The sequence below is a fragment of the Pongo abelii genome, chromosome 7, assembly GCF_028885655.2.
Source record: "Pongo abelii isolate AG06213 chromosome 7, NHGRI_mPonAbe1-v2.0_pri, whole genome shotgun sequence".
Lineage (NCBI taxonomy): Eukaryota > Metazoa > Chordata > Mammalia > Primates > Hominidae > Pongo > Pongo abelii.
The window spans coordinates 30,876,737-31,159,891 of NC_071992.2; the positions used below are offsets into that span (position 1 = coordinate 30,876,737).

The 283,155-nt window shown below is 42.3% G+C and overlaps 2 protein-coding genes and 1 long non-coding RNA gene across 17 annotated transcripts in view; 2 read left to right on the forward strand and 1 right to left on the reverse strand.

The window, feature by feature from the left end:
* The window catches only part of HMBOX1 (homeobox containing 1), a 162,803-nt gene extending 142,228 nt beyond the window's left edge, over positions 1–20,575 (forward strand). For 2 of the 12 annotated variants that reach the window (XM_009243663.4, XM_054561391.2), the window contains exons 7-11: positions 13,020–13,102; positions 15,220–15,315; positions 16,816–16,910; positions 17,152–17,223; positions 18,876–20,575. In XM_009243663.4, coding sequence (XP_009241938.1) covers positions 13,020–13,102; positions 15,220–15,315; positions 16,816–16,910; positions 17,152–17,223; positions 18,876–19,013 — 484 coding nt within the window. In that variant the 3' untranslated portion in view covers positions 19,014–20,575. Of the gene's footprint in view, positions 1–13,019; positions 13,103–15,219; positions 15,316–16,815; positions 16,911–17,151; positions 17,257–18,875 lie in introns of all 12 variants that reach the window. The other 10 variants (XM_009243665.4, XM_063726601.1, XM_009243666.4 and 7 more) reach the window with 7 other exon arrangements.
* Positions 20,576–35,123: 14,548 nt separating this feature from the next.
* On the reverse strand, positions 35,124–234,316 carry KIF13B (kinesin family member 13B). 4 transcript variants are annotated; one of them, XM_054560929.2, is made up of 40 exons: positions 234,173–234,316; positions 216,555–216,648; positions 167,735–167,747; positions 162,534–162,594; positions 160,048–160,140; positions 157,819–157,999; positions 153,406–153,493; positions 151,616–151,750; positions 148,992–149,104; positions 147,598–147,709; positions 138,886–139,098; positions 137,175–137,285; positions 132,251–132,385; positions 127,246–127,376; positions 121,801–121,887; positions 120,066–120,256; positions 118,881–119,091; positions 117,867–118,029; positions 113,640–113,786; positions 111,975–112,124; positions 111,570–111,698; positions 106,034–106,204; positions 104,319–104,476; positions 102,564–102,696; positions 99,206–99,352; positions 98,564–98,593; positions 96,107–96,206; positions 95,446–95,572; positions 94,670–94,725; positions 92,561–92,685; positions 90,523–90,699; positions 87,161–87,253; positions 83,607–83,759; positions 83,123–83,200; positions 81,824–81,877; positions 72,928–73,036; positions 66,515–66,648; positions 42,969–43,031; positions 39,406–40,129; positions 35,124–38,555 (listed from the first exon to the last, which is right to left on the reverse strand). In XM_054560929.2, the coding sequence occupies exons 1-40, from the start codon at positions 234,225–234,227 to the stop codon at positions 38,293–38,295; spliced, it is 5,508 nt and encodes a 1,835-aa protein (XP_054416904.2). In that variant the 5' UTR covers positions 234,228–234,316; the 3' UTR covers positions 35,124–38,292.
* Positions 94,534–112,188, forward strand: LOC129060935 (uncharacterized). Its single transcript, XR_008527842.1, has 3 exons — positions 94,534–94,638; positions 110,037–110,155; positions 111,948–112,188. It is a non-coding gene; the product is annotated as an uncharacterized LOC129060935 (long non-coding RNA).
* Positions 234,317–283,155: the final 48,839 nt, after the last annotated feature.

Below are 283,155 nucleotides of genomic sequence, written 5' to 3' on the forward strand. Positions count from 1 at the left end.
AAGCCTAAATAAGATTCTCCTTTCTACATGATCAAGGAAACATCTTGAAATTCCAGTCATTTTCAATTAGAAAAAAAAAAAAAAAAATCTTTTGATCAATTTTTTTTTCCTGCTGATTTGTGTTACACAGGTACATTGTTAACAAAAATTATAAAATTCAGTTTTTCTTTAACTGACTTCTATTAGAAAGGTGCATTGCTAGGATGAAAATTTGGGCAATGTCTTTGCCAGAATGAATTATTTCACCATCTGCTAAGTAAAGTTAACTTGGTATTTCAGTGGTGCAGTTTTTATGCTCCTTTGGGCTAGGGTTTGGTTATAGTTGGCTGGTCTATAGGCTGGCATAGTGCTGTGTGTAAAGTCTGATATTACAGAGTGTCACTTGAACTTGATTGAATATTTAAGAAGATCCTATAACTTTAACAAAATTAGAAAATGTTACCACCCTCTTTCCCCCACCGTACATGTTAGACTCAAGGTGGGAGATATGGTAGTGCAGTATTTTCTAATTTTGTTAAAATCGTAAGGCATTCAAATCAATTTGATGATTGATAATAATAATCAAAAGATTTAAAGTGATCCAATCAAAATGACTCAAAAAACAGGAAAATTACTTTTGAATGCCTCAGTGTTGTTTTCCTTAGAACATTATATCATTCTCATCCATTAAAAAAACATTTTGTGGGAGCAGAGTTGAGTCCTTTAAAATGTGATGTTTGTCCTGGCCTATAATGAATGAGGATGTAAAACGTGCACTCTGCCCTCCCTTAGGCTGCTTTGCCACCACCGCAACCCCTGGCAAGCTGGTCTTCCCTCCTCTCTCTTCTGATGTCATTGCTTTTCTAAGAGAACATGCTGGAAGAATACACTATAAATTTTGGAATTAATTATGCCAGAAGTTGTATTTTAAAAGGAGTTTATCCTCTTTTATACTCCTTATGGAATGACTGGGGTGGAACATAATGAACTACACCTCCCATATCTCTCTACAAATAGAAGGCAGTTCTTAACATTTATATAGACAGCAGGAGCCTGGACATGACCTCATTTCAATCCATTAGACTATTTGAGGAAAAAACAACAAAACTTTCCCACTTATTGACAGGTAAAGTTATCCCAATCCATTTCTCATAGCCAGTAAGAAGATGAACTGTGCTTAAATGCATTTTAAAATTGGCAAATTATACTTCCTGGTTCCTTTTTGGTCAAACAGAAATAGCCAGAAGAGAAATTATCATGATGTTTTTGAGGCAGATTAAAATTTTTCCCTATCCTCATAGAGATGCTTTGCTAGCAGTTTCATTTTGCACAAATGGTATACCCCTTATTTCTCTAGTCCCCAAGCCAATTAAACAGGGCAAAAGACCCCATGTTCCTCATACAATGTTCTGTGGCCACAGTTTACAAATAAATGAAGCACAGTTAGGTAAATACTGGTGTTGTATATAATGAGTGACCAATTAAGTATATGATTCATCCCAGAGCAGAATTCTAGGCATCATATTATAAACATTAATACCAAGGGAGATCAACTTATAGACGAATTGGAAAATCTTCACAGAAAACTAGTGAGCCTTCAAAAACTCAAGCAAATATTTATTGAGCTTCTACTTTGTACCAATCATTGTAATAGATACTGGGCAATACAGTAATTAACAAGACAAATGTGGTTCTGGCCTTAATGGCATCAAGAAATCATTATTGTTATACTAAACATTCACAACATGTACAGAGGCTTATATATGTGTTTGGTGTTTGAAGATCTCAGTTGGTAGGATCTGAACTTGTTCGTAAATATCCAAGTTTGGTTGAGGCAACTTGAATGGACTGTTAGTTTAGTGGTAGGAGGCATCTAAAAGTGGTCTTAGAGTATACTCTGAAAACCTAGGAGTCCTGATTATAGTAGTGTCTTATCCAAATATTGTATTTAATTGGTTCCTACTTTGACATGTCATCCATTAAATTAAAAGGCCAGATTAAGCTATGTTTCTGTCCTTGACACTATTATGTAATTATCATCATCTTACTAGGTTTGTCATCAAAATATTTTTGCTCTGCAGTGTGACTGTGAAGAAATTTATTTAGCTTGTATACAATTGGTAAGATAACTTTCCAGCTCTGTCAGTATTAATATAAGTAGCACATTTTTTGGTCAGATGTTATCAGAATTAATTTGGCTTTTCAAAAGGCAATTGAGGGCCAGGCACGGTGGCTCACACCTGTAATCCCAGCACTTTGAGAGGCCAAGGTGGGTGGATGACCGGAGGTCAGGAGTTCGAGACCAGCCTGGCCAACATGGTGAAACTCTGTCTCTACTAAAAATACAGAAAAATAGCCAGCCATGGTGGTGCACGCCTGTAATCCCAGCTACTTGGGAGGTTGAGGCAGGAGAATCACTTGATCCCGGGAGGCGGAAGTTGCCGTGAGCTGAGATTGCGCCATTGTACTCCAGCCTGGGCAACAGAGTGAGACTCTGTCTCAAAATAAAATAAATAAATAAACAAACAAATAAACACAGGCAATTGAGGACTCATTTATCTAATCCTGGTAGTTTGACTGAATGCCACCTAAAACAGCAGCAAACCTAAGAAAAAAGAAGTAAAAGTCTAGGTTTAAGAACAAGTAATAAGTACCCATGTGTACAAAGTATTGTGTTTCTCCCTCTGCCTTCAGAGACATATCAGGATAATCCCAGCCCAATGCACCTCTGATTCTTAAAAGAATCTATGCTATTCTCCATGCTTGGTTTGTTGCTTATTGAGAAAAAGAATTTGGATTGATCCCTGGGAGGACCAGTTCTCATTTTAGATACAGACAATAGCCGTTTAGCAAGAGGTAGTCATTTTGCAGAAGCATAGTATTGATCATAAGAAAAACCATGCAAAAAAACAATGGATTGATCCTCATCAATCCTGTTCTGTTGATCTCCATGTTATAATAATTATTGGTCAGTCGTGTCAGGTTTGTAAGTGACCAGTTTATAATTCAGCACTTTTAAAAAAAAGAATAGGCTCCCTGCCTTGGGACACCTTGTACACCAGGAATAAGAAACTTAATTCTAGGTCACCTTACAAACTTCTTTGGTAAACCTACCTCCTACCAAGTGAAGGCTGACAAAACAGAGAAAGCAAGATGCAGCTGCCATCTAGCTAAAGTGGAGCAAATGCAGGAAGGAGTATACCACTGCCATTGCCCTAGGAATTTGTGAACTGGTTAAGTGCAGTTTACTCAAATAGGAGATGGGACTTAGGTACCACGGTTTCCACTGGTATGACCTTAGTTGTCACTCATATTTGGTCGTTTCATTAGGAAACTAGGAAATCCACAGACTAGCAAAACCAAACACTGCCCTCTTGTGCATGTTCTTTTTCTTCATTATTTAAATAAAATGGAGGGCTAAGCAAATACTTGCTAAATTCAGCGGTAGTCAAAAGACATGTTTCAGGAGAAATACTATTTCTCAGTTGTTTTTCTTTAAGTTGGTTCGAATTCGTCACTTTTACTGTTTTTGTGACACCTCTAGAAAATTATCTCCATTCTTTTCATGGTCTTCATAGACATGATTAAAAGATAATATACATTAGAAGGAAAACCAATTGTTAACATAGTAATAAGACTCACACCAAACCTCTAATATGGTAGCACTTCATTTAAGGCTGCATGTTTTAGGACAAGTGATAGCCTGTATTGTTTCAAAGGCTCAGTAATAGTATAAAGTGTACTAAAAACTCACCTTCTAAATCTAGTGTTATGCTTGACACCTGTTTATCAATTGGCAAGTGGGGTCTAGTGGCAATTAGCATGCTGCAAGTAAATGAAACATTTAAACATAGAGTCTGCAGTGAAGGGCCGGGGGAAAGGAAAACTATGTTAGGGCACATTTCATACATGGTGTCCATAATTTTTATTCTCATGTATGGATTTTTTTCTTTTTTAAACAAGTAAAGAAAAGCATCCTACCATCCTGATAATGATTTGGAAGCTTTGTTTTCTGCTAGTGTCTGAAGAGGCATTAACTCTTCTAAGATAGGTTAACTGTGCAGTAGACAGACTTTTAATGGGTGTTGATGTTCTGTTTCAAGTGAGAAGTCCCAGGGTTTATTTAATTCTCCTCTGCTCAGGAAAAAAGGAAGGTCAGTGTTATGGTTGTGTCTCCAGAGCAATTAGATTTCCTTTCCCAAAGAGGAAAAGGCAAGGCTAGATGAGATGTAATTGTGGTCCTTGGGCTATCATGAGTTTCCTTCTGATACCATCACATCTTTGCTTCCAGAAACTCTTGTGAAATTAACAGGAACTTGGTCTAGGTGATTCATTGATACAGAGATTTTCATTACATATGTTAAATGCAGTCGGAAACAATACTTTGTCTTAGCTGAGTAATGGCTGTTCCTGAGCCAGTGAACTAATAAGTCAGGAAACCTGAGTTATAAGTCATGTGACCTTGAGCAAGTCAGTTCTTTCTGGCTCCTTATTTGCAAAGTTCATGTCCTCCCCTGCAAAATAAAGAAGCTTTCAGCTTAAAGGTCTTTGATTCTTTGTCAGATCTACTCTGTGTTACATCTAAATCCATGTGTAATGAGCTGTGTTATGCGATTCCATAGGCATTTGTAAATTAGGCTTCAAGAATTTACTTTCTCATGTGAATCACTTCCTAGGCCAGTACTAATTTTTCCATTTAGTACTCTCTTCTCTTTTCATGGGCTATTCTATTTTAAAACCTTAAGATGTTGCAAAGTCATGAAAACTTACAGCTTCTTCTGTAACAGAACTCATTTATATTTTAGCTTATGCTCACACCTTCTAAAAGGTTGATATGGACAGAGCCATTATTTATTTTATTAAGTCTGTGGAGTTAAAAATAAGCTCATCTGTAAAAAATACATTAGTATAGAACATCTTTTGTTTGTTATACCTCAGTGTGTTTGCAAAACAAACTTTTAAAATGCAAATTGGTTTGTTGCTAAAAGTTAGCATTAAGATAGGCTAAAGTTTATTATTTAAGAATAATTTTAATCTAATTCCATTTTGCTGATACTTTAAGACAGCAAACTTTATTTTCAAATAACGCTTTTCCAAATTATAAAATTAGCACATGCTTAATATATAAAATTGAGGGATACACAAGAAAATATAAAGAAAATTAAAATACCTCTTAATATTACCATCCAAAGATAGTAATTGTTAACATTTGGCATATTTCATTTTAGTCGTTTTTCTGTGTATTATGTGTACATCTACATATCTTTTTAAACAAAAGATGGTTATGCCAGATATGTAGTTTTATACTTTCTCACTTATATGATCTTTGAAACATGATTTTCATTGACTAAATCCATTTTAAGAATATCCTCTTATTTAGTACCCAGTCCCTGGTGGTTGGATATGTAAATTGTTTTGTTTATTTCCAGAGATCACTTACCACATAGATACTCTCAAATAGGAGATGGGACTTAGGTTCTAAAGTATGTTTAAAGCTGTTTTTTTTCCTTCTTCTGAAAGAGTAATCTTTCTTCTAAAAGCAGGCCTTTCCTGCCCACTGCCCAGTAAGTTTACTTGGTGATGAAGAAATACACACTGAATTGTAGTTAGTGGGAAATGTCTGGCAATCCTAAAACCTTATTTTGGATAACTGAAATGATGAGGTTTAAATATCTCTTTAGCAGAGATAGTTCACATGAAGGCACAGAAGAACATGTTCATTTACGTGGCATTATCCCTTGCTTGGAGAGTCAGTCTCTGTCTTTTCTATATGCTCACGCAGACACAAAAGGAGGAATTATTTGGCTGCAATTTTTATAGACTTCAGTGTTATTGAAATGAAAGTGGTTCAAGGACATTTCCATTTGTTACTAGCTTATGGTTTCTCATCTCATGTAAATTATTTTGCCACTTTTCATTTTAATTCTTTGCTGTCATTGTCTGGCAAAAGATCATTTGGTTTCTCCCTGTGAAGACATTCACTGATCACTCAGCCGACAGTGTCCTTGGTAAAAGTGTAGTGCCCTCCGGATTTATTTTATCACTTTTTTATTGCTACCTGTGGACTTTTGTTTATGCTTCTTTTCTGTTTTGTCTTAGAAAATGTTTAGGGCTATATACATTTCATATGGACTAGAAGTATGTTTTGAGCTCCAGAGTTTCATTTCAGAAACAGGTCCCCTTTAGAGTCCAACAGCCAAGTTCTCCTACAGTTTATCCACTTGGTAACAGAAATTTCTAGTCCTTCAAAATAATCTAAAATGCTGGAAGGTGAATAACAGTGTGTACTGTTCCTAGGGCTGTCTTGAATGCATTTTATCACCATTCCAAAGCATCTCTTGAATCTCACCTTTCCTTTCTATGTCCAGGCCTCAGCCTATTTGAGGCCTTCTCCACAGCCATCATCACAACTGCCTAACTGGCTTCTGCCTCTAGTATCAGCAGAGATATTGCCCTACATAAATAAGTTTGATCTTAGAATACCTCTGCTTTAAATTACAGCTCCCAGTTGCCTAGAAAGTTAACTCCATACCCTTTAAAATCTGGACCCAACCTTTCACAACCCCCTGATACACTGTGTATTCTAGCCACACTAAACTCCTTCCCATTTTCAGAACATTGTAAGCTCTTTCGTGACTCTTTCACAGCCTTTGGACATGGTGTCGTTTCCTCTGCCTGACAGCATTTCCCTGTACCCGCCCTCTCTGCCCTGAAAACCCTTGCTCTTTCTTCAAGACCCTGCCCAAGTATACACTCCTCTCTGCTACCGCAGTACTGTATTCATAAAACTAATACAATTCCTTTTACAGTACTTCATAATATCTTCTTTACATACCTGTATCTCCTGGTGACTACTTGGGGAAGCTTTGTCTGGTTCACCTTTGCCACCATGTAGCCAATTGCCCGGTATAAACTAGGACTCAACATTTTTAGGTGATTAAAATGAATGATTAATTCAGTATATTCAAAATCAAAGTTATTAGATCTATTTCCCAACTTCGTTGGCAGCTCATTTTGGTTATATATAGCTCAGAAATAAACAGAAATATCAAAAATAAACACAAATAAAAATATCTTAGGCTAAAACCACCAAATGTACTTAGAGAAGATAATTGTACAAAGTGGTGAAATCCTCACTTTCTCCTGAGATAGTCTGGGTTTTACCAAAAGTCTTAACTGAAACCACTGTTTTCTGTTTTCACCTTTGTTTCCTTTTCTCATTCATTTATTCCCTAATGTATTCATTTATTCAGCCATCTGTTGATTAGATACTTACTGTCTATTATATGCCAAGCATATTTTTTGGGCTTAAATACCTCCTTTTGTCAGTAGTTAGAAACTACAGCCATCTTCCTCTTGATGCTTCCTTTTTTCTGAGCAACTACTATATCCTCCTTGTCAGAGCACATGTGAAAAAGACTCAGAGGATTTTAGTTGACATTAAATTCAGATATGTATATAATGTAGTGTGGTCCTAGGGTGGCCACATAATTTATTGTCCAAAGCGGGACACTCTGGGGGATTAAGATGGGATTTGTTAATAATCCCAGATAACAGCACTATCTCAGGCAAACCAGGGTGTATGACCACCTTTATGTAAGCCCTATAGTGTAATCAGATCACATCACTAGTTGCCTTCTGTTTTTCAAGTATGTCTTAAGTTTTTATGCCTTCATATTTTCGTCTTTACTGTTAATGTTGCCTTTGCCTTTCCAATGCCTGCAGCCTGTGCACCCCTCAGAAGCCTGCCCAATTCAGTGAGCTTTCCCAGATCAGCCCAGTCCATAGAGATATCACTCTTTTCTGAATTTAACATGTTGTTTTATACTTAATTAGAAGATAGATGCATTTTATTTTGTCACAGTTATGTTTTGACTCCTTTTATTATTTAGCTTTTTTATATCTTCTTCTCAAACCATAATCAGGTCCCATATTTTGAAATTACTCATACCCCTCAAGTACAATGCCTTATGCATAGTCACGTAATACATAGTTGTTTGCTATTTTATTTCCTGGTCTACCTTTATCTTCAAAAAACTCTTCTACTTATATCAATATTGTGTGTCTTTTCTCACAAAAAAGTTTTAAGAGTTTTGCAGTAAAAAATCTTATTACTCTTTAAACTTAAATATTTACCATGAGGTACTATAAATGTCATTTTATCAGTTTAGATTATACTGTATATCTTGAATTAATATTTTTTAAACATTGAAACATTACAGAAATAGAGAAAGAAGAAAGTTGTGCTAACAGTCCTTTGTATATACCTCCAGCTGCAGTAGCACATTTCAATGAAAATTCATATTTTTTAATAGGCCTACATTTCTTAATTACAAAAATAACAGGTCTTTAATAGAGAAGAAAGGATTAATTAGTTACCAGGCTTAGAGATTTAAAACCATATTGAATCAGTTCTTATTTTCTTTAGCCTTCGATTTGGAGAAAGTTACTGATTTCCTTTTTTACTCTGGTCTTCTTTATTTTATATGGTTAGATCCTAAAAATACAGATTAATCTTTAATTAAATTTAATTAATTTTAAACCTTTTTAACTCAGTACAAAAAATTATATATACCATGAATAATTGCGAATTCTAATTTAGCTTCCAGAGATAGCATGGCTTTATCTATTTGTCACAAGAACAGAAATCACAATCCTAATATTTTCTAGCTGGTCGAAATACACTTTCCAAACATAAATAGTTACAGAGTTGTATTGATCATTAAACTATTTCTTAAATATTGTACTGTCTCCCCCAAGTTCTCTTCTTAAAAAGTAATTTATAAAAATAGCATGTGTTTATTTCAGAAATTCAACAGAGAAGCATATAAGGCAGAATGTCAATTTTTTTTAAATTTTTTCTTATTTCTCCAAGAAAAAGTGAAAATCGTTCTTAATTGCCACCAATATTTTCCTGTTTTTGCCCCCATCCCCAACACTCTCGCTTCTTTGAGATAGTCATTGCTAACCCCTTAGTACGTATCCTTCAAGATCCGTTTTGCAGTACCTCTTTGCCCTCTCTTGTTAGCAGTTCATTTACTGTGAGATCCATTTCTTTTGGAGGCCCCCACACTGGGTTGGTGGTGCCTTTGTCTATCATTGTTGACTCGTCAACACTATCATTAGTGGGCAGCGCGTGTGAGGATGAGTCAGACTTGTACCCTGGCATCAGGTGGTTTTCAGTGTAGTAGAAGACAGATGTATACAGTGATAACTATAATACAAGATGAAAGCTATGTAAGAGAGGAACAGATGAAGTGCGGTGGGATTCATAGGGCAAAGAAAATACCTTTGATTGGCCAAGAGGTGATATTTGAGCTGTACCCTGAAAGATGGATAAGATTTGCACTGCGGGGTCGGGAAGGCAAAAAGCTGATGTACTTGCAAGAGAAAGGCACAGAGATGCAAGGAGTTTACAGAGTTATTCCATTTTCCTGGGTGGTAGCATGCATATATGGGAGTAGCAGATAAAGATGTAGAGGTTGTTTGGGGGGGACTTTGAACACCTCTATAATAAACCTTTGAGAATTTCTGAACAGGATAGTGACTAGAGATGTGCTTTAGGAATACTAATCAGGCATTGGAGGGGGTATAGTGTCATTACAGGCTTTGCAGTCACTTGGAAAAAAAGTTGTCACAATGAGGTGCACTGGCCAAAGAGCTATTGCTTAAAAGGAACCCGTAGGTCTTAGCAACTACTGTATCCCATCAAATCTAAGAAGGCCTTGATTGTAAGACACACCTTATTTGACGTACCAGTAAGGGAGACAAAACACCACCAGTTATAAAATGCATCCTGACTTCAGAGATCACAATAATGAAGAAATATGTATTATAAAAACAGTGAAGTAAGATCACTGTATGGGCACAGGGAAAAGATGAGATATGCAGGAAAGAAAGGAGAGGGTTGAGAAAATGAAAGGAAGGGGAATGAGGTCAAAGACAAAAGTGGAGAAGTTGACCTTGAAGAGGAGGAGAGTGCATGCATCTTCCTCTGCCGTAAGACAAATGAATGAGTAATGCTCAGAACAGTGTACAAGTTGAGAAGCCAAGCAATTAACTCGTATTAAATAATATCCATCTTCATAAGAGAGAAAAGCAAGGTCATCTGCAAAAAGTGACAGTGGTCAGTTTGAGGGTTTGGGGTAAGAGAGTGTAAAGTTTTCAGGTAAGTGAGGCAGGAAAGATGGGATATGAAAGGCAATTGGTTAGAAAAGACCAATAGAATTCCCAACAGAAATGAGGGTCCCAGTTAAGGTTGAAAAATGTGGATTTATTAAAAAAACCAATTGGCCCTATTTTATGACTTTGTCCAGGAACACTTGGTCCCCTGAGAGAAGGATGGAAGAAAATAAATGGAAGTTGCTTTCTGCAGGGTAGGAGATTGGCTGGACAGGTATGGTGGAAGGACAGAAAAGCTAAACAATCTAGTTTCTCCTAAGGGAAGTTGCTGATTTCACATGCCATGGAGTTCAGGCTAAGAAAAGAGAGGTGAAGCCCAAAGAGGAGAGATAAACAGATTGTTTTTGTTTTTGTAACTGGTGGGTGAGGGGATTAAGCAGTTAGAAATAATAAAGAAAGTGAAGAACAAATTATTTTGAAGAGGAGGCATAGGTAAATACAAAGTTGACTGGGGAATTTCAGAATTTAAGATCATGGAGGTAGAGTTCCAAGGGTTAAGCCTTGAAGATAAAGTGTTGTCTTTCTGGTGAACAGATGGGAGTATATCTTTGTGTATCTTGGAAACCTCTAAGGCACCCCGTTTATTTCAGTGTGAAGTCTTCTTAAGGAACAGACAAGGGTCTTCACAAGCTGGCCCCATCCCACCTTTCCAGGCCAGTATCTCATCATTGCTTTGTGCAAGCCCCATGTTCTAGCCACATTTAACTCTTCTCTATGCCCAGAGTCCTCAAAAGCTTTTATCTACCATTTTGCCTTTGCACATGCTGTTCCCTTTTATATAAAATGCTCTTCCTTCTCTTCTCTGCCTTGCAACCTCCTGCGCATTCTGTAGACCTAACTCAGATGGCACTCCTCAGTGACGCCTTTCCAGGCTCCTGCCAACAACACCGAACACACCTTCATCCGTGCTCCCTCAGTGCTCTGTCCATACATCCTATGGCATTTCACCACAGGATATTGACTTACATTGTCTCTCTCTAGTAGACTGTGAACACTTCAGAGTCAGAAACTATATCATCTTTCTTTACCCACAGTGACAAGCACATATTAGGTTCTTAGTATCTGCTTTTCATTTTTGTTAAATTTTGTGTAAATGAACTCATCCAGTACATCTCAGAAGTTATGACCTGTGCATTTAGGTCACCTGGAAATCTTGTTAAAATTCAGATTCTGATTTAGTAAGTCTGAGGTGGGGTCTGAGATTCTGCCATTCTAACTGGCTCCTAGGTGACAGCCATGCTGTTAGTTCTCAGAGTTAATCCAAAGCATCTCAGCCTAAGTAAATAGGCATAGGGCAGAGACAAAAGCATTAGAAATGTGAAAGTGAAGCGATTATGAGGGTAGTGACTTGGAAAAATCCTCCGTATGAACACTGGAGTCCCAGAAATGATAGGAGAAAATCATGCAGGAAGAGATGCTCAAATAAAGCAGAAGACCATGGTGGAGGGTGGTAGTTGACAAGACTGGGAGGATATAGCTATATGACTTACGTTTTACAGAAGAAAAAGGTGGTTAGGTGGGGGCAGCTGCTGTGAGTCAGGACTGCATCAGATGAGGTTAAGTAAATAAATAACTGGCAGTGAAGCCATGCCCTCCAAGGAGGAGTAGGCAATGAGAGGAGGGAGTAGTGTTAGGAGCTGGGTTTGCAGGTGATCCTCAGGAAGGGCTGGGGCCTCCAGAGCTGTTCACAGTAGGATGGCATTTCCACCAACGCAGACAGGAGTGCTGAAGGCATAAGAAAGGCTGGATTACAGGGAAAGGAAAACCCCTGAAGACATGGTAGGTGCTAGAATTTGACAGGGGCCCATTTCCTGATTGGAAGTTTCCAAGTTCAAACCATGAAAGTTCTCCTTTTCTTTTTTTAAACTCATGGGTGACTGAAAAAGTAGCACTAATAAGCATTCTATTCCCACATGCAGTCTGATGGGTCTGAGAATTCTAAGGATGGGTTCAGTAAATTAATCTTTTTTTAAAGTACTATTGTACTTTAAAAAGTGCAAAAGTAATACATACTTTTTTAACAAATGAAAAAGAAAATGTTTAAACTCCTCCCACTAAGCCCCCTCCCCACAAATCAGTAACTGGTATTTAAGCTTACTGTGTAGTCTTCCAGCTTTCATCTATGCAAACTTATATACACATAGGAATTTTTAAATTCTGTAATGGTATTTTCATATTATTATTGGTATAATACCAGTATTGAAAATAATGGTGTTTTCAATATTATTCTGCGGATAGTTTTCCTCACTTAGAAATATGTCATAAACATCCCTCCGGGTCAGTGGACAGAACTCTAACTTATTTTTTCCTACTAGTTTTAAACAGCTACGTGTAAGTATAGATATCCCATAATTTGTTCTGCCATTCTACTAATGGATACTTGGGTAATTTCCAATTTTTGCTACTACAAACAGTTGGACAATAAAAAAAAGTCCTATTGTTACCAGTGCCTAAATAATATAACTCTGTGACTTGAATCAGTCACACATATCAAAAATAACTTTTCTATCAATGACATCTTTTAATGAAGCACAGCAGTATGTAGACCTGTTTTGTCCCATATAATAGCCACTAGTCACATGGAGGTATTCAAATTTAAATTAGATAAAATTAAATAAAATTCAAATTCCATCTCTGACATTAGCCTCCTTTCAAGTGCTCAGTAGCCATTTGTGAGTTGTGGCTACCATACTGGACAGCATAGAAGATTCTGCTCTCACAGAACATTGCATTCGACAGCCTGGACCTAGACACTTGAGTGTGGCATCTTACAGAATATATTTTTCAATGAGTTAGTGTTTTAATGAGAGTATGTTTGAAAAATAAAAACTCTGTGTCTGTATCGGTTGCCTCTGCAGTTACTTCAATGAGAATCAATACCCAGATGAAGCAAAGAGGGAAGAAATTGCAAACGCTTGCAATGCAGTTATACAGAAGCCAGGTAAGGTCGCAGGCACAGCCTTGCTCTGCGGTGCAGCACAGCGCTTGGTTACAGGTTGGCATCTAGGACACTTAATCTTATACATGCCTTGGCATGGTGCTCCCGGCTCAGTCTGTGCCATCCTTCCGCAGGTGGCCAGTGCCCTGTCCTGCTCACACAGTACTTCTGAGGGATGTTTTTATGGTACTCAAAATCAAATGCTCACATAGGAGAGTCTTCAAGGAGTGACCCTACATGAGATATGAGACCTTGAAATTACTATTTTTTTAATGTGTAGATTTCCTTTTCTAAGAATTTAGCTAAAAGATATTATGAAATAATGTTAAAGTTTTAAATATTTAAGCAAGCTTTGTCAATATAAGATTAAGATAGAATTTTTATTATTTTTATTTTTATTATTATTATACTTTACGTTTTATGGTACATGTGCGCAATGTGCAGGTAAGTTACATATGTATACATGTGCCATGCTGGTGCGCTGCACCCACTAACTCGTCATCTAGCATTAGGTATATCTCCCAATGCTATCCCTCCCCCCTCCCCCCACCCCACAACAGTCCCCGAAGTGTGATGTTCCCCTTCTTTTTTAAAACAATTGTTATAAATTGTAAAATGCTGTATTTCTCTTTGGGGAAAGAATTCTTTTTGTAGTTAGTTTCTATCTCCTTTCCACATTGAGATGACTTCTACTTAGCTAAGAAAAATTTAGGGCAGTACCATTTTGAAGTCCTGTTGTTCCAAAGTCAACAAACCCACTTAAATATTTCAAATGTATTTTCTTCCTTGTGCTAAAATATTATTTCACATTTTACAGATTTTGTTAAACATAAACCATTTTCAGTTAATAGATCCAATTGATTTCCATGTGGCCAGTTATTTTGATTGGCCTAAAGGCTACATACAAAAGTATCAATGTTTTATAGAAATTAAGCAGACCTTCATTCTCCCTCACCCAGAAGCCAGACTTCTAGCAATGTAGACCCTACAAACTGCTCCAGTGACACACAAGTGAAAGGAATCTGTACCCTGTTTCAAACATGCCAAAAGTCCCAGCCCTAAAGCTGTGCAGAAACTTGAACTCTCCCTGGAACATTTTGCCCCCGTATCATCAAGGCCCTAACAAACCTGCTTTCTGGTTTCTTCACCCACTGTGGATTAATAGCCGAAAAACGAAAGGAAAGGTGAGGAGGGAATGTTACAGGGGGGTCTGTATTGGCAAGCATGGTACTATCCATAAAAAAATCACACTGGACTTCAAAGATGGTAAATCTAAAATGCAACTTGAATTGTGCTATGTAGTCCAACCCAGTTACAATAATGGATAGTCATAGCGGCCTTCAGCCTTCAAGAAAACATGTATAATATCCTCTGTCCTAAGACAGCAGGTAATTAGTTAACATAAGGCCTTAAAGATGTAAGTAAATTTCTGTTGTCTGGATAGTTGATAAAGAATAACTTATCTGGGGTTGTTGTGGTGGCTCACGCCTGTAATCCCAGTATTTTGGGAGGCCAAGGTGGGCAGATCGCTTGAGCCCAGGAGTTGGAGGCTACCCTGGGCAACATGGCGAGACCCGATCTCTACAAAAACCACAAAAGTTAGCCTGGTATGGTGGCCTGGGCCTGTAGTCCCAGCTGCCCGGGGGGCTGAGGTGGGAGGAGCACTTGAGCCCAGGAGGTCAAGGCTGCAGTGAGCTATAATTGCACCACCGCATTCCAGCCTGGGTAAGAGAATGAGACCCTTTCTCAAAAAAATAAAAAAAGAATAACTTATTCTGATAGAATAATGGTAATTAAATGAAGCCCCCATCGTACTGTCACATGAACGTGGATCTGACACCCTAGCCAAATGACTTTGTGGAATTCTCTAATATTATGTATGGCTTTCCGAATTGAAGCATGTTGTGTTACTAGTTGTTGTTTTTGTATTCATTTACATATTTATTCAGTAATTGGGGTGTTTACATGGTACCAGGTAATACTTTAAAAATCCCTCTGCATCTATAGTTTTGGCAATAAATGTAATCAAAAACAACAAAATAAAAATATTAGGCCTTAAAACTAGTTTATTCTTGGATCCCAGATACAGATTATCTGAATTTTATTGCATGTATTCACAGGCAAAAAACTGTCAGATCTGGAAAGAGTTACCTCCCTGAAAGTATATAATTGGTTTGCTAACAGAAGGAAGGAGATCAAGAGGAGAGCCAATATTGGTAATGTATCAGTGAGGCTGCTTTTCTTTTGTGCAGCAGTTGTGAACGTCATGTTTATGTTAAGATTAACTGCAGTTTAGAAACTGCAAGTCTAAAGGATCCTAACTTCTTTTTTTTTTTTTTTTTTTTTTTATGAGACGGAGTTTCACTCTTGTTGCCCAGGCTGGAGGGCAGTGGTGCGATCTTGGCTGACCACAACCTCTGCCTCCTGGGTTCAAGTGGTTCTCCTGCCTCAACCTCCTGAGTAGCTGGGATTATAGGCATGCGCCACCACACCTGGCTAATTTTGTATTTTTAGTAGAGATGGGGTTTCTCTATGTTGGTCAGGCTGGTCTCGAACTCCCGACCTCAGGTGATCGTCCGCCTCGGCCTCCCAAAGTGCTGGGATTACAGGCATGAGCCACTGTGCCGGATCTTAACTTCTAGGCCTAACAAAAATTGCCTAATGTCTTTCATTGTGTTTTTAATAAACCACAGTTAGTATTATTTACACTATTTGTAGTGTTATGGTAATGACATTATTATTTATAAAACTCATTGTTCTTAAAGTTCTAGAATATAGAATTAGACATGGCCCCTGAGCAATTGATTACTCCTGTGGTACATTTGAAAGATACTTGTAAGATCTTGAGAAAGGGAATGTAATACCCAGAATTTCTTTATTATTACTGGACTATGACTTAGATATTAGGAAACAATTGATTAATGGTTTGGAATGAAAGAGACTTAATAGACAAGGAACGCAGCAAAAGGCAGAGATAAAGAGCATTTAAGAAATATGAATTCTTGATGTAATCATTTATGTATATATACACATATCAAAACATCACCTTGTACACCATAAATATATACAATTTTTATTAATTATATTTCAATAAAGCTGAACAGAGAAAACAAAAATGCCAAAAGTGCCTTAGAGGGAACTATGAATACAACTGAAAAAGGAAGAAATAAAGGATTTGTTCCCATTCAAAACTGTAACAGTAATAAACAAGAATAAGAAATTTAAGTTGGTGAGTCAGGTGGGATGTTGGTTTTTAGCTTCTAAAATTGCATTTCATTTCTTCCATCCAAGTACTAACCAGGCCTGACCCTGCTTAGCTTCCAAGATCAGACGAGATCGGGCGCATTGAGCGTGGTATGGGCATAGAATGCATTTCATTTCCTTTCCTCTGTAAATACACTTTTTATTCATCAGTACAGTTCTCATATGCTTTATAGAACCCCAAGATAGGAGGACTGTTTAGTTAGTTAGCAAGTATTTATGAAGCGCCTAACATGCACAGCAGCAGAGACCCCAGAATGGCAAATGTGTCCCTCCCCTGACCTACATGCAGTTGAATTTCATCCGTCTTACAAGTCTTAAAAGAAACAAATATAGAGAAATATAGGTTCTTGTTTAATTACATTCTAATTTCCTTAGCACAAAAATTCATTCAGTGTTTCAGCCATTGTGATAAGGTAACAGATAATTTAGGGATCTATTTGCTTTTTTCGAAGAAGCAGCAATCCTGGAGAGTCATGGGATAGATGTGCAGAGTCCAGGAGGCCACTCAAACAGTGATGATGTCGACGGGAATGACTACTCTGAGCAGGTGAGCCCCTGCGCAGCTGGGCGAGATTCTTGGTGCCTGAGCAGGGGGGATAGTGGGACAGCTTAGTTCCATGGGTGTGGCTGATGGGGTGGGGGAGGGGAGACAGTCACTGTCCCTCCACTCTGCTCCTGTGTCTAGTTAGATTTCATGTAATTTGAAAGGAATGTGGTAAGATTCGGTTGTCCTGTTGAATTTGTGAGAGATCGTTATTCACCCACATGGATTTATTGTCATACAACAGGATACTTGGCAAGTACGCAATGGGGAGGAGGAGGAGGGAAGAAGTTCAGAGGGAGGCAGAGAAGCAGAGAAGGTAGAAGAAGAGAGGAGGATCTGATCCAAACAAGCAAGTTACACCATTCACGACACACACTCAGTGTTTGAGAAATACTAGGGGCAGCTGGACCCCATGCCTAAACATGTACCGACGCAGGGCACGATGGAAGGCCCCACTCACTCTGGCCCCACTGCAGTGGGAACCCTCCTGCCCAAAGGAGTGGTTCTTCCAGAGTCTCTGGCACACTGACACATGCATCCTCTCATAAGTGCAATACCTGCATGACTCTTCACCTCACCCCGATTTATTCTGCATTGCTTTTGGGGAAAATGTATTTAATTGTAGCCACTGCATGGAGTAATTCAGTAACTAAGACCGTGGGAGTCCCTCCTTGACCCCCACATAGATGTTGACAGATTTCATTAAAATTTTGATAGGATTTAAATTTCCATTTGGAATATGCAGAGAACGCATGGTACCTTCCCCTAGACCACAGCAAGAAAACTTCTGCTCATTTTTCTGGGGTCTGTGCTTTTTTCTTGCCCCCCAGCCAGCTCATATAGTCCAATGTGTTCTTTAATAGCCTCTGTTTACTACACACCTAGAATGCATGCAAGTGTGTGCTGATCCCTTTGTAAATTCTAAAAACTAATCTGTGAACATCAGAAGGAAACAATGTTGTCCACACTTCCAAACAACTACCATTTTTTTCCATTTAGGACTCTAGTTCATAGCCCCAAGAGAATATTCTGTAAGTCTTTCTGTTCGGAAACATTCCTCTTATTTTTCAATCTACCCACATAGATGGATCATTTCCATCTTTTTTTACAGATGCCCTAAGGGCAGCACATTCCATGTTTTGTTTTTTTCCTTAAGGGACTTACCCTTTCCAAAGCTCTTTGATACAGAGTTCCCCTGAAGATGACAGGTGAGAAACGTACCCCTTATTTGTAACACCATCTTCAGTGCCTGACGTACATCCTGCAATGCCAGCTTCCTTCACAGCTTTATTGTTTAACACATTGAGCTGCGCAGGGAGGACAGCTTCACACTTGTTCTAGGTAAGACGACTGCCGCTCCCCTTGCACAGCTGCCTCCAGCAGGAGAGCTCAACACCTTCCTCCCCTTTCTCCCGTAGCCATTTTTGGCAGTGACATGTGTCCTGTTGTAATGGAGAATTCTTTTTTTCTTTTTTTTACAAAAATGTATTTTTTATCTGTAAGATGTAATTGTAAGTTCTGTCTAGTTTTCTCAGAGAGGGACCATGAATTCTAATAATCTATTTGTAAGAGCAGCAATCTGGAATTTAATAGCTCACTAGTATGGCCTTCAGTGATTAGTGCTATATTTGTTACAAACAGAAAGATCCAAATTGTTGGTTTTATATCAATCACTGCAGGTTTGATCATCATCACCAGCAATCTTATTAATAGAATGAACAGAATTCTCAGTGACGAAAACCATTTTTTGTGCTTTTTACTTGTTGAATCATAAAATTATCAACTGAAAATCTTTGGACCTATATCCATTCAGTGTCTACTTAAATACAATTTACCTCTATTTTATCATGAGCCCCTCCCCCAGTTTCCTCCCACGGATGTTCTGCCTCCCCTTGGCCCAGCATGTCTCTCTGTGACTAAAGAATTCTTCCAGTCCACTAATAACATTTCTTATTTCTGCACATCTAGGATGACAGTACGAGCCATAGTGACCACCAAGACCCCATCTCATTAGCTGTGGAAATGGCAGCAGTCAACCACACTATCTTGGCATTGGCCCGACAAGGAGCCAACGAAATCAAGACAGAGGCCCTGGATGATGACTGATAGGGAGGTTAAACATGACAAGTTAACTTAGTTTAGACGTAGCACCTTAGCAGACTTTCCTCGGTCCTTAACATGTGTTCTTACAGTATAACTTGCAGTTTCTTGTATGTCAGGTAGCCGTTAGGGTCTTGTTCTGTGAAGATGGCATGGTGCCCTCAGCCTTTGCATATACTCTCTCAGTATTAATTCCCAGTAAATAATAACCAACCAACCAACCAACCAAACTTCCCTCTCCCAGCCCCCGAGGCTAGAAAATCTTGCTGCTCCGTCTTAGCATTCCAAGAAAGTGCTTCCAGGTATTTAGATAGCCCTCAGTTCTCAAATATTAGACTACATGTAAAATCTTGGGTACCTTTAGATTCTTGTAACACTAGTCTGTACCCCCTTTTCCTTCCCCAAGACTGATAGGATGCAAGCTGAGGTCGTGGCACAGGAATGACAGACACCATTTGGGGAGTATCCACAGAGTCAAAGGAACACTAGAATCCCCACCTTAGCGTGAGGATAATTGATTTCCAGCTGCAATAAGCCGTGCCTCATTATAGCCACACTGTGGCTAGATTATACTTCTTTGGGTGCTGTGCTAAGAATGTCAATGGAAAAAGCCGATCTCAGATTTTGTTTGAAGTTAACATGCCTGACACAGACATCCTTTCCTCTCACAAGCTGTGTGACTTAGTAGATAAAATACTGCCTTCTGCCTTTGGGACCATGATTAAAAACAAAGACAAAAACCAAAAGTCATAAAAAAACAAAAAACCCAGCTTGAGAGCATTGGAAAAAAAATATGAGCTGAATGTCTAATGGATGCTAAGTCCAGTTTTCAGAACCACTGTACATTCCACGGCACAGTTAGCAGTGCCTGCCTGGAAAAGTTTTGGAGGTCATCGTGGAAGTTGCTTTGCCTCCTGTCAGTGTCCCCTTTCCCTGCTACCAAAAAAGTCTTTCAAGGATGGAGCTAAGGTCAAAAATGAGTGAAAAAACTTGCAGTGTTTGTATCCATTAAATGGAAGCCCCCTCAATCTGAGAGGTCACTAGAGGACTTCATAGTGGGGTTGTGCTGCCTATCACAGATGCAGACACTTGTCCAGATAGGAGCAAAGAAAAGCAGGGGACGTTTCCTACTCACATTGTGGCTGTATGAGAACACGATGGGACTGCTTTGCTGTTCTTTACTCTGTCCTTGGAGAGGTGTGAAAAGCTGTATTGCTACAGGCAATTTATTTAATAATTGGAAGCCATATTGATAATGGATGTGGTAATATTTGTAAAGTTTAATCTACTTTAAGCGGCAGTAACTAATGGAATTTTTTTCCTTGATCACATATGTAGCACTTTTGTTACTTTTTAAAGATATTTATATTTGATAAATCTTTTTTTCATTTTGAGAACTCAAAATACCAAACAGTGAACTTGCGTTCTAAAGTCACCCTGTGATCACCTTGTCATCTAGTAGCAAAATGATGAACTATTCATGCATCAAAGAAAATTACATCTGCTGGCCTTGTATGAAAATGATCTCTTGGCATCCCGATTAAATGACACACTGTCACTGTGGGTAAGAGGAAAGAGCCTTCAATGTAGCAGCACAGGGTGCGCCTGAAAGAGGTATAACTGCTGTGGATTTTCTGCCTCGCTCCATCTCTCCTATGTATAATGAAGCCTTGTTTAAAGGGGCATGTGGGGCTGGATGTTAAGCAGGGCTTTTTTGTCCATTACCTGAAAACAATTTCTAAGATAAAAGGAAGGTGCCATTTCCTTACCTCTTCACCCATCCTCCTCCACCAAATGTATTCAACTTAAAACTATGAGAGAGAGAGAGACTGAATGACCTTCCTCACTTTTCCCTTTCTCATTCAGGAGATACTGAATATCCGCCAGTTTCTAGTTGGTTTCCTTCCACTTAAGGCACACGCTGACTGCATCATTTCCTTATCTGTTAATCCTGCTTATGTGAGTGTGAGGAAAGTCTCTGAGAGGGCATGAAAGTGCCACCTTATATATGTCTGTGACTTTAAAAAGCTATATGCAGGGCCTGGTCCCACTTTTGTCCATGGATTTCAGGGGGAAAAATATATATGTACTTTTTTCAGCTTCCAAGCATTGAAGTAAAGTGGAGCCGTCTCTTCTGTTTTACTGTATTACTTGAACCAACAAATTCAAGAGTAGCATTTGTTATTCTCAGGAATGAGCCTCCCACCACCCCCCACCGACTCATATTCTTTCTTGATTTATCTTTTTATTTCAATTAGGAGATTGTGTTGTCTTCCTTTCCTTTTATTTTGCTTAGAGGAAATGTAACATATTCCCATTTTTGTGGAATTTTGACTGCTTATTCTCAATTGAATCAGAAAGTACAAGGAGACAGAGAAAAAATCCGCTCTGACAAGCCACATCCATGATTGATTGTAAGGAGATTATTATAATTGATAGCTTCTTTATCATGGGATTGCTAGTATCATTTGTACTTGCTGGTCTTTTTAAAGCAACAGACTCAAACTGTTAAGACAGCTGCAGTTTCTAAAGAAATATAAAGATTGCCGTAGATGCACTCAGAGGTTTCATTGTTTTAACACCTTTAAGGAAGAAAAAAAGCTTCAGAGAATACAGGCAAGTTCGCATCCATGAAGGACAGTACCAGACCCTATATGGCAATGTGGTAAAACTGAAAGAATATTTCTGCCACTGCAGGAGAATGTCCTGGAGAGCTCAGTGGGAACAGGAGGAAGGCATCTTCCACCCACAGTTGTTCTTGTCATTGGAGAAGACTGCTGGCTGCTCTGAAGACCCACTGCCTTACATGTCACTTTTGCTTTTTCACCAAGAGTGAGAATTTACTTCCTTTGGGCCTAGATTTAAACCTGTTAGTTTTCTGTTTGTCACCAAGTTCAATTCTGCCATCTTGTCCAGGCCACCTTGGTTCTTGTAATGGTGTGTGTCGCTGCTACTGTTATATTTCTAGTGTCTTTAGGTAGTATATTTCTCTCTTAAGCTTTTTCAGGTCTTAGAGGTGGAATTAAAATAGAAACCCTAAAATTCCTTATTACTGAAGGAAAAGCAGCCAGGCTCTAAAAACTCACACTGTATGCTTCTTGGTTGTTCCACCACTCCTGTTGTACTTCACGCTCTCTTTCAGGCCCTAGGGGACTCCCGCAGGGGCTGTTCCTTCCTGTCGAGGAGGACTTTCAAAGGTCCTTTGAAGTGGGGTGTGGGGGAACTTGCCAACAGGTATTCATATAATTTGTTATTTCTTTAAAGACACCTTAATTGAATTACTATGGTCAGATGGGTAAACTTTCCAAACTTTAAAAACACTGACACAGGGACCTTTTAAAATGGGTCATCTTGATGAGATCTCTGCCCATCTGTTGATAACCCTAACAGTGGATGAAGTCTGGGGAGGGCAATACCCTGCATTCTTATCTGAGCCCTTCAGTGCTATTCAGTCCCAAATGTTTTGATTTGTTTCAACAAAGTCTGTAATGTTGGAGTGCCCTTACAGCAATTTTCTTCACAATCAAAATCACAATCCTTTAAGTGGTTAATAAATGTAGTTGCCTTCCACTCACTTATGACTCTGGACAGTCCCCACCCCTGTCACTCACAAGGGCAGTCTTCCCACCCCACCCTCATATTCACATTCCCATGGCCCATCACAGGAAGAAGGAACCTGGGGCAGAGAGGAGGAAAATCATTAAGGCAGAAGTGTGCACATCCAGTTCTCTAGTTCTTGGTAGATTTATGGTGGCAGCCAGTTCAGTGATCACCACCACCTATGTTAGGTCCATGTATCCAGATATATTTTACCTCAAAGGAGATGACTGAAGAATTCACCAATATAGTTATTTCCTTTCTGCCTGTTTAATGTTTGTCTTTAAGAAATGTTGGCTTTAGAAACTTCTCCCTTGGATATCAATCATCAGGCACCAAGTATAAACAGACTCATTGAATCAAGAGTCTCCAGCCTCATCCTGTGAATAGCTCCTCTTCTGTTTCCCTCTGACTAGGCCTTCAGCTGACTTCTTTGCTGGAATTTTCTAATCTTGTGACAGCAGGGAAAAGTAGCTGGATGTGGTCCATCTCATAACACAAACACTCCTCCCTGTCTTGACCAGCTACGTATTCCACTGACCAGCCCCATCATCTCTGCCCTCAACAGTGGAAATGATCCCTTTCCCACAGATGTTCTCCCTCCCTCCTTCCCTTCCCCTTCCTACAAATGTGAACTCTTAAGTCTTTACTCTCTGGTTTTCAGAAGGGTTTGGTTACAAGCAGTCTTCCCATTTAATTTGTGGCTCTGCCTTTTAAAATTGTTTTTCATCTTTTGTTGTTCAGAGAACAACCAGAGTATTTTCTCCCCAGTGTGTCCCAACAGATTCTTAGGCAATAATTTTTCTTGTTGATGATCCTGTGCTCAGTAGCACACTACATTGAAGAACCCTGGCCGTCACCATTGTGTGTTGGTTTCTGTGTTAATCTCTGTGATCTGAATCATGTCAGAGTGATGATAGAGTTTGTCATTTTGTTGTGATTATTAGTAATATTTTACTACTGTATTCCTTGGGGCTGCATTGAGACCAGCCAAATCCATTTATAGCTTTACTGAGCCAGATTGATTTGTCAGGATTTCCCAAGTGAAAGTTGGGCACATTGCCCAGCTCCTGCTGGTGGTATCTTTGGGGAGTGTGGGATGGGGTGGGGGGATGTCCTGGGGCAGGGGTGGGAATGACACATATAAGGCATTCCATTTTTTTTTTTTTTTTTTTTGCTTGTGCTCATTAAATAGCAAGGGTGTTCACTCGGGATTTGGGGATCAGTTGTCAGCCATGTTGAATTTGGCAAACTGAGCTGTGTGCCCTGAAAGCCCTCTTTTTATTTCTTCATTTCCATATTGTCTGACTTACTTCACCTAGGAATACCTGAGTTATCCAGTCCAGTGTTGCCTGATGAGAGTGGAAGGTTTTCCTGGAGAGGCAGCTGTCCATGGCCAGGTCATCTGTCAGGATGTTATGGTGGTGTGCGGTCAGAGCAGAGGGCCTTTCTTTTCCTGTACTGTGCTCTACTTCCTTATGCATGCTTGGTTTCAAAGATGACCGCCACTTTAAAAGAAAGATTTCCTCACAGCTCTCCAGAGAACTATCATACTAAGGTGATAGGAAAGGCTTCTCGGATACAAGCCAACAAGTCAGTTTTCTGATTACAGAAACTCCTCTCACAGGTTGTGTTTGGAAAGGCTGTTCTCCATTCCACTTATAAACTGAAAGTGATAAGCTACTGTCTTGTGATCTTGCAGGGTCAGTGGTTGACTCACTCATCTCTGAAAGGTAACTTTGTTCATATCTATGTATTTCCAAATCTGGAAGCTTGTAAATTGAAAGTTTCAGTATTAGCTTTATTATTCTTTCTTGGTGAGGAATAGAAATGGCAACAAAAAGAAAGCCAACAATCTGAAAACTCCAGTCTCCTCTAACACTGGCTTTGTTTTAAATCAAGACGGGAAGAGATACATGAGGGGAGGGAGGGAAGATGTGCCGGCTGCCCTTTCTTATCTCAGTGATGTAGATGCCTCGGGATTATAGGCATGTGGATCACTGAACCTCTTTTTTCTCGTTCTTCCTATGACATTTGTGGCGGAACTTTCTAGTTGATTCTGTTCACATGAAGTGTGACAAGCATTTTTACACCATGAGACAGTTTACTGCCCACATGCCACACCCATTGTCTGTCTCATCAGCCAGCCCCATAACCACACCCAGAGGGGTGCACCTGCAGGGGAGCCATGCCTTTCTCCTCTCCGGACTCCTGACACTCCTTTCACGTGGCAGGTTTGCAGGTTGGTCGGCCCCGGTCTGGACAGCTGCGTCCGTGCCTGCTCGGCTGCCCTCCAGTTGGTCAGTGTGGCTGGCGTGGGCATGCACCCCCTGGCTCACACTTGAGAAGTCTTGGGATGCCGGCTCCCTCGACTCCATTTTCATTTTCTTTTAAGTAAGAGTGGCTCTGTGTAGCCATAATTAACTCTCAAATTCACATTGGTGTGCTGTGATCAAATGGAGGTTGGACTGAATCTTTTCAAATTGTAACCATGGTAATTGAGGGGGGTGGCATAGAATGAATATATAAAAATATAATGGCAATTGTTCTGAATGACTGAGTGTCCTCCTGACATGTAATTAGCTGTTTTAGCAGGATGTAGATTGGCATGGTCATAATTAAAAGAATTTCTGTCTTTTATGTGATTGGAAATGGCAGCGCTCCCATCCCCTGTTCCCTCTTAGCACTAATGCTCCCAAGAACATTTGGAACAGCAGCTCCGTAAACTAAAATAATGACATGGTGCTCGTGTTCTCCCCTAAGTGAAACAGCAGAATTTGGAGTTGTTTCAGCTTCAAAATGGAAGCCTTTGATTATTGTTCCCCATTTGACTTCTAAGTTCTTTGAAATTTCACTCAAAATCCAGTTCCAACTTGCTCCACCTCTGGCAGAAACCACAGTCAGGACCCCAGAAGGAGCCCCTCTGACCGGCCCCCAGTGCATTCCAGCCCATGGTCTGACCAGCTCCGGGCCCTTGCTTGCCTAACTTGAGGACGTTGCTGCTTGTTGGGCTCTCTGGGATCTTCAGATTTCCCTTGGTTGCTTGATATTTCCATTGCTGTCACTATCAGAAAGCATTTCCCAAACAGAAGTTCACAGAAAATTGAATCGAGGTTTCCTCATTGAATCCTAAGACTCAAAGCAGACAACATGACAGGACACACATAACTAACACAGGCTTTAAACAGGTGGAGGCGTGAATGGAGTACTATTCACGACATTCTAAAGCTACTGGAGCACAGGACACATGTGTCTGTGCGCTCCTCTCACACCCCTTACTCGGCAGCTGCCCCGCTCCCGCCATTGCCGTTGCCCTGAGTCTTCCCCACTGTTCTGCTGTGCCAGTGTGAGCATCTCCCCGGCACTCAAGTCCATGTTCTCTCCCTCCCACTCTTCCTCCTGTCTCTTCCAAGCTCCCTGTCGCACGGGGCATCATGTGGGCTTGATGCCGTACACAGTCCCTGACCATGGCCCCCTACTCTTCTCCGGAAGTGTCACACTAGACAGGAGCTGCTGAGTCACCAACTCACCTTTCCCTAGAATGTGGGTTTGTTTTTTCTCCCCCATCACTTGCAGAGGTCTTTATTCAATTATATGATCAAGAATGAGTCTACAAGAATACCAGCACCAGACATAGTGCCAAATGGCCTTTTGTAAGCTGTTTTGTGCCCTTGAGGCTCACACTTGTGCTGGGTGAGCCCGGGACCGTAAGCCTTTCCTTTTCTAGGTCTGGACACTCCAGGGTTGGTTAGGCTAGCCACTGGGGAGAATACAGCTCTGGCCTTTTTTCATATTTTGCTGCTTCTCTTTGTACAGATCTTTCCCCCTCCACATACCAAAAGGAATCCTAACCTAGTTGAAATGCTAGTTGCAATTCAGTTTCATGAGAATGCTGAAGTAGGCTGCTGATTTAAAATTTTCCTCTTCCCTGAAAATACACACACCTAGAGAATTTAGGGAAAGGCTCTTAGGGCTTGGGAATCTTATCTTTTCATTCCCCACAAAATACCTACAAAGAGATGTCTAGTATTCCCTCAGTATTCCTCCTTGTATAGGCTCTGAAAGCAACCTCATTCCCACCCAGCCCTTGCACACCAGCATTCAAGATCCATGCATGCAGGTGTTGAAACTGTTTTCTTTGGGATCCTATCTTTATGACAACTGGAATGATTACAGATTTATGACCCCAAAGAGTAGAGCATTCCTTTTCCTATTTTCCCAGCTGCTAAAATATGACTATCTCCATTAGAATTTAGAATCCGTCTTAAGCTTAGAGATGGTAAGAGCTGACTGGATGAGTCTAATTCTGTGATTTGTGAGACATGCATTAAAACCGTCAGCAGAACATTCTGATGATCCACGTACACTCAAAGAAAACACAATTAACACCACAGTTAAAACCTTCTAATGGAGCCCCTGTCTTAGGGATCAAGGTATTAGAGGTGCTGCTTCAGGGATGGTGCTACTTCAAAAGAACTGAAGTTGGAAAGACACCTCCCTTCCCAAATGCTTCTGCAGGCCACTCTGGTGATTCAGAAAACCCCAACCATATACTTCTTTACCAGCAGCCCCCACCCTTTTCCGTAACTCAGCTTACCAAAATCAGTGAAAATTGAGGCAGTGCTTACCCATGAAATATGTGGTTTTTGAACAAAAACCCCAGAAGTTATTCTTGTAGGAAACTAAAGATGCCACCATTGTAAATCATAATACTACAGAGACAAATGCACAGGTCTCCCGAGCACCCCAAAGTCAATACAGCCCATGTTTTCTGAGCACGTACTGTGTGCTGGGCACCGTGCTGGACATGTGTGCTGCCTCATGACCCAACACCAAGCAAGTCAGCTCGTCCTTGGCAAGGCAAGTCTCCCCTCATTTCTTTCATTTCAGTAGGACGTTCATCTTCAAAGAACAGACCGCATAGGATGGTCTGCCCTCTCTGAACACTAACCTGGTTTGTTTTCTCATGCAGCAGTGCCAGCTAGCCCCCGAGGCGCGCCGTGGCATCACCCCCGCCTCTGTGAGCTGAACTCCCTCTGTGAGGGTCTGGATGCGACGGCCCCTCCAGAGTCTTCCTCCTTGGTCAGTGATGAGGACAGGAGTGCAGGGAGGCGCCGCAGTAGTTGACAGGGTGGGAAGCCTGTGTGGCCGAGGGGAACTTGAACTCCGGCACCCCTTGCCTGCAGTTAGCCAAGGCAGAGACCAGGAAACCCTCTTGTGCTTCCCATCTTCTCTCTCAGCTCTTGTAGCGCTTCCCTGGCCATTCCTTCGGGACTCGTGCTGTGTTCAGGGGCATCTTGCTCAGCTGGCCCCTCCTCCTCTCTAGAAATCGAGGGTCTGGGGGTCTGGAATGAGATCAGTGTCTGCTCTGCCTCAGGCCTCCCTGGCTCCTCATGGGCCCTGACTGCGAAGAAATAACAGTTGCTGGAGACATATCTTGATTTGGGGTCAGCGTAAGAACTTTCTAGAACCCAGAATCCAACCAAGGCGTGAGCTCCTTTGAGGTAGAGGTCTGGTTCCTGTCCTGCCACATTTCATGTGGAACTGTGGTGACTGTTGTCAGGGACACTGAACAAGGGACATGGGTGCCAAGCTGACCTGAGGACTCAGTTAACTAAAGTTCCACATTTCTTCCCTCCTCCCCTTGTCTACCTCTTTTCCATCACACATAAGTGGTCCTCTGGGGGTTGGCTCTCTCATGGTCTTTCTCTTCTGATCTGCTCTGCCCCGTCATGGGCATCTTGGAACCACCTCAGAAGCAAGGCCACAGCTGTGGACTGGTCCTCGTGAGAGTCTCCCTGGATCCTCTGTACCTGTAATAGGTACACAGTTACATTATTATCCAACTTCCAATCCCCAAAAAGCCTCCTTAATTTGAAATAGAAAAGGTATATGTGCCTTGCATTTTGTTATCGGTCCAGATTTTGCATCTGGTGGTGGCTGGGGTGCCATTGGGATTTTGGAATGGGAGCAGTTTGATTCTTCCCTCAGAAGGAACTCATGGCTCTCACAAACCAGTGTCTGTGGCAGTGACAAGTCACAGAATTTGTGTTTCAAGGCTTATTCCTTCTTCCCTTTAGGACTTTTTCAACTTCCTGTCACTTCAGGCTGAGTCTCAATTTCAATCATGTTTTGTGTCTTCCTTTGAGCACAGAAACCTCTCCTTTTCTTCCATTACTGGAACTAAGATCCCAGCGTAAACTCATGAGAGTCATTTTTCCACCTCATCATTCGTTGGAGCTATTAAGCCCGAACACAGAATGACATTAGTGTTATACTAATGTAAGCAGCAACCACTCTGGTGATGTTCCATTGAACTCTTTTGTTCTTAAACCAGATTCACGGCAGGCAGGCACAGAGTTAGAAGAGTGGGCTGCATGAAGACGCACGCTCAGCGGTGGCTGCTTTCAAGCAGCATTGTTTTTTGCCTTGAAAACCATATTTCATTATGTTAGAATCGGTGATCCCCTTAATACTGCATCTCTGAAAATGGGCACCATGAAACCAAAACCAAAGTTCTGGAGGTGGGGGAGTGGAGCTTTTCTTTCGAAGCACTGGGAGCTTGGGCAGGGCATCCCCTGACTGCCCCTTAGTTTTGCCGGAGCACTCGGAAGGGCCTCCTCTTTTCCTAGTAGTTGCCTCATGTTGAGCCTAGAAAGCAAGTGTGTGCAGCCTGTGCCTCCCCGACCCATGGCGGGCGTCTAGATCAGGCCCTAGGAGCTTCCCCACCCCTGCCTCTTCTAGCCACTTCCCCGGGGGGCTGTAGAGCACGGTCACGGGAAGGCCTCTGCTGGGTCGACTCCCCGGCCCCTGAGCCATCACAGCACTGGCGTCTTCAGACACACCTTGGCTGCGAGGCAGGACACTCCCCCTGCCGAGAGACGCCATGTGCATCATCATTGCCTCCCCTGGAAGAGCCCACAGCCTTCTATGACCTCCCCCCGGGCTCGCCCTGCCGTCCACGGCCATGGTCACGTTGGGTATGCAGTACCTTTCAAGGATAAATTTTTGTTTATGTTTTTTAAGTGCCTAAGCAAGATACAGACCTCTGGAACCTGCCAGAGAGTCGGCCTATGCCCTGTCCCCATCCCTCCCCACCCTGCACTGGCCCTTGAGGGTGGGCACAGGGCGGCTGCCCCTCTCCAGTGTCCCTGGCGTTCTGCAGGCAGAACAAGGCAGGGACAAGCTAGCAGGAGAGATCGCTTCACAGCCACATCAGGCTGGCTTCGTCACTGTTTTCCAGCGTTTCTTTCTTTAGAGCTGTTTCTGTTATGTGGTTTTGGTCTTGGTTCATAGAGAATTTAAGAGTCTGCTTAGGGAAATCTCAGTAGCCACTAAGAAGACAGGAGAGCAAGACAGCCTCAGAGCAGCATTCCGGCTCTGGCTTTGGTAGGAGTTGGAAATGTGTCCACATCCAAGAGGGCGAAGCGTCGAATCATCCTAGCTCATGAGCCCGCTGACTCACCTGCCAGCGTGAGCCACCGGAGCCCCAGCTGCCTTTCCAAGCCCTCTCTGCCTAGATTAGAGGGATCAGGGTGTCTGCTCACGAGGGCTTGGGAAAGCCAGCAGTCGGGCGTTGAGATCCAAAGGGTGTCTTTGGAAATGAGTGTGAGAGTATTTGTTTCTTTTTTAAAAAATAATTTAAGTCTGACCTAAATACGGGGCCTTTATTCTGTGATGGGTGTACGACAGATTATTTTGTGACTGCACTCTGTTCAAATCACATCACTAAGCAGCGCTGAGATGATTTGTTGGTGCATTAAAAGGTTTTGCAACATGGAACAATCCATACCCAGGCACTTTATTTTCATTAATAATCCAGCATTTTTGTTCAGACAATGTAATAACCCAAACACTGGGTATTCATATTTGACACATGGGCAAATTTGCCAGTGGAATGGAATTGTGACCTGATAGAGAAGGGAAGGCAGGCTGACGAAGGTGATCGAATGGGAGAACAGTGCTGTGGTGATCATGAGAAAGAGGTTTTTCTGTAGCATGTAAACCAAACCGGACCCTTGGCCGTTCGTCGTCCCTCAGTTCTCCAGATGCTATTTTTTGCAGGTTCTACCAAGTGCTTGTTGATTACCCTAGCTGTAATTATCTAGGGAAGAGATGAATGTAAGTGAGAGTGCAGAGCACTGGGGAGGGTGACAGTGAAATGCAATTAGAGGCAGCAAGAGAGTCCTAGTCTGTTCTCACATAACCGGACTTGAACGCTCCAGCGCGAGCAGAGTGCTGGGGGTGGATTCCACTGCCGAACCAAGGCAGCTTTGCTTTACTCTTCAGCATGGGGGTGGTAACTAGCTGCACAGCAAGTTATGAAATGGAAAGCAAGCTTAACAGCTGTAATCTCGTCGGATACCCTGGAGCAGATGCCTGGGGATTGCCTGAAGTGTTTAGCATCCACCAAATAGTTGAGTTTCTAAGATGGGCCATGCGGGATCCCTGCTACACGGGCGTAGGGGCAGCGCGCTCCTCCCTGCCTCGGCTGCTGTGTGTCTTAGTCTTTGTGTTTCCCCTTGGCGTCTCCTCTGGTCCCTGTCCATCTTGTGCACCATGTGTCCCTGAGGGCGAGTCACACCTGTGTCTTGAGTCTGCTGTAAGGTGTTCAGTCTACCTCAAGGGGTCATCATGGTAAGCTCTATCCCACGGCATCCTCCGTCCATCACCACACACACTGGAATGTATCCCCCCCGCCCTGCCCCTTCGATAACCTCCTGACCCTGTCTTTCCTGTAATCACCACAAACTCCTAGTGCAAATTGGATGCTGCTTTAAATGTGAAAACAATTGTTCAAAAGCTATAAAACCTGAATGAAAGCTGAAGCTGAATTTATAAGCCTTGTTGCATATGAGCCAAAAGTGCAAAAAGCTCTATATGAACTAACCTGCCACTCGTATAAATATAAATATATATAAATATATTAAAATCAGACTGTTCTACAAAATTGTGTATTTGTATTTTTGTGTACGTACAATTTTCTGCTAAGCAGAAGGAGGATGTAGTATAGGATGCTGTGAGAAGAGATTTGGTTTAATCCTATTTCTTTGTTACTTATTTTTGTTAACATCAGATGCCTGTCTTTGTCTTATATGTGTATGACACTGTTTGGAAAGCTGCAGTATCTCTCTTCCTGAGGTCCAGAGGCCATTAAAGAATAAACATGGGGCTTAGAGGTGTCTTGGCCACCAAACACAGGTAAGCCAACAGAGTTCGGCTCCCATACGCGATGTGGTGGGACCTGGGGCCTGGAGCCGCTTGTACTCCTGGGGTGGGACTGAGGGAGGGAAAGGGCTCCCCCACTTCAGGCTGGTCACCGTATGTTGACTTCCCTCTGGGAAGCAAAATTCCACTCGTAAAAATCAGCTTCCAAGACAAAAGATGATCCGATGTCACTTCTGGGTCACCAGGAAGGGACACAGGATCTCTCTGAACTTTGGAACAGACCCTCATATTTTGGGGCCAGAAGTTTGCCCAGAAAGCAGCAGGTGGCTCTGCCTGGCTGTAGAGCCCAGCTCATTGGCCGTCCCTGGGCTTCCTCTCCCTCTTCCGAGTAGTTGCTGCCTTTCTTCAGATCAGGTTACCACAATGCCTCCCCGCTGCTGACGCTTCATCCCCCACACCTCCAGCCCCAGTTACCTGGAGCTTCTCAGAACCCACTTTGCCGGTGCTAAAACACAAGAGGGGGTGAAAGTGGCTGCCAGTAATGGCCAGAAACCAACCACCAGAGGCCAGGCTGAAAGACAAGCTCCGGGTGTCCAGGGGCTGACGGGCCAACCATGTGGCAGGTCCCAGGCCCCACCCACTGCTGCCATCCGCCTCTGAGCTCCACGGTGGTCCCACTAATGGGAACCTCCTCTAGGGAGAGTGATACTGCACCTTCACCCGTAGGACTCATATTTATAACAATGTGTAATGGCTGTAGCAAAAAGCCCTTGTTTCTAGATGTAAATGGTCAAAGAAACAAGCGCTCTATTGTATTGAATAAAATAGTTCAAATGAGTCCTGTATCATTGTATCTCCTATTCTGGATTAGTGCCTTTTGGACAGTAGACTGTTCTGTAATTAAAATGTAGTATACTGCTTTTTTGTACAGTTTTGTTTTAATAAAACTTTTTTTTAATTTGTGTTTATTTTAGTATTGTACCTATTAGAGAATAAAATGTATAACTGAATACAGACTGGCTGGGATTTCTTTGGATCAAAGTGATCATTTGGGAAGTGACCGACCCAAACAAAGAGATGGAAGTGTTCCATTTTGAACAGTGGTCCCTTTGTGCGTTTAAAATGACTGGGGAAGGCTCGCGCGGACTGCTGCACGCCACCTGGGTAAGAGGGCAACACCGAGCCAGGAAAGCCCCTCTACACGTTCCACTCCGACCCTCCAGCCTGTGTTTGGCACGTGTCCAGATGACACCAGGAGAGGCTGTGCCTTCTGGGAGTCCCCAGATTGCACCCTCAGTATGGCACATGCCCACCTGGCCTGCCTTCTCCCCACCATCTTCAAGCTACACGATCACAAAGATCTCGCCGCCCCTAAAACCATCAGGATCCTAGCAGCTCTCCCCGCACTGGGAGTGCAGCCTCTGACTTACGCCGAGTGGCTGAAGCCCATGCAGCTTTTCTCTTCCATTCCAGGCCACGCCCTGAGCCTCATTTTCTTAAAAGAGCTCTGTCTCTTGGGGCTGCACCTTCAGCAGTAAATAAAAAACACAGTAAATAAAGCCAAGCTTTCATTATTGGTTTTCTCTAAAGGCTTCCATTGGTTGGCATCAAATTCTTAAGCTGGACTCAAGGACAAGGTGCCCTGGCTTCCCTCTCCCTTCTCAGAGGAAACCTAAGACACAAAGGGTATGTCTTCTTCACATGCATCACGAGAAAAGATTATGCAAAATTTTCAGCTGCTGCAAACCCTGTTGAAGTTGCCAAGTAGAGGCGGGGAGGGGTTCGCGGTTGGGGTGTGAGGGTAGGGGCCAGCCCTGAGGACATCCCCACCCATGTTCCCCTTTCTTGGCCCTAGATTGCTATTTCTGCTTCAGCAGAAACGCTGATGAACCAACCTTCCCACAGCCCACCCAACCCTTCTCCATGAGTACCACATAGCCCAGACATCTCCTGACTGCCCTGTGTCCTCAGAGCACTCTAGGGCCAACTCCCTCAACCCCCCAGGCCCTCCTGGGTGCATCAGTGCCACCCTACCATGGCACCCATCAGGACAGCTTGCTTCTGTGCGCTCCATGAGGATAGGCACAGGGTAAGTATGTGAATGTTAGTTAAGTGACTGACAGTGAGTGGAACGAATGAACTGGGCGTGACATCCATTAGAGCCCATTTCAGGGTCTGGGCAACTCTGAAAAGACCACACAGCCTTAGGCAAACAAACGAGCTCTCACTGAGTTGCAAGATAGTAGCAGCTTGAAAAATAAGATCCGCTCTAGGTGCTGTATCAATTCTACGCTCAGATTCCTGCCTCATTCGGAGCAGGGCATCTCCTGCTGCCAAATTCCTGTCATTATTCGGCAGCGCTTGTCCCCGAGCATTCTTCTGCACTGAGGAATGTAAACCAGCCCTGCCCGGCTATGCTGGCTGATGGACAGCTCTGGTCAGCCCTCGGAGTGGCTGAGCCCTCCACTTGCAAGTGTGTTTCATATCCAAGGGCCGACTGATTCGCTGGCACAGCAAGAAAAGCTTTACACGGGGCCACAAGCGCCTCTGCGTCCTTGTAGGAACGTGCACTGGCTGCCAGCATCCCTCACTGGTACTGGACTGGGGCCTTGTGGCTGAGTGGGAATCTACGGGCGAATGGAAGGAAGCCAAGTCATCTTCCCTGGCTCGAAGGCTGGACCCAGCATCCTCAGTACCGTTCTAGGCCCACGCTGGGCACAGCTGGGCGGGGTGGCTGCAGAATGTAGGCTTCATCAGCGAGCAGGGCCAGGCAACACCAATGTCAGCCCCACAACCATGATCCCCCCCTTCCCAAAACACCTTGTTACAGAACCCCCCCGCCAGAGGCTGCCCACCTCTGCAGCAGGGGAAAGAAGTCCTCTCACCCCAGTTTAAGGGGAGAGGGGAGGTCCAGTGTGGGGACTAACATGAAGGTCATGGCGGACAGTGGAGTCATGCCTGAGAGCCAAGGATAGTCCCTACCAGGTCACCTGTCTCCCAGTAGCACCACTTACCTGGGGTGGAAGGGCCCCAGAAAGTTTCCATGGTTCCTGGCTTCTGTAAGGGGCTGAAGTCCAAACAAGGAAAGATGACTCGGAACCGGGGGGGCCTCCCTGGGCTCTTAAGTCCAAATCATGAAGAGTTCAGCCTCTGGAGTCCATGGGCTGGGGAGGCGAGCACGGCCTGCTGCTGTTCCCCGATCCTCCTCCTCCCAGTCTCAGTCTGCAAAAGCCCCCCCACCACCTTTGCTGAGAACAAGGCCACACCATGACAGGATGGCCTGCCAGGAGCCCCAAAACCCTATGTGGGGGTCAGGGGAAGGAGAAGCAACAAGACTGGCCTCAGACATGATGCAGGTGAGAAATCATCTGGTTTTATTGAGAAGCTGTTGGTCATTTGATGGAAAGACATATATGGTACAAAATTACAGGTGGTTTAGTTCATTACATGATACAAATCATTAGAGTCTTTACAAGTCATTAGAGTCTTTGGATTTTTTAAACTCCCATTTACTGTGTACCAAATCAATATAATCACGGAATCAAAGTCACTTCTTTATATGTGAACTCTTCGCATTTACACGAATCCACACATAGAGAAGCTGTTCCAAGACCCCCCTCCCCCCCAACACCATTAGTGTCTGCAGCCCACCAGGAAGGCACCACGGACTTTGCGGAAAGATGCTTTGGGGTTCAATGGGTCAGTATCTTGGGCAGGAAGCACAGGGTGACTCCCGTCTTGTGTGTGTGCGCATAGCCACCAACAAACACTCAGGACTTCCTGTTTCACATACAGGGAACTTTTAAGGCAAGAGGAGAAAATGCTAGGAAGTAACAGGGGATCTGAACTCCTCCACCTCTCAGGCTCCAGCAGTCACATTCCCAGCTCCGTTCTCTTGTTGAACCTTGGTGGGCCCAGAAATGCCTTCCCCCTCACCTCTGCCCTCCCGCTCCCTCTGGTCAGGCCTGGGTACTCAGGAACCCAGTCACACACCTGCCCCCTGTCCCCTCTGCTGCCGGACGCAGTGCCTGGGGCAGAAGTAAGCCTTCTCACCCTGGAGCCTCAGTCCTTCATAAGGGCCCAAGGGAAGTGGCGGGGTGGGGCCAGGGATGTTCTGGGCACACAATGGGGAGGCAGGGCCCCCAGAAGCATCCCCCACCCGCGTCTCTGACAGCGCCGCGTGTGCAGTTACTGCCCTTCCCGGCCTTGGGTGCCATCTGCAGGCCGACCCACACTAAGGTGCCACTCCTGGGGCCTTCCAGGAGCGCATCGGGAGTCCTAAGGCGGGTGGGCGGACAGGCGCTCTTGGAGGTGAGTCTGCTGCTCAGGGAGGCAAGAAAAGAAGATAGAAGATGGAGGCCAGCCCGCCCTGGCCTGCCACTCTCGAGACCGCACCTCCTGCCTGCCAAGTGCTGGCCCGGGGTCGGCGGGGCTCACTGCCTTGGTGACCATGTCACTGCACGTCCCTCTTTCCCAGCCACAAGCTGACATTAGTCCGCACCGAGAAGCAAGAGTGAACAGGGCCTGGGCCCAAATCCACCTGCTCAAGTCAGGAACTCTGGCTCGTTCTACTCCACTGTAAGTCAAACCGATGGTAAAAAGCACGACACACATGTCCCCCAGGACTTTCCCGAGACGGTGCTACAGGAGGCCGCTGCTGGGTGGATGGCTCAGCCACCACAAAGTGCCAGGTCCCACCCACACTGCCCGTCCGCCACCATTCCCAGAGCGTCCCCACTACACGGCCCAGGCGTTCCCCCTCAGGCAAAGAGCAGTGCTGGCCTGTCACCCAGGCCACAGTGACACCAGCGGACCCAAAAACAAACTTCTCAGTGAAACAGGTTTTAAAAAGAAAGCCGCTGTGCTGGGAAGCGGGTTGAGTTAAAGGGCAAGGCAGAGGGGACAGCTCTTCATCCAGGGACAGGTGCCACAGGGTTCCCTCAAAACCGGCTAAGGACAGGGAGAGCCCTGGAGGAGCACCTCCCCCAAGGGGCCAGGCCCTCTGCCAGCCCGGCCTCAGCCTTCGTGTCCCTCGCCAACTGGGGAGAGAAAGACAACCCGTCCTCACAGCCAGGGCTGGGACAGGCCCCCCATGGAGACTACTCCGTTGGCGGCTTTAAGTCCCCAGAGAACCAGAGCCTTCCGCAGCGCTTTCTAGGTGTTGACTAAACGTGAGAACTAGAAACCAGCTCCAAGAGTGGCTGTGTGAATCTTGACCCAGGACTCCTGTCCCTAGATTGGTGGCCTTCCACACATAGATGCTAACCCCTATCCCACAAACCTGGCACCAAAGGCTCCGGGAGCAGAAGTGCCCCAGCAAGGAGGTGGAGGCCACCCCGGAAGCTTCCGGCTGTCCCGCCTGCACCATGCACGGTGGGCCTGGGGGCGTGGCTGCTGAGAGGGTCTGGAGACAAACCAGCACACTCCCTGCACCAGCCCGGCCGCCAGGCCCCAGCCCCACACTCTCAGAGTCTGGGAGTTGCCAAGAAGTTAAAATGACCCAAAGACCTTCCTAGAAACCAAAAGTGCACCAAATAAAATAGCAATGCCTCTTCCTTTGTCACCGACTACAGAAGCACATCATTCTCCCAGGTTTTTGCTCTCATCCAAGTTAAGAGTAAGGCCACTGTGGATCCGCAATAGAGGGATGTGAGGAGGGGGCTTTATCCTCTGCCGTCCCCACGACCCTCCACCTGGGCAGGAGGCCAGCAGCTCTGCAATGGCCAGAGAGGCTGCAACGTGCAAGGCAGGCCCTGGGCCCCCACACACAGGCAGACGACGATTGCAGCTCGCAAATGATTTCGGATTTTGAAAAAATAAATATAAATAAATACATTCCAAGCCTTCTGTGAAGGGAATAAACGGCAAACATAAGAGACTTTCCAGGTGTAAAGATGCCAAGACACCCACAGAGAAACTGCTAAGAAACCCTGGCAGAGGAGAGATGGGGGGGCTCAGGCCCTCGGCCCCCGTCTGGGGCACCAGGACCATCTGCCAGAGCCCAGGGCCCCCCAGAGGCACTTGTGGAACCTGGGACCAGGGTGGGAGGCTGGGGGGCTTGCGGAGTGAGCCAGGACATCCTGGGTGGGTGGGGGGGCTTGCCCTCCAGTAGGGAGGAAAGGCACTGGTTACAATTATGGTTTAGGTTAAGACATTAGTGGGGCCACCAGAATGGAAATGATAGAAAGAGCAACATAAGGCCCCAGGCACAGGCACACAGTGAGATGACCAGGCGCTGCACCACCCAGGGCCTCAGTCCTAGCATCCCCCAGCCCCTGCGGGCACCCAGAACCTTCCATCCACCTGAGGCGGCACAGTTGAGGCCCCCACTTTACCCGGGTACAGAAGAAACAAAGCTTCCAGAGGCCCAGGGAGGTCACCAGCCCTGTGTCGTGCAAAAAGCATTCATTGCCCTGCCCCTGGGGATGGGGCCACTGGGCTCCTGGCTCCCCAGGGCTGTCACTGGCAGGGCTCAAAAGGGGCCGGGCACCCCCAGAAGAGTTCGCCCTAAGGCAGTGGCTCAGCTGGCCCAGGATTTCCGGTTCTCAGGGTTCTTGTGGCTCCTGTCGGCTTTGGCCAGGGCAGCTGTCAGCGAGGCCAGGTTGGTGGCAGAGCCCGAGAGGGTGGCACTCCGGCGGGCCTCGGGGGCACCCAGCCGGAGTCCTGTGCTGCGCCGCCGCACGGGGCCCGTGGCCCTGCGGACCCGGCTGGGCCTGACCAGCAGCCCGTAGCCAGGGTTACACCTGAAGTACTGCTTCCCGCCGATGGAACCGTCATTCTTACCTGCGGGGGAAGGAGAGGGTGACATGGAGGGCAGCCCAGCTGCAGACGCCCCCCTGCACCTCTCTTACCTCTGCAGAGGCCATGTGCCCACACTGCCAACCCCTGGCACAGGCCCTACACAGCCAGCACTCAGACACTGGCCATTGTCTGGCAGGGACTGGCTAAATGAATGTGGCCAGGGCCTGGGGTGACCGCCTCCCAGGACAGTGAGCAGTGGTGACCAAGGATGCACAGCCCCAGTCCTGCAGCCTCAGGTAGGAGGTGACAGGCCCTGGGGAGTGCCTTGTGGAAGCGCAGGTGCAGGCCAGCCACTAAGGCACAAATGGCCTGCCCCGTGGGGGAACAGACCCTTCTCCATCTGGACCCAGGCCTGGGCTGGGTGGCGGGAGAATGGTTCTTTTGCTGAATCTATGAAATGGAAACTGGCAAAACTGCCAAATGAGGGCGAGTCAGAGGCCAGCGAGATGTGTCCGGATGGGGTGAGGAAGAGCCTCCTGGAACGGCGAAGGGGAGATGCTCTAAGGTGAAGGATGAGAAAGCAGAGCCCAGGGCGTGCAGAGGGCGGGGGAGACCAGAACAAAAGCAGGAACAGCCATGGCGATGGCGGGGATGGGTACAGGATCTTTGTAGCCAAAATCATCAGGAATCTTCCATGAGGTCTCCAGGGACTAACCCTGCCCCCAGCCTCACCCCTGCAGGCCCAGCCGCTCCTGCAGCTTCAGCCAAGCCGCTGCCTCCCGGCCCCTCCTCTCCTGCCCGGACCCTGTCCCTGTCCCCTCCCAGGCCGGCCACGCTCCTGCTTCCCCAGACTGCCGGGACCACCCTGGAGCCCGGAGTGCCCGGTACCCACCTGAGGGCAGGTCAAGCTCCACGCCGACCCACGTGCCCTCCTGGAAGTCGGCGGGCCCCACGTATCTCACCACGCCCGTTTTGTGGGCGCCCACGGTGACGAACTCGCCCTCTCGGAGCCACTCCGGGACCTCGTCAGCTTCCTCAGAATCAGAGGCCAGGGCCTGTCCTCCGGCGCCCGCGGCCGGCGCATCCCCCTCGGCCCCCGGGGAGCAGCCGGGGTCCCCGGCCAGCATGCGCGAGAAGGAGCGCAGCTCCGAGGCCCGCACCCTCCGGACGCGGAAGGGGGAGCCGGGTGCCGGGGCCTCGAGGTCGGGGCGCTCCCGGCCGGGACTCACGAGCTGCTGGGGGCCAGGGGGCTCCTCGGCGGGGACGGCCGTGGGCGGCGGGGGGTGGCTGATGGGCGCCTCGGGCTCAGCCTCAGGGGCGGTGGGCATGGACCCGGGCGGGGCCGCAGCGTCCAGGCCGGGGCCCAGGGCGTCTGACAGGGTCGCGGTGGAGACGCTGTGGGAGAAGTACCCGCTAGAGGCTTCACTCAGGGGGCTGGGGGGCCCGTCCTGTGCCTCCGGAGCCGGGGTGACCGCTGTGACAGCTATGACAGGCGGCGGGGAAGGCACTTTGGCGGGTTTGTCGCAGATCTTCAAGGCCGGGGCCCCCATCGTCTGCACCAGCACGTCAGGGCCCATCTCCGGCTGAGCCTGCAGCAGGACAGGGGGAAGCAGGGGCTGAGAACAGAAAACAGAAAAAGAACCAAACAGGCAGCTTTGACTTGGAAAAGAGCATGAGGCCAGGGGCAGTGGCTCAGCCTGTAACCCCAGTGCTTATGGAGGGCAAGGCGGAAGATCGCTTGAGCCCAGGAGTTCAAGAACAGCCTGGGCAACATAGTGAGACTCCATCTCCATAAAATAAAGAAAGAAAGAACATGGCTGGGACCCGGCCAGGCCCTGGTTCCCACACTGGTTCTGCCACTTAGGACTGCATGGCCCTGGCTTCCAAAGTGACAAAGGTTGAGGGGCCGACGGTGCACCCCACAGGCCCTGTGCTGTGTGCCCAGGCTCAAGAGCACTGACCATGGCCACAGCCCCTGCCCCATCTACTTTTTACCTTTCATACAGAATAGAATCCAGGGCCTGCCATGCAGGGCCAGCACGCTGCAAAGACCAAGGCCGCTCGCCACAGAGTGCAGCACACAGTAGGTGCACACTAAAATCCTGCTAGGGCTAGTTAGATTTCCTCCCATGGAGACAAAGCCCCTGCCCACCCCCAACCTCACCAAGAGACTGAGTCACTAAAGAGACCAGAAGAGCACTTTTCTGTCCGGCAAAACCTAAACAATGATCTCATCGGAGGACCGGAACACACTCGGCACAGCCTGGACAGCTCAGGCACCAACAAGGAGCCACGGGCCTGCAGCCTGGCTGGGCACCCCGAGCAAGGCAGCAGAGGGATGAGGAGGGGGACGAGGAGGGGGACGAAGGCTCCCTGTGGGCCGTGGCCCTTTCTCTCCAAGGCTGCTGCTCTGGCTGCTATGGAAAGCAGGTGCCATGTCAGAGGTTGGGGGGGGGGCCTCGGACTCTGGAGAGAGGCCAGAAAGCAGCCCCCGGGGAGAAGCCACCAAGTGAGGCCAGCGGCTCTCCTCATGTCGGTCACTCTGTCTGAGTCACCCAGGCAGAGGACACACACACACGCAACGCCCACATCTCATGAGGGATAGCAGCCACCGCTTGCCCAAATCCTATTGTTTCTGGGGTATTCTCTCATCTATAACTGAGGCCATGTGAAGAGACTGCCAGATCATCTTTCTATTCCTATTCACAGTGACCGGAGAAAAGGAGAAGGCAGGAACAGGGAATGAGATTGGTGGGGTGGAGAGCACTGCTATCCAGAAGAAATATGTTTTCCGATATTTACGGAAAAATTATTTATATTACAGGAATGGTCATTTTCCATTTGAAATACGGGATTTATTTGAATGGGGAAGTGGCTGAGATCTATAAGTCTCTTACAGTTACTTGGCTTACCTCAGCAGCTTGATAAATCATGCGTTTTCCCAGGAACTGTCCTTTATATTCCCGTTTCCAGGGGCCCTCTTTTCCCCACCAGCCACACTTTCAGGGTATGAAACTAACGGCACCTCTTGAGATTAACAGCCCATTTTTGTGATGAATCTCTAGGCTGCAAAATTTACTCAATCCAACAGATCAATAACTGTCACCAGCATAAATACTCTAAAAGATTAGTCAATCCTTCAATCATTTTTCCTTTGCACATTGTCCATGTTTTATTTATTCTCTTCTATTTTAGTTTTAATATCACTGACCCAGCAGGGAAGAATACGCAAAACTATGAGAGCCAGGAATCTGAATGGTAACCAGGGTCCTGAAATGGCTTCTGTTCCCCCTGCCCCCACCCCGGGTGAGGCCAGCCACTGGCACTCCCCCAGGCCAGGCCGTTCCAGGATGAGGCCAGCTGCATGCCTCAGATTTGCAAGTATCATCATCCCGTTGGCTTCCATGTAAGTCACTGGCTTGGGCTGGGCTGGAAGGATCATCGCATTATTCTACAGCAGGCCTCCAGAGGGGAAAGCCCTTATCCAAGGCTGCACTAAGCGAAAAGGCAGGAATTGGGGGCAGAGTTGCAGTGTCAACAAAGCAGGGAGCAGGATGGTGGCACCCCAGGCCCCGTCCCCACTCGACTAGAGTTGATTTGTGAGTTGAAACCCAGATGCCATCTCTGGATTATACCCTTGCCACTGAAGGAGACATTTCTGGAGACTTCTGCGAAAGCCCAAGCTTGGAAAACCACCATGATGAGCTACAGAAGCTGCTGCCTTCACTGGCAAGGGGCCTGCTCTGACCATCCTGCTGACTGGGGACACTCAAACCTGCCTCAGCGAAGAGACCAGCACCACTCCCAGGGGAGGGGGCACCCCGATCCCAGCCACAGCAAATTCGTGAATGCCCAGTGTGCACTGGGGTAAAAGGTCATTCAGATAGAAGCGAATTCATGGAGATCTGAATATTCTTTCTAATTATTGTGCCTCTGTTGCTGTTGTTTTAATAAAGAAAATTTTCCTAAGAAGATACAGCATTTCCTAAGAGAATGAAAGCGCAGTGGGAGAAAATAGATTTGCTATTCATAAGATTAGAAGTGCTGTTGATCTGTGGGAGATCATAAGAGACTATTTTCTCCACAGCTTAGCATTCGTCTTTTCACGCTGATATCATGAATCAGAATGAAATTTAAAACTGAGAATTAAGCAAACATTTAGAAGAAGGAGATTGTTCTGTTTATAGAAATCTCCTCTGCCTAGCTGTGGGCTATTAAGGCAGCAGACTACATTAGCAGTCAAGCACCTAAAAGTTTAGCAATCATATGATTAACAAGTTGAAAATAGAAAAGTATAACAAGGAAAATAGGGAGAAGGCAGTGACCTATATTATAACTAATTACCAAAACAGGAATGCTAACATCAAAAACTGTGGGTGTGGACTCAACAGTTTCAGCATCAGGGCCACCCGCTCGCTGTAAGTGGGGTGGCCACCCGTGGCCCAACAGACTCACCTCCTCCATCCTGGTCACCCTGACGTCCGGGCTGGCTGACTGCACCATGATGCGGGGCACGGGCTGAGGAGGCAAGTATGCAGGTCAGGGGTCGAGAGGACAGAACAGGGGTAGCAGAAAGGCTTCTGCTGCATAGGCTGGAGGGCCAAGACCTGCCCGAGGGCAATCGGCCCATCAGGTGTGCAAATGTGAGGGGCTCTACACCCTCCAAGGAACAAGGGACCCAGCAAGGGGCTCCTCCCCCAGCCAGGGAAACAGGCCGCATGCCAAGATCACCAACACACGTGGTGCACTTACACACACGACGCTCCCTCCCTCCAATTACATATGCACATGTGAACCGAGGACTGGGCCTGCACAGACAAGCATTATGAGACAGGAAAGATATAGAAAGACCTCCGGCAGGAGGTGAAAGCCATGCCAGGCTCTGATGGCTGGGGAGAGGAAGGAGTGTAGTCACAGGAGGGGAGCAGGAAGGAGGCCAGGCTGGCTGGAGCACAAATCCAGAGCCCAAGATGGCAGGCACAGGTCTGCAGAAGGCCCTGGGCATCGGAAACTAACCCTACTCAGGAGAGGAAGGGGGTCCCCACTGAGTCCTGAGCAAAGCAAGAAGACAGCTGAAGGCCAGAGAGACTGACCGGGCGGGGACACAACATGACCGGAAGAATATTTAAAGTCCAAAGAGGCAGATCAGTAATGCAACTCCAGTGACAGAGCAGGCGGAGGAGATAAGAACCACAGGAAAGGGCCTGGTTACTTGTGGACACGTGGGCCAGGGAACATTAAAGAGAGAAGGAAAGAATCATCAGAGTCAGGAAAAGGGAAGGCGGGGGAGAGAAGGAACCAGAGCATCCTTCTGTTGCTGCGGAGTGGCTGTGGGACACAGAAGCAGCCGAGCAGATGTGCTCATCCCGGAAGAAGCTGGGAACACGCCACTTCTGCTCCTCACCCTCTCCCTACCCAACTGCAGGAACCAGGCCTGGCCTCCCATGCTGGGCTCTCACGAGGGCTCCATTCTGCCAGGACAGCTGCAGGTAGGGCTTCTTCCTTGTTGGGTCCACAGGGCACAGCTGGTGGCTGCTCGGTTACTGAACTTCAACTGCCCAGAGATGTGGACTCCACCTCTCCCATCGCCCTTCTCCCAGCCCTCGGGAGTCCTGGTGCTTTGGCTCTTGTGCGTCTGGGCACCTGAGGTCTCGATGGAGTCAGGTCTTCTAGACAGAGCCTGCAGGCGTGCAGCCGGACTGCCCAGGCCTTCCTTCCTACTGGGGAGCCTGGACTCCAGCCGTAGGAAGAAGAGTCCCAAAGAAGCCAGCCCGCTCAGCAGGGTGCTCACCATATTTACAAGCATGGAATAGCCTTGCTTCACCTAAGGGCACCACTATGACCACTCGTGCCTTGGGGCTGCTTTTGGAAGAAAAGTATAAGAGGGAATTGATTCCACAGAAGGTAAGGGGGCACTGGCAGGATTTGAGAAAAGACACAGTAGAGAGAACTCGAGAGGAAACGCAGCAATCAGGCTTAAAGACCTGGAAGGACTGGAGCCAGATGTGGTGGTGCACACCTGCAGTCCCAGCTCCTCAGGAGGCTGAGGCAGGAGGATCACTTAAGCCCAGGAGTTTGAGGCTGCAGTGAGCTATGATCACACCACCACACTCCAGCCTGGGCAACAAAGCAAGACCCCGTGTCATAGAAGAAAAAAAGAAACTAAGGTGGAAGGACCAAGGAAATGAACAAAAGGAATGTGTACTTTACCCTGCAAACACTGGGGAGTTCCTGGGGTGGTCTGAGGCCAGGGACAGCTAGGACCAGGGTGCATTAAACACTATGTGAGCAGCCAATGGGACAGAATGAGGGAGGGTCCCCTGGTGGCAGTTAGGCCACTGCACATGACAAGGCCTGAAGAACAAGACCTTCGGCCTCCACCTCAATTCCTTGACCAGAACAGTCTCCCCTCTGCGCCCCTCCCAGCACTCAGCTCCTTCTGTCCCCGCTGCTGCTCTCCATGGCCCTGCCTACTGCTACCTCCCAGAGAAGAAAGTGAGGCTCAAGCGCGCGTCCCACACTGCCAGGCAGTCCTCGCATGCCAGGGCTCGTATCTTCATTTTTCTGCCTATAGTATTTAACGTCCCCACAAATGGGAAGGTGTTCAAGGGTATATCTCATGACAAAAGGAGAAAAAACATTTCTCAAACTCCAAAATACCTGCATTCTTCAGCTACATCTTACCTAAAGTGGACAAGATTAGGGAACAACTGTTTCCACTAAGGTGAATTTTATTCCCCTTAAAGCCTAAAAATGCTAATACCCCAAGGATGGGATGTTAAGCGCCTAACATGAAACCTTTTCTAAAATCACATGATTCCTGCCGTCTGAAATAGAACATGCAAACAAGTTACACTTTCCTTCAGGACCCAGTGTGATTAGAAAAACCCAGTAGATAGATGCTTATTAAATATTTGCTGAAATGGACTCAGGGACTGGACTGACTGCCACTTTGGTTCTCACCCTCCACATAAAAAAGTTCAGCTCAACAGAGACTGCATCAGGTCCTACCATGTGGGGGGCATGGCACCAGGTGCCTCGGGCAACATCAACATCAGAGGCATGGGCTTTGCTCTCAACAGATGGGCAACCTGATTGGTGGGGAACACATGAGCAAATCACTAAAATCAAGGAATGTGACAGTGGAGTGGAAGCTTCAAAAGCAGAGAGGAGGCCAGGCGCAGTGGTTCACACCTATAATCCCGGCAGTTTGGAAGACCGAGGCAGGAGGATCACCTGAGGTCAGGAGTTTGGGACCAGCCTGTCCAACATGGTGAAACCGTGTCTCTACTAAAAATCCAAAAAAAAAAAAAAAAAAAAAAAAAATTAGCAGGGCATAGTGGCAGATGCCTGTAATCCCAGCTACTTGGGAGGCTGAGGCAGGAGAATTGCTTGAACCTGGGAGGTGGAGGTTGCAGTGAGCCAAAATAGTACCATTGCATCACTCCAGCCTGGCCAACAATAGTGAAACTCCATTTCAGAAAAAAAAAAAAAAAAAAAAAAGAGAGGATTCAGAGGAGGAAGGGGTCATAAATAGAACGGGTGTTAACACCACATGAAGGGGGCTTTTGGCACAGGCCTTGGGTATGAGTTCAGCAACCTTTTTAAGGATGCCAAATATACCCATCAAGAATACTGAAATCGTAACCGTGCCATCGTCCTTCACATGTAATAGCTGAAGTTTTCAAGTGTGTCTGTTTGCACCTTTATGCTCTTCTACATCTCCCCTAAGCAGGCAGTCACCTCCTATTTCAGGGGCTCAAAACATTTCAGATCATAAGTTCATTAATCCTTATGACACATCTGGTAACTATTAATAAAAATGACTGTGAAGTATTTTGCAGCTATAAATATTAAGGAGAAGTCCCATGAGGCAAGTGAATATGAGTATAATTATCTACATTTCACACTACAGAAACCGAGGCTCAGAAAGCATTTACCTAATGGTTAAATGTATTCACGTTGCCCTGTAAGTGAGTGACAGAGATGGAAAAGGACTAAGTTCTCAAGTGCTGGCTGAACCTGCAATCACGCTGTCTACTGAGCGTTGCTGAAACTGAACAGATGAGTAGCTTACAGGCAACAGAATGGCTTAGAAATATTTCAGGGAAAAGGTGCCAGTCACTGCTCTCATCATACTGTACTGTGTTTTAACTCTGACTTTCACATTCCACATGAACACACGGGAGATGAGGTCAGAATTTCAAAACTTGGAATAAAAGCTGTTTTGGAGACCCCTTTGCCAAGAAGAATAAAATTAACCCCTTGACATGACATACAAAATCTCCAAGGGGTCACACCTTGCCTTGCTTGCTCTACTAGGCCACTCAGAATTCCCTCAATGGATGGCTCTTCCATTCAGAATTCCCTCAATGGACGGCTTTTCCAGAACCTTCCTCACGCCACTCCACCCCCGTGGAATCGTGTTCCACCTAGTGAATACCGATTCATTTCTAAGTCTCTGCTCATGCATGATCGAATTCTCCTGCAACTGCAGGGAGCAGCGCCCACCGGCTTCGCTGTGTCATCCGCAGACACTCACACATGATGGTATCTACATCACCCTGCACTGTCTCTTCATCTGCTTTTGTGGCTCTAAAGGGGCTTCTCTAACTTCAGGCTCTTGGAAGGAGACAGACTACGGCTCATTCATCCTTGTATTTCCTTACATAAAACAGTAGCTCAGTGTTTGCTGAATGAACAAATGCATAAACTACTTAGCAAGTGACATAAAGAAGACTAAATTGTACAGTTACACAGAAATGTGGGAAAGAACAGACTCTGAAATGTGGGCATCAGGGGAGGTAAAGGGGAAAAGAGGTCCCAGTTGAAGCAAAAAAAAAAATCACTTCAGAACTTCCCCAACATTGAATTTTCTGATGCATATTTTTTCTTGTTTGAAAATAAACCTTTCATGGCTAACAATCACCCCTTACCCTGAATTTCAGAAATTCTTAAATGTCATTTTTTAATGGTGCTTAAACTAATACAATCCTCTAAGTCTTGTTTTAAACACTAACCAATGATTTAAATCCAAGTATAGAAAATTACTTTTTAATGGAATATACAAGATATGTAAGATTTATTTTTATTACAAATAGCTAGTAGCCAATCTTTCATTTTCCTGCTTCTGAAGTGTGAAAAACCTGAGAAACAAAAGGAAGCAGAGCTAAAGCATATAAGGAAACACCTGCTAACCTCCAAAAATGTCCTGATAAAAGTAACATACAATGGATACAAATCAGACACTGTGTGCAGTGGCTCTTGCACCTGCAATCCCACCACTTTGGGAGGCTGAGGCAGGAGGATCACTTGAGCCTAGGAGTTCGAGACCAGCCTGGAAAACATGGAGAAACTCCATCTCTACAAAGATTAAATTAGCTGGGCGTGGTGGTGCACACCTATAGTCTGAACTACTTGGGAGCTGAGAATTGCTTGAGCCCAGAAGGTCGAGGCTGCAGTAAGCCATGATCACGCCACTGCAATCCACCCTGGGTGACAGAGTGAGACCCAGTCTCAAAAACAACAACAACAACAACAAAAACCAACCCAAACATTAAGCCTCAGCAATAATCTAATCAATAGAAACACTTTTCTAAGGTTGTCCTGACCAGGGGCCTGGAAGAGAGGAAAATGAAGAGTTTCCGGGAGGCGAGCAGGGAGAATGTGTCCAGCCCTGGCCTGGAGCCTGTGAACCAGCCTCCGGCATGTGAGGCCTTCAGTGACCACCCTGTGCGCCTGGAGGCTCCAGACTTTGACAGGCTGATCTGGATAGAATACGTGAGCCATAACGGCACCAGCACTTTTGTCCATCTGGCAGGTATAGTTATTTTAAATGCATGGCTAGGCATTCTAACTTTTGTGTAAAAACCTGATCACCTCTAGGTTTCCACACCTATCTGCAAGGGGGTGATCCCATCCTCATGAATTCTCTAAGCGGTGTCACCGGGGAAGCGGACTGGTGGCTGCCGTCCCCCACCCGAGCCACTGTGCCCCTGCCTGCCACATGCCCCTCCAAGCAGTGCCTCGAAGGACTCAACACCAGAAGGCGATCGTGGGTTTCTCACCCACGTGACAATCCCTGCTGAGGGTTCTACCCGCACTCGAATAGCGTCTTCTAACCCCATTCTCTTCAAATCCACTTTCCAAACTGCAGCCAGAGGGAGCTTTCCGAAAAACAAAAGTGACCTTGTCGCTCTCCACCTTGCAGCTGCCAGGGTTTCCCACTGCAGCAGACAGGGAAATGCTGGCAGGTCCTGCATGGTGTATTTCTGCGGCTCGATCCATCCCTCCTACAAACGCTCTACTGATTGATTCATTCCACAAATACAATGACTTGGTAACTCTTAATCACTGTCAGTGAAATCTCTTACAGTCACGTTTGAGCATTTAACCGTGCTTTCTCAACGGAAAGCTCAGTTCTGCTACTCCCGAGGCTCTGTAACCTGAGACAGGTGTGCACCCTCCCAATTTCCCCAACAGGGCAGCAGCCCTGACATGGCAGCAGCCCTGACATGGCAGCCACCAGCCACTGGTGGTGACCCAGCGCTGAGAATGAGGCTAATGTGACTCAGAAAGTCCATTTTTTATTTTAATTAATAAAGCATAACCTTAAACACTGAAATGCTTTTAAGTATGTTTAGAACAGCCTCGGCATGTGGGTCTGCTTTTTCAACCATAAATTTTATGAATTCTAAATGCAGATCAAGTATTTCCGACGGAACTTTAGTGTCTGAATTGCAATGTGCTAGAAATGTAAAATATACACCTGATTTCAAGGACTTTGTACAGAAAGAAGGATGGGAATATCTCAACCTTTTTTTATACTACAGTTGATATGACAGTATTTTCAATACACTAGGTTAAACAAATGTTATTAAAATTAATCTGACCTGTATTCTTTTTACTTCCTTAAACGTGGCTCCCAGGAAATTGTAAGTTAAATACATGCTTCGCATTATATATCTATTGCATGGTGCTTGTCTAACTCAGTCATGTTGTTGAGATGGCGCATTAAAATTCCTGGTGTGGTGCCAGGTACACTGGAAGCTCTCGGCCCATTTGTAAAGTACTTCACTGGAATTTTGTGTCTGGTCTTCCTAGATATTTCTTTTTTTTTTTTTTTTTTTTTGTTTTTATTATTATTATTATTATACTTTAGGCTCTATGGTACATGTGCGCAACGTGCAGGTAAGTTACATATGTATACATGTGCCATGCTGGTGCACTGCACCCACCAACTCGTCATCTAGCATTAGGTATATCTCCCAATGCTATCCCTCCCCACTCCTCCCACCCCACAACAGTCCCCAGAGTGTGATGTTCCCCTTCCTGTGTCCATGTGTTCTCATTGTTCAATTCCCACCTATGAGTGAGAATATGCGGTGTTTGGTTTTTTGTTCTTGCGATAGTTTACTGAGAATGATGATTTCCAATTTCATCCATGTCCCTACAAAGGACGTGAACTCATCATTTTTTATGGCTGCATAGTATTCCATGGTGTATATGTGCCACATTTTCTTAATCCAGTCTATCACTGTTGGACATTTGGGTTGGTTCCAAGTCTTTGCTATTGTGAATAATGCCGCAATAAACATACATGTGCATGTGTCTTTATAGCAGCATGATTTATAGTCCTTTGGGTATATACCCAGTAATGGGATGGCTGGGTCTAATGGAATTTCTAGTTCTAGATCCCTGAGGAATCGCCACACTGCCTTCCACAAGGGTTGAACTAGTTTACAGTCCCACCAACAGTGTAAAAGTGTTCCTATTTCTCCACATCCTCTCCAGCACCTGTTGTTTCCTGACTTTTTAATGATTGCCATTCTAACTGGTGTGAGATGGTATCTCATTGTGGTTTTGATTTGCATTTCTCTGATGGCCAGTGACGGTGAGCATTTTTTCATGTGTTTTTTGACTGCATAAATGTCTTCTTTTGAGAAGTGTCTGTTCATGTCCTTTGCCCACTTTTTGATGGGGTTGTTTTTTTCTTGTAAATTTGTTGGAGTTCATTGTAGATTCTGGATATTAGCCCTTTGTCAGATGAGTAGGTTGCGAAAATTTTCTCCCATTTTGTAGGTTGCCTGTTCACTCTGATGGTAGTTTCCTTTGCTGTGCAGAAGCTCTTGAGTTTAATTAGATCCCATTTGTCAATTTTGGCTTTTGTTGCCATTGCTTTTGGTGTTTTAGACATGAAGTCCTTGCCCATGCCTATGTCCTGAATGGTATTGCCTAGGTTTTCTTCTAGGGTTTTTATGGTTTTAGGTCTAACATTTAAGTCTTTAATCCATCTTGAATTGATTTTTGTATAAGGTGTAAGGAAGGGATCCAGTTTCAGCTTTCTACATATGGCTAGCCAGTTTTCCCAGCACCATTTATTAAATAGGGAATCCTTTCCCCATTTCTTGTTTTTGTCAGGTTTGTCAAAGATCAGATACTTGTAGATATGTGGCATTATTTCTGACGGCTCTGTTCTGTTCCATTGATCTATATCTCTGTTTTGGTACCAGTACCATGCTGTTTTGGTTACTGTAGCCTTGTAGTATAGTCTAAAGTCAGCTAGCGTGATGCCTCCAGCTTTGTTCTTTTGGCTTAGGATTGACTTGGCGATGCGGGCTCTTTTTTGGTTCCATATGAACTTTAAAGTAGTTTTTTCCAATTCTGTGAAGAAAGTCATTGGTAACTTGATGGGGATGGCATTGAATCTGTAAATTACCTTGGGAAGGATGGCCATTTTCATGATATTGATTCTTCCTACCCATGAGCATGGAATGTTCTTCCATTTGTTTGTATCCTCTTTTATTTCCTTGAGCAGTGGTTTGTAGTTCTCCTTGAAGAGGTCCTTCACATCCCTTGTAAGTTGGATTCCTAGGTATTTTATTCTCTTTGAAGCAATTGTGAATGGGAGTTCACTCATGATTTGGCTCTCTGTTTGTCTGTTATTGATGTATAAGAATGCTTGTGATTTTTGTACATTGATTTTGTATCCTGAGACTTTGCTGAAGTTGCTTATTAGCTTAAGGAGATTTTGGGCTGAGACAATGGGGTTTTCTAGATATACTATCATGTCATCTGCAAACAGGGACAATTTGACTTCCTCTTTTCCTAATTGAATACCCTTGATTTCCTTCTCTTGCCTAATTTCCCTGGCCAGAACTTCCAACACTATGTTGAATAGAAGTGGTGAGAGAGGGCATCCCTGTCTTGTGCCAGTTTTCAAAGGGAATGCTTCCAGTTTTTGCCCATTCAGTATGATATTGGCTGTGGGTTTGTCATAAATAGCTCTTATTATTTTGAGATACGACCCATCAATACCTAATTTATTGAGAGTTTTTAGCATGAAGGGTTGTTGAATTTTGTCAAAGGCCTTTTCTGCATCTATTGAGATAATCATGTGGTTTTTGACTTTGGTTCTGTTTATATGCTGGATTACATTTATTGATTTGCGTATATTGAACCAGCCTTGCATCCCAGGGATGAAGCCCACTTGATCATGGTGGATAAGCTTTTTGATGTGCTGCTGGATTCTGTTTGCCAGTATTTTATTGAGGATTTTTGCATCAATGTTCATCAAGGATATTGGTCTAAAATTCTCTTTTTTTGTTGTGTCTCTGCCAGGCTTTGGTATCAGGATGATGCTGGCCTCATAAAATGAGTTAGGGAGGATTCCCTCTTTTTCTATTGATTGGAATAATTTCAGAAGGAATGGTACCAGCTCCTCCTTGTACCTCTGGTAGAATTCGGCTGTGAACCCATCTGGTCCTGGACTTTTTTTGGTTGGTAAGCTATTGATTATTGCCACAATTTCAGCTCCTGTTATTGGTCTATTCAGAGATTCAACTTCTTCCTGGTTTAGTCTTGGGAGGGTGTATGTGTTGAGGAATTTATCCATTTCTTCTAGATTTTCTAGTTTATTTGCGTAGAGGTGTTTGTAATATTCTCTGATGGTAGTTTGTATTTCTGTGGGATCGGTGGTGATATCCCCTTTATCATTTTTTATTGCATCTATTTGATTCTTCTCTTTTTATTAATCTTGCTAGCGGTCTATCAATTTTGTTGATCCTTTCAAAAAACCAGCTCCTGGATTCATTTATTTTTTGAAGGGTTTTTTGCGTCTCTATTTCCCTCAGTTCTGCTCTGATTTTAGTTATTTCTTGCCTTCTGCTAGCTTTTGAATGTGTTTGCTCTTGCTTTTCTAGTTCTTTTAATTGTGATGTTAGGGTGTCAATTTTGGATCTTTCCTGCTTTCTCTTGTGGCCATTTAGTGCTATAAATTTCCCTCTACACACTGCTTTGAATGCATCCCAGAGATTGTGGTATGTTGTGTCTTGGTTCTCGTTGGTTTCAAAGAACATCTTTATTTCTGCCTTCATTTCGTTATGTACCCAGTAGTCATTCAGGAGCAGGTTGTTCAGTTTCCATGTAGTTGAGCGGTTTTGAGTGGGATTCTTAATCCTGAGTTCTAGCTTGATTGCACTGTGATCTGAGAGATAGTTTGTTATAATTTCTGTTCTTTTACATTTATTAAGGAGAGCTTTACTTCCAAGTATATGGTCAATTTTGGAATAGGTGTGGTGTGGTGCTGAAAAAAATGTATATTCTGTTGATTTGGGGTGGAGAGTTCTGTAGATGTCTATTAGGTCTGCTTGGTGCAGAGCTGAGTTCAATTCCTGGGTATCCTTGTTGATTTTCTGTTTCGTTGATCCGTCTAATGTTGACAGTGGGGTGTTAAAGTCTCCCATTATTAATGTGTGGGAGTCTAAGTCTCTTTGTAGGTCACTCAGGACTTGCTTTATGAATCTGGGTGCTCCTGTATTGGGTGCATATATATTTAGGATAGTTAGCTCTTCTTGTTGAATTAATCCCTTTACCATTATGTAATGGCCTTCTTTGTCTCTTTTGATCTTTGTTGGTTTAAGTCTGTTTTATCAGAGACTAGGATTGCAACCCCTGCCTTTTTTTGTTTTCCATTTGCTTGGTAGATCTTCCTCCATCCTTTTATTTTGAGCCTATGTGTGTCTCTGCACGTGAGATGGGTTTCCTGAATACAGCACACTGATGGGTCTTGAGTCTTTATCCAATTTGCCAGTCTGTGTCTTTTAATTGGAGCATTTAGTCCATTTACATTTAAAGTTAATATTGTTATGTGTGAATCTGATCCTGTCATTATGATGTTAGCTGGTTATTTTGCTCGTTAGTTGATGCAGTCTCTTCCTAGTCTCGATGGTCTTTACATTTCGGTATGATTTTGCAGTGGCTGGTACCGGCTGTGCCTTTCCATGTTTAGCGCTTCCTTCAGGAGCTCTTTTAGGGCAGGCCTGGTGGTGACAAAATCTCTCAGCATTTGCTTGTCTGTAAAGTATTTTATTTCTCCTTCACTTATGAAGCTTAGTTTGGCAGGATATGAAATTCTGGGTTGAAAATTCTTTTCTTTAAGAATGTTGAATATTGGCCCCCACTCTCTTCTGGCTTGTAGGGTTTCTGCCGAGAGATCCGCTGTTAGTCTGATGGGCTTCCCTTTGATGGTAACCCGACCTTTCTCTCTGGCTGCCCTTAACATTTTTTCCTTCATTTCAACTTTGGTGAATCTGACAATTATGTGTCTTGGAGTTGCTCTTCTCGAGGAGTATCTTTGTGGCGTTCTCTGTATTTCCTTAATCTGAATGTTGGCCTGCCTTGCTAGATTGGGGAAGTTCTCCTGGATAATATCCTGCAGAGTGTTTTCCAACTTGGTTCCATTCTCCCTGTCACTTTCAGGTACACCAATCAGACGTAGATTTGGTCTTTTCACATAGTCCCACATTTCTTGGAGGCTTTGCTCGTTTCTTTTTATTCTTTTTTCTCTAAACTTCCCTTCTCGCTTCATTTCATTCATTTCATCTTCCAGGGCTGATACCCTTTCTTCCATTTGATCCCATCGGCTCCTGAGGCTTCTGCATTCTTCACGTAGTTCTCGAGCCTTGGTTTTCAGCTCCATCAGCTCCTTTAAGCACTTCTCTGTATTGGTTATTCTAGTTATACATTCTTCTAAATTTTTTTCAAAGTTTTCAACTTCTTTGCCTTTGGTTTGAATATCCTCCCGTAGCTCGGAGTAATTTGATCGTCTGAAGCCTTCTTCTCTCAGCTCGTCAAAGTCATTCTCCGTCCAGCTTTGTTCTGTTGCTGGTGAGGAACTGTGTTCCTTTGGAGGAGAGGTACTCTGCTTTTTAGAGTTTCCAGTTTTTCTGCTCTGTTTTTTCCCCATCTTTGTGGTTTTATCTACTTTTGGTCTTTGATGATGGTGATGTACGGATGGGTTTTTGGTGTGGATGTCCTTTCTGTTAGTTTTCCTTCTAACAGACAGGACCCTCAGCTGCAGGTCTGTTGGAGTACCTGGCTGGCCGTGTGAGGTGTCAGTCTGCCCCTGCTGGGGGGTGACTCCCAGTTAGGCTGCTCGGGGGTCAGGGGTCAGGGACCCACTTGAGGAGACAGTCAGCCCATTCTCAAATCTCCAGTTGCGTGCTGGGAGAACCACTGCTCTCCTCAAAGCTGTCAGACAGGGACATTTAAGTCTGCAGAGGTTACTGCTGTCTTTTTGTTTGTCTGTGCCCTGCCCCCAGAGGTGGAGCCTACAGAGGCAGGCAGGCCTCCTTGAGCTGTGGTGGGCTCCACCCAGTTCAAGCTTCCAGGCTGCTTTGTTTACCTAAGCGAGCCTGGGCAATGGTGGGCGCCCCTCCCCCAGCCTCGCTGCCGACTTGCTGTTTGATCTCAGACTGCTGTGCTAGCGATCAGCGAGACTCCGTGGGCGTAGGACCCTCTGAGCCAGGTGCGGGCTATACTCTCCTGGGGCACCGTTTCCTAAGCCCGTCGGAAAAGCACAGTATTCGGGTGGGAGTGGCCCGATTTTCCAGGTGCCGTCTGTTACCCCTGGAAAGGGAACTCCCTGACCCCTTGCGCTTCCCGAGTGAGGCAATGCCTCGCCCCTGCTTCGGCTGGCGCACGGTGTGCTCACCCACTGACCTGCGCCCACTGTCTGGCACTCCCTAGTGAGATGAACACGGTACCTCAGATGGAAATGCAGAAATCACCCGTCTTCTGCGTCGCTGGCGCTGGGAGCTGTAGACCGGAGCTGTTCCTATTCGGCCATCTTGGCTCCTCCCTTCCTAGATATTTCTAAGTTGGCTTACTAAAAGTACATTTTTTAACAGTCAATAATTTCATCTGATCTAGAAATCACAAGTTTCGAATTAACTGAATCAGTCCCAAAGTCACTCCAGGATGAATTCCATTTTCTTTCAAACAAAGAACCTAAGATTTCATTAATTTACTCCTTCGCAAATATGTACCAGGTACCTACTACATTCTAAAGACTGTGGTAGGCACTGGGGGTGCAGTGTGAGCAAAACTAGTCCCTGTGCTCCTCAAAACTAGGCACTCAAGGTCTAACATTTATATTCCTATTTAATTTCAGTTACACAAAACAATTAAAAGGCCTATTTTTCCTATCAACAAGTAAATTATTTTATCACTGGCTATAAGTGAATGACACCATTCATGTGGTCTATAAGACATTAGATATGTGTTATAATCTAACTTATTCTAAGTATTATATAAATAAAATCTTAAATACTAATATTTCTAGAGTTACCAGAAAAGATATCGCTTCTGATTTTTAGTATCTAGCCAGTTTACTTTAAAAACTTCTACATAACAGCCTGGGCAACATACCAAGCCCTCATTTTTACAAAAAAAATTTTTTTAATTAGCCAGGCATGGTAGCACATTCCTGTGGTCCCAGCTACTTAAGAGGCTGAGACACGAGGATCACTTGCGCCCAGGAGTTCAAGGCTGCAGTGAGCTATGATCACATCACTGCACTCCAGCCTGGGCAACAGAGCAAGACCTTGTCAGAAAAATAAATTAAAAAAATAAAACTTCTACATAATACTTAAAACTGATTTAAACAATTCATATAAGAAAATTATACACATATATTTTAAAAGATATAATGCTCACTTCATCCAAAATGAGTTATTAGTTTTTCAAGTGTCCATGAAGGATTAAGGATGCTTAAAGAATGTTTGCTAATCTGAAAACTTTAAAAATAGGGTCTTGTTGGGGAGAGTGGTTCACACACATAATCCCAGCACTTTGGGAGGCTGAGGCAGGATGACTGCTTGAGCACAGCAATTCAAGACCAGCCTGTGTGACATAGGGAGACCCCATCTCTACAAAATCAAAATTTAAAAATTAGCCAGCCATGGTGGTGTGCACCTGTAGTCTCAGCTATTTGGGAGGCTGAGATGGGAGGATCACTTGAGCCCAGGAGGTCAAAGCTGCAATGAGCCATGATCACACCACTGCACTCCAGCCTGGGCAACAGAGCAAGACCCTGTCTAAAAAAAAAAAAAGTCTTCATCCAGCTTGTCACCAGCTTAATATGCAGTATGAAATAAGAAATGGCTTTTACATTCTTAATGATTGAAACAAATCAAAAGAACATTTCATAACATAAAAATTATGTAAAATTCAAATTTCAGGTTATCAAGTTTTACTGGAACACAACCAGACTCATTTGTTTAATACTGTCTACGGCTAGTTTTGACAGAGACCACATGGCATGCAAATCCTAAAATATTTACAATCTGTCCCTTTATAAAATAAAGTATGGCAACACTCGGTCTACAGAATAAAATGAAGCCCATTCCTAAAAAATGGCTGGCAGATGCACCTCTTCAATCGACTTCTTTACTGCCTCAGAAATCCTCTTACTTGCTGAAGGGAATTTTAGTTACATTTCATTATTTTTCAGATCAGCTACTAAACCTGATTGTGAAGACAACTCTGACATCTCTAAGTATGTCCACTATATTACCTACAAATGCATGGGGCAAGGCTAGACAGCAAAATGCTGTGATTCTGGAAAACTAAAAGAGTGATAAGAGTCTTACGACAATGACAGGAGTGCCTAAAAACTCCTCCCTAAACTGAACAGAAATTAGTTGCTCTGAATTTTTTTAAAAAAACTCTTTGTTAACTCCAGAACAAGTGAAATACAGCATACTATATCTATAGCTGCTTAAGATGGGTGGTATTAAACTAGAGAGAAAATGCTCATATATGTTATTTTTTAAATAACCTGAAAGTTTAAGAAAAATGAAGGCTGAGAACAAGGCCTAGATGTGTTGTTTGTTTGCTTTTTAAGATGGAGTTGCGCTCTGTCACCCAGGCTGGAGTGCGGTGGTGCGCTCTCGGCTCACCGCAACCTCCGCCTCCCGGGTTCAAGCGATTCTCCTGCCTCACCCTCCCTAGTGGCTGGGATTACAGGTGCCCGCCACCACGCCCAGCTAATTTTTGTATTTCTTTCAGTAGAGATGGGGTTTCACTGCGATGACCAGGCTGGTCTCAAACTCCTGACGTCGTGATCCGCCCGCCTCCGCCTCCCAAAGTGCTGGGATTACAAGCCTGAGCCACCGCGCCCGACCGTGTTTTCTTCTTTTAGTTAGGATGTTGAACCTTTACTTGAGACACACGGATACGTGTTTATATAATTCATTTAATCAAAGAAGTATGGCTAGCTCAAAACATCATCCTTGTGTACAAGGCAAGAATTAGTATTTGTGCTTGTTTCTCCCTGTTTTATATAAGGAAGAATCACAGTAATGGAAGATGGATAATTATACAGACATCTTTTCAAACAGCATCAGAGATGGGCAGAGGGGTGCTCTTTCTACACAAGCCTTTATCTACCTACCGTAGGTGAGGCTATGTTGAAATAGGAGAAAAATATCCCTGCTGTTGATAACGCAGCCCTAACCAAAAGGGACAGACACATAAATCAAGACAGGCCGGCATTGTGACTGTGCTTTTGATAGTGGAAATTAAATCTGACCATTAACTCTTTAATTCTCCAGATTCATCAAAGATGCCATTTACAGTTCCTAACTTTGAAGTACATAAATAGCTTCATCTGAACACAAACTTCTAGATACATGAAAAAAAGCTATTATGCCAAATTAATTCAATCTAACTAATTAGAGAGCAGGAAGTTCCTTCAATTATTTTATGTGCTGTCTGAGAAACACACTTGAATATGAGTACAGATTTCATTAATTGCAGTTCATTATTTTCCAGATTAGTTACTAAACTTGCATCAGAAGGTCAAAGACAGCAATTTTGTCAGCTGCCACCTCTTTCAGTGCCGTATTTTTGCATTTCTGGAACTCAGACAGAAATTGATTACAAACAAAAACAAATCTCCATAAAAATGAGAAACATAAGTCCTTATGAATATGTTCAAACCAAAAGATCTTGTAAATTATACAAATATCTTTGTTTTTAAACTTTCTGAATAAACTGTTGACTTTTGTCTTACAAAAAAAGATCCAGGAACCTTTTCATTTCCATTTGATAAACAATATTAAGAAAAAGTAACAGGAAAATAATAACATCTTCACCTGAGAACCCGCTGATTCCAAAGAACAGGTTAATAAGCATCCAGGTTTTCATTAAAGCTTCTCTGCGGTTATGGGTCTGTGTATCTTTGCATGAGGGAGGGAACTGAACATTCTTGTCTGAAAATGTCAAGGACACTCTAATTAAAAGTATTTTTTGATAATAATCATTCCTTCACTACACAACTTGTACCTCTTTTCCACTTAACATAACAAAATATAAGGAATGACCGGTAAAAACAGGACCCATTCTATTCCTCAGTCCTTACCTGGATTATTTTATATTCCCATAAACTTTCTGTTTTTATTTTATTTTTCAGACAGGTGTGTGTCACCACATCACATAATTTTTTTTTAATTTTTAGTAGAGACAGGGGTCTTGTTATGTTGCCCAGGCTGGTCTCGAACTCCTGAGCTCAAGTGATCTGCCTGCCTTGGCCTCCCAAAGTGCTGAAATAAAGGTGTGAGCCACAGCACCCAGTCTAACTTCCTGTTTTTAAGTAACAGAAATTCCTTTTTTTTTTTAAAGAGAGCCAGGCTGGGATGGGAGGATCCCTTGAGCCCAAGAGGTTGAGGCCACAGTGAGCTGTGATAGCACCATTGCACTCCAGCCTGGGCGACAGAACAAGAGCCCGTCTCAAAAAAAAAAAAAAAAAAAAAAAGAGTACCTTGCTATCTATAAACCATTTTCCCACTGTCAGCTGTCACCATTCTCTCTGTTAATTTCATTTCTGTGGCCCTAGGACCCTCCACTGCTTTAGCAAAACCATCCCTAACAACCCTTCCCCTCCTTGCTGCTGGTATCCCTTGAATGCTTATACAGTCAGCTCTCTTAGTCATTGTTTGGTGAAGCTATAAATAACTCCTTTAATCCTTCCTCATCAATCATTTTTGATGTTATTCTCTGAAACAATTCCAACTGGTCACTGCATTTCTAGTAGTAATAAATCCAGAACCAAGTACAGTAATCTAAGTGTCATCTAATAATATCAAAGAGAGCCCAGGTTGGGGGCTGGGGTTTTGTTTAGATAGGATAGTGCGAGTTTCTGCATTATTACAACTGTTCAGAGAAGTTTTAAGTCTCCAAGCTAAACTGGAATAAAAACATATGTGGGTGACTAAGCCGGAGGATTACTTGAGGCCAGGAGTTTGAGACCTGTCTCAATTAAAAAATTTTTTTTTTTAATTAGCCAGACATCATCTCACACACCTTTAGTCCCAGCTACTTGGAAGGCTGAGGTTAGAGGATCACCTGAGCCAAGGAGTTCACGGCAGCAGTAAGTGATCACTGCACCACTGCACTCCAGCCTGAGTGACAAGCAAGACCTGGTCTCAAATAATAAAATAAAATAAAAAAGCAGTTTCAGTCTCTTTCATGACAGGTGGGAAATCGGAGACAAATGGTTTCAGGAAGTGTGTTATTAAACATGACCTGCTTGGTTTCCATGTCGATCCCCAAACCATTCGGGGTGTTTTGTTTTTGTGCTGTTTCACACTATAACCCTTAAGCGATGTTAACTATCTAAGTCTTTATGCCATATTAGTATCACTATTTCCCTCTTCCTATATTGTACTATTGATCCAGATTCCTTTTAGGCATATGAATGGACCTGTATTTTTCTGGACTTTATGTTGATGTTATCTAAACATTTAAATATCTGATACTGCTTATTTTACAATCATGCAATGGTCAAAGACTATTGAAATTGGTGCACTAACAGGCACTAGCAAATAAAAATAAAGCACAAGACTCAAAACAGAGAGGAAGGTTCCGGGTACTTGTGTATTTCTTTAAGGTGCTGCTAGGTCCAGCACTGGATGCCTCACGCAGAGCCGTAGCCGCGCCAGTGTATGCGCAGGGCAGTCCAGCTGCCGTCATCAGCATCCACTCTGCTTCAGGCTTACTCGATTGGTGACACAGAGGAAGGCCCTGGCTGCAGGGCGACTTTATTTCCATAATGTATATAACACAGTCTCCCACCAACTCTTTGGTAGAAAGAGGGAGAAGTGTGGAGTGGAGAAGGTAGTTACCGGCTACCTGGAACTGAAATGTGTTGGTCTGTCACTCCGTGGCTTGACAAGTGATGTCTACTTCCAGGTACAGAGCCCTGCCTTAGGCCTTATTACGTTCAATATTTCAATAGTCTCAAATGCAGAGAGATTACAGCTTTAGAAGTGTGTGGACAGCCAGAATGTTTGCATTTTTTTAAAAATTACTCAGAAAGATCTTGATATCCTGGGAATGTTAAAACAACATCAAAGATAAAAAATTCTAGGAATGAATCTGAAGTTCCTCATTATTTTCACACATCAATTAGACCACATAATAAAAGAGAAGTAGTACAGTGACAAGAGTATCAACAGACAAAAAACCTGGTGATGTTACCTGACCAACAGCACAATGAGCTAACACCTTTCAAAAACAAGCCCAACCAAGCGCAGTTCCATGCTGCGTCGGGTGGAGGCCATCATTTAGATGAGGAAGGAAACACTTTCACCATTTGCAAGCCCAGGGGGAACTCTTCTCATTTCTGGACTCCTCACTTTAGGGAGGACCCTGGCGAGACAACTGTAGAATGACGAAGCATTTCCCAGATGAGATGTGGGAGACTCATCTAGAGCTGTTAAGATGGGGGAGGTCTGTGAGAACAAAGATCCAAGAGAGCTATTATCACACCACTGCACTCCAGCCTGGGCAACAGAGCGAGACCTTGTCACAAAAAATAAATTAAAAAAAGAAAAATAAAACTTCTACATAATAATAAACTTATTTAAATATTTATAAAAGAAGATTATACATATATATTTTGGCTGGGCGCAGTGGTTCACGCCTGTAATCCCAGCACTTTAGGAGGCCAAGGCAGGTGGATCACGACATCAAGAGATAGAGACCATCCTGGCTAACATGGTGAAACCCCGTCTCGACTAAAAATACAAAAATTAGCGGGGTGTGGTGGCAGGGGCCTGTAATCCCTGCTACTCGGGAAGCTGAGGCAGGAGAATCGCTTGAACCTGGGAAGCAGAGGTTGCAGTGAGCTGAGATCACAACATTGTACTCCAGCCTGGGCGACAGAGGGAGACTCCATCTTAAAAAAAAAATTATATATTTTAAAGGCTGTAATACTCACCTCATCCAAAATGATGGTTATTAGTTTTTCAAGTGCCCATGAAGGATTAAAGATGCTTACTTAAAGAAAATCTGCTAATCTAAACACCTTAAAAATAGGATCTTTGCTGGGCAGGGTGGCTCACATATACAATCCTGGTTTACATATACAATCCTCCCCACTCCCTTTACTTCCTGGTAAGAACAAACTCTGAGGCAAAGACTGGTTGATTATCTTGTTCCTGTAGGACCCCCAGGAGGGGGAGTCGAGATTATTTTAAAAGTCCAAACTTCACATTGTAGGTATCAAATCTGATTTTCAAGTGCATGGAACTCCATTATAACAAAGATTACTATTTTTAAAAAATGAGGAACACTAAAGGAGTCTAGCCAATACAGCATTTTTCTTCTTCCTGTTATTTGCAATTCCACAGGCACTAAAATGCCCTTTTTCAAAGATGAAACATACTTCAGAGTACAACAAGTGAAAGCATAAAGCATATTCAAAGCATATTTAAAGTATGCTTCACTTGTTGTAACCTGAAGTGTGACCCAAGTAAGAAAAAGTTTTCTTGACATTATCATCTACAATTCTAATTTATTTCTCACAGAGCTTTAGCAGCGATGGTCAGTGAAAATGAGATAACCAAGAGCATCTCTGATCAACTAAATCCAAAATGAAAAGGTAAGATTTCTCTCTCCTTTGGAAATGTTCTTTAGCACTTCCACCAACCTAGGAAAAGAAGGTTCTTAAATATGTCTTCATCCCTCTAATCCCCACTCAGCCATGCTTCTTTCACCTCTAAGCTGTAAACACAGTCCTGTCTACCACTGAGTAGCACTTGGGACCCACAATCTAATATTACAGTCTGGGCATGGTGGCTCACGCCTATAATCCCAGTCACTTCGGATACCAGGCAGGAGGACTTGAGCCCAGGAGTTCGAGACCAACCTGGGCAACACAGTGAGACTGTCTCTAAAAATAAAAATTTTTAAAAAGTTAGCTGGGTGTGGTGGAGCGCACTTGTAGTCCTAGCTCGTTGGGAGACTGAGGCTGGAGGATTCCTTGAGCCCAGGAGTTCAACGCTGCAGTGAGCTATCATCACGCCACTGCACTCCAGACTGGGCGACAGACCAACACCCTGTCTCTAAAATAATATTATTATAATCTGTTCACATGTCAAATAATACACATTTTGCATTTTCTATGTACCAGGCACCATTCTGGCACAACAAACCTTGCCCTCAAAGAATATTGTGGAGAGGGATAACTGATAAACATATAAACCTAACAATAACTCCCGATAAAAAGGTTAGAAATGGGCCAGGTGTGGTGGCTCATGCCTATAATCCCAGCACTTTGGGAGGCTGAGGCGGGTAAATCATTTGAGGTCAGGGGTTCGAGACCAGCCTGGCCAACATGGTGAAACCCCCATCTCTACTAAAAATACAAAAATCAGCCAAGCGTGGTGGCAGGCGCCTGTAATCCCAGCTACTCAGGAGGAGGAGGCAGAAGAATCCCTTGAACCTGGGAAGTGGAAGTTGTAGTGAGCCAAGATTGCACTATTGCACTCCAGCCTGAGCAACAGAGCAAGACTCTGTTTCAAAAAAAAAGAAAAAAAGAAATGGTAATGTAGTGCCTGCGTGTATGATGGAAGCTGTTCTGGTGTGGCTGTTCAAGAAAGCCCACTCTAGACTCAGACGTCCTTCCTCAGAGTGGCCTTTCCTGAATGTTGTATGAGAGGCCTTTGGGAAGAGCAGCCTGGGTGGGTGGCAGGGCCAGCGCCAGAGCTCTCCAGACTGAAGGCGCTTCACAGGCTTGTAGGCTAAAAAGGCGGCTTATCTGGCTTAGTACTGGTGAGCGAATAAAGAAGAATGAAGATTCAAGGCCGGGGGACAGGCCCTGCAGGGCACTGTGAGCCACAGTGAGAAATTCACATTTCACTCCTTTCAGTGGGAGACACTGGAAGGTGTCACACCACTGACGACTGTAAGGCTGTGAAAGATCATTCTGGCTACTCTGTTTTAACAGCTAAAGCCACGGAACTCAATGAGATTTATGCATGGAAGGAAACAGGTTTAAAAACAAAAAAGAACACCCCGGTTGGAGCTCTGGGCACTGGATGTAAAGACTTGATGGAATCTACAGTCCCAGGAGTGGATCGAGGACCGAGGGAAGGGAAGTCAGGCGAAGGAAGTTGCACTGAAGCCTGGAGATGTAAGTGTTTCCAGCATTATGTTGACGCAAACTCTGCAGGATGAGGACAAGGCGGCATGGGCAAGGGGGAGCTCCCTGGCCACCCTGAGAAAAGGGAAATGCCTTCCAAGGAGCAGAGTTCTCACACACCAACTGGAATGTTCTGGCTTTACTACCAGGTATCTTCATCAAGACCAGTTTTAGATTTATATACTTTATATATTTTTATTTTTATTTATTTTGAGACAGAGTCTCACTCTGTCACCCAGGCTGGAGTGCAGTGGCATGATCTTGGCTCACTGGAACCGCTGCCTCCCACGTTCAAGCGATTCTCATGCCTCATAGCCTCATTCTAATTCTCATAGCCTCCTGTGTAGCTATGACTACAGGAGCACACCTGGCTAATTTTTGTAGTAAAGACAGGGTTTTGCCATGTTGGCCAGGCTGGTCTCAAATTCCTGACCTCAGGTGAGCCACCTGCCTTGGCCTCCCTAAGGGCTGGGGTTATAGGTGTGAGCCACCGCACTCAGCCATATATTTTATATTTTTATGAAATACAAAATATCTGTATGAGGCCAGTTTTCCCAAACCTTTGCTCGTATGTGCTCAAACAATAATGAACAGACTGGAGTAAATGAATAAAAATTGCTTAAGAAATCTTCTATATATTTCAAGGTAACCTCTAACCTGGGCATTATAAATTATAGTTATTCTCCAATCACTACATTTGTTTCTAACACACTGTTGTTCCTCTCGCTTCCAGAGAGAGCTAATCATTCATTGCCAAAACAGTAAGAGCATAAGTAAGTTCTACAGGTAGCAGGTGATGTGACTTGCTACATGGTAAACTGAAAAGAGCTTTAAAGGAAAATAGTAAGGACGGCAGGCTGACTCCTGGCTTCCAACGTGATTCCAATTTCCTTCAACCTACATGACTCTGCCTTCACCAAACAGCAACTGAAAACACTGGATAGCAGACTTCACTGAATAAAAATAAGAATCACCACAGGCACTTATAAATGCAGATTACAAGGTCTCTCCAAGTTAGCTACGGGTTCCCAGGGCAGGCCAAGAAACTATTTTTTAAAACAGCTCCTAAATCTGACAGACAGTTCATGAATCACACTTTGTGAAACAATGATGCGGAAGTTTAGAACTGAATAATGTACACAATAATGACCCACTGGTTCAGTTCTGGTGGATCTCTGGGGAAAAAAAGCACCGGGAAAAATAATCACTGCCTACCTCAGTCCCCGCAGGACTTAGCTCCTGCAGTCATAGATTCATTTCAGTAACTCTCAAGCCCCGCCATGTGTCTAAATACAATTTAAACAGCTGCAAAATCTTGGTTTTAATTTTTTCAACTACTGTATGTGTATGCTTATTTATATGCTTATATAAAGCTAGATTTTTAAAAATTACATATCCGCATGGCAGCCTGATAAAACTAATTCCTTATCCCCTGAAAATGCATTCATACACTTAGAAAATTCTTTAGTTAAGTCTCAGACGACTCACCTGGATTACTGCAACTTGAATGTTTAGAAGAACGTGGAGAAACTGATGTCAAAAGACCTATTTGGACAACAGAACTTGCTCTGTATGTGTTTTTGAATGAGTATAAATAAATCCTCATTTATCATTTTCTGCTGAGTTAACACCTCTATAAGGCTGGAAATTGCATTTCCAATGGCGTTCCCATTCACTATTGCATAAGAGCAGCTTCCTGATTGTTTGGAAAACCTTTTCGCATTTGCTCTAACACTTACCCTAGAGCTGGGTAAAGAGATTTAAGAAAAAAGGAAATAAGACAGGTGATCACTTTTCAGTGAAAGAACAGGTTATCCACAGTAGAGAAAACAGAGGTTGAGAGGGAAGGGCACTCATGACATAAAATTGTGTGAAAAAACAAATGAAATCAAGAAATAAAAATAGAATTACATTTTCTACTTGGCAATACACAAACAACGCTAAGTGCACTTCATAAATTTTACTACTGTTGCTCTAAGTGATATTACCATAAATCACATTAGCAGTGCCCTTGGCACTTTTTAAAAGCAGAAAGGAAGGAGTGTGCCGTAAGTTTAAACAGCTGTTATCTCTGAAGAGAGTGGAGGAGAAATGACCGACAGCTGTTCCTGGGTTTAAAACCCCCCGTTTAGCCCTCATCCGCAAGGCCGCACCTCCACCTCCAGCTTTGGCGCAACATAGAGCGCCGGTTTATTAGAAAAACGTTCACAGCTGCGTTCTCGGTGCTTTTTACCTGGTGTGCAAGGGGAGACGGCCGCTTGCCCCTCTTCTCATCGCGGACGGGAAAGAGAGACTTCAGGAGCTTTGGCATCTGCGGCACGAAGGATTTGACGGGATTCAAGTAGGATGCTGCGAGGTTACTGAATCCTGCCCATATTACAGGGGAAAAAGATAAAACAAATACAATTACATAGACATCTTCTTTCCTGTACATTTGACAGACATCACTTGTCAGCAAATCTAACAAAAACCAAAGGTATCCTTAAAAAAATATTAGAGAAACACAGTATTATTGTAGTTTATGTAATTTCCCTCAAACATAGTAATGTCCCTTTTTCAATTAAATAGCAGTAACTGGGGTGCTGCCAAAATGCTCTAGTATGCAGTATTCCTATCAGCATCAGAACAGTAATTCACCTCTATCCTGTCACTAATTGGCACAAGCATTCACTTCTGCCCTAGAATAAAATGGGATTGATTTTTAAGTCACACTGCCAGTGACACAGATGTATAGCTCTTTGTCTAGACTTTAAGCTCTTTGAAGTCAGGGACTATGTCTTATTCAATCTAATTTTTCATAACTACTGAAGGAAGATGATGAAACTGACCTTTTGGGAAAAGGGTAAAGGGTAGTGTTTGAGTTGTTTGTTACAAGTCAGGGAGAGACGCCCTGAACAACTTGCGTTGTTACCTGCTGTTAATTTCCAAAGGGGTCAGAGGTACAGACAGGTATACTTATGATATACTAAGATTTCTTCCCCCTATTAATTTATAGTAAAATCTAATCCCAAGTCATAAGTGATAAAAAGCCGTATACACACAACATTTAGAAATGAACAAGCAAGTCACCTTAAGGAATACATTTGCCTCAACAGATGCACACAACTCCCCCCAGATCTCTGCTCCACACTAACCCTGAAAGGATTCCAAACTTACTGGCAATTCAGTTAGTAAATGGATGGATACAGCTGTAAGGTTTCTACATTTTACATAAAGCAGTAGAATATTAAGTGTAAGTATATGACAAAAAGTTAAGGATGTACATTGTAATCATGAGGGCGACCACTGAAAAATAAAAAAGCAATGAGATGGCTATACTGAGCCGAGAGATACATCATACCTCAGTTTAGAAAAGTCCAATTATTTACAGCAAGGCAAAAACAAGGATGAGAAAAATAAGCGAGGAGACAGAAAATAAAATAGGTTTAAGATGAATAAAGATCCAAAAAGATACAATTATTTCAAAGATGAGGAAAAAAATTACAATCTAGAGTTCTGTATCAAATTAAACTAACATTCTAGAGTAAGGATAATCCCTCATTAAGTAAAAATCTAGCCAGTAATGAATCAAAGGCCACACATATCACTAAATGAGACCATCAGACATTATGTGTCTCCAACCGCCCCCACCACACATCCACACCCACCCACCCTACCACACGCATCCTTCTCAAATCAGCTGAATCAAATCAAGGATCTAGCTCTAACTACCAGTTCACAGGCAATACAGGGGACAGAATTGCGTTTCAACAGTCTCACGGGAACACAACAGGAAAAGTAAGAATGAACAGACTCTGCTGTGCAAGAACCTGGCCTACTGTATCAGTCTACTGTACAAGAACCTGGTTTCTTCAACAAACACAATGCATGGTCCTGAAGTATTTCTCACCAATAAAAAATAAATGACTAATGCAAGCAACAATCTGGGAGAATTTAACACTTATGGTAAGCAAAAGAGACAGACACAAAAAGGGCATACATCATATGGCTCCATTTATGAAACTGCAGAAGTAAGCTAGAGAAGTAGTCATCAGAACACTGGCTGACCACAGGGAGTGGGAATTAACTGGAGTCATGTCAATGTCCTACATTTTGACTGGGGTATGAATCACATGGATATATACAAATACATTTGGTAAAACTTATTAAATATGACTCACAGTCAACAAAGGAATCAATAAAAATAGACCATGAGATGTCTAGATACTGGATTTAACAGACAATGACTTTAAGGCAGCTTTCTTAACCAAGTCCAAAGATGCAAAGGAGAATACAGTCTTGACAAGTGCACAGACCGTGAACATCAGCGGAGAAATTAAAACTAGAAAAGCAGCAGCAAATGGAAATTCTAGAACTGAAAAAAAAAAAAAAAAACAATGACTGAAATGAAAAAATTCCCTGGATGTGCTTAACAGAGCGCCCTGGAAATCACAGAAAAAAATTACCTAACTAGAAAAAATAAAATTAAAAGATTAAAAAAAAAAAAAAAAGAACAGAGCCTCTGTGACCTGTAGGACAATATTAAACAATGTAACCTATGAGTAATTAGATTCTCAGAGCAGAAAGAGAGAAAAGGATAGGAGGAAAAGTTTTAATGAATAATGTCTAAACATTTCTCACGATTGCTGAAAAACATCAACTTACGGATCCAATAACTTGATAAGCAAGTTAAATACTAAGAAAATGATAACTAAGCAAATCATAGTACAATTGCCACAAAGATAAAGAGAAACTTCTGAAAGCAGGCGAACTAAACAAAGATACCACACTGAGTGGGAGGTGACAAATGATGGCTGAATTCTCAGCAGAAAAGGGGCTGGAGATGAGGAAACATCTTTGAAGCGCTAAAAGAAAAAACCTCCAACTCAGAGTTCTCTATCCAGTGAAAATATTCTTACAACAACAACAAAACAAAACAGAGAAATAAAGATACTTTCAAAAAAGGAGAGCATTTTTCTCCAGGAGGACTGTACTCTTAAGAAATACTAGGCTGGGCGCGGTGGCTCACGCCTGTAATCCCAGAACTTTGGGAGGCCGAGGCGGGTGGATCACCTGAGGCCTGGAGTTCGAGACCAGCCTGACCAACATGGAGAAACCCCATCTCTACTAAAAATACAAAAATTAGCCAGGCGTGGTGGCACATGCCTGTAATCCCAGCTACTTGGGAGGCTGAGGCAGGAGAATCACTTAAACCCGGGAGGCAGAGGTTGTGGTGAGCCAAGATCGGGCCACTGCACTCCACCCTGGCCAACAAGAGCAAAACTGCATCTCAAAAAAAAAAAAAAAAAAAAACTACAGAATATTCTTCAGGCTAAAAAGAAATAAAATCGATTAAAATAAGACCTTCAGGAAAGACTGGATACTGCCAGAAATAATCTGGGAAAAAAAAAAAAAAACCCAACAACAAAAAAACAAAACATAAAAGATTACCCATTTTTTCTGTATTCTCTCAAAAGACAAGTAGTTTTTTTTTGTTTTTGTTTGTTTTTAAGACAGAGTCTTACTCTGTCACCCAGACTGGAGTGCAATGGCATGATCTTGGCTCACTGCAACCTCCACCTCCCAGGTTCAAGTGATTCTCCTGCCTCAGCCTCCAGAGTAGCTGGGACTACAGGTACCTGCCACCACACCTGGCTAATTTTTGTGTTTTTAGTAGAGACAGGGGTTTCACCATGTTGGCCAGGCTGGTCTTGAACTCCTGACCTCAGGTGATCCCCCTGCCTTGGCCTCCCAAAGTGCTGGGATTACAGGCGTAAGCCACTGCACCCAGCCCAAGCTTTTTTTTTTTTTTTTTTTTTTTCCCTCTTCTTTTTTTTTTGAGAAAGGATCTCACTCTGTCGCCTAGGCCTGAGTACAGTGATGCAATTGTGGCTCACTGCAGCCTCAACCTCCCCGGTTCAGGTAACTCTCCCACTTCAGCCTCCTGAGTAGGACTACAAGTGTGTACCACCACGCTCGGCTGATTTTTGTATTTTTTTGTGGAGACGGGGTTTTGCCATGTTGCCCAGGCTGGTCTCAACTAACCCACACCTCGGCCTCCCAAAGTGCTAGGGCTACAGGTGGGAGCTACCACACCCGGCCTACAAGTGGCTATTTTAAAGCAAAAAGAATAATGTTATAAGGTGAGGTTTGAATACCTATATATGTAAAAGATGAAACAACAGTACAAAATGAGGGGCCTAGAGGAATAGGTCAATGACTTACACTGTTGCATAGTTCTTGTATTTGTCAGGTGAGGGGTGACATCATATGAACTCTAAGCAGATGTGATAAGTTAAGGATGCCAAGTAGGGTTTCTGAGCAAAGACTTTAGCAAACAAATACAGGTGTCCAAAAAAGCAAAAAGAGGAAATAAAATGAGATACTAATTTTTTTTTTATTAACCCAAAAGAAGGTAAATAAGGAGTTACAGTGAAACAAAAAACAGAATGGCCAAGTAGAAAATGAATAAAAACATGGCGGACCACAATGGGAGGCACTGGAAGGGTTCGTGAAGCATGCCGATTAAAGGACAGGAACTATGAGATGAGATTCAGGGGGAAATAACTGGACCCAACCAAATGTTGTCTACAAGGCAATCACTTTTAATTTAAAGACAAATACAGGCTAAAATTTTAAAAGCTGAGAAAAAGATACATCGTACAAACAGTAAATAAATTTGATGCAGTTATATATAAATGATAGGTAAGAGAGATTTCAAGGTAAGAGTATTCCCAGAGATAAAAGGGACATTTCATGATAGAAAGGCCACTCTATCAGGAAGATATAACAATCTTAAATGTGTGTGTACCTAATTATCAGAGCTTCTAAATGAATGAAGTAAAAACTGGTATAAAGGGAAATACAGATAATTTTCACAATCATATTTGGATATCTAATGCCCTCTCAAGAACTGATAGAATAGGCCTCCACCAAATCAGCAAAGATCCAGAGGATTTGAACAAGGCAATAAACCACAGTGACCTAATTAGATATACAGAGAACATCATGTCCCCAAACACAATAGTGCACATAGAATATTAACCAAGATAGAACACAATCTGGAATACAGATTACCCCCAAAAATAAAAAAGAATTAATGCTAGTTGATAAGTCATGGATCAAAGAAGCAATCAGAGGGAAATTTTAAAATACTCTGAATAGAATGAAAATGAAAGCACAACAAACCAAAATATGTGAAATGCAGAAAAATTTAAAAAAGCAATTGCAATAGAAAAATTAAAGCCAAAAACTGGTTCTGAGATTAATATATATGATAAACCTGTCAGAAAAGTATTCAAAACAGACAATAAAAATTATCAGTATCAGAATAAAAAGAAGGAACATCACAAGAGATCCTATAAGTATTTAAAAAATAAGGTAAAGTGGCCAGGCGCGATGGCTCATGCCTGTAATCCCAGCACTTTGGGAGGCCAAGGCGGGCAGATCACAAGGTCAGGAGATCGAGACCATCCTGGCTAACATGGTGAAACTCCGTCTCTACTAAAAATACAAAAAATTAGCTTGGCATGGTGGCACGTGCCTGCAGTCCCAGCTACTCAGGAGGCTGAAGCAGGAGAATCACTTGAACCCGGGAGGCAAAGGTTGCAGTGAGCCAAGATCGCACCACTGCACTCCAGTCTGGGCGACAGAGAGAGACTCCATCTCAAAAAAAAAAAAAAAAATAAATAAATAAAAATAATTTTAAAAAGTGATGTTTATGAAAATAAACTTAATAATCTAGATAAACTATGAAACTCCTTGAAAAAAATATAACCTATGATAGGTGACTCAAAAGGAGACACAAAGATCTAAATATTCCCATACTAAAGAAACTTGCTGGGCACGGTGGCTCACGCCTGTAATCCCAGCACTTTGGGAGGCTGAGGCAGACAGATCACCTAAGATCAGGAGTTTGAGACCAGCCTAGCCAACGTGGTGAAACCCCATCTCTACTAAAAATACAAAAATTAGCCAGGCGTGGTGGTGGGCGCCTGTAATCCCAGCTACTCGGGGGGCTGAGGCAGGAGAATCGCTTGAACCTGGGAGGGGCAGGTTGCGGTGAGCCAAGATTGCACTACTGGACTCCAGCCTGGGTGACAGAGCAAGACTCTGTCTCAAAAAAAAAAAAAAAAAGAAACTCAAGTCATAATTTAAAATCTCCCCACAAAGAGGATTCCAGGCCCAGATCATGTAACTAGGGAATTTCATGAAACATTTAAGGAAGAGGTGATACCAATCTTACATAAACTCTCCCAGAAAAAAAAAAATGAGGAGAAACATCTCCCAAGTCATTTTATGAAGCCAATGCAATCATAACAAAACCTAACATAACAAAATCATAACAAAGACATGAAGATGAGAAGATAAAACATTACAGATATTTACTATAGAGCACATACACAAAAGTCCTTAACAAAGAGGTGCAAAGAGATTCCAGCAATGTACAGGCTAACACATCATGATCAGGCGGTATATATCAGAGCAATGCAAGATCAATCCAACATTCCAGAGCCAATGGAACTCAACCTGTTAAGAGGAGAAATGAAACAACTCGATGGACATTATCCAGCAGAACAGTGGCTGCCTGGCAGGAAATCCTAATTTAAACTTTCTGAAAGATGCTCAGATTTCTGACACTAATTGACAAGTGAAAAGATAACTTACCTGGATCTGGAGAATGGTTATTTGGGGGAGAAACAGAGAGGGCGGGGGCAGGAGCTATTCCTCTGGAAACTGTGGTTTGGGATACATCCTGCTGACTTTCCCACCGGCCCTAGTAAAGACAAAATTGGCAATTTTGTTTCAAGTTATTCAGTTAACCAAATAAAAAAAAATTACAGATACTCAAGAAAAAAACTGTTATAGATTACTAAAGCTCCTTTGAATATAAGCTTGATTACATAAGTACTTTTTTTTTTCTATTTTAAGAGACAGAGTTTCTCTCTGTCACCCAGGCTGGAGTGCAGGGGTGCGCCATCATAGCGCATGTAACCTCCAACTCTTAGACTCAAGCAATTCTCCCGCCTCAGCCTCCACAGCAGTGGGGACTACAGGTACATGCCACCACATGAGGTTAATCTTTTTATTACTTTTGTAGAGACGGGATGTCACTATGTTGCCCATACTCAAACTCCCAGCCTCAAGCAATCCTCCTGCCTTGGTCTCCCAAAGTGCTGGCATTACAGGTGTGAGCCACCATGCCCGACCAGCACTTTTCTTCTACTTGTCATCCTGCTTATTTTATTAATTTCCCCAACAATAATAATCATACCCCCCCACACACACACATTTGGACAGCCCCTCCATACTGCAGTTTACAGTCTCCCATTAAGCTCTGTCCTAACATGTTTTCTACTCTGCATCCTGTTGCCTCCCACAGAATACAGACATATTCCTTCTGCAATTCTCCCTTCGGTTCTGCTTTGAGACCACTTCTGCTCTTTTGCCTCAAGATACCCTTTTTCACTCAGTTCTCCACAGAAACCCACGAACAATTCTATAGTCAGAGGGTGTCTCTTCTCTCTACTCCCAGACTGTGTTTCCACTGACTCACATATAGTGCATAACAGTAAATATTACCAAATCTCTCATTTTAAATAGATATTAAAGATAAATTACAGTCAAACCCAAGTCAAATAATTACAAATTCTCAATGATGGAAGTCTCTGAATTATCAAATTTTACTGTATTCTCAACTTATTTGTAAATTCCCATTAAAGACATTTCATCAGTTGATAGATTAAAAGACCATTCCAAAATTCATGGTGAGCCATAAAAATAGTGATACCATCAAAGCACTTTTAACTTCAGCCCTATCTAGGGAAGAAATAAACCCCAAATGTTGCTTGTACTAAAACTGTTAAGAGATAAGACGTAAATCTTTTAAATGCTTTAAGTTCCCTTTGATCCCCTGATAATCACTGACTTCTTTACCACTGGAGTTTAATAATCGTGTGTAATATGAGTTTGAGCTAGTGCTGCACAGATGAATAATCCTAACGATTAACTCAAGGTTTTTTTTTTTGGAGACTGAGTTTCATTGGCGCGATCTCGGCTCACCGCAACCTCCACCTCCTGGGTTCAAGCGATTCTCCTGCCTCAGCCTCCCGAGTAGTTCGGATTACAGGCATGTGCCACCATGCCCGGCTAATTTTGTATTTTTAGTAGAGACGGGGGGGGTGTTTCTCCATGTTGGTCAGACTGGTCTCGAACTCCTGACCTCAGGCGATCCGCCCGCCTTGGCCTTCCAAAGTGCTGAGATTACAGGCGTGAGGACTGCGCCTGGCAAGTTTTCTTTACTAATTGCCTGATCAGTGGGATGGGGACAGTGAGTTCTCCACTGCTCTTGAAGATGGATTGTGGAGGAAGGGCCCTCTTAGGTTTCAGAAATGTATTGGAAACCCATCTGCTTTTAGCAGCAACCTAAGTACTAATCATAAAAATCAATAAGCCCTAAGTGATCTGGGTCCTGTGCATCTCAGAGAATGCCACTTTTCCCTAGGAACTCTCTCAGCACTTGGTATCCTTTTTAAAAGTGGTGTGATGGTCAGGATTGATGAGGAAGCAAGGAGAACAAGGGAGACAGCAACACATGATCATGGGGAATGTAAGCTCTGAAATACTTCAGCGGAGAAGCGCTGGCATCCCCATGAATCACATGCTGATTTACATACTTGAATGTTTTGTTAATTTTTGCATTCACATTTCATGATCTGTCTGGGAAGCTGTGGCCTTGTATACCCCCGAGATATCACCATCAGGTGACTGAACACTAAGATCAGCCCTCCATGGAGTTTCTCAGAGGAAGAAAAGCCACCTGCTTTGTGTACGGTGGCGAGCTCACACATGGCTGTTCTGAAGACAACTTACTTAATTTGAGTATTTAGTTTCATATTTTAGATTTTCTTTGTTTGGCAGCTGATATGGCTGCGGTCTGTCCCTAAGGAAAACTAAGCCGCTGATCTGGAGTTGGCACCTGGGCTGCTTGACGTAGAATTGGGCCAATGACAAATCATGGAGGTGCCACCTCTTCCCCAAGGCACATCCAGGCCCTGATGGCTTCAGGGGCAGTTCTTCCCAGCAGGCACTACCCAATCAAAACAGAGCAGTAACTCCATCTCATTTACTCAAATATTGAAAGTGAGAACAATGAAAGATGCACAATGCGTAGATCCTGCCGACCCTGCAGAGCATGACAGAGACACAGCTCGCTCTGCCCTCTACCTGAACAGTCATCTTAACCTTGAGGAACCTCACATGCTCCCCACCAACCCCACCTATTCTGGTTCCACTGTCCTGAGACAGGCACCTCAAATCGCGCTGGGATGGAACAGGCTCTGCTTCAGAGGGAGCAACCAATGCAGATGCTAAACTGGGTACCACGTGCTTCCCTCCTCCAGTTGAAGCCTACGGACCTCTGCGGAATCGCTCCCCTGGAATTACTCACTCGATTTTTCTCCTGCACTACACCTCCATCCTCTTGACAGAGGTGAAACCTGTGGTTCAGAGTCCGGCCACACACACTGTTCCCCAGGGACAACGCAATGACTATCTTCCCAATACATTGTATATGCTTACCTGTCCTAGAGTTATCCTCCCTTTACTAAAATGTTGGGGTAGATTAAAAAAAAAAAGAAAGAAAGAAAAATGAAGCAACCCAGTTCAAATGTACTTCACAGGGAGATGAACTTAGGACCATGGACTAAAAATGACTTCGCAGGATGCTGGAACTTCTGGCTCTCTCAATAGCTCAGGTCTAAAAGTAAAAGAGTATGACATCCCTGTTTTACTTCTCCTCCAGTGACCTACACCCCTCCACCTGAAATCGAAAAAGATAAATCTCTGATCTGTCTCCAACATCCTGCATGTCTACCACACTTCAGAATCAGCCATGATACAGTTACACAAGAGGGAAGCTGGCTTTGTTTTGGATCCTTACCCAGCTTTATTGCCATTAGGGCACATTTGTCCTCGCAGGCGGACTCAAAGAGATAAAATCCTAGTCGATACTGAAGTCACTGGTAGCCAGCACCATGCTCAGGGGCAAAGCGGACAAGGTAAGAACACCAGAGGCTCCGGGGAGGGTCTGACTTGGTCCCCAGGGACCCCTGCAGTTTTTTTTTTCCCACTCCTGCTCCTCTGTCAGACACAAATTCTTTAGGTTTTCTGGGAATGAGTCTGGTTTTGATCAGGAAAGTGACAAAAAGGTAAATAATGAGAAGTGCCAGTGACATTTCGGGTCCAAAGGCAGCTTTCACTGCAGCTGGAAGAGGAGTGACTCATGCTTGGCAGCTCCTCCCAGGGCTGCGTGAAACCATCACAGCTTTCAGGAAGGCGATGGAGCCAACACAAAATTCAATTCTGCTAACTGGGTATTTGTTCACGCTATTGATTAATCTTAATTTCCTCAAAAACACCAATCAAAAGGTGACAAACATACAACCTTACTGACTTCTTAAAAATAAAATTTCTCCTAAAATAACTTTGGAAATAAAAATGATTTTGTCGGCCGGGCGCGATGGCTCATGCCTGTAATCCCAGCACTTTGGGAGGCCAAGGCAGGCAGATCACGAGGTCAGGAGATCAAGACCATCCTGGCTAACACGGTGAAACCCCGTCTCTACTAAAAATACAAAAAATTAGCCGGGCACGGTGGCGGGTGCCTGTAGTCCCAGCTACTTGGGAGCCTGAGGCAGGAGAATGGTGTGAACCCAGGAGGTGGAGCTTGCAGTGAGCCAAGATAGCGCCACTGCAGTCCAGCCTGGGCGAAAGAGCGAGACTCCGTCTCAAAAATAAAAAAAAAATAAAAAAAAAATAAAACAACAAATGATTTTGTCTTGACAGTGTTTATCGCACTGCAAAAGACCTCAATGCACAGCTGACTCTGCGGTGGAAAGACCAACGACACGCCAAAATTCATCCTGCACCTCAACTTCAGCCAGTCTTGGCAAACAGTCATAAAAAGCCTGCTAAGGTTTCATTATACCTACAGAAAATATCTGTACAATAATGATGACACACCCAATAGCAATAAATAGAAACACTACTTCAACCAGGGATCATATTTTATATTTTTAATTGAAAGACTTATCCCAAGAGTGATTTATTTTAGGCCCTATGGTGAATTTCGCATTTGGAATAGTTAACCAAACTATTTTTTTAAGATTAATTAGTTCATCAATTCAATCTTGGTGGAGTTCAGCAAAAACAATTCCACTTTTCATATGTAGGGGCATCGACAAATAGAGGAATGGAAAGCAGGCTGGCCTCATTCCAAGTATTATTAGGCCAAACTATGAGTTTTGTCTTTAGAACCAAACCACTTTCCTCTCGCCTCCCACGTCCTCACTAAGTTACTCAGGGGCCCCAAGGAACCAAGAACCAAAAGTAGGAAGGTCCAGAAGCGTTAACACAACTGTGTGACATCACAGTTACCTGCCTAATACGATTTGTCCTGCTAACCCCCAGCCCTGCACGGAAGGCACCTTGCACAGGCACACAATGAGCCCTGCAGCATTGCACCTGAAATGGTCTCCTCCATCCTCACCCCATGCTGTCTCTGAAGCTTGTGGATGGAGTCCTTCCTAAAACACTCCTCCCCCGAACTTCTGAGACTCCCTTGGCCCTGTCTTCATTCCTCCCTGGCACTGCCACCTCAGTGCCGTGGCCCTAAGTGTCACCACTGCCTCGGCGCTCCCCAGCCAACCCAGCCCCACACTGTCCCCACTATCCCCTCGGGGTCCCAAACCTGGCTTCAACTCGGACATGTGAGACCCTCCGAAAATGGAACTGAATCATTTCCTCCCCAAGCCCGCCCTATAGTTCATCTCTCGGACCTATACACTGCTGTCCAAAACCCGATGTCACCCAAGTCCCCTCACTCCAGCTCCTCACATACTTGGCCTCTGCAGGATTCTAGAGTCCCCCTCTCCAACCCATCTGTGTCTCTCCTCATCTCTCTGGCTATTTCTCCCCTAACCGGTCCCTCCACTCTCCAACTCAAAACCATTTTTCCCCACGTTTGCATTGATAACTGCATACATTTGTACCATATAGTTTCCTAATGCAAAATTACGCACCACAGCTAGGGACAGGGTGAGGCTCAGCTGGACCATTAAAACAAACTTTTTAATTAACATGTGGCCATGTTACTGCTCTGTTTTCAAGTCCTTCCATGATGTCCAACTCCCCTGCCATTCCTTGGGACATGACGTCAAGACGCCAGAAATAAGGCCCCGCCTCTCTGGGTTCTGCCCACAGACTCCCTCTACTTTTTTTTTTTTTTTTTTTTTTTTGAGACAGAGTCTCGCTGTCGCCCAGGCTGGAGTGCAGTGGCGCGATCTCAGCTCACTGCAGGCTCCACCCCCCGCGGTTCACGCCATTCTCCTGCCTCAGCCTCCCGAGTAGCTGGGACTACAGGAGCCTGCCACCTCGCCCACCTAATTTTTTGTATTTTTAGTAGAGACGGGGTTTCACTGTGTCAGCCAGGATGGTTTTTTTTCCTTTCCTTTTTTTTTTTTTTTGGAAGACAGGGTCTCTCTCTGTCATCCAGGCTGGAGTACAATGGTGCAATCATAGTTCACTGTGGCCCCAAACTCCCAGGCTCAAGTGATCCTCCCCTGCCTCAGCCTCGAGTAGCTGGGATTACAGGCGTGAGCCATCATACCTGGCTAATTTTTTAAAATTTTTTTGCAGAGAAAGGGACTCCCTATGTTACCCAGGCTGGTCTCAAACTGCTGGGCTCAAGCCATCCTCCCACCCGGGCCTCCCAAATTACTGAGATTACAAGCATGAGCCACCACGCCTGGCCCGTACACTCTGAGCTTGACTCCCACCGCATGTACTGTCAAGAACACAGCAAGCTGGTTCATGCCCAAGCCTTCGTTCACACAGATCCTTCTGCTCACAGTGTTCCTTCAGCTCCTTTCCTGCCTGTGTGGACCTCAGTGTCATCCTTCAGGGGGAGGCTTAAGAATGGCCTCCACCCTGCAGCCTCCTGTGAGTCCTGTGTGAAGCCAGTGGGGGGTCCATGCCTTCTGCCGTGCCCTGGCTCGGTTCTAATAGCATCTCTGCTCCTCTGTTCTATTTTTCTGGTGTACGTGAGGGACAGTACTTTTCTTTGAAGTAGATTCTATCATTTTCTGTTATTGTAACCATTTAAAATAAGGAAACTGGGCAGAGTTTTTTTTTTTTCTTTTGAGATGGAGTCTCACTCTGTCGCCCAGGCTGGAGTGCAGTGGTACCATCTTGGCTCACTGCAACTTCTGCCTCCAGGTTCAAGCAATTCTCCTGCCTCAGCCTTCCGAGTAGCTGGAATTACAGGCACCTGGCACCACACCCAGCTAATTTTTGTATTTTTAATAGAGATGGGGTTTCACTATGTTGGGCAGCCTGGTCTTGAACTCCTGACCTCAGGTGATCCATCTGCCTTGACCTCCCAAAGTGCTAGGATTATAGGCCTGGCCAGAGTTTTCTCAACAGAAGAAAAACAGAAGAATTTTGGCTACTTCTTTCAAGGAACTTATAAGTGGAGATTTAGGTTAGATGCATTTTCCACAAAAGCACAGGAAGTCATGTTTTTCTTATATTTTCCTTAAGATATTTTACTTACATTAAAAAGTCACGTACAATCAATTTTCAAAAACTCTGCTCTCTTCAGGTAATCACAACTGATGCTAAGCTACAGCTAATCAAACCTATCACTGGCAGAGTACAAACAAGCATTAAACTTCAGCACACTTACAGAAACCCGTGTTCATGCAGGGCTTCAGTGAACGGATAAGCTGGACAGCAATTTGTATGTCTATAAACATATACATGTATCATAGTGTAGGCAAACTAGTAATAATCTAGATCTTAAAAAAGAGTCTACAGCCAGGAGCAGTGGCTTATGTCTGTAATCCCAGCAGTTTGGGAGGCCAAGGCGGACAGATCACTTGAGTTCAGGAGTTCGAGACCAGGCTGGCCAACATGGTGAAACCCTGTCTCTACTAAAAATACAAAAGTTAGCAGGGCATGGTGGCGAGTGCCTGCACTCCCAGCTACTGGGGAGGCTGAGGCAGGAGAATCACTTGAACCTGGGAGGCAGAAGTTGCAGTGAGCTGAGATGCTGCCACTGCACTCCAGCCTGGGCAACAAGAGCGAAACTCTGTCTCAAAAAAAAAAAAAAAAAAAGTCTAATTAATGCATTGACTTCATCTTCATTGTTCTTAAGTTTTTATAAGGAAAATGTCAAACATACACAAAAGCACAGTGTAGAATAATTAACAATAGGAATAGCACAATGAACCCCACCCAGCTCTCCTAAGACCACAGCCACTACTGACCCCCTCAAGGGCTGCAAATCAACATGGGGCATGCTGCACACAGATGGCAGCACCAACATCTAACCAGACCCCTCAAAAGTGACAGGCACAAACTATGATGTGTGGTGCCCAAGTAAGACAGTTTCAAGGAGTGCTAACCTTTTTTAAAAATAAGAATGAGTTCTCCATGCTTAAAACTCTGCTAAACAGGGAAGGCTCTATTACACGTAAATAAATTCCAGCGAATAAAATTTCCGTTCCCTTGTTTTTCTTTCTTCTCACAAATAATGTTAACTTTTAGATAAAATTTTCTTATTCCTCATACATTTTCAATCATTTTACATCAGTACTTCTCTACAAAAATCTGATTTGGGCCGGGTGCAGTGGCTCACGCCTGTAATCCCAGCACCTTGGGAGGCTGAGGCAGGTGGATTACCTGCGGTCAGGAGTTTGAGACCAGCCTGGCCAACACGGTGAAACCCCGTCTCTACTAAAAACATAAAAATTAGCTGGGTGTGGTGGCACACGACTGTAATCCCAGCTATTCGGGAGGCTGTGGCAGGAGAATCGCTTGAACCTGGGAGGCGGAGGTTGTAGTGTGCCAAGATCGCGTCATTGCACTCCAGCCTGGGTGACAAGAGCGAAACTCCATCTCAAAAAAAAAAAAAAAAAATCTAATTTGAAGTTTCTTTTTTTTGAGACGGAGTCTCGCTGTCGCCCAGGCTGGAGTGCAGTGGTGCGATTTCGGCTCACTGCAGGCTCCGCCCCCCGGGGTTCACGCCATTCTCCTGCCTCAGCCTCCCCAGTAGCTGAGACTACAGGTGCCTGCCACCTCGCCCGACTAATTTTTTGTATTTTTAGTAGAGACGGGGTTTCACCGTGTTAGCCAGGATGGTCTCCATCTCCTGACCTCGTGATCCGCCCGCCTCGGCCTCCCAAAGTGCTGAGATTACAGACGTGAGCCACCGTACCCAACCTGAAGTTTCTTTTCTGACAGAAATAGGAAGAAAATTTAGACAGAAGTACAAGCTTTAGCAGAAAAACTGTTTTTCAACCCCAGTAGTCAGAGTCTAATAAACCTTATTTTAACTGGCAGATTAAAAGAAATGAACTCTAAAACACTTTCCAGTAAGTTTCACATAATACAGATGAGTAGAGGAAATTCTGGCTTGCAAAAATAACCTGAGATTTGAGAAGATGAAAGCTGAATGGGAAATGGGACTTAAAACACTGATAGAAATAGTTAAAACACCTACCTTGTTGCTGCCTAGACTGTATGATGGAATGAGATCTTGTCGGCTTCCAGACAACTGAAGAAGAAAGAAAGGCGGGTTAGTTCTTTATGCGTCAGAGCATAAACGTGGTCTAGGCAATGCCAGTCTTTGCCAACCCAGTCAACTGAACGTCAAAGTTGGGTGGCAGCAGAGAGGTTGTCATGACGAAGGCTGCAGACTAGTGGTCTTTGGGACATTACAAACATTGAATTGGTTATGAACAATTTTCAGATGAGAGATTTCTATAAGATCTGGATATTCAGTTCACACTGAGGTCACAACCGGCTGGACCTGAACAAGAGATTTCGCGTTGGGTGAGCCCTTCTGTGTGAAAGATACCAGGTTACTTGTTATCTAACCATGGCCTGAGCTTATGATTCCTTTCTCTGAGTATTTGTAGCAACTGTAAATAAACTCACAAACTATTTAAACTATCAGATCCCAAACACTGAATCTCTGCATATGTCAGTGTATTTTAATATATCATTTTCTGAAGAAATGAGACGTTATCTGCCTTGAGTTAAAGTGATCTTCCTAAATGTCTGAGATGGTTGGTGGCGTCCAGCGTGAAACTCCTCCTATCGCTCTCTCTTCTCTCTCAGACACTAAGGCCGAGGTCAGCTGCCCTTTCTCACAACGCTTGTGCTATAACTTCTCTTGGTGTGAAGTTAGAAGGAAAGTATCACTTTTCATATCCACATCTTCATCAAAAATGAGGAAAAGAGTAATAAATCAAGGGGCCAAGAGCCTATTTCTTTGTGAAGGATTATTCCCATGTTCAATATGCACATAAATTATATCTATGTTTTTAAAAACAACAATAAACTGAAGCCATTGTTATGAAACAACCCCATGTATCTGACGCATGGACACCACCCTGGCTGTCTTGTGAACAACTGGTTTGTGAACCTGGTCCAGACTCCTCCTCAACTTAAAAATAATTTAAGCCCAGAAAATGGCATTGGCTTGCCATAGGCACTTGGCTAGTTTGGGTGTAGTTCAACAAACATTCACTGAACACCTCAGTCTATGCTAGGCAGTGGTGATCGAAAGATAAGAAACACCTGAAAGGTACTTAACTGCTACTTCCCCTATAATATTAGTAGGAACAGGGGCAGAGGTGCACAGACCCAATGGGGTGGAGACCAGGGGCCCTGACATCAGTCCTGGCAAGGGAAGAGTTTCGGAGATGGGGTTTGACGGGTGGAGAAGAGTTACCCAAGAAAAGAGGAGAGGAGAGAAGTCCCAGGCACAGCACAGAGCTTGGTTCCACACACTCACTCTGTTCACATTTGGAGAACTGATACTCCTCCTGCTCAACTTTCCTTTTCCTGTTAACTGTTCCTTCACCGCAACTTCCTATGAATCAGAAAACATACAGAGGAAAAACACATGTAAGAGACACACTGCAAAAGCAACACCATGTACAGCAGACTTGCATCCCCCATCTATAAAGGCATTCCTAGCTATTTAAACAATGCTGTTACGTGATTATTACGTACTGCATGCTTTTATCAAAACAGCACATGAGCTCCATAAATACATATATCTACTATGTACCCATAAACAGATTTTTAAAATTAAATAAAGGCTGTTACTTTGTAAGACAGAATGACCCAATTACAATCACTCTGGATTATTCAAAGTTCATTAGAGCGAACTCTTCAAATGTTAGGTGCAACAACACTGTGAATTACAGAGTCAAACACAGACTTAGCCTGCATCAGGGCCTCTGCTGCCCGCTCTATCCACGCGGTTGGCTAACCTGGCGCAGACGATCTAACGTCAGGAGGTTTTCTACAGCCAGCACGCTCCTGAGGTACTTTTCAATATAAGCCTCCGAGTCAGCAGAAGCTGGGTTTTCAACATTGGCTGCCATTCTTGCTAATGCTTCCCGTTCCTCCACTCCCTGGGCATCCTGAGGAGTGGAAAGTTATACATTATAAAAGCTTCTTGATGTACACACACACACACGTACACGTGCACGCGCACACACACACACAGAACGTATTCCAAAATTCCATTTTAAAGTCAGCTTTGGAACGCCAAAGCATTTTTCCAAGGAAATAATGAAAAGGTGATTAGGTGACTAGGTCCACTTGAAAGGCTGGTTAACTTAAACACAGCACAGCTGAAACACAGCGCATTCTCAACAAAACTGTTCTCTACTACATTCCCACTGCAAAAAACCCATGACTGGTTAGAAAGGATTTTGTCAACTAGCCAGAAATGTAACCACCATAAAAACAATTCAGGAACATTACCCCCCGCCCTGGAACTCCTGAGGGACACAGAAAGGGAAGAGGGGCTGGGGTGACTGCTACACAGGGTGGGAATCAAACTGCCTCCCAGGGAGGAGGCCCAGTAGGGAAAAGAAAGTGGACATAGGGTTTCAGCGCCTGCCACCAAGCAGCCCAGGGTAGCTGACATAGTCAGAACATGGCAGCTTCTAGAATTGGTTCAATCTTCTGCTCAAGTGGCAGAGGCCAAAGGCCTGGAGCCGACCAAGGAGAGATTATCTAGGTAAGTTCTCCTACACTGAGCTTTCTGGTATAGCCGATCCCCAATCCTGGGACGTGAGCTGGCTGTGCATACAAATGGGAGGTGCACAGTCAGAAAGAGGCTTTATTAATGTATTTAGTTATTTCAAGCAAAGTGGGCTCTTAACAAATTACTGTTCTCAGGAAAAATCAGATACTTTATTCACTTGTAAATTTCTTATAATAATGCCAAAACTACAAAATGTATATCCATATGCCACTGCATCTTAAATGCCATCAACTGTAAGACAAAATATTTTAAACAAGATTGAGAGGAAAACAAACTCTGTTAATTTTAAGATACCATCAATTATAAGTCACATTCTACTTCAAAGATACTTTTAAAAATTTAAATGAGTCTTAGAACAGATAAAATGTGGGAGGATTAAGACGGCTTAAGTTCACAAAAACTTTTATCTTGTACAGTAATTCATCTGAGCCTCGTAATAACCATGAAAAGAAGGAATCATCCTCATTTCCTAGATGACAAGAGGAAGACCACACAATTAGCAAGAGTCAAAACTAGAACTTAGGTCTCCCGTCTCCTGGTAGGGTATTCTTTTCACCCCAACACAGAATACTTTCAGTGTCTGAAAAGAACAGACGTTATCCTAATTTTATAAGGAGAAAGAAATTGTCTCTGGCCTGGGCCACTTCTTTTGGCCATGATGCCCTAATGGCTTCTGTGATACAGAACCCAAGGAACTTTTGGGGCTTTTTCATGATGAAACTTGCCTATTAAGGGATCTTTTTATTTTATTTTTAGGTCTAGTCTTTACACAATCAGCTTTATGTTTCATTTTGCCTTAATCATCAGGATTTGATAATGTGGGAACAATGTTTGCCAGCTTGGATGTTTAGCTAACTAACAGCACAATCACATGAGGTTATGTTTATCTTCAAGCTGATCCCCCCCATATTTCTTTCCTTTTAAAACCCTATCGCCTGGAGAATAAAAGCACTTTTTTAAAAAGGCATAAGAAACTAAGTGGTAGAGAAGGAAAAGGGAGGGAAAAGGGAGGGGAAATGGAGAGAGAAAAGAAATGAAAACAGTTTCCTATAGCCATCACTGTTTCTCAACTGCATTCAAGTGATTTAGAGAGACAAGATCTGAAACAACTGGAAAATATAGAAAATGTTTAGATACACAGAGTAAACAGTAAGTCTCTAGCTAGACATAGATGTATACTTGTTTTAAATCTTACAAACAAGAGTGAATGAAGCACACAGAGCAATCTATTACAGACCCAAGACCGTGCAATGACTGACTCTGCAAACAGGCTTAATTTTTAAATGTTCTGCAAACTCCAAATTAAATAATTAGATGGTTAATATTTACTATGCAAGTCTAACACTTTAAAGATCCAGGAAACAACTAGTTACTATCCAACATGACTTGAGAGGCAAAAGCATTTTGCAACACAAGGTATCTAAAAGAAAGCCTAAGTACCATGTAATATTTTTCTTTTCCAAAAGCTGATCTCCGGCCGGGCATGGTGGCTCACGCCTGTAATCCCAGCACGGGCGGATCACGAGGTCAGGAGACTGAGAGCATCCTGGCCAACATGGTGAAATCCCATCTCTACTTAAAATACAAAAATTAGCTGGGCATGGTGGCACGTGCCTGGAATCCCACCTACTCGGGAGGCTGAGGCAGGCGTATCACTTGAACCCGGGAATCGGAGGTTGCAGTGAGCCGAGATCACACCACTGCACTCCAACCTGGTGACAGAGCAAGACTCAGTCTCAAAAAAAAAAAAAAAAAAAAAACCTGATCTCTGTATTAAAATATACACTGTTCACCTATTGTTCAAATACTCAACAGTGTCAATGGGCAAATCCTAAGCCCTGAAATGACGGGAACTGGTGCTGGTGTTGATGGCATGGTAGGAGCAGCGTCTTCTGATGTCTCACACCCCTACTTCTCCAACCCCGAGGAAGTGAAATCCCCACCCCCTTGCCCACACCCCCTCTTTGAGGGTGAGAGTGGGAGAAGGAATTTTCTCTTTTCACAGTCCTTCCCTTATGACCCTCGCTTCTCCTGGCCCTGCAAGGGATGCCCCATTTCCCAGCTGTGCTGGCACCTGGGTGAATGAATACATGTCTAATTCAGGAATCACCTATCAGGAAGTACGGATAAGCCACATCTTCCATCAAGCTTGTACCAGGGATAAGTTTAAGCTCTGCTTCTCTGAATCCTCTGAATATCTCAATTAGTTCAGAAAGAGAAATAATAATAGTACTAATAAAATAATAATCATAGTAACAACAATAGTAGCAATAACATTTTCTCTAGCACATGCACAACAATTGGTACACATTGTCTCATTTGATCCTTAAAAACACTTTGTGCAAAGATATTACTAACCCCATTTGACAAGAAAAAAAAAATATGGGCTCAGAGTAATTTACGCAAGTTCACTCTGCTAATAAGTCACAGAAACAAGATTTCTGTTTGACTTCAGGATCGAACTGCAATCTCTATGCTATGTTGCCTCCCTTCCTGGGTACAACATGTTTCTCTTCTGTCATCTTCTGTGTAAGAAGGTGTTGATTTGCTTTTCAAAAGAAAGTTCTTCAACAAAATACTAAAACTAGAACTTTTAAAGCCACAAGTACATTTTACTATGAATTGATATTAGAAAATTCCTTTAAAAATCTATAGCTTCCCTAAACATACACTTTCACTTCATATGTATGTCATGGGTAGGTCACTTTTCAGGGAGTTGGCTCTTTTTCAGTGTTTATTTTTAGTAAATTCAAATTGTATATCCTTCACCTCTGGAATATTGGAGACAATTTCAAAAGTCACTCCACAGCCAGGAATAGAACTTCGATGAGACATCTTTTTTAGGAGACTCTGTGCAAAACCCTAGAGAAAAACAAAATAGAAGATATGGTTTCCCACCTGAAAAACTGAGTTTACACTAACAAAAGACAGCATGGAAAATACTGGTTCATTCTAACCAAAAGAAAACAGAGCAGGTTTCCAACATAAGCAAGTGAAATCACCAAGTACAGTCTCCTCAACGTTGTCCTATGGTACGAAACCAACTTATTAGATGCCCACCGTGTATGACAGGTCCTACACCCAACACAGGAAAAGTATACACCACCAAGTCTGTAAACTGGCAGTAGGCATCTGGATGAACGGTGCTTAAATGCTACAGAAATATAAGCTTGTTGACTTCCACACAATAAAATGACCTTTTAACTAAGATGGAAGCAACGACTGGTGAGGTTTACGCTTTTTTTCTCCCCAGCACGATGGACATCTCGTACCATGAATATTGACAAGTCCAGGCATTAAATTCTTGACCAAAGCAAGATCGTTATGAGGAATGATTTAAGAGTGCACGGTCATTGTTTATGCTGACTGCGCTCTTTGCACAGTTAGGAATTGAACTGTTGAATTAATGCATAGATGACTCATTTCAAGATGCTGTTAAGACTGAACACCCTGCAGAGGTTGAAGAGAGCAGGGATGAGAGCAGAATACCATCAGGGAACAAAGGTAAAGGGGAGAGAACATGAAATGGGCACCAAGCTTTCTCCCCATGCAAAAGGAATGGCAGAAACATGTGAAGCCCCCAAGAAAAGAGCAAAGCCAAGCTATTTGGTCTTAGACATACATCATTTCACAAACCTAGCTAATGATAATTTATTTCATATTCAATGATCTTTAGCATCTCAGAATGCAGAGAGACCATTTATGTCATTACTTCTCTCCCTTAACTTTAGCCTTGCAGTGCTGAGCCAAGGCTAATTACACAAGTCAAGGCATAGAGAGCGCTGTCCTTAGGGGTGGTGAAGGGATATGCAGATGCTACTATTATCCTACCTTTTGGTTTTCCATTTGTATGGAATTAGTGAAGCTGACGTGTGTGTATTAGGGTCATGTGGAAGGTCCTATTCTTGTTATAAAGAAGAGAGCCCTCCACATGACCATTCTTAGGAATGAAATATCTGAAACTGAGAGAATGGCATGCCTTAAAAATACTTCCACAGCATTTCAACCAGGAAAAAAAAATATGGCAACCTATTGTCCCTACAATAGAAACAAAAACCAAGTGATATGCAGCGACCATACAATGTACCTTTTCTGTCAAGGACCCTGTAGGGCCGGTGGTTGTGCCAGGTCAGTCCCAGGGCCTGGCAACCAGGATGTCTAATTCCGAAATGGCAAATCGCGCTTCAAAATGCTCCTCATGAGCAGTGTGTCTTTTTCAAACCCTCACAGACTTATGAGAAAAGGAAGACAGAGAGAGTGAATGGGAGCATACCATATACATCTATAGCTAACCCCGTGACCTGGATTTTATTGATGTTGGATTGCCAAGCTAAAGAGCTGCAATTTTAACGGCATTACCGCCAGTCTTCATTTCAAAGATTGATATCAGTGTGACATTTAGAACTAAAGATTAATTTTTAGGGGTGGAGATTACATCTAGGAGTCTGTCAACCATGACTGTGCTCTTTTAAATGAAAAGATTTTCATCTGTATTGGTTTTAGTCAGTGTATTGAGAATCCCTCAAAAAAGGGAGATAAGACAGTTAAAAGGATCCCCAGACCCAATCTCCCAAATCCTTATATTTGCAAAACCAGTAACGGAAAAAAAATATATATATATATTTTTTTTTTTTTTTGAGACAGAGCTTCACTCTTGTTGCCCAGGCTGGAGTGCAATGGTGCAATCTTGGCTCACAGCAACCTCCGCCTCCCAGGTTTAAGCAATTCTCTTGCCTCAGCCTCCTGAGTAGCTGAGATTGCAGGCACCCACCACCACACCCAGCTAATTTTGTAGTTTTAGTAGAGACAGGGTTTCTGAATGTTGGTCAGGCTGGTCTCAAACCCCCGACCTCAAGTAAGCCGCCTGCCTCGGCCTCCCAAAGTGTTGGGATTACAGGCATGAGCCACCACACCCGGCCTTAAATTCTTACCTAGAAGTTTTGTACTAAACCCCTTCATATGGCACATGGACCTTCATAATCCTGCTGCAACTATGCGAGAGCCACGCTCCCTGGCACAGGCAGGACCCCCAGCACATGGAGCTCCTCGCGGTCCCCGATCCTGCCCTGTCCTGCCCTGCCCTCCCCACTCTCTCTGCATGTGTATTTCCTCCTACTCATGGAACTGCATCTCCTCCTGCTATGCCTGGCCAATGCCCCTCCTCTCTAAGTCCCAGTTCAAATGCTGCCCTCCTCTCTGAAGCGCCCCCACCACCCCGACTCCCTGGGGCTGAATTCTTCCTTCTCTTACCTGCATTCTCACCACGAGTGATGAGGACCTGCACCACGTGCTCAGCTCAGGCCGAGAGCAGTTGCCTGTTACGTATCTACCTACGCAAATCCACTTGGCTCTTTAAGGACACAGACTTCTTTTTTGTTTGTTTTTTGAGATGCATCGCCCAGACTGGACTCAAACTCCTAGACTCAAGTAATCCTGCTGCCTCAGCCTCCTGAGTTGCTGGGAAAGCAGGCATGCGCCACTGCACTGGGCTCATTTCTTATTCACCTTTTTATCCCAAAGCCAAATATACAAATCAAAGACTGCAAGAGGTAAAAGGTCTGGAATGCACCCTGGCAGCATGGCGAGACCCCGTCTCCATAAGGAATACAAAAAATTAGCCGGATGTGGTGGCACGCGCCTGTGGTCCCAGCTACTGGGGAGGATGAGGTGGAAGGATCACCTGAGCCCAGGAGATGACGGCTGCAGTGAGCTATGATCACATCACTGTACTCCAGCCTGAGCAACAGAGCAAGACTCTATCTTAAAAAAAAAAAAAAAAGGCTGGAAAGAGCAGAGTAAGAGGGGAAACTCCTCATCTGACAGGGCCCAGATGAAAAGGCAACAACCAAACACTGACCTTGCCCTTGACAGGGCTGTGTGGTACTCAAAAGAATAACCATGATTTGTGAATCTGCCCTAAGAAAGACTCAGTGTAAGAATACTGTCCAGGAGCAAGTGACACATCTGGGGCTTGAAGCAAGCATGGGTACAGGACAGCAGCAGTCACCTGGAAAAGAAAAGCTCAGTGCTTCCGGGAGCCTGTTTGGACAGAAGGTTAAGAGCAAGCACTGCACGGCCCTACCCTCAGGTCGCAACTGTGGTTAGAGTTGTTTCTTCCACTGAAGACTAACCTGCCGGCCGTGAACACTGACACAGATTCTCTTGCGTAACACCAGTTGCATGTCAGCAGGGTGGCTGAGCTGGACCGTCACACGCACGATCAGGAACAATCGCTCATCCGCAGGCGTGCCCCTGCTGAGCTGAGGGCAGCCATGTACCGCAGAGTCCCAGGAGGCTTCTGCTTTCACCTGCAGAGAAAACAGAGAGGAAACAGGTTTCTCTCTTCTCCAGAAACATGAAAACTCTTTCAAGGAAACCACCTTGGCTCAGGCTGAAAGGGCACATGCCAGTCACCAGCAAAGTTCTACTATGACAGCTGCCCTGAAAAGACAATGGAGTGTGACAGTGTGGCCACAATCACCTTAGCCTGAAAAGTATAGAGCATGATGATCTTGACTGGCTTACTTTTAAAATTTGTATTAAAAAATGCTCAAATGTCAAGAAAGGTTGCAAAAATTCAGTCAAGTGATTTGTACCCCTTTCATCGCGATGCACCAACTGCTACCATTTGGCCACTTTTGCTTCTCTTTCTCACAACTCACACACACACATTATTACTTTCACTAAACCACTTTCAAGTAAGTCACATATCATATCTAGGAAATTTAACAGCAATACACTATTATTTAATATAGAATCCATATTCAAATTTTTCAATTTTCCCATCCCGGAACCACACACTGCCTTTAGTTGTCACGTTTCTCTAGTCTACTCTAATCTGCAATAGCTCCTCGGCCCTTCCTTGTCACGCTTGACTCTGCTGAACTGGAAGGGTGCTGGCCCACTATTCTATAGAACGCATAGCCGCTGTGTGTGTCGGACTGACTCCTCACTGTTAAGACTCAAGTTTCGCTTCTTAGGGACACTATTAAGTAATGATGTGTCCCCAAATATCACATATCAGCTTTCCTTCCTGAATATATTTCATAATTTTTCAAACATACTCAAAATTAGAAAATAAACTCCCGTGAGATACCCATCACTCAGATTCAACCATGAAAATCAAGATGTCACCACACTGCTTTCACCTATTCTTTTCCTTTTTAATAAATCCTGGCCGGGCGCGGTGGCTCATGTCTGTCATCCCAGCACTTTGGGAAGCCGAGGCAAGTAGATCACTTGAGGTCAGGAGTTCCAGACCAGCGTGACCAACACGGTGAAACCCCATCTCTACTAAAAATACAAAAATTAGCCAGGCGTGATGGCGTGCACCTGTACTCACAGCTACTTGGGAGGTTGAGGCAAGAGGATCACTTGAACCCAGGAGGCAGAGATTGCAGTGAGCTGAGATCGCACCATTGCACTCCAGCCTGGGCAACAGAGCAAGACTCCATCTCAATAAAAAATAAATAAATAAATAAATAAAAAAGTCCTTACAAAATGATTTCAAAGCAAATCCCAGCCAGGCGCAGTGGCTCACACCTGTAATCCCAGCACTTTGGGAGGCCAAGGCAGACGATCACTTCAGGTCAGGAGTTGAAGACCAGCTTGGCCAACATGGTGAAACTCCACCTCTACTTAAAAAAAAAAAAAATTAGCCAGGCATGGTGGCGCACACTTATAGTCCCAGCTGCTCGGGAGGCTGAGGCAGGAGAATCACTTGAACCCAGGAGGCAGAGGCTGCAGTGAGCCAAGATCCTGCCACTGTACTCCAGCCTGGGTGACAGAGCAAGACTCCATCTAAAAACAAAAACAAAACAAAAAAATCCCAAAGCAAATCCCAAACCTGGTGCCATTTTACCTCCACACACTTCCGCAGCCCCATCTCTCACTGGTTGAGGAACAGAGAGAGCCTCAAGCTCCCGACCGCTGCTGATCTGAACTGCTCACACAAGCTCAGTACAAGTTACCAGGAAAGGAAGGAAAAGGTGAATGGATGTAATACGATGTTCAAGCTCTATTCTTCTGGAATTCATGATGAAAGGTTTTCCTTTATGTATTTTGAGAAATGTAAAGCACTGGCATGATTGCCTTATTGTTTCAAAAAGCACGAGGAGAGGTGAAGGAAACCACTTTTCATCTGATCGTCCCAAGTTACGCTTTCCTTACCTCCCCATCATGCTGCTTCACAATCTGCAATTCAAAGAACTCCTCTTCTTCTTCCCCAGTCAAGGTCGCATCCCATCCACCAGCTTCTGGGTCATCAAGATTATCCTGAGAGCTGAAATCATCAGCTAAAAGCAAAGAAGTTCCATTAAATACTGAGATCATTTTCAAGGATAACCCCTACCAGCTAAATTTCAATGTGATTATTAAAGTTCTTCTGCTTCAAATTTCATTTGCTTTTTGCTCTGAAATCTTACATGACACTGAAGATGACCACTTAAAAGTTCACAGATCTTAGAGATAAGAAAAGTGCCTCAAAAAATGATCTCATCCAATCTGCTACATTTATGCCTTATTTTATAAGGAAGGCAAATGAAACCAAGATACCTGAGAGGTTACCCAAGGTCATCTCATCAGTGTCAGTGACTGGGTTATAACACAAATTCCCTACCATTTAGTGCACTGAAGGAGTCAGCAACGAGCAAGGGTGATTCCAGGCACCTGACAGCAACATTCAGCAGAAGGTTCCACTGGCTGCATGGGCTGGAAATGGAAGGACTGCACCATGGCTCCCTGGTTCCTCAGGCTCGAGCCTGGCCCTCCCCACTCCCCTTCACCTGGAGCTCGTGGGCAGACACCCAAAGTTCCTTTTCCAGGAAGAGGGCATGGGGGGACTGAGAACATGTACCAGGCTGACCAATGTCCTGATGATCCCCTCAAATACCCAGACTAACACGTCTTCCTTGAGCTTATTGTCTTTCACTTTCTTATGCACATCCCTGCCTGCACCCAAATACGAGCACCTCACCTACACAGGAAGCCTAACAGAAGAACAGGACAGAATCACCCTCAGGCGCCAAGTTCAGAACACCACAGCAGGATAAGGACTTGTGGCAAACATTAAAAAACAAACACCTTCCACCCATCAGGTGAACAGACAGTGGCTGTATTATTCGGTATTATTCTCTAACTCTATGCATTAAAAAATCTTCTATTTAAATAAGCTAAGTGGCAGGAGATCCTAAATGCCTCAGAGATTGCATTTCACTGTCAGCTAGGTGGAAGAAAACCACGGAGGACATCCACACTCATCTATTAAGGAGAGTTAATGTTAATACATAGTTCTGCAGATGTGTTAGGAATTTAACTGCTGACTTTTAACTTATTTTTAGATCCTTAATCTACCCTTCCATTTTCTATTTTCCCTCCTACAGGCAGAACTCCTACCGGCAGAATAAATGTAAAACGTATCCAGGCCCAAAATATTTTATATGGTGGTGAGTGGGAAACAGAAAAATGACAGTTCTTTTTTTTTTTTTTAACAGGTAATACAGGGATGAATGGCACAAGAACTCATAGAAAAAGTGAGATATTTATTAGATAATGCTAAGAAAACACCACAGGAAGGAAACATGCTTCATAAGTATCGCTAGTTATTCGTCCTTTCCAGAGAGAAGTCCTTCCCCAAGAATTAAAGAAGAAGCCGGGTGCAGTGGCTCACGCCTGTAATCCCAGTACTTTGGGAGGCCGAAGGAGGCGGATCACGAGGTCAGGAGATCGAGACCATCCTGGCTAACATGGTGAAACCCCGTCTCTACTAAAAATACAAAAAATTAGCCAGGCGTGGTGGCACAAGCCTGTAGTCCCAGCTACTCGGGAAGCTGAGGCAGGAGAACCGCTTGAACCAGGGAGGTGGAGGTTGCAGTGAGCCGAGATCACACCACGGCACTCCAGCCTAGGTGACAGAGCAAGACTCTGTCTCAAAAAAAATAAAATAAAATAAAATAAAAAAATTAAATTAGAAAATATTTTCAGTGCCAAAAAACACTGCTACCATCCTAACACCGGGAGAGAAGAGCATCCACATGGCACCGTGAGCTGCAGGGATGAGAGGTGAGGAGTATGGTGAAGCACGCCTATTACTGTCATAAACATGAGACTATGACACACAAATCAGTCCGTCTGCAACCAGGAGACATGGACACACGTCAAACTGGCTCTTCTAGCCTTAGGGGGACAGAATTGCCTCACGATGCACTTGGTTGGAATCTACATGTTATGCAGGCACTAAATTTTCAGAGGTAAGCCTTCAGAAAACACTTCCTAACTTACCATTTAAGTCCAGGAATATAACAGGAATGTGTGTCTCCATCCCAGGTACTGGGGTCCTAAAACATGAAGAACAAATGGCATCTGAATCAGGTTACTCTCTCAGTGGCATGCACGTAGGAACACAGCCTTAATGGCATTCAGGGCTGTTACAGGGCAAAGCGGTAATAACCCTGGCCCTGATTTTACTCTAATCTAGAAACAGAGAGGCCACAAAGCCTCCACTGTAGCTGCTGCTTCATACCCTGACATTTGAACTTAGCCTTATAAGACTCTACCTGTTTATAGTGAAGTTCTCTTGTTTAAACCTACTTTCTTATAAAATGATATACTTAAGGGCTCCCTCTGGCTAAATTTACTATTTTTAATTTCTATAAAGTAGCACAGAACATTTGCTGACAGTACAGTTTAAGCCAGCACCAAAACCAAAATCGCGTGAAGATGCAATTTTCTTATGACCAAACAGTCTTCTAAGGGAATGACCCAAGTAATTAACATATTAACTATTTTTTTAATGCTAAGTGCAGTGGTATTAAATATTGATTTAAGTTCTCAGAAATTTTAATGACTTTGGCCAATAACAACATTATTTAATAAAACAGTTTAGGCCATAGTTATTCAACTCATGAAAATAATTTAACAGTTCCTTTAATTTAAACAACATTTCCCCCCATGCTATTATGACTCTTCCATTAACCGTAGCACACGCAAAATTCAAGCCAAAAGCAAGTGGCTTGGTGAGCGTTCAGACCTCACAAGATGCACCACAGGGTTCATACCATTCTGCTGGGGCCCCTGGAATACCACTGCCAGCAGAGGGGACCATCACCGCGTTCCTCTCCTCAGTTAGGGTCAGCCGCATCTCCAGAAGCTGTGCTTCGCGGTCAGCATCATCCTCTGTTTTATCTAGAACATCGAGAATGAGGATTCAATGCCGAAACTTCACTTGCCATTTATCTTTCTGTCCTGAGTAAAGACTGGATTTGCCTATATTTCAATTATAGCTCACAAGTGCTCCCCAGTGATAAAAAAAAAAAACTAACCCACAGCTAGAGAGGTCAGGTGGGCTCCTGCAGAGAGGTCATCTTCAGTACCTGGGAGGCCTACAGAGGGACCGCACAGGAGTGACTGGTCCAGAGTCAGAGGACTCGAGCCCTTTGGATAAGAAAAGTTACCACCTTCCTTTACGTTATCTTTGAGGGACCATGTATGCTTTGTGCACCGTATTTTCTCTTTCTTTGTGGGGGGTGGGAGGAAGACCACCAAGATATGACAGCTGGGTAAAGGATATGACATAAACAAAGAGTAACACTCATCTGCTCCTGCCATCCCCATTACTGATGTGTTCATCTGGTTCTTAACTGACGTGGCTACAAAGGGAGAATAATTAATTATGCATTGATTTTCAGGGGAGAAAAATATTCTATTTGTTTTTCCTACCACGTTTGCTGACAAGCTTTTGCAATTGTTGATCCAAGTACTCCTGACGTTTTGTTAATGCATTTAGCCATTTTCTACGAAGTCTCTCTAAATCTCGATCCTGGAAGCAAGCAAGGAAAATCATATTCAATGTAATGTCAAGATAATTTATCTGAAACTGACGCTCTATCTTACCTTGCTCTACTATGCCTTGGAAAGGTAAGGTAGTATACAATAATTTCTTTATTGCTACCACCAGTTGACTGCGCCCATCAATCAAAACAGCTATTTTCAGAATTTAAAGCATTATTTTCTAGAACAGAAAGGGCATTCTCAGGTATCCAGAACCAGTTTTATTTCTAATGGCTTGGGAGTAGAGCTTTAAGCACCTGAAACGAAAATCTTCTAAAAGGTCTCTTTGCTAGATAAAACCTATAAACAGGACTCAATAATCTTCCAGTATGGCTGGGCGTGGTGGCTCACACTTGTAATCCCAGCACTTTGGGAGGCTGGGGCAGGTGGATCACTTGAGGACAGGAGTTTGAGGCCAGCCTGGCTAACACAGCGAAACCCTGTCTCTACTCAAAATATAAAAAATTGGCCAGGCGCAGTGGCTCACACCTGTAATGCCAGCACTTTGGGAGGCCAAGGCAGGCAGATCACCTGAGGTCAGGAGTTCGAGACCAGCCTCCCCAACATGGTGAAACCCCATCTCTACTAAAAATGCAAAAATTAGACAGGCATGGTGGTGGGTACCTGTAATCCAAGCTACTTTGGAGCTGAGGCAGGAGAATCGCTTGAACCCGGGAGGCAGAGGTTGCAGTGAGCCGAGACCGTGCCATTGCACTCCAGCCTGGGCAACAAGAACAAAACTCCATCCCCCTCCCCCCAAAAAATTAGCTGGACATGGTGATGTTCACCTTTAATGCCAACTACTTGGGAGGCTGAGGCAAGAGAATTACTTAAACCTGAGAGACAGAAGTTGCAATGAGCCAAGATCACTTCACTGCACTATGGTCTGGGTGGTAGAGCAAGACTCCGTCTCCAAAAAAACAAAACAAACGAACAAAAAACCACTTTCAATTTATGTACCTTAGAATAATCAGAAGAATCTTTCAACTTTTGTAACTTCTGCTTTCTATACGTCAACATAGGCTCTTAAAGACAACATGTAAATGCTTCTCTCACTTGTTTTTGTGCATTTTGTGGGGTGACAGGTAGGCGAAAGAGGGGATAGGGGTTGTCATCAACAGAATAACAACCTACCAGTCAACACCTACATGAATATCAATCTTACCTCATTTCCTTTTCTAATAAGGTTACAAGACTGGGTAGGTCAGTGGAATGCTGCAGATATAGTGTGTCTGGACTTTACTAGGGCACTTAACCAAATAGCCTATGACATTGTTGTGGACAAGATGGAGAAACGTGCGATGCATCTACTTCAGTGAAATCACAGAGGACTCAAATATCACATCCGAAGAACAGTGATTAATGTCAGCTTGAAAAAAGTCTCTATTGTTGTGCCATAGGACTCTGTATTTAACCCTATCTGATACAGTGTTTTTATCAGTGACTTATAGGAAAGCAGACATTTCTATCAAATTAGAATGATGCAAAACCAGGAAAGTGACTACACAGATGACATAATCAGGCTCCAAAGAGCCCTGACAGTCCTGAACGATGACTAACAGATGAAACTGCACAGACAGAAACAAAGTCTTGCAGGAGGTTAGGAAAAGAAAAGAAAGGAAAAAAAAAAAGATTCCAAATGCTGTATGATTCCAGGAAGTAGGGAAGAAAGATCTGGCTTAAAAAATGCAAAATTCGGCCAGGCGCGGTGGCTCACGCCTGTAATCCCAACACTTTGGGAGGCCTAGGCGGGTGGATCACAAGGTCAGGAGTTCGGGACCAGCCAGGCCAACATGGTGAAACCCCGTCTCTAGTAAAGATACAAAAAATCAGCTGGGCGTGGTGGCGTGCACCTGTAATCCCAGCTACTTTGGGAGGCTGGGGCAGGAGGGAAGTTGCAGTGAGCCAAGAATGCACTATTGCACTCCAGCCTGGGCAACAGGGTGAGACTTTGCCACAAAAAAAAAACAAAAACAAACAAAAAAATGCAAAACACCTAGTGTTGATTGAAGCTCAGAATGAGACAACTATAATAGGGGCAACGAGTGGTGACTCATGCAGGAGAGAAAATGTCCAGGGAAGAGGATCCAGAGAAACAGATCTTCAGGGAGCCTGGCTGGAGAGCTCCAGGTTTGGAAAAGGATCTCAGTCATGAATGATTTCCCACTCCTAACAAACTTTACGGCCTATGAAACAACACTCAATGTTCCCTACTCTGTTTTACTTTAAAACAACAAAAAAATCAGTATGAATTGTTTAATCCTTAAATAACAGTATAGCCAGATCCAGAAATGTGTAATTATATACTTTAATCATGCTTATTTGGATTAACAGGTGCTAAATTACCTGGTAGCTGTCCATGTCTTCCTCTTCCTCCTAAAAGAAAAAAATACATTACATAGAACTGAATTATTAATTTATCCAAGAATCAGGCTATGCTACACAATCTGACTCTTTACCCATAATTTATATTTTCCAATTGAATTAATATACTATTTCATCTCCCACCTACCCACACCCTCACTCTGGGTTTTACAGTTGTCAGGAAGTTGAAGCAGCTCATAGAAGAGTGAAGCACACTCATTTGACCTTTTCGGGATCCAGTGCAATGCTCTCCCTGCTGGGTTTATAGTCCCACTCGCCAGGGGAAATCAAACACCTGCTGACAAATAGTCTTTACAAGCCAGTAGGGGGTTTCTCCAGAGGGGTGGGGTGATGTTGAGGAGTTAATCACTAGCAGGCACTGTGGAATCTGTGGAGGCTGAGACGTTTTAACCCTCAGCTTGCCACCTACACCAGGGCAAAACCAGTAACAGAGTCCAATGCAGTGATTCCATGAGAATGCAAGACACAAAAAAAGACAGCAAAGGTAAACAAAGAGATTCACGGAAAGAATTGTTCACAGAAAGTAGTTTTCATACAGGTTCCAAAAGGCACTCTGGTCTGCTTTTGTCTTTCAAGAAGAACATAACAGGTATAGAAACTTACATGGAACGTTTCATGTGTTCTGGGGGCTCTGAGCGGTCTAACTTTGACACATCCAATGCCAACAGACAGTATACATTCTTCCATCAGTGGTAAAGTCCCAGATTCCTGCACTGACTTCACTTCAACTTGAACTCTCCGGGACTGCCCCTGGGTCACAGACAATTTAGAGTCTTAAAATCAGTTTCTTGATTTCCAAAAATTTGGTTTAGAGAGACCCCTACAGGCTGATGTTGAGAAAAATGTTTAATTCAGACACTGTCACCATACGTTATTGTTAAGCATTAAAATACAAATTTAAAAACTAATCGGGAAAAATAATTTCCCTTTTAAGTGAGCTAAAAAACAGAATAAATATATGTTTACATATTCTTTCAATAAGAAGTAACATTAAAAAATTCTAACAAAGGAAATGCAAACAGTTGGCCAATAAAAAAGTTCAACTTACTGATAATTAAATACAAATTAAATTAAAGCATGATACACCTGTATTTTCATTCCCTAAATTGGCAATTATATTTTAAAAGAGGAATTTCCAATGCCCTACATTTATGAAACAATTTCATACACTGTAAGTGGGAATTCCAATCGGTGCAAGTTTTCTGAAGGCAATTTGACTTAAAAATATAAGTTCCTTTAACCCAGCAATTCAACTTTCTAGACAGCTAAGTAAATAATCATACATATACACAAAAAATCTTAAGGACTTTTAAGAACAAAAAATTAGACACAAATTGAATGTATAATATTTTATACATTCAATAACTTTATTATTTGTTTTATACAACATAATAACTTTAAACTGTGAAACATACAATGAAACACTATACAGTTGTTAAAGTATTACTGTAGAAAAACATATGACGTTATAGTACCAGTAAATATAAATATAAAATCAGGAAATATAAAAAAAGTATCAGTAAATATATCAGTAAATATATTATGTAATTTGTATATATAATATATAAAATATAATTTACTGATATAGCAGTATATATCATTAATATAAATATAAGTATATTATATAATTATAAAAAATAATCAGCAAATATGATTGTTTAGACTGTTTATTATGTGAGACTTGGTATATATTTACAATGAAGTAATATTTTAAAAGAGAATTCACAGTATTCCCAAATTACTGACTTCAAACTTGGTTTATAAATTTTAGAAATGTAAAATAGCATTTGAAAAATGGAATTTAAATGTTCAACTGCAAGTCAATTACTCTTGCCCTCTTCCATCAGATTTTAGTTCCCAAGAGCTCTGCATGATCAGGAAAATCAGCTCAGGCAACCACTGATCCTATCAAGCTCCATTTGAGTGGTTGGGATACAGATGTTTTCTGATTTAATATCACCAAGGACTAAGCCTCAGATATTTTCTGGGAAAAGTCCTAAAGAAAATATTTTAATAGCCTAAACAGTTTTGTCATTTCAATTAGCTACCTTTTATTTGCTTAGCTTGCTTAAGCACTTTCCAAAGTGATCTATTGTGAATCTGTGCCTAAATGTGAAGGGTGAAGTGTGCACTTTAAGGGAAGATTCCTAAGGAGAGGGAAGAAAAGGAGAGAAAGGATCTGGCAATGGTTTACTGTTCCACAGAAAAATGTTTAAAAGTACACTTAAACTATTAGACAGAACTTCTTGTCACTGCTGATATTTGACCATTTATTTCTACAAAAACAGCACATTTCACATGGTTAAAGCTAATCAGTTGTCCTCTGCCACCTTCCTGTTCAAGAACAATACAACCCAATTTTCAAACATATTACACTCAAATGAGCCTAGCATTCAAGGCCCTCCGAAACCAGCTGCCACAAGCTTCTGCAACCTCTTGTCTTCCTGTTTTCCAGCTCTTTCTCCACATGACTTTCTATCCAAATGGACCTAATTTATGGCCTCTGTGTCTTTATTCTTGCCATTAAGTTGGTGCAAAAGTAATTGCCGTTTTTGCCATCATATAAGAAAAATCCTTTCAGAACTTGCATGATTTTTTCAGCATCAAGGTAAAGAGGCATATCCTTCAAAAAGCCCTTTCCTGATAAACCAACATTTCTTTGAACACTTTTAGTGAAGTGTGTCAGAAGTATGACAAATACTTAAATATCCAATTTACACCAAATCACAGAAAATTATCCAGTCTTGCCATCCAGTAGATGAATTTCTAAGGCTTCGAAGAAGATATATATATTTTTTTAACAGATGCCCAGAAAAAGATGTTCTTCACACCCTTAAGAATTCTATTTTATGTGTATAACACATGCTTTAATTTAAACTAATCTCCTTTCACTTTGCTGAAATTTATTTGCTGGGGTCAGAGAACAAGTGTTTATCATCATCCTCCTCTTAAAACATTCGGAAACTTAAACATGTAAGCAAATGTTCTCTTTCCTTTAATTTTCTCTATTTTGCTTTGAATGCTTTCTACGCTCATTTTCTAGAGCGATTCTAGTATTTTACTACTGTTTTCAAGTATGGAAACTCATAGAATATGGCAGTCTCCTAAACAATGCATTAAAGTATAGCAAAAAAAAAAAAATCCAAATCCTGTATACAAATTAAATTAAAAATTTCCCTCTCACTGTTAGTTGACAGCACAGACTCTGCGGATGCATGTGGGGTTAAGTGGCCACTGCCACTTCTCTGCTCTGTGGATTCTGGCACGCGTATCTACCCAGCTGCGTGTACTTAACACCTGGCATGTCAGGCCCTGTGCTTTAAACATGCATGTCTCTCAATCCTCATACTAATCCTATGAAGGTGGTGTTACCATCATGTCTACATAACAGGCGAAGGAGAGAGGTTATTGAACTTGCTCAGGGATAGACAGCTAGGACACTAGAGAGCCAGAATTGAGCCCAGGCATTTTACAGTCTGAATGCTTATTATTTCTGGCATGTCACATAGCTTCTCCTTGTCTTCCTAAATGTTCTAAAGCTGTTTGATATGTTTGGTTTATGTCCCACAAATAAATTCTAAGTTTTCCTTTAAAATTTATCTTTTTCTTACCTAACACTAACAGAACTGGTTTTTAAAATATTACAAATAGCAATATTTGGCTGAGAGCAGTGGCTCACACCCATAATTCCAACACTTTGGAAGGCCAAGGTGGGAGGATTGCTTGAGCCTAGGAGTTCAAGACCAGCCTGGGCAACAAAGCAAGATCCCTGTGTCTCTACTTTATTAAAAGAAAAAAAATTTAATAGCAATACTTGTGACACGAGATAGGAGAATTTTGATGTAAAAAATGGACTTGGCCAGTCGAGATTTCATTATTGCCAACATTTCTGCTAAAAAGAAGCCAATATTAAGCTTTCTGGCACCAAAGAATCTAATATAAACATTCACAATCTTGTTACCTGCTGGAGCTGGAAAATTCCTCCTGTTGGGACATCCTTTGCAGAAATCACTTCTACAGGGCAGTATTCACCATTCTCATTCTGTTCCAAGATTTGAACCCAGAATTCCAATTTCCTGGTCACTTCACTCCATCTACGAAATAGGCGAAGTTCTTGGAAAATCATACATTTCTATTTCATTACAGGCAGCTTAGGGTCCTACACACATAAGAATTAACAATGAAAATGACCTCCAAACAGAGTAATTCAGAATGATCTGTAGTTCAGTAAGTACCATGCATGTACATACCGGCAAGAATAATGGAAAGCAAAGTTAAACTCACAGTATCAGAACTAGAAATGGCTCCTTTGTTCAAAAAGATGTAATGACAAATCTATTTCAAAGTCGTTACTCAAAAATTGGAAATTCTAATCAGATGTACTGAAGCAGCAAGTACACAGCCATAAAAAATACAACAAAATCATATCCCTTGCAGCAACTTGGATACAGCTCGAGGCTATTATCCTAAGCAAATTAATGCAGAAATAGAAAAGCAAAAACCCCATGTTCTTGCTTATAAGTGGGAGCTAAACACTGGGTATTCACAGACAAAAAGATGGCAACAACAGACATTGGAGACTCCCAGGAGTTGGGGAGCAGGGAAGTGAGCAAGGGTTGAAAAACTACCTACTGGGTACTATGCTCACTACCTCAGTGACAGGATCAATCATACCCCAAAGGTCAGCATCACACAATATAACCAAGTAAACAACCTGCACATGTACCCCCGAATCTAAAATAATTTGAAACTATTTAAAAAAAAAAGAAAAAAAAAAGCAAATACAGGGGTCGTCTTTTTGTAGACAAAGGTAGTGCCATATGCTTCAGTGATGTGCCAAGTATTTTTCTCAGGTCAGTAAGAGAATCAAGAAAAAAATCTCAAATGTCACTTTCTAATTTAGTATTTGCTAAACTATCTAAATGCAAAAAAGAAAATCTGTTTTCATCTATAATTAGATGAAAAGCACAAACATATTCAATTTCAGTCAATCCCTTTTAATGCTTCCTTTTAAGTCCACAAAGAAGCCTACCTCTTTCCAACACTGATGCCACTCAGAGCTATGAGCTAAAGACAACACTAGAGTGAATCTTGATCCATCCTCTCTACAGCTGATTAATTAAAAGTAATTCATAACGTTAAGTCACTATTCTCCAAAATTCATTTCACTGTTTCTTCTTAACCAGCTGCAAATTGAACTTTCTTCCATCATTCTCTGCAGTCCACTTCCCTAAGGAAGTTTAATTGTGTGATTAATACCCTGGAGACACTGCCACCCCTTCAGGGAACACTGGTCATCCTCAGAAAATAGTAACCTCTATAAATGGCAGTACTAATCTCTAGCAATTTTTAAAAATTATAAATGGAATCTAGCCAGGCACGGTGGCTCACGCCTGTAATCTCGGCACTTTGGGAGGGTGAGGTGGGTGGATCACTTGAGGTCAGGAGTTCAAGACCAGCCTGGCCAATATGGTGAAACCCCGTCTTTACCAAAAATACAAAAATTAGCCAGGCGTGGTGTGCATGCCTATAATCCCAGCTACTCGGGAGGCTGGGGCAAGAGAATTGCTTACTCCCAGGAGGCAGAGGCTGCAGTGAGCCAAGATCGTGCCACTGCACTCCAGCCTGGGTGACAGAGTGAATGAGACTGTCTCAAAAAAAAAAAAAAAAAAATTACATATATATAAATGGAATCAGATGAACATCTAATATTCACCTGTCCCGAAGACTACGTGTCTTTGCTTGGATGATTCCCAAATCCCACAGGGCGGGGTTTTTCCGGGGATCGTTTATTTTATGTCCATATACTTCAATTGCCAATGCTCCTTCGGAAAGATGCTCGATAAAGTCTTCAGTGATGTTAACAGAAAACTCCTAAAACACAATAGCTAATTACAGAAGAGCAAACTCTTTCTGGTAATCTTATGATTGTTTATACCAGGCATCACATACTTAATTATACCAGGGGAAAAAAATAGAAAACGGAATGTTTTAGTTATACAGAAATATCATCTAAAACCCATAATGAATGCTCAGATGGCAAAAGGTTCTTGACTTTAAACATAACTATAAATCTGAATTTTTTTTTAACTTTTCAGATCGAAAGTCTAGTATGTAAGACCACCATTGCATTCTATTTTGTTAGCAATATTTTGGGAGCTATTTTTAAAAGCATAATTGTATAAAGTGTTACAACACTGATCTATAATGTGTTGATATAAAAGTTATATGCAATAAGGTAGTGTGTTGCAAAAACATTTTTTCCCACTTTTTAGAAAGTTAACTATCTCTATTAGGAGAATAAGGAAATAAAATCATTAGGACCAAAAAAAGACCTAATTTGTGAAAATTCTGCCAGCCTGTCCATCTTTATAAGATAGCATATTGCAATTAGGATTTAGCTCTAAAACAGTTTATTAAAGAAATCACAGAATCTCCTATCTCTGTTGTTGTCTCCCTCTCTCTATCTTTAATGTAGTGAAGTATTTTGGTTTTAAACGGATTAGAAAGAGGCCTCTCTCTTGAAAGAGATGAAATGGATCAAGTGTGGTGCAGGAGCAAGAAAGACTTGGGGACCCAGTAGTCCACATTTTGCTGGTCACCAGCCATGGACAAACCAGTGAAGAACTACTTTGGGCAAAATGACCTCTCTAATTTGTTTGTGTTTTCAGCTGGGAAAAAACAAACAAAAAACGCACTGTTGGCTGGGTGTGGTGGCTCATGCCTGTAATCCCAGCACTTTGGGAGGCTGAGGTGGGCCAATCATTTGAGGTCAGGAGTTTGAAACCAGCTTGGCCAACATGGTGAAACCTTGTCTCTACTAAAAATACAAAAAAGTTAGCCGGGCATGGTGGCAAGCACCTGTAATCCCAGCTACTTGGGAGGCTGAGGCAGGAGAATCGCTTGAACCCAGGAGGCAGGGGTTGCAGTGAGCCAAGATCGTGCCACTGCACTCCAGCCTGGGTGACAGAGACTCTGTCTCAAAACAAAACAAAACAAACACAAAAAAATGCACTATCAACAAAGATAACTACGGTGAGGATCCAAATGAAGGAATAACAAAGAGCTTCACAGAGCATTCGATGCTCAATAAAGTTAGTTCTTCTCTGTTACCTATGTTCACTTTCTCTAAAACACAAGTTTCTTAACTGTTTTAGATAATTTCTTCAGTGACCTAATACAGGACATAGATTTTCTTTGGAGAAGAATATACATATATACATACATATGTGTTTTGTTTCTCATGCAAAAGTTACCTTTGGGTTGTGGAGGAGTATAGATGCATTGACACTTTTTACTCAATCCCCACACTCTACAGAAACTGCTCCAAGACATATAATGGCACATTTAGTCAAAGAAACAAGGTTCATTTTCTGTTTTGTTTTTACATGAGTAATCTAAATGCTGACCTACTCTGGAAAACAAACTCACATTGCAATGATCAAAGACAACCATGCAGTGCGGCTCCTTGCTGACGGAAGAGGAGGAGGTGTCCACTTCAGGAGCGACAATCACCGGCTCCTGCTGATCCCAGAAGCTGTATTTGCAGAACACAAAGTGGGACAGATGCTGTGGCAACCCAGTAGCTTGGAGGATTTTAACCTGAAGGAAGAAGAAGGCTCTGTGTTTTGAAATCTGAGGGTTCCAACAAGCACTCAGAGTTGCAGGCTCTGTCACTAACTTAGGTGCTTATGATGTTTATGTTGGCCAAATCCCATTCACCCTGATACTGGACTTCTGCATCTGGGAAATAGTGGTAGCAATTACTATATTTAGTGAGAGGCTGGACACAGGGTTACAAGGACCTTGACTACAGAGGTGGACGTTGTAAAGTCTAAGAACATTTAAATGTTAGTTTCTCAGAATATAAGAATCATCATCTTCGTTAATTCAGATGAAGAAAGATCTCAAACATCAGCACTCTTCAATGATATGAACTTGGCTAACCATGGAAATGCCATAGAACAGAACAAGATTGTCAGGCACAGTGAATGAAGAACAAAATCGGTATATGTGCCAAGAAACAACAAATATCAAGGAAAGAGCAAAACATGGATTTGATATTTTAAAGTTTAAAGAGGAACAAGGTTCTCAACTGAAAATGTTACACAATACTATACAACATTGTTTGGGAGAACTTAAAAGCACCAGAAATGTATAATTTAAAGATGTGGGGGGAGAAGGAAGGGAAGTGAAGATGGTGAATGTTGACCATTTTCTGCAGCATTTACGGAAAGCCTTCTCTATGCAGATTTGGGGGGAAGGCGTATCAAAGGAAGCGTGCTCCGGACCAGGAGGGCAGGGTGCGGTCGTAACAAAGTGCAACTGGAGATACATGTCTAATCAGACCCAAAGGCCCCAGAAGAAATGCCCATAACAGTTTCTAAGCAGCCAAATATTCTTAATATTTCTTTTGGTGGGCAGCATTAGACTGATTTTTGAGACAGGGTCTTGCTGTGTTGCCCAGGCTGGAGTGAGTGGCACAATCATGGCTAACTGCAGCCTCAATTTTAAGGGTTCAGGTGATCCTCCAGCCTCAGCCTCCCAAGGAGCTAGGACTACAGGTGTGTGTCACCATGCCCAGCTAATTTTTTTGATTTTTAGTAGAGGTACTAATTTTAGTAGAGGTACTAATTTTAGTACAAAAATTAGCCCGATGTGGTGGCACATGCCTGTAGTCCCAGCTACTCCCGGAGGCTCAGACACGAGAATCGCTTCAACCCAGGAGATGGAGGTTGCAGTGAGCAGGGATCACACCACTGCCCTCTAGTCTGGGTGACAGAGACTCTGTCTCAAAAAACAAACAAGGAAACAAACAAGCAAAAACACATTTCAAGAAGTATTGATGACACACAAAATTACACAAACCAGATAATTTTATTTTCTTCCATACTAGACATATAATGGTGAGCAACAAACAGGAACCCATTATAATTCATCTTTTCTGTGATATCAACAGGAGTTTGAAACACCTAGATAGCTACTTCCTGACAGGCTATGAAAGACAGATTGGCTGAGATATTTTATTCCTCCAAACCAAACTGAGCAAACAATACTCCACAATTAATTTTTCCACAAAGTTTTTAAAAACCATCATTTTCTCATTAAGTGTTTTTAAATATTTATATTATTTAAGACGTGGCAATATGGCATTTGGGAAGATTACAAGATATTGGAGTTACATAAAATAAATAGAATAAATATCTCGGCCGGGCGTGGTGGCTCACTCCTGTAATCCCAGCACTTTGGGAGGCCGAGGTGGGCAGATCACCTGAGGTCGGGAGTTCAAGACCAGCCCGACCAACATGGAGAAACCCCGTCTCTACTAAACACACAAAAAATTAGCCAGACGTGGTAGCACGTGCCTGTAATCCCAGCTACTCAGGAGACTGAGACAGGAGAATCACTTGAATCCGGGAGGAGGCGGAGGTTGCAGTGAGTTGAGATCATGCCATTGCACTCTAGCCCGGGCAACAAGAGCAAAACTCCGTCTCAAAAATAAATAAATTAATTAACTAATTAATTAAAATAAATAAATCTCACCCACTTATCAGCTTGTGTGCTGGCTCCAATTACTTAAATTCTTAGTTTTCTTAGGCTTCGTTTTCTCCTAGGTGAAATAGGAATATCAGTAGCTACCTTACTCTACAGGGGTGAGACTTACCACACCAATGAAATGAAATGAAAGAGACCTGTAACAAGTATTTTTTTTTTTTTTTTTTTTTTTGAGATGGAGTCTCACTCTGTTGCCCAAGCTGGAGTGCAGTGGTACGATCTTGGCTCACTGCAAGCTCCACCTCCCAAGTTCACGCCATTCTCCTGCCTCAGCCTCCCGAGTAGCTGGGACTAAAGGCGCCCACCACCACGCCCGGCTAATTTTTTTGTATTTTTAGTAGAGACAGGGTTTCACCATGTTAGCCAGGGTGGTCTCGATCTCCTGACCTTGTGATCCGCCCGCCTCAGCCTCCCAAAGTGCTGGGATTACAGACATGAGCCACCGCACCTGGCCCTGTGACAGGTATTGAGTAGATACATGTTCAATACATACTTCTTAGTGACTAAATTCCATCTGAAAACCTTTTTTTACCATTCAAAATTAATCACAATTTTAATGTTAAAATAGACAAGAAACAAGATTTAATATGCTGAACTCTCGTCTACAGGCAACCTCTCAGGAATGCAACTGCCAGGAATGAAGACTGTCAGCCATAAGAAATGAACACAGGCTGTTTGGGTTTTGTGGGGTTTTCAAAAAAGTTTTTGCACACAAAAACTAAAATCACCACAAGGTGTCAGAATATCACAGACTTCAACTTGCAGCTGTTCAAGACAGAGGAGCCCAGGAATGTCTGCAGGCACTGATGCTGCGCCCAGGTTTTAAATATACAAACTTTACTTCATATCAGTGAAAATATGAAGATGTTAATATGTATATATAGCCTTGTTACAAAAAAACAAATCCAGACTTCTTTGGGGGCTAATTATACTCATCACCGATGATATCTTAACTCTCTCCAGGCTGGTTTCTTTTGTTTTTCTACCAGTGTTCTATTTATTGTCATATAGCTTATTTGTCCTTGTCCTTTTTACATAAAAGGCCATTACATGCCAGTATATGGTCTCTAAAAACCACTTCCCACTGAAAGGAAGCAGGTTCCTTGGAGAAATGGCTGATTCCAGGTCTGGGACAGGAAATACACAAGATGAGATTGGAATATTCATCACACCGGAAAACAAAAAAGCTACCCCAGTCCAGGAAGGTTAGAGTTATGACAACAGGACTCAAGGGCCAACTGAAGTGGCTCCCACTGGCCAAAGATGGGAACATTTGTGTTTAAATACAAGTAGTGAATGCAACAGATAGACACACACCAAATACGGTTAAGTCCAAGAGTTCATAATCATGCTGTTAAGACTAAGGACAAAAAAACTAACTTGTCACATTTTGGAAAACCAATTCATTATTTTAAAAATTAGTCCAGATATGGTGGCTCACACCTGTAATCCTAGCACTTCGAGAGGTTGAGGCAGGTGGATCACTTGAGGCCAGGAGTTCAAGACCAGCCTGGCCAAGATAGCGAAACCCTGTCTCTACTAAAAATACAAAAATTAGCTGGGCATGGTGGCACAGCTACCTAGAAGGCTGAGGCGGGACAATCGCTTGAACCCAGGAGGTGGAGGTTGCAGTGAGCTGACATCACACCACTGTACTCCAGCCTGGGTGACAGAGCGAGACTCTGTCTCAAAAATAAAATAAATAAATAAAAATTGTAAATAAAGGGAGAGATGGAGCATTTATCCTTCCTTTTCTATACAAACTATCTCTGTAGAGCAAAACAGTTGGTAATAGGAAGATTTTCTCTGGAGAAAAATGAAATGACAATAGAATTATAGCACCATTCTTTTGTAACTCCTAACAAAATGATGCATCTAGGTTAAGAATCATCAGTGGCTGATCATCCCTCAAAGACAAACAACTAGACAAGATGTGGCTCCTGATAGAAGAACGCAGGCCACCACTTACGAAACACCTTGGCTGCCTCCCTCCCCCAGGTAACACCTGTATACCTAACTACCAATTTTCAGCAAATGCATCTTAACACGCTAAGTAACACCAATCAGCAGAACCCAGATTATGGGAAACTGCAGGTCAACAACCCAGTTTCTACAATAAATGAATTGCAGGTGTGGTAAGAGAGGCAAAGAGAAAGCGAGCGAGTCAGAGAGCAGGAGCATACCGGGGCCTAAAGACTGAAACAGACCAAGAGACACACCAACCGAGATAATTAAGGAAACTGACGATTTTATGATATTAAGAAATTATTAATTTTTGACAGATTACTAATTTTGACAATTATGGTTATATTGGTTTAAGGACTCATCTTTTGGAGACACACACTGAACTATTTACAGATAAGATATGATGCTGGGGTGCACCTGGGGTGCTAAGGGAGGGGGGCAGCACAGAAGTAGCTGAGTGTATGAATGAAACAAGGTTGACCACAGGTGGTAATTGTGGAGCAAAGGTGAATGGAGATTGGTAACGCATTTCTCACTACTTTTATGTATGTTTGAGATCTTCCATTAAAAAACATGGTATTTTAACCTCATTTTAGGAAGCCCATATAACTCAGAATGTACTACTTTTCACTAATAAGGATAAATTTCCCAAGTGAGAAGTGCCCTTGTATGTTATTTTACTTTAATAGCAGAAGGTGATATTTGCGAGTTGCATTTACTAGTCCATCACCTTTAAAATGGGCCATTGTGGGGTCAGCAACCCTATGTCTCCATCTCTGATCATCACATGACTCAAAGGAGCTGCTCTGAAATCAAGTACAATACAATAAAAATGAACCCTTCTGTGAATTAAGATTCCTCCCCCTCCCTAGTGAAGTAACGGAAACACCAGAAGCCCTCTCAATATACGCGAAGTCTTACAGAAAGCAGCCCGACTCCAACAGCTCCAACTTCCCGCTACCTTGTGGCTGACACGTAACTTACTTCCTTCAACATCAGCTTCAATTCTAGACATGTTTACTGGGAAAGAGGACTGGTTCTAGGATGAGCTATGAATTAAGAGTCAGCTTTAGGCTTTCTTCGCTTCACCTCACCTCCTTCTCACTTGTACATTGCACCTACGCCCCTCGCTGACTTCCTGTCCCCCAGCACCTTCTTTTTATAAGAACTGGTTCCTGCAGGGATTCTCAGCCACCAGCAGGTCTGGCTCACTAGCGGGTGTTTGGAAATGGAGGAGGCGATTTTGCATTATCATGAGTGGGGGAGGCTCTGCTCTACTTCCAAAATTAGAAAAGGAACATAATACTTACCATCTAAAGACCTGCAGTTCTCAAAATCAGCTATTAGGTTGGTGCAAAAGTAATTGTGATTTTTGCCATTAAAAGTAATGGCAAAAACTGCAATGACTTTTGTATCAACGTAATACTAGGATGAAGCTGGGACTTACCATGCACACCAGTTTGTTCTCCTGGGTCTCCTTCTCAAAGGAGACCTCCGCCACCTCATCGCCTCCTGCGATCCTTTCCCCAACATCACCACTGATTCGCATCACCTCCACATGCAGCCGACCTGCCACCTGCAGCAATGAGGGAAGGCAGAAACATTTCTCCAGATTTGGTTCGTGCTCCCTTGAGATGACCTCTCTTCTCTTTTACAGTCAAGTTGTCAGGTTAATGGTGTATGGGAATTTAGAGGCCTAGTCTCTGACAGTTACTCTGCCCTCAGAGTCCTTGGAAACACAAGGTATTAATAAGATACGTTACTGACAAAAAATAGCAACAATATCCCATCACCACCCTCTTGTTCCTTAAACTATTCTCTACAGGAAACAAGGCATGAAGAGAAAACCAACCTCTCCTTTCTGGTTGATGATGGGAACAGCATATTGTAACTTCACATCATAGAAAAGGGACTCGAGGAAGACATTGGCCACCCCAATGAGACTGTGATTTTCCTGCTCATCATAGAATGGATCAGCACGTTTGAAGTACGATCGTATTACCTGTAAAGAGATTGAGAACATACAACTTCAGAAAAATCATTTACAATAAATGCATTCAACCTACTGCTTTTTGATGCACTCTAGGTCATTAAACTTAACTTTCATCATCCTGACTCTTGTATTTCTTAGAGTAAAACATTCTAAAGTTTTCGCTAAAGCAAAGCACTGTATTACTCCCACACACACTCTTCCTCATTCCCATTCACAATGGAGGTCAGCATTCTCCACCCATGACAGAGCAATCCCAGTAACAGGTCATTACTTTTATCAGCTATTCTCCTTTACATGGAAATCTTGCCACAAAATAAACAACATATGTTGACCAGAAAAAGAAGTAGAGTGTGCTAAACGACACCTTTCTTTTGGGGAAGACAGTAATTCTTATCTGCTCTGCTTGTTCCTAGCAAGTCATCAGATACAACTGCTGCTAATAAAAGGTGAGCCCTCACACCTATAATCCCAGCACTTTGGGAGGCCAAGGCAGGTGGATCACCTGAGGTCAAGAGTTTGAGATCAGCCTGCCCAACATGGTGAAATCCCATCTCTACTAAAAATACAAAAATTAGCCAGGTGCGGTGGTGGGCGCCTGTAATCCCAGCTACTCGGGAGGGTGAGGCAGGAAAATCACTTGAACCCAGGAGGCAGAGGATGCAGTGAGCCAAGATCGTGCCACTGCACTCCAGCCTGGGTGACAGAGAGACTCTGTCTGAAAAAAAAAAAAAGAAAGGTGAGGCCTTATGGGAGTGGCTCTTTCGTATTTATTATTGTTGTTTTATTTCTAAGTTGAAATAGGAGAGGGTACCAAAGAGACAAACATGTTTTAAGCAAAAACGTCATCTAACTATAAGAAACATTTTTATTGATGACAATCTGGAAAAATCATTTTTACAAAACAAAAGGCAAAGGAAGTAAACAACTCTATGCGGAAACAGGTCTAACAGTAATGAAAATATGTTCAGACATACGTAATATGCATTTCTATTTTAAATACATATGAGTACACAGCTGATCTAAGTAAGAAAACCTGCAAGTTGAGGACAGTACCAATGTATAGATTTATGGCATCTATGTTATGATCAAAACTTCTTCAAAAATGCTCCTCGTAGTGTAAATATTAAGATACCACTGATGTTCAACTTACAAAACATACATTGTAGGTTTATTATCTGCAAGGTTAAACGGGTTGAGCAATGGGAGGAGAGACAAATAATGAGGCCTGGCCTCTGTCCTAAAGAGGTTCCCAGAAAGCCCAGGAGACAGACACCCGCACACCAACAGAAGTCAGAATGGAAAGTGGAGAATTCTGCTAGAAATCTAAAAGACAGAAATGAGAAAAAAGAAGATACCAGAAAGAGAGATTATTAAAATTGTTAATTTGCTAAACAATTTAGGGGATTAAAATAAACCTTACTCCAGAAACAGGATTACAATTTTGGAAAAAGAACAATTTTCCCCTGAAATGGATAGGCTCATTCCAGCTTGGCTCCTTTCATAATTACCAATTAAATAACTTACTGGGTTATCTTCTTCACACTCTTTCCACTCCTGATAAAGGTCTCTCATATCCAACAGCCTGTTGTCCAGTTTTTCCAAAGACCAAATCTGCTTTCCTTTTCCTTTTCTTCTCACCTGGATTGCAGGCTCACTCAGAAGAGAGCCTCGCTGCAAAAAGAGTAAGAATGACTGTGAGAAACACACAGGCAGCGGGGAAGTCAAAGCTGAAAATTCCACCCCCATCAGTCAAATGTCATTACATCAAAACTCAAATGGCAATCATCCTTTAATCTGTTGATTACAAAGCTTCCCAAAAGTCTTACTAGCTATAACATAATACCTTCATACCCAAGTGCAACCAAAATCTATTTATAAACTTCACTTTAAGTATAAACTTACATTAAAAATTTTTTGTGGGGAGTTGCTGGGCATGGTGGTTCATACCTGTAATCCCAGCACTTTGGGAGGCCAAGGCAGGTGGATAACTTGAGGTCAGGAGTTCAAGACCAGCCTGGCCAACATGGTGAAACCCCTCTCTACTAAAAATACAAAAATTAGCCGGGTGTGGTGGCACGTGCCTGTAATGCCAGCTACTTGGGAGGCTGAAGCACAAGAATTGCTTGAACCCAGGAGGCAGAGGTTGCAGTGAGCTGAAGTCTTGCCACTGCACTCCAGCCTAGGTGACAGTATGAGACTCTCAAAAATAAATAAATATATGTGTGTGTGCGTGTGTGTGTGTAAAGAGACAGCATCTCACTCTGTCACCCAGGCTAGAGTGCAGTGGCACGTCATAGCTCACTGCAGCCTCAAACTCCTGGGCTCCAGTGATACTCCTGCCTCAGCCTCCCAAGTAGTTAGGACCACGGGTGCACGCCAATACACCCAGCCAATTTTGTTTGTTTTGCACAGAGACAGGGTCTTGCTATATGGCCAAGGCTGGTCTGGAACTCCTGGCCTCAAGTGATCTTCCTGCCTCGGCCTCCCAAAGCACAGGGATTATAGGCATGAGCCACCACATTTAAATTTTGACCGTAGTTGGAAATGATTTTAAGTTTAAAACCCAAAAGACCACATTTAACAGCAAGTTGAAATAAAACTGTTTTATTCAGGTCACCATATGACCACAACATATCAATGGGGAGAGAGGGAAAGTTTGCTGCGGTGTATGGGGAAGAAACGTCCCTTTACCTCTCAGAGGGTGAATTCTGTTTTATTGTAATGGATGGCATCTTCATGGGGTATAAAACATGAAACACTTGAAAGAGTAAACTGAAAAGTCCCCGATTCACCCATGTGGAAGCAATTAATGATACGTTTCCAAATATGCATTGTTTGGGTTTCTTATTAAGATCATACAGAACTAGACAGAGGCGGTGCTCACACCACATTACTGTGCCAAATGCCACTGAGTTGTTCACTTTAAAATAGTAATGTGTGGCCAGGTGCGGTGGCTCACGCCTGTAATCCCAGCACTTTGGGAGGCCAAGGCGGGCAGATCACAAGGTCAAGAGTTTGAGACCAGCCTGGCTAATATGGTGAAACCCCGTCTCCATAAAAATACAAAAATTAGCCAGGCATGGTGGTGGGCGCCTGTAGTCCCAGATATTCGGGAGGCTGAGGCAGGAGAATCGCTTGAACCCAAGAGGAGGAGGTTGCAGTGAGCCAAGATCGTGCCATCGCACTCCAGCCTGGGTGACAAAGCAAGACTCCATCTCAAAAATAATAATATTAATAAAATAAAATAGTAATGTTCTGTTATGCAAATATCACACCCCCCCAAAAAAAATGCTCTGAAATTTTTCCAGCTTATAAGAGCAATGTGGATTTTTTTCACAGTAGAAGAACTTGAGCAATGTGTTTTTAATGTAGAAAAAAATTTTAGAACTTTTAAAAACCACAAAGTTTAAAAAAAAAAAAAGCCCCTATACATTTCCCTGAGGGAGACATATCTACTGGTTATCTAATCAATTTAGGTTTACTGGCTCAATTTTTCAAATGTTCTACTTAAAACTGAAGGGAACTTTGAAATACACTCATGTTTCATTAACATCTTGCCTACAATCATTTTCTAAGAAAAAAAATTTAAATAATAAAACAAACATTTGAGAATTCTTACGGTCAAAATGTGTGTTTTTTTTTAATTGAGACAGAGTCTCTTTCTGTCACCCAGGCTGGGGTGCAGTGGCCCAATCTCGGCTCACTGCAACCTCCGCCTGGGTTCAAGGGATTCTCCTGCCTCAGCCTCCCAAGCAGCTGGGATTACAGGCGGCTGCCACCATGCCTGGCTGATTTTTGTATTTTTAGTAGAGATGGGGTTTCGCCATATTGGCCAGGCTGGTCTTGAACTCCTGACCTCAGGTGATCCACCCACCTTGTCCTCCCAAAGTGCTGGGATTACAGGCATGAGCCACCACACCCAGCCATCTTACAGTCTAAATTAAAGGCCCTCCTACCTTATATTCAGCCAGCCAGTGAATAAATACAAAAATCCCATTTGTAACCTGTGTGGGTAGTGGCTTTCCTGGGGGACAATGCTGGACCTGGGACTAAATAGCAACAGGCAATACGGTGCAGCTACCATAACTTAGCCCTCTTGCAAAATTGGAAATAAGAAAAAAATTCACCAGAGAAGAGGGTTCACAGAATGGACAGGACATTAAACAAGTTTTCAAATATCAAAAAATAGTCTGTTGCATGAAAGACTACAGACTCAGCCTAGCTAAGGAGAGATGCCAGGTGCAGGTGACATGAGTTCTTCTGGGTGTTGACATGGCTGCACGAATGCAGAGCCACTCCTTTCAACAAAGCGCCCAAAAGAGGTTACGGAGAAAAGGGCTGCAGTCGTGCTTAATGGGGAAAAATCTTTGAGGTTTCTGCTTTTTTCAACTCGTACACTATAAAATCAAAGAGGATCTTGTACTTCTCAGCCTTCAAGAAGAAACTAGCCCTGAACTTTCTCCTCGTGACTGGCCTTCCTCTTCGGTTTTTGGTGAGTCCTACTATACCCAGACTTTGCCCTACAAATACTAGTGTTCTAATTAAGTAAAATTTTTCAAAATACACACAGAGTATACAAAGACAATGATCTGTAATGATCATATCATATTTACAATACCTTTCTCAAAATACTAAGAATCATATTTGCCAAATATCTAACCCTGTACAAAACGCTGACCTCAACGCTATGATGTCATAGGGAAAGAAAGATGTAATCCTTGCTATCAAATTAGAATATCTGCCTGTAATCCCAGCACTTCGGGAGGCCAAGGCAGGTGGATCATTTGAGGTCAGCGGTTTGAGACCAGCCTGGCCAACACAGCAAAACCCCATCTCTACTAAAAATACAAAAATTAGTCCCGCATGGTGGCACACACCTGTAATCCCAGATACTCAGGAGGCTGAGGCAGGAAAATCACTTGACCCCAGGAGGCAGAGCTTGCAGTCACCCAGGATCACACCACTGCATTCCAGCCTGGCTGACAGAGCAAGACTCCCTCTCAAAGAAAAAAAAAAAAAAAAAGAGAAGAATATCCAAGATGGATCGATTAAAGCTTTGCTGTGTTGACTACTGTAGGATAAACAGAACACATGGACCCACAAAAAATTCATCTGAATAGAAAATTCTACCTAATCCATCAAAAATTATGTATGAATGTGATCAAGAGCTAGAAAAGAACCTCAAAAAAAAAAAAAAAAAGAAGGAGGAAAAAAAACAACTGAATGGCAAAGAAGATTCTGATGGGACTTCCCCCCTACATTTTATTAAATTTATTATGCCAAAAAAAAGTATGATCCTGAATATATACATGACACCATGACACAACTAATGAACAGTTTTACAGAGCAAGCTATTCCAACTAGAAAATAACATAAGCAAAATGAACATCTAACTTGTGGGGAAGGGGTTGTAGAGTGGTAGCATAAGGAAGGAAAAAAAGACACTTGGGGAAGATTAATCAGAAAAGACTTCTAAGAAATAATTTAAACAGATTTGAAGGAAGAAAGTTGAGTGAAATGAAATGTCAGGGCCAGGTGAGATGGAGAATACATTCCCCTAACAGATAAAATATACATACACTCAAAGGCAGAGAATGGAAAGGAAGTCAATTCTTCCCAAAAGCAAGGAGGACAAAGGATCTGGACTTGGGGCAGGCATAGACAGGGATCTGAAGCTTAAATAACACCAGGAAACATCAGGCGATCTTATCCAATGAGATCTTTGTTTTTTTCAAGGAATGGCAACTTCACCTTCCTGTTGGCATCCAGGCTGGAGGCTGGAATCTGTAGGGTAACTTTGTATTCTGTTCTTTTATCCAGCTCCTCAGCAATGTAATTAGCTTCTCTCACCAATAGATTGGCCTTAACAATTTGTTCCCTCAGCCTCATCAGGCTGTTATTCAACGTTGCTTCTCTAAAAAAAATAAAGAAGCGGTAGAGGTAGGGAAGAGATTAACACAAAGCAGCTAGTCAGAAAATCATACAGTGGTAGCACATCATTGCCAAAGTGTGAATTGAGCTTTTCCACGGTCGTCTGCACGCAGGGACTGTGTTGCTGACACTGACCCATGCACACGCTTGAACCTGAACTACACGATAAGCACTGGCACGCAGCCACACAGCAAGCCGGCTGTAGATAAGGGCAGTGCCTGTGTATGCAGATCACCAGGGGATCTTCATTAACTCAAGATTCTGTCTCAACAGGTCTGAGGTGGAGGCCTGAAATCCTACATTTCTATCAATCTCCAGGTGAAAGGGAAGCTGCCTGCATGCAGACCAAACTTTAAATAGTATGAAGTTAGTGAAGTACAGTCTGCAACCATGGGATAAGGCATTTCAATGCAATGCTAATTAGCCCATACAGAGATCAAATTTGCAATCTGCACCTCATCAGCACCATGCTTTACCTACCTGAGCTAATCAGTCCAGATAACCAACTTTCTGTTTTTCTAAAAATCATCTACCCAAGCTTCAGAACCTAAAGCATAAGACAATGATCAAGTGTACTTCTATATCCAAATATAAAAGCCATACCAACTGAAAATGGAGCAGCACCTAACATCAACAGTTTTAAATAATGCAATATAAATGGGCAATTCCCCTTTAAAAAAAAAAATGCAAAGTGGTTCTTGGCTGTAACACTTATCTTTGAACATAATTCTTTTGTAAGCACCATCTCAATGTTCCCATTTGACACTTTCCCTAGGTGCGTTAGGGGTGGCGAGCCTGAGCTATACATGTAACAGGCCCCTCTGTGCCACCTACCTCTCCTCAGCCCACTGTCTTAAGCGTTGCTGAGCGCTGGGCGAGTGGAAAGAAAACCTGTCCATGCTCCGGCAGTTCTGCTTCTCAGGAGACAGCCTTCTCCGGAGCTGCTCCAATTCGTGCTCATACATAAGCCTCTGGCGCTCCAGTGCGGATCGTTTTTCTTCTTCATGCTGTTGTTCTAGGCTGTTTAATATGGACTGCATCGGATCTAAACACATTTTTAAAAAAGATACATGATCAAGAGTTACAACATAATAAACTTCAAATGTTGTTCTATATGGTAATGTTGTCTGTCATCGTAACTATACCACCTAATACCTTAAAGACAATTTGGCATAAACTTAGCTTTCCTGACTTTCAATCACTCATGTTATTATCTATTCTCAGACATATCCTCAACCATCTTCCCTGCAGAAAAAGCAGGTCTATTATATGTTCTACATATAACCTAAGACATGGTGAATTCTCCAGAAATACAATCATAAGCCAATGACAGGGAAGTTTCTAAAGCAGAGAGATTTGACCGGGCGCAGCGGCTCACACCTGTAATCCCAGCATTTTGGGAGGCCAAGGCGGGCGGATCACCTGAGGTCAGGAGTTTGAGACCAGCCTGGCCAACATGGCGAAACCTTGTCTCTATTGAAAATACAAAAGTGAGCCAGGCATGGTGGCATGCATGCCTGTCATCCCAGCTACTCAGGAGGCTGAGGCAGGAGAATCGAATCACTTGAACCTGGGAGGCAGAGGTTGCAGGGAGCCGAGATCGTGCCACTGCACTCTAGCCTGGGCGACAGAGCAAGACTCTCTCTGAAAAATTAAAATAAACAAGAGAGATTCTATCCATGAGAACAAAATGATCTGACTGCATATTGAGGCAGAACATTTTGATAAATATAAATTAAAGCCAAAGACACAAAATACAGAGAACAGCAACATAAAGATTTTCCTTTTTGTTAACATTTAAAAGGCCCCAATCATAAACATTTTTAAAACTCTACCATCTTTTTTTTTTTTTTTTTAAAGAGAGAAGGTCTTGCTATGTTGCCCAGGCTTAAGAGTGGTGGTTATTCACAGGCACAATCTCAGCTCACTGCAGCCTGGAACTCCTGGGCTCAAGCGATCTTCCCACCTCAGTCTCTACCAACTGGAACTGATTCTCAAGTGCACGCCCGACTTGCTCACCATTGCTGCCCAGGGCCTTCATGGTGACCTCCATCTGTGCGTATTCGTAATTAAAGTTAATTTCACTGGACACCTCGCTGGAGGAGTCTCCGTCTACATCCAGCTGCTCAGAACTGTTCTCGTTCTTCATGGAGGGATCCTGGTCCTCATCCTCTCGTTCTGCTTTCTTTTTCTTTTTAGGCAAATTGAGTCTTGGTGGGAAAAAGAGTATTATTTTCTGAAGTTAAGATAGGCACTTATTCATGTCATTCATTAAGTACTGGCATCTGTTAGAAGCCAAGTGGATACCATGTAAGTACAAGGCAATTACTGTACTCAGGAAGTTGATAATCGAGTCGTAGAAATAAGACACTCATGTGCCAGCAAAAACTTACAACAGAAAGTATGACACTAGGCCACACGCCTATGACAAGCTCAGAGTTAAAGGAAAGCTGAGGACGCTTTCAGAGCAAGGTGATAAAGGAAGGTGCGACAGGAGGAAATCATTTGAACTAAGTCTTCATGGATAAGGAGAAAGCAGGATAGAGGGAACAGCGTGGGAAAAGATGTGAAAATGAAAATGTTCATATTCCCTGGAGAAATGAGTAAAACAACGGTATATTCAAAATTTGTATAGCACACTAGAGCTAAAGCTGGAAAGATCAGCTTAATCCAAACGATGAGGGTTTTGAACACAAAGCAAAGCAGTTTACACGTCATTTAATTTAGGAAGGAAAAAATGCTCCATGCTCTTTGTGCCCATCTACCCTTTTCTCAGTAACCAAAATATCACTGGCCCATGGCAAAGGATCTCTGTTAGTTACAGAAAAGTCAGTATGACATCTGGAGCACACTGACCAGTGACAATAACAAGAGACCAGGATGTTAACTTTTTACAATATTCAGCCTGCCTGCCTTGTCAACGCTACATCAATTTTGTTTGGGAAACCTCATGTACAGCCCCAGGTGAGACACACTCTTTCTCAGCCCCCTTTGCAGCTAAGAGGCAAATTCTAGCAAAGGAGACAGAAGGAGAAGATTGCTGGCGACTCTGGGAAGACTTTTCTGTTTTTATGGATGAACAGGACAGTCAGGGCTAGCGCAGCTACGGTTCTCCTTTTTCTTCCTGTACCTGAATGCTGCTTTGACGGCAGTGCAGCATGGCCAACTTCAGGCCATAGAGAGATGCCAAGACAGTGACCAGACTTTGGCCATGACTTGTTTTGAGAGGCTTAGCCAACACTAACAACCATGTTCCTTTAGATTTCTGGTTCTGTCAGGGAAATAAATGATCTGTCTAACCCATTACAGTAAAATTTGCCATGACTTAGAGCTGAAAAGAATTCCTAAAAGAAATACCAACCTTATTCTATAGATAAGGAAACTAAAACCACGACTACGTTTCCATAAAAAAAAAATAAAAAGATAAACACGTCAGAAAAACATTAATAAATTCTTACACCACATGGCAAAAGAATCATCTTCCAGTGGGAAATAAAAGGGAAAAACTATGTAGGTAAACTCAGTATTTTTCCAGAGTATATTGTTTATATGTCCCTAGGGTTTAGACCATACACAGTGAATGAACACACACACACACACACACACACACACACATAATATACATGCAGCAAATATATACACACACACACAGTAACATAATTGTTGTAGAGATAGGTTTACTTTTTAATATGTATTTTCTATTTCAGAGCACAATCTTCAACAATCTCCTTAAGGGACATGAACAACATCATACCTGAAGAAATGGTTGTTTCCCCATAATATCCTGTCCCCATGGTGTAGCTGTATTGGACTGGAGACAGATGACCCATTTACAAATGTTCTGTAAGGAGAAGAGATCAAACGTGAATGATGAGTACAGTATCATGTCTTCTGCTTTAATTTCCCAATAACATAGAGATATAGTTACTAGGGAAAACAATAATTTCCCCAAATACAACCTGTTCTTGGTGAATTTTAATATCTGCATTTACTCCTTTGCTGATTCACCTAAAATGTTTATGGTACAAAGCACAGGCACATCTCATTTTACTGTGCTTTGCTTCATTGTGCTTTGCAGATATCACATTTTTCACAAACTGAAGGTTTGTAGCTATCCTATGTTAAGCAAGGCTACGGGAGATACTTTCCAAACAGCACGTGCTCACTTCACATCTGTCATGGAGGTCTGTGATCAGGGACCTTTGACCTCACCTCTCTAATTGTTTTTGGAACATCGTGAACTGCACCCATGTAAAATGGTAAATTTAATAAATGTAGTATGGGTTTTTACTCTCTCTCTCTCCTCGGGTCTGTTTAATTTCCCGAGACACAACCATATTGACATTAGGCTTATTAATAACTACAATAACCTCTAACTGTTTAAGTGAAAGAGTCACACATCTCTCAAAAGGTGGAAATAATTAAGCTCAGTGAGGAATCACATCGAAAACCAAGACAGGATGAAAAGCCAGGCCTCCTGTACCAACAGTTGGCCAAGCTGTGAGTGCACATGAAAAGCTCTTGAAGGAAATTAAAAGTGCTTCTCCAGTGACTACATGAATTTAGATAAGGCCGAACAGTCTTCCTGCTGATATGGAGAAAGTTCAGTGGTCTGGATAGAAGATCAACCCAGCCACAATATTCCCTCAACCAAACCCTAATCCAGAGCGAGGTCCTAACTCTCTTTAATTCTATGAACTGAGAGAAGTGAGGAAGCAACAGAAGAAAAGTTGGAAGCTAGCAGAGGTCGGTTCATGAGGTTTAAGGAAAGCCACCTCTGTAACATAAAAGTGCAAGGTGAAGCAGCAGCAAGTGCTGATGGAGAAGCTGCAGCAAGATCACTGATGAGATTTTCGATGTAGATGAAACAGACTTCTATTGGAAGAAGATGTCATCTAAAACTTTCTTAGCTAGAGAAGAGAAGTCAATGCCTGCCTTCAAAGCTTCAATGGCAGGCTGATTCTCTTAGGGGCTAATGTAGCTGGTGACTTTAAGTTGACGCCAATGCTTATTGACCATTCTGAAAATCCTAGGGCCCTTAAGAATTATGCTAAATCAGCTCTGTAAATGGAACAAAGCCTGGATGATAGTACGTCTGTTTACATCACAGTTTGCTGAATATTTTAAGCCCACTGTTGAGACCTAATGCTCAGAAGATTCCTTTCAAAATATTACTGCTCATTGATAATGCACCTGATCGCCCAAGAGCTCTGATGGAGATGTACAAGGATATGAATGTTGTTTTCATGCCTGATAACACAACATCCACTCTGCAGCCCATGGATCAAGAATTTTCACTTTCAAGTCTTATTATTTAAAAAATACATTTTATAAGGCTATAGCTGCTATAGACAGTGATTCCTCAAATGGATCTTGGCAAAGTAAGTTAAAAACCTTCTGGAAAGGATTCGCCATTCTAAGATGCCATTAAGAACATTTGTTATTCAGAGGAGGAAGTAAAAATATCAACATTAACAGGAATTTGGAAGGAGTCCAACACTCATGGATGCCTTCGGGGGTTCAAGACTTTAGGGGAGGAAGTAAATGCAGGTGTGGTGGAAATAGCAAGACAGCTAGAATAAGAAGTGGAGCCTGAAGACGTGGCTGAACTGCTGTGACCTCAAGATAAAACATTAGTGGGTAAGTTGATTCTTATGAATAAGCAAAGAAAGTGGTTTCTTGAGATGGAATCTACTCCTGGTGAAGATGCTGCGAACATTGCTGAAATGACAACAGAGGGTTTAGAATATTCCAGAAACTTAGTTGATAAAGCAATGTCAGGGTTGAAGAAGACTGATTCCAATTTTGAAAAGAAGTTCTACCGTGGGTAAAATGCTACCAAACAGCAACGCATGCTACAGAGAAATCGCTCTTGAAAGACAAAGTCAATCAATGTGGCAAACTTCACTGCTGTATTTTAAGAAATTGCCACAGCCATCCCAACCTTCAGCAGAACTACCACCTTGATCAGTGAGCAGCCACCAACATGGAGGCAAGACCTTCCTGCAGCAAAAAGGCTACCCCCTGCTGAAGGCTCCAGCAGTGATTTTTTAGCAACAAAGTTTTTAATTAAAAAAAATTTTTTTGAGACACAGTCTCACTCTCTGTTGCCCAGGCTGGGGTGTAGTGGTGCAATCTCGGTTCACTGAAACCTCTGCCTCCCAGGTTCAGGCGATTCTCCTGCCTCAACCTCTCGAGTAGCTGGGATTACTGGCTAGTAGAGACAGGGTCTTGCCATGTTGGCCAGGCTAGTCATGAACTCCTGACCTCAAGTGATCTGCCCACCTCAGCCTCTCAAAGTGCTGGGATTAGAGATGTGAGCCACCGCACCTAGCCGCAAAGTATTTTTAAATTAAGGAAAGTATATTAAGATACAATGCTATTGCACAATTAGTAGACTATAGTATAAACCTAACTTATATATGCACTGGGAAATCAAAAATTTGTATGACTTGCTTTACTATGATATTTGCTTCATTGTGGAAGTCTGAACCTGCAAAGTCTCCAACGTATGCCTGTATAATAGATTATTATCCCCCATTTTTCAAAGTTCCAAGTGCTATGCAGTTACTTAAGATGCTTATGGTATGAAGTATTAGAGATCAATTCATAACCTCCATTTTTAAAAGTTCTAAATTTGTTCCATAGTATATTAAGGAGTAAACAGGGAACCATTACAGCCAATAATGAAAAGATGGTAGCAATATACAACAAAAACAAATATGTTCAATCTACGTGAATGAAAATAACCAAACAACCAGACTCTAGAAACATCTCCTGATATCAGTAATGAGAAATGAGACCTATATTAAAGTCTTCTGTAACTTCCCATAGCAAGGAAAATGATCACATCCTATCAATATAAGGAAAATTTACCAGTTCCACTGTGCTGCTTATCGTGAAGATGGCATTCAACAGAAGTGGTGGGTAGAATACCACTAAGAGAAGAATTTGGAAGGGCGGGAAATAATTAGAGTATGCATAGCATGGTAACACTGATAATCCTGGGACACCAGTGTCGTCATGCCCTTCTCCTGCTGAAGGACTTGTTTATTAAGATACAGGATATCAAGTACAATTTTTTTAACTTTACATTAAAGGCTCTTCCTCCCACAAGGAAGGCCTCTTAACTCCTGCCAAAAAAAAAAAAAAAAAAGAAAAGGCTTATTTTCTGTACACTACACATGATCAACTCTTCCTCCAAATCCGGCTCCTATCAGTCCTACAACCTGGAGAAAGGTTCCCATTCCTCTCATCCTCCTACTCTTACTTTGTCATTCAAGCCCAGCTGGGTTTCTACTTCCTCTGTAAGAGATGCCAATCACCCCAACCTAGAGTATCTTAGTTTCTTTAAACTCTGTAAAGCTATGGAGCATTTACCTGGCGATACAGTATTCGTGATTTATGTGTATGCATACATGCAAAATTTTATTTCCTATCTAGATTTCATTCATGATGCAGGTTTTTACACACTAAGAGTAACTGGATCTTGGCCAGGCACAGTAGTTTATGCCTGTAATCCAGTAATTTGTGAGGTCAAGGAGGGAGGATCATTTGAGCCCAGAAGTTCAAGGCCAATCTGGGCAACATATCAAGACCCTGTAACTACAAAACTAAGTTTTTAAAAGATTAGGTGGGTGTGGTGACACACGCCTGTAGTCCCAGCTACTCAGGAGGACGAGGTGGGAGGATCATTTGAGCTGAGAACTTGGAGGCTGCAGTGAGCTATGACTGCATCACTGCACTCCAGCCTGGGTGACAGAATAAGGCCCTGTCAAGAAGAGGGAAAGAAAGGAGGGAAGGGATCGGGAGAAGGGAAGGGGAGAGGAGGAAGTGGGGCAGAGAAGAGGGTAGAGGGGAAGAGGGGAAGAGGGGAGGGGAGGCAGGGAGCCGGTGTGAGAAAGAAACTGTTCTAAGATTTTGGCTCTGGGTGGATGACTTCAGAGAGAATTTAACGACGTAGGGGCTCCACATATGCCGGGTACTGTCAGAAAGTGGGAGTAATCCTATGAATGGGTATTTCACAAAATCGTATCCATGGGTTCAGGCTAGAACAGAATAACGCTGTAATTGGTGAAGAAGTAGGAGTCACTCACATTGGTTCAGAGAAGGGTATTCTTTGGGTGGCACGGTGACCATGTTTTTGTCTGTGCTTAAACGAAACGATGACGACGTGGCCTGCTCTGTCTTATTGTATCCTGGTCTTAGAGAACCCTTGCCTGAGGCTGGGGTTCTGTGTGATTATTTATGGCCTCATTAGAGAACAGCACAACACAGCTGTGAGGGCCACACCAGCTTCTGCTCCTGTTTTCTCATTTGATCCTTCCCCACAGCTTGATAGTGTCTCAATACTTGAAGAGTTTATGGATAAAATCAGTGATATTAATGATTTTTTGACATCATAAAATGAAACAAATCAGCATTTGAAAGGTCAACATAATTCCGTTAACCACTGTCTGTAACAGTTATAGACTGTTATACTTCCAACTCCGTAACAGTGGATAACAGCTCTATAGCTGAAGGAAACAGTGACAAACGTGTCATTCATAAAATGTGCAGCCCCTTCATTCCTCGATGGTGTAGTAAGTTCCTGTGTACTAGTCTCATATTATGCGCCAGGAATGGAGAATCAAAAAAAGAAAGGCCCTTGTCCTCAAGCAGCTCACGGTCTAATGGGGTAATAAGGGTTCACAGCCCACAGGCAGACACTAAGAAGCACTTCCACAACAGGGGGATGGTCCCATACCTCCTAAGGGCACTGCATTCAGACCAAACAGGGACCTCCCCGCAGGAGATCATGGCAGCACTTAACCCTGCAGACCCAACAGGAGTTAGCAGGTCAAAGGACTGGCAGGTGCAGAGGAGAAGGAGATAAACTGGGGGGCTATAAAGGATTTTCTATCACAAACAGAGGAAAGCCTTCTAGGGCTGTGGCGAGTGAACCAGGAGGCAGCTCATGGTGCTGGCAGGGGCTCTGATCAAGACTTGATGAGGGCCTAAATATGTAAGGCCATGGCAGTGGGTATAGAGAGGAAGGAATGGGTGTGAGAGGCATTAAAGCTAAATGTAAGGGGCCCACCCAACCAACTGGATTACTTAATGTGGTCAACTTAAAAGCAACAAAGGCCACTGTCGCCACTAGAGTACTTTCTTCCTCTGAAAAACTCTTGTGATATAAACACCAATTCAAGTATGTTACCTGGTGTTCTTCTGAGGAGTCAGCATAACCTGGCCTTCTGACGTGATGTCTATAATGCAGTGTTCAGGAAGAATTCCCATGCCGCACAGTTGGATATCTTGGGAATTTGCTGACCCTATCAATGTATGTTCCTAAGAAAAAATCAAATTCACTGATTAATACTGTATTCTTACATGTACACAATTGAAATCGTTTACACTGAGCCCTCTTATATTGTCCTATTACCTTTGCTAAAATTTTTTTTATTTTTATTTTATTTTTGAGACAGAGTCTCACTCTATCCCCCCAGGCTGGAGGGCAGCAGTGCAATCTTGGCTCACTGCAACCTCCGCCTCCCAGGTTCAATCGATTCTCCTGCCTCAGCCTCCCGAGTAGCTGGGATTACAGGCATGCACCACCATGCCCAGCTCATTTTTTTGTATTTTTAGCACAGACAGGGTTTCACCATGTTGGCCAGGCTGGTCTCAAACTTCTGACCTCAAGTGATCCACCTGCCTCGGCCTCACAGGCGTGAGTCACCATGCCTGGCCTAAAAGATGTTTTAAAAGCAAATGAAGCCAGGTATGGTTGAAACAAAAACAGGAAGGGAGCGAGATTTGGCCTGTGAAAAGTAGATGGCTGACCCTGACCTAAACTAACTCATCTACTCCTATGGCTTTAAACGCCATCTACAAATAAACTACATCTCTATCCCCACCCTGGAGCTACATACTTTAGTTCCATTTTTTTCCCCACCTCCACAACCACTATTGCAGTCTTAGTCACTTATTTTTTATTCATTTATTTTTTTTGAGACAGGGTCTTGTTCTGTCACCCAGGCTGGAGTGCAGAGACACTATCCATGCTCACTAAACCTTACCCTCTTGGGCTCAAGCAATCTTCCTGTCTCGGCCTCTGAGTAGCTGAGATCACAGGCAGGCACCACCACCTTGACCAACTAATTTTTTTAAATTTTTTGTAGAGACAGGGTCTCACTATGTTGCTCAGGTTGATCTCAAACGCCTGAGCTCAAGCAATCCTTCCACCTCAGCCTCCCGAAGTACTGGGATTACATATGTGAGCCACTGTGCCCAGCCTCAGCCACTATTATTTTCTGCCTACTCAGCCTACTTGACACAACTTGGATGTCTGAAGATACATCAAAGGGAACAAGGGCCAAAGCTAAACTCTTGCTCCCATCTCCCCTAACCCAACAGAAGTCTATTTCTTTCTCCAATAATAATGGATGGCACTACCACCACCAGTCAGTCAACTGAAAAGCTTAGATACAATTCTTGAGTACTCTTTCTTTCTCTTACAAGCCCATACCCACCCCATGTCAATCAGGGAAAACCTTGCAGATTTTTCCTCCAAGGTCTATCAAGAATAAGCTTGTTTTCCCCATCTCCACTACCATATCCTAGATTCAGCCTCCAGGATCTCTTGCCTGTGGATACAGGAGCTTCCTACTGTGTCTCCATTGCATGCCACTCCGTTCCACTCCTGCCACAACAGCTGGTCACACCATCCCCTATTTAAAACCTTCTAAGAGTGGGCATGGTAGCTTACACCTGTAATCCCAGCAATTTGGGAAGCCAAGGCAGGAGAATCGCTTGAACCCAGGAGATCAAGACCAGCCCGGGCAACACAGTGAGACCTTGTCTCTACTAAAAAAAAAAAAAAAAAAAAAAAAAAAATTGTGGCCAGGTGTGGTGGCTCATACCTGTGATCCCAGCACTTTGGGAGGCTGGGGTGGGTGGATCACTCGAAGTCAGGAGTTCAAGACCAGCCTGGCCAACATGGTGAAACCCCGTCTCTACTAATACAAAAAAAATTAGCCAGGTGTGGTGGCACATGCCTGTAATCATAGCTACTCAGGAGGCTGAGGCAGGAGAGTGGCTTGAACCTGGGAGGTGGAGGTTGCAGTGAGCTGAGATCGTGCCACTGCATTCCAGCCTGGGCGAAAGAGCAAGACTCTGTCTCAAAAAATAAATAAATAAATAAATATAAAAATGAGGCAGGAAGATCACTTGAGCCCAGGAGATTGAGGCTGCAATAAGCCATAATCGTACCACTGCACTCTCACCTGGGTGACAGAACGAGACCCTACCTCAAAAAAAAAAAAAAAAAAAGTAAGAATAACACCTTCTAGTGGCTTCTCTTTGAACTTCCAATAAAGCCCAAATTCTTACCCAGGCTTACAAAGCATTCTACAACCTGTCCCTGCCTGTCTCTGACCCCCACGCTCACCATCTTCCCCTCACAGAGCATGTGCCAGCTACATCGACCTCCCATCTGTTCTTTGAGCACACTGAGCCTATTTCCATCCTACTGCCTTTTACTAGCTGTTTCCTCTGTCTGAAATGTTGTTCCCCTGATCCTGACATGGGTCATTTCTTATCATTTCTATCTCAGCTTTTAAAGTCACATCCTCAGAGAGGTGTTTCCTGAGCTCACAATTGGAAAAAGCCACTGTCACCCTGCCCTATTTTAACTCCTTCCATGACACTGACTGACTGTGGGTTTATTGTCCATCTTGTATTCCAAGCACTTAACAAAGACCTGGCATATGTAGGCATTAACAAAATATAAAAATAAATGCACAATCATTTCCCTTTGTGTGCCCAGGTAATCAAAATAAGATAAAGTTAAGCAGGGATAGCATCTCAGTCTCTTTATTGATAGATGGGTATAATGATTCTGAAGTATGCCACTATAAAGAATTCCAGGATAAATAAAGGGGTTGTTATATTCTATATTCTAGAAGACTAAGAGAACTATACAGCTGGAACTAGAAAGAACTTTGGAGATGTTTTAATCCAACGCCTTCACTTACACATGGAGTGGCTGAAGTCATCCAGAGACGTGAAGTCATCTGCCCAGCATCTAAATTGACTTTTGAATTGACTTTTGAATTGAAGGCAAAGTAATAAAAAATGCTCAGCCTCCAAATTCCGCCATAAAACTGTTCTTTGACTGAGATCATCCTTTTGAATGTGCTTTGTCTTGAAGATATGCTTGCTGTGGGGTTAGCTTGGGCAATCAAGAAATCAACACTGCCTCAGACTCGGCCAAACAGGGCTGGCCACACAGCCTGAAACAGAACCCAAACACCTCCACACAAGATGACCAGAAACATTTGATGACTCTCCAAACATCTTTAAACAGCTTCTTTGTTTAAGTTTTTAGTCAAGGAGCAGATATGAATCAGAGTTTTTTCTTGATGTGTGTGTTTGTGTGTACCAATTTGAACTACAGTACAATGGAAAGAAAAAGAATGTCTGGTTCTGAGAAAAGGACAAAATATTTAGGTCCTATTCTAACATCGCATCTCTTCCCACGTAGTCAGCTCGTTAGCTTTACTTCCCTGGTCACATTCATATGAATATCCCCAGCTGACATCCTAACTCAGAATGCTACCAGCACTGTTCAGAAGCAAAGTAAGTAATGTGATAATACTTTTTTGTTTTGAAAACAGAATCTTGCTCTGTTGCCCAGGCTGGGGTGCAGTGGCATGATCTCAGCTCACTGCAACCTCCACCTCTTAGATTCAAGCAATTGGCCTGCCTCAACCTCTCAAGTAGCTGGGACTATAGGCATGTACCACCACCCCTGGCTAATTTTTATATTTTTAGTAGAGACGGAGTTTCATCATGTTGGCCAGGCTGGTCTTGAACTCCTGACCTCAAGTGATCTGCCCACCTCAGCCTCCCAAAGTGCTGGGATTACAGGTGTGAGCCACCACATCCAGCCAATAATATATCATTTTTTAATAGGCAAGGATAATATGTGTATAAGAAACCATACAGGTATCAAACAAAAAAGTGGAATGTGGGATCTTTTCTGTTTGTATAGTGCTTCTGTTTATGAAGTGCTTCTGTATCTCCAACCCTCACAGGAACCTGGCAAAGTAGCCAGAGACACTTCCCTCCATTTACAAAGGAATTAGACTAGAGGGGGCAAAGGGCTTGGCCATAGACTAGAGACAGGTCACTCCCTCCTACTCCAGCTTTGCTGCCACTGAACCACAACACCTGAGACATGCACACATGAAGGTATGCATCAAAGACACAGCCTAACTCACAGCATGACAACACATCATATAAGATACTTATTAACAACGGGGCTTCTCAAAATGACAGAGTCACTGCCCCAGGATCTCTCCAGGCTTTTCTGAAATGAAACCACACAATTCTCTTAGAGCTGTTTCCCACATAGTCAGCTTGTTAGCTTTACTTTCCTGGTCACGTTCATTAAACCCACACATGTGAGGGGAAAGAAACTGTGTGCCAACAGTTACCAACTCTGTGTTAGAGTCGTGTAGTCCATCATATATGATAAGTAATTTGTGCTCTGGGCTTGACACAGCCCATTCTGGGCACTCCTCGAATCTGTGTGGTGTCTCAGGGTTCAGGCTTATTCTGAAGTTGTCTCTTACCTTACTAATATATCCCATGATTTATAGATTTCAGTGGATACCAATATTTGTCTTCTTTTCTGTTCTGTGCTCTGACTCACTCAGTCTCCAAGTAACCCATACTCTTTTTTTTTTTCAGTAGATTGATAACCCAAATTTTTAATTTTTCCTAAGAGTTACTGGAAACATAAATTTCATACCAACTGGTCCTAAGAACTTTATTTATACTTTTTTTCTTGTGAGCTAACACACTGCTCACAAAAGAATGTGCTTCACATAAACCATAAAAGCTTTCGTATACTTACTAAATGAATCATTTAGTTTTCAAAGTCATCCATTTTTAAAGTTATCTACTTAATTCCCTGATACAAATCACATTAAATAATGGTAGGTAAGCTATTTAACTTGTTGGAAATAATATCAGAGTATCATTTTTTTCTATTGTCAGGCTGAATGGCATCAAAGACTAAAAAAGAAAACTGAGCCCAGAAACCCAAGATGGTTCTGTAACTTTTTCTGAGTAAGCATGCTTCCCCAAATTTACTAAAGTACTGTGAAATATTGTCCTATTTTGTAACAAGAATCTAGTAGCAAAGCACATTACTTCACCTTTAAATAGTACACCAGAAGCTCATTCAGAGCTGGGTCAGCATTCAGATTCACAAGGAAGCATTTATCATCCCCAACTTTGATTCCGGAAGACTGAAGAGATATTCCAAGACTCTCAAGCTGTTTCTGTCGTTCCTGTAAATGTTATCAGAGAAGTATTAATTTCACAGCTATTGAGGCAGTGAGATATCCAAGCGTTTACATTACAATGTTACAATTATTCAATAGTGTTGTAATTCAAATACATTCTCTTAGGCTATGGCATTATAGATTTATTGCATTTTTCTCTTTCCAAACTATATAATTTTTTTGTTAATTCTAATTTTATTTTGAAAAATAAAGTCTATTACATACAGTAACTAATTGTACTAGTGAATTCTCAGTTTTCATTCTTGAAAATATCTGATGTCTTGAATTCATCTCATTTAACTCTGTATATATAAGCAAAGGTGTGTGCACTTTCCTCAACCGGGATCCTTCTTAAATGCAAAGGAGGATCAATACACTCTCCTGCTTGACATCTTCAGCGACCTCTCAATCAGGATAAAGGCCAAACTCCCTAAGTAAAGATCACAAGGCCCTTCAATCTGGCCTGCTTCCCCTCTGGCTTCATGTCTTCTCACTCCTGTCAAACCCAGCACTGCATGAAACAAGTTCCAGGTCCTTGAAAGTCCTAAGAATGTTCTCTGGGCTGGGTGTGGTGGCTCATGCCTGTAATCCCAGCACTGTGGGAGGCCAAGGCAGGCAGATCACTTGAGGTCAGGAGTTCAAGACCAGCCTGGTGAAACCCCATCTCTACTAAAAATATAAAAATTAGACAGGTGTGGCAGCAGGCGCCTGTAATCCCAGCTATTCAGGAAGGTGAGACAGGAGAATCACTTGAACCCGGGAGGTGGAGGTTGTAGTGAGCCGAGATCATGCCATTGCACTCTAGCCTGGGCGACAGAGAGAGACTCCATCTCAAAACCCAAAACAAAAACAAAAACAAAAAAACATTCTCTGTGTTCTCGTTAGCTGAAAAGATTTTATACCTCTTTCTTCTATCTGGAGCAGACGTGTTCTACTTTGTAACTGTTTACCAGGCCATTTCTCTCACATGGGACTGTGTGCTGTGCGGGCACGGATCCTATCTTATATACTGTTGTGTTCCCAACACTTAGCACAGCAAAGGACACATGGCGAGCACTCAAAACATCAGTGTGGTGAATTTATCCAAAAACAAACAAACTTGCATATGCACTCAAGTGTTATTTTCATAGCACGGGCCTTTCCTTGTTTGTGCCTGCCTCTGAACCCATAGACTATATGAACATCTGTACATCATAAGGGTATGGGTGTGGATCTCACAACCAGATGCTCTGTAGTTAGGGTAGAGTCGGGGCTGGAGAGGGTATCTTCGACTATGGGTAAATAGCAAGTAGCAATGAGTCAATCACCCAAGACCTCTGATTCTGGGGAAAGGCAAGACAAACTAAGTCATTTAACTAGAGCCACACAGTTAAGTTTGCAGCATAATTAAAATAAAGCTTCACAATTTTGCTATTTCTAGGCATGCCATCGTAATTTATACAATCACTGCAACTCAGCCAATATATCCTGCCTAGAAGTATACTACCACAAAATTGAAATGTGTATTTTGGTCCTGGGTCTTCAAATCAAGTCTTTAAATCCAGTTCTAACAAAAAGAACTACAGGCTTCTTTCAGAAGTTTTGAGTCATTTAACACTAATCATCAGAGTTTTCTGCACTCAATTCCAAGAAGTGATTCTCCTTGAAAAAGACTCATGTCCGTAAGATGAAGTAACTAACTATATCTTTCTCTTAAGTTATCCTAGTTATTACTGTTTTACGCTACTTCGCTGTGCATATTTCTGTCATTTGAGATTCTATAATGGTAAAAACGCTACAAAATTTTTGTCTAAGCCAAAAGAGGCATAATGGTGGAAAACTGTCAATTCATTATTGCATTTGCCACCAAAAACTAAAGTTTTAAATCATCTAAAAAAATTACAAATGTCTGTAACATCTAGGAATCAGCTCATAACAAAGTACTATATGATAAAATACAGTTTACTGATATCATCAAATATTGCTTCTGATATCAGGGGTTGGTTAGCTTTTCCTATAAAATGTCAGATAGTAAATATTTAGTCTTTGTGGGCCATGGGGTCTCTGTCTTATTCATTCCTGCTGCCGAAGCCATACATAATACATAAACAAATGAGCACAGCTGTACGACAAAAAAATTTACAAAAGCAAGTGGCAGACCAGGTTTAAATCACATGCATTGTCTGTCAACCCCTGACCTATCTCAAGGTTTTGATTTCACTTAAGTGTGTATCTTTTAATGGGAACATAAAAGATAAAAATAAGGGACAATGTGGTATAGCAGATATGGCACTGGAATTAGAAAATACTCATCTTGAGTTCTTTTTATGCAAAAATATTACTGAGCATACAACACTAAAAATACAGTCTTTTTTCTTAAGAACTTACAAACTCAATAGGGACTAAACCTATACATAACAATTAAACAATGGTGAAGTATTGGATGATGTAAGGGTCAAAGGGTGCAGAGGCTGCAGGGAATTCTGTGGCAGGGCCATCCGAGGGCTAGCACCCCACAGGAAGATGTTACAGAGCCCGGAGGACCCATGGAGAACCCAGCTAACTTGCAATTGCCCCCAGAATGATGTGAGAAGTCCTTCGAAAAAGAAATTCATTGAATTCAGTTTGCCCGGAAATTGCCAAATTTATCTGACCATGGACCATGTCAACTGACATGTCTCAAGTCATCTTCCAGAAGACTTATTCACACTTTGTGGCTCTACTGTCAGAAATAGATTTTGGAAGATATCAGTTTGGATTAGGAAGAGGTAAGTGATCAAGAGACCAGGTTTCTTCAATGAGAAAAGAAAAACATTCAGCAGCACTAAAGCCTGGGAGCTCTGGAAGGTAAGGCATTGAAGGAGCTGTTGAATAAAATCAGGCAGTGCCCTCAAAAGGGACCCCTGAGAGAGGAAAAGAAAAGGTGCCAACACTAAGCTCCCCGAGATGCAGGCTCACTTAGACTTGCCCTGTTTTCTATCCGCACAACAACTCATGACAACAAATATTTACTGCTGGAGCAGCTCAGAATGGCTCACACAAAGGAGCTTCCAAACAGGACAATTATTAGAATGACTTATAATTTATAAAAAAACACAGGGAGATATGTAATGAGAAATAGTTTATACACTGATCTCTTCTCTATAATTTGAGGGATATGCTTTAAGACAAGCCAATGCAGGGACACAAAAACAACACTGGCCATATGTTGATCTTTAATGAAACCAGGTGATGGGTACCTGTAGATTTAGTATACTCTTCTCTAATTTTTATCTACTTTGAAAATGTCTGCAATAAAAATGTTTTTAAAATCTATTTTAATCCCAGTCTGTGCTAATATAACATCTTCTTTATGCTAAGTAACAACGGTAACATCCTACAACATCTGATACACAGATTGATTCTGGATAGCACATTTCAAGATGGAATCTACTGAGTGAAAACAGATTGAGCAAGTTCTATATATTCTCTAATACAAGGAACAGTTAAAAACAACAGGGAATTTTAACTTAGAAAAGAGGAAGTGGAAGAGGCAGAGAGATGACTTTAAATGGATGAACAACTTGGGTAGTAACAGTCCCTATCTTGTAAGACTACTGAGAGGATTACATCAAGTTCTGTAGTTAAAAGTGCTTAGCATAGGGCTCAATACATAAGTGTATCCAATAAACGCTGGCTGTTACTGCCATCACCAGTTACTGTGTTTGGGTGGGACACTTACGCTCTTAGCTACAAAAGAACAAACTAGGGCCAGTGAGTAGAAGTAAGAGAATAAAAGACTGATTCAATCGCTACTATTAGAGTTGTCTGATTATGAAAAGTCTGTTAGATGGGGTCCTGAGCTCCACATTACCATATGTATTTCTAAAACAGTTGGAAAATCATGAAACAGGAAAGCCACAGTGTAAATCTATTATTGGGTAGACAGACTTTTTCTCCCAATGCTAAACTTAACTAGATCTTCCTAGACTAATTCTAATGTTCCTACCCTAAAGTGTTTTTTTTTTTTTTTTTTTTAGATGGAGTCTTGCTCTGTCACCCAGGCTGGAGTGCAGTGGCACGATCTCAGTTCACTCCAACTTCCACCTCCCGGGTTCAAGCGATTCTTGTGCCTCAGCCTCCCAAGTAGCTGAGACTACAGGTGTGTGCCACCACGGCTAGCTAATTTTTGTGTTTTTGGTAGAAACAGGGTTTTGACATGTTAGCCAGGCTGGGCTCAAACTCCTGACCTCAGGTGATCCATCTGTCTCAGCCTTCCAAAATGCTGGGATTACATGTGTGAGCGATCACACCCAGCCACCACCCTAAGATTTCATAACTATCACTGTTACCAGAAAATGGTGAGAGACAGTCACTTCAGATTTAGGAATTTCATCTTACTTTTCACTGGGTTTTCACACGGAACCAAGAAGTTCACGGCCTAATATCTATTAGCAGTATTTTTTTTTTCTTGGCCACATGCACTAGATTGAGTAATTTTGTAATTTCAGGAAGTTCCTTAGGTCTCCAAAGCACTTAATAGAATGGGGTGTTAAGAGCCAGGGGCTACAAAGGAGTTATTTCATTAAATTTTTTTTAAAGATTACTGATATTAAAAAATTACTTCTTACATAAACAATCAAGTGCAATTATATCCTGTTTTATCCTTCAAATTAATTTCGCAAAGTATAGATTCTCTCAGATCTAGGATTCCTAATGATAGTGTGAGATTTGCCATCAGCCAAGCTGAAGATCAAAAAGGAACCAGAAACACCGTGTGTCCCACTGTGCAAATTGCCATGAGGTTTCATGCGCTTCATCATCAGGAAACACGAACCTGTGCAATCTCCTCCGTTTTCCTTAATTTCTCCTCCCAGGTCACAGTCATTTCCTGGATTAGCTTCTCAGATTCTTCCAGCCGGTCCTTTAGCTCTGGAGATTTCATTGCCTACAAGCAAAATGTTTACTTCATGAAATGTCTAGAAGATGACCTGGAAAAAGAAGTGGCCAACTCTAAAAGGACAAAAGTAACAATCTGCCTCCTCACGGCTGAATGTCATGCTGAGGTCTGACATCTACTTCGATTGTAGATCAAAGTACCTCGATTGTTCTGGGGACCACAAACTCATTGAGTTATCCAAAATATGCCCAAAAAGAAGGCTTTTTCCTTTTCTGCCACTCTATTGTGAAGATATAATTACATTTAAGGATGCAAAAATGTAAAGCTTCTAAGGGTTTATCTTTAAAATCCTAATAGGTTATACATCTAGACTCAGACACATGATTCATTCTAGCCCTTATTGATGACTTCAGGAATTTATCCACATATATACAGACTAAATGTGTACATGTTGCAGACTGGATGGCATTATTAACACCAAGGAGACAACAGTCTTCATGTACTATAAAATTATTCCTATAAAAACAGGATAAAATTCAACAGGTAAAAATATGATCAAGATAATCATCTTGACCATGTCTCTTACTGATTTATTCCCAGAAAACAGGTATGAGAAAGAAAGCAAACTCCAGGAAGAGCCCCACAGTGCTGAGTAACCGTGGGAAGAGAAATGCTAATGAAAGTAGGAATCCTGGCCGAGCGCGGTGGCTCACGCCTGTAATCCCAGCACTTTGGGAGGCCGAGGTGGACGTATCACCTGAGGTCAGGAGTTCAAGACCAGCCTGACCAACATGGAGAAACCCTGTCTCTATTAAAACTACAAAATTAGCTGGGCGTGGTGGCGTGCGCCTGTAATCCCAGCTACTCAGGAGGCTGAGGCAGGGGAATCACTTGAACCCAGGAGGCAGAGGTTGCAATGAGCCAAGATCACACCATTGCACTCCAGCGTGGGCAACAAGAGTGAAACTCCATCTCAAAAAAAAAAAAAAAAAAAGTAGGAATCCTGAATCTGATATTTCATTCCACTTTCCCAAGAGGATGAGCACTTGGGATTGCAGGTCAGAGTTGGTAGGTTTCAAATTTATTAATGCAACATTATCCATTACAGAATACACAGAAGACAGCTATAATAGAGTACTACTAAATACATGGGTACTTCTGCTATAAAATATTTTCTACAAACGTAATTAATCCACAACATGGAAAAGCTAGATTATGAATGTGTAGAAGACTTAAGGTTTTCATTCTGACTTCTACCAGGTAACAAACGAGATTCAACAAAAATCTTGCTCTCCATCATTTTCTGCACAAAAATTAAAATTATATACACACGGTCTCCAGCATCTCTCTTCCTCTCCTATTCTATTATACCTCTCTCTTTTGTCTGCCGCCTGAATAGAAATGCAAACATTTTCTCAATTCTATTTGCTCCTGTTCAATCTTTTTAACATCTGTAAAACCTCTTTGGAGTTCCAATATGACAACCTTCCTTTATTTATTACTTATCCCAAAGTTCTCTTGCTTTAAGAAATTGACAAATTTTAAGTAGAGTACTCATCCCTCACAGCCCAGGGGAAGAAAATTCAAGCTCTAGGCTGACTCCTCTTCCTGGACTCACAGGGCACACACACGCGGTGGTGCCTCCTACCTCTGCTTTGGTCAGCTGCTCCCGGAGTTTCTCAACTTCTTCCCGGAGATCCCGGATAATTCGGGCATTAGGGTCCTCATTCACCACAGCGTGGTTAACAATGTGCTTGGCTCGATCTGCATACCGTAGAGTTGAGAGGGTTTCATCATAGTTATCAGCTGCAGGACTCACAGTAGCCACCATGGCGGTCTTGCTGTTACCCCCAAGGCTGTCCTACAGGAGAAAACAGAAAGTTGAGTAGGATATTAAAGTTGGAAGACGACATCACATGAGAAACCTGAAATCAGAAATGGTGAAAAAATTTCCCCAGGTCAAACACGTTCAACAACAGAGCCAGGGCTAAAATGCAGGTGTACAGACTCGAGTCCTGTGCTGTTTCTTCTCTGCCAAGCCATTGTACTAAAAATAAGGAGTTTTAGCCTTTGATAAAGGACAGGGAAATGTCATGAAACCTACCTTTATTTCAGTTTAACAAAAATTAATTCTAAGCCATCTGCCCTATTTTATAGGCAAGATGATACCACAAGAACACAGACTACTCGGAATAAAAAAGGACTCCTTAAATGCCTCCAACATCCTCCTTAGAGGAACAAGCATGACACTTACTTGGCAACCTCCTCCACAACTCCCTGTACTGGGAGTCTCTGTGAAGCCTAATAATGGCTCAGAAAGTTGCTGTTACAAGCTATCAAGCACCTTGTAAAGTTTTTAAAACATAAGGTACAATTATAGTCTTACAAAAAAGTATGTTAAAGCAACTTCATTTTCTTCGCTCTGATAGCACTTCAAAAGCTACTAAGATTGCAAGTTCTACAGAAGCACTTCCACCGTTCAGACAATGGTCCTGAGAAGAGATACCGTCTTTATGATACTCAAACTGCTGAGTACAGTGAAACGGCTTTAGGACCGACTGGCTTCCAACAGAATGAAAAACAACCCTCGCTGGAGAACATTAAAAATAGAGATTTAACTCAAGCACAAAACTAGACTTGGGGCATCAAGCCCACTGCGCTCTGCTGCACCACAGACAAGGCTGCCTATGCAGGCGACCTCCTGGCGCCCACACCCTAGTACTCTCCCCTTCCCTTGAGGGTGGCCAGGACTTATTCATCGATCTCCAAGGAACGAAAGTGATGGCATGTCACTTCTAAGGGTAGATTCAAAGAAGATGGTGGCTTCTGTCTTGGGTGTTTTCTTTCACTCTGGGGGAAACAGGCTGCCGTGAAGTGAGGCAGCCCTATGAAGAGAGGCCCACAGGCACAAGTTTGGAAGCAGATCTTCTGGACCCTGCTGACAACCATGTAAGTGAGCAGACACCTCCCTACACTGGTCATGCATTGAGATGATGATGACAGCAGCCTCCCAACCCCAACACTTTAATTACATCCATGTGAAACAACCCGGCTGGCGCCATGTCGTTAAGCCACATGCACCCAGAGTCCTGACCTATGGAAACCCTGAGACAATAAATGACTTGTTTGCAGCTGTTCCATTCTGGGAGTAATCTGTTACAATCAATAGATAACTACTCATATATTAGGATACCAACCCAGGCTGAGACAAATCATCAAAGCAAACAAACAAAAAGATTGAATACACTATTTTCAGGAACCGAATGTCACTGAATGACAGACTCTCAAGATTAGAGGGAACACTCCAACGGGCCAGTAACGGGGAATTCACTAGAGCATAAGAAAGCTAACTCTACTTTGGGGCAGCATTAACCTATGGAAAACTGCTTTTGAAGATACAAGGCTTTTCCAATCTTATTACAACGAAAATGCGTTGGAACAATCTGTGATTTCCCCAGTCTTTGTGCACACACTTTATTTTACTTAGGTCTCCACCTTTTGTGAGTTCGATTTATCACAGAGCCTGGTTTTATCGGTGAGAAAACAGGTTTGTTCGGACACTGGAGGTTAAATCCTTCACTCTGCCTAAAAATCTAGAACTGGTAAGTTGAACAATATCCTAGCCCAGTTAGACTCTGCCTTCAAGTCCAACATGATTTCCACTCCCCCACAGCTGCCCACAATACACATTTGGTAACACAGAGAAAGTTCAGGCCTGAAGATTAAATAAGGTGACCTGACATCTTTCCAAATTATCTTGCCCTAGTTTCAGAAACAAAACGATTCCTAAGGTGTTACAAAAAGGTCAATATGATCACAGACAATATGTCCCTTATTCATATACCAGTGAAAGTTTGGTTTTCCACAGAAAACATAATTATATTGTTGAAGAAAATATAATTTAATGCATGACATGGGAAGAACTATAACTAATTTGGACTTTAGGAGGTAAAAGCCATGACTGTTTGCTTTGCTCTTCACTTCTAGACATTAATCTCACATAGCTGGTGCTCCAGATTGGGCAACTTTCAGAAAAAATTCATGAAGAGTCCCATGCACATGAATGAAATTCAAATGTGATATAACGAGAGCACAGGAATTCAATCTCATTGCCGTTTGGTTCACTGGCAGCATCGTGCTGTCCTCTGAGAACCACTGCACACTGTCAGCCCACGTGAACAGCAAATGCTCTCAGCTGAAAGGGGATTTGTAACGATAACTACCAAAGGAGAAAAGCATGTATATTGTGCTCCAATTTATGCTGAGAAAAGGAAACCTGGCAAACAACAAATGCTTGATATTTTAAAAGCCCTTGTTCATGGAGCAACAATACCCTTATGTTAAAAATGACCTCATGCCATCAGCAAAAAGGAAATCACAACAAAAGAACTGGCACTCATTCAAGGAGAAAGTAGAAAGTGCCTTGTTTACTCTTTAACTGTTTAATTAGGCAAATCAGATGAGGTTTGTTTCAAAGGCAGCAACTGCAAATTAAATAGTCATAGGAAAGAATTTACTTTTGGAAGTCAGAATTTTTAAAAGCTGAAAGAACTCTGTGAAGACATATAATCCAATTATTTCATTTTACAGATGAGAAAGTGAGATCCAGGAAAACGACAGACTTTTCAAAGGTCACAGAGCTGATTCAGAACAGAGCTGAAATTACTCATTTTCTCGACTCTTCCTGGAGTTCACCACTAGGGAGGATGCTGGTAAGCAATACTATATAACAGGAACTAAGACGATAGGGATAAATACAATATGGTCTAAAACAAACAGCAGAGAGCCAAATATTGAAAGGTTAAGGAAGACTCTCACAGAAAGTGACACTTGAGACCCAAAGATAGAGAAGCATTACCCAGGTAAAGGAAGAGGGGAGAGGAGGGAGGAGAGACTGAAGAGATGGGAGGGGAAAGCATGTTCCAAGTGGAACAAGAGTAAAGTCCTAGAGGTAAGACAACACTCATCACTTAGCTGGAATTTGTAACATGAAGAAGCACAAGATGAACAATAAAAAGTAAAGGGGGTCAGTGACCTCATAAAGGACCTTGTAAGTCACACTCCTTTAAAGAATTTGGACCCTATGGCTGGGCGCAGCGGCTCACGCCTGTAATCCCAGCACTTTGGGAGGCCAAGGCAGGAGGATTACTTGAGTCCAGAAGTTCAACACCAGCCTGGCCAACATAGTGAGAACCTGTTTATACAAAAAAGAAAAAAAAGGAACTTGGACTTTATCCTAAGGGCCTATAGACCGTTACTGAAAAGACTGAGGGTTAAAAGTATTAATGTAGAAAGATGTTGCAACCTAACCATGGAGAAAGGACTAGACTAAGAAAGCTCGAGGGAAATGACTGTCATCCAGGCAACAGATGAAAAGTTGCCTTCATTAGGGAGGTGGCAGTAGGAACAAAAAGAGGGAGATGAATTAGAAAGATACTCATTATCTGCGCACTCATTACCAGAAGTTACTTCATGTTAAGAGGCCCACATTTAGATGGTTATTCAGAGGACCAAAAATCATCTTAATATGAAATAGTTCTCCAGTGACCACTCAGCGAATGCGTAACCCTCATTTAATGGTTGTTCCCTCCTCCCTGGGAGAAGAGCACTCACATCCATCCTGGACCAAATCACCAAGAAAAGCCACAGCTTCTCTCATTCTCAGATGTTACACACATTAAGAGCACAACACAATTACAATGCAAATATGAGGCAGAATAAAAAAGACCCTGTGAAACTGAAAATGTTCTAGAAGACGGGCAATTGTACAAGTTCAATGGAAATTATGTTGAAGAATACAGGAAGTATGCCCATGTCAATCTAGGATCTGGGTGAGTCAGACTAAGAATTTAAGAGGGAAAAAGCAACAGGGACCTAAAACCCACTTTAAAGGAAAAGGATCTGCATTTCAACCAATTTGGAGAGAGCTCTGGGAAAACTGCTTAAGCTCTGGAACATGTTTTGCAAAAAAAAAAAAAAAAAAAAAAAAAGCCCCTATTTACGATCTTCTGTGAAGGCCAAATGACGTTAAAAAAAAAAATCATATAATTTTTTTTTCTTTTTGAGATGGAGTCTCACTCTGTGGCCCAGGCTGGAGTGCAGTGGCATGGTCTTGGCTCACTGCAACCTCTACCTCCTGGGTACAAGCAATTCTCCTGCCTCAGCCTCCCAGGTAGCTGGGATTACAGGTGCACACCACTACTCCCAGCTCATTTCTGTATTTTTAGTAGAGATAGGGTTTCACCATGTTGGCCAGGCTGGTCTCAAACTCCTGGCCTCAGGTGATCTGTCTACCTCGGCCCCACAAAGTGCTAGGATTACAAGCCTCAGTGAGCCCCATGCCCAGCCAGATCACATATATTTCTTTTTTTTTTTTTTTTTGAGATGGGAGTCCCACTCTGTCGCCCAGGCTGGAGTGCAGTGGCGTGATCTCGGCTCACTGCAAGCTCCTCCTCCCAGGTTCACGCCATTCTCCTGCCTCAGCCTCCCAAGTAGCTGGGATTACAGGCAACCGCCACCATGCCCGGCTAATTTTTTTGTATTTTTTAGTAGAGACAAGGTTTCACCATGCTAGCCAGGATGGTCTCCATCTCCTGACCTCGTGATCTGCCTGCCTCAGCCTCCTAGAGTGCAGGGATTACAGGTGTGAGCCACCACGCCCGGCCAATCACATACATTTTTAAGGAAAAAAATAATGACAAATATTCAGCAAACACATGACTTATTTTTAATACATGAAAGTTGCAATTATAACCTAAATTAACTAAACAGCAGATTAAGTGATCTTTTAAAAAATGTTTATGGTTTCATTCTTCAAGTTCAAGTACTATGAACAGTTTTTTTCATTATTTTCTATCAAGGACTGGTAATATGAAGTGAGTATCCTTCTAATGAAAATTAACCTTTGATAAGAAGAGCACAGCCTTGGCAAAAACAGCTGCACAGTCAAGTCAGCGCTGATTCCAATCCCAATCCTGCCATTCATTAGTTCTGCACCCTTCATGTCATCTGACCACTGGGAACACCACCCTTTCCCTTCTGAGAAAGAAAAGGAGACCATACCCATGAAGCCCTTGGCATGGCACCAGATACTCCTGCAACAGGTGCTCCTGGCCTCCAGGCCAATGAAGCCACTCAGTGATTACCCTTGCCATTTTCACTACGTCAATTAAGTTAACAAAAGATATTTCTTGTTTTTTGGTGCTTTTTTTTTTTTTTTTTTGAGAGGGAGTCTCGCTCTGTCACCAGGCTGGAGTGCAATGGCACGATATCGGCTCACTGCAACCTCCGACTCCCAGGTTCAAGTGATTCTCCTGCCTCAGCCTCCCAAGTAGCTGGGATTACAGGCATGCACCACCACACCCAGCTAATTTTTGTATTTTAGTAGAGATGGGGTTTCACCATGTTGGCCAAGCTGGTCTTGAACTCCTGACCTCAGCTGATCCTCCCACCTCGGCCTCCCAAAGTGCTGGGATTACAGGCAGGAGCCACCACGCCCGGCCAACAAAAGATATTTGCTGTTTTAAATGGACTCAAGTAGCAACACTGAAACAAGGAAAATATATGATCAGCAAATGTTTCTGTGGAAAGTTTGAGGAAGAAATATCTTATCAAGATTTCTTCTAGAGGCCAGGCATGGTGACTCACAACTGTAATCCTGGCACTTTGGGAGGCCGAGGCAGGAGGATGCTTAAGGCCAGGAGTTCAAGACCAGCCTGGGCAACATAGCGAGACATCATCTCTACTAAAAATTAAACAAAAAAAAAAATTGCCAGGCATGGTGGTCCATGCCTATAGTCCCAACTACTCAAGGAGGCTGATATGGGAGGATCACTTGAGTCCAGGAGTTCCAGACTGTAGTGAGTTATGACTGCACAACTGCACTCTAGCCTGGACAACAGAGAGACCCTGTCTCCAAAACAAAAACAGACTTCTATTAAAAAAAAACAAATTCCTGGACAGTCGCAGTGGCTCATGCCTGTAATTCCAGCACTTTGGGAGGCTGAGGCGGGTGGATCACTTGAGGTCAGGAGTTCAAGACCAGCCTGGTCAATGTGGCAAAATCCCGTCTCTACTAAAAACACAAAAATTAGCTAGGTGTGGTGATGCGCGCCTGTAATCCCAGCTACTCAGGAGGCTGAGGCAGAAGAATCACTTGAACCAGGAGGTAGAAGTTGCAGTGAGCAGAGACTGCGCCACTACACTCCAGCCTGGGCAACAGGGCGAGGCTCCGTCTCAAAAAAAAAAAAAAAAAAAAATTCCTTTGGTAATGAAACAATTAAAAAAAATTTTTTTAATACGTATGTTTAAGGTGTAGAGCATGTTTGATATATGTAAACATAGTAATATAATTGATTACTACAGTCAAACAAATGAACACATCCATCACCTTACATGGTTATCTTTTGTGATAAGAGCACCTAAAATATACTTTTAGCAAATTTTTTTATACAATACAATGTTATTAACTATAGTCCTTAGACTGCCATTAGATCTCTAGACTTAATATCCTATATAACTGCAAGTTTATTCACTAATTTTTTAAAGATACCTATTTACTCTATCATTTTAATGGCTTTTATGAAAAAGAATGATTATATTCATCCTCCAAAGTCTTGAATTTTGCAGTTTGCTTGTTTTTCTAATTACAGAAAAAAAACTACAAAACATTTTTGTTAGTCTTACAGAAGCAGAAGTTCTTATGCTGTTTGAGACAAGAAGGAAAAGTAAATTTTTTTTTTTTTTTAGGGTAAAAGCACTGAGGTATTTAGTTATGTAGGCTGACATCAGTAATTCAAATAACAAAATCTGAATAATAATGTTCTATTTTAAAAGACAAGGTTAGAATTGTCTTTATGGCGGGCCAAGGTGTTTTAATTTTGTTCCTAATAATTATCTCTTACTCTCTGATGTTTGTGAGGTTGTTTGATGAACCTTTACAAGTGGTTTTAATTATCACGATTTGTTTACACTTTTGTTTAAATTTCTAACAGTCCTGCATTTTGGCCAAAGGAAGTAATGGACCTGATATTCTACTGTGGAAAATTTACTGAATTTTAGCATTACATTTAAGAAAGAACACACTGACATTTACGTATAGAATGTTTTATTTTAACAAAAGATATTCAAATAGTGTGCGGAGTTTTGAATTAAAAAGTTGAATACTAGTTAACTCTTGAGAGGAGGAAGAAACCAGAAGAAACCCCTACTTCATTTCACAAAGGCCTTTTTCTAAACATGCTATGGACTAAACCAGTAACTATGTCCTCTACTAAGCTACTGGGGCGGCCCGTGTTGAACCCATCTTAGTATTTTCAACCCCTAATGCAACGCATGCCAGGTGTTCAACAAACTCTAGATCAATAAGAAAATAAAACATCACAAAATTAAACAGGGCACATAAAACTATTTCTCCATTTTAAAAATAGAAAAAAAAAGAATATTAAAGGATTTAGTGAGGTGACACCTCTATAAATGGGTTAAATTGTCACTGCAACTTATATCTTCTAATTCCCCGTCCGATATCCAACTCATCGCACCACCTTATGAAGACTAAAGGGGCTCTGGAAGGCTGGAGGAAGCTGGAAATAAGTCTCTCTTTTCTCACCAGACTCCTACTACATATTATCGCCATCTCTGTCACGGATCTATCACAAACTCATGTTCTAATATTGTGTGTGCACATCTTATCTCCCTTATGAGCCAGAGAGGGCAAGAAGTGCCCTCTGTTTTCCTGTTTTCAAATGGAGACTACGTTCTCCTCCTACCACTGCACAGTGGCTTTCTTCTTTCTCAGTTCCATTGCTCTTGTTCATACTGAATCAATCAATTAATGAAGGACTGTGTGCCCTACTCTGCAGCCTCTAACAACACCTTTAAGAAGCCAAAAGCAAATTAAAGGCATCATGAGTAAAGCTAAACAGAAACCAAGGTCTGACTGTCCTGAAGTTAAACAGAAAACAAGCTCCAAAATGTTAGCCCAACAAAAGGAGTCTGTGGAAGGCCAGGGTGGCCCAGCTGAGTGTGAGGCCAGCAGAGGCTCCTCCTCCATGACTCACGCAGTGGTCAGATTAGCAGGAGGCCCTTCCTCTACTCCCCCACATCTCCAGAAGCAATCGTGTGATTCCGTGTGCATCCAGCAACCCCCCTGCATCCAGGTTCTAGTAAGCTGGGATGTGAATTGCTAGGAAAAAACCTATGTTTATTCCATCAAAAATGTCACTACCATAAGAGCCTAATAATTATACATTTGCACACTGATAGAGGAAATGATACCTGGAAGGGATTAACAGTCTACTCTTTTTTCTTCCTTCTTGCCAACCACCAAAAGTATGCCAGGAAGGAAAAAAAACAAACTTACTTTGAGCAGCCAAGTGAGAACTGAGTCACGATATGGAACAAATTTATTCTTGTTTTTGCCAGCACTCTGATCTGCAAGAGCTGAGATAACCAGACCGAGGGTTGTGAGGGACCTGCATGGTGCAACAAACCGAAATAATTACAAAAATGAAATATATCAAATGTCACATTTTAGCACAAAGATTAAACACTAAGATGCCCTTGTACCTGCATGTGAGCAGCATCCTGTCAGCATTTTGCCACTCAGTTCAAAAGCACACAACTCGAAATAGCTATTTTCCCCCAATACTACTATAAGCAATAAAAATGCTTAGCCCAATATTTTGTAGTACATAAAAATGTGAGCTATAAATCTTCAGGTCAATGTAACACCAAAACCATGTATCTTTAAGAAAGGAAGCCAGAAACACAATAATTAAACCATAGTACAAAGCAAAAATTGTATATATGAGATTCAATAATAGGATAGCATCTGGGTGACAGTGTTTTATCATCTCCATTTGGTTTCTTTATGACTCCTATGTGTCCTTCTGGGAGCCAAGGACAGAAAGCTTCCTACCCATAATGAGCTAAAAATTTGGCTTGAGGGAGAAAATGTGAAATCCATATGAAGGAACTGGTAAACAAAATATTACTTCATATTATTCATAGTACAGAATCACCCCTCCCATGAAAAGAATTACCTGACCCAAAACAGCAATAGGGCCACTGCTGAGAAACCCTGACCTGACTGAGGCTGTGCTCTTCGGCCCCATCAGGCATCTCAACAAAACCTAAAATAAGCTCACATGAAGGAACTGGTAAACAAAATATTACTTCGTAAAGTCTTAGCTTCTTGGACTTGGACAAGCAAGACAGTGTTTAGTAAAGGAAAAGCTCAACGTGGTTAGTACATGTTTGTCCAAAGAGCGACACACAGGTCAAAATCAACAGTTCCACTCTGAGAGACCAATTAGCTTTGATCTTCTCTATAGCTTAGACCAGTGGTCCTCAACTGGAGGGTGACTGTGTCCCCAACAGGGAACAGCCATGGTTGTTGAAAGTGAGTTTGGGTTGACACACCTGGGGGTGGGGGAAGAGGCGGCAGCTACTACTGCCATCTAGTGGGGAGAAGCCAGGGATGCGACTAGACACTACAAAACACAGGATCACCACTCCCATGAAGAATTACCCGATCCAAAACAGCAATAGGGCCACTGCTAAGAAACCCTGACCTGACTGAGGCTGTGCTCTTCGGCCCCATCAGCCATCTCAACAAAACCTAAAATGAGCCCAGGCCCGCTGAAAATACCAGAAAAAAATTCCAAATCACCTTATTATTTTAATAACCACAGATGTTCCCCTATTGGCTATTAAATAAATAAAGCAATAAAAATAAGCTTCGAGAGCACTTACTTGTTAATGTTGCTCCCTTCCTTCAGCCTGTCCCCTGCAGCGCCTGTCTTCGTTGCTCGTTCACTGCCGGCTAAATCCACCAGGCTCAGTTTGCCCACTTTCTCTCCAGATGTCTACAAAGGAAATCAATCAACACTAATCAACAGGAGCACAGGGCCAGGTGCTGTGGCTCATGCCAGTAATCCCAGCACTTTGGGAGGACAAGGAAGGAGGAGCACCTGAGCCCAGGATTTCAAGAACAGCCTGGGAAACACAGCAAAATCCTGTCTCCACAAAAAATTTAAAAAAAAATTAAAAATAGCTGGCCATGGTGGCGTGTGCCTATAGTCCCAGCTACTTAGGAAACTGAGGTGTGAGATCACTTGAGCCCAGAAGTTCCAGGCTACAGTGAGCTATGATTGCACCTCTGCATTCCAATCTGAGCGACAGAGTGAGACCCTGTCTCTTAAAAAACAATACAAAAAGCAGTTCTGTCACAACTAAATGGATTATGATCTAAACCCTTTATTAAAAGTATTTACTGTTACTTCAAAATTATTTTGTGCTGCTATAACACACTGTAAGAAAACTGTACAATCTAATGGTGGAGACACAGAAAATTTATAAAACTCTACTAATCCCGCCAGGATGAAAGCTAATTATCTCAGAAAAACAGTGCCTCCAAAAGGGGCTATTTTGAAGGGTGCCCAACGAAATTTCCAGAGCAGTATACAAAAGTACTTCTAAGACTTAAATTTTACTATTTTTGGAAACTGTGTTTAAAATTTCATGGATATTTATCAATAATCCTGAGACAAAACACTTGCAATTCTGACATAAAAAAAAATAATCTGACCTTTATACAATAGAAGAATCCCTCAAAATCTCAAAACATTTTGTAACATTTACATCTTATTCATATATAATTCCATTTCATGTCAGGTGTTAGATTTACATCTTTTTCTAGTTAAGATATTATATACATACAGATACATATCTTTATCAAAAGTGTTTTCTTATCAAGCACAGACATGTAACATACTTCGTACTTCAATAGCAATATAAGAAATGTAGGAAACCAACACCAAAATCTATAGACTGAATCATTTTTAAAGCTTTCCTTTAAAATAGACATTTATTTCCATAAATAAACATGCTGTTAACAAAAGGATATTCAGTGTCCCAAATCAAAAGTACTTTTAGTTTAAAAAAAAAAAGTCTTCAGTATCTTTTTTGTTTTATGCTGAAAAGGAAATAAGAAACAAACAACTTTTTGTTGTTACACTAATCTTGCTGTGATGGTAAAAGGAGAAAAATATGCTTTCGGCAGATGAAAATCCTGCCAAAATACAGCACTTTGCCAGGGTGATTATTTTACCTTCTGGTATTTGAAATGGACATACTGAGGGGCAGGCATCATAATAAAATATGTAAAATTCACATAAAAAGAGGGAAAATGCAAGTATACTAGGCAACAGAGAAGTTTGCAATGCAGCAGAAGCACGTATATCTCTGACCGGGTTTACTCTTCACTAGATTCAAAACCAAATACTCAAAGTTATTCTACAAAAGCAAATGATTTTATAGTACAATTTCCCCAGTGTCATTTATTCCTTCTAATAGTGTTTCACAGAAGGGAACACTGCAAAAGAACCTCTGCTAGATGAGCTAGAATTTTTTTTTTTGAGACAGGGTCTTGCTCTGTTGCCCAGGGCAGTGGGGCAATCATAGTTCACTGCAGTCTCAAGCTCCTGGGCTCAACCGATCCTCCCAACTCAGCCTCCCTAGTCGCTAGGTCTATGGGCATGAACCACCCATACCTTGCTAATTTTCAAATATTCTGTAGAAATGGAGTCTCATTATGTTACCAGGCTGTTCTCCAACTCCTGGGCTCAAGCAATCCTCCCGCCTTGGCCTCCCGAAGTGCTGCGATTACAGGTGTGAGGCACAGTGCCTGGGCAAGCAAGAGCATTACCATTGGCTCATGCAGTTAGCCATCACAGTTTAAAACTCAAAAACTGCTGGGGCAGACAGTGGGCCATCGGTGCACTTAACTTCTGCTCCACCTTCCTTTAGTGGCAGTGGGCGGGAAGCTTAAACCCACATTTCTCAGACTCCCTGGCTGCCCAGGCTCAGGATACACCTGCTAGAGGCTGGAAGGCAGAAGTAGAGCAGAGGCTGCCTGCTGCCCCTTTCTGGCTCTTTCTGCTGGCAGCAGGACTGGGGAAATGCAAGCACATTCTCCAGATTCCAGGGTGCTACGAGGCAGCAGCATGGCCAGAAGCAACTTCTCTACTCCTGCTTCCTGGATCACAGCTATGTATGCCTGGAACTCAGAGTTCTAGAGGTGTCCTCACAGGTGGCACCACCCCGGTAGCCAGATGTGTGCTGTTCAGAAAGTTATTCCTCAAGAGGCAGTCTAGAACCTGGTCCTCCTCAGATGTCCCAACAACCCTGGAATCACCTGCTTCCCTACACGACATCCCTTTCTATTGACCTAGAGGGGCTTCTGTTTCTTTTCCAGAGTCCTCATTGATACACAAGTCTAGCCAGGACTTTAATTCATCCAACACCTGAAGAGGAAAAAAATAAAACCACAATCCACTTTAGAAATATAAAAACAGGTAATGCATCTGAACACCTACCCCAGACTTCACATCGTAGAGAGTATGTGTGAGGGTGATTTTGAAAACTGCGTGGGATCGGCTACTCTCCTCGTTCATGTTGGTTGCAGCAACTGTGCGAGATTTGTTACCCTCAGACATCAACGACTCAATATCCTAAGTGGAAACAAGTCATAGACCCACGTTTCATTACTTGTGTAATACACACTAAAATCCTGCTACACTACAAAATGCATTAGTCAACAACATTTGGAGTTAACATTTTGTTTCTCAATAAATATTGAGTACAGTAGCCAATACTGTCTCTGAAAACTCAAAGTACATCATTTGCTACAGGTACAGAGGTGGCAGCTTTGACTCAAAGTTCAGAAGCTACACCTTTGGTCACACGAGATGAACAAGTATGCCACACCAACCCTCATCTAATATAGAAATTTGAAAAAACTTAGTTTCTTTAATACAGAAGCAATAAAAATTTATTGTTAAAACAAATTAGATTATACAAATAAGCAACATAAATAATTTAAATAACTTGTGTCATTTGTCCCTTCATACAGGCATATCACCAACTACCACTATCTTAGTGGACCTGGTTTTAAAAATTAGAACCTCAAGAGACTAATTTTCCGCACTGATTTACCACTTGGTTGCTACTACTACTAAAAAAGAGAAACAACAGAATACAATAGGAAGGTCAAGGGATTTTCTTTTTTTTTAATGTTATAAGCTCTAAAACAGTTAACCAATCTGGATTTTAACTGCATTAATAACAATGCAGAGCTATGACACCCATCTACCTTACAAGGATCTTAATGAGGAGTGAGAAAAATGGTATGTGTGAAAGTTGACTACATGCTTCCCATTACCCAGTCTTCACTTCTTTCCAGTAAGGCAGCCCAATCTTCAACTTGGCACATACGGCCGAGCTAAGAGACTACATTTCCCAGATGCCCTTGCAGCTCACTCTGGCCACATGACATTTTAGTGAATAAGATTTAAAATTAAAATAGGCCATCTGGGAATTCTCCTTAAGGGAGTAGGCATGCTATCATGTGTTGGTTCTAAGAGCCATCTTGAACTATGGGAATAAGGACATTACCACACCTCTCTATGTTGACCACTGGAAGGAATCTAGGTCCCTAATAACACATTTGGGGCCACCATACCAGCCCTGCAGAGTCTACCTCCATACTTCTTTTCCATGAAAAGCCTTGTTTCAATCACCATTCATTCATTCATACTTTCAAATGTATACTGAAAATACCCACCATAGGCCAGGTACTTTTCAGACACTGAGAATATATAATGGACAAAACAGATAATAATCTATGTTTCAAATAACTCTGTTACTTTTTTTTAATGTTATGTGCAACTGAACACAATCCTGACACACATCATCAAAAACTGAAAATCACAATTTTCTATTAGAAGAATAATGTTTACAAAAAAATTCAACATGATACATAAAAAGCCTCAAAGTAAAAACATTAACTGCAGAAGGAAGTATAAGTGGGCCCCAGAATGGGAAAACAACAACAAAAGATAAAATTCACAATTTTCTAGATTGATTCCAAACCCACTTTAGATTCACTAAGTCTGATAACTTTTCATTTAAAAGCCTCATCCTATTTAGTCTATATTTATTCGCTTGTCTCTGATCAACTATCTCATTTTTAGGATTTTTGTAAAGTGATTTATTAAGTGATGCTATTATATAAGCAATTTTTAAAAATAACAAATTAAGCCAAGAAAAAAAAGAGCCCCACCCTGCTACACTAAATTTAAGTAGTTCACATACAGGATGTTGTTACCTTGTAGCTTGTGACAGCCAGTTTAGAAAGTCCGTCGACGTAAGGTCCCAACACACTATGCTCTCTGACTTTCAACGTCTGACGGCTTCTGATCATGAAAAACAAAGAAATGATTTTTTAACAATAGCCTATTTTTAAAAAGGACTCAGCTCTGCTCCATAAAAATGTACAATGAATTCAAGAAAGACCCCAAATAAGTAAAACCAACTGACTTGATCCCAGAAGAATTTAAACCAAACTTTAAAACCTTCACTGCGAAGAAAACTTCATAATGTGATTAAATATCACATCACTCAAAAGGGTACATTGTGGATGTCTATTTACTTACTACAAAGAATGCAGAGTCAAATAAATATGAACAATCTATTTGTCTTACAGAGAACGTGGTACAAAGAGCAGAAACTCAGTAAATGTTAACTGTGCAAGAAAGGAAAACTACAGACCAGTCTCAGTCATGAAGAAAGACAAACGGAAGACAGTAAACTGAATCTAATGATTTCAAAATACAAAACTGGGCTTATCTCAGGGCTTCTAGGCTATTGACCATTGGAAAAAAGATCCATGCACTTTAATCACATTGACAGCCTAAGGGGGCGGAGGAGGGAAGTATGACCATTTCGATAAACGCATGAAAAAAGTCAATAAAATTAAAATTAAATATTCATTAAGTTTTCTTTTTTTAAAAAAAACCCCCTTAGCAAACAAGGAACTAATAAACCCAATAAAGGGCATCTGAGAAAAATGTAGAGCACAGATAGCATACTTAATAATATAAACCAAAAATATTAAGAATAATAATATAAACCAAAAATATTAAGAATAAACCAAAAACTAAGGGTACAAAGTTTCCGTTAGGAGGAGTAAGTTCTTGAGATCTACTGCACAGCATGGTGACTATAGTCAGTAACATAATGTATATTTCAAAACTGCTGAGAGTAAACAGACTTTAAATGTCTGCACCACAAGAAAAATGGTAAGTGTGTGAGGTGATGGATATGTTAATTAGCTTGATATAATCATTCCATAATATATACATGGTCAAAACACACTGTACTCCATAAACATATACAATTCTCATTTGTCAATTAAAAAATTAAAAATCAAATTATAAAAAAGAGTGTCAATGATGAGGTTACTGGTGATTTTCATTTTACATTTCTGTTTATCCTTATTTTAAATCACGAATGTGTGTCCACTTTTGAACTACACAAAATCTTTTTTAAAATAAGCAATAAATTATAATACTTAAAGTTTTTTTTGTTTGTTTTTTTTTTCAAATGGAGTCTTGCTCTATCGCACAGGCTGGAGTGCAGTGCCAGTATCTCAGCTCACTGTAACCTCCACTTCCCAGGTTCAAGCAGTTCTCCTGCCTCATCCTCCCGAATAGCTGGGATTACAGGTGCACATCACCACACCCAGCTCATTTTTGTATTTTTAGTAGACACAGGGTTTTGCCATGTTGGCCAGGCTGGTCTCGAACCCCTGACCCCAAGTGATCCACCCACCTTGGCCTCCCAAATGCTGGGATTAGAGGTATGAGCCACCGTGCCCAACCAATGCGTCAAGTTTTTTGGTGGTTCTTTGATGCCTATGAAGAGAGGTGCACACTCCTCAGCTTGATACCCATGCTCCTTTATAATCTGCTCTTGACCACCTCTTAGTCAGCTTCTCCTTATCCTCACCTTAGGCAGGAATTAATTTACTTTTATCCACTTGTATTATAATAAACTTTGGGCTCCAGAACAGCAAGAATAATGTCTAATTATTTTGGGAGTCTGCAGTTCCTAGCACAAGTCCTGGCACATAAGAATCACTAAGTGAATGAACAGACTTCACTAACAAAGTGAAGATGAGAGAGATTAAGGTGACAGTGAGGACTCCAAATGTGTTAGCTTCCGTCATTTGGAGAGCGAGTGCTAGTAACTAAGAAGGCAGGAGAGGAAGGGAAGAAATGTTGAACACATACAGTGAATGACTAGCACAGAAGCTGAACCACATTCAATCACTAACACCCATAATAAAGAGAGCAAGAAGAGGATAGTTCTAGAATAACCCTTCATATAAACAGTAAAATCAGGGGATAAGGAAATGACTCTTAAATCTAAAATCTATAGTACCCTAGGATCAACCATTAAAAATGTCACTTATTACCATGTAATTGGATAAAGTAGATATAGAATATTTGATTTACTTCTCACCCAGGATATATTCTATTATTCACTTTTTTCCTTTCATATTTCCTTTTTCTTAATGTATCCTCTATTATCTCCTGAGTAAAACAACATAATTACATTACTATATACTAGATGCTGAATTAATATAATTAGTACATGACTAAAAAATGAAGTTTTCTCAAACGGTCTTTGACTGAGATGAGATCACCTTTAGAGATTTTAATCCATTTACTTTGAATCTTCAGAAACTAAAAAAAAAAAAAAATTTCCAAGAAATTTTCACTGGGGAGATAACAGCAGCAGCTACCACTTATTGAGCACTTACTGTATGCCTGCAAATGTTCTAAGACCTCAGGTGTATCATCCCAGTCTATCTTCATAACAGCCCTCTGAGATATTGTATCCTATCATTTCCCTCTTCAAGTTCCCTCTAGGCTGACAAGTTAGGCCTGGAAAGCTTAAGAAACTTGCTCAATAGGTAACAAGTAGAGGACCTAGATCCTGAGCTATGCAAATCCGAAGCTCTTCAGAATTCACTGTTAATTACTATAAGTAATTACCGTAAGTAAGCTGTTAATTACTAACCTATACCCAAGACAAACATAGGAGAAATTACTAAAGACTGTACATGTGCAGATAAGTTGAAAAGATGCCATACAAGCACCCTGGATTAAGCAGAAGAATGAACAGGTATGAAGTCAGTCAGCCAAGAATTTCTGGAAAGAGTAGGTCTGGGCTGGATCTCAGAAAAGTGATGATCTTTGCAGAGGTCAAAGTCCAAGAAAAAGTCTCCAAGGCAGAACAAAGAAAAAAATATACAGAGGTATAATATTAAGTAGGATGTGGGTACCTGGGCCATAAGGTACTCTCTTGGCCTCTTTGTTTTGGAACATTTTTTATTTTTAATTTCTTTTGAGACAGGATGAAGCTCTCATCCTGTCACCCAGGCTGGGGTGCAGTGGCACAATCTTGGCTCACTGAAGCCTCAAACTCCTGGGCTCAAGCGATCCTCCCATCTTGGCCTCCTTTTGTTCCATGTTGACTTCTGTGCATCCTACTCTCCGACCACACTGAACTGCTGGATCATTCTCCAAAGGTGATTAACTTACACCTTCAAGGTGTGGCAGAGGTTGTTCCTTACACCTGAGTAGTTCTCACCCAACTTCCCAGTGGACCAACTTCCCACTCAGCACAAATGTCATCAAGCAAGTACACTCTGGAATCTTCCCTTCTCCTAGGGCCAAGATAAGTCATTGTCCCTTTGCTCTCTAATTTGTAGGAGCCTCCTTCACAAATTAAAAGCAGATAGCGTTGTATTTTAATTATTTGTTTACAAAACTCTCATTCTGTCCACATTGGGAGTTCTTGCATAGTGCCTGGCATATAATGATCACTCAATAAATGTTTGTTAAGTAAAGTTCGTACAGCAGCACTGATCATCAATTCAATCTCCCTGTGAGAATCCTAAAGATTATCATCTTGGTCAAGGAAAACTGACAACAGAGATGAGCTGAGGGTTCTGTTTGCTCTTGACTGAGAGTCACTATGATTCACTGCCTCTAAGATCCTCTTTTCCTTGATCATCTTCCTCATCCAGCAAAACTAAATGTCCTCCTGCTGTCCTCCAAACTTGCTGTAGGCCTCAGCTTATTTGGCTCTTTGACCTTCCTAATGCTGTTTTTACATCAACAAGCCACAGGCTGTGGTCATTATCTCCATCTTTTTCCACTGTTGCACTTCCTTAAAATCTGAACTCGAAGAACTCTCGGTGGAATGAACAGATTTCTAGATACCGTGCACTTTCCTCACTCAGTTACAGCTGTAGAGTCAAACCAGCATTTGTGAAGGCCTCCTAAGACTTCCGATCCAATTCTCTTTACAAGTCTGTGCCATGATATCATGAGCACTTGTTTTTGTTCCTAAGAATCTTTAAAAATTCACTGTCCTAAAGACCAGGTTTCATCTCTCTGATTATGCCTCTCCCTCACCTCACAGCCCACCAAAGAGCTGAATTCCACCTGAAATTTCTTGGGTTTTTTTAAAACAAAACAAAACAAAACAAAAAAAAACTCTTAAGCCCAGGAGTTCAAGGCTGCATTAAGCTATGATTGTGCCACTGCACTGAAGCCTATGTGACACAGACCCTCTTAAAAAATTAAAAAGTAAGATTTGCACTTAAGCCAATTTAAGTCTGTTTCAGTTCACAATGCTGAAACACTAAAGTCTCAAAGTCCTTTACCCTTTGGGATCAAGGAGGTCTCGAACTTTTTCATTATAAATTTCCATGTAGGACACTTCTACTTTAAAACTCTGTTCTTCATTCTCCTCTTTCTGAGTTCGTTCAAAGAGTCCACTGCAAAGTCTTGGGATTAATCCAGGTTGGTCAGCTGTGCCCATCATGGTATAAGATTTTCCAGATCCTAAAAAAATGGAAATCAGAGTTACTATTGTCTCTTTGAGACCTTAAATACATAACCCTCTTTCCGTTGCTCATAATAAATTATAAACACTTAGCAAAACGCCAAAATGCAGTGAGAAATACACCCAAATATAATGAGAATAATAAGTACAGAAGCTTTCTTATTGCACATGCGAAAGTGAAAAGCAAATGTCCTTTAGAAAGAAAAATAGGCTGGGTGCGGTGGCTCACGCCTGTAATCCCAGCACTTTGGGAGGCTGAGGCGGGCAGATTGCCTGAGCTCAGGAGTTCGAGATCAGCCTGAGCAACAAGGTGAAACCCCGTCTCTACTAAAATACAAAAAAAAAAAAAAAATTAGCCGGGCGTGACGGCATGTGCTTGTAGTCCCAGCTACTCGGGAGGCTGAGGCAGGAGAATTGCTTGAACCCGGGAGGCAGAGGTTGCAGTGAGCTGAGATTGTGCCACTGCACTCTAGCCTGGGCTACAGAGCAACACTCCATCTCCGGAAAAAAAAAAAAAAAATAGAAAAATAAACTTATTTAATCATCTTCATACTTTAAGAAAATACCTAAAACAAGTGAGAAATAGTGAGGTCTAAAAGTTTTCCGAAATAAGCTGAAAGAGCCATATAATGAATACTATTGTGCCTGCTCCCAACCAGTGATCACAGCACAAAAAATATACGCTCTCCCTATGGACCCCAGAGCAAATTAACTCACTACCCTTTCACTATAGTGTGGAAACTAAAGAATAATCTTTTTTCTTACATAAAATTATTTTCTCGGCTGAATGCGGTGGCTCACGCCTGTAATCTCAGCACTTTGGGAGGCCAAGGTGGGTGGATCACCTGAGGTCAGGAGTTTGAGACCAGCCTGGCCAACATGGTGAAACCCCGTCTCTCCTAAAAATACCAAAAAAATTAACCAGGCACGGTGGCAGGCACCTGTAGTCCCAGCTACTCCGGAGGCTGAGGCAGAAAAATCGCTTGAACCTGGGAGGCAGAAGCTGCAATGAGCAGAGATTGTGCCACTGCACTCCAGCCCGGAGAACAGAGCGAGACTCCGTCTCAAAATATTTTCTCCATTGTAAAAGAAATATATATTAAATAAAATTTAGAAAACACAGGATAATAGAAAGAAAAAACTTAAATTACCATAGTCCTACTGCCCGAAAACCAGTAACTATTGACACTTCAGTATAATTCCTTCTGTTTTTAGTAGCAGTGTTTTTGCAAATATGCTTTTAACCTACAAGTTGCTGCTTTTGTCATGCAACATTTTATTGTTATCATAATACCTAAAGCTAATGTGCCACATTTCCTAAGTACCAGGACTTCTATAAAAAGTTTGCACATGGGAACTCGTTATGACAACCCTACAAGAAGGTCTATGATCATCAGCCTTTCCAGATAAGGACACTGAAGGGCAGAGAGGTTAAGTAACTGCCCAGGTCTCTCTGCTGGCCAGCTGCAGGAGCAGGACTGGAGCTGTCACCGCCTGGCCCCAGCTTTCTGCCCTTTCAACACGACACATGAGGCTTCTTGAAAACATCCAACACATTCTTCTGTGAGAACACTTCTAGTTGGACAAGCTGTATACTTTACTCTTATAAAAGTAACTAGTTCACTTCAAATAGATTTTCTTTTTTGACCACAGAGACTCAAAAGCCAAAAAGCTTCTTACTTATTACTGGTGAGATATTAACAAGTACGTTCTTTTTGGTATTTTCTCTGTTACGATTCTGAAAGCCTTAAAAAAGCATGATCTATAGGCATGGCTAGTAATATGTTCAACAGTCATAGCTCTGTATTTTTTCGAAAAACAACCCTGCCAGTGCCTTGTGAGAAAAATCGGTAAAGATAAAAGATCCCAATCCTAATTTTATTACACTCATTTTAAAATAATGTTATTGACTACTTTCAACATCTACAGTACTTTCTGAAAGCAAAAACAAGGAATAAATCAGCAATGTTACTCAGTAAAATAAACATGGTTCTATTTTCTCTTTCATTGATGGTTGTTTATGTGATTTCATGTTATTTAACATTACCAGTCTGTCCATAGGCAAAGATGCATGCATTGTAGCCATCAAAAGCATTCTGCAGGATATTCTCCCCAAGGCACTTGAAAACAATATCTTGACCTGAGAGAGAGAGAATAAGAGAAAAGGTATTTTAAGCCAAAACTGCATATGAACAATTCACAAAACAAAAACAAAAATCTCAAAAATGTATAATCTGCTTATTTATCTCCAAACAAGATTTTTAAATTTCACGAATGCTCCCAAAGGCTTATGCCTTCCAGGTTATTTCTAGTTAGCACATGAGGGAAAATCAGCTCCCTGTACTACATACTTGAATAAATAAACACTACTAAGAATTCCCTGCAATGCAGCGCCAATGAGCTGCTCACTTTATAATCAGTGATTATAAATATCTGAAATTTATACTTGGGACCCAGGTGTACCTGGACTTAACTACTTACCACTCAGGCAATGTTTTTATTCGGTGGGTACCAGAGTTTAGAATAATCATATATACCAACCCCCTTCCTTTCCCTCAGTGACAATTTCTAATTACAGGATCTACAATACATACCAGTTAGGACAGGGAGTCAGAGCCTGGAAATTTCCCTCAGCTTTCAATCATGGACATAAAGAACAGAGTCAAGTTCTCCCCGACAGGCCAAATGAGATATGTCACTAGTCAGTAATCGAATGTGAATCTGACAAGTCACCTTACCTCACTTAGTCTCAATACCACATGGAAGAACTGGATGCTTTTATGTTATGGCAAGGGTATTCCATTATGTCTCACTTCCTTTTTTTTTTTTTTTTAATACCAGTTAACTTATACTTCTGATATTGGGCCACCTAGACCAAATGAATCTTAACTTCAAAACAGCCATAATATTCATCTTTCTCATAACAGAAGCCAAAACAATATGATGCTTAATATTTAAAAGAGATTGTTTAAAAACAGGTGACAAAAGCAGTAAGGAATAAAGCCAATCAAAGGCTGTCACTGTAGTCCTAAACTTGTGGTGAGATGGGGCTTGAGACAGTCATCATTTAGAAGAATAATGGAGTAACAGACTTCCAGAGCCAAAAGAAAATTTAGAGAGAATATGGTATATTCCTCTCCATCAAAAAGAGAAAACTGAAGCTCTGACAGGTGAGGTGATTTACTGAAAGGCGCAGAGGCGGTAAGGAGCACGGCTGGGCCTGCAGCCTAGGGTTCCTTTTCTCCTTGGCCGGTGCTCCCCTTCTTTCACTATGCCATTTTGTCTCTCCAGCCCAGTCTCAGGCCTCCAGGGCAATCTAAGGGGCGACCTTGTGCTTCCGGCCTCATGTAAGAGCTGGGGTGTGTGAGCGTGCAATAGCCACTGTGTGTGCTAGTCATGTAATTTCATCAACGTATACCAAGAATGGCACACAGTGAATCTCCCATTTTCCAATCAACATTAAAAACTCTAATAGCAAACACGGGAGGGTGTTGTCTGTACTTTCTACAGTTATGCAAAATAATCCTATGGTACTCATATATACCCTATGGTAATTATATAGATGTAGGTCACCATCCACAGTTCCCCCGGCTCATTAACCCTTGCTGCAGTCTTTTATATCGTTGGGGCACTTTAGGCCTCAGGAAACTATCTGATCTCCTGCCCTCCTTTTACCTGCCCGAGGCAAGACTCTCATCTGATTGTGGGTCAAGAGCTTCTCATTCCATGAGGTCTTGCCTCATATCCTAAAGGAAAGAATGCTACACAGAATGGCCAAGAAAAGTCTGAACAGACAGGACGCGCTGTGTTCAGATCATGTGCTTTTTGTCCAATCACATTTCTAATCGGTTGACAATCATGTCTATATAAGGAAGCCTCCATAAAAACCTACAAGGACAGGGTTCAGAGAGCTTCTGGATTGCTAAACACACAGGGCCCAACAGGCAGGTAAGAACTCATCCACACGCCGGGGGGGCGCCACGCCACCTCCATGAGGACAGAAGCTCCTGTGCTTGGGACCCTTCCAGACTTCACCCTCTGTATCTCTTCATCTGGCTGTTTACCTGTGTCCTTTAAAGAAAATCCCTCGTAATAAACCCCTAAACACGAGTGTTTCCCTGAGTTCTGTGAGCCGCTCTAGGAAATTAATCAAACCCAAAGAGGAGGTTGTGCGAACCCTAATTGGAAGCCAGTAGGTCAGAAGTTCTAGAGGCCTGGACCTGCGCTGGTGGGAAGGAGGGAGTGGTCTTGTGGGACTGAGCCCTCAGTCTGTGGAGCTGACGCTGTCCCCAGGTAGAGAGCATTGGAACTGAGTTAGAGGACGCCCAGCCAGTGTCTGCTGCTTGGGGTGCAGGGAAAACCCCCCCAACATTTGGTCACATTAAGTCATCTTCTGTGTTGATGACTGTTATTGTGTGTGACAGCAGAGGAAACACACAGTTTGGGGGGTTTGCCAAGCAATCGTGTAAAGGAAAAAATACTGAACACCTCTTCTATACCATCAGTAGTTGACAGGATGCTGGATTCTATTACCTGCATACTTTTCTTTGACAGATTCATCCATAGACCAGAAACAATGATCATATGCAAACACCTGTTGAAAATGAACATAAGTGTGTATTAAGAAAACCTTAACATTACTTATAAACCATAACTGACAGAACTGTTCATAATAGTGAAATAAAACAACTTACTGTCATACAATGGGAATTAATTATGTATGTAGAGGCTTACAGTGAGAACTAAATACCCTATAGGTGATATGACTCTATATTTTACATGGAAAACTATTCACAACGGTAAGTGACAAAAGAGGTTACAAAACATGTAATAAAATGGCTATTGCACACACACATGCACCTACAGTCACACACAGAGTTACATCTATAAAGTTTATTTTTTTGCAGCGAAATTAGTGATCTTTGTTTTATGTTTTTATATTTTTTCAATATTTTTATTTTTGTAGTCAAAGAAAAAGATATTTTTTAAATAACATTTAAAGATGCTCACTACAGCATGTCCAAAATAGCTTAAAATAGCAGAATGTTTAAATAAATTATGACACGCCCATGCGCAAGTATAGATTTGAGGGTACAGAAGACTTAATGATTTAAAAAAAGTTTATGTTAATGAAAAAGTTATAAAAGTCTCGAGTATGATTCCATATTTGTACCAAAAAACTATATGCATAAAAAGCAGGAACAATCTGTATTAAAATGCTACTTGGTGGGATCTTACAGATGATCTGTTTTGATCTTTCACCTTATCACCACTTTCTAGAATATCATAGTTATTTTGCACTGTTTGAAAAGCTTCTTTTCACTAATTATTTCTTTTTCTTTAAACCAACTAAGCAAAGGCAAATTTTTCACTGACTGCATCTTTCACTTTTTCGATTTCTGTCAGTTTCAAATCTACTTACTTGTGTTTTGTGATTTTGTGATTTTGTGAAAATCTCCGTGAAGATTTTAAGTGCAATTGTTTTAAAATGTATCTCGGTTCACATTTTGTCACGTTCTCCCACCTTGGGAGTCTGTTGCTATGCTTCCTGATGATGGTTTGCATGTTAGTTTGCAGGTACATCTTAGCAGGGAGTGTTTATTTTATGGTTTACATGATTGCTTATTTTTTCCTCTCCTGATGGCCACCTTTCCATGACTAGTTTATGTTGTCATTTCCATTACTGAAGCCCAGATTTTGGTCTTCTCAAGGCCCAATGTCTCTATCCCTTCCTATTAACACAGACATTAGCTCAATGTTGGTGGCCAAAAACTGATTGTAAGCCTTCACTCACAGAGAAGGCTCGCCCAAATCAGTTTTCACATGGTGAGCTTGGCTCCAGTCCCCAACCATACACCAGTGCCCCCAATAGTCGGCAAGAGTTGAACTTCCAATCACCTCCAGGCACCTGGTCTGATTCCAAAGCCCGGGAAATATGTCACTTCAGCCCTCGCTTACTGCTGGTCCTTGAAGTTATATATGTTGTTGTTTTGTTTTTCTAGTTTTGTGTAGAGATGGGGTCTCACTATGTTGCCCAGGCTGGTTTCAGACTCCTGGCCTCAAGCAATCCTCCAGCCTCAGCCTCCCAAGTACTGAGATTACAGCTGTGAGCCACCATGCCCAGCTAAATATGTTGTTTTCGAGTTTGATGACATGATTTTCACATTCTAAAATATTTTATCTATCTCTGCTATAATTTTGGTGTTGGCAGGAGAATGTTTCTGGGTAAACTCACAAGATTATCTGGACCAGAAGTCTAAAGGTTAATTTTTTTAAGAAAGAAAATTAGGTTAAGATGGTAAATTAGGAATGCATACTGATATCTATCACCCAGCTAAAATTAACTCAAAATGACAGGGGATGGGGGAAGTGGGGAAATTGCCAAAAAGGGAGAGAAGGGGGAAAGAAGAACAAGGTTTTGACACCAAGAGTGCTTGCTTGTGCCTGGATCAGAATTGAGAAACTCCTGAAAAAATAGTTCCGATGAAACTGATGGGGGTAAGTAAGGGTGGGGGTCTGCAGGGAGAGCACAGGCTGCAAAGCCAGTGAGCAGTTCTGGGAGGTACCAGGAGGGCAACTAAAGGGACAGGGAGATAACCCTGGCAGCAACTGAGAGGACGACTGGCTCACGGCACACCTGCGTCTCTGTGTGAAACACCAGGCAGGGGAGACACCTGTTCCCTGGATGAGGCCATGAGAAGGAAGCAAGGCCAGGAAGTGAAAGCAGACCCCCAGCGTCTGACAGCCCCTGAGAGCCCTTGGGCCCAGAAGACGTCATCCAGCTGCAGTGTTGTGTTACACACTGCTCACCCTAAATGGTTTTCCAAAGCTAAAATGTGTATCTATCAGCAGTGGTGGCTCACTAAGCCATTTTCAAACAGAGAGGAGCAAAAGGAAGAAGATGGAAGATGGCCCCAAAGGACTGGGCATCAAACTGGGAGGAGCTGCCTTGCAAACTCCAGGTGTCACCCATAGTGAGAATCATTACAGCAGAGTAGGATTAAATAAAACGTGGAGCTCAAACGAAGTTTCTCCGGTTCTAGCTTTCCACGCTTATCTCCATAATTTTATTTAATTCTGTTCTTAATAAGGCTAAGTAGAAACCATCCTGATTCTTGTAAGCTTAGTTCTCACTTCAAAAGCCCCATCACCACATGTGTATACAGTCATCCCTCAGTATCCTGAGTGGGACTGCTTCCAGGACCTCCCATGAATACTGAAATCCACAGATGTGCAAGTCCTTATATAAAACAGTGTAGTATTTGCATATAACCCACACATATCCTCCCATATACTTCATCTCTTGATTACTTAAAACACCTAAGACAATGTAGATGCTATGTAAACAGCTGTTATACTGTACTGCTTTTTTACACTTTTACTTTTTTTTTTTTGAGATGGAGTCTCGCTCTGTCGCCCAGGCTGGAGTGCAGTGGCGCAAGATCTCAGCTCACTGCAAGCTCCACCTCCCAGGTTCACACCATTCTCCTGCCTCAGCCTCCCAAGTAGCTGGGACTACAGGCGCCCACCACCATGCCCAGCTTTTTTTTTTTTTTTTTTTTTTGTAGAGACGGGGTTTCACTGTGTTAGCCAGGATGGTCTCGATCTCCTGGCCTCATGATCTGCTAGCCTTGGCCTCCCAAAGTGCTGGGATTACAGGCGTGAGCCACCACGCCTGGCCCTAAATTTTTACTTTTATTGTTGTATTATTTTTCATAGTTTTTTAAAAACTATTTTCAATCTGTGGTTGGTTGAACCACATATGTGAAACCCGCAGATACAGAAGGCTGACTGTATATTTATCAGAGATAGGTTCTAAATGGCACTCTCCTCTCCATTATTATTGGTTTTTACTTGTCTTTCTTTTAGGGATTTCTTTAACAGTGACATTTCTTATTCCTAATTTGAGTCGAGAGGCTATCACCAAAGTAACCATAATGGAGCTAAGCCTGTGTGCTCGACACTGTTCAAAGGAACGTGAGGAACAAAGAAGGTAAGTGTCTTGCGTCTAGCAGGTTGGGGTGCTGGGATTCCAGCCCACAGTCTGGCTCTAAGGTCCCTCCTCTGCACCACTAGGTTAGCCTAGCTCTATTCCCCAATATGAAAGTGCCACAGCCTGGCACAAAGTTGGGAACAAATAAACACTTACTTTTTATTTACCACAGCACTAAATGGTCCTCTTTAAGGCTTAGCAATTTCATAAATTATTACAGGTAACTTCTAGGCAAAGATTTCATAAACTGGACAAGCCTTTTCTTTCCAAGTAAACACTGTAACAAATTCGAATAACATAGAAGCATAAAGGAAAAATCAAGGTCTCCCTGTTCAACAAGTACACCTCTCCCCAGAGCTGAGGTGTTTAACCTCCCATGTATTTTAGTCAATACAACATTTTCTCTAAACATGCAACTGAATTAAATAAAATATGAACAATTTTTAAACCACCAGGCAATGGTTCCTTCATATCTTCACTGCAACCTCCAGCCTCTGCACCAATAAACATAAAAAAATAGCCGGGCACGGTCGCTCATGCCTGTAATCCCAGCACTTTGGGAGGCCGAGGCTGGTGAATCATTTGAGGTCAGGAGTTGAAGACCAGCCTGGCCAACATGGTGAAACCCCATCTCTACCAAAAATACAAAACCCAGCCAGGTGTGGTGGTGGGTGCCTGTAATTCCAGCTACTTAGGAGGCTGAGGCAGGAGAATCACTTGAACCCAGGAGGCAAAGGTGGCAGTGAGCAAAGATCACGCCACTGCACTCCAGCCTGAGCGACAGAGCGAGACTCCATCTCAAAAAATATACATAAAAATAAGAAAACGAAAATAATCCAGCACATTTTCAGTAGAAAAGATGAGAGAAAGTTTACATATATAAAGAAACCAGTGCCCTATTTGGCTTTTTCACAATAATGTTTTATACTGACAGGGTGACTTTCTGTTTGTCATTCAGTCCCTGTGGTTAGGGAAAAAAAAATTAATAAATAAATGATCTTAAAAAGTCAGAGTCCCAAACAGCCATGTCTATAATACACATTTTAGCAATAATAATAGCAAACTGAATTACAATTCAACCATGGACTCTAAAGGAAAAACAAAACCCCAAGAATGGAGATAGAAATCTAAATTTCCTGGAAGTTCCAAGTAACTTCATGGTCAGTTAAGAAACAGTCTTTATGCCCACTTCAAGCAGGGCTCCACATTCCCTGAGAAACAGAGGCGAAAGCATGTTCCCTTGAGGCGGCTGTGGCTGCGCAGGCTTCCGTTGGCGGGGAATGCACCCCCAGCTGTCTCGGGAGTGGGGAGGATGAGTCGGTTTTGACCGCAGTTTGGAACTACCAGTCTTGAGCCAATCTATGGAGGCGGCTTGAGGCTGCGCAGGTTTCTATTGGCCGGGAATGCATCCTTAGCTGTCTTGGGAGCGGAGAGGATGAGTCGGCTTTGACCACAGTTTGGAACTACCAGTCTTGAGCCAATCTATGGCACAAAAGGAATCTGTGTTGTAGCTGCTAGGAGACCGGCCAGAAGTGGGCAAAGTGCAAATACAGCTTTTCCATAAACCTCCGGCCCTTCCCATGCCAATAAATGGCTTCAGATTTGTGAGTAGGCTGACAGCTTGCATTACTTGTATAAAATGACAGAAAATATTTTCCTTTTTGAGAAGAAAACTTCTAAGAGTTCAACAATATGCACATAAGATCTTTACAAGCATCACATAAGAAACCAAATCTCTTACCTTCGGCTGAACCCTGAGCTCCCAAAACAGATGTCATCATTGATATGAAAGAAAAGTAAAAAAAGAAAAAAAAGTTAGTTTAGAAGACTTTTTTCGAAGGGTAAAATAATAAACATTATGTAAATTCACAGTAAAAATATAAAATGCTACCTTTGAAGCCACATAGTAATTTAAAGGATAAATGAATGTCTATTAGCTACTAAGACAGGCTGCTAATCATAGACAACTTGTGTCTCTCTGGTAGCAGGAGGACTGAGCACAGATAAAAATTGCAACAGTCCTAATATTTCTGCCTTATAGATTTTGCTTTTATCTTTGTGTATGTCTTATAAATATATATTTTTTAATCGTTTATTTTATCATCTGGTTTCAGTTCCAAGTAGTTTTCTCTGCTTTGAAAAAGCAACAGATTACTCTCTTATCTGTACAGGCTCCTCTACAAAACAATGAATTCTATTCTGGCTAAGGAAAAAAGGCTAAATTAAAGAAACCACTAATTTCTTGCCAGTGAATTAACCCAGCTGAGTATCCCTCATCCAAAATGCTTGAAGTGTTTTGGGTTTCGTATTTTTTCTGGATGTGGGAATACTTGCATTATGCTTAACAGTTGCGCATCCCAAATCCGAAAATCCAAATTCCAAAATGCTCCAAAGAGCATTTTGAGTGTTACGTGGGTACTCAAAAAGTTCCAAATTCTGGAGCATTTTGGATTTTCTATGTGGGATGCTCAACCTGTACTTACTGAATTACTCACTACTTATTCCTCTCTGCACACACAAGCACTTCTAACCTCCCGCCTTCCTCCCACTGAAACTGCCACTTACTGACATCTCATCAGGGGACAAGAAAATAACTCAATATATACAGTCAATGTAATCCTGAGATAGTTTCAAACTTAGAGAAAAGTGGTGAAAAGTACAAAGAATGCCCATAGACCTTTCCTGCCAATTCATTAATTGTTAACACTGCCATGACTGCTTTTCTCCTTCTCCTTCCCTTTCCCCCAAGGATTTATATGAATAAATACACACATACACATATATATATTTTTTTCCTGAACCATTTGAGGGTAAGTTGCAGACATGCCTCTTTAACAATCCGGGTGTCCAAAACAGAGAAAACAGTCATGAGTTCATGGTTTCTGTTTCTGGTTGGGCCAGTAAAGCCCCTTCCACATCCCTCTTTTCCACTTATCACTAGAGATAGAAACTAAAGACCATGGCTTCAGGCTGCTAAAAGCCTACAACAAAACAGAACAACAACACAACAAACTAAGGCAGGTTGGACAAGCTTTTCTAAACTTCCTAAAAACGATGATGTTCACTTACATAATAACAGGGCAATACTGAAATCAGACAATTTAAGAATAAAGGAAAGTACTTTTGCAACTGGAATAAAATAGGAACAATAATAATTGGCCCTTCTCAGAGGATCAAAACTCAACTTTCAGGGCCTGAAACCTGAAAGGAAACTGTACATGAAAATGTTTGCTTCCAATTGTCTTCGACCATCTCTTTGTTGCTTTGTCTCTTAAGATTTTCTTCTAAAAGAAATACTTATTTGCATCAAATGATTTCAGACAAGAACATTAAAACACCACAGAAAGTCTAGCAAATGAGTGATACCTGTTTAAGAGATTTTGGAGTAATATCCAACATGGCTAATGCATAAAAGAAAATAATTTCTCTGGAATAAGAGATGTAGAAGAATTTCCTGACAAAAAGACTTCTGAAACACTTATACACTGCTGGCAGAAATATAAATTAGTACAACCTCTATGGAAAATAGTATGCAGTTTTTCTTTCGGTTTTTTTTTTTTTTTTTTTTTTTGAGACAGAATTTTCACTCGTGGCCCAGGCTGGAGTACAGTGGCACAATCTTGGCTCACCGCAACCTCCGCCTCCTGGGTTCAAGCGATTCTCCAGCCTCAACCTCCCGAGTAGCTGGGGTTACAGGGGTGCACCACCATGCTCGGCTATTTTTTGTATTTTTAGTAGAGATGGGGTTTTACCATGTTGGCCAGGCTGGTCTCCAACTCTTGACCTCAAGTGATCGGCCCGCCTCGGCCTCCCAAAGTGCTGGGCGTGAGCCACGGCACCCAGGCAGAGATTTCTTAAGGAACTAAAAGTAGATCAACCATTTGATCCAGCAATCCCACTATGGGTATGCACCCAAAGGAAAATAAGTCATCATGTGAAAAAGACACATGCATATGTATGTTTATTGTAACACAATTCCCAATTTGCAGCACCTTAGATGGAGCTGGAGGCCACTATTCTAAATGAAGTAACTCAGGAATGAAAAACTAAATATTGCATGTTCTTACCAATAAGTGGGAGTTAAGCTATGAGCATGCAGAGGCATACAGAGTGATATAATGGACTTTGGAGACTCAGAAGAGTGGGGGAGCAGGAGGGGTGAAGGATAAAAAGATTACATATTGGGTACAATGTACACTACTTAGGTGATGGGTACAGTAAAATCTCAGAAGTCCCCATTGTATAACTCATCCATGTAACCAAAAACCACTTGTACCCAAAAGCTATTAAAATAAAAAAATAAAATTCTTTAAAAAATAGAAAAAAGTTTTTGAAAATTAAAAAAAAAAGACTACTGAAATACTGGAGAGGTTACTGACATGCTATCATCTTTTTATTGTCTTTATAAGCAAAGCAGTTTCTCATCAATTGCAGGTGGCTTTGTTATAAACCTAGAGGGAGGTAAGAAGAGAATTCAACATGGATGAAAGGCCCCACTTTAGGCCAGGTGCACTGCATGCTACATGACTCCATTCTCACGATAACTTTGCAAGATACTATTAGGATTCCAGTTTTACAGATGCAAAAAGTAAGGCTCAGAAAAGTCAACCCGTCTAGCATATACTGCAGGTTGAACATCCCTGATCTGAAAATCCAAAATCTTTCTGCAATGGTCCAAAATCTGAAACATTTTGAGCGCCAACATGATGCTCAAAAGGTCATGTTCAAAGGAAATGCTCATTGCCCTTACGCAAATATTCCAAAATCCAAAAAAAAAAAAAAAATTCCAAATCCAAAACACTTCCCAAGCATTTTAGATAAGGGATACTCAACCTGTAATAAGCAGGATGGATCTGGGATTCAAAACTAGGTCTTCTGACTCCCAAGGTCCACGTTCTTGCCCACACTGATCAAAACACTCTCGACTTAACAATCTATGAATCACACATTAACCACTGCTCCTGCTAACATTTCCCAATGTATTAATTTCTCCCATTCTAATGATTACCTAATAAAAGGTTAGGACTTGGTGCTTATGCTAGAGTACATTTACTCTATTTTATAGTACATTTACTATTTATTTTATTTATAGAAACTCCAAAGTGTCTTTTCTGAGGGGAAAAATATATATTTAGTATGATATTTCAAGTTTAAATAAAATGTTTTTATACCAAAAATATCAACTCTTCCTGAGACAAACAACAAGTATGAAATTCAATAACATATGACACATAGCAGAAGAATCCATAGGACTAACCTGAATTCACATCATCATAATAAAAACAGAAACAAACCAGTAAATTAATTACAGAGCTAAGTTTGCAGCTAGGGACTCTGGTGGCTATGACAGTAAAGCTCAAATAACCTGCAAAGGCATGGGACACCCAAAGATGTAATTACAACCCTGTACAAAAATAAATAAGTAAATTAATTAAACAAAACCTTGTCAAAGTGTAGCTGCAATTCAATACAGCCATGTCTCACTCATCCCAAGATCCCTTAATTAGAAACCTCAACTATCCAGATCACTGTGGAGATTCAGGAAGCAAAAGCAGCTGCTGACCAATCCAGAGAAATGTCTCAAAGTACACGCAGTAAAGCTGTAATTTCTCAGCTGAGTTGAATTATTTTTGTTGTTGTTGTTGCTTAACTTTATTTTGAAATACTTTCAGGCTTACAAAAAGCTCCAAAAATAGTACAAAAAAATCCTGTACACCCTTCTCCAAGCTTCCTCAAATGTTAACCACCAAATATTTCTTATATCACCCACAGCTACAATGACCAAAACCAAGAAATTAACCATCAACACAGTTTATTAAATAACCTATAGACAACCTCCTCCAAATTTTGCCAACTACCCCCATTAATGTCCTTTTTTTGGTCTAAGACCTTGTGTTACATATACTTGTCATGTCTTCTCCAACCTAGGGCAGTTTGTCTGTCATGACCTTGACACTTGAAGAGGACTGGCCATTTATTTTGTAGAATGTCCCTCAATCTGGGTTTGCCTAATGCTTCCTCCTGACTAAATCCAGATTGTGCATTTTGGCAAGCCTACCACAGGAGTAACATTGCACCCTCCTTGGTGCGTTCTACCAAGAGGCATATGAGGTGCATGTGCCATTACTGATCATGTTAATTCTGATCACTTGGTCAAGGCTGAATCTGTGAGGTTTCCCACAGTAAAATTACTATTTTTCCCTTTGTAACTAGTAAGAATCATGTGGGGAATAAACTTTGAGACTATGTAAACACTCTGTTTCTCATCATCATACTTTCACCTGCAAATTTTAGCATCCAATTATAATTCTTGCCTGAAACAATTACTATTTCCCAAATAGTGACTGTTTAGTTACTGGAGACCTCCCCAGCCCAGGTGGATCACCATGGATGAATGTGCTTTTTTGGAAGCAGGCAGCTTGGGAAACAACAAACAATATAGCTGCATATCTGGGATAAAGACAGTTATCAATGAATAAACTAACCTCTTCCTCCTTTTTACTGATCTGGCTTGTGGGCTCGTGCTCACTTCTCATTTGAATAACAAATCACATCATGCAAAGAAATGAAATTATACCTGTAATCTCTAGAATGCCAAAATACGAAGAAGAAATTTTATAAACTCATCACCTCTGAAAATGTTGTAATACTTCTGTCCATGACACAAAAAAAATTGATATTGGGTCCAAAAGTAAACCACACAGTATCACATACGTGTAAAACACAAAACAATGTCAGTAGAATGGAAAGTTATAGATCAATTACTGTTGTCAACTACCAAAATCAAATACTGAATCCAAATCCCATCACCTCTTTTAATTCTAAAGGTCTGAGTTGCTGAAATCTTCACAACTGAAATATTTGGAATCTCTGTTTCAACAAGACCCTACCCCAACCCGCTGTATAACGGATGTATACATCACAAAGAGCTTATTCTAAAACAGCCATACTACGTCATGATATTGTTGGTTTTTTGAACTTGGCTGGCACTACCAGCAACCAAACAACAATCTGTGTGATAAGTATGATTTTTTTCCTTGTCACTCCTCCCCCAATGTACTTTCCATACACGGAATGAAGCCGAGCTGACTTGAAATTTAATAAGTGACTACACTCACAACAGAAGCTTCTCAATGTTTGCTTACTCCAGTCAACTCTCTGTAAGAAGTACAAATATCACAAAAAGCCCTGTTCGTTGTGTCCTCAATATCTAGAATTTCCATCCACTTTTGAAGGATAAATTCTAATAGCAACATTGATAAAGTAGAGTATGACTGGAGAATAATAGCATTCAGGAGGCGGGGGGATTTGAAAACTCTACCAGTGAAAGAAGTGGAAATGCCTGTAGCTGGAGCGGGTAAGATGAGAGGAAGATAGGCTGCCCACCCTCGAAGCTGAGGGGACTCATACCTGGCAGGGAAGCTAACTTGTTTTAGGTCACTTCCAGGGCTGCATTCAGTAAGATCTACTGGGGAAAGCTGCCAGAAGTGGGATATCTCTTTATTTTATTGTTGTTTTGAGACGGAGTCTTGCTCTGTTGCCCAGGCTGGAGTGCAGTGGCAAGATCTTGGCTCACTGTAACCTCTGCCTCCTGGGTTCAAAAGACTCTTCTGCCTCAGCCTCCCAAGCAGCTGGGACTACAGGCACCCACCATCACGCCCGGCTAATTTTTGTACTTTTACTACAGGCAGGGTTTCACCATGTTGGCCAGGCTGTCTCGAACTCCAGACCTCAGGTGATCTGCCTACCTCGGCCTCCCAAAGTGCTGGGATTACAGGAAGTGGGTTATTTCTTTAGTATAAGAATAATTAACACTGTTTCAAGAGACAGCCAGTTCCCCTAGCAGTGGAATGTCTAATTGGAGAGCAGAAAGCATCTGCTGGGAACTGGCACAAGGAATGTGAAGCTGCCTTGGATTCACTGTTCAACTCTTTTCACTGACAATAAGAAAAGGAGCAGTGAGCCTTCAACATCCCTATCAGTGCCACCTGTGGACCACTGGAGGCTCAGGTGTCATCTCCCCCAACACAGCCACGTCACTCCCCTGTCCTCCATATACCTAATTTAGGTAACACCATTCCCCCTAGCAATTCTGCTTGCTCAAGGCCCACCCACAAGAGAAAGGCTCAGATCACATTGTATCTCCCTCAAGCATCCGTCCATATGAACCCTATACAAAAGTGATGTCCTTCCCCAATTCCTACATAAAGCCGAAACTGTTTCTACTGCTTATGTAGGACCACTCGGTTTGCCTCATGATAGAATAAACTTTTACATGTCATCTCGGCTAGACCATAAGCTTCTGAAGGACAAAGTGTTCTTCCTTTACGGGAATGTCCAACACAAGGCTTTTTGCTTATTCTGCAAATATTTCACAAGCTGTTCAGGTGATCTGGCCCCTTTCTCTATCTCCAACTACATCTTTTACTGGTCTTCCTTTCACCCATGTGGGACTGACCCAGATACCGATTTTTCAGTCTCAGGGCTTTCATACATGACTATTTCTGTCTTGGACTCTACAGGCTAACTCCTATACATTTATTAAACGTCATTTATTCATTTATTAAACTCATGATTAAATTTCTCAGTTTAATCATGAGTTCCCTAGATACTATCTTTCTTAAACATCCTATGTTACTCTTGAAGAAGTATTATGGTGAAAATAAAACCACTTCCAACACCATCCTCTGTCTCTAAAATCATGTCCAAAACAATAAAGAAAACAATGTTTCCATGTTCAATGAAACTTGGAGATATTTACAACTGAAACACACGACATTAAGACAGAAAATGCGCCAGGCGTGGTGGCTCACGCCTGTAATCCCAGCACTTTGGGAGGCTGAGGCAGGCAGATCACAAGGTCAGGAGTTCGAGACCAGCCTGGCCAATATGGTGAAACCCGGTCTCTACTAAAAATACAAAATAAATTAGCCAGGCATGGTGGTGCACGCCTGTAATCCCAGCTACTCAGGAGGCTAAGGCAGGAAAATTGCTTGAACCCGGGAGGCAGAGGTTGTGGTGAGCCGAGATCATGCCACTGCACTCCAGCCTGGGTGACAGAGGGAGATTCCATCTCAAAAAAAAAAAGACAGAAAATGCATCCACAGAATACAAGAAAAGACTGAAACTGGTGCCAATTACCCCAGAAGGTAGGAAGAGACCCAGAAAAGGAAGGCTGTTTGAAAAGAGCAGTTAGACATCTTCTGCGTCCAATCCCACTCAGGACAGTCGGTAGATACTGGTAATTTGCAGTCCTTGGAGAAAACTTCTTTAAATGAAGAAAAAAGTTTGACAACCCCGTTCTATTCGAATCTTCCACCCACACAAACAACAACTGGTTGAGAACAGAGGGATATCCAAGCAATATGGCCACTGAACCACAACTAGTATATTCCACAATCACAGGAGTTTAGAAATATGAAGACTCTGATATATAAATCCCAAAATTTCAAACTGTCATATACTGGGATAGCATAATTCAAAGAATACACTCAGTATTAACTCAATCACTTGCAAATCACTTGTCTTTTCTCATCTGTGAAACACACCGGCAGAATGAGTTTCATTTCATCGTCCACTTTCACTGTAAGAAAGTTTAAATCTAGCCAGGTACAGTGGTGTGGGCCTGTAGTCCAGCTATTCAGGAGGCTGAGGTGGGAGGATTGCTTGAGTCCAGGAGTTCAGGACCAACATTGCAAGACCCCCATCTCTATAAAAATTTTAAAGAAAAACAAAAAGAAAGTTTAAATCTGGCCAAAGAATACTGACTCATTTGTGGAGGGTTTTTAGTGAAGTATATTTCATATCCCACATTCACAGGGTAATACATACTCATTTTAATCATGGCAAATTCAAATAACTTCAAGGTATTCTACATACAGATATTAGAATACATTACTGAGCTGAGGCCCTGGGCCAGACATCTGGCCTTCGGCCACAGACCAAAAAAAAAAAAAAAAAAAGACAGATTAAGATATTCTTAGACTACAAGCAAAAAAATCTTATAATTTTTATTTCTCTCATATTTGTGGTTTTCAATTTAATCCCTATTTTCCATCATGTTTCTTGATCAGATTAATATGACTGAATTTCTGCTTGATTAGATTGATCTGGGGAAAATGTTCACTGAATATGAAATTAACTAATTTCCCCCAGCCCTTCACCTTTTCTACACCTATATCTCCAAACCAGAGGCCACACACTCAAGGTCTACAGGCCTGACTAGGCACAGTGGCTCACACCTGTAATCTCAGTATGTTGGGAGGCAAAGGCAGGAGGATCGCTTCAGCCCAGGAGATGGAGGCTGTAATGAGCTATGATCACACCACTGCACTTAGCCTGGGTGACAGAGCAAGACCCTGTCACCAAAAAATTTTTTTTAAAAAAGGTCAAGCATTTTGTTCAGGCATCACTGTATTGATCAAAAGTAGAAAATTAGGACATCACATTACAAAATCTGTATTTTCAAATTCTCTTGAAAATTCAGAAGACTTGGAAATGCTAAGCTTAAGTTCCCACATAGCAGCAACAGGTAGATCTGAACAACTATGACCTCCTACTAGGCCCCTGCAGTTTCAAATTCCTCCTATTAAGAGAAAAAAGAAAAGGGTTTTCTTTTCTGCAGACTTGAAGAAAAACACTGACTCACAAATCATAGGAAAATAAGGAAAACACTTCCAAATCCAAGTCCTAAGAATCTAACAGAGCCATCACAATCGTGTCAGGACTACATTACAGATTCCACACACCCCATTAAATAATACAATCTGCTTTAAAATTCCAAAACCTAATCCCAGCTAGGCTAAACAAGGAATCCCAAATTCAAATGTCCCTCGCAGCAGTAATGTCATTAGAATTAATAGCTATGAAATCAAATTAAACCTAAAGCCTTTGTCTTCACTATAACCAGTGGTAGGTCTAGAGTTTAGATCTAAGTTGGAAAGCTTGGTACTTCAAATTAAAAACAGGCCAGGCGTGGTGGCTCACACCTGTAATCCCAACGCTTTGGGAGGCTGAGGTGGGAGGATCACTTGAGCCCAGGAGTTCAAGACCAGCCCGTATAACATAGCAAAACTCCATTTCTACAAAAAAAAAAAAAAAATACAAAACTCAGTGGGGAATAGTGGCACGCACTTGTGGTCCTCAATAATTGGGAGGCTGAACTGGGAGGATCACTTGAACTGATGAGCTTGCACTTGCAGTGAGCTATGATTGTGCCACTGAACTCTAGTCGGGATAACAGAGCAAGACCCCACCTTTTAAAAAAAAAATGAAATTAACTAATTCACCCCCCACAAAAAAAGAGGCTGGGGATAGGGGCATGGTGGCTCATGTCTGTAATCCCAGCACTTTGGGAGGCCGAGGCAGGAGGATCGCTTGAGCCCAGGAGTTCCAGACCAGCCTGGCCAACATAGTGAGACCTCGTCTCTAGGAAAAAATTGAAAAGAAAAGAAAAGGGATACATGAAGTGCCTGGCACACATATGCTGATGCATGCTTGATAAATGTTAGATGCCATCAATATTGTGATTCTGTCTCATGATGCAATGTCTTGGGGTTAAGTCAGCCAGCAGGTTGAGAGAAACTGAAATTCACTATAATTACTCCCCATACTGATTGCTTAGCAAAGATTTCCTTAACTTCCTTGAGTGAAAATTCAATTTCCAAAAGTTTCAGGACTACCTATTTCACTACTTACAAAGGAATAAATGGCTTAACTGAAGATGGCTTTGTTTATCCCCATCCTAAGATATGGTTTTCACCTTGAAATGTCTCACAACCCCAACCTCCCTTTTTCCTTCTGATAGTCATTCATTCAGCAAATATTTACAGTCTGCTGTGCCAAGCACTAATCTAAGCCCTGGAGAGACAGCCTGGAAAAATGGGACAAAAATCTTGCCCTGCAAGAGCTTAAATTATTAAAAATAGAATGAATGAGTGAATGAATGAATGAGTAAATATGTCATATAATAGGTGCTAAGGAAATAATAAAGCAGGGAAGGTGGATGGGGTATGCGGAAGTGGAGGTGGGGTGGAAATTTTAAACATGGTGGTCAAGAGAAGCCTTGCTGAACTGACGTTTGACAGTGACCAAGTGGAAGCAAGGGAGTGGGCCACGTGGCTGGTAGGGCACAATGCCGCCCTGCTTCATGCCCTCCTGGTTTACCACGCACCTTCCTAGCTGTGCTCTCACCCAAGCACGCATCTAAACCACACACTGATCTGGTGGTCATAATTTGGCTTCAAACCCCTCAATGGCTCCCAACTCCCTCCCAGATGAAATTCTAACTCCTTAAGCAAGCAAGCAAGGCTCTCCACAGCACCACCGCTCCCCAGTTCTCCAGCCTCAATCTCCTACCCCCATGCTTATGCCTCCATTGAATTACTAAAAGCTCAGCAAATCCTTCAGGCTCAGTCACTTCTGTCCTTTCGATTATCAGGGTGCCTTTCCCACTGTTTGGCCTGGTGATAGCCTACTTCTCCTTCAAAACAAAAGTGACCTTCTCTGTCCCCTACCAGGGACTTCCAATTCCCTTGGGTCTTCTTTTCTAAGGAAGTATCAAAGCTATATTGCCCTCTCTGTGACTGCGAGCTCCCTGAGGACACAGAAGGCATTTCTTTCCTGGTGCCTGACATCATCTGGTGGGCACTCAATGCTTGCTGGACTGTGACATGAAATGATGAGCTTGTCTAAACTGTTCAGTCCCGATTTATGTGGTCCCCATGCCTGCTATAGTTCTCCCAATGTCCTGATACTCATCCAAAAAAAAAAGTTTCAACAGACTCATTAATACACCTTTTTATCCAAAGATTGGAATTCCATTTATCAACGACTCAGAATATACTTGAATCAAAAGCAAAAAAAAAAATGCTTTCAAAGATGGAGAAAAACAGAAGCCATGCTTTTCTCTATAGAAGAGGCCAGGTATACACTTAATTTAAGGTCACAGACCAGAAGGGGTTGGCTCATCTGCTTCCAATAATCTTAGAGTTTTGGGAGAGTTTGAAATGACGGCTTACTATTATAGAAGCCAACAGTTACCGCTCAAAAAATGAAGAGAGAAACGTGAACGAGGAAAGCACGGCAGACAGTCTGGGGCAGGCACCATGTGAGGAGAGCCCTGAAGTGTTCATTTCGATATTTCCTGAGAGCCTGCAGAACAGGCACAAGTCCTTGCCCTCAAGGAGCTGACAATCCAGTAAGTCAGGTATCTCAACATTAGAAAATCATGTATTTGCAGTTCATCATGAAAAGGATGCTAAGCCATGATATTCCATTAATTTATTCCGATGGCAGGGAAATAAGAACTTAGAAAGCTTTAAATAAAAATTAGTTGAAATGACCAAAAAAGTATCTTTTTTGGTGCTTAATGAGGTTACTCATCAGTATCACATATTGACTCACCTACCATATCACCTACTTGGTATAGGATAAAAGTAGTGCTATTTAAACATATTTGCATATAAATTTATTGGCAATTACTTCTAAGGTGTAAGAAAGAGGTAGCAGTCTATATACTTCATATGGATTAATGCTGCACCATAGTCACAAAAAAGATAAAATTGTTAAATCTGTATAAATAAAATGAGCTCTGTGGCCCATGGTTGGGACTCAGTGGGTCTGTGAATCCATGCTACTGTTTTTTGTTTTTTTCTAGGCAGAGGAGTTATAGCTTTCAGATTCTTAAAATAGTCCAGAGTCTATAACCCAAAAAAGTTTAAGAAACAGTGCGCTAGAGACAATTTATGAAGAGCTATGGGGCTCCAAGTTCTAGGTCAGCGTTGGCTTGGGAAGAAACTGAATATTCAAATAGACAACGGGCAGACCGCATACGACCAGAGCTCTAATTCACAACCTTGGTCATTGGCCCATGAGGGTGGGACCTTGGTCAGTGACTCTTAGCTTCCTTATTTTTTGCCCCTGCTTGCAATTCAGAATCAGCGAGAGAAAGTCAAGTATGCTCCCCACAACAAGCACCTAAGACATCCACTTCTATTAGCCTGCTTCCAGCTCCCCCAGGCCACAGCCTCCTCTCAGAAAACCCTCGAAGGCTTCCTTTTCTCCACTATAAAGTTTCGCGTGCCCCTGCCTGCCTCTGTGCATCTGCCAAACCCAAGTGATGGTGGCCGACTCCCTTGCTGGAGTGCACTCTGGTTAACAGTCTGTTTGTTCGCATTTGCGTGGTCTTAGTTTATTTCCATAGGCTGATCATCTAACACCTTAGATAAGAAGTAGAGCCACTGAGGATCAAATGTAAATGCAAGACACCAACAGAATAGTAACATTAACTTGTAAGTTTACGTTCCTACAATAAGGTAACTTTAAAAGACACTGAAAAAAGGAACTGCCAGAGAAGGAGGAAAACCAGGCGAGAGGCACCACTTGGAGGTGAGAGTTTGGATAGAGAAGGCGCCATGGGCAGTCATACCCAGGCTACAGAAAGAACAGGCTCATGGAGGGCGAGAAGGCTCCCTACATCTGTCTCTCCATTCTGATGTGGACTCAGCCATATCTCATTTATTCTCTGCAGCTCACACAGCCATCCAAACTACCTAAGCCTCAGAAATCCAAAGAACAAGCTCCTCCCACCATCCTACAGTGGCCTGAGTCCAATGTCACAAAGGCCAGTGAAAGGGGAGGTTAGCACAGCAGGCCTGGGTCTCTAGCTCCCAAAGACAAATTCTAAGAGCTGCTTTAATTACTCCTTGAGTTCATCTCCTGTAATTCTGTGTGATGATTCCTGACTCCCCTCTCCAGGCAGGGTGTGACTAAGCATATCTGTGTGACAGTCCCTTAAGGTGCTTCTGTTGCCTCACAGCTAACCAATGAGAAGTTTTGGACATACAACTAAAAGGTGAGCATCAAGTACACTCTGAACTAGCATCTAGGGCACAAAAAGATAGAGGGTGATCACTTAAAGGATCATTGGCTGAATGTGGTGGCTCATGTCTGTAATCCCAACACTTTGGGAGGCTGAGTTGGGAGGATCACTTGAGCCCAGGAGTTCAAGACCAGTCTGGGCAACACAGTGAGACCCCACCTCTCCACACACACACACAAAAAATAGCTGGGTGTGGTGATGCACACGTCTGTATTCTCAGCTACTCAGGAGACTGAGGCAGGAGGATCACTTGAGCCCAGCTGGTCAAGGCTGCAGTAAGCCATGATGCATCACTGCACTCCAGCTTAGGCAACAGAGCCAGACCCTGTCTCAGAGAGGAGAAAAAAAAAAGGATCCTTGATCCACCACATGAGAGCAGGAAAGTGGTAGGAAAAGTAGTCAGACTACCATGGATCAAGGAAGAAATGGGAAATATAATTAAAGAATTAAAGACAGAGGGTAACGGATGGAAGGGGATAGAATCTAAAAATATCTAAAATGAGTTGTAAAAGTTCACAGGATTGACATTCAGTATACCTTTGTGTAAACTGCCCAGAACATTTGAATTCCAGATACCATTCCAGAGCACACAGACACACAGACAGTCCTACAGATCTACTCACCAGAGAGAGGGCTATAGACTTCACTATTTCTAGAAATGACTTGAAGATGGAAGAACTGATTGTCCAGGCACACCAGCAGAAACGTGTTCAGATCCTTTCTCAGATGAGATCACAATCAAACACACCCTATGCCTCCTTCCAGCCTTATTGCCCCCAAATAATGAGCCCAAGAAAGCATCTTCTTCCCAAGAGTTTACAGGGCTCCATTTCTCGTTTAGTTTGATAGAAACAAAAAGTGTACGGCAGATGACATTTGTTTCAATATGAGAACCAACAAGGAAATATTCGGTTGTAAGATATTAAGATGGGATCCTGAGACTTTTTATTTCCATGGTGATTCAAAATAAAATAACATGAATGACCTTTTCCCTAGTTATTTTCCTTTAACTTTTAGCCAAATTTATTTAACCCCTCCTGTGAATGAGAAATACCAGAGAAGAATGTTTCAGAGAGTTTTCATCAATATGAGCCACAAGTAGAGCACAAAGAGCACAAATGGGTTAGAGGATAACAGGATTAATTTGTTTTCCCTTCAGCAACTGACATGTTAAACACTGCTGCAGGAAAAGAGGTACTTGGTAAAATGAGACCACCTGGCCAGGGCCTGCAGTTGTATGGTTTGTGTCCTTCACGGAGGCACCTGACCCAGAGGGAGTGGGGGCTAAAGAGCAGCCCCTGCCACAATGGCCAGGCAGAAAAGGGTCACAGCCTAGGAGGGGCGCAAAGAAAAAGGCACCACGTGCTTTCCATAAGACTGAGACAGCTCAGAAGTGGTGCCTTCTTCTAATTGGTCTGGCCAGAGGGGTCACCTTCCTCTCGTCTGCACGAAAGCACCATTTGCTGGTAAGGACCTTGGAGAGGGCATTGGCTTCCATGTATTGTTTGCCATGGGCATCAGACAAGGCATTTACCATAGATGTGAAGCCCCAGCCACGACAGAACAACTGGTTCTAGCTCTCCTGCCATAAACAGCAAGAAAACTGGGCAAAAGACCTGAAACAAACGTGTTCAGACGATGGACAACAGGCAGAGTAAAATGAGGATCCCTGAGAGGAGAACAAGGGAAGTGAGCCCTTCGACTGCCCAGGTTTTCTGCCTATAGATACTTTCCAGACCACGGGCCAGGAAGGGGGAACCCAGGCCAGAGCTTGGTGGCCAGAACTGAGTTGCCGGGGATGAGAGACCTGAGAAGCTGAGGCAGCTAGAGTCTGCTGGCCAGGGAGAAGGAAGCAATGCAGAGGGAGAACTCCAGGAATCTGCTCAGGGGCCCTTCAGTCTTTGGCTGAGTAAACTTCACATGCAGGAGGTGAGACTCCAAGTAGCCAGAAAAATCCCCAGGAAACAACTAGTACTGAGGAAGCATGTGTAAGCTGGACAATTCCCAGAGCTTGCACGGGGCTTGGAGGCATGAGTTACAACCAGCCACAGAGGAAAGATCTCCTTAAACAGCAGGCGGCACTTGGTATAGAGCCCAGAATTGCTAATTGCTACGATTGCTAATTTCTAATTGCTTTGTTCTGTGATACACTTAGCATTATTTACATATATATTTTTTTCTTAGTATATTTCCTCTAGGCCCAGGCAACCACTGACCTACTGTCTTTTTTCTGGACATTTCATATAAATGATACTATAAAATATGTAGCTTTTCTACCTGGTGTCTATCACTTAGCATGTTTTTGAGATTCATTCATGCACACCCAGCATGTTATCAGTGCTTTATTCCTTTTTTATTGTGCATAGTATTTTGTTTATCCATTTACCAGTTGATAGGCATTTGGGCTGTTTCTAGCATGAAGCTATTATAAATACTGCTGCTTGGAACATTCAAGAATAAGTCTTTGTGTACACATTTATTTTTATTTATCTTGAATAGATACCTAAGACTAAAGCTGTTGGGTCACATGGTAAGTATGTTTATACCCAAAAGTATATTTAACTTTTTAGGAAACGGTAAAACTGTTTTCCAAAGTGTATATACCACTTTACATTCCCGTCAGCAAGATGTGAGAGTCACAGTTGCTCCCCATCTTCACCAACACCCAGTGCAGCATCGTCTGTCGTTTTGATTACAGACATTCAAGTGGGAGCATAGGGGCCTCTCACTGCAGTTTTAAACTTGTATTTCTCTAACAACCAATGATGCTGAGAATCTTCTAAAGATGTGTTTAGACTTCACTTTAGAGAAGAGAAAAATTTTCTCAATGGAGTTTCTCTCTACATTAGACTATCATAAAGATTAATTCCTATCCAAGTCCAAACTACTTCCTTAGCCCATTCACACTGATTTTTCTGTTCCATATCTATTCAGTCCTTTGACCTCTTTAACCACATTCAAGTTCCTTCATGGTCTCTGTGTAGACATTCATTATTATTTCCCTTGGGTACCTAAAAGTAGAACAGCTGGGTCATGTGGTAAGTAAATATTTGTAAACTTCACATTTAATACTTGTTTTGTGGTCCAGATGCCCAAATTAAAGTGTTAATTTATTTTGGGAAATTGTATATGATTACTAATGTTCATACTAGATAACACACGTACCTGAGGCACCATGCTAACGTAATCGTTGTTCCTTTAAGTCTCAAGTTTCTAACTATTTAAGCATGTATAATCAGATGGCACATGGATGTAACAGTCCCAAGCAGCTAACAGTCTAGTTGATGAGACAAGAGGTAATTAGATAATCCAAGATACTAAACTGTCTTCATGACGTGACACTGTAAGAAGCAGTACTCTGCACTAAGAGTAAGCAGCCGTCATTCAGTTTATGGTCTGCCTCGAACATGGGCTTTAGGATCCTAGGTAGTCACTTAATCTCATTCAACCTCTCTGCTACTTCAGTAGTAAGGTGGGGTCACCACCTACACAACATACTTCACACTGCTGTGCATTGTGGGGTGTCATGGAAAGAACATGGCTTAGAAGCTAGGCAGACTTGAATTCAAATCTAGGTTCAATAAATGCTTGTGCTCTTACTGGATCCAAAAGCTATTCTAAGTGCATTTCACATATTATTTTCTCTAATTCTCACAATAACCCTATAGCATCGATCCTATTATCATCCACATTTTATAAATGAGGGAAGTGAGGCTTAAAGATTAAATAACTTGCCCAAGGTCCACAATTAAATACAGCCATGCATTGCTTAAGGAACATGTTCTGGGAAATGCATTATGAGACAATTTTAACCTGTGCAAGCACCATAGAGTGTATTTATACAAACACAGATGGTGCGGCCTACTATGCACCCAGGCTATATGGTATAGGCTATTGCTCCTGGACTACAAACCTGTATGGCATTTTCCTGGAGGCAAATGTAACACAATAGTAGGCATTTGTGTATCCAAACATAGAAAAGGAGCCAGGCACAGTGGCTCACGCCTGTAATCCTAGTACTTTGGGAGGCTGAGGCGGGTGGATCATCTGAGGTCAGGAGTTCGAAACGAGCCTGGCCAACATGGTGAAACCGTGTCTTTACTAAAAATACAAAAAAACAAACAAACAAACAAAAAAAACAAAAAAACATAGCCAGGTGTGGTGGCAGGCTCCTGTAATCCCAGGTACTCAGGAGACTGAGGCAGGAAAATAGCTTGAACACGGCAGGCAGAGGTTGCATTGAGCCGAGATTGCACCACTGCACTCCAGCCTGGGAGACAGAGCAAGACTCCATCTCAAAAAAATAAATAAAATTAAAAAAAATAGAAAAGGTACAGTAAAAATACGATACAAAAGATTTTAAAAATGGTACAGCTGTCTAGGGCACTTACCATCAATGCAGTTTGCAGGACTGGCCATTGCATCGGGTGAGTCAGTGGGTGAGTGGTGAGTGAACGTGAAGGCCTAGGTCATGACCATACACTACTGTAGACTTCATTAACACTGTGCACTTAGGCTACGCTAAATTTATTTTCAAAAATGTTTCCTTCTTCAGTAAACTAACCAACCTTAGCTTAATGTAAAGTTTTTACTTTATAAACTTTTAACTTTTTTAACTTTCTGATTCTTGTAATCACAGGTTAAAACACAAACACTATACAGCTACACAAAAATATCTTCTTTCTTTATATCCTTATTCTAGAAGTTTTATATTTTTAGAACTTTTTTAAAAAATTAGACTTAAAAACCTAAAACACACACATTAGCCTAGGCCCACACAGGGTCAGGATCATCAGTATCACTGTCTTCCACCTCCACGTCTTGTCCCACTGGAAGGTCTTCAGGGGCAGTAACAGGCATGGAGCTGTCATCTCCTGTGATAACAGTGCCTTCTTTTGTAGTAACTCCTGAAAGACCTGCCTGAGGCTGTTTTACAATTAACCTTTTTAAAAATAGGTAGTAGGCATATACACTAAAGTAATGATAAAAAGTCTACTGTAGTAAATACAGAAACCGGTAACATAGTCATTTATGATGATTATCAAGCATTATATACCATGCACAATTGTATGTGCTAGACTTTTATATAACTGGTGGTGAAGTAGGTTTGCTTTCACCAGCCTCACCATAAATACATCAGTAATGCACAGCACTACAACTTTACCAATGGCTGTGATGCCACTAAGCGACAGGAATTTTTCAGCTCCTTCATAATTTGGCGGGACCACCTTCATATGAGCAGGCCATTGTTGACTAAAATGTCATTATGGGGCGCATGACTGTGATAGAGTGGTGATCCAAACCAAGGCAGAAGGAATATTTACCTCTAAATAATACTCTGCTGGAGCGACAAAATCAAAACTGTTCAGGGCTTGTGACATCATCAGGACTGCATTTTCTCTCCAGGACCTGTTGCTCCAGTGGCTCCACGCTCCCTGCATGAGTTGCATTATGTTTGTTTCGCTGCTCTTTCCCGTTCTCTTGAAGCCCCGTCTTCTGAGTAGGCTAACATGCTGGAGGAAACGTGTTCTAGCCTCCAAGTAGAGTCAGTGGTATGTGGGGCAGGGGAGGGAAGATAGAGGGCAGAAAAGACTTTTCCAACCTACCTAACAAACAAGCAAAATATGGCAAATTTGGGGCAACACCTGGAGCAGGGAGGGAGGCATAGGAACTGTCTTAGAGAAGAAAAAAAATTCTTTCATTATTTCATGTCCCAGGATCGATCGAACCAACTCTATAGAACAGTATGCCGACCAGGTGTGGTGGCTCACACCTATAATGCCAGCACTTTAGGAGGCTGAGGAGGGAGGATCGCTTGAGCTCAAGAATTCAAGGACCAGCTTGAGCAACATAGGGAGACCCTGTCTTTACCAAATTTTTTTTTTTAATTAGCCAGGCACAATGGCATGCATCTGTTGTCCCAGCTACTCAGGAGGCTGAGGCAGGAGGATTGCACAAACCTAGCAGGTCGAGGCTGCAGTCAGCCATGATGGCACCACTGCACTCCAGCATGGACGACAAGGTGAGACCCTTTTTAATAAGTGTATGCCTTCCAAGTTTATGGTATTTGTCAACTAAGCTAAAGATGTTTTGAAGAAAGCAACGGGAATCTTTGAATGCTTGAAGGACACAGAAAAAAAGTTTTAAAGTATTAAAAGCTTTGAAAGCAAATTAATAATCTTGGTGGAAAAAAGTAAATGAGGATATGAATTGTAATTTTAAAACTAAATTGCACACACATACAGGTAACTAGTATTGCCTATAGGAGGTATATCTGAAAATTTGTTTTGTGTATTCATCTTCATACATAGGTGTATGTGCAGATAAACAGACAACACACCCAACACTGATCACCTCTTTCCCAGCGGAGGTAAGGGAGACTTGCCTGAAAAAACTGTTCACCTCCTTGTTTAAAGTTGTTAAATTATTTTTTAAGTCTCTATTTTTAATTGCTTTAATAATAATAGAGGCTACCTTTTTTAAACTGCTAAATGTCAAATACCTGGTCCACTTTAACACACCAACCCTACAAGGTAGGTCTTATCCTCTCCACTTTGTAGAGTAATAAAGAAAGCACATCACAAACAGGTTAAATAATTTGTTCAGTAACAAAGCTAGATTCAAACCTAGGTCTCTCATTCTAAAGCCATGTACTAAGGCCAGGTGCAGTGGCTGATGCCTGTAATGCTAGCACTTTGGGAGGCCAAGGCAGGCAGATCACTTAAGGTCAGGAGTTCAAAACCAGCCTGGCCAACATGGTGAAACCCCACCTCTACTAAAAATACAAAAAACTTAGCTGGGCATGGTGGCGGGCGCCTGTAGTCCCAGCTGCTTGGGAGGCTGAGGCAGGAGAATCACTTGAACCTGTGAGTAAAAGGTTGCAGTGAGCCGAGATCCTGCCACTGTACCCCAAGTTGGGTGACAAAGTGAGACTCTGTCTCAAAAAAGATTTTTTTAATTAAAAAAAAATACAACTATGTTCTTTCTACTTTAACATTTTGCCCTCCCACCCATGGCAAATGATACAGGAGAAGAAATTAAAGACAACTTTGTAGCAGAAAACTAAATGAAAAGATGCTTGTTTCAAATTATCTTATTTGGACTCTTGTTTTTCCTTTGCCTTCAAATAAAGTGGGCAGCCTGAGACTGGGCTATGACCTAGGGAAACCTATGTGACTAAGTGTAAGCTGTGGCGCAGGGCTGAAGCTATGTGAGCTTCAAGTTTCCCATGCAAATCTTGCCTAGAGGAAACCTGCCCTTTCTCCATATCTGGGCCTGTGTCCATCGACGTATATTCAGTCCAAAAAAAGAAAAAAAACTTTTTCTTAAGTGCACTGTAAGTGTTAGGGAAAGAATACTTATTCCTCGTTCCTCATGTTTCCACGTGGAAGAACTGAAAGTAGTACTTCTGATGTCCCTAAGCTGTCTCACTCTACCTCTTAGTAGAGGATACATGAACTGTCAAATTAGTGGTACTCAAGAGAAGGAAATGAGTACACACAGGCTCTGCTCCCCCACCCTGTAGAGGAGGCCTGCAACTGTCCGGCCTGCCTGTGCCTGCTAAGTGTGTCACTCAGGGGTGAGGGGTCAGCAAGCCTACTTGGCCAACAGACAGAAAGCCATTTTCTCTTACAGCTTTATCAGTAACTAAGGTGAAATGAGACAAAGGAAAACACAGTGGCGAAGACTGGGCTCAGGAACTGAATTGCCTGGTTGTGAATCCCAGCCCCACCACTTACTATGTGACCTTGGGCAACTAATCTAACTTCTCCAGGCTTCAGTTTCCTGCTCTACAAAACGTAGCCAACAAGAGAGCCTATTTCATGGGATTGCTATGAAGATAAGAACAGTGCCTGGTACACAATAAGCATTCAGTGTTAGTGTCTTTCTTATTTATTTCTTCTATCTCACTGATCCTTGCGACAATCTCAGTTCAAAACTAGGAGGGGGAAGAAAGGGAAGCTAAACAGAGAGAAAGAATTTCTTTCAAAAGTAAGAGAGAACGTCTTTTGGCTACAGCAGCAAGATGATGCAAATGTCTTATGTTACTTTTTGGTGAACTAGTTCGGTGAAAACTCCAGAATAACAGCAGGTCCAGAAGACAAAGCGCTAAGGCGCCTAGTTCAAAACCTCCCCCGCCATACTCCACCAACTAGAAATTAATTTGCAATGTCATGGTTTTTTCCAGTGGGGGGCTATCAGGACACCCCCCCACAAGATGGTTCATTATAATTTTCCATATTAATCAGCTCTGTCACTCACTAATATTCAATGTGAGAGTTTGGTGCTTTTCCTAAAACCACCTCTGCTCTCTACTAGCATGGGTATCAACTGATTCCCCTTTGAACGTCTTAAACCTGTTTCCTACATGTGAAATACTCTACGTGTCTAGGGACAACTGTGCTTATTGGATGAGATAAGAGAATTACAGTAATTAAGGATAAAAATACAAGGTTCCTGAACACCTTTAACATCTATTACATGTCATCAGCCACTTACAGGTGATCCTGCTGCCTCCACACCAGCTATTGCAATGGAAATCCTCAGCAACTAAATTTAGCCCAGTGCCTGCCAAATTGTAGGCATTCAGCGAATGTTTATTGAAATCAGAGCCTAGGAATTAGGTTAACCATGACTACAACCTGTCTAAAAAAACAGCTTTCCTCATAAGCCGCTCCTCAAATGTCCAGACGCCACTTTTCTTATGTCTGTTCTCTGTCAACATCTTGTCCTTGCTGTACTGTTAGACATGAGACCTTAAACTATGCATTTCCTTAAGAAAACATGAGCTAAAAATTAAAAAGAGACAGAAGATGTTAGTTTAAAAGTATTCCTCACCAAATCCCAGGCAACAGCTCTATAACAGCAGGTCTAGAGAACAACCAGAAGACAGAAGATTCTAAGATACAGAGCTTTGGAGGAAATTAATAGAATGGCACAGCTAAGAATTTGCAAACAAAAATTTAAGAATATGCTAAAGACGGAACCAGAAAACACAAATAAAACTGCAGAAAAAAACAAAAAGCTATAAGAGAGCCATGGATTATACAAAACAAACAAAAACGTGGTACACTCTGATGCAACTGATGGGATTTAGGGAAAGATAATTTATTTAAACTTTATGCTATGAGCCATTACAGTGCCCTGCACTCAAGAGACAGCACCACAGCAAGGGAGAGCCTGACAGGCGCTGGGCAAATCGCTCCTTGCTGAGAAAAAATAACAAAGAGTGGGCAAAGGGAAGGTAAACCATCCTCGTACGCAACCTCTGTGCAAACAGAGGCTTCAGTCAACTCCTCAGAGCTTCCTAAGAAGTGCTCAGGAGTTGGAAGGTCATGTTTGCAAAGAGAAGAAAATCTGCAGACATGGCAAAGGCAGAAAAAGAAATGACAAGCTCCGTCCCTACTACATGGAACACAAAAAAGAAGTTCCGGATCCCAATGCATCAAAGAGAAGGAGCCTCCTTTGGCCTTTTTCTTGCTCTGTCCTGAGCACTGACCAAAAATCAAAGGAGAACATCCCAGCCAATCCACTGTCAATGTTGAAAAGAACTGGGCAAGATGTGGAATAATAACGCTGCTGCTGATGCCAGGCAGACCCAAGACCAGAGGGCTGCTAAGCCGAAGGAAAACACAAAAAGTCTATTACTGCATATGAACTCAAGAAAAGCCTGATGGGGTGAAAAAGGCAGTCATCAAGGCTGTAAAAAAGCAAGAAAAAGAAGGAAGAGGAGGAAGATGAGAAAGATGAAGACGAAGAGGAGGAGTAGAAAAGAAAATGAAGATGATGGGTCAGGCACGGTGCCTCATGCCTGTAATCCCAGTACATTGGGAGGCTGAGACAGCTGAATCGCTTGAGCCCAGGAGTTCAAGACTAGCCTTGCCAACATGGTGAAAGCCCATCTCTACAAAAAATACAAAAAAATTTAGCCAAGCATGGTGCCTATAGTCCCAGCAACTCGGGAGGCTGGGGGGAGAAAATCACCTGAGTCAGGGAGGCAGAGGCTTCGGTGAGCCAAGACTGTGTCACTGCACTCCAGCCTGGGTGACACCCTGTTTCCAAAATAAATAAATAAATAAATAAGGCAAGGCTCAGTGATTCACGCCTGTAATCCCAACACTGTGGGAGGCCGAGGCAGGCAGATCGCTTGAACCCAGGAATTCAAGACCAGCCTGGGGAACATGGTGAAACCCCATCTCTACTAAAAATACAAAACGTTAGCCGGGTGTGGTGGTGCATGCCTATGATCCCAGCTACCTGGGAGGCTGAGGTGGAAGGATCGCATGAGCACAGGAAGTAGAGCTTGCAGTGAGCTGAGATCATGCCACTGCACTCCAGCCTGGGCAACAGAGTGATGACCCTCTCTCAAAAAATAAAAAATGAAATGAAAATGATGATGATGAATAAGTTGGTTCTAATACATTTTTGTCTATAAAACATTTAACCCCCCTGTACACAACTCACTCCTTTAAAGAAAAAAACTGAAATGTAAGGCTATGTGAGACTTGTTTTTAAACTGTGCAGTATCTTCTTTTGTATAGTTAATGCACTACCCAATATGTCTTCAGAGAGCCCTGTCCTGATGGTATTCCCAGTGGTCACTAGCCTTGCCTGATACTCTACGGGGCTGTAAACTGGCATGGAAATTTAAAGCAGGTAGTTGCCAGTGCTCAGGACAGCTAGTTACATATGGGGATGATTGTTGCTTTTTCATCTTCAGTTGTCTCTGATGCAGCTTATATAAAATAACTGTTGTTCTGTTAACTGAACACTACTCAGTAATTGGCAAGGAGGGGAAGATGACAGCTGGTTTGTTGACATTCTCAATGTTTCTAAGTAAATAAAATTTCTTTATTTTAAAAAAAAAGTCTATATTAGAACAGTCTCCATAAAACAGCCCATGGGTTTTGATAATAAGCCCACAGAGAAGGACGAGGAAGCCTAAGACACCCTTTGGTCTAGCACTGACAGAAAAAGATACATACAAACATACACACCAATGTCAACTTATGAATAAAGAAAGGTGGCTTGTAAAAGAGTGCACGAAGGAGAAACACGGGGTCTCATAATATTGGTAAGAAAAGAGTAGAGAGATAATGCTTAAGGCTGATTTAACAAGAAATATGGGTATCAATACGTTATGTAAAAACATCCCAGAAAATCTCAGTACTTTGGGAGGCCAAGACAAGTGGATCGCTTGAACCCAGGAGTTCAAGACCAGCCTGGGCAACACAGCAAAACCCCATCTCTATAAATAAATATATTTTTATATGTTAAAATTTAAATATGTATATACATTAACTGGGTGCGGTGGCATGCACCTGTAGTGTCGCCTACTCAAGAGGCTGCTGTGGGAGGATCACCTGAGCCCAGGGAAGCTGAGGCTGCAGTGAGCTGTGTTCATTTTTTTTTTTTTTTTTTTGAGATGGAGTCTCGCTCTGTCACCCAGGCTGGAGTGCAGTGGTATGATCTTAGCTCACTGCAACCTCCACCCCCCAGGTTCAAGCAATTCTCCTGCCTCAGCCTCCCAAGTAGCTGGGATTACAGGCATGTGCCACCAATCCTGGCTAATTTTTGTGTTTTTAGTGGAGGCGGGGTTTCCCCATGTTGGGCAGGCTGGTCTCAAACTCCTGACCTCAAGTGATCTGCCCGCCTCGGCCTCCCAAAATGCTGGGATTACAGTCGTGAGCCACCGTGCCCGACCTGCAGTGAGCTGTGATCATGCCACTGCACTCCAGCTTGGGCAACAGAGTGAGACCCTGTATTTAAAAAAAAAAAAAGAAAGAAAAAGAAGCACAGAAAAGTACTAAAACTAATATAAAAATGAAATAGGAGAAGAGGTAAAAAGGATTGCACATATGAACTTAATCTTCTTCAAGGAGTCAATGAATATATATCCAATATGATTTTAATATGAATCTTAATTATCCAAGGTACACATGTATCACCTAGAGTAACTGAAGTATTATTGCTCATGTGCCCCAAAAGAATTTTGTGAAGGCTTGTAACTGCTCATACATTTTTAAGTCAATGTACAAGATTTTTCAAAATTAAGTTTGAATAGCTGCAAAGGATAATGCCCAAAATATTGTTTTTTAAACAAAATTCCTTTCAACATATCTACTGGTATCAAAATACCATAAAATTTGGTATTTGGGTATTTCATAATATTTTTAGTTTTTATATTCACTATCGATACTTTATAAAATGAAAAACCTCTTCTTGAATAGTAGTTTTGTATCTTTACTTTTTTCCATGAATTCATACTTCTATTCCACATTCCCCAAAGAATTTTGTTCTAATATAAATTCTTATTAATTAACCACTCTATCACTGTATTCTATAAAAATACCTATATATGTCAGGCACAGTGGCTCCCGACTACAATCCCAGCACTTTGGGAGGCTGAGGTAGGAAGGTCGCTTGAGCCCAGGAGTTCACGACCAGCCTGGGCAACAAAGTGAGACCCCATCTCTACAAAAAAAAGAAAAAAAAAATTAGCTGGGCATGGTGGTGTGTGCCTGTAGCTCCAGCTACTCAAGAGGCCAAAGCAAGAGACTGCTTGAGCCCAGGAGGTCAAGGTTGCAGTGAGCTGTGTTCATGGCATGGCACAGCACTGCACTCCAGCCTGGGTGACAGCAAGACCCCGACTCAAAAAAACAAAACAAAACAAACAGTACTTTAACATCAAACATTATTTTGTTTTATTTTGGAAATGGGTCTCAATCTGTCGCCCAGGCTAAAGTGTAGTAGTGCAATCATAGCCCATTTTAACATTAAACTCCTGAGCTCAAATCCCACACCTGACTTTTTTTTTTTTTTTTTTTTTTTTTGTAGAGACAGGATGTCACTACATTGCCCAGGCTGGTCAAATATTATTTTTAATGATCTTTCAGCTAAAGAATGAATTAGATTTCCTGAAAGCAAATAATGGAAAACTATATGGCTTGCAAAAAGAGTTGTGATTCAGATCATAAAAGTCACTCTTTCTCAATTTCTTGGGTACATGCCAAATACTTCGCCATAACTTTTCAAGTTAATTACACCTGCTACTGTTTCACTTAGTGGCACTTTGCTTAACCTGTTATACACAGAAGGGGTTGAGAAGACAAAACACTGTTAACTTCATTATACCTTTGACAAAGTAATATTATGTGACATGATATGTTTTCCTCAAAATATTAGAGCTGCAGATTTAGCTGATTCAATTTACGGGACAATTTGTTATGTGATCTAACAATTTGACATATAATCTAGAAAGCAGCTTTATGATCAAAAATTGATTTTATATATATATATATATATATATATTTAATCAAATCTATATGGCTGGGAGCTATGGCTCACGCCTATAATGCCAGCACTTTGGGAGGCTGAGGCACAAGGATCACTTGAGCTCAGAAGTTTGAGACCAGCCTGGACAACATGGCAAAACCTCCTCTCTACAAAAAATACAAAAAAAAAAAAAAACTTAGCCAGGCATAGTGGCGCTCAAGTCCCAGCTGCTTTGGGGGCTGAGGCGGGAGGATTGCTTGAGCTTAGGAGGTCAAGGCTACAGTGAGCCCTGATCACACCACCGCACTCCAGCCTGAGTGAGAGAGACCCTGTCTCAAAAAAAAAAAAAATCATCTAAATCAAACATTTTCTGTACAAGACAACTTGGCCTCATTTTAAAATTGAAACAAAAGTTTTAAAAGCCACTTCACAGAGAACTAGATTATAAAATACATTCTATAAGATTACTAAAAGTAACCAAGGGCAAATTTGAATTATGTATATCCAACAATTTAAATGGATAAAAGATAGATCAATATGCTATTTCTTAGTAATTAGTCTGCAATAAAATTTAACACGTAACTAAAATTAGCAGCTATTAATAAAACAAGCCAGATGGTAAAGATAGGGTATTCCTCTGGTTAATCTATGTTATTAAGTAATCCAACTCTGGTATATTGTATTTTTGAAAATAAATAAGAATGAGAAGGAATTCTATCAATTTTGAGACAGGCTGGAGTCCAGTGGCGTGATCTCGGCTCACTGCAACCTCCACCTCCCGGGTTCAAGTGATTCTCCTGCCTCAGCCTTCCGAGTAGCTGGGACTACAGGCACCTGCCACCACGCCCGGCTAGTTTTTTCTATTTTTAGTAGAGACGGGGTTTCACTGTGTTAGCCAGGATGGTCTTGATCTCCTGACCTTGTGATCCGCCCGCCTCAGCCTCCCAAAGTGCTGGGATTATAGGTGTGAGCCACCACGCTCGGCCTACCAATTTCTTTTTTTTTTTTTTTTTTTTTTTTTTTTTTTTTTGAGACAGAGTCTCACTCTGTTGCCCAGGCTGGAGTGCAGTGGTGCCATCTCGGCTCACTGCAAGCTCCACCACCTGGGTTCACGCCATTCTCCCACCTCAGCCTCCCGAGTAGCTGGGACTATAGGCACCCGCCACCACGCCCGGCTAATTTGTGTGTGTGTGTGTATTTTTTTAACAGAAATGGGGTTTCACCATGTTAGCCAGGATGGTCTCGATCTCCTGACCTCGTGATCCACCTGCCTCGGCCTCCCCAAGTGCTGGAAATTACAGGCGCGAGCCACCGCGCCCAGCCTCAGTTTTCTTAAACATCAATACTGGGCTTTTTTCCTAAGTATTTAATAAAAGAAGAGAGTATACAGACGTGTAAACCACTGGCCGGGCACAGTGGCTTATTTATTATTAACTAACAAGGTCTAGCATTGGGAATAATTGCTTCAACTTCAAAGTTGTGTTGAATGTAAACATCTAAAGATATTTGTAACAATGAGAATGTGATATGAAAACAGCTGTGATTTGTATTGGTGACAAAGTCACAGGTACTGCTAATACTATAATTCATTACCTATGTTAATAATTGAAGGAATCACTAAATTTCATTTGTAAGTTACTGAGAAATAAAAGTGTAACCTTTTCCCCATCCATGTTCATAGACCCCACCCCCATTCATTCTATCCACGTTAAGAATCCCTATTCTAGAGCATGCATCCTTGATTAGAGGTGTTCATATGCTACCTCATCTATCCCGGAGTGTGTACTCGTAATTAGGATATCAAATGTTAATTAGTTATTCCTATGTGTGGATTAAAACTAATGCCTGCATCTATATCACTTTTTTGGGTATAATTTAATAGGGATGATGAGACTTCTGTACAGATGAATACAAACAGTGAGGACTTATGAGGAGTTCCAAAGGGGTGAGCTATGAAGTGCAATGCAGTTATGCTGAAGTATTTTAAAGACACTGTAAGAGGATCTGGCAAACATGAGTACAGTAATATGTGTTACAGCTGCTAGGAAAAAAGTGGAGAGAAAGAATGTAAGTTGTCATTACTGTTATTCCTTATTTAAGGTTGAAAAAGACATCACGGAAAGATATGTCACAAGGTCTTTGTTGTCTGTGGTTTGGAGTTGAAGCTGCTTCAGATAGAGAATAGCATGACAGTGTGGGAAGACAGAAAGGCAGGGCCACATGTGGAGGACGGGAAGGCACAGACTCTTTTCCGCATGTGAAGGACAGACTAGTCCAGCCACAGTTATGAGCATTTTATGCATATTAACGCGTTTAGTCCTCACAACAACCCTATTATTTGCATTTTACAGATGGAGAAACAGGCATAGAGAGATTAAGTAACATCCTGAGTCAAAACTAGGTCTGTCTGGCTCCTCTGGACTCAAAACTACTCAATGCAAGATTGCGCTGATGCTTAGGTGGGAGCGTGACTGGAGATAGGAGATCAGGTCAAAGGCTGTTGAAATGATGCTGGCAAAGATACAGTGGAGGTGTGCCCTGCCTGCCAAGCATCAGGAACAGGTGAAAAAAACTTCCCAGCCTGGAAATCTAAACATTTGTTTTTAGACTAGACAGTATCCACAAAATAGGGAATAAAAGTTCAGTGTTTCTAAGCAGAGATTTTTAAGTCCTCCCAGCAGTTTTAAACCTTCCTGTGCCTGGCTGGATCGATACCTGTGTTACCAGCGTCTCTCTCCAACTAAAGAATGTTCGTCTGGGCAGGATTTCATTGTAATCACCAGCTAATGTTTACACTAAGCACCACCTTAGTCCCCTGACTAGATAGGAACACCAGTAATACAGTTTCCAAATGTTCATTATATGGTGACTAAGCTCACAGTTGTCAGATGCTTGCACCAGATAGCAGCAAAGGAAACATTGACAATCTGGCCCATTTGCTAGTAGTTTGCAAGAACACAAGAGTGAAGTGAGAGGGAACGTTTAAGGTCAAGGGCATGACTGCCTGGCATATAAGTAACTAGGGTCTGTAGTTCTTCACATTATAGATGGAATTTCAGATGACTGGAGTTAAATGGGGGTTTTATAAAAACATACCTAACCTACCTTCTGCATTGAATGCATGCAGGAGCTAGAGACAGACTGATTCATCTTTGATGTAAAATACAACACCTTAGTAAGTCCCAACTTCCTAGTTCCAGGAAAAGAGAGAAGGTCCTGGCAGCACAGTGAATTCTCTAATAAACAGATTCAAGAGACCATAAAAGTAATTTGAACTTACATGACTGCCTGGCATGAAAGTAACTAGGGTCTGTAGCTCTTCACATTATAGATGGAATTTTAAATGATTGGAGCTAAATGGGAGTTTTATAAAAACATACCTAACTCACCACCTGCATTGACAGTCAGCTGGTTCCTGGTCCAAAAGCTTTTCACTGGGCGGGTTCAGATTCAGCTTCTGGCCTTGTATTTGTAGCATAGGAGCCCTTCACTTGAAGGTCATTGTTTAGGAGCCTGTGGGTAGGTGGCCTGGAAAGCCCATGGGTGTCTGCTCTCCGGACACTCATCCATCCAACCTTTGGAGCAATTCCATCACTTTCCCAGGCCCAGGAGAGGTGTCTCTTTATCTAAGCTCTCCGAGATTGCCGGTCAGAATCATTTGTTTTTAACTTACCAGAAAGCAGTGAAGATCTTAAGAACAGTCAAGACTAAATGTTAAAATTTACACCCGTGTGGTCTCTGACATGTGTTCTTCTCTTCATCCCATGTTTCACTTCCATATTTTAAATTTTCACTTTCATATTGACAGACTGATGGTCTGATTTAAGCTATGATTTCTTAGCAAATAGCTTCTGTTTAAGTTTAGTTGTTAATTGTAGCTACTAAAGTGTAGATTTCCAGGTTGGAAAATGGAAGCAATTATTTTCATCTGTTCTTAATTTATGGGCGCTATTTATATTCTGCTCAAGGTCATCACCAAGGTCTGACTGCAAAAATTGCAACCTCAGGCATAAATGGGTTAATACTCATCCCTAAGACAGGCCATTAATTGGAAGGCAAAGTACTTTGAAACAGCTAAAGTAGGATAACCGATTACTCTTTTAGGATGCATCAGCTATACGCACAGATACATTTTTATACCATTTCTTTCAGGCTTTTGATGTACCTTATTCAATAAGGACTCAATAAGGTAGTTAACCTATTTTTATTAAATCACAACATAAAATATTTATTTCAATTACAGTCAATCCTCATCTCGTTATGAAATATTTAATATTTTCTGCCACTTATTAATAAAAAGCATTTTATACTAACTGCTACAGTAGTTTACACTTTACTTTTTATTTTTTGAGATGGAGTTTTGCACTTGTTGCCCAGACTGGAGTGCAATGTCATGATCTCAGCTCACTGCAACTTCTGCCTCCTGGGTTCAAGTGATTCTCCTGCCTCAGCCTCCCAAGTACCTGGGATTACAGGTACCCACCACCACACTCGGCTAATTTTTGTATTTTTAGTAGAGATGGGGTTTCACCACGTTGGACAGGCTGGTCTTGAACTCCTGACCTAGGTATATTTCAATACGTATCTGATTTCCTTGATAATCCTATGTATTTTATGTTTTTGAAAGATTATTCTGAGAAGGAGTCCACATGATTTATCAGACTGCCAAAGGGTTCACGACCAACAAAAGGTTGCGAATTTCTGCTCCAGGCTGGGGGCAGCGGCTCACGCCTGTAATCCCAGGGCTTTGGGAGGGAAAGGTGGCAGGATCACTTGAGGTCAGGAACTCAAGACCAGCCTGGACAACATAGAACGACCCAAAAATCTACAAAAAACTTGAAAAATTAGCTGGGCATGGTGGTGCATGCCTGTAGCCCCAGCTACTCAGGAGGCTGAAGTGGGAGGATCACTTGAACCCAGGAGTTCAAGTTCATGGTGAGCCATGATCGTGCCACTGCATTCTAGCCTGAGCAACGGAGCAAGACTTTAAATAAAAAAATTTTTTAAGTCTGCTCTAGAAGCAGTGTTTAGCGCCTTCAGCTACCTTTCTTTCCTGATCAACACTGGAAATTTTTTTTATAATTTGGTTTTTTTTTTTCCTTTCAAAGTATATCATTGGGCATGAACTGGTGGGCTTGTTAATTAGCAAAAGAAATGTCAGAAATAATTTTTCACTGGTAAAATGCATAGTGTTCAAAGTTCGACTAAAATAATGACTAAAAATATGGGCCGGGCTCGGTGGCTCACGCCTGTAATCCCAGCACTTTGGGAGTCTGAGGCGGGTGGATCACAAGGTCAGGAGGTCGAGACCATCCTGGCTAACACGGTGAAACCCTGTCTCTCCTAAAAAAAAATAGAAAAATTAGCCGGGCATGGTGGCGGGTGCCTGTAATCCCAGCTACTCAGGAGGCTGAGGCAAGAGAATGGCGTGAACCCGCGATGCGGAGCTTGCAGTGAGCCGAGATCGCGCCACTGCACTCCAGGCTGGGCAACAGAGCCAGACGCCGTCTTAAAAAATAAAATAAAATAAAAATTTATATATATATATGATACAGGTTCCTCCATTCTTATGACAGCAAAGTATAAGACTAACAAACCTAGCATCCTGTTCCCTGTCATTAGCTAGGGCTCTATCCAGACTTGAACTCAGATTCTATTGCATAATTTTGATCAAAAGAGTACCTGAATCCTGCTACATCTGTCTCAAGGGAAACTTCTGGGGAAGGTGCTTGTCTGAGAGCTGTGGCTTCACTGAGCTTACAGGAACAGGTGGCATGACCAATGCTGTGGCTGCTTGCTAATAAAGATGCAGCAGAACCCAGTCAAAGTTTCATTGTAACACATCTCCTGGTGGTGTGATTGGGCAGGAGAAGGCCTCAGGCTCTCACCTAACTCTAAACGTAGAAGGTTGTTAATATCTTGTTACAAATGACCAAAACGGCTTAGATCAGTTCATAACACTCCCACGAGACTAATAAGGACCATGAAGGCTGGAACCAAATTCTCTTTTATCAGTGTTTTCTTAGGGTCAACATCCTGATAAACACACAGGGCACTCTACGGTTGTTGAATGAATTAATGAATATGATACACACTTAGCTGTATGTGAGTTTTTCCTAACTCCAGAATGTCAGCTTTTTTTTAAAAAAAAAAAAAAAGCATGTCATATTTATCTTTCCCTTATCACGACACCCTGCTGGAGTGATGTGTATCAGATGTCAATCAATAACTGATGAATGTCTTTAGTTCTGATCTAATCTGAATTAACCAGTTACATTTTTCCAAATGTTTAGAGAAGAAACTCTTCTGTAAAATCTTAGAAGGCAATGAGAAGCTGCGAGCTCATCTAGTTTTGGAGAGACGAGCTTAGGCAGATCTGAGTTCAGATCCCCGCTCTGCCACCTTCTGATCATGTGACCCTGGGAAGCCTTTTAACACCTTTGAGTCTCATTTCCCTTCTGAAAATGTTGAGATAACAATGGTGCCTATATCGTTTGTTGTAAGATGTCATAAGAACTTATACTCTTGCAAAGGATCTAACACAATATAAACAATAATAATGCCTATAAATAAATGCTGGTTGTCATCAATGAGAAGATCCACAAACTAAAGTCTCTATTAACTTCTTGTATTTCCAAGAATGCTGTGCTGGCTGTGTCTGCATTACTGACACCTTCTAAGCATTCAAAGACCTTGACCACAGAGTTCCTTTTCTTATGATAATGATAGTTCAAGAAACCAACTCTGAGCAATATTATGCAAATTGATGCTCTTCAGAGGAAACCCACAATCCCTTAAATAAACATCTTACAGTTGCTATCTGGAGCATCAAGAAACTACACTGAGATCTACAGCTTAAACAGCTATGATTATTGTCAATTAAAAGCAAAAGGGCATCATTTGTTATTAGAAACCTGGTATTATAATTGACTACATGTCTAACCCAGTTAGTATTTATTGAGTACCTACCATATATGCCAGTGTTATTTGAAAAGAATATTACTTAAAATATGATGTTTTGATAAATAAAATTTGTTTAAGAGAGTTGACAAGAATAAATAAATCAAGGCAAAATAGCAGCTACCACCTACTAAGTAGGTACCATGTACCAGGCATTTTACATAAATAACTTACTCATGCCCACGGTGATCTTGTATGATCCATATCACAGTGTTATCACCTCCACTTCACAGAAAAGGAAACGCAGTCTCAGGGAGGTGATACAAACTTCCAAATTTACACAGCTGGTAAACAGTAGGCCCAGCACTCACACCCAAGTCTGAGTCATGCTTCTCTTCAACCAACTCTTGCCTTTCCCAACCCCAGATGCAGTGGTAATCATTAAACTCCCTCGCAGCACCTCTGTTCTGCAGCTTTGCTACTGCTTATGGGGTTGATCAATTTAAAAATTAACCCAATCTATAAATTGGCCTATCCTCGTCCTAATCTTTAAGTTCAGGTCCTTACTATCCATACCAAGTTCTGGGGGGCAAAGGGACCAGACAGGCCCAAAAAGGCCAGGTCAACGGACAGCCAGCTCAACACACAGCAAGAGAATCCCTGAGGACACAGACAAGGGCATGCGAGAGGACGTCTTAGCGTGGATTCCTCAGAAAGCAAAGACCAAGGCTTCTGTGGGAGTGCATCCCAGGCAAGGAGGGAAGGGAGTGAGCATGAGGAAGTGTCAGATTATGAGCACGTGAAGCTGGTGTGAGCCCAGACTGAGCTGGCAACAGCCAGGGTTGAAAAGTGATCAAAGGCTCCAAGGAGAGGTGAGGCCAAGAAGACCTGAATCAGCACCTGCAAGGGGTCTGATATGGGGCAGAATGATGAAAGCAGAATCTGAAACCCTAAGTAAAGCTTCTGGAAATGGCAAGGCATAAAGTCTTGGTCCAATGCCAGAGTGTGACCTAATATTTTGTTTTTGTTTTTGTGACAGGGTCTCACACTGTCACTCAGGCTGCAGTAGTGCAATCACACCATCACGGCTCACTGCAGCCTCAACCTCCCCAGACTCAGGTGATCCTCTCGTCTCAGCCTCCCAAGTAGCTGGGACTACAGGCATGCACCACCATGCCCAGGTGATTTTTTTATTTTTGTAGAGACAGGGTTTCACCATGTTGCCAAGGCTGTTCTTGAACTCCTGGGCTCAACTGATTTGCCTGCCTCGGTGTCCCAAAGTGCTGGGACTGCAGGCATGAACCACCACGCCCGGACGTGTGACTTACTCTTAAACAGTCTCTGTCCCCCATCCTACTTTTAAGCATCCTTCATGATGTAAATAGATGAAGGCTATCATACGGGTTCAGCCTGATAAATCTTACATTCAGAGAAGAGATTTTCCCACAGTAGGATTTTCCTATTCTACTTATATAACTATATTAAAATGACTAACACGAAATCATACCAAATGTGTATGAAATGTCTGGCTCCTCCCACTGTGTCATATTATACCCAATCCCCCAAAGAAGAGGGCAGGTTGCAAGTGTGGCCATGACTGGCCTAGTGACTAAGGAGGGGTAATCAATGAACAGGCCAAGCGTTTTGCTTACACACAGGTTTCTGTTGCGGTAACACTGGATGAGAATGAAATTGAGCAAGGAAGCTTCCATGCTCCTTACACGTGACTAAAACACCAAGTCAGCCAATCTTCTCTGGAAAGGAATATGTAATCTAACAAAATAATAAAGAGCAATGATAAGAACAGCAGTTACCATGCACCGATTCTTATGATAGTTTGCATTTTCACAGGTAAAATTTATTTTTTAAAACACAATAATTTTGTAGCTGTTTATATCCTCTAAAGGAAAAAGGTTTGTTTTAATGGAAATGTATATATATATGTGTATACGTAAACAAAACAAAGAACTCCAATCAAAACTTCTTATGCATTACAAATTCCACTTCCAAATTTTTTTTAAAGAATTATAAAGAATGTGTAAGATTCCAGCTACATATTCCAGTCTGTCCCTGGATCTTGAAAAAATAATTTAAAAGAAATTAGAAATATCTGGGTGCAGCTGGTCATACCTATAATCTCAACACTTTGGGAGGCTGAGGAAGGCTAATCACGTGAGCCCAGGAGTTTGAGACTAGCCTGGGCAACATGGTGAAGCCCCATCTCTACCAAAAAAAAAAATACAAAAATTAGCAGGGTATGGTGGTGCACACCTGTAGTCCCAGCTACTTGGGTGGCTGAGGTGGGAGGGTCCCTTGAACCTGGAAAGGTTGAGGCTGCAGTAAGCTATGATTGCACTACTGCATTCCACTCCAACCTGGGCAACAGAGTGAGACTCTGACTAAAAATAAATAAATTAATTAATTAAAAATAAATAAAATTTTGAAAATAAAATATATATAGGCTTGGCACTTTGGGAAACCAAGATGGGAGGATCACTTGAGGCCAGGAGTTCAAGACCAGCCTGGGCAACCACAGCAAGACCCTGTCTCTAAAATAATAAAAAATAAAAAATAAATAAATATATATATATATATATATACTTATAAAGAAAGATTCCAGCTACATAAAAACTCAGAGATCCCGAAATTTGAATTTATACTTCCAAGTAAAAACAAAAATAAAGTTAGTCTTGCCATCCTTTTCTCCCTCACAGTGACCACATTCTGCGGACATCAGAAATTTTACAGTTTTATTTTTTTTACTTAGGAATATTTTTAAATTTTTTATTACATTACTGTAAACCTTCTGACAAATTCACAATTAAATAATTCCAACTTGTTCACAGTAAGCACAACAGTGATTTGTCAAAGACTTCTTGCTTTTTCCAGGATCCATCATAGATACTTGTTTGTGCCTCTTCTGTCCTCTTAATATCCTGGTAGACACAGGGACTCCATAGCACCCATACAACTGCCCACTCTCTCACCCCTCCAGCACCTGAAACTCATTTGAAAGCTTTCAGCTGGGGGTGATGGCTCACGCCTGTAATCCCAGCACTTTCAGAGGCCAAGGGGGTGGATCACTTGAGGTCAGGAGCTCAAGACCAGCCTGGCCAACCTGACAAAACCCTATCTCTACTAAAAATACAAAAATTAGCCAGGCATGGTGGCACGTGCCTTTGATCCCTGCTACTCGGGAGGTTAAGCCAGGAGAATTGCTTGAACCCGGGAGGTGGAGGTTGCAGTGAGCAGAGATCATGCCACTGCACTCTAGCCCGGCTGACAGAGTGAGACTCCATCTGAAAAAAGCTTTCTAAAAAATCCCATATGACACTAAAATTCCATCTTGGTTCTTCAAATCCTGTTCCCATTGTTTATCCACAAACCCTCTCTATCAATAGCAAGAGAACAATCAGAGAGGTTTAGAACCAGGGAATCCTTGCCACCCTAACCCCAAAAAGAGAGGGAATACTTACATTTCTTGGCATTCTAAGCTGGAACGCTGAACTTATAGAACTACTTGCTCAAAATGTTTTAGTTAATAATGCTAGGCACTTCAGAAATACCACAGGTAAATAAGCATCTGTAGCAACCCAGGGATGATTTACACATTTATGTGACATTGCTTATATGGGGGAAAATGTTATAATGTTCTAAAATTGTGGTGAGTACCTCAAACAATTTAATTAATCTGTGCTAGCACGTTATCTAGATCAGAGATTCTCAAATTTTTTGGTATCAAAACCCCTTTACACTCTTAAATATTAGTGAGGGAAATAACAGCTTTTGTTTATATGGGTTATAGCTGATAGATATTTTTTGAATTAGAAACTGAGAAATTTTAAAAATATTTTACAGCCAGGCACAGTGGCTCACACCTACAGTCCTAGAACTCTGGGAGGCCAAGGTAGGAGGACTGCTTGAGCCCAGGAGTTCAAGACTATAATGAGCTATGATCACACCACTGTACTCCAGTGTAGGTGACAGAGTGAGACTTTGTCTCTAAAGTACATGTGTGTGTGTGTATTTTAATTCATTTAAAAACAAGAGTCATTATGTTAATATAAACATTTTTAAAGAGAAATAGTTAATAAGAGTAGCACTTTACATTTTTGCAAACTAATGTATTAATTTGAACACTACATCAAGAATATTTAATAATTTATAAACAAAGTCATGTCAACAATTAGGGAATTCACATGGCTACACTTCTTAATAAGCTAAAGAAAAAACTGAGAACATGACAGATTCAGAGTGCAGAGACTGATGGTCTCGAAAAGTAATGTGAGATCCAGCAATTCCACTCCTGGGTCTATACCCAAAAGAACTGAAAGTAGGGTCTTGAAGAGGTACTTGCACACCCATGTTCACAGCAGCATTACTCACAAGAGGAAAAAGGTGGAAGCAAGCCAAGTGGCCATTGGCTGATGAAGGGATGGGCAAAATGTGGTTTATCCATACAATGAAGTATTATTCAACCTTAAAAAGGAAGGAAATTCTAACATGTGCTATAACATGGATGAACCTTGAGGACATGCTAAGTGAAATAAGCCAGACACAAAAAATAAATACTGTATGATTCCATTTACATGAGGTCCCTAGAGTAGTCAAAATCATATAGACAGTAAAATGGTGGTTGCCCGGGCCTAGGGCTGGGAGGAATGGGGAACTCGTATGTAATGAGCACAGAGTTCCAGTTTTTAAGAAGAGTTCTGAAGATGAATAGTGCTATGGTTACACAACATTATGAATGTATTTAACACCACTGAACTGTATACACATAAAAATGGTTAAATAATTAATTTTCTTGTGAGTATTTTACCACACACACACAAAAAAAAAAAAAAAAAAACAAAAACAAAAAAACCTAGAGGAAAGAAAAAGTAATGTGAGCTTCAAAACCCAGGACCAAGCTCAGGAAAGGACATCTTTTGTGACTGAAGCCAGTAAGAATCTACACCAAGGTTGAAAAGGAAAAGGCCTACAGGGGCCTGGCTAATCATATAAATGACGGAATGGAACAGTTGGGGGCCGGAAGAGGGCAGAAAACCCAGTGTTGCCAGATTCAGATTATTTAAGAAACACAATGAATCTGAATCTTTATACAAAACCTGATTTTTAAATGTTCCAACTTCAGGCCAAACAAAACATATCTCTGGGTAAAATATGGACTATGGTGCCTGAGTATGCAATCTCTAATCTACACATTATAAACAGAATTGTTTAATCTTCAGGAAATTCTTCCCAATGGAAATTTATTCTACAGTATAATCCTAATATTAGATCACAAAGAAACATCAAACTTAAAATATAACCTAGCTCTATAATGGCTTAAAAAATAAAAATAAAATACAACCAATGAAACAGCATTGACACAAAAGATTGTTGTCAAAGTGACAAAAGCAAAACAAAGGCTGTGATGTTTTGGGAGTCGAGAAAGGTTACAGTAATGCAAATGTCGCCCTTCTGCACCGTCCAAGCAAGATTATCTATCTATCTAGTGGACAAGGACAGCCATTGCTAGAATACTGAACTCTATCATAGAGTGGGGTGGAAGAAGATAGCTCATCAGGCTCTGTTATCTTGAGAAGTACCCTTCAGAAATTCCAACTCGAGACTTGCAAATCACCCTTCAAATTACTATTTGAGGGTAATATCAGAGCAGGAGGCCTTTGAGAACGAGCACTAACAGAACCACTGCAATCAATCAAGAGGCATCTAGTGCAGACCACCAAAAGACCAGCAAGAAGCCGCAGCGGCCCCCACTTTCTAGCAGCCACAGCCTGAAGGGAAGGGAGTTTTCAAAATACATAGATAAAAGCAAAGCAGTACAAATATTAGAAAACAATGTGGGACAAACATATAAAAGATGCCACCTACATAGTGGCATTTCTCAGTGAGTAGAAATCATAAATGCTCTAGATTCGAAAGAGATTACAGGAAGCAGGAGCAGGCTTGAAGATCGGTCTGGTGATGGTGAGTTCCAGAAACTGGTTAGAAGGCTACGTTGTCATCTAAACACAAGGCAATGAGGTCCTTCCCTAGGGTAATGTCAGAAGAATGAAAAGGAATGCTGGAATGAAAATATTTACAAGGAAAATAAACAAGGTTTGTCGTTTGACTAAATAAGGATAATCTAGTTCCTGTAATAAATTCACTTATTAATTCATCCACAGGACAGAACAAATGATCCGGCTTCTTCAACAACTGAGGAGCCAATAAATTAAAAACCACATCACCCAACCTCAAAGTGCAGACCACATCTCAATCCTATCCAAAACAAACTTTGGGGAAAAAAAGACTTTATGAGACAATTGGGCATTTAAACACTGAAAATTTGATGCCACCACCTCACTATATTTTTTTCCTCCTCCTCACACCTATTTTAAATTGTTTAGATATGATAATGGTGTTGCGGTTATGTTTACAAATAATAAAAGATACATTAAAACATCTGTGGGTGAAATCCAATCTCCTTCAAAATATGGGGAAGAAGACAGGGATGAAGATGTAGCTAGGACAGTATCAGCCACAAATTAATGGTTTTCAGGGGTGAGTGACAAGAGCATGGAGGTTCATTATACTATTATACTATTCTGCCTAAATTGGCATATCTTTTAAATTCTCCATAACAAAAGTTTTTAAAAATTAAATTGCAAATAAAACTTTTACATATTCGATGATCTTTATATAAATTCTATTTCAATTTTCCTAAAAGTGGAACAAAAGGATTACTGACTTGTATATACAGGTCAAAACATAAAGACAGTCACTACTCTTAATAATTATGACCCATCCTATATAAGTTTTTACTTAATTAGAAGTATATATAAATTACGTTTGATAGAAGTTAAGCAAAGGTGAAATTTACCATCTATAAAATACCTGTGCTTTTTAAAAGAACTCTGTGGAAGAAGTTTGAGGACTCCAGAGTTCTAAACTGTTTTCTTTGTAAAAGAAAACTTTCTCACAAGAAAATACAATTCTCAAAATTAAACAAATCGAATCATTTCAAATTTCAGTGTGCAAAATCTAACAAGGTATACAACAGAATAATTTAACTTCTTTTTCTGCTTTCCAGTTTTTTGTTTTGCTTTTTTTACTAGTATGCTTATAGATACATCATGTAAAAAAATTAATAACACCATAAATTTAATGGAACTAAGGATTGGTAAAGATTAACCTCTTAGCTTGATACTTGGCACACTGTTAATTTTCAAATATTGAATGCATCAGAAAAAATTATAAACATGTTATGATACAACAACTTTTGTGGTTGAATGGGTTTCTCACGTCACATTTCCTCAAGGAATACTGCTCCCTCCATCTTTAAAACAGAAATCTAGATTCTTATACAGTATCTGATTTATATTAGTAACAACTCCTACCCTAGAGATTGAGACAAAGAGCCCTAAAAAAGTACTGTCAAAAAAACTAAGCAAAATCAACCAAAAAAAAAAAAATGCAATAGTAGGACCTGGTAGTTGCCTAAACTGTGTTCATAATTAGATATTTTATTTAATATATTATATGCAATCTGACCACTTTATGCTGAATCCAGAATTCTAGGGAAACTCAAGACACGTAATTCCTATTATCCATAACTAACTTAATCTAGAGCTGGCAACTAACCATAAACACAAACCCTGAGTCCACATATCAAATGTTAGTATCCAAGTAGTATTTCAAGCACAGAGCTAAAGAAAGACTCTTTTCTTGTATTTTTTAAAAAGTTTATTCCTTCTTATTGCTGCACCAAAAGTAGCAAAAGCATGAGCAAAATAATATTTATATTCAATGATAATGCTAAAATATCAAATTCTATAGTAGCAGTCTATTGGCTACCAGTTTATTTTGGCAACCAGCTAGACTCTGCTGGTAAAACTTTGCAAAACTTGTATTTGCTGCAATTTGACTATCTGCTTCCATTAATTATGCAATGATATGCATTCAACCACACATATTTTCTTATCTTTTTAGCTTTTAAGAGTCTCCCTGATTCATTTTCACAAGTATATTCAAAAGTAGTAAATGATCACAGTATTCTTTTTAAAGGGAGAGGTTGAGGAATCATATACAACTTCTGAGTACACAGAACCACGCTCTCCCCACTGTACTCTAACATAATTAGCGGGACAGGCTCCCTGAGGAAGAGCCCCATTATGAAATTAAAACATACCACGTACTGTTCTCCAGAGGAGCAGACTCTATTTGAGGAGAAATATTAGCCCCACTCAAGTCATTTCACAGCAGAGAGAACAAACAGGTCTATTGTGGGTACCATAATTACATTTTGCATGACTTCCTTCAATTAAAATCGCTATTTAAATTAGCATCCATATAGCAGTAGAGAAATCTAAAAAGTCATTATCTAATATGACCTAATGATGCCTTCCACTGACAAGGAATTAGTCTGAAAATGACTTCATGTATGCCATAAGGCCCTCCCCTCAGTAGCATTATGCAATATAATTTGCAAGAGAAGTGTATGGACATGGGTCAAACTCACTTAATTCTGCACACACTTTAAGGGCTCCAATCTGTACATCCACCAAGGTCAGAGTACACTGAAGCTCCAAAGAAGGGTTGGGTGTGCTTTGTTCATGTTAGGTACTCATTAATTACCTAATGATACTGACTAAATTCATGTCTAGTAAAACTATCAGAAGGAACAAAAAGATTTTTAATGACCTTACTAGATGGTGTGATCAACATCTCAGTCTTCCCATTAGACTGGCAGCTGTAACCTTTACACTATCTATTGTTCATTAGGTTAAACATGACACATGGGGGATGGAGAGGGCATCATATTTTACTGTAAAACAAGAACAGTCTCTGCCTATTTGTGCCATCTGTGGCTACTTTCATCCATGTTAGAGGATCTTCCCCACCTGTTCTAAAGAATAAGTCAACTCACAGAACACCAAAAAAATCAGTGTTCAGGTTAATGAAGATCTTGACACCTAAACCTCCAAATGCTTTCAACCTCCAAACGTTGTGGTCTCAAAACCTTACACTTGGGGGTGGAGAGGACAAAAAAAAAGAATGAAAATTAGCCAGGCATGGTGGTACCTGCCTGTAGTCCCAGCTACTCAGGAGGCTGAGATGGGAGGATCACTTGAGCCTGGGAGGTGGAGGCTGCAGTGAGCAGTGATCACACCACTATGCGCCAGCCTGGGCAACAGAATGAGACCCTGTCTCAAAACAAACAAACAAACAAAACAAAACAGAAAAGAAAGAAAGACAGGATAAACTCTAGGCTGATGTCTTTAGCACTGTGTTAATGCGCATACCCGCCCCACCCCCCAAACCACACACACGTAATAGAAGACAGAGGGCTAAGGAAGCAAATGGACTCACACTTGACCAAGGAACTGAAAAGTGCAACTTACACAGAGGTGTTCTTTCCTGTCAGGTTTTGGTTCTGATATTTAAAGCAGCACCTCTGAGGAGGTATAGCTCCCTGTTTCAGTCTCTAAAAGAGCTGGAAGTATATACTACAACAATTTTCACAGCACACTTTCTTGAAATTCATTGCAAATAAGACAAGAGGGGAAAGCCTATGTCCTGATTTTGTTTAAAAGGACAAAAGAGAAACAGAAAACCTAATATTGCATGTTCTCACTTGAAAGTGGGAGTTAAACACTGGGTACACATGGACACAAAGATGGGAACAACAGACACTGGGGACTCCAAAAGGGGGAAGGGAAGGAGGAGGAGGCAAGAGCTGAAGAACTCCCAGTGGGTACTATGTTCACTGTCTGGATGGCAGGATCAACAAAAGCCCAAACTTCAACATTACGCAATATACCCTTGTTTTTTTTGTTTGTTTGCTTGTTTTGTTTTGAGACTGAGTCTTACTCTATCGCCTGAGTTGGAGTGCAGTGGCACGATCTTGGCTCACTGCAACCTCCGCCCTCCAGGTTCAAGCAATTCTCGTGCCTCAGCCTCTTGAGTAGCTGGCATTACAGGTGCTCGCCACCATGCCTGGCTAATTTTTGTATTTTTAGTAGAGATGGGGGGTTTCACCATGTGGGCCAGGCTGGTTTCGAACTCCTGACCTCAAGTGATCTGCCCGCCTTGGCCTCCCAAACTGCTGGGATTACAGGCATGAGCCACCGTGCCCGGCCACAATACACCCTTGTAACAAACCTGTATGTGTACCCCTGGAATCTAAAAGAAAAAAAAAAGAAACACAAAAGAGAAAAAAAAAAAAAGAAAGAACAGGAAATTTGATAAAATACCAAGTTTGAGCCTTCTCCCCCAAGCTAAGTGGGTGATATTATTTTTAGCTCCTTTTAACATTTTTTTTTTGGTCTTTAAAAATCATGCATTATATTTTATAAGAATAGTGAAACTTTTTCGAGTCACCCATCTGGCCTTTCACTAGAAAAAGGCATTCATGTACACATAATACTGGGCAAACAACTTACAAATATGCTTAAAAAAAAGCAGCAGTCATTGTGCGCTTCATCACCACGCACCCGCAGCAGGGGGAAAAAAAAAAGCCTCTTTCACATAAGAATGTCCTCCATAAAGTGAAAATGTAAAGAAATAAAAGGGAAAGAAGATCAAATTCAAGAAAGTGGTTAACTGTGGTGGAGAGGGAAAGGGTTCCTATATGAACAGAAGGCAGTTCACATAGGTTTAAACTGCATTGGAAAGGATTTGTTAAACTGATAAGTACATAAAAGTGTTTCATTCTTTAGAACTTTTTGTATATTATATTTTTTAATTTTGCTCAAATTTTTCAAAACCTTGTTTTAAAATAAGTAGGTACTGCTCAATAGAGAAGTATACCAGAATCTAGTTTACCAGAACCCGGGGTTCTAAATCAGTAGCCAAGGGCTGAATCTGGCCAGGAGTGTTTGGCTTGGACAGCACTATGTTTGGTTTTGCTTTTTCATTGTAATCTGAATGCCTTGAGGCAGGATATGCACTCTTTAATTAGCCAGAGTTACCTCCATTTTCTTTACAGTAAATGAGAGTTTTCAAAAACTGGAACTCTCACACATTGCTGGTGGGAATGTAAAATGGTGCAGCAGCTTTGGAAACCAGTTTGGCAATTCCTCAAAATGTTCAGAATACAGTTACCATATGACCCAGAAGTGTTCCATAACTAGAAATGAATCTAAGAGAAATGAAACGCACGTCCACACAAAGACCTGTACACAAGCTGCATTATCCATGAAGCCAAAAGAGTAGAAACAATCCAAATGCCCATCAACTGATGAATGGATAAACAAAATGTGATAAAACTATTATTTCATCATAAAAAGGAATGAAGTATTGATAAATGCTACGAAGTGGATAAACCTCAAGAACCTAATGCTAAGAAGCCAATCACAGAAGACCACATCATGTATGATTTCATTTATAGGAAATGTCCAGAACAGGCAAATCTCACATCTACAGAGACACAAACTGGATTAATTAACATGGTGATAAAAATGACGTACAAGCAGATAGTGGTGCAGGTTGCACAACTCAGTAAGTGTAATAAAAACCACTGAATGGTTCACTTTAAAGGGGCGGATTGTATTGTCTTACTATTATATCTCAATAAATCTTTTAAAAAATAAACCAGGGACATCTATTTGGTTCTTAGAAGCTTATAAACTGGATTAAACCCCTCAAATCGGGGTCTGAGGACTCTTGGGGGGTTCCCCACAGCTTTTCAGAGAGTCTGGAGGTTGGGATTATTTTCATAACAATACTAACGCATCTGCCTTCCTCACTGTGTTGACATTTGTGCTGGTGGCACGAACATGATGGAGGGGAAACTGCTGGTGCCCTGGGCACGAAGACACCACAGTGAAGCAGCAGTCACTGTGCTTTTCATCACCACGCACCCGCAGCAGGGGAGGAAAAAAAAAAAAAAAAAAAAAGCCTTTTCCACATAAGAATGTCCTCCATAAAGCAGAAAGAATGATTATTCATTTTATTCAGTCTCGGCCCTTGTGTACACAGCTATTTAATATTATTGCAGTGAAATGCGAAGATTGAGACAGAATATATTTTTTAAAAAAAGATATGAGACAAAAAAGAAAAAAAGTATGTTCGAGTTGTGGATTAAACTAGTCACTACCTTAAACTTTCCACTTGAAACTGACAGTTCCTATGGGAAAATGCACTCCCCATTTTCCAAACTCACCTATGCCTCAACTTTTATAACACAAATGATTCATACAGTGGAGGCTCCCACTCTGCATGGGAAAATGCACCTTAATCCCTTTTAAGGCAACGTTTTAAGTATACCAATTAACTTTTTAGCCAGAGTTAGCAAGAAAGGCCTGTTTGGTGGGTAGAGGAGAGAAAGAAGCAAAAATAGAAGATAAAACTTAGCTTAAGAAACTATTTGTATCGTGCCACCACACTCCAGCCTGGGCAACAGAGGGAGACCCTGTCTCAAAAACAAACAACAACAACAACAAAAAACCCCAAACAAACAAAAAAGAAACTACTTTCCCTACCATGGTGACAGGCATTAATGTTTTATTACAATCTCACCATGGCTTCCAAACAACAACAACAAAAATTTATTATAGGATAAAAGTTTAATAAGTTTCAAGATATAATTCAAATAAAATAAGGCCTAAAGATTTAGTCAGTTAAAGGGAAGCAATTTAGAAATATACTGCTGACGAAGATTTGGAAAATCCCAAGAACCGATCTAGAAAATTAATTGAGGGGAAGAAGATAATTCCAAAAAGATATTAATTGTTCTAGTAGTATAAGAAGTACAGCTCTGCATGAGCAAATAAGTGATAAAATGTATCCATGTGTATCCAGGATTATACACAGAAGAACTAGACTGATCTGGTGAATTCAAGTATTTCAGTCAGGAGAGTGCTCCGAGCAGTGGTGTGGAATAGGAAGAGTTCGTCATTTATCTTTTCCATATTTGACAAAAACGTCCTTTCTTTCTTATCCTATGTTCACAGCAATGTTTTGACCTCGTTTTCCAATTAGCTGATACCAAGAAGGAGAGGAGTGGATTGCTGAGATTAACATTTTATTCACTGTAAACATAAAATCAGAGGTCCTGCCTGTCTCCTTAAGAGATGGCATGTTAGTCCCCAAGACTCCACTCAACATTAAGCAAACTGAGTAAAATAAAGTTTCTGCCTTGCAAAGCTGAAATTTCTCTAGAACTAGGTGATTTCTTGGTAGACATCTATACTCAAGTATTGAATTGAATATATTTTGGCTTAAAAATGTAGTAACCGGTCGGGTGTGGTGGCTCACGCCTGTAATCTCAGCATTTTGGGAGGCTAAGGCAGGCGGATCACCTGAGGTCAGGAGTTCGAGACCAGCCTGGCCAACATGGTGAAACCCCTTCTCTACTAAAAATACAAAAATTAGCTGGGCGTGATGGTGGATGCCTGTAATCTCAGCTACTCGGGAGGCTGAGTCAGGAGAATTGGTTGAACCTGGTGAGGCGGAGGTTGCAGTGAGCTAAGATCGCGACCATTTCACTTCAGCCTGAGCAACACAGCAAGACCCAGTCTCAAAAAAAAAAAAAATGTAATAACTGGCCCAGTGTGGTGGCTCACACCTGTAATCCCAGCAGTTTGGGAGGCTGACGCAGGTGGATCACTTGAGGTCAGGAGTTCGAGACCAGGCTGGCCAACATGGCAAAACTCTGTCTCTACTAAAATACAAACATTAGCCGGGCATGGTAGTGCACGCCTGTAATCCCAGCTACTTGGGAGGCTGAGGCATGAGAATTGCTTGAGCCCAGGAAGCGGAGGCTGCAGTGAGCCGAGATGGCACCCCTGCACCTCAGCCGGGGTGACAGAGTGAGACTCTGCCTCAAAAAAAAAAAAAGAAAAGAAAAAAAAGAAAAACTACTTCTCCTGATGTAGTCTCTTACCATACTAGCAACGTTCTGTTTCTTATCTGGGCGCCACTTATATTATAAGGAATGTGTTCACTATGAAAATTCATCAAGCTATACATTTTGCTGTATGTGTCTCTACATTAATAACAATAAACCTGCCCATGTAGAGAACACTTTGCAAGATCTTTTAAAAATCACTAATTTATTTGATCTTTGTGGGAAAAAACCTTTGTGAGACACGTAAGACAGGTTCAAAAAAATTAAAAATAACTATGATAACATAATGAAGGATTCGATTTCAGATTTTCTCCAAATCCAGGGCTTTTTTTTTTTTTTTTTTTTTGAGACGGAGTCTCGCTCTGTCGCCCAGGCTGGAGTGCAGTGGCGTGATCTCGGCTCACTGCAACCTCTGCCTCCCAGGTTCACGCCATTCTCCTGCCTCAGCCTCCCGAGTAGCTGGGACTACAGGCGCCCGCCACCACGCCCGGCTAATTTTTTGTATTTTTAGTAGAGACGGGGTTTCACCATGTTAGCCAGGATGGTCTTGATCTCCTGACCTCGTGATCCGCCCACCTTGGCCTCCCAAAGTTCTGGGATTACAGGCGTCAGCCACTGCGCCCGGCCCAGTGCTCTTTTCAACTCAATTAAACTCAAGTCAAAAGAATATCTGCTGAGTGCCAAATACAGCACTGGTTCTAGAAGGATTTATGAATCCTACTTTGCACAAAGCCTCATGCCAAATGTCTTTCACCTGTCCTCTCCACTTTCAGGGCCAGTACAAAAACATCTCTGATACAGCTGATCTCCAGAAAAGGTCAGCCTATCCCCACTCTGACCCATTCTTTACATTGCCAATCAACAACTTTTCCTAATCCACCTTGATCCTCAATCATAATACTCAAAAACTGTCAAAAACAAAATCTTACTGACAAAAATACAGGCCAAACTTCCTCATCTGCTTTCCAGGTCTTCTGTAATCTGATCCCAGCTTATTTACTGTCCTCCATTTACTAAGAAAACCCAAAATAATCTTTTCCTGCCCCAAATTTATGTTCTTCCCTTTCCTTTTCTTCATACTACCAACCACATCTAGAAATGATGCTCAAATATTCATCCTCAGCCCCCGAGTCTCTTTCCCCCAAAGACATTAAAATCCACTGTACAGCTGGAAGTTACAATCCAAAACAATCTATAATCATTAAATTAGGTAGGACAGATTATAATTGACAGGTATTTAGAGGAAAGAAATCACTGAGGGCTGCAGGCATACCTTCATGAATTTAGCACTTGAAATGGGCTCTGACAGCATTTGAACTGGCAGAAGTGAAAGCCATTCATGCTAAGGAACCGATTTACATCCTAGCTAATCCTCCAGCCAGCTGCACCTCCTTCAAAAAGCCTTCTTCAATTGCTTCTCAACGTAACACTCACTCTCTTCTGTGTGCTTCTAATACAATTACTATCTCTAATACTCATTCAGGCATACTGTCATCCCATATTATAGACTTCATCTCTTCAACTTGAGTACAGCCTCATGGAAGATGGCAATATGTCTCTACAGGGTAGGCATTCGATGTCTATTCAATGCAACTTAATTCAGCAGCCACAGTTGCTTCCAGTTACTTAAACATCCATTGAGCATAGCACTGTTTCTTAACTCACCGGGCATCTCCTTTGGAAAGATTCGTATTTACAGGATTAAGAATAACCTTGTTTGCATCCACATCCACCACACATTTGGTATGCAAGTCAGTCTCTGTGGACAAAAAACAAGAAAAACAGTCATTTAAAAAAGTAATTTATTTCAGAAAAGGCAAAATTCAGAAAAGACAAAAATTCAGTACTCTTTCATAATGCAAACACTCAATGAAGTAGGAATAAAAAAAACTTCCTCCACTTGATAAGGAGCACCAACAAAAACCCACAGCTAACATCACACTTAATGGTAAAGGACTGGGCAGCTTCCCACCCTACATCAGGAATGAGACAAGGATGTCTGCTATCCAATTTCTACTCACCACTGTACTAGAAATTCTAGTCAGGGCAGTTAGGCAAGAAAAATAAACAACAGGCATCCAGATTGGAAAGCAAGAAGTAAATCCTAAGACAGAAAATCCTAAGAAATCCGCTAAAAATCTGAGAATAAACAAGTTACGCAGAATACAAGAATATATAAAAATCAGTTGTGTTTCTATAGACCAACAATGAAAAATCTGAAAGTGAAATTAAGAAAACAATTTCATTTATAATAGCATCAAAAATATCAAAATACTTAGGAATAAATGTAAAAGAAATGCAAGATTTGTACACTGAAAATTCCGAAACACTGTTGAAAGAAATTAAAGACGTGTGAGGGATATCCCAATTACTCTGATTTGATCATTACACATTGTATACATGTATCAAAATAACACATGGCCGGGTGCGGTGGCTCACGTCTGTAATCCCAGCACTTTGGGAGCCCGAGGCGGGTGGATCACTTGAGGTCAGGAGTTCAAGACCAGCCTGGCCAACATGAAACCCTGTCTCTACTAAAAATACAAAAATCAGCCAGGCATGGTGGTGGGCACCTGTAATGCCAACTACTAGGGAGGCTGAGGCAGGAGAATCGCTTGAACCTAGGAGGCAGACGTTGCAGTGAGCTGAGATCGTGCCACTGCACTCCAGCCTGGGAGACAAGAGCAAAACTCTGCCTCGGGGGAAAAGAAAAAAAGAAAGAAAAACATCACTTATGCCCCAAAAATATGTACAACTGTGATATATCAGTTTAAAAAAAAAAACTTTTTAAAGAAATTAAAGACTCAAATGGGAAGACACTGCATGTTCATGAATTGAAAGACAATACTGTTAAGATGACAATATTCCCCAATTGATCTACAAGATTCAAGGCAATCCTATTAAAATCTCAACTAGCTTTTTTACAAAAACCAACAAGGTCTGACAATCCATACAGAAATGCAAAAAATTCAGAATAGACAAAACAATCTTGAAAAAGAAAAAGAGGGCACTCACCCTCCAATTTCAAAACTTACTACAAAGCCACAGTAATCAAGACAGTGCAGTACTTACATAAGGAAAGACATATATAAATCAATGGAATAGAACTGAGTCCCCAGAAATATATACTGTCACATTTATGGTCAATTGATTTTGACAACGGTGCCAAGACAACCCAATGGAGAAAGAATAGTCTTTTCAACAAATGGTGAGACACTGGATATACACAGGCAAAAGAATGAAGTTGGATCCCTAACTCACATCACATTCAAAACTCCAAACAGATCAAAGGGCTAAATGTAAAAACTAAAACTATCAAGTTCTTAGAAGAATACAAAAGTGTATATCCACATGGCTTTGGGTTAGGAAATGAACACCCAAAACACAGACAACAACAACAAGATAAACTGGACCTCATCAAAATCAAAAACTCTGGGGCTGGGCATGGTGGCTCATGCCCATAATCCCAGAACTTTGGAAGGCTGAGATAGGAGGATCATTTAAGGCCAGGAGTTCAAGACCAGCCTGGGCAACATAGTGAGACCCCCACGTCTAAAAAAAACAACAAAAAATTAGCCAGGCATGGTGGTACACACCTATAGTTCCAACTACTGGGGAGGCTGAGGTGGGAGGATCCTTTGAGCCCAGGAGTTCAGGGTTACAGTGAGCTATGACTGTGCCACTGCACTACAGCCTGGGCAAAAGAGATCCTGTCTCTAAAAACAAAAATTTTTTTTAATTAAAAATTTGTGTGCTTCAAAGGACACCAGCAACAATGAAAAAGGGAATCAAAGTATTTGCAAATCATGTATCTAATAAGGAACTTGCATCACAATATATAAAGAACCCTTACAACTCAATAATAAAAAGACAAATAGGCCAGGTGCAATGGCTCACGCCCGTAATCCCAACACTTTGAGAGGCCAAACTGGGAGGACTGCTTGAGCACAGGAGTTTGAGACCAGCCTGGGCAACACAGAGACTCTGTCTCTACAAAAAAAAAAGTTTTTAAAAATAGACAGGCATGGTGGTGGGAGCCTATGGTCCCAGCTACTCAGAAGGTTGAGATAGGAGGATGGCTTGAGGCGGGGAGATCAAGGCTGCAGTGAGCTGTGATGGCAATACTGCAGTCCAGCCTAGGTGTCAGAGTAAGACCCTGTCTCAAAAAGAAAAAAAAAAAAAAAAAAAGACAAATAATCAAATTTTTAAATAGGCAAAGGATCTGAATATATGTCTCTCCAAAACAGATACAAAAATGGCCAATAAGCAAAAGAAAAGATGTTCCATATCATTCAACATTGGAATGCAAATCAAAACCACAATGAAATACCAGCTCGCACCCACTGGGATAACTATAATCAAAAAGACAGATCATCACAAGGGCTGGCAAGGGTGTGGAGTAATTAGAACCCTCATACATTACTGGTGAGAATGTAAAATGGTGCAGTCACTTCAGATAATAGTCCAGCAGCTCCTCAAAAAGTTAAACAGCATTACCATATGACCCAGCAATTCCACTCCTAGATACATATCCATGAGAACACAAAACTTGTACACAAATGTTCACAGTACCATTATTTGGATACTCATAACAGCCAAAAAGTGGACAGAACCCAAATGTCCATCAACTGACCAATGGGTAAATGTGGTATATCCCTAGCGCAGAACACTACTGAGCAATAAAAAGGAACGAAGAACTGTATTAGTCCATTTTCACACTGTGATAAAGACATACCCGAGACTGGGCAATTTACAAAAGTAAGATGTTTAATGGACTCAGTTTCACGTGACTGGGGAGGCCTCACAATCGTGGCAGAAGGTGAAAGGTACATCTCACATGGCGGCAGAGAAGAGAAGGAGAGCCAAGCGAATAGGGTTTCCCCTTATAAAACCAGCAGATCTCGTGAGACTTATTCACTACCACGAGGAGAGTATGGAAGAAACTGACCCCATGATTCAATTGTCTCCCACTGGGTCCTTCCCACAACACAAGGGAATTATGGCAGCTACAATTCGAGATGGGATTTGGGTGGGGACACAGCCAAACTATATCAAGAACTGATATAAGCTACACTGTGTATGAAGCTAACGCTAAGTGAAAAAAGTCAGTCATCAAAAACCATACATTGTATGATTCCACTTACTTGAAATATCCAGAATAGGGAAATCTATAGAGACAAAATAAATTAGTGTTGTCTAGGGCCAAGGAGTGACTGCTAACAGGTACAGTTTTCTTTCAGGGGTGATGAAAATGTTCTAAAATTGATTGTGCTGATGGCTGTACAACTGTGAGCAAACTAAAAACACTGAATTCGTTGAATTGTCTGGGGCATGAATAATGTCTCAATACAGCTGTTCTAAAAAAGTAAAGACCATGGCTTGTTTATGCTCTTATATTTTTATATTCTTATATTTTTCTGACCCAAAGTATGAAACTGTTTCTGTTTCCCTTATCTCCGCTACTAAAAGATAAGCTCTGCCGGGCACAGTGGCTCATGCCTGTAATCCCAGCACTTTGGGAGGCAGAGAGGGGTGGATCACTTGAGATCAGGAGTTTGAGATGAGCCTGGCCAACATGGTGAAACCTCGTCTCTATTAAATATACAAAAAAATTAGCTAGGCGTGGTGGCATGTGCCTGTAGTCCCAGCTACTCGAGAGGCTGAGGCATGAGAAGCACTTGAACCCAGGAGGCAGAGGTTGCAGTAAGCCAAGATCACGCCACTGCACTCCAGCCTGGGCGACAGAGCAAGACTCCATCTTTAAAAAAAAAAAAAAAAAAAAAAAAAAAGATAAGCTCTAAGGAAAGGTACCATGTCAGAGTTATTCTGTACTTCCTAAAGAACCTTGGCCAAATGTCAATGTTATATTCATTATAACTTAAGAGTGTTTCCACTCTCAAGAAAGGTAATTGTTTTTTTCACTTTAACTCACATAATTAAGCCAAATGCAAAAAAAGCAAAACAAAAGAAAAACTTCCTTCCCTGTGCTGGCCAAAACTTAACTTTTCTCACATCAGTTATGTTACATTTATTCTCAAATACGTATGCAAAAAGTACTAAGTAGTTAGTGGTCTCTCTTTTAGCCAACACATTTTTCAAGCAAAGAGCAAAGAGAATCAAAAGGAAAACTTTAGAGCTATGTTTTACCTAAATGTGGAAACACAGACCCAAAAAAGCCAAATCTGTTCTACCGTGGTCAACTAGCATTAAAGTCTATTTCTAATGTTTTGTGTTTAAATCTGCTCTAGACTATCACAGAAATGCTGCAAGAAAGTTTCAGCCACACTGCAACAATTTTTCAAACATGCAATTTTACCTCTTCACTTCCTCAGGCCCAGAGGTCCATGAGAGTTTCTTAAAACCACTGCTTAATGGAATCTGACCATATTGTATCAGCTGGCTCCTTACAGTCAAATCTATATCATACACAAGCACATTATCAACTCTCCAGAAATCTACTGTGACTCACCACCCACCACAAAGTTGGTCATTAGTTTCTTCCAAGAACATTTGGTCTGCACAGAAGAACTGCAAGCGCAGTTCTCATACAGAATACATCTAGAATGCAGGCCTGAAAAAAATGGGTGGTTCATCAAATATTTCCCCCACAATAGTGCAGTTCCTTCATTTCAAATGATCTTCAATTAAGAAGGGCGCCAAATACTGTCCTTCAGTATTCACGTTTCTCTCCTATGCTCTTAACAGCTTCTCCCTCTGCCACCCCCTACACCATGCATATCATCAGATAAAACCAATAACTTGGAAGAATTAAATGGTATGATTAAGGGACCAATCCCTAGAAAATCCAAAATGATACAAAAAAATCACCTAATAACTAATACATCTAACCTAAACTCATTTTGTCCTAGAGATGGCAACTTACAAATGTCCCTTACATCTAACACCCATCAAAGATGGTCTTTAATATGTAAACAACCATCTTCACTATTTCAATCTTTTTTGTCAAATAAAATTCCCATCCCAACCCTGTCGATTGAAGGAGAGTAAGAGAAGGCTTTTCAAAGGACTGTTGAGAATATGTATATGGGCAGAACATCTAGGACACATAGCCAAGCAAATAAAGGCAGTGAGATCTGAAGCAAGCTTAAGGGTCAGATATATGAAAAGCATTTTAAAATGAAATACATTTCGATATAAAATGCTACAGCTAGTGTACCATCAAATGTTACTAGCTGAATTAAATTGTGTTGCTACAAGATTTTAAATATGACACACTCGCCACTGAAAACTTCTTGCTATATATAGCACTTAGAAAGCAAAGCAGTGGCATAGACAACATGGTGAAACCCCATCTCTACAAAAAATACAAAAATTAGCCGGGCGTGGAGGTGGGCGCCTGTAATCCCAGCTACTCGGGAGGTTGAGGCGGAAGAATCACTTGAACCCGGGAGGCAGAGGTTGCAGTGAGCCGAGACCACGCCTCTGCACTCCAGCCTGGGCAACAGGGGGAGACCCTGTCTGGAAGAAAAAAAAAAGGCAAAACAATGATTAAATAGCAGTTACAAATTTAAGCCTTAAATTTAGCCTGGAAACACAAACAAAAAACACCTACCAAAAATCCAAAAGATCAACACCTTTCTCTTGGCTTAAAATACTAAATTAAAAAGAGCCTAGCTGCTATGCACTGCCTTTGTAAAAACAGCACTAAAGTGTACCCGTGTTCATAGCAGCAGCTAAAATGCAGAAGCAACCCAAGCACCCACTGACGAACGGATAAACAAAATGTATATACATACACTGGAAAAGTATTCAGCCTTAATTAAAAAGGAAGGAAATTCTGATGCACCATATCATGAACCGTGAAGATACCATGCTAAGTGAAATGAGCAAGTCACAAAAGAACTATGATTCCACTTATATGAGGTACCTAGGGTAGTCAAATTCTTAGAGACACAATGTAGAATGGGGGTTATGAAGGGTTGCAAGATGAAGTTTTGCAAGATGAAAAACATTCTGTGAATAGATGGTGGTGATGGTGATACAACAATGTGAAATGTACTCAACGCTACTGAACTGTGCACTTCAAAGGCTAAAATGGTAAATATTATATTGTATTTCACAATTTAAAATATAGCACTCAATACTATTATAAGTAACACATGGACAACAGTTTATTCATAGTGAAGCCTAAAATAACAAGATAATTTAATTAGTACTATGTATAAGAAGCAATTAAAAACCAGAGTGATCTTAAAGTAGTACTGTAAGTTTATTTCATGAGTAATCAAGCTTTACAGTACTCAGAACCACAAATGCTTTGACATACCCCTGAGCCAGGAAAGGAAAGAAAGGAAAAAAAAAAAAAAAAAGGAAAAAGGGAAGGGGGATGGGAGAAGGGGGAAGCAGGAAGGAAGGGGAGGAAGGAAAAAAAGGAAGAAATTAATTTATTCCACCATCATTAAAGATTCCGTATTATTTCCCAAACAAGATTCCTTTCCAGGGCAAATTACCCAAAATGAATATTAAAATATCAACAGTTGACAACTCAGTTTATTCAGTCAGCATATTAGTCACCTTGTAAAAGTGAACAATAATTTAAAACAAGTCTTTCTTCGCTGTACACATCAGCTATGGCTCGCACCCAGTGACATCATAGTAAAACATGGGCAGGGCCTGGGAGACTCCCTTTACATAACTCAGGTTGCATCTGGGGAAACGCGTCATTCTCAGTTTGAACAAAATAATCTGCTTTTCTAATTCTCATTTTCTAATTCTCCAGAAAATTAATAATAATTTCCAAGCCAAATCTACTATGCAGAAACATAGGTGTACCTCCCTTTATCTACCAGTCATGTTCCTAAATATCTAACTATAATTTACTCTTAAATTCATTTGGGTTCATTTTTTTAAAGGTAGATAATAAGCTATTTGTAAGATTTACTTATTCAACCGCAAAGTTTGCATGCCACATGTGATCCTATTTTCAACCAATTAGTGTCACATACCCAATACTTTTCCTTCTCTACACATGTTCATAAATAAAATATTCATCAATGATATTTATGTAGGAAGGACTTGTTTTCCCAATTGGAATGTAATATTTAATGGCATAGCAGGAAACACTACTTATACTACTTTGTTCTATTTATAAGTTACTTGGGACCCCCTTTTTTATTGAGATCTGCTGACCCTGGGAGAAAAAAAATTATGTGATACCATATAAGTAAAAAGCAAATTGGTCTTTGTTTTCTAAAAAGAGATATGTAAAATATCCTAATCACTACTTTTATATTGTTACTAGTAAACATGAAAATGTATTAAATAAATAAAAGATTAAAATACAACTGAGCTTTAACATGGCTAACATAAGAATGAGATGCCAGGTTAGGAGAGGAGATGTGATAGTGTGAAAATAATTAAAATAATCCCCCAGCTACTTGGGAGTCTGAAGCACGGGAATCACTTGAGGCCAGGAGTTCAAGACTAGCCTGAGCAACACAGAAAGAACCTGTCCCTAAAACAAATGTTAAAAACATAATTAGCCAAGTGTAGTGGCATGCACCTGTAGCCCAGCTTCTCAGGAGGCTGAGATGGAAGGATCATTTGAGCCCATGAGTTACAGGCTGTGATGAGCTATGATTGTGCTACTACACTCCAGCCTGGGCAACAGAGCAAGACCCCATACCTGAAAACAAATAAAATAATCCTGTGTGACCAAAAACATAAAATGTTCATACTCAAGAAACGAATCAGCTGGGTGCAGTGGCGCATGCCTGTAATCCTAGCACTTTGGGAGGCTGAGGTGAGAAGACATCTTGAGCCCAGGAGGTCAAGGCCATAGTGAGCTATGATCACACCACTGCACTTCAGCCTGGGCAACAGAATGAGACTCCATCTCTAAACAAACAAACAGTTTAAAAAAGAAACCAATCAACCTCAGAAGACTAAGAAACAGGTATTTAAAAACTCATAAGGCACCTGGCCAACATGGTGAAACCCTGTCTCTACCAAAAATACAAAAATTAGCCAAGCGGGGTGGCAGGCACCTGTAATCCCAGCAACTTAGGAGGCTGAGGCAGGAGAATTTCTTGAATCCGGGAGGCAGAGGCTGCAGTGAGCCAAGATTATGACATTGCACCCCAGCCTGAGTGAGAAGAGTGAGACTGTCTCAAAAAAAAAAAAAAAAAAAAAACCTCATAAGGCAGAACTAGAATACCCAAAACAATCTTGAAAAAGAAAAACAAAGTCAGAGGACTTGACTCCCAGTTTCGAAACTTACTACAAAGGTAGGGTAATCAAGACAGTGTGGTACTTACATAAGGAAAGACATATATAAATTGATGGAATGGAATTGGGAGTCCAGAAACATACTGTCACAGTTATGGTCAATTGATTCTGACAAGGGTACCAAGACAATCTAATGGAGAAAGAACAGTCTTTTCTTCAAATGGTTCTAGAACAACTGGATATCCACATGCCAAAGAATGAAGTTGGATCCCTACCTCACACCACATTCAAAACTCCAACTGGATCAAAGATCTAAATGTAAGAGCTAAACCTATCAAACTCTTAGAAGAAAACAAATGAAAATCCACATGATGTTAGATAACGGTTTCTCAGAAATCACAGCAAAATCACAAGCAACTAAAAATAAACTGGACTTCATCAAAATCTGAAACTTTCATGCATCAAAGGACACAAGGGAGTGAAAAGGAAACCCATAAAATCAAAATATTTGCAAATCATCTATTTGATAACAGAATGGTATACAGAATGTATGAAGAAGTCTTACAACTCAGTAATAAAAAGACATAGTTTTTGAAATAAGGGGAAGATGGGAACAGAGATCTCTCTCAAGCTATACAAACGGCCAATATGCACATGAAAAGATGCTCAACATTATCTACCAGAGAAAGGCAAATCTAAACCACAATCAGATACCACCTCATACCCACTAGGATAGCAACACTCATGGAGAGAGACAAGAACAAGTGTTGGTGAGGATGTGGAGAAAGTGGAACCTTCATGCATTTCTATGGGAATGTAAAATGGTTCAGATGCTTTGGAAAACAGTTCCTCAAAAGTTAGTTACTATATGACCCCAAAATTCCACTCCTATATATATATGTGTATCTGAGAAAAATGAAAACACATGTCTACACAAAAGCTTGTACATAAATGTTCAAAGCAGCATCATTCATAATAGCCAAAAACTGGAAACAAGCCAAATGCCCATCAATTGATGAATGAATACAAAACACGGCATATCTGTGTAATAGAATGTTGTTCAGCTATAAAAAGAATGAAGTATTGATTCATGACAAAACATGGATAAGCCCTGAATACATTATACCAAGTGAAAGAAGCGAGATACAAAAGCCCACATAATATAGGATTCCATGTATTAAATGTCCAGAATAAGCAAATCCACAGAGTCAGGAAGTAGATTAGTGGTTGCCAGGGGCTGGGAAGTGGGAAATGGAGAGTGACTGCTAACAGTTACAAGGTTCGTCTGTGGGGTGATGAAAATGTTCTGGAATTGTATACTAATGATGGCTGCACAAGTCTGTGAGTAAACTAAAACCCAGTGAATGGTACACTTTGGGGATGTGACTTATATCTAAAAACCAAGAAGAAAAAACTCGGAATGGATGACCCCAGTACCCTCAATAGACAGAAAATACAGTTAGGGTCCTTCAACCACATTCCTACACATTCACTACTCAGAAGATGCCAGCTCACCCAATTCCTCCTACTTTCAATAACCTCACATTCTACCCCATCAAGAAAATTAATCTTGAAATTCCTGGGCTTTCTCATTATATAATTATTCTCTTCCTCCCATATTTCAAAAACTTCTATCTATTGGCTCTATCTATACAAGGTTCAAATATCTCCAAAAAAATTTTTTTTTTTTTTTTAAAGGTACCTACCCCTCCAGGTACCACTCTGAACCCTCCCCTTCTACCTGGAGCTTCTCGGAGGAATGTTCTTGAGACTCGCTACCTCCATACTGGCACGCCCACTCACTCCTCAGCCCACTGCCAATGCCCAACACCAATTAATTCATTTCAGTGAAATTATCCTGAAAATTAACACTGACCATCATAACGCCAAATCCACTGAACACAATTCTGTGTTAATCACGCGGCCATTCCTGTGACACGTGATTGCTGACCTTTCACTCTTTTGACACATTTTTTCTCCCTAGGCATCCACAACATTGCTTTCACCTGATTCTCCTGAGGTTGCTCTTCTTGGCCTCTGTGACCGCCTCTGTCACAGACACACCTGAGGTGCTCTATCTTCTACCTACAGTAATGACTCCCAAATCTACACCTATGTCCAGTCCCTTCATTTCAGACTCATATTCACAATGGCCTTCTGGATCCATCCCCCTGGCTGCACTTCAGACACCTAAAACTCAATTGTGCTGAGTTGCTTCCAGGCACACACTGCATCTTATTCATAGTTGCAGGCATGGTACACAGCACATAAGCACTGACGACATACTGTTGACTGTCTGAGACTAGAACTCATCATTTCCCACACCTCCACCCTAAAACCTGCTTCTCCTGTGCTTCTGATTCAGTTAATGACACCAGCATTCACCTAGTCATCTAAATCAGAGACTTTGCAGGGGATTCCCCAAGTTCAGTGCTCCTCAGATGCCGACACAAACCCACTGTATGTGCAGCACCCATCTGGATTCCTCCACGTCACGCCGGTGGGACTTGGAGCCAAGGGGCTTGCTCGTGCTGTCTTCTGTGCTGTTCTCAAATTCCACCCCCATTTCTTTAATTCATGATTGGCTGCCGTCAGTGCACTAGGTACATATATTCTTCCAATGAACTCACACGTGCATCTTATTATCAACAAGACTGGGAGCTCCTTTGATGGAAGATCAAGACTTATGCTTCCAGTGTATCCTGCACATCTTTGAAAATGGTGTAATCTCAGGATAGCAAGATCCCCTTAAAGATAATCATGTCCAACATTGTAGTAAAAGCACAGGTGAGTTTTGTAATTCTGGGAATGTTAATTAACCTCTCCGAGGTTCTGTTACATAGAAATGCTACAATTACTACTTTTTTTTTTTTTTTTTTTTTTTGAGACAGTCTCGCTCTGTCGCCCAGGCTGGAGTGCAGTGGTGCGATTTCAGCTCACTGCAACCTCCACCTTCCAGGTTGAAGCGATTCTCCCACCTCAGCCTCCTGAGTAGCTGGGATTACAAGCACTCACCACCACACCCAGCTAGTTTCTGTATTTTTAGTAGAGACAGGGTTTCACCATGTTGACCAGTCTGGTCTCAAACTCCTGGCCTCAAGTGATCCACCCACCTCGGCCTCCCAAAGTGCTGGGATTACAGGGGTGAGCCACCACACCTGGCCTACAATTCCTTTTCAAAGTCTGGTTTGAAGAATAAAATAATGCATTAAAAAGCACTGAACTCCATTGCTCACAAATAGAAAGTTGTCAAAAAGCAGCTATTTTCTTTTTCTTCAATCAACACTGTTGAAATGAATGACTAATGGATACCATTTTCTAAAGATATCTTTATCTCCTCAGAGCAAAAGCCCCATACAGTTAAGTCATGGACTTGCGTGGAGTGGACAAGTTAGTTTCACGCACTTCCCGGGTCACAGGGCACACTGCTCATCTTGGTTGAGTTTTTTTTGTTTTGTTTTGTTTTGTTTTAAGAACATGCTCTGCCAAACACAAGGGGAACATGACGAGCAAGCATAAAGATCAATACATCCATTTCCACTCAATCAGCACTTCAATCCATCTCCTTAATTAATAGTTTTGTCAGTGGTTTCTTCTATTTTCAGCACTTAAGAAGTGGAAAAGTCAGACAGTTATTGTTTTATGGAGGTGAGAGGGTAAAAGCTAATGCCAATTAAACAACATTGTATTTTATATTATAAATGTATATTTCTTGAAAGGAGGTCTGGCCAGCCAGAGCAACAAACTGAGACCCTATCTCTACAAAAAATATTGAAATTAGACAGACATGGTTGTGCACACCTATGTACCAACTCCACAGCAGGCTGCAGCAGGAATATCGCTAGAGCCCAGGAGGTTGAGGATGCAGTGAGTGATGATCATGCCACTGCCCTCCAACCTGGGCAACAGAGGGAGACCCTGTCCCCCAAAAAATAAATAAATAAAAACAAAGAAACAAACAAACAGGAGATTTGGGGAAAAGAATTTAAGAGTATACCTTCTTCTCAAAATGCCTCTGGCCCTATGTGCATATATCCAAATTTCAGTCTCCGAGTTGACAGTAGAAACAAAACAGTGTTGTAATACATGTGTGTCTCATTCACCATTAGCATATCAAGCAGATGCTGACAAAACAAGTATCTTCTGTTTTAGCAAATACTGCCAGAAATTTCCATCCACGGTCCTCCTTGGCTCCACATCTGTCAGTGATCTCTCTGAGAAGACTGAAGAATCACCAATGACCCCAGGGGTCAAAGCCACCTTCTCCTGTCCCTTCATTTCCTAAGGGTCACCTCTGTCTTCACTGACTATCAGCATCTTCTAAGCTTCCTCGCACTTGCTGGGTTTTTCCTTTGCCTGTTGATTCACAGCTGCTTAATTTTGACCAACTTCCTTATGCTTCCCATTCACAAGGCTTCATTTTCAGCAAGCGCTTTTAAATCCTGCCCAGCTATGCCAGAAATCGGTCATCTACTGAAGCTTCCAATCTTGCTTTGGGATCTAGCAATCTTTCTCCGTTGTGTTTGTGTCCAAGCCCCACACAAGGTCCCAAGAAGCAAAACAGAGTGTGTGAACCAGCCACCCTAGGACCGGACTTCTGGCCTGGCTGCATTCAGGGCTTCCTGCAATCCACCTGACCTTTCCCATCCCATCATTCTCTAGCTATCCTCACAGAATCTCCATTCTGGCAGGCAGATCTCATCTCTGCTGCCTAAACCTGCTTTACTCATTCTAGTCTCTGTGTCCTCACTCTCAGGCCATACTTTCCTCCTCGAAGAATCCATGCCATTCCCTCCCCCGTGCTCACATCATAAGCTTCCTCCCTGGAAGTCCAACCAAAGTTCACCCTCCTCAGTGAAGTCTAAACTCCTCTCGATTCCCTTATTTCCCTGTCATTCACCTGGCACTTAGTAACTAGCAGACTGCTACAGCTGTTTACCTTTTAATCTAATCTTTTCACAGGCATTTTCTTTTCAAGCCCATGGCAGTCATTTCTTCACAGGCATGAACCATAAAGCACGCTTTAAGAAACTGAATATGATGGTAACAGGCAACCCTAAGAAAACTTTTAGGAAGTAAAATCCCCCTAACAAGAACAATCAATTTCACTTTTTCATGTTTCTTTCTAGCTCTTGCCCATTCCTGTATACATTTTTACATAGTAATAATAATAGATTTGATCAGTTACACACACAGCTTTACATTCTTTTTCCACTAACAGAGAAAACGATCTTCCTTGTTAAATGGTTTTGACTGTCATCATTTTAATTGCTGCATAATAGTCCCTCCATTGAGACACTAGATCATGATTACCAAGGCACTGACTCTACATTGACTCTATTAGACATTATTACATACTTCTGTGTCTTTCACCACATCAAGTATTGGAAAATGCCAAGTAAATTCATTTGAAATATCTCCTGAAATAAATTTCTTGTCCATTCTCCCTAACACCTGAAATAATCTATTTCACTGTTTCTATCTTCATTTCTTTCGTTTCCTGGTTCTACCCCCTTAGGCTAAGTAGGTAACAAAGGTATTCCAAACACCTTTTATAGATATTTACTTATTTTGGTAGTTGATCTTATACAGATTTAAACACAGGAAATCCCTTGAGGAAAGGCATTAAGATCTCATCCTATCTAATATAAGCCAGATACCTGGCAGGCACTCAATCAATGTTTGCTTACCTATTAAATGTTTTTTAAGCCACCTAAAGTTAGAAAACATCAAATTCCTGGAAAGGAGAATGTTGCTGATCTAACTAATCCCACCAATTACGGCTACAGAACTTTCAGCTCCTGTAATGATTAGACGGGTTAATAATGTATGAATGGGTGTTCTGTGCGGTGCATGGAATCACACAAGCATTATCTGTTTAACTGTACAGTCTGAACAACAACATTGGAAAACAAACGATATCTGCAAATAGAACTTGAAGATCTTGTGACAAAAATTTACCCCTTTTTCTCTAGTTGTTTAGCTTTGCATCTCAGGTGAAGAAAGGCAAAATAAAGGTTGTAATATTAAAATTATGTAAAATTACATACACATGTGAGCACAAACTGGCATGGAAACAAAAAGCTGTTAGGATGAAGAAAGTATGTGAACTTTTTTCCTTTTTATTTTTCCTTTTGTCAGTGTAATGTTAAAATAAATGCATGACTAGAAAAATATTCCTGACAAATTAGCCATTACAACTCTTCCTGTTACTGAATTAGGGCCTAATGCTTAACCTTCAAATAAATAAGGTTCCCAAACCCACATACAGTTTAGCAAAAAGACTAAAACACTCTCACTTCGAGGATAACCGTTAAATAATAAATCAGCTAACCACCTTAAAACTCCAAACACCTAAGCACAACCACTGAATCACACAAGACCTTAACACACCAGAGTTTTCTGGAAATTTTTTTTCCTCAAAAGGCAGCTAATGTGATTCCAAATATCAAGAGTCTACACAGTAAAACTACATCATCACAGCAACCCATTCTCATCCCCATCCTCATTTGTGGACAGTGATTTATAAGGTTGCTTCCTGCACTTATATGTTATGATAGAAACTATTAGGACTCAAGTTTTACTCTTTGTCATAATTATACACTATTACATAATACTAATAACTGTTCAAAGTAATATTCTTTTCAAAATTACTGGAAAGGTTCCTACAGATCATATGAGGAAGAAAAAAAAGGAAATTACTGGAAAGAAATATGGTTTTGTTTTAGTCTTTTTTTTTTGAGACAGAGTTTCGCTCTTGTCGCCCAGGCTGGAGCACAGTGGCACAATCTTGGCTCACTGCAACCTCCACCTCCCGGGTTCAGGCGATTCTCCTGCCTCAGCCTCCCGAGTAGCTGGGATTACAGGCGCCCGCCACCACGCCCGGCTAATTTTTTGTATTTTTAGTAGAGACAGGGTTTTGCCATGTTAGGCAGGCTGGTCTCGAACTCCTGACCTCAGGTGATCCACCTGCCTCGGCCTCCCAAAATGCTAGGATTACAAGCGTGAGCCACCGTGCCCAGCCTGTTTTAGTCTTTTTATACAAACTTTAGATACCAATTTTTAAAAATCACTGGATTTAGAATCCCACCACACTGTATTCCACAATAACCTTTATATTTATGTGAACAATTACTTCATAACAAAAATGGAAAAGAACAAATTTATGTGTGGTAATCACTGAAAAAAGAAATCCACATGCACGTCAGGAAATATAAGGCTAAGAATGGGCACTAAGTGAAATCAGGAGGTACTTTACACCAAATAATGCACTTCTCCATATAGGCTAATGGAATCTATGGGTAAACCTCAATTTCAAAATGATTGTTGAACCCAAGGATCAGCTCACATCCATTCCACAGCTAAAACTATTATTCTTTGCCTTCCTCTAAACTCTGATGTTTATTACAACCTTATCAATGGCAATTTATGAGTGAAAAGCATAAGAATTTCCCTCAAAAAGTGAAACCAATGGGGAAAGGGAGAGGGAAAGGACTCTAAATATCTGAGATGTCTTTTGTGGTGGTTGGTTAGCGGCCTCTTTTTAGCACTGACATTTCCAAGTTTTTTGTGAAAAGGAAATTTTAAGAATGTGCTGAAACCATCCTTTCAGAATCAATTCCCAGATAAGTTATGTTTCACTTGGCTTCTTTCTTTAAATTACTGTCATGGTAAACTGGAAGTAAACTGAAATACAGATACCTGAAGATTTAAAAACTGATGCTTCTGAAAATTTTCAGAATTGCATCGACGTTTATTGTGTGCTGTCAGAGCATGAGATTAGTGAAGCAAAGCAGGACTCAATCTTGCACTAGTTGAGAACTTAAAGTAATTAAGTTCTTAGGGGAAAAAAACTCACCTGACAGCCTTAATCGGACCTAGCAGGAACAGGATAAACCAATTCCCATAGATGAGATAACTCCAAGCGAGAAACCAATTTCCCCGAGAAGGACAAACCAACAAAGCTTATGTCAACTGGTTGATCTGTACGTCTCAATGTATACAAAAGAGAGCAAAGAAGAGGAAAACAACCTATAATTTCTACATAAAAATTAAACAACACTTGATTTTGCTAAGAAGCTACAACTTCTTAGTTGTCTCTGGTACTTAAATGATTCTAATTAGTTCAAAGTCTTATCAATGGCAAAGTCATCTCCTGGGACAGTAACAGTGACCCCAATGACAGGACCTTGTATATAAAGCGTTTTCAAACACATTATCTTATTTAAAGCAACTCGCCCAGTCACGCTGCTTTGACTATCAAAGCCAAGACCCAGCCCACCTCCTCCCCTGACTTTTGGGGTTCTCTCCACTCCCCGGGTCTACAGATTATTTAAATGTAGTCGGTTTATCTGCTTTCTCTACCCTCCCTGCAGAGTTAAGAGAATGTCAGAAAGATACAATTCCACAAGAATCTTGGCACTTTAGCTATTTATTGAGAGACGACGAATGAGACTTCAGGCAAAACCAAAACTTTCTCAACTGTCCAAAAACAACGAAAAAGACATCTCCTCCACCTGACCCCAATTTCAGGACGCCCAGGTGGAAGGAACTCGCCGCGGGGCACCCACCTGGCCCCCTGCCCTCCTTCCCGCCACGGGCCACGGCGGTGCAGGCTTGGGCGACCCGGGCGAGACGCGGGGTCCCGGGGGGTCCCGGGTGGTCCCGAGGCGGGCTGCAGGGGCTGGCGACCCGCGCGCGGGGGCGACGATGACAGCTGGCGGGGAAGGCGCGGGGCTGAGGGGCCAGGACGAGGCGGGGCGCAAGGGCCGAGGGCGCCCTCGGGAACCTCCGGGGGAGACGAGACGGCTAAAGGGCGCCGGGGCGGGGCGGGGCGAGCGCAGGCGGAAGGGGCAGCGGGGCCGGCACGAGGGGCCCGGCGGCGCCAGGGACGGGGCTGGCCGGGGGGAAGGGAGGGGAGAAGAGGGAGCCGGGCGTCTCAGCGCAGGCGCGGGTTTCAGGGTCCCGGGCCCCTCTTCGCGCCCCGCCGCTGACTGTAGGGGCGGGGCCGCCGGACCCCCCACGGCGGCCGAGGGAAGGGCGCGCCAGGCACCTGCCGCCTCCGCCCCGGCGGCCCGGGCGGGCTCGGCTCTCACCTCGCCGGTTCATGGGTCGTATCCGCACCGCCACTTTCACTTTGGAGTCCCCCATCCTGCAGCCGCCGAGGCACTCGTTCGGCTTCCGTCTGCAGCGGCCACCGGCGACTCTTTGGGGCTGACCCGGCGGGAGGGGGCCGGGGGCGGAGCCGGGGGCGGGGACCGGGCCGGGGGCGGGGCCGGCGCGAGCTCCGGGCGCGCCCCGCTGCATGGCGGGACTTGTAGTTCCCCAGGGTCGTCGTGGGCGGGGCCGCAGCGGAGGCGGGGGCGGGAATGCTCGGGCCCGAGTCGTTTGCTGCAACTTACCGTCAGCAATGAGGGCTTTTGTAAATTACACACCATTCTTGCTCTCGCAGCCAGTATTGAGAAGTAAGCCTTCAAGAGCTGATAACTCTTCTGAAAAACAATTGAATAGATGGCGTCAGGGACCCCGCTACCTCTTCTTGCTCATTTCCTGCCAATCTTAGTGTTTGATCCCTGGCTCAAGTTATTTCCTCTGCCTGGATTGACGTCCGGCCTTGTTTGCTGAGCTCGTCCTTCAAGACAAGTTGCAAATCACGTTTTCTGGGAGTGTCCATAGGTCCACGGGTTAACATTGTCCTGTGAGTCCCCCTCCTTTGAGACAGGACCTTGGGCTCTGAAAACCATCTGAGTTCAAATCCCACCTCAGCGCTTCCCACTGTGTGACCAGGGGCAACTTATTTGACCGCTCTGGGCTTGTCTTTAATATGAAAAGTGGATATGATACTAATACCTAGTAAAATAGGTACATTTTTAAATAAGATTAACATATGTGTAACCTAGCCTTTAGTAGAGACCCATAAACATTAATTGCATGAATTAATGAATGAGGCCACACTAAAATTAGCTTTTTATTAGCCCTGGCAGACATTCTAACAGGTGGCCTAGGGGCCAGAGCCAGCACTCAAACATGTTCTGTTTGGCCCAACAGTGTTGGCCAACACATAAAAATCAGATTTGTGGCCAGGGGCAGGGGCTCACACCTGGAATCCCAGCATTTTAGGATACTGAGGCAGGAGGATTGCTTGAGGCCAGGAGTTTGAGACCAGCTTGGGTAACAGAGTGTGAAGTCAGATTTGTGCATGCAGTACTGGGCCTACATTACATATTGGACAGAGTGGATTGGAACTAAATAGCAGCAGCCTTTATCAGAGGCCCATCTCTCCACTTCACCACGGCCCCCCTCCAGGTGGCTTTACCACACATGCGCCTGGACATTGTGGGTTTGTGACCCCTGCTTAGATGTGTTTAAATGATAGTAATAGAACTCAGAACCACTTTACAGATAAGTAAATACAGAAAGCTGGTAAGACTTGCCCTTTACCAACCATCCTGTTATTGAGTATCTTCAATACAAGCAATGTTGTCAAAAAGTATTAAAATACTTTTTTTTTTTTTTTTTAAGATGGATCCAGCTCTGTCCCCCAGGCTGGAGTACAGTGGCACGATCTCAGCTCACTGCAACCTCCACCTCCTGGGTTCAAGCGACTCTCATGCCTCAACCTCGTGAGTAGCTGGGATTACAGGCATGTGCCACCAATCCTGGCTAATTTTCGTATTTTTAGTAGAGACGTAGTTTTGCCATGTTGACCAGGCTGGTCTCGAACTCCTGACCTCAGGTGATCCACCCACCTCAGTCTCCCAAAGTGCTGGGATTACAGGCATAAGCCACTGTGTCCGGTCTAAAAATACCTTTAAAAGGAAGGAAATTCTGACACATGCTGCAACATGGATGATGGGCCTTGAAAACATTATGCTAGGTGAAATAAGCCAGACACAAAAGAACAACCACTGCATGGTTCTACATATATGAGATACACATGGTAGTCAAATTCATGGAGACAGAAAGTAGACTGGAGGTTACTAAGGGCTGGGAGAAGGGGGAATGAGGAGTTACTATTCAATGGGTGCAGAGATTTGGCTTGGGAAGATTTCAGCTACGGAAATGAATGGCGGTGATGGTTGCACAACAATGTAAATGTACTTAACACCACCTAACCACTTAAGAGTGGTTAAGGCAGTAAGGTTTTTTGGGTTTTCTTAGAGACAGGATCTCGCTCTGTTTGCCCAGACTGGAGTGCAGTGGTGTGATCATAGCTCACTGCAGCCTCAAACTCCTGGGCTCAAGTGATTTTCCTGCTTCAGCCTCCCACCTAGGTGGAATTACAGGTACGCACCACGACACCTAGCTAATTTTTATATTTCATTCTTTGGTAGAGATGGAGTCTCGCTATGTTGTCCAGGCTGGTCTTGAACTCTTGGCCTCAAGTAATCCTCCTCACTTCAGCCTCCCAAAGCACTAGGATTACAGGTGTGAGCCATTACACCCAGCCAAGATGGTAAGCTTTTTGTTGTTGTTTGTTTGTTTGCTTGAGACAGAGTCTTGTTCTGTCACCCAGGCTGGAATGCAGTGGCATGATCTCTGCTCACTGCAGTCTCTGCCTCCTGGGTTCAAGTGATTCTCCTGCCTCAGCCTCCAGAGTGACTGGGATTACAGGTGTGCACCATCACACCCAGCTAATTTTTATATTTTTAACAGAGATGGGGATTCACCATGTTGGCCAGGCTGGTCTCAAACTCTTGACCTCAAGTGATCCACCCACCTCAGCCCCCCCAAAATGCTGGGATTACAGGTGTGAGCCACTGTGCCTGGCCAATAGTAAGTTTTATGTTACGCGTTTTTTATCAAAATTTCAAAAAAGGTTAAAAATAGAAAATGCTACCCCAGAAGGCCCTCTTTTTTAAAAAAGGAAATTTCTTTCTTAGGGGCACTGCCTCTGCACTTCAGGAGGTCTCATCTAGACTAGCAGTGGGTTTAGTGCAGCAGGTCCTTTGATTTTCACAGCCCAATAAAGTAAACAACATCAGGATAACCAAATTAGGATTGCCAATCTCAGTGTTTGACACTATGACAGCTTCTTAATTTTAGCAAGTATATATTTTTTTGAGACAGGGTCTCATTCTGTGCCGAGGCTGGAGTACAATGGCACCATCTTAGCTCACTGCAGCCTCAACCTCCCAGGGTCAAGTGATCCTCCCACCTTAGCCTCCCAAGTAGCTGGGACTACAAGCATGCACCACCATGCCCAGCTGATTTTTAAATTTTTTGTAGAAACAGTGTCTCACTATGTTACCCACTCTGGTCTTGAACCCATGGCCTCAAGTGATCCTCCCACCTCAGCCTCCCAAAGTGTTAGAATTACAGGTGTGACCCATTATGCTAGGTCACCGAGTAAATTATTTGAAAAGGAATGCACACAACAATTACTATCTACCATCACTATCTTTTTTTTTTTAAAAAAAAAAAAAGGTCATAAAGGATATGATTTTATATTGAAATTGTTTTGCCCTACTGTCCTTTCGCTCTTATTTAGTGTTGAAGTCACCTTTGCCATGGCCCCAGACTGGTTACCACAGGTTGGTACTCTTGTCTTAAACACACATCCTAATTACCACCTCTCTACATTCAAGTTATAAAAAATAAGGGTTTGGAATGTCCCAAGGTTCCATACGTCACTTTATATCTCTTTTATAACCAGGTAAATTTAATTTTTAAATGGCACGTCCTGGTGCTAGCTTGAATCTGGCTTTTTAAACAGAGTCAAAGCAGGCAGAAAAAGAGAACAAGAGAACATTTCTATGGAAATATTGTATTTAAACTTAAGCTGAAACTGAAAAGAGAGGAAAGCCCCTAAGGAGCTCAAGGAAGGGAAGAATAGAATAGAGAAGAAGTGAGGACTTTCTCTAAAGTCCTCAAAACCGTTTAAAATGTTCTGAAAATATTTAGAGGAAAAGGACAGTAGCCTCCCTAGGGACTGCAGGGAAGAACCCCTGTGAGCTGTTTCCCCTTTTGACTTCTGTTCACACTACTCTGTCTCCTTTGACTTCTGCAGTGAAGATGATTCTTAAAAGAGAGCCCGGCCAGGTGCGGTGGCTCACGCCTGTAATCCCAGCACTTTGGGAGGCCAAGGTGGGCGGATCACGAGGTCAGGAGATGGAGACCATCCTGGCTAACACAGTGAAACCCCGTTTCTACTAAAAATACAAAAAAATTAGCCCGGCGTGGTGGCGGGCGCCTGTAGTCCCAGCTACTCCGCAGGCTGATGCAGGAGAATGGTGTGAACCCGGGAGGCAGAGCTTGCAATGAGCTGAGATCGCGCCACTGCATTCCAGCTTGGGCGACAAAGTGAGACTCCGTCTTCTCAAAAAAAAAAAAAGAAACAAAGAAAAGAAAAGAAAAAGAAAAAAAGAGAGAGCCCAAGACTAGAAATGCCCATATCTTCCCATGGAAAGTGTTCCTCTGATAGGCGGGAGACAGAGGGCCAAGATGCAAGTTACAACCTGCAGCCTGGGAGTTTCAGGGGCTTCAACACCGGATGAAGTTGGAGAACTATCAACAGGATTCAGGGTTCAGCACAGGCTCCAGCAAGACAGAGAGAAAAGTCCTGGTTTCTCTCTCTCTCTCTCTTTCTCTTTCTTTTTTTTTTTCCGAGACAGGGTCTCGCTCTGTCGCCCAGGCTGGAATGCAGTGGCACAGTCTCGGCTCACTGCAACCTCCTCCTCCTGGGCTCAAGCGATTCTTCTGCCTCAGCCTCCCGAGTAGCTGGGATTACAGGCGCCCACCACCACGCCCAGCTAATTTTTGTAGCTCTAGTGGAGATGGGGTTTCACCATGTTGGTCAGGCTGGTCTCAAACTCGCCACCTCAGGTGATCTGCCCACCTCGGTTTCCCAAGGTACTGGGATGACAGGTGTGAGCCACTGCACCTGGCCAGTTTCTCTCTTTTCAACTATTAGAGGAAAAAGAAACAAAGAACTAGTAAATAAGGCATTCCGGTGTACCTGTTTCTTAAAGCAAGTACTTAGGAAATCAACAAGTATTTATGGTGTAAATACTATAGCCATTTTGATAGAGCTGTTGAATTTTAGCTGTGCGGATAAGGAGTTTCTCATTTTTTGCCCTCACATTTTGCAAACCTGCTCATTCCTAAACTGATTTCTAGTTTTCTTTTTATGGCTTTGATCTACCCATTCAATAGTTTCTGATGGTCCCTTCATAGGCTATAGAAGTCACTTTGTCCTATCTTTTTTTTTTTTTAAGATGGAGTCTCACTGTGTCAGGATCTCCCTGCTTGCCTGAGACCTGCCTTTGTGAGAGCCCTTAGTTTTCCCAATTATAACCATATCTTCATCTGCCTCCCCAGCTACACTGTGCTACTATGTGCTCTCTGAGCCTGGATAAAGTGTCTTTTGTTTTTGAGACAGGGTCTCGCTTGTTGCCCAGGCTGGAGTACAGTGGCACAATCATGGCTCATTGCAGCCTCAAACTCCTGGGCTCAAATGAGCCTCCAACCTCAGCCTCCTAAGTAGCTGGAACTACAGGCATACATCACCACTCCTAGCTAATTTTTGTATTTTTTGTCTCACTATGTTGCCCAGGCTGGTCTCCAATTCCTAGGCTCAAGCAGTCACCTGCCTCAAGCCTCCCAAAGTACTGGGATTACAGACGTGAGCCATGACACCCAGCTTGAAAGTGTCTTTTTATTATTATTTCTTTTTTTTTTTTTTTGAGGTGGAGTCTCGCTCTGTTGCCCAGGCTGGAGTGCAGTGGCGCAATCTCAGCTCACCGCGCAACCTCTGCCTCCCGGGTTCGAGGGATTCTCCTGCCTCAGCCTCCCGAGTAGCTGGGATTACAAGCGTGTGCCACCAAGCCCAGCTAATTTTTGTAGTTTTAGTAGAGATAGGCTTTCACCATGTTGGCCAGGCTGGTCTTGAACTCCTGACCTCAGGTGATCCACCCATTTCAGCTTCCCAAAGTGCTGGGATTACAGGCGTGACCACCGCACCTGGCTGAAAGTGTCTTTTTAAAGTCTCTTTATCTCTAACACCTCGTATAGTGGCTGGTACTTAGTAGGCACTTAACACATTGGAGAATGCAGATATTAACCACATGGCATCACCATTACTCTCAGATTAAATGGCTTGCCTCAAGCCACGCAGCTGGTAGGTGGCAGAGTTGGAATGCAAACACAAATTTGTTTGATTCCACGAATCTTTGTCCTTTCTGCAAAGAAGGCCCTACGTGTCCCCTTACATATTTTTCAGGGGTACATTATCTTTCCAGCATTGTGAAAGCCTAGTGAAAGCCTAGATCTCACTAATAGCAATGACCTCTTCTAGCTGTTATTTATTGAGTCCTTGTGATGTGCCAGGCATTGCACTTAGCACTTCACACATATGATCTCATTTAATTTTCACAACAATCCCATGAGATTGGCACTATTATTATGGCCTTTAACGGAGAGGAAACAGGCCAGCATGGTGGCTCACGCCTGTAATCCTAGCACTTTGGGAGGCTGAGGTGGGTTGATCACCTGAGGTCAGGAGTTTGAGACCAACCTGGCCAACATAGTGAAACCCCATCTCTACTAAAAATACAAAAATTAGCCAGGCGTGGTTGCGCGTGCCTGTAATCCCAGCTACTCGGGAGGCTGAGACAGGAGAATTGCTTGAACCCGAGAGGTGGAGGTTGCAGTGAGCAGAGATCACATCGTTACACTCCAGCCTGGGAGACAGAGCAAGACTCTGTCTCAAAAAGAAACAGAGAGGAAACAGACTTCCTAGGGCCGGTGAACTTGCACACTGGCCTGAGTAAGAGATACCTGAATGCAAAGCCCTGGTCCCCTTGTCCAGGCAGTCAGACCATTACCACTACTCGCCCTGCCTCTTCATGTAGTGTCTGGTGCTCTGCTGGGTCCACAGCCTTTACTGACACTCCCCAGCAACCAGCCGCCGCAGGGCCACACCTGGACTTTGTCATGATCTTTGGCTGCTCCACCTAGGAAATGAAAAGCAGTCATTCTTATCCATAACCTCAACCTCATCCAACCTGACTCACTCGCCTACTCCCAAGTATCCAGACATCGCTCTTAAGCCTCCAAAGCCTCAACTCACCCCCTTTGTCACACTGAGGCTTCTCCGGGGTTCATTTTATAGGTTCGTGTAAAAGTAATTGCGGTTTTTGGCATTACTTTAGGGCAAAAACCACAATTACCCTTGCACCAACCTAATACATCTGCAATCTAAACCTCTGTCTTGACTGTGCCATCAACACCACTCATGCCCTGGGGACCCTAAACCTAGGTTATCACTCTCCCTTCTCCAAGACTCTCATTTTGGGCAGGGAGCTCAGCTGGAGGAAGTCACAGATCCATGCACAAGTTACCCTGAGGAGTTTGTGATCTTTGACCCTAGTGGGGTCCTCAGTAGCACTCTAAACCCTTTTTCCTGCTCATACACCTCCAGAGACTTCTACCATCATCACCATTCTCTTCAAGCCCAACCCAACGTGACCACCCTCTGTGCCAGATCACCCTGCTTCTACATCCTTACAAAAATTAGGGCTCAAGCCGGGCATGGTGTTGCGTACCTGTAGTCCCAACTATCTGGGAGGCTGAGGCAGGAGGACCACTTGACCCCAGGAATTTGAGGCTGCACTGAGCCGTGATTGCACCTCCTGGGAATAGCCACTGCTTTCTAGCCTGGACAACATAGCAAAACCTCATCTCTCTCTCTGTCTCCTCTCTCTCTCTGTCTCCTCTCTCTCTTTTTTTTTTTTTTTTTTTTTTTTTTTTTTGAGTTTGGGTCTCACTATGTTGCCTAGCCTGGTCTAGAACTCCTGGGATCAAGTGATCCTCCCTCCTTGACCTCCCAAAGTGCTAGAATTACGGGCATGGGCCACCACACCCAGCCAAGACCCCCATCTCTTTAAAAAAAAAAATAGGGCTCTCAGGTGAAAATTCCCTAAGCTTCCTATGCCCACAGTTTTTTCTGTGACTGCATCCAGCACCAACTTCCCCCTCAGTGGCCAAAGTAGATGTGTCTTCATCTCAAGGCTAAGGCCGCTCTGCCACACTCTTCACACCACCTCCATGGCAGTGTTGTTCTATTAGTCATTCTCTGATACGTTCAACCTTTCCTTCTCCATTAACCCCTTATCCTCAGCTGAGAACCTCCCATGGAAAAACAAGAACAAACAGTAACACTTGAAGAAAAAACAAGGACAACTTCCCGAAGTCTTCCTACCTCCTCCGGAGCCAGCCCTCCCCACAACATAATAGTCTACACTCACCAGCTTCCCTTCTCCACCTGTCATTAGTCAACCAATGATTAATTCAATCACGCTTTCACCTGCCTTCACCCCTGCACTAAAACTGTCATGACAAAGCACACCATTGACCTTCCCTTCGCAAATCCAGGAGCGTGGTTTTTGGTCCTCATTTGATGTCTCTGTAATAGTTGGTGTTATTGAGCATCCGCTTCTGGAAGCTTTTGATTCCCTTGGCTTCTATGACATGGCTCTTTTCCCCTTGTTTTAAGTAATATATTAGTTTAGTTAAAACACTTCCCTATCACAGGCTTGGAACTATGTTAGGAGCCTGGGATACAAAGATTTATTTTTCCCCTGAGACGGAGTTTCGCTTGTATGCCCAGGCTGAAGTGAAGTGGTGTGATCTCGGCTCACTGCAACCTCCGCCTCCTGGGTTCAAGTGATTCTCCTGCCGCAGCCTCCGGAGTAGCTGGGATTACAGGCATGTGCCACCTAGCCCGGCTAATATTTGTATTTTCAGTTGAGACAGGGTTTCGCCATGTTGGCCAGGCTGGTCTTGAACTCCTGACCTCAGGCCCAAAGTGCTAGGATTACAGGCATGAGCCACCTCGCCCGGCCAGGATACAAAGATTTTTAAAAGACGCCTGGTCTTTAAGGACTAAGAGGTTTGGTCAGATTTCTGGAAATTTGGTAACTTCTTCAGGTTGTATTGCTGCTCTTTGCTGCTCAGTACGGAGTGGGAACCCCCTTTAAGGACAATACCCTTGAAAAGGAGGAGGCTCAGTAGCTTGGCCTGGGGGAGAACGTGGAAGGCAAAGCTAAGGACCTTCAGGAGTTCTTGGGGAAAGAGGAGTTGGAGATGAAGTGGGCAGGCTGGGCACAGGAGCTCACACCTGTAATCCCAGCACTTTGGGAGGCCAAGGCGGGCAGATCACTTGAGGTCAGAAGTTCAAGACCAGCTTGACCAACATGGTAAAACCCCATCTCTATTAAAAAAATAAAAAATTAGCCAGGCATGGTGGTGGGCACCTATAATCCCAGCTACTGGGGAGGCTGAGGCAGGAGAATTGCTTGAACTTGGGAGGCGGAGGTTGCAGTGAGCCAAGATCATGCCACTGAACTCCAATCTGGGTGACAGAGCAACACTCCGTCTCAAAAAAAAAAAAGAAAAAACAGTGGGCAGCTAAGGAAAGAAAGAAGACAAAAGGGTTGGGCGTGGTGGCTCATGCCTGTAATCCCAGCACTTTGGGAAGCAGAGAGGGGAGAATAGCTTGAGGATACGAGTTTGAGACTAGCCTGAGCAATATAGCAAGATCCTGTCTTTAAAAAAAAAAATTAGCCAGGGCTAGGCACGGTGACTCATGCCTGTAATCCTAGCACTTTGGGAGGCTGAGGCGGGTGGATCACTTGAGGTCAGGGGTTCGAGACCAGCCTGGCCAACACAGAGAAAACCCATCTCTACTAAAAATGCACAAATTAGCCAGGCGTGGTGGCAGGCACCTGTAGTCCCAGCTACTTGAGAGGCTGAGACAGGAGAATCGCTTGGACCCAGTGGGTGGAGATCGCAGTGAGCCAAGATCGTGCCACTTCACTCCAGCCTGGGAGAAAAAGTGAAACTCCGTCTCAAAAATAAATAGATAAATAAATAAATAAATAAGAAAAGAAAAATTAGCTAGGTGTGGTGGTGCGTGCCTGTGATTCCAGCTACTTGGGAGGCTGAGATAGGAGGATTGCTCCAGCCCAGGAGTTTGAGGCTGCAGTGAGCCATGATTGTGCCACTGCACACCAGCGTGGGCCACAGAATGAGACGTCAGCTCAAAAAAATAAAGAGGACAAAAGGCAAAAGAAAGAAATGCTAGTCTGCATCAGAGAGTAGCTTCAGGGGCATACCATGCAAAAAGTTCAAGTGAGTTTGTGTACCTCAAAAACCACATCTCTCCTATCCACTTATCCTGAACCCATTGCCATCAGCCTTCAACAGCTCTTGCTTTCAAAGCCTTGCATGGCCCCTCCCCAAAGATATCTCCCAGGCAGAAAGTATCCCTCCTAACTGTGCACAGCCGTCACTCACTTTGTGGTAGGTGGATTGCATTTCTCCTGAGAAGGTAAAGTCACAACCGTGTGGGTTTAGGAGGCTGAATTGAATTGACTTGGATTTTAAGGGATTGAGATGTTTAGAAGGATCTTCTTGGGTGTTGAAGGTTAAAGATATCCCCTAAAATAGGCTAAGAACAGGGCGAGGTAGCTCCCGCCTGTAATCCCAGCACTTTGGGAGGCCAAGGTGGGCAGATTGCCTGAGCTCAGGAGTTCGAGACCAGCTTACGAAACATGGCAAAACCCTGTCTCTACTAAAAACACAAAAAATTAGCCAGGTGTGGTGGCGTGTGCCTGTAGTCCCAGCTACTCAGGAGGCTGAGGCATGAGAATCGCTTGAACCCTGGAGGCGGAAGTTGCAATGAGCCAAGATTGTGCCACTGCACTCTAACCTGAACAACAGAGTGAGATTCTGTCTCCAAAATAAAAAATAAAATTAAATAGGCTAGGTAGAATGGACCCAGGCAATGCCCGCTTTCCCTGGGGTTTGGAATGAGCTAGCGTTTACAAGCCCAGAAGGCAAGGTGTACTTTATAAACTAAATTATTTATGTATTGGTTTTCTTTGGGTTTACCCTTTGTGTTTAGTAAATGTTTCTTAAATTTATGTTTATTTCACCTATGCAAGGGGAAGCAAAGGAAAGGACATTGGTCCACATGTGGGACAGAGGTTTGAAAAAGGGGAAGTCTAACCTCTGAGGCCAATGTGGTGGGGGCAGTGGGAACTGGGGAGACACCACAGTAAGAGAAAAATCAGAAGTAGAGATTTGGGCCAGGCATGGTGGCTTATGCCTGTAATCCCAGCACTTTGGGAAACTGAGGCAGGCAGATCACGTGAGGTCAGGAGTTCAAGACTATCCTGGCCAATATGGTGAAATCCTGTCTCTACTAAAAATACAAAAATTAGCCAAACATGGTGGTGGGTGCCTGTAATCCCAGCTACTCAGGAGGGTGAGGCAGGAGAATCACCTGAACTTGGGAGGTGGAGGCTGCAGTGAGCTCAGATGGTATGAGATTCTGTCTAAAAAAAAAAAAAAAAAGAAAGAAAAAAAATATATATAAATTTATAGATAGATAGATAGATAGATAAGAGATCATTCGATTCTGCCCCAGGAGAGTCTTCTTTTCATACTGATCATACAGCTCTGGGCTCTGGGCTCCACTTCATTCTGGAAAATGACACTTCCTTCTATTCCCAGCCCCTATTTTCTCTTCTCTTCCCAACTGATGCAGTCCCTGTAACCCACACTGTTGCTTTAGTGACTTATACTCATGTGGGTACCTTTTCTAGGATGCTCTTTGCCAGTTGAAATCTAACCATTCAAGCCCCATTCTCTCCGTAAAGACATGCTTCACTCATCCTGCACATATTAATGTTTTCCTTCTGGAAACTTTTCTAGCATTGTGCCATATTCACATTCGGTTACAAGCTGACTTAAATAATGTATGTAGGTCTTCTCATCTCCAATTAGACTGAGGACTTCTCAGTAGCAGAAATAATGTCTTCCCTTTTTTGGTATCACTCAAAGTGAAGAGTACACAGCCGACTTAATAAATACTTGGTGGCTGAATAGTGACTTCCAGATAAAAGAAGGCATAGAGGTGGGAGAGCCCAGAGCCAAGGAAGGACTTTAATTATTTTGACTGATACTCTAGATTGACAGGAAATTAGAGGGATTACATAATCCCGAGTAGTTGGAGAAAAGATCTTTAGAATATTCTTTTGGCCTCTTTATTGAAGAGATTTAAGTCCCTTCTAATCTTCTAACCTCCAAAGAGCTAGAATTCTATTTCTGTCAGAAACTTAAAAACCATCTCCAAAAGCAGAGATTTCACACTAAACTCCACCAAAGTGTTCACTGTCTGGATGAACATCAATTTACAACCCCCATCCCTACTTTGTTGAAAAATGTCTCTAAAGAACAGCATCAATAATAAATCTCTGATAGGCCTAGTTCATCTCCATAAATCATTCAGGGACAGAGGTCAGGAGAGAGTATTCTTTTGGTATTATTTGAGGCAGATTGTACAGTTCAGGCCCCATTAGTGAGCACAAAAGGACACCCATAAAATATTCACAGGCTGTGGTACAAACGTATTGACTGCCTGGGGCACCCACCTCCGGAGGGATCAGATTAGTCAGAAGAACTTGCGGTTGCAGCCTACATGCTCCCTTAAGCTCAGAGGTTCCCATAGCTCATCAGCAAATCTGATCTAGAATTTTCCAGGGATTTCAAAAAAGAGTGAGATAAGCTAGAGGTAAAGCAACTATTTTGCCCAGGGCCCCTAGCCTAAGGAGAAGCAACTGACTTTTTCCCCTCAAGAATAATTTGGAGAAGGAGCAAAGCTCTCCTTTGAGAAATATTGGATAAATTAAGAGTTGGATAAAAAGAAACCTGGCAGAGGTAGGCCTGGGGAGGAATCCGGGCCTACATCCATATACAAAGACACTCTCCTCCCTGTATTCATTATCAATATTTTAAAAATCAAATATAATTCAATTTAACCAATATTTGACTGCATATGTAATCAATGCAAGGTACTTGCCCAACCGGGAATTAAAGTGAATATGACACACTTGACATTTCCAGAAACTTAGAATTTGTTTGAAGGTAATTATGCTGTTACAATGGAATCAAATGTCCGTAGAATTCCTACTTTGTTACCAGGCAGGTAAACAAGAGCTTGTTTTCCCAAGCATGTCACATGTTGCACCTGCAGGTGGGTGGAGGTGACACCTGAGCCTAGGAGGTGAGGAAGAAGAACCAGTCGCCCCTGATTCAGATCTAGAAGGTGTCACTTAGGCAGGAAACATGAGGATGGGTGAGCAATCCTGCTTCTGGAGGAAAGAGGTTGGAGAAAATGGCACAAGCTCCAAGAGATGTCGCCTGTGGTTTTAATTTTCTGGCCACTGGGCATGAAGCAGTTAAAGAGAAACCCAAGACAGCTGCAGCCAGGGGCTCCATAATAGCCACGCAGAGGAAGTGCATAGAGGTCATTTTTCTATGCCACGAAGGGAGACTTGTTTCAGCTAGGACCCAATCTGGACGCTGTTCTGCTCACCAGGAAGCCAGGAGCTATAAAACCCTCCCAGTGCCACAGCATGCCTGACTCAGAGGCAGCTGAGCAGGACCCAGAACAGAGGGAGAGCTGCTGCGGGCTCACCCTTTTCTGTCTTCTACGGGAGAAAAGCAAAACCTCCCTAGAAACAGAAGATGATTTAGCCATCGTTTACTAATATAAATTCCAGACAAATGAAAGGCTTGGTATAAAAACTAGAAAAACTAAAGAAAAGAAAAGAAAAGTGAATATTTAGCTGATCTTGAGCAAAGGGAGAAGGCATCAGTAATAGTAACAGTACTGAGATACTTGCTCAAAGTCTATCTAGGTGGAGCTGGGACTCAAACTTAGAGCTCCAGAGCCTCATTCTTTTTTTTTTTTTGAGATGGAGTTTTGCTTTTGTTGCCCAGGCTGGAGTGCACTGGCGTGATCTCGGCTCACTGCAACTTCTGCCTCCCGGGTTCAAGCGATTCTCCTGCCTCAGCCTCCCATGTAGCTGAGATTACAGGTGCCCGCCACCATGCCTGGCTAATTTTTGTATTTTTTTAGTAGAGATCGTGTTTCACCACGTTGGCCAGGCTGGTCTCACACTCCTGACCTCAGGTGATCCACCTGCCTCGGCCTCCCAAAGTGTTGGAATTACAGGAATGAGCCACTGCACCTGGCCCAGAGCCCCATTCTTTATTTAAAAAAATATATATATATATTTTTTTAGAGACGAGGTCTGTGTTGCCGAGAGCTCAAGTGACCCTCCCCTCTCAGCCTCCCAAAGTGTTGGAATTATGGACATGGGCCACCATACCCGGCCCAGAGCCCCACTCTTAACCTTGCATGAAACTGTCTCCTTAAGGAAAAACTAAAAACAGGTAACTCAGAAGACAAAGACTTCTATAGTATGTCCAAATAATCCACCATAAAGAGTAAGCAACAATTTGAGATGTTTTTGCAATATATGATAGGCATAGGGGTATAGTCCTAAAGAAGTCTTAACAAATCAAAAAGAAAAAGACAAAAAGAGGTCAGTAAAAATGTTGGCAAAAGTTAAAAACAGGCTGCTCCAAAGGAAGTCATTTGGTGACCAATGAACATATGAAAAATTTTCAGTCTTTCTAGGAATCAAAGAAATGTACATTTTCTCAAAAGTTATTCATCAAATCATTATTTAACATACATTTTCTTGTCTAGCAATTTGGCAAACTTTTTTTTTTTTAAGAGATGGTTTGGGGGGTGGGTGGACTTGCTATGTTTTTCAGGCTGGTCTTGAACTCCTGGGCTCAAGGGATCCACCCACCTCAGCCTCTCAGAGTGCTGGGATTACAGGCAGGAGCCACCACCTGGCTAGCAAACTTTTAGCAAAAACTAATGCCTAGTTTTTGATGTATGGTGACCAGCTTTTTAGAGAGTCAACTGGGAAACAATCATACCAGACCAAAAAAAAAATTATATATATATAATATATAATATTTACACATATATGTGTTACTACTTTAACATAAAATATGAAAAATAGGTATTTATTTAAAATTATATATTCTGTGTTGCTTTTCTTCCATAAATGCTATTATTTAAACAAAACCACATAAGACTAGTTAACAGAGGCAATTAGTAGTAATTAATAATAGAAGTAATTAAAAATAATGTGCAAGAAAGTATAATGATATTTTATAATGTTTCTTTGCATCCTCTGATACAACAATTTTTTTGTTTTGTTTTGTTTTGTTTTGTTTTTTATTGAGACAGAGTCTCATTCTGTTACCCAGGCTGGAGGGCAGTAGTGTGATTTCTGCTCACTGCAACCTCCGCCTCCTGGGTTCAAGCGATTCTCCTGCCTCAGCCTCTTGTGTAGCTGGGATTACAGATGTGTGCCACTACACCCATCTAGTTTTTGTATTTTTAGTAGGGACGGAGTTTCACCATATCGGCCAGGCTGGTCTCAAACTCCTGACTTCGAGTGATCCACCTGCCTCAGCCTCCCAAAGTGCTGGGATTACAGGTGTGAGCCACCACTCCTGGCCTGATACAACAATTTTTTAACTCTTTATTAGATATTTAAATTGTGTAGATCATATTATTGTATATTCTTTTTTTTTTCCTTTTTTTCTTTGAGACAAGATGTCACTCTGCACCCAGGCTGAAGTTCAGTGGCACAGACACAGTTCACTGCAGCCTCAACCTCCTGGGATCAAGTGATCCTCCCAGCTCAGCCTCCAAAGTAGCTGGGACTACAGGCCTGTGCCACCTTGCCCAGCTAATTTTTGTATTTTTTATAGAGATAGGGTTTTGCTTTGTTGCCCAAGCTAGTCTTGAACTCCAGGACTCAAGCAATCTGCCTACCTCAGCCTCCCAAAGTGCTGGGATTACAGACATGAGCCACTCCACTCGACCTCATATATTCTTAAAATACACAAATGTAATACTCTTCAAAAGGAGAGCATGAATACACTAGGACTAGTTAAACAAATATTAACCTATATCTAATAAAAAATAATGATAGCCAGGCACGGTGGCTCATGCCTGTAATTCTGGCACTTTGGGAGGCTGAGGGGGGTGGATCACTCGAAGTCAGGAGTTCAAGACCAGCCTGGCCAACATAGTAAAAGCCTGACTCTTCTAAAAATACAAAAATTAGCTGGACATGGTGGTGCACACCTATAATCCCAGCTACTAGGGAGGCTGAGGCAGGAGAATCACTTGAACCCGGGAGAAGGAGGTTGCAGTGAGCGGAGATCGTGCCACTGCACTCCAGCCTGGGCGACAGACTCTGTCTCAAAATACCAGCAACAAAAAACAACAACATATTTCTTTCTGTTCCATAATATAGGATATTTTTACTCTTCGTTTCCTTTTCCAATAATATTCCTCTGAAATGCCTGCAGCCTTTAGGATATCCTTCTTTTTTTTCTGCAGTGGTGAACTGAATATGGTCAAATGGAAAATTCAGTCTGACTGGTAGCTCTGCCCTTATTGATCCCATGGTATACTAATTCCTGGTGTCAGTTTCTTGGGATGACATCAAGCTGAATATCATCTCAACAAAAGCATGTAAGTGTGGAATCCTTAGGATTTTACTTACTAGTAATGGCAGGTTTTTAGACTAGGAAGAATTAGTTTCCAACACTCCAAAAATGTCCATCTGCTTTGTATCTACAGCCTTGTTTTGTAAACCAGCTGTTTTCAATGAGGCCCTCTGCATCTATACATCCATCATATAGACGATCCACATCTAAGATGTGCATCATTTGTAAACATTCCAAAGGACGTTGGATGCTGTCATAAGTTAAATCCCTCTCGGGAAAAATGGGTTTAAAGCACAGATGTAATCTGATTTTATGAAATAAAAACTGGATTCCAAATAAGTTGTAGTTTTAGTAAAGAAATCGGAAAGTCCTGTTTAACTTGGCTGCCCTTTTCTGGTAACATTTATCTTTTATTTTTTTTTAGTTTTGAAGCAGTCTTTGTTTCCAAAAATTACTATATACATGTTTGTCACAACCTACACAGAACAATTCATGTGGAGTCATGGCTCTTTATGGTCTTATGGCTTCTTCTAAGATCATCAGTTTTGGAGACGCAGCATATAAATTTCTGTTAGTGTAACCTTTTTTTCCCCATAATTCAGCCTCAATGTGTTTTCACATTAGAGAAGGACATGCTCCTTGTCTCACTTTTATTTTTTTTTTTTGAGATGGAGTCTCACTCTGTCGCCCAGGCTAGAGTGCAATGGTGTGATCTCAGCTCACTGCAGCCTCTGCCTCCCAGGTTCCAGCGATTCTCCTGCCTCAGCCTTCTGGGTAGCTGGGATTATAGGCATGCACCACCATGCCTGGCTAATTTTTGTATTTTTAGTAGAGACGGGGTTTCACCATGTTGGCCAGGCTGGGCTTGAACTCCTGACCTCAGGTGATCTGCCTGCCTCGGCCTCCCAAAGTGCTGGGATTACAGGGGTGAGCCACTGCACCTGGTCCTTGTCTTACATTTTGAAAATACAACTTTATAGACAATATTTAATTACCTGCCTGTAATCCCAGCACTTTAGGAGGCCAAGGCGGGAGGATCTCTTGAGTCCAGTCCAGGAGTTCAAGACTAACCTGGGCAACATAACAAGACCCTGTCTCTACAACTAATAAAAAAATTCACCGGGCATGATGATGCACGTCAGTGGTCCCACCTACTAGGGAGTCTGAGGAGGGAGGATTACTCGAACCCAGAAGTCTGAGGCTGTGCTGAGCTATGATCATGCCACCGCACCCCAGTCTGAGCAACAGAGCAAGACCCTGTCTCAATAATAATAATAATAATAATAATTTTTTTTTTTTTGAGACGGAGTCTCGCTGTGTCGCCCAGGCTGGAGTGCAGTGGCGCAATCTCAGCTCACTGCAAGCTCCACCTCCCGGGTTCACACCATTCTCCTGCCTCAGCCTCCCAAGTAGCTGGGACTACAGGTGCCCACCACCACGCCCGGCTAATTTTTTGTATTTTTAGTAGAGACAGGGTTTCACCGTGTTAGCCAGGATGGTCTTGATCTCCTGACCTCGTGATTCACCTGCCTCAGCCTCCCAAAGTTCTGGGATTACAGGCGTGAGCCACTGAGCCTGGCAATAATAATTTTTTATAGCTGGCAGCCAGACAGCCATCTTATGGGCACATGTCTAAGGAGACTATCTCCTTCCATTTTTATAAAGTCTAATATCTCATTAAGTAACCTTGCAGCTTTGAGGAAACTAACAAGTGACCAAAACTTTCATAATGAGAGCCTCAATGTTACAGGTAAGCAAGCCACACTCCTTTTTAGCAATGTGGTGTCCAAAGTGTGCAGGACATTGAACAGGAAAGATCTTTTTTATTGTCTTTGGTAAGCAATATAAAGATGGAATGAAATTTCCCAAAATTTACATTTGTACTATTTGCCACAAATGCAAATAGACCAGCAAGGCCCAGTTTATATTTGGATAATATATCAATATTAATTATATATCAATAATTTTGTTTTATGTTTTCTATAGTTTCATTAAAATCCTCATAGAAATCAAGAGGATGATTTGAAATTTGATTTTTTTTTTTTTTTTTTTTTTTTGTGAAAGTACCTAAGAAGTAGAGAGAACATTTTCTTGTTGGGGAGGAGAAACCTTCCCTCTGCTGTCTTATATTCAGTAACTGAGGCCTGATAATTAAATGAACAAAAGACAGATTAACAGGAGAAAAGATAAAATTTTTGTTTAACAGTTACATACACAGGCATTTACAGAAAAGAAGTGAGACTCAAAGAAGCAGTTGGACTCGGGTGCTTATATACGATTTTCACAAGGAAAAGAGTCCTTTGAGCTGCAGATGCGAGATAAAAATAAAATAAAATAAATAAAAACAAAGCAGTTTGGGCTTCAAGGGACAATCATGGGAAGTAACTAGAAATATATGGGGGAACTGGCCAGGTGTGGTGGCTCATGCCTGTCATCCCAGCACTTTGGGAGGTTGAGGCAGGTGGATCACTTGAGGCCAGGAGTTCGAGACCAGCCTGGCCAACATTGTGAAACCCCGTCTCTACTAAAAATACAAAAATTAGCAGGATGTAGTGGCAGGCACCTGTAATCCCAGCTACTTGGGAGGCTGAGGTAGGAGAATCGCTTGAACCCGGGAGGCAAAGATTGCAGTGAGCCGAGATTGCGCCACTGCACTCCAGCCTGGGAGACAGCAAGACTCTGTTTCAAACAACAACAACGACAAAAATATATGGGAGAACTAATGGAAGATAAAGGTTTCATGAGTAAGGTCTGTTTATGCAAACTGGTCTCAATGTCTTCTCCCTGTATCCAATTATCAAAACGCTCTTCTCTTCTGGGGCAAGGAGAGAGTTACCTGTTTTAAGGGGAAATATATGCCCTATTTTTAGACAGATAGGAGGACAGAGAGCTCTTCCCACATCTGCTATTTCTCAATTGCCTTCATCTCAAAAGAATCAATATGCCAACGTGGCATGTTCTGGTTCCCTTCATGGTGACTGTTGTTGGTGTGATCTAACCCCTTCTTTGAAATACTGGTGTTTCATAGAGCAATCAAGGGAATGATATGATAATGATAATGTGTGTTCCTTAGCATGGTATGCTCAAGCTAATTCTTTTTTTTTTTTTTTTTTTTTAGATGAAGTCTCACTCTGTCACCCAGTCCAGAGTGCAGTGGTGCCATTAGGGCTTATTGCAGCCTTGAACCCCTGGGCTCAAGTGATCCTACTTTCTCAAGTGATCCTATTTCCTCAGCCTTCCTGCAGCTGAGACAGGTGCGCACCACCCTACCTGGCTAATAGGTTTATTTTTTGTAGCAATAGGGTCTTGCTATGTTACCCAGGCTGGTCTCAAACTCTTAGCCTCAAGTGATCTCATGTTTGCCTCTCAAAGTGCTGGGATTACAGGTGTGAGCCACCACACCCAGCCTTTTTGGTGTCTTTTGAAGAAACAGAGAAACTTCTGGCCAGGTGAAGCTGAGGCAGGAGGCCAAGGGATCCTTGGTGCAAGACCAGCCTGGGCAACATAGCAAGACTGTTTCTACAAAAAATAAAAAGTATTAGTGGGGTGCAGTAGTGCGCACCTGTAGTCCCAGCTACCAGGAAGCTGAGGAAGGAGGATTGCTTGAACCCAGGAGTTTGAGGCTGCAGTGAGCCATGATCACACTACTGCACTCCAGCCTGGGTGACAGAGTAAGACCCTGTCTCAAAAACAAACAAACAAAAACCCAAAAAACCTTTTGACTGAGAAAGTCTTGCCTGTCTCACCCCAGACTTGTGAGAATCTACTATGCATGTGCCTTATCTCCTGTCCACCACACCCCACCCATCGAGTATGTGCTGTTTCTGCTATTTGCCTCCTTAATCAGGCACCCCGTCCTTCTATCTGTCATTAAAATAGCACCGTTGTTTAGCCTTCCTTTTCAGTGACCACTGGGTCATGCTGGCATTGGTATTGTAACTGAACTCTTAGAAAACCTGATCGTAATATTCACAGTGTTAAAGATTAAACTACACTATCTCAATACAAACAAAGCACGACAGTTACTCCACAGGCAAAGGCAGAGCCAGACTGTCCACCCTCATGGTGACAAAGCATGTGAGTTGTGCACTGAAGTCCTATCATGCCCAGCAAGAACTATAGCAGCCCTTGTCCTTAATAATGGTGTCTATTATTGGGAACTGCAAATCAGTATCAGTGGCCAATGACCATAGAAGGTGGACAGTCTGTGCACTAACCGGTTGACACTGAAACCAGTGTTGCTTTCAACCCCGATTTTTCGACTGCCATACAAGTTTTGTACTTGTCCTCAGTCTTCCACATTCATTGCTAAAAACTGGGACTTCTCATGTCCTGCAGAGGACTCTTGTGAAATGTGGAGCTTTAACTGCTAAAACCACACAGGCACAGGCCCTGTGAACAACACACTTTCAGATATTTGTGGTAGAAGTATATATTGGTGCAACTTTTCATTTTTCTTTCTCTCTTTTTTTTTTTTTTTTTGAGATGGAGTCTCGCTCTGCCGCCCAGGCAAGAGTGCAGCGGCACAATCTCGACTCACTGCAACCTCCATCTCCTGGGTTTAAGCGATTCTCCTGCCTCAGCCTCCTGAGTAGCTGGGATTACAGGTGCCCACCACCACACCCGGCTAATTTTTGTATTTTTAGTAGAGATGGGGCTTCACCACTGTTGGCCAGGCTGGTCTCGAACTCCTGACCTCAGGTGATCCTCCTGCCTTGCGTTCCCAAGCTGCTGGGATGACAGGTGTGAGCCACCATTGCCAGCCTTGTGCAACTTGTCTAGAGAGCAACTTGAATGTGCATTTCAAGAGTCTTAAACATATTTATATCTTTGAGCCAGTAATTCCATTTTCAGGAAATTTATCCTAAGGAAATAATTAAGGAAGTTCCTAAACATTTATAATTATGGATAGTTGACTGGGTTTTATTTATAACATTTGAAAATTGAAAATAGTTTAAATTTTCAACAATAGGGAAATAAACTGTGACATATATGTAATATATTAATTTTTTTAACAATGGGATGCAGTCATTAAGTACCGTCCTTTTGTTTTATGTTGCACACCCTTCTAATGAATAAATGCAGTCCTTTAAACTCATGTTTTTAGACCTTAAAACTTATTTATTTATTTTCCATGACGGAGTCTTGCTCTGTCGCCCAGGCTGGAGTGCAGTGGTGCAATCTTGGCTCACTGAAACCTCTGCCTCCCGGTTTAAGCAATTTCCTGCCTCAGCCTCCCCAGTAGCTGGGATTACAGGCACCTGGCACCACGCCCAGCTAATTTTTGTATTTTTAGTAGACAGGGTTTCACCATGTTGGCCAGGCTGGTCTTGAACTCCTGACCTTGTGATCTGCCCGCCTCGGCCTCCCAAAGTGCTGGGATTACAGGTGTGAGTTACCGTGCCTAGCCGAAACTCATTTTAAAAAGTAACTTTAAGAAGCAGTTTACAGTGTGATCCAATTTTTTGTCAAACAATGCATGTATATGAATATATATACAGTACAAGAAAAAGAAAAACTAGAAAGAAACAATTCACACTGTTATATGTGAGTGGGAAGATTATGGCTCATTTTACTTTTTTATTATACTTTTCATATTTTCCCAATTTTCTGTAATCAACACTTTTTTTCTGGTGCTTTTTAAAATAATCAAATAAAATGTTTTAGTACTGTCTGAAGGTTGAGTGATTGCTAACTGTGAACATGAAATTTCTGGAATTAGTAGTAAGGCCTCATGCTGCAAGGAAATGACTTTTCCATTGCAGGCTAGAATGGGATGCTGATGCTGAGATAAACCATGAGAAACAGAAAACTCCAGGCTGGGCGTGGTGGCTCATGCCTGTAATCCAACACTTTGGGAGGCTGAGGCGAGGATTGTTTGAGCCCAGGAGTTTGAGACCAGCCTAGGCAGCCATAGTGCAACCCCATATCTACAGATAATAATAATAATAATAATAATAATCATAAATTATCTGGGCGTGGTGGCATGTGCTTGTGGTCCCAATTACTTAGGAGGCTGAAGAGGGAGCCTTGAGCCCAGGAAGTTGGGGCTGCTGTGAGCCACGATCGCACTACTGCTCCAGCCTGGGTGACAGAGTGAGACCCTACCTCAAAACAAACAAACAACAAAAAATGGAAATAAGGAAGCTCCACAAAGAAATTTACCAAAGGTTTCACCAAGATGTAGAGAATTACCCTATATTATTTATTGTTCTGACTTATATAATAACTTTAAGTTAATTATAGAGTAAATTACCCACAGTTCTCATTCCTTAGTGTAGATTTCCTCATTCTTTTTTTTTTTTGAAACAGAGTCTCACTCTGTCACCCAGGCTAGAGTGCAATGGTACGATCTCAGCTCACTGCAACCTCCGCTTCCTGGGTTCAAGTGATTCTTGTGCCTCAGCCTCCCCAGTAGCTGCGATTACAGGTGCACACCACCATGCTCAGCTAATTTTTTGTATTTTTAGTAGAGATGGGGTTTCACCATGTTGGCCAGGCTGGTGTCAAACTTCTGACCTCATATGATCTGCCCACCTTGGTCTCCCAAAGTGCTAAGATTATAGGTGGGAGCCGCTGCACCCCACCCAATTCCCTCATTCTTGATGCATTTTTTAGTTGATTTTAATGTCTTGAGTTCCCCTGAACAGACTGTGAACTCGGTGGCTCTCAGCTGACAACTGCAGAGGGCATATAGTGAACTGATATGAGAGGTAGCACCTGCTTCTACAATGGGACTTGTGACTGTGTCCTGTGAGTCTGTTACACTGGCATGACTCAAGGCAAGGAGGGACAAGATGATGAATCTCAAGTCTACTGCAGGGACATTCATTAAGAGCATGGCCCTCCCAGACAAGTGGTGCAAGCCTTGTATTAGGGAACTGTATACATGTTGAATCCTTGTCACCTGTAACTCTTGCCTACTCCATAGTCCAACATGGTTCCTTTGATTCTGAAATCTCATTCTTGCTCTGACTATAGAAGTAATTGTGCTTTTCTATTTGGGCTCCTTGTGCTGCGTGTGATAAAATAGGGGAAAGCAAAAAAGGAGGCAGGAATAGATAAGTAGCAGAAACCATGATATCGAAATGGGAAGATGGTGGGTTTTGCACGGTCTCCTGGAATACCCCATGCATTATCCTCATGTTCCTAAGACACCAAAGAGAACGTAAACTGTGGCCAGGTACAGTGGCTCATGTCTGTAATCTCAGCACTTTGGGAGGATGAGGTGGGAGGATCACTTGAGTCCAGGAGTTTGAGACCAGCCTGGGCAACATAGCGAGACCCCGTCCCTATTTAAAAAAAAAGAAAAGGAAAGGTAAATTGTGTTGGATCAACCCAAAAGACTGCCCCCCCTTTCCCTAGATTAACTTATTCCAAATTTCTCTCTTCCTTGTTTTTCAATGTTCAGTTCATCACCTAGTCCTTTATCAGAAGAGTAAGCAGAAGCTGGTGACCTGTAAGGCCCCAGTGGCTGAGGTTGGGGGCTGGTGGGGGGGAGGGGGTTTAGAACTGCAAAATGAAAGCTCCAGTTTGCAAAAGCTGAGAAACTAGAACCTATCAAGCTGGTACTCAGGGGATGCAGCACCACGGACCAAAGAAAAATAATCACCGCCATTCTGGGACCGTCAAGGAGCCCAGACAACATGAAATTCCAGCCCCAGCCAAGGGGTGACTAGGTCACCGAAAGTCCGAAACTGGTTCTCCATCCAGGATGTTATCAGTAAACCATAAACCGGATCAGGAATCCAGGAAATTATGAGGGCGGGTCAAGGTGTGTTTGTGGCCTGATTTGAAGACAAGGCTTGTTTGCTTTAGAAGGTACGTCTGTATAATTGCTCCAGGGCAGGAACTGGAGTGAGTTCGGCCTATCCCAGGCAAATGGGGCCCAGGAGGAAGAACCTGAGAACTGTGTGGCTGCAGATGAGTTGACAGACGAAGGCTCAGGTGTGAAGAAGCAGAGGTGACAACAGTGCCACTCAACACTGGCTGCACATTTGACTCACCTGGGAGCTTTAAAAAAAAATAAAAAAATTCCCAGTGCTCAGCCACGCCCCAGACCAATTAGATTGGAATTTCTGGGGATTGGGCTCAGGCGCTGGTGTGTTTTTAAAGGCCCCAGGTGATTTTAATTTGCAGCCGGGACTGGGAGCCACTGGATTATGGGTAGGTTTCCAGAGCTGCTAAGAAGTTCATTCTAATGGATTCATTTTCTTGTGACTGGCTAGTAATTACAAAATAAGCTTTACAAAAATAGCGTTGAAAGAAACATTTAAACAATCCTAAATGTGCTTTTTAAACAGAGATAAAATAAATCCTCTTAGACTTCACCACTATACAATTCATCCATGTAACCAAAAACCACTTGTACCCCCAAAACTATTAATAATTAAAACTATATATATATTTTTTCAAAGGTCTATATGCCAAGGCAAATCTAAAAAATGAAATAAGAAAATAAATTATCAATAAAGCTCCTTCTACCTTTAAAAGGAAAAAAAAGTTCTACTTAAGCTAAGGAATTGGGGTTTTATCCACATGGAGCAGAACCCTGGAAGATTTTTTAATTAATTCATTCATTCATTATGAGACAGGGTCTTGCTATGTTGCCCAGGCTGGTCTTGAACTCCTGAGCTCAAGGAATCCTCCTGCCTCAGCCTCCAGGTAGCTGGGGCCACAAGTGCGTACCACCATGCCCAGCTTCTAGGAGGTTTTGATCAGAAGAGTGATGGAAAAAAAGTGAAAATGTAGGAAGAATGATCAGACATTGAGGTATAAGGTAGTCAATGTGGTTCTAAGGCAAACATTTATTAATAATAGTGGCTTAGCTGGGTGTGGTGGTGCATGCCTGTGGTCCCAGCTACTTGGGAGACTGAGGCAGGAGGATTGCTTGAGCCCAGGAGATAGAGGCTGTAGTAGTGAGCCATGTCCAGTCACTGCCCTCCAGCCTGGGTGGCAGAGCAAGACCCTGTCTCAAAAAAAAAAAAAAAAAAAAAGGGGGCCAGAATGGTGGCCCACGCCTATAATCCCAGCACTTTGGGAGGCCGAGGCAGGAGGATCACTTGAGGTCAGGATTTCAAGACCAGCCTAGCCAACATAGCGAAACCTTGTCTATTTTTAGTTTAGCAAAACTAAAAATACAGGAATTAGCCTGGTGTGGTGGTGGGCGCCTGTAATCACAGCTACTCAGGAGGCTGAGGCAGGAGAATCACTTGAACCTGGGAGGTGGAGGTTGCAGTGAGCTGAGATCATGCCACTACACTCCAGCCTGGGTGACAGAGCCAGACTCTGTCTCAAAAACAAACAAAGAAACAAAATAGTGACTAGCATTTATTGAAGAAAGCCCTGTGACAGTGACAGTCTTATTCAACTCTGCCTTTTTTTTTTTGAGACAGGGTCTCACTCTGTCACCTAGGCTGGAGTGCAGTGGTGTGATCATAGGTTACTCCAACCTTTGCCTCCCAGGATCAAGCGATCCTCCCACCTTAGCCTCCCAAGTAGCTGGGACCTGGGCCACTAGGCCTGGCTCATTTTTTAAACAAATTTTTTTGTAGAGATGAAGTTTCACCATGTTGCCCAGGCTGGTCTCAAACTCCTAAGCTCAAGCAATCTGCCCACCTTGGCCTCCCAAAATGCTGGGATTACAAACATGAGCCACCACACCCGGCTGCCAGCAGTTCTATGAGGCAGACAGTTACATGATCTTGCCTTAGAGATGGAGAATCGAAGAGTGAGGGAGGCTGAGTGACTTGCTCAGGGTCACAGGTGGATAAAGAGCAAGGCAGGATTTGAATCCAGCTGTCCTAACTGCAGAACCCACATTCATAACCACCTTGCTGACTGCCTCTTACTGATTGTGTGATTATGCCACTTTGTTACATGTGGGGGCACAAAGATGAATGGTCACAGCACCTGCATTCAAGACAGGGACAGATATCTCAAGAAAAAAAACACAATCCTGGGCTGGGTGTGGGGGCTCATGCCTGTAATCCCAGCACTTTGGGAGGCCGAGGTGGGAGGATTGCTTGAGCCCAGGAGTTCAAGACCAGCCAGGGCCAAATAGAACTGGTCTCTACAAAAAATAAAAAAATTAGCCGGGCATGATGGCATGCACCTGTAGTCCCGGCTACTCAGGAGGCTGAGATGGGAGAATTGCTTGAGCCCCAGAGTCAAGGCTGTGGTGGGCCATGATCGTGCCACTGTACTGCAGCCTGGGTGACAGAATGAGACCCTGTCTCCCCTGCACCCCCAAGAAAACCAAACAACCCCCCAAACCCACAATCCTGGGTGAGAAGTGGCTTCATGGTGTTCTGGGAACATAGGGAGATGTGATTCTGCATAGTAGAATGATGCTGGAAGGAGGCAACAGTAGAGATGTCCTTGGACTAAAAGGAGAAGAAGGATGGAAATGGGAAACCCATCTGGAAAGTCATGGTAAGAATCAGCTCAGGAGCATGGCTCTTGGCTCTGGGAATGGAAAGGAAGGGTCAACGGGAGGGGTAAGGTGGGAAGCAAAATGTCAGGAGGCACCCACTCTCAGGGGACACCCATGCCCCTGGGCACCTCACTAGTCTCACCTAGTCCTGTCCCCAAGGGTCTACGTGGACAGAGCAGTGCTAGGGAAGACACTCAAGGCTTTAGCCACCTTTCCTTCCTTTCAAAGATCCTTGGAGACTTCAAGTTAGGTTAGCTGGAGAATAACCCTGGCCTACAGAGGAAGGCAAAGTAGGGGTAGGTTATCCTCAGATGGATATTTGTTTTTAGGCCATTTAGGCCATTTAGGTTGGAGATAATGGCGGGACATGGAAGTGGAAACATGCCACCTGCATTTAGAACACAAGCGGGCCTCGGGACTCTAATTGGGACTGGGATGTTGACTTGGGTACCGTGAGAATGAATGCTTTCAAGCAATAGAATATGCAGAGGCAAGAGCAGAAGATTGAGGGTCTTCAGATGGAGGCCAAGGCTTGCCCAAAGAAGAACAGCTTCATACACGGTGCTCTTGAAAGAGGCCAGTCGCAGTGTGTCGTGCCTGTAATCCCAGCTCTTTGGGAGGCCAAGGTGGGAAGATTGCTTGAGGCCAGGAGGTCAAGGCTATACTGAGCTATGATTGCACCACTGTAGTCCAGCCTGGGCAATGAAGTGAGACCCTGACTCAAAAAAAAAAAAAAAAAAAGTGAGTTCTAAAAAAGGGAACACAAATTGTGCAACATCCTTTAATGCTGTTACCTGAGCATTTCTCATAATCACAATTTACATTTTTTTTCTTTTTCAGAAACGGTCTCACTATCCAGGTTGGTCTTGAACTCTTGGCCTCAAATGATCCTCCTGTCTTGGCCTCCCAAAGTGCTGGGATTACAGGTGTAAGCCACTGTCTCCACCCACAGTTTATAATTGTTATCAATCTTTTAGTTGCTCCCTCTGATCAAACCAAGCCCAGGATGTGGAAGTGGCTTCAAGACTGCAGGTTATCTGATTTCTCTTCTCTTCTCTTCTCTTCTCTCTTTTCTCTCTCTCTCTTTCTTTCTTTTTTGACAGAGTCTTGCACTGTCACCAGGGCTGGAGTGTGGTGGCACAATCTCAGCTCACTGCAACCTCTGCCTCCCAGGTCCAAGCCATTCTCCTGCCTCAGCCTCCCAAGTAGCTGGGATTACAGGCGCCCACCACCACGCCCAGCTAATTTTTTGTATTTTTAATAGAGATGGGGTTTCACTATGTTGACCAGGCTGGTCTCAAACTCCTGACCTCATGATCCGCCCACCTCAGCCTCCCAAAGTGCTGGGAATACAGGCATGAGCCACCGAGCCTGGCCAAGTTACCTGATTTTCTAAGCTGCGTCTGGAGCATATGGAGGTGGAAAACAAGACTTTCCCATGTACCAGCTATGAGCCAAGTACTATTCTAGGCACTTTCACTTACTTGACTTCATTTAATGACAAACATTTGTATTTTTTAAATCTTTGGTCCGATTTATAAGTTAAAACTCTTTGAGAAGAAACCAATCCTTGGGAAGGCTATGGTTAATTTCAGCCTTATGGTAGCTGAAAGATGAACCAAGGTTTCAGGGTCCCAGCTTAGGGTTTCCAGGAACGAAGCTCTGTATGGCGAGTCTTCTCCCACAGTTGTGTGGGACAGAATGGCACCATCTAGTACTTGATGTGTATCTGTGGAGAAGCACACTTAGACGACTTAAAGCTAGGATTATGTCATTGTCAACGCCAATGGCATGAAAATTCCCCCAGTCCCCGGAGGCTCAGCTGAACAACGGCTGAGGTGGTCAAATCTCTGACGGCCTCCACAGATGGACTCCTTCCAATATGGCGCCAGGATCATCCAAGAGGACAGCTGCCTTCCCACTGGATCCTGAGCAGGACTTGAGGGTTGGCTCACTGCTGAGGGCTGGCCCGAGGGATGTCAGAAGTCCAAGGACAGGAAAGCAACGTTCACATGAGCTTTTTCCACCTTCCTTCTGTGAAGGGAGCCTGTGACTGAATAGAAGCCATGCTTAAAGTATCACTGTTTTAAAAGCTAATGTTGCTGTGTGGCTCTGAAACACGACTTGCCAACGAGCCCTCTAACAGGTGTTCATCTTGTTATTCAGAAATGAATATTTCACAGCTTTCTGCCCTGGAAATTGGCTTCCACCCAACTGATTGAGTCACACCACTTGTGGATAAGCTCTCTTGGGTAATTCTTCTTTAAAACTTTTTTTCTTATGGTAAAATGTGCACAACATAAAATTGACCTTTTTAACCTTTTATTTTTGAGACCAGGTCTCGCTCTGTTGCCCAGGCTGGAGTGCAGTTATGCGGTCACGGCTCACCTCACTGCAGCCTCAACCTCCCAGGCTCAAGTAATCCTCCCACCCCAGCCTCCCGAATATCTGGACCACAGACATGCACCACCATACATGGCTAATTTTTTTATTTTTATTTTTTGTGGAGACAGGGTCTTGCTATGTTGCCGAGGCTGGTCTTGAACTCCTGGCTCAAGTTATCCTCCCGCCTCAGACTCCCAAAGTGCTGGGATTACAGGCATAAGCCACCACATCCAGCCCATTTTAACCATTTTTTAGTGTATAGTTCAGTGATACTACGTATAAAATATTTTTTAAGGTGCTTTATACCCTGGACTGAAAGATTTGACTACCCTTTGTCATGCCTAGTTGCTAAACTGTTGTTCTTGAAAGCTCCAAGTCATTCTAGAACCCAAGAGTCCTGCCATCAGAAGGGACTTTTAAAGGATTTGGTTTTTTTTTGTATCTATCTTATCCTGGAAAGGAAGGTCCATGCTTTTTTTGGAATTATATAAATTTTTGATTCTCTTCATCTGTTATAATCTCTCCTATGAAAACAGATTTATTTTTGATTAAAAATGTCCATAAATTACAACACAAAGAATGAATTCCAAAGTAAACTATGGGCTTGAGTTAATAATGACGTGTTAATATTGCTTCAATATTATTCAATGGGTTAATATTTGTAACAAACGTACCACACTAAGGCAAGATGTTAGTAGCAGGAAACTTTGTGTTGGGAGAGGGGGTTAATATGGGAGCTCTTTGCATTTTCTGCTCAATTTTTCTATAAACCTAAGATAGCTCTACATAATAAAGTCTATTAATTAGAAAAAAAAAAGAAAAACACTGAGGTTAATGAATTTCCCAAATAAGTCTTTCCTAGTCCTCTTTGAAACATCCTGCCCTCCTTCTTTTTTCTTTTCTTTTCTTTCTTTTTTTTTTTTTTTGAGACGGAGTCTTGTGCTGTTGCCCAGGCTGGAGTGCAGTGGCTCAATCTCGGCTCACTGCAACCTCTGCCTCTGAGTTCAAGCGATTCTCCTGCTTCAGCCTCCCGAGTAGCTGGGATTACAGGCCTGTGCCACCATGCCTGGCTAATATTTGTATTTTTAGTAGAGACGAGGTTTCACCATGTTGGCCAGACTGGTCTCAAACTCCTAACCTCGTGATCTGCCTGCCTCAGCCTCCCAAAGTGCTGGGATTACAGGTGTGAGCCACTGCACCCGGCCTTTTTTTTTTTTTTTTTTTAAAGAGACAAAGCCTTGCTGTTACCCAGGCTGGAGTGCAGTGGTTCAATCACAGCTTACTGCAGCCTCAACCTCCCGGGGCCAAGTGATCCTCCCACGTTAGCCTCCTAGAGTAGCTGGGACTACAGGTACATGCCACCATGCTCGCCTGATTTTTTTCTTTTCTTTTATTGATTGATTGAGACAGAGTTTCGCTCTTGTTGCCCAGGCTGGAGTGCTGTGGCATGATCTTTGCTTACCACAACCTCCACCTTCCAGGTTCAAGCCACTCTCCTGCCTCAGCCTCCCAGGTAGCTGGGATTACAGGTGCACACCACCACACCCGGATAATTTTGTATTTTTAGTAGAGATGGGGTTTCACTATGTTGGCCAGGCTAGTCTTGAACTCCTGACCTTAGCTGATCCACCCTCCTTGGCCTCCCAAAGTACTGGGATTACAGGGGTGAGCTGCCACGCCCAGCCCCCCCACCTTTGTTTTTAAAGAGACAGCTGCCTTCCTTAACAGTTTCTAGCTGAGTCCTACCTGGAACATTTTCCTTCAGCCTTCTTATCTTACTTAAAGGGAGAAAATATTAATAATACTATATTCCTGTCTGGGTGTGGTGGCTCATGCCTGTAGTCCCAGCACTTTGGGAGGCTGAGGCAGGGGGATCACTTGAGGTCAGGAGTTCAAGACCAATCTGGCCAACATGGTGAAACTCCATCTCTACTAAAAATACAAAAAAAAAAAAATTAGCTGCGTGTGGTGGTGGGTGCCTGTAGGTCCAGCTACTCGGGGGGCTGAGACAGGAGAATGGCTTGGACCTGGAAGGCGGAGGTTGCGGTGAGCTGAGATAGTGCCACTGCACTCCAGCCTGGGCAAGACAGCGATACTCCGTCTCAAAATAAATAAATAAAAATAAAAATTAAAAAATACTATATTTCTTAACAAAAACCTGCTTGGAGTGTGAACTTTCCCTTTCTAAACTGATAGTCTTTTTCTGTCCTGTTTTCTTCCTCTTTAGCTCATTATCTATCTCGTCTTTGGATCTGAAGTCTCAGCAAATCATGCTGTGGGATCTGTCCCTATGCTCTCTATATTTACACGGACATGACTGCAATGGTATTTATGACTCCTCCTGTCTTTGAAAGGTGGGGGGAATAGTGGTTTCCTCTTTGTGCACTCTCCTAATCTCTTCCTTACCATGCTCATAATTTCCTAATTCCCCCAAATATTTACAACTGTATTTAAGAAACTCCTGAATCCATTTCTCACTATCTCCTTTTGGAAAGCAAGCTATTTCCAGCAATCTTCCAAACTAAAGGGAGGGCCTGGATTCAAAAGGAATGTACCTCATCAGGGCCCATGCAGTTGAGGGCCAGGTGGAGGTCAGCCTGCGGCTGGTGGGGGCAGGGATAGCAGACATGCACAGGTCACCCTGAAGAGGATGCAGAGACTCCAGGGCCATTTGGTCCAACACCAGATAAGCCGGGGTCAGCAAGGTTTCAGACAGATGAGGCCGATCACAATAGCATGGAGAACGTCTAGGCAAATGGTTTAGATCTTCCGCCAAGCCCTGCAGTGTCTGAAAGATACAACCCAGTTGTGCTAGAAGGTGAGGAGAGGTTACCATCGGCAGACCACAGACCAGCAGGACCCAGAGAAAAGGCCAAAGCAATTCTATATCTTCCCCATCACTTCAACTTTCAGGTTTACACATGCAGCTGCAGTGGGTGTCCTGAAGTTTTTCTGTTTGGGTTTTCCCCTCTTCAGTCTCTGCCTGGGTCCTCCTGTCCCTGCGAAACTTCTTCCTCCTGTCCGTCCCCACGGGGCCCAGCACCCTCTTGGCATTGAGCAGAGCTGCTGATCTGGGATCAAAGTAGAACATCTAGCCTGTAATCCCAGCACTTTTGGAGGCCAAGATGGGCTGATCACTTGAGGTCAGGAGTTCGAGACCAGCCTGGACAACATGGCAAACCCCGTCTCTACTGAAAATACAGAAATTAGCCAGGCATGTAGCCCCAGCTACTTGGGAGGCTAAGGCAGGAGAATCACTTGAACTCAGGAGGTGAAGGTAGCAGTGAGCCAAGATCACGCCACTGTGCTCCAGCCTGGGCAACAGAGCGAGACTCCCTCTCAAAAAAAAAAAAAAAAAAAAAAAATTGACATCCACCAGAGAAGCAAACCATCGCCTTGCTGATATCTAACCCCATTTCATGGCATAATTGGAATGACATATTTTATGATAAAAGACTACTTTCTTACCAGGAAGGAAAGACAGAGTGAGCAGGATAGAAACCCCCCTTCCTGCTTCTGTGCGTGTCAGCTGTAACTGCAGTCTTTTATGCTGGAGGTGTGTTTGGCATCACCCCAAAGAGCAGAACCTTCTGGGCCCAAAAGAGCCAGGATTAGAGGAAGTCTAGCTTTCCCAGGGTGGACCTGACCTCTGTTCCCTAACCAAGTCCTTGTACTTGGCTGAGGAGAGAGCTGCCATTCTCCAGGTATATTTGGGGGGTGGGGGGACTAGTCCATGACACCAGTGGACTAGGTGGGGGCAGGGAGACCCCAACTCATCATCATGGCTTTTGAGTCTGTGAGTCCATCACCCTCTGGCCAGTGCAGGGGAGCACCTACCCCCCCACCTTTACCTACCTACAGATAGCTAGGCAGGGATTGTGTGTGTGTGTGTCTGTGACATTCTATTTTGATGACATTCTATTTTGACTTGGTCCTCATTCTCACATCTCCTACAACCATTTTATTTATTTATTTATTTATTTATTTATTTATTTATTTATTTATTGAGATGGAGTCTCACTCTGTGGCCCAGGCTGGAGTGCAGTGGCGTAATCTCGGCTCACTGCAACCTCTGCCTCCCGGGTTCAAGCGATTCTCCTGCCTCAGCCTCCTGAGCAGTTGAGACCACAGGTGTGTGCCATCATACCAGGCTAATTTTTGTATTTTTAGTAGAGATGGGTTTTCACTGTGTTAGCCAGGCTGGCCTTGAACTCCTGACCTCAGGTGATCCTCCCTCCTTGGCCTCCCAAAGTGCTGGGATTACAGGTGTGAGCCACCGCTCCCAGCCTCATACAACCATTTAAATTATGCAGTTCTCATTGTGTCCTTAATTACCAATGATTATATTTCTTATGATTTTTAAAAATATGACACACTTATCATTGACTTTCCTTCCTCTAATGAAATGATCCATTCTGACATTTTCTAATAATTCTTCAAGATGCTTTTTTTGTAAGTTGCCTCTCCCCGTTTCTGAAAATTTTACTTTCACCTGGGTAGGAATTTTAACAGAAATCCCTATGCCTGCTTTTCTTTTTAACGTGACTAAAGTAGAATGTGAAGTCATAAAATAGTTCCTCTTTCATCATTTCTAGCCACTCTGCTTTCAGTGGCAATTGTGGGGCTGTTTCAGACTATATCAGCATTGAGACTGTTGTTAAATTCAGAGAGTGATAAAGGTGGAAGCACTTTAAAACTGTGACCACTATGCATTTGTTTTTTGCAGGACCATGTATGTTATTGCCTGAAATTACACATAATCTAATGAAAAACAGCTAGAGGATACAACAATGACTTTTACTGTTTTTCTTTTCTTTTCTTTTGTTTTCTTTTTGAGACAGAGTCTCACTCTGTCACCCAGGCTGGAGTACAGTGGCACGATCACAGCTCACTGCAGCCTTGACCCCCCGGGCTCGGGTGATCCTCCCACCTCAGCCCTCTAGGTAGCTGGGACTACAGGCACGTGCCACCACACCCGGCTAATTTTTGTGTGTTTTGTAGAGTATGTGTTTCACCATGGTGCCTGGGCTGGTCTTGAACTCCTGGGCTCTAGTGATCAGCCCACCTAGACCTCCCAAAGTGCTAGGATTATAGGTGTGAGCCACTGCACCTGTAATTTTACTGTTTTTCTAATGATAATTTCCAAACTACTCACTGAATAATTTTTCTACTTCATTTTTTTTTAAAACATTCCATTCCCTTTAAACCATTAATTAAAAGCTAATCCCTGGACTGTCTTACACTTTTACTTTTTTCTTTGTTTCTGCTTTGTAATATTCTAATCTACTTCATTTACTCCTTCTAAGCTTTTCTTTTCTTTCTCGTTATGTCACCCAGGCTGGAGTGCAGTGGCACAATCACGAGCTCATTGCAGCCTCAACCTCCTGGGCTCGAACAACCCTCCCACTTCAGCCTCCTAAGTAGCTGGGACTTATAGGCATAAGCCACCACACCTAGCTAATTTTTAATGTTTTTTGTAGAGATGCGGGTCTCTACAAAAGACCCCAGGCTGGTCTCAAAATCCTGGCCTCAAGCAATCCTCCTGCCTCTACAGCTGGTCTCAATCTTTTTTGGACAGAGTCTGACTCTGTTGCCCAGGCTGGAGTGCAGTGGTGCAAACTCTGTTCACTGCAACCTCCACCTCCCAGGCTCAAGCAATCCTCTCACCTCAGCCTCCCAAGTAGCTGGGACTACTGGCATGTGCCACCAGGCCCAGCTAATTTTTGAAATTTTTGTAGAGATAGGATCTCACTATGTTGCCCAGGCTGGTCTTGGACTCCTGGGCTCAAGTGATCCACCTGCCTCCATCTCCCAAAGTGCTAGGGTTAGAGGTGTGAACCACCACGCCTGGCCTCAATCTCTTATATAGGGGTGTTAATGTTCATGCTTGTGAACCTCTGCCTCATAACCTGTGTAATTTTCATTTCTTCCCCACACTCAAATGTGGATATGCCATTTAGCAGTCTTTTTGTTGTTGTTGTTTTTTGAGACAGAGTTTTGCTCTTTCACCCAGGCTGGAGTGAAGTGGAGCAATCTCGCCTCACTGCAACCTCTGCCTCCCAGGTTCAAGTAACTCTCCTGCCTCAGCCTCCTGAATAGTAGCTGGGATTACAGGCATGTGCCACCATGCCTGGTTAATTTTTGTATTTTTAGTAGAGATGGGGTTTCGCCATGTTGGTCAGTCTGGTCTCGAACTCCTGACCTCAGGTGGTCCACCTGCCTCAGCCTCCCAAAGCGCTAGGATTATGGGTGGGAGCCACCACACCTGGCCTCATTTAGCAGTCTTAATTACAAGCAACAGACACTGAGTTGGGCGGATAAAGCGGAAAGGAGTTTATGACAAGGCTACTGGAAAGATTCGCTGGGAAGGCGGGAGGACTCAACTTGAGGCTCAGCTTCCGGAAACAATGTCCAAACCACACTGCAAGCCTGGCCTGTGAGGACACGCCTGCCAGGGCCACTGGGCACCAGACTCCACAGTTAGCACCAGTGTCTCTTTTGGGCCCCAGACTCACAAGGTAGCCACTGCTGGGTGCTTCATCAACATCTTTGCTGTCTCCACCCCAGACAAAGCAAGTTTCCCTTCCTGGGTCAGAACCATCTGAGCCCCAGTCCAATAAAAGAGCATCCGACTGGTAGAGCCCACATCACAGGTCTGTGTTATGTGACCCCAGGAAAGGGAATTGGATTCACAACATGAATGGGAAACTCCCAGGGCACAGGAAGTACCTTCAAAAGATGCTGCATGGCCAGGAACACTGGTTCATGCTTGTAACTCCAACACTTGGGGAGGCTGAGGCAGGAGGATTGCTTGAGTCCAGGAGTTTGAGGCCAGCCTGGGCAACATAGCAAGACTCCATCTCTACAAAAAAAAAAAAAAAAAAGCTGGGCATGGTGGTCTGTGCCTGTAATCCCAGCCACTTGGGAGGCTGAAGCAGGAGGATTGCTTGAGCCCAAGAGGTAGAGGTTGCAACGAGCCAATATGGCACCACTGCACTCCAGCCTAGGTGACAGAGTGACACTGTCTTAAAAAATAAAAATGATGCTGGGTGGCCACAGATCTTGGTGGGTACGCTGATCCCATGTGGATATGTGATGTCCTCAGAGACCCTGTCGCCTTACCTGGCACCTGTTTCTCATTTCTCTTTTGCATCGTCTTTTTTTTTTTTTTTTTTTTTGAGACGGAGTCTTGCTGGAGTGCAGTGGTGCGATCTCGGATCACTGCAATCTCCACTTCCCGGGTTCAAGAGATTCTCTTGCCTCAGCCTCCTGAGTAGCCGGGATTACAGGCACCCACCACCACACCTGGCTAGTTTTTGTATTTTTAGTAGAGATGCAGTTTCACCATGTTGGCCAGGCTGGTCTCGAACTCCTGGCCTCAAGTGATCTGTCTGTCTCAGCCTCTCAAAGTGCTGGGATTACAGGCATGAGTCACCACATCCGATCCAAATACGGTTTTGGAGAAAAAGTGAGATGCCTTTGAGAATGGTAGAAGAGTGTATGGGCCTCCTTCAAAGGTCACTCTTTCTCTTTGAGGCAAAGTCCTGGGAAGCCTTGCCCAGGGCTGCATGTCCATTAACAACCTGCACTTAGGACAATAATGTGCCTCACAGGGTGTCAGCCTGGGCCAAATCCAGCCCCGAGCTGTCTTATTTGGCTTCTGTGAGGGTGATGTGGGCTGTTCATTCAGTACCAAGACCTCATATACAGTCCTCCCTTGGTGCCTGTGGGAGATTGGTTCCAGGACCCCCGAGAACTCCATGGATGCTCAAATTTCTGATATAAAATGGTATAGTGGCCAGGAGCAGTGGCTCATGCCTGTAATCCCAGAATTTTGGGAGGCTGAAGCAGGAGGATTGCTTGAGCCCAGGAGTTAAGACCAGCCTGGGCAACATACGGAGACCCCCATCTCTACACAAAATTAAAAAAAAATTACCTGGGCATAGTGGTGCAAGTCTGTTATCTCAGCTACTTGGGAGGCTGAGGTGGGAGGATTGCTTGAGCCCAGGAGGCGGAGGTTGCAGTGAGCCAACTGTGCCACTGCATTGCAGACTGGGTGATAGAGTGAAGTCCCATCTCAAATAAATAAATTAATTAATAAATAGAATGGTGTAGTATTTGCATATAACTTACACACATCCTCCTGTAAGCTTTTTTTTTTTTTTTTTAATTTTTTGAGATGGAGTCTTGCTCTGTCACCCAGGCTGGAGTGCACTGGTGCAACCTTGGCCCACTGCAACCTCCACCTCCCATGTTCAAGTGATTCTTGCGCCTCGGCCTCCTGAGGAGCTGGGATTACAGGTGTGCGCCACCGCTCCCGGCTAACTTTTTTTTTGTATTTTTAGTAGAGGCGAGGTTTCACCATGTTGGCCAGGCTGGTCTCGAACTCCCGACCTCAGGCGATCTGCCTGCCTCGTCCTCCCAAAGTGCTGGGATTACAAGTATGAGCCACCGTGCCCAACTGCTAGATTATTTATCATACCTAATGCAATGTAATAACTATGTAAATAGTTGTTATGCTGTATTGTTTATTTGTATTGTTTTATTTGTTTACTTTTTAAGAGACAGGGTCTCACTCTGTTGCCAAGGCTGGAGTGTAGTGGGATGAGCATAGCTCATTGCGGCCTCAAACTCCTGGCTTTGAGTAATCCTCCTGCCTCAGCCACCCAAAGTGCTGGGATTACAGGTGTGAGCCACTATGCCCAGGCTTTATTATTTTAAAGTGTTGTATTGTTACTTTTTTGTCGTTTTTTTTCTGAATATTTTCAATTCACAGTTGGTTGAATCTGTGGATGAAGAACACACCCAGTGGGTGTACACTCTGTGATATTATTCATAATATCCTAGAAAGATGATATTACTCTTAATATTACAGTGGGTATACACCCCCTGTGATATTACTAGTAATATCCTAATGAGATATTACTCCTAATATCACAGGGGATGTACACCCTGTGATATTATTTGTAATATCCTAGGGAGATATAACTTCTAATATAACAGTGGGTATACACCTTGTGATATTATTCATATCTTAGGGAGATATTACTCCTAATATCATAGCGTGTATACACCTTGTGATATTATTCGTAATATCCTAGGGAGATATTACTCCTAATATCACAGTGGGTGTATATCCTGAGATATTATTCATAATATCTGAGGAAGTCATTGCTATTAATATCACAGTTGGTGTATACCCACTGTGATATTATGAATAATATCCTAGGGTGATATTATGAATAATATCCTAGGGAGATATTATGCCCAATATCACAGTGGCTGTATACCATGCAACATTATTTGTAATATCCTAGGGAGATAGATGTTATTCCTAATATCTCACTGGGTGGAGATCTTTTGATATTATTTGTAATATTTTAAGAAGATAGATATTACTCCTAATATCACAGTGAGTGTACACCCTGTGTGTACACTCACTGTGATATTATTTGTAATATCCTAGGGAGACATTACTCCTAATATAACAGTGGGTGTACACCCTTTGTGTACCCCCTTTGATATTATTCGTAATATTCAAGGGAGATAGTACTCTTAACACCATAGTGGGTGTGCACGCTGTGTTATTATTCCTAATATCCTAGGGAGGTATTACCCCAAATATCACAATGGGTGTACACCATGTGTGTATACCCTGTGACATTCATAATATTCTAGGGAAATATTACTCCTAATGTCACAGTGAGTGTACACTCTGTGATATTCTTGGTAATATTCTAGGGAGATATTGCTCCTAATATAACAGTGAGTGTACACCCTGTGATATTATTCGTAATATCCTAGAGCGATATTACTCCTAATATCCCAGTGGGTGCACATCCTATGATAATATTTGTAATATCCTAGAAAAATATTACTCCTAATATCACAGGGTGTGTGCCCACTGTGATATTAAAATAAATATCTCCGTAAGATATTAAGAGTAATATCACAGAGTGTGCACCCACTGTGATATTATTCATAATATCCTGGGGTGATATTACTCCAAATATCACAGTGGGTGCACACCCTGTGATATTATTCATAATATGATAGAAAGATATTACTCCTAATATCCCAGTGGGTGAACACCGTGTGATGTTGTTTGTAACATCCTAGAGAGAGATATTACTCCTAACATCACAGTGGGTGCACACCCTGTGATATTATTTGTTATACCCTAGGGAGATATTACTCCTAATATCACAGTGGGTGCACACTATGTGATACTATTTGTAATATCTTAGAAAGATATTACTTCTAATATCAGAGTGCTTGCACACCTTGATATTATTCTTAATATCCTAGAAAGATATTACTTCTAATATCATACAGGGTGCAAGCCCTGTGATATTATTTGTAATATCTTAGGGAGATATTACTCCTAATATCACAGTGGGTGCACCCCCTATGATATTATTCGTATATCCTAGGGAGATATTACTCCTAACATCACAGTGGGTGCACAGCCTGTGGTGTTATTTGTAATACCCTAGGGAGATATTATGACTAATATCACAGTGGGTGCACACCGTGTGATATTATTTGTAACATCATAGGTAGATATTACTCCTAATATCACAGTGAGTGCACATTCTGTGATATTATTTGTTATATCTTAGGAAGATACTACTCTTAATATCACAGTGGGTGCACACCCTGTGATATTATTCCTAACATACTAGTAAGATATTACTTCTAATATCACAGTTGGTGCACACTATGTGTGTACACATTGTGATATTATTCCTAATATCCTAGGGAGATATTATTCCTAATATAACAGTGGGTGCACACCATGTGAATACAACCTGTGATATTATTGGTAAAATCCTAGGGAAATATTTCTTTTAATATCAGAGTGAGTCCACACAACGTGTGCACACACTGTGATATTATTCGTAATATCCTAGGGAGATATTACTCCTAATATCACAGTGTGTGCATACCATGTGTGTACACACTGTGATATTATTTGTAATATCCTAGGGAGTTATTACACCTAATATTACAGTGGGTGCACATCCTGTAATGTTATTTGTAATATCCTAGAGAGATATTAATGCTAATATCACAGTGAGTGCACACCCTGTGATATTATTCATAATGACCAAGAGAGATATTACGCTTAATATCACAGAAGGTGCACACCCTCTGATATTATTCTTAATATTTTAGGGAGATATTACTTTTAATATCACAGGGGATGTACACCCTATTATGTTATTTGTAATATTCTAGTAAGATATTACTCCTAATATGGCAGTGGTTGTACACAAGGTGATATTATTTGTAATATCCTAGGGCTATATTACTGCTAATATCACAGTGGGTGTACACCATGTGATATTATACGTTATATCCTAGAAAGATATTGCTCCTAATATCACAGTGGGCATACCCCTTGTGATATTATTAGTAATACCCTAGAAAGATATTATTCCTAATATCACAATGGGTATACACTCTGTGATATTATTTGTCATATCCTTCTAAGATATTACTCCTAATATCACAGTGGGTGTAAACCCTGTGATATTATTCCTAATATCCTAGGGAGATATTAATCCTGTACACTGTATTTGTACACCCTGTGATATTATTAGTAATATCCTAGGATGATATTATTAGCAATATCCTAGGGTGATATTACTCCTAATAGCACAGTAGGTGTATACCGAGGGATATTATTTGTAATATCCTAGGAAGATAGATATTACTCCTAATAGCACAGTGGGTGCACCCAATGTGTGTACACCATGTGATATTATTCACAATATCGCAGGGTGTGCACACTTTTCTTTAATATTGTTTGCAATATCCAGATTGCAAGAGGATAATATTACTTCCTATATCTCAGGGAGTGCACACTCCCCTGTGTTATTGTTCGCAATATCCAGGAGGCGAGAGGATGATATTACTCCTAATATCACAGGGGTGTACACCCCGCTGTGATATTGATCGCAATATCCAGGGAGCGAGAGGATGATATTACTCCCAATATAGCAAAGTGTGTACACCATCCTGTGATATTTGCAAGATCCAGGGGGCGAGAGGATGACATTACTCCCAATAGTGCAGGAGATGCACCACCCCCTCCGTGATATTGTGCATAATATCCAGGGGGCGAGAGGATGATATTACTTTCTGTACCGCAGTGGTGCACACCCCCCGTCATATTGTTTGCAATATCCAGGGGGCGAGAGGATAATATTACTTCCAATATCGCAGGGAGTGCACAAACACCTGTGGTATTTTTCGTAATATTCAGGAGGCAAGAGGATGATATTACTCCCAATATCGCAGGGGGTGCACGCTACCTGTGATATTGTTTGTAATATCCAGGAGTGAGAGGATGATGTTACTTCTGACATCGCAGAGAGTGCACACCCCCCTGTAATAATGTTCGCAATGTTCAGGGGGCGAGAGGACATTACTTTCAATATCATAGGTGGTGCACACCCTCTTGTGATATTGTTCACCATATCCAGTGGGCGAGAGGATGATATTACTCTCGATATCGCGGGGGCTGCATACACCCATGTGATATTGTTTGCAATATCCAGGGGTCAATAAAATGATATTGCTCCCAATATCGCAGGGGGTGCACACCTTTCTGCAATATTGTTCGCAATTTTCAGGGGTCGAGAGGATATTACACCCAATATTGCAAAGGGTGCACACCCCCCTGCGATATAGGTCACAATATTCAGGGGGCGAGAGAATGTTATTACTCTCAATATCGCAGGGGGTGCACACACCCTTGTGATATTGTTCGTAATACCCAGGGGATGAGAAGAAAACATTACCCAAAATATCGTGGGAGGGCCTAAACCCCCCTTTGATATTGTTCGTAATATACAGAGGGGGGAGAATGATATTACTCCCAATATCACAGGGGAGTACAGCCCCCTGTGGTATTGTTCCTAATAACCAAGGCGGGGAGGAGATGATATCACTCCCAATATCGTAAACACCCTAAGTGTACACCACCTTGTGCTATTGTTCATAATATCCAGAAGGAGAGAGGTAATATTTCCAATATTGCACGGGGTGTATACTCCTGATAATATTGTTCACAATATCCAGTGGGAGAGAGGTTGATACTACTCTTAATATTGAGGAAGGCGTACATACCCTTGTGTTATTGTTCGTAATATCCAGGGGGCAAGAGGATGATATTACCCCCGATATTGTAGGGGCTATACAACCCTCTGTGATATTGTTTGTAATATACAGGTTGTGGGAGGAAGATATTACTCCCAACATCGAGGAATATACACCTTCATGCGATATTTTTCACTATATCCAAGAAGCGAGAGGATGATATTAATCCCGACATCGCAGGGAATGTACACCGGACTGTGATATTGTTTGCAATATCTGGTAGGAGAGAGGATGAAATTACTCCCAATATCACAGAGAATGTACACACCCTTAGCCATTGCTCGTAGTATCCAGGGGAAGAGAGGACTATATCACTCCCAATATGGCAGGCGGGTGTACACCCCCCGCGATATGGGGAGTAATATCACCCTCCTCTCCCCTCCTGGATATTAGGAACCAAATCACGGGGGGTGAACACCCCCCCCCGACATGGGGAGTTGTATCACCCTCCTCTCCCCGCCCCTGGATACTAGAAACCATATCACAGGGGGGTGCACACACCCCGCGATATGGAGAGTAATATCACCTTCCTCTCTCCCCTTGGATATTATGAACCATATCCCAGGGGGGTGAACACCCTCCTCGGTATGGGGAGTAATATCACCCTCTTCTCCCTGGACATTACGAATCATATCACAGGGGGGTGAATACACTATGTGTTTACTTTATTAAGTGTAATGTCATCTTCCGCCTCGATATTACAAACAATAGCACAGGGGGTTGTACACTTATTGCGATATTGGGAGTAATATCATTCTCTCTTCCCCTGGATATTTAAAACAATATCACAGAGGTGTGTACATACAATGCGATATTAGGAGTAATATCATTTCCCCCCTAAATATCAGAAAAAATATCATATGGGTGTATCCTTCACTTGCAATAATGGGAGTAATAGCATCTTCTCCTCCCCTGGATATTAGAAAAAATATCATAGGGGAGGTGTACATGCCCTGCGATATACGGAGTAATATCCTCTCTTTCACTGAATATTAGGAATAATATCAAAGGGGGAATGTACACTCCCTGTGTTATTGGGGGTAATATCATACTCTCCCTCCCTGGATATTAGGAACAATATCACAGGGTGGGTGTACAACCCCTGCGATATTGGGAATAATATCATCCTCTCCCCCCTGAATATTAGAAACAATATCACAGGGTGGGGCTGTACATGCCCTGTGATAATGAAAGCAGTATTATCCTCTCTTCCTCTGAATATTAGGAATAATATCACAGGGGTAATGTACACCCCCTGCGATATTGGGAGTAATATAATAATCTTTCTTCCTGGACATTAGGAACAATATCACAGGGTGGGTGAAAACTCCTGCAATATTGGGAGTAATAATATCATCTCCTACCTTCCTGGACATTAGGAACAATATCACAGGGAGGGTGTACACCTTCTGCGATACTGGGGGTAATATCATCCTCTTCCTCTCTGGATATTAGAAATAATATCACGGGGCATGTGTACATTTCATGCTATAAAGGGAATCATCATTTTCTTTTTCCCCTGATATTATGAACAATATCGCAGCAGGGGTGTACACACCCTGCGATATTGGGAGTAGTATTATTCTCTCCTTCCCTGGATATTTGGAACTATATTACAGAGGGGCTGTACACCCTCTGCAATATCGGGAGTAATATCATTCTCTCCCACCTTGGATATTAGGGGCAATATCCAAGGAGGCCGTACACCCTCTGCGATATTGTGAGTAATATCATTCTCCTCCTTCCTCGATATTAAAAATAATGTCACAAGGGGGATGTACACCTTGCGATATTGGGAATAATATCCTCTATCTCCGTTGATATTAGGAACAATATCAAAGGGGAAGTGTACACCCCCTGCGATATTGGAAGTGATATCATACTCTCCTCCCCCCGATATTAGGAATAATATCACAGGGGAGTGTTCATCCCCTGCGATATTGGGAGTAATATTATCCTCTTTTTTCATGGATATTATGAACAATATCATAGGGGGGAGTACACTCCCTCCAATAATAGGAGTAATATCATCTTCTCCCCCTTGGATATTAAGAACAATATCACAGAAGGGATGTATAGTTCCCGCGATATTGGGAGTAATATCATCGTCTCCCCCTCCTAAATATTAGAAACAATATCACAAGGGGTGTGTACACTCCTTTCAATATTGGGAGTAACATCATCCTTTTCTTCCTGGATATTAGGAAGAATATGACAGGGTTGGTGTACACTTACTGCGATATTGGGAATAATATCATCATCTCTCTCTTTGGATATTAGGAACAATATTCCAGGGGTGGTGTACACCCCCCTGCGATATTAGGAATAATAATAATCTCTCCCCCCCTTGATATTATAAACAATATCACGGGGGGCTTATACCTCCTGCCATATTGGGAGTAAAATAATTCTCTCTCCTCCTGGATATTAGAAACAATATCACAGTGGGAGTGTACACCCTCTGCCATATTGGGAGTAATATTGTCATCTCCTTCCCTGGTTATTGGGAACAATATAACAAGGGGGGTATACACCCCCTGCTATATGGGTAGTAATATCATTCTCTCGCCCCATCTGGATGTTAGGAACAACATCACAGAGGGAGTGTATACCCCTGCGATATTGGGAGTAATATCATTTTATACCCCCCTGGATATTAGGAACAATATCAAGGGCGGAAGTGTACGCCCCCAGCGATATTTGGAGTAATGTCGTCCTATCCTTTTCTGGATATTAGGAGCAATATCACAGAGGGAGTGTACAACACCTGCGATATTTACGGTAACATTATTGTCTGCCCCGCAGATATTAGGAACAATATCATAAGGACTGTGTAAATCCCCTGCAATATTTGGAGTAATATCATTTCCTTTCTCCCTGGATATTAGGAACAATATCACAGAGTGGGAGTACAACTTCTGTGATATTGGGAGTAAGATTATCCTCTTTCCCACTGGATATTAGAAACAATACCAGAGGGAAGGTACACTCCTGTAATAATGGGAGTAATATCATCATTTCCTCCTCGGATATTAAGAACAATATCACAAGGCACGTGAATACTTCCTGCAATATTGGGAGAAATATAATCCTCTCCCTTCTTAAATATTAGAAACAATATTACAATGGTGGTGTGCACCCCCTGCGATATTGGGAGTAACATCATCCTCCCCCGCCCCTGAATATTAGAAAAAATATCACAGGGGTAGTGTACACTAACTGCAATATAAGGTGTGATATCGTCACCCTTCCCTCTGAATATTAGGAACAATATTACAGGGGGAGTGTACAGCCCCCTGCGACATTGAGAGTTATATCATCATCTCCCTCCACTAACTGCAATATAGGGTGTAATATCGTCATCTTTCCCCCGAATATTAGGAACAGTGTTACAGGGGGAGTGTACAGCCCTCTGAGACATTGAGAGTAATATCATCTCCCTCCCTTGATATTCGGAACAATATCACAGGCTGTGTGTACACCTTCTGTGATATTGGGAGTATTATCCTCCTCCCTTCCTGCGTGTTAGAAACAATATCACGGGGGGTGTACACCCCCTGCGATATTTGGAGTAATATCATCGTCCCCTCCTCGTGATATTACAGTATCATGAGGGTGGTGTACAAACCCTGCGATATTGGGAGTAATATCATCCTCTCTGTCCCCGGATATTAGGAACAATGTCACAGTGGGAGTGCACACTCCCTGCGATATTGGGAGTAATATCATCGTCTTTCCCAATGGAAATTGGGAAAAATATCACAAGGGGGGTGTACACCCCTTGCGATATTGGTAGTAATATCCTTCCCCCACTGGATATTAGGAACAATATCACAGAGGGAGTGTATACCCCTGGTGATATCGGGAGTATTACAAGTAATGGTAGTAATATCACAGTATTACTAGTAATATCCTAGGGAGATATTACTTCTAATATCACAGTGGGTGTACATCCTGTGATATTACTTTTAATATCCTAGGAAGGTATTATTCCTAATATCACAAGTGTAACCCTGTGATATTACTCACAATACACTAGGGAGATACTACTCCTATTATCAAAGTGGGTGTACATCATCTGATATTATTCGCAATTTCCTAGGGAGATATTACTTTTAATATTACAGTGGGTGTATACCATGTGTGTACAACATGTGATACAACTCATAATATCCTAGAAAGATGTTATTCCTAATATCACAGTTGGTGTACACTCTGTGATATTACTCATAATATTCTAGGGAGATATTACTCGTAATACCCTAGGGAGATATTACTCTTAATATTAGACTGGGTGTGCAACATATGTGTATTCCCTTTGATATTACACGTAATTCCCTATGAAGATTTGCTCCTAATATCACAGTGGCTGTATCCCATGTGTATGCAATCTATAATATTACTCATAATATTTTAGAGAGTTATTACTCCCAATATCACAGTGGGTGTACATTATGTGTGTACACCCACTGTGATATTACTCTTAAAATCTGAGGGAGATATCACTTCTAATATCATAGTGGGAGTACAGCATTTGTGTATACCCACTGTGATATTACTCATAATATCCTAGAGAGATATTGCTCCTCATATCACAGTGGGTTTGCACCTTGTGTGTACACCCTGTGATATTACTCATAATGTTTCAGCTATATATTACTTTTCATATTACAGTGGCTTTACATGCTGTGAATGTACTCATAATATCCTAGGGAGATATTACTGCTAATATCGCACTGGGTGTATACACTGTGATATTACTCCTAATATCCTGAGGAGATATTACTTTTAATATTGCAGGAGGTATATACCCTATAATATTACTCATAATATCCTAGGGTGATATTACTCCTAATATCACAATGGGTGTACACCCTGTGATATTACTCATATTATCCTAGGGAAATATTTCTTTTAAATCACAGTGGGTGTACACACATGGTGTACACCCTGTGATATTACTCAGAATATCCTAGGGAGATATTACTCCTAATATTACAGGGGGTGTACACCATGTGTGTACATCCTTTGATATTACTCATAATATTTTAGGGAGATATTACTCCAAATATCACAGTGGGTATACACCCTGTGATATTACTCTTAATATCCTAGAAATATATTACTCCTAATATCACAATGGGTGTACACCCTGTGATATTACCCATATTATCCTAGGGAAATATTTCTTCTAAATCACAGTGGGTGTACTCACATGGTGTACACTGGGTGATATTACTTTGAATGTCCCACGGTGATATTACTCCTGATATCACAGGGGGTGTACATTATGTGTGTACATCCTGTGATATTACTCATAATATTTTAGGGAGATATTACTTTAAATATCACTGTAGGTGTACACCCTGTGACATTACTTATAATATTCTAGGGAGATATTGCTTCTAATATCACAGTGGGTGTGCACCATGTTTGTATAACCTGTAATATTACTCGTAATATCCTAGGGAGATATTATTCCTAATATAACAGTGTGTGTACACCCTGTGATATTACTTGTAATATCATAGAGAGATATTACTCCTAATATCACAGTTTGTGTACATTATGTGTGTCCACACTGTGATATTACTCATAATATTCTAGGGAGATATTACTCCTAATATCACAGTGGGTGTACACCCTGTGATATTACTCATAATATACTACAGATATATTACTTCTGATATCACAGTGGATATACATTATATGTGTACACCCTGTGATATTATTGGTAATACCCTAGGGAGATATTACTCCTAATATCATAGTGGGTGTAAAACATGTGTGTGTTCCCTGTGATATTACATATAATATCCTATGGAGACATTGTTCCTAACATCACAGTGGGTGTACCCCATGTGCATACACCCTGTGATATTATTCATAATATCCTATAGAGATATTATTTCTAATATCACAGTTGGTGTACACCATGTGCATACACTCTGTGATATAACTCTTAAAATTCGTGGGTCATATTACTCGTAATTTCACAGTGGGTGTACACTGTCTGATATTATACGAAATATCCTAGAGAGATATTACTCCTCATATCGTAGTGGCTTTACATGCTGTGATGTTACTCGTAACATTCTACAACAATATTACAGCTAATATCACATTGGGTGTACACACAGTGATATTACTTTTAATATCCTACGGAGATATTACTTCTAATATCACAGTGGGTGGACACCCTATCATATTACTCGTAATATTTTAGGTAGCTATTACTCCTTATATCACAATGGGTGTACACCTTATGATAATAGTAGTAATATCCTAGAGAGATATTTCTCCTAAATGAGAGTGGGTGTACACCATATGTGTACACCGTATGATATTACTCAGAATATTCTAGGGAGCTATTAGTCATAATATCACAGTGGTTGTACACAATGTGAGTACATTCTGTGATATTACTCAGAATATCCTAGGGAGATATTACTCTCTGGGGGTGCACGTCAACATATTCAAGCTCACGTACATGGCATTTGAGGTCGGGGCATGGAAAAATACTGAGGCACTGTGTATATGTTATTTGTGCATAAGAATGTAACTCCTTGACCTGAAAACAGGACAAGGAGTGGAGTGTGTGATAAGGAACGCTGTAAACAGCCTCCTGAGAATGCGGTTTGAGTGCTTTTACAAGGCTACAGGTGTCTCACGACCCGATCTCAAATCGCCATCTAG

What these genes read in the sequence shown, in the direction of transcription:
- KIF13B (XM_054560929.2), bottom strand. Translation starts at nt 234,227, where the DNA reads ATGGGGGACTCCAAAGTGAAAGTGGCGGTGCGGATACGACCCATGAAC. An exon ending in AGCAGCTGACCAAAGCAGAG is followed by an intron (nt 137,286 to 138,885) that starts GTAGGAGGCACC and finishes TTTTGCTTGTAG; the next exon opens with GCAATGAAATCTCCAGAGCT. An exon ending in ACAGTCTAGGCAGCAACAAG is followed by an intron (nt 73,037 to 81,823) that starts GTAGGTGTTTTA and finishes TGTCTTTACTAG; the next exon opens with GGCCGGTGGGAAAGTCAGCA.